Below are 288,358 nucleotides of genomic sequence, written 5' to 3' on the forward strand. Positions count from 1 at the left end.
CTATTATTATCATCAAAGTGTCTGTGGGCTGCCAGCATTTGATATTTCATTTCACTGATTTAATTATGTCTGCAGCCTGTTCTGAGGCTGTTTATTTTTATAGATCTCCAAATCCTGTTCTTTATCAAATTGTTTACATCTGAATCCATTTGTTCACTGTTTATATGTCACTTTTGCAATTGTATCCTCTAGTACTTTGCATTTGTTCCTGAGGGGCGTTTTAGTTTGATCAAATTTTACAACTTTGTGGGCAGACAACTATGAGATCTTCCTAACTAGGGGTGAAAGGAAGTTCTGGACACAGCTAACACCATCTGCTTTTTCACCCCTGCTTCCTGCAGGCATATGTGAGTGTGGAGGCATGTCTGTTACCAGCTATTGGGAACTGACAGCTCACGGGAACCTGGAGAGTGTTAGATTAAAGGAAGAGACTTTTTCGCACACTTGCTCCTCTATGTGCATTTTACAGAGAATAGAAATATGTAGATATTGTAGGGTATATATAAACAGGGTGTTTACTGAGCTTAGTTTAGTTTCCAAAGAGTGGAGATTCTTTGGCTCTGGGCAGCCTGGTCTGCTGGTTGGCAATCCTGCGCATAGCAGGGGGTTGAAACCAGATGATCATTGTGGTCCTTTTCAACCCAAGCCATTCTATGAGTCTATGATTCTTTATTGCAGAGGGTTGCAGAAGAGAATGATAACAATATGAACGCAAGAGTGAAATTTTGGCTTAGCAGAGCTTCATGACACAGCAAGCCACCAAGAAAGCTCTTGGAGCTATTGATCTTCTGGGGAATTTCAGTCTTGCTTTGAATTTTGCTGATTGATCTCCTGTCATTGCAACTACTTTAGCAGTGGTGATGCACGTATGCACGTGCTGCAGTTCTGCTGAGTTTCTTGCTTCTACTATAATTAAGAGTCCATAAATAAATGCTTCTAATGCACTTGACTAGAGAAAGTAATTGCTGTTTAAATGGATAATTTATTGTGTGCTAATTAAAAGCCCAATAGGTGAGAACATTTTAATGAAATGTAACTTAACTCAATAAGGAGGTTTTTAATAATCATTAGTAGCCTGAAATATACCTGATGCAGCAGTTCTGTAATGACAAGCTCTAATTGATGTTTTTAACATATTTTTATTGTGGATAAATTGCTATTTTGTTGTATATCTCTTTCCCTGTCTTTTACATGCACAGCTTCCCAGCTGGAGGCCCCATTCTACTTTATTACAGTTTATTCTTCCTTTCCGTGGGAACTCCTCTCCCTTATGCTGGTCAACTCATCTCAGGTACACCAGCATGAAGCAGGATGTGAGCAAACAGATGCAGGGAGCTGTCAGCTTCTACTGAAGAAAAGGTGCTAGCTTAAAATTTCAGTTGACTATCAAATATACAATAGAGATCTGCTTGCTTTCCCTGTTTGACTTACAATATGAGGCAGGGAAACCCTCAAAGTGTCCAAGGTTCCAACCACTCATCTTAGAGCAGAATGATTATGCAAAAAGAATGGTAAACCTCGGTGTCTCTCTTGGTAACAAATTTCACTTTCAAAGAAGGAAGCTTAAGAACAGGGGCTGGAAAGTGAATGTGCCTCACACAATGGAGCAGCATGCCAGCTTTGTTTGAATTGAACATCCTGGAAGATATTTGAGCTGGGAACAAGTAGCATCTGATTTAAGGACTGAGAGAGTAGACGGCTGATTTTCTTGGCAAAGATAGTATGAAAAAGCTGCACTGCCCTTTGCAGGAGGAGAGGTGATGGCCCTAAATCGCCCCAGGGGAAGTTCAGGTTGGATAGCAGGAAAAATTTCTTCTCAGAGCAACGATGTATTGGCACAGGCTGCCCAGGGAAGTGGTGGAGTCACTGTCCCTGGTGTGTTCAAGAAAAGTGTAGATGTGGCACGGAGGGACATGGTTTAGTGGACACGGTGGGAATGGGTTGGTGGTTGGACTGGATGATCTTAGTAGCCTTTTCCAGCCTTTATGATTCTATGATTCCATAATTTCACTGTGCTTTTCTTGTGCTTTTTCCACCACTGGGCAATAACTGTTCTTATGTTTCTGAGAATTTAAAGAATGGTCTTCTGAGACTGAAATGCACAGGACATAGAGTGGAGGCTGTTAGTAGCTCTGGTAGGATGGGGTAACCATTAAAAAGTCACTGTGCTTTCATGGGCCTCCTTTTCCCCCAGTATTAAATGGAGATAACTACATGTTTCCTTCATGAAGCCATTTGGTATATCCTGTTGAAAAATCTATATATATAAGCATTCATCATTTTTGTCACTCAGGCACTGATATAGGAATTTCTGGAGCACTCCTACATGTTGAGAATCACACTGATACTGTGGATGAGAATATTAAATGCTGGTGCTGAACCTGGCTAATTTGAAAATGACGTATTTTTTTAGGGCAATGCCTCAGATAAATCTTATATAATAAACTGAATTACATTTATAGCTAGAAAGGACTGCAGGATTTTATGATCGTCTCAGCACTCCTGCATTTAGTAAATTATCTTGTGTTTGATTATGACAGGATACCTCTTAGCTTATGTCAAAGTTCTTGTTTCCTGGAAACTAAACTCTGGTGGAAAGCATTTTGTGTTTTTGTTTGTTTTTGGTTGTGTTGTTTTTTGTTGTTGTTCTGGTTTGGTTTTTGTCTGATTTGTTTGTTTGGGGCTTTTTTTGTCTTTTAAGTCCAAACAACCATTGGTTTTACAGCTGATTGGTTGGTTCCTGCCACTGAAAAGAGATACCCATAGATTAAATAGTTAAATAAGAAACCCCCTTGGGGTTTGATCTGATGAAGATGATGCTCATTTAGAGAAGGAGCAAATACTTTAACAAGTACTATCCTGATGAATCTAACTTGACTTCTGAAAAGTAACTATTAAATGGAGAGAAGAAACCATGAAATGTAAGAGCGCGCTTGAATGCTGGTATTATAATCTGATCGTAGTTATGCATCATAATTAAATTTTAATTTAATTGCGGGCTTCATGTGCCATATTTGGAATTCTCAGTTTCAACCCAGTTTTTATTGAACAATGAAGAACCTTCTGAAGGATTCAGAATAGCAGTTCAGCAGATCTAATCAAGTCAACAAACAGGGACCCACCTTAAGGCAAGAAAGAAAAAACAGTGGGCAAAAGCTGATACAGCCCACTGGAGCAGGCAGAATAGTCAGAGGAAAAACAGTAGGGCATGATTTGGAGAAACAGCGTCTTTCACGCAACCAACTAATAGCATTTGGAAAAAATGAACAAGCTTTCAGGCATTGAAATGCTTCTGCAGGTCTGGCAAAGAAAAGAAAAAATGTGAAGCTTTGTCCAACTTGTGAAAAAATTAGCGTTTAACTTAAGTTAATCACCTAGAAAATTAAGGAGACAAAAAGGTGAACTGCTTAGCCATAACGGAGCATCTGGAGATACAAACAAAAGGTCATGAATTAATGATTCCTGCAAGCCAGAGAGAGGGAGTGGGAGCTTAAAGAGAGCTCTTGGGAAAGGTAGGGAAGTGGCACCACCGAATCAGTGCTGCTGCTGGCTCCACGGATTTTAGTGCCTGGGAGAACTCTGAATTTCATTTCCCAAATATTTGATTAGTGTCCTTTGGGGCAACTGGTAGATTAGGACTCAGAATTGGCAGACTTGCACCTGATTGTAGTCAACGCAGCAGCAAACCAATCCTGAAAAACCACAGTGGGGACTAATTCAGAAATGTCTTAACACAGAATACGAAGAACATTTTTCCCTCCCCTCAGTTCCAGATTCCTACTCTAAATGTTAAAGAAGAAACCTTAAACTCGTCTGAATTACAAAACTGTCAGCCTCCCTCAAAATGGGGGAAGAAAGTACTTCTAAAATGCTTATGCATTATATAACACGTACCCATATATCATTTATATGGACATTAGCAACTTGTGTTATTTCCTCATTTTGGAGGTGATGCATTAAAAGTGAAAATGCCACTACTGCTATTTTCTTCTTACATAAAGCAGATTTGTGTCCATAGTGCCTGTGTGCAAATCTTCTCCATGATTTTCAAAAAGCCGATTGAAGGCCATTCCAACAGCTTGGGTAGTGTGGCCAAACAGATAAATAAAGATGGCATATAAGTAGCCTGGTGGGCACCAGTGCCAATTTCATGCCCATGCTCTGTCTTGATTAAAGCAGAGATGTTTGCATATGTCTTGTATCCAAAGGCATTTTGATGCACATCCCCTCGTGCTGAGCCAGCAAAGCTCCTCTCACGCCAATTCCTTTTGCATAGTAGATGCACATTAATGGAAGCAGTCAGAGCATGCATCTATCTGGTTCATGATTTGCACATCTAGAATTATCCTTAAAATGCAGACAAAGTTTAAAAAGAAATAGAAGAGAGTTGCAGAAAATCCAGATTAATAGTTGACAGTTGAAATAGTTTATCCTCTTATACAGGGGTATTAATTACTAAGTGTGTCTTCAGTCTCATTTGCAGGGTTTCCCTTTCACTATCTGAAAGGGAAAGCAGTAGATTAATGAGAGGGGCTGGGAAGGTGCCGCCTTGTAAGGAGCTGCGTGGAAACGAGCCACTTGAAAGGCACAAACAAGTTTTATTGCAACTGCTAAACCTAGGAACCATGTAACATCCTACTATAGAATATACTGTAATGAAATCAACAATTTACACACATTTATCGTGTTGTTGTGTTTTGTGTTTTGTTTTCAGATCTCCATATGTAGGAAAACATTTTGAATTTTCTGCTAAAGATTTCCAAATTAACATCTAAAGGAATTTTTTTTTTCCTTTTTTATTGTCTCTGGGTTATATGGGTGCTGCGAGGCTGCTCAGCCCATGCTTTAGAGATTCCTGCACAAATGTTGTTAATACAGTGCAGGAGAGGATGATAGATATGAGGCTTATAGAAATGAAGCTAATACTGAGACTTACTGTTTTTATTTCTTGTGCTTTTGCATTTAGATTTCATAGCACTGAAACTCTTGGTGGGCATCGTGTGGATGGAAGTGGTAGAACTGGAAGATCTTGGTGGTGTTCTCCAGCCTTTCTGATTCTTTGTGACTCCAGAGAGGACAAAACACCATTCCTGTTCACAACGAAGGAGCCACAGCCCATGATCTCCAATGGCTTTGCCAACACTCTGCCACCACCACGGGGCACAGAGTGCAATGAGCTGAGCAGTGAGGAGGAGATGGCTGCACACATTGCGTGGAAGCTTTGACTCTGTGGTAAGTCAGATCTCTTAATATTGTTTTACTGTATTTTTTTGAGCTTCATATTTAATTCAGGTCAAATCTGATCTACTAAACAGAGCTGTTCTGTTGCACACATACCAGATACACGAGGTGCGGTTTTAGCATAGCTCTGACCTACTTACTTCACGCAATGTTGTCTAAAAGCAAAAATTGAAATCCCTTATCTAAACAAAAATGAGCCTTTGTTCTCCTGCTTATCGTGGCATTTTGCATGTCTTTGGTTTCAAAGGCTGATAAAGTTTACTATTCTGAATCTTTCATGGGCATCATAAAGGCTTTTCCGTTTTGGAAAATACCAACCCAATACCATACTGGAGAAATGAATGTCTGCCATTTGAGATATGTGGAGCCATCTTGACAAATCTGATGGCTGAAACTACTTTTTATTATTTTTTATTAATATTTATCAACTAGAGTTGGTAAATATTAATGAAACATTAAAAATAGCTACATGTGTTTAAAGAATTACTCTGTTTTTGTTACTGCTATCAGAAACAAAAGATGAGTTACTGGCAGGAAAGAACAGGAAAACCAAAAACTGAAACGTTGAGATGTTTGAAGGACTCTTAGAATACAGATGTGCTTCTCTAATCTTTCTAAAATGGTTCCACATTCTCACATGCATCTCTTTATATATAAGTATCTCTCTCTCTCTATATATATATGCATATAAAAGCATTGTGAATATGAGAGCAAAAGAGAAATTAGGCTGTGGAAAAAAAAGATGTGAATTTAAATTTCAACATACATTCTGATTTTTAAAAGTAGACATAAAAATCCATAGAACAGCTACAGGGATTTTCCAAGTTTGTAATCAAGCATGTTTTTCAGTAATATTTTTTCATTATGTTTGATTTTAGAAATCTTAATGGGTTCTGATGATTGTTATTAAAATGGGAAAAGTGACTGTAAAAAATGAAAGCCATGCAAAACGAAAGAGAACATTCTGTCTTCAACCCCTCCACCTTAGCTATCAAGAAAATTAATGTTTAATTAAAAACCTAATTTTAGAGAAATAGTTGTTTTTTGTTATAAAAAGATGATGACAAATTGTGAAATAGCTGTATTAGTAAGTGCTACAAGGCAGTTATTAGGCAAATTTCACCAAGATGTCTAGGCAGTGCTTGTTACTGACTTGGCAGGGAAAATGCTAATATCCTAATGGATTGATTTAAGAAGTGCCAGGTAATTTGTAACACTTCAAGGAAGTCCAGTGATTGCATTTACAAGGAATATAAATGGGAGCTGGAATGAATTGCTAAGATAGGCAGAGGGAATAAGGATTCAGTCATTCTTGTGAGGTTAGTCATTGGGATTCTGCAGTCATCACAGAAACATCTGTTGCTTAGCAGGACATCAGGGTGCACCACTGCAATGAAATCCTTTCCAATATTTCCAGTCTGTAGTCTCTGGACAGGCTGTTTCCCATCTTGTTTTCTCATCTTGCTTCTTTCCTCCATTCATGTCCTCCTCTTTTCCCTCCTTCTTTTTGATATCACTGGAAACATAACACTTATTACTGCCACATATCAAATTCTCAAAAGTGAAACCAGAGCATACTTCCATCCCTTTTATCCAGTGTTTAGTGTGACAGGCTTTTGAAAGACTGCCGAGGACCTCGTCAGACAGCATGGTTCAGATGTGTACAGGATCAGACATACCATGCTGGTGGAACAGTTGTTTCAGAAGTGAGAAAAATAGCTGGCATTACATGATCCAGTCATGCAAGATTACTTGTATGATACCAGTCAACTTTTTGCATATTTATCTGCTTTCCAAAATTGCATGTAATAGGGACAGTCAATGAATAGAACATAAGAGATTGCTGCTTCTGCTGGTTGGACTGAAACTGGTGTTTACAAAGCTGTTGTCTGTGGAGAGACATCAAAACCTTGCCTTGGGTGATACACCACAATTCCCAGTCCCCTGTTGTTTCCAGTAACAGCAGCAAAATGTGGCTGTGGCCTCCCCTCTTATACCTAGCCACGGGCTCCAGCATCTGATATCATAGATGGTATTGGAGCTTGGAGAGTTCTCTGAAACTTCATCCCTTCCTGAGCTTTCTTCATGAACATCAACTGGAGAGGAGTGAAACATTGCCTATGAGTGTTTCATCACTTGAAAGGCTGAACAACTGTTTCCAATTCCTTGCCTTACCACTGTCTTCTCAGTGATGAGAAAAGAATTATTCCCTCTCCTTTCGAACAAGGCTGAGTGGACTCTTTAAATCTAATTTTATTTAAATTTGAGTGGAAGCCAGGTTGTCCTAACTGCTTTTCCTTGACTTTCTGCTCATTCTTCCTACTGTAACTCGAAGGCATGTCTGTCTTGGATGTGGAAGGACATCAAGAGTAAGGTCAGACTTGTTAGGCTGCTGTCATTGAGAGTCTCCTTTGGCTTCTAGTATTTGTGGCTAATACTTAGAAATCAGTCAAGTCGGATTTTTTCACTTCATGTATGATTATGGTAGGCATAATTCTGCTGTCACTCATGCAAGAATAAATGCTGAAACTAATGGAGATACATGAAAGTAAAACTGATCTACATGAGAAGAGAATCAGGCCCCCTACGGATATGAGATCAAATTACTACCACACATTATTTACGCTGAAACTCCTTCATACCACTCAATCACACACAAAATGATTTGAAATTGGTGTTACAGTGATACCTACTCATTTTAAGATCCTGTTATTCTCCCAGAGCAGTGGTAAAGTCTCTAATGTACGTATGAATAAAATTCCCTCTAAAGAAAGGAGAGAAAGGCAGCAGGTCCTGGCAGCAGCACAGCCCTCCCTGCCATTGGGTACGTTGCTTTGGACCCCACTGCTCCGTTCCTGCATCAGAGAGAGCACCAGTACTCTGAAGCCTGGGTACTGCTCAACACATGGGGAAGCAACAGTAATTTTGCTTCTTTGCTTCTTGGCCCCTTGGGAACTTTTGCTCAAAAGACTCTTACTTTGGTCATATTATCAGTCTTGCAGCAGCACAGATGTGCACAGTTGTCTCTGGGAAGGCTTACTCAGGGAGACCACATTTCTAATCTGTTTGCTAATAAGTGCGTAATGGGAGGCAGAATATTTCTTTCTCATGTTGAAGAGTCTCCAGTTAAATAATTAATTGATATTGAAGTGGGTCCAATTTATATTGGATTAAACAATAGTGAAATGTCTTCCCTCAAGTGGAGAGCAGCGCATTGTGCATATCTATATCCATCTTGTAGCATTCACTGCAAGGCAGGAGGAATACTGCATGATTAGACTGCATCTAAAACACAGAATAAAGACACCAGAATCGATCTGTTGCTTTGATCACAGCATCAGTTGTGGCCAAGCAGGGTTTGCTGGGTCTGCTCAGAGCCCAGCACAATTGGATGGGGCAGGGAGGAAGCTCTTAGCAGAGCACTGGGAGTCTCAGCCGGAATGAGCATCTGCTCCCCGGTTGCTCTTGTGATTCTTCTTGGCAAGGAACTACATAATCAGCTTTCTGGTAAATTCTTCCAAATCCTTCTTTGCTTTGACTCTGTGTAGAAAACTACATAACTCTCGGATAACATGTATTGCTATGATGAGTCCTGAAATTTGATGTTAAATGAAATGTCAGATAATGAAACTGTAAATCCTGTCTTCTTAAAAGTGACTGAATGAACTGCTGAAAATAACCCATCATCTTCTTGAGGAGCAGCCAGGTTAGATGATGATAATGGTATTTCCCAAACAGACAGTGACACTGATTTTTTTATATGTGATATACTGAGACCCCATCTCTGACCTGTATGCAAGATGAGGAATGAAATGGATTTAAGGAATAACAGAAAATCTGATGATATATTTAAGATGCTTATTGTTGGCCTGTTGCCTTATGGAGCCTTTCTAACCCCAGGGGATCACCAGAATAGATAACTATGGTGCACACACATCATAGGCTGGGAAATATGATGCAGCTCCTGATGACTTATTTACTGAGAGAGAGCAACTTTTTCTGTACTGTTCTGTACATAATGTGTCTGAAAATGCTGTCGTTTTTAACACTGCAAATCAATGTTGCTTAAGTATGAGAGGGACACTGAAAAAAATTAAAATTGGATAACAACGTGAAAATCTAAACATTAGAAGCATAATTAGCTGGTAGTATTTTAACAAACTCTCTAAAGAATATGTAGAAAAAACAGCTTGTTTACTGAGCTCAGCATTAAGAGCTATGCTGTAATTTATTATTTGAAAATGTGGTACTGCATATCCCTGATTTTATAATCTGTTGACTCAAATCACAGACTGTCAAACACATTTCAAGACTATCCATGTTTGCATGTCATATTATATTTTTTGGGGAATGCAGCTTCTATTTATTCTTAACTCTGCTAATGATTTTCTCAGATTTCTGCCATATGCTGCACGTCACAGGTGAGTATTTTACTGTCTTAAAATTTGACAACTCTGTATCTAGTTTAATAGTTCTGTCAGCGCTGCCATTAGCACTGAATTACAACAGAGGATATTTAAACATTGGATTAGGGTGTCAAATATTTGTTAAATAACAAACAACAAGGGTAGACATTATAAAAAGAGTCAGTGATACTTTAAAAACATCAGTCAGTCAACAAAGGTATAAAAACTGACTCAGTGACTAACTAAACAAAGTTTGCTCAATGTTTATTTGTTATACTGCAGTTTTATGCATCTATCTTGCTATGGATTTTATGCATAATACACACAAACTGGCCAAACTTCTGTCAGTTGAAAAAGGCACATAGACAATATATTTAATGAACAGGTTGAAATTTGCAGAAAGAGGAAAATTTATAGACCTGAATTCAGATAGGATGGGGATATGGTCTTGGGCATAAGTGCATATTATCTTGCTTTCCAATGTGATTTATGCAGAATAGAGGCAAGATGCAGTACTGTAAAATGTTAATAATGTTCAGCTCTTCTGAAACCTCATTCTGGTCCTGCTGAAAGTAAGCACTCACCCTCGATCAGAAACACAGAAAAAATAAGAGGTTAGCTAGATAAATACAATGAAAAGCACAGCCTTTTAAACATCAAAGTCAAATAAATACATAGTGAAATGATAGCAGTCATTTAATTTCATCTGCTTCCTGCTATAATATCATCAGCCCATCAAAGCACTGAAACACAGGTGAAATGTAAATCCTCTTAAAAAAGGGATTATTCATGTGCTTGAAATTATACACTTTATTACATCTGAACTACAGCTCTAATGCCCATCAGGCATTAGGAGGCAGTGTTTATTCTGTTTATTTTCACACTTGATTTTTAACCGATCCTGAAAGTTTAACTCCTGTGAGTGAACATTTTTTCTCGTGGAAGCAGTTTCTCTGACACATTCAAGTTACTAACTCAATTGGACTCGATGATCCCTGTGGGTCTTTTCCAGCTTGGGATATTCTATGATTCTATTATTTGCTTTGCCTTTGCTAGAAACAGTTTTTCTGCCTATTGCTCCCAAAGCTGCTATGCAAGGATTGGCCTCTTCATTCATGGCACTGCAGTGCTGATGGGAAAACTTGCAGTGAATGGCAAAATCTTGCACATGGTCTTCACTAACTTTGCCAATGAAAACTAAATACTAGCTTAGTCTTCTGGTTCTCTGGTCAAATTCGGCTCTGCAATCAACTTTCTAAGATTGTAACTTCCTCAATATGAAGTGGAAGTGGAGAAGTAATAGGAACATGCTGTAGTTTAATCCAGCAGCAGCTCAGCACCACACAGTCCACTCACTGCCCACCCTCCCTGTGGGAAGGGGAGAAAAATGGAGGAAAAAAAAAGGAGAAGTTGTAGATTGAGATAAAAATTGTTTACCAAGACAGAAAAGGAGAAAAGAAATAATAGTAATGATAATATGACAATAATAATAGTAATAATGTGATAATATTTACAAATCAAGTGATGCATAAAGCAATTGCTCACCACCTGCCAACTGATGCCCAGACAGACCCTGAGTAGTGACTGATTTCCTCAGCCAACTCGCCCTAGTTTTTTTTATGATGTTATATTGTATGGAATATCCCTCTGGCCAGATTGGGGCAGCTGTCCTGGTTCTGTCCCCTGCCAGCTCCTTATGCCCAGCACCCCTCACTGGCAGGATGAGAAACTGAAATGTTTTTGGCTTCGTGCAGCCACTGCTCAGCAGCAACTAAAGCATCGGTGTGTTATCAACAGTTTTTCTCCTGAAGCCAAAACTCCAAAACACAGCATCATACCACGCACTATGAAGAAAATCAGCTCTGTCCCAGATGAAAGCAGGACAGAAACAGAAAGCACAAATCAGTGTCACTGCAGCCTCCTCTCTTTTGGGCACTTTTGGTACATATGTGATGAGGTTATCAACCTCAAAATTCAATCTGAAGCCAGTTGATGTTTTATGAGTCAGAGCTGGAGCTGGCAGCACGGTGGGACAATATATTTCCAATTAGCAAATATTTTAGTGTGTGCTGGCATATCCTTCAGTCAGTAGTTCTCCCAGTCCTTGTTTACTTTGCTGGGGATTGTTCTTGTGAGGTTTCTCTGAACAGATTTCACTGCTGGCAGGCAGGTGATGGAAAAGCAGCTTCTGTCCATTTTTAAGCCTCAAGGACATAGGTACTCACAAACATTGCAGCTCCCAAACAACCTCTCTCTCCTCTCCTCTCCTCTCCTCTCCTCTCCTCTCCTCTCCTCTCCTCTCCTCTCCTCTCCTCTCCTCTCCTCTCCTCTCTCCCCTCTCCTCTCCTCTCCTCTCCTCTCCTCTCCTCTCCTCTCCTCTCCTCTCCTCCCCTCCCCTCCCCTCCCCCTCCCCTCCCCTCCCCTCCCCTCCCCTCCCCTCCCCTCCCCTCCCCTCCCCCCTCCCCTCCCTCCCTTCCCCTCCCCTCACCCCTCCCCTCCCCTCACCCCTCCCCTCCGCTCCCCTCTATCAAGGCTAACACATGGAAAAATTCTTAGCGAGTGGGATGGCCAAGTCTTTGTCACAGATAAGGAGAGTGGGATATGTGTGTGAATCTCCTGAAAAATTTCTGTATTTGCTCATCATTTTTTGAAACATTCAGTAAAGTGAAAATTTTTTGTGAAGCAAATCCAATTCTGAATAGTTCACAGAGAATAATAAATCTGTGAACTCCAATAAACTGATCCATATTTAGGAGGAAATAACCAACTTGCAATCTTGAATTATATGATATCCTACTTTCTAAAAACTCAGTGATCAAGTGAAAAGGAAAATGCTTTTGTTTTCTGAGCTCCTCTATTTACATAGTGCAACTATTAATCAACTATTAATCAAAAGATGTATGGGATAGAGGCCTGCATCTCTGAGTTGCATTTCCTGGATGTGGCTCCAATGGGAGCTCCAAAATCACAGCAGAAGCATCGGGACTTTTCCTTGGGAAAAAAAAAGCTTTGGCTTCATTAATATGGGAAAAATTTTCTTTGGCCACTTTTGCATTTGAGCATCTCTGGCATATTGGGAGACACTGTTCGGTCTCACATTTTTATTTCATGTTTTTCCTCATACGACACTCTTTCCAGCTCATTTTTCTGTTTTACTTTTTAAGCTGCTGCTTTTGCTTTAACAGGAGAGTCTGAACACTTTATTGATTAAGATGCCTGTTTTTCAGTTTCATCATATTCTTCGTTTGAATGTGTATCTGTTTTGCTGAATCAGCTGTGTATTGAAATGCTTGAGGATTCAACAACTGTTTGAGCTGCATCTTTGGTTTAATCCTCTTGTGCTTTTTGCTTACTCAGCTGGCTACTAAACCAAGTAATTTTGGGGGTGGAGGGATTGCACTGCCAATTTCATTTCTGACTGGGAAAAATATACTATAAAATGAGTTCCAGTCATTCATGACTGCAACTGTATGTTGTTTAAACAAACTGCCTTTTAAAGAGTGAAAAAAAGAACACTTTTATTATTATTTACCTTTTTATTATTCCTTATTATTTACTCTTTTATTCTTTCCTTTACTTGCTGTGTTTGCAACCGAGTGTAAGAAACACTTGGAGAGTTCCCAAGCTGGAAGACAAACATAAATGATTGGGAGCACAATCTGAAGCCAAGTGTGTGAGGTGATTCAGTTTAGAATTTAAGATCTGTTCATTTGCTCTTTAGCATCTGTGAAGGCTGGAAAGCGAAGTACACAGCCTAGCAAGTGGAGCATAGGTTGAGATTCAGCTGCATCTCAAGCAGGCACTAGATTGCTATGACAGTAGCTCCTCTCAGAAGTGAGACTGGGATCACAGATAACTATTTTCATGTGATGGAGATCCCAAGTCCTAAGTGGTGCTGTGTTGTGCAGACCCAGATACACTATCTGGTCCAAGTCCTAACTCTAACTGTAGAAACCATGGCACTATCCAATTCCAGTTTTGGTATTGAGCTCCTGATCAAGACCATAGAAATGCTGCAGAAGTTGTATCTGGTCCAAGACTAATTAATTTACCTCTTGGAACACACTGCACGTATTGTAGCACACAAATAGGCAACTGATACCATTGACCTTGGTGAGAAAAGTGAGGTCCATTGCCAGCAAAGGTATGATTCTGCAGCTCTAACATCTGTCTTAGAATCCTTCCTTCTTCCTCATCCTCTTTCATCATCAAGCAAAACCGAGATGCACCTGAAATCAGCTCTGGCTTCTGCAATTCTTTGATGTAGGTGCCAAACCATATAGCCTCTGGGATTTCTATATGGAACATACTGATCCAAAACTGATCACCTTAAACTGGATGCAAGACACCATCAGAACAGAATTGGAAGCTTCACTCCTAAAGCTGCTTTGATGTTTAGCTGTGTTCAGTTCACCTAGAAAGCACACTGAAGAGCTGCCAAAAGCCAACCAACTGCCAACTGCTTGGCTGGCAAAGCCTCTCCTCCTTCTCAACCTTCCCTGCTACCCAGGGGTGACCTGATGTGTCTTGGCCATGCAGCACACAAGACAGAGGCAGAAAATCCAGCATCCAAATAGGGATTCCAGTAACTGGCTAAATCTGCTTGGTGAGCTGGCTGCCAGCTGACACACTCGTGGCTTTCTGCATCTGTATTGTCCTGACAGTGCTCCTTCAGAGCAGGACCAGACACTTGCAAGAGTATTTTCAACTCACCTTGCTGCCCCTTTCTCCTCTCTGGAGAGGGGAGACCCTAAAAACTTGCAGGGGCTTTCTCACTGACATTAAAATAGCCCCCAGTACATCTACTCCCTCTGGAGTCGGAAGAGGTTTGTGCAACTTGAATGCTTTAGTTGTCATTCATTGTGGCTAGCAGAAATTTATGTCATTCCGTTCTCTTCTCATTTATGCCTCTTTCTCCTTTCCCTTTCCCCTTTCTCTTTCCCTTTTTTTTTTTTTTTTTTTTTGTTTGTTTGTTTGTTTTTGTTTTTCCCTGAGCCACATATCACAGTTCAGGTCTGTGAGCAGCTCTGTAAGACCTTCCTTATCCTCATGAGATTTCTGATTATCCCCTTTCATTACAGGATTTTTTTTCTGCTGAGTAATTTACTTGTGATATTTGGAAAATGGACATGATAAGGAAGTTAGTGGTAAATCTCCTGTTTTCTCTGTAAAAAAAAAAAAAAAAAAAGACACCTGAGAGGTTCCCATACAAAGCTTTTCACAAACTCCCTATACAGTGCTAAATAGGCTTCTGTGCAGGCAGAGGACTGCAGTGGCATTTCAGTGAGATTTATCTCAGTGGCTACATCTGCCTCTTCCATTCAAGTGGTTGCAAATCTGTGAAACAATTACGTGAAATGCTGTGAACCTCTTCATCTGGGCCCTGCAAAAGGCTGTCATTTAACAGGGAAATTAAACTCGAAACAATGTAAAACAATAATAATAAAATCAGCCTTTGGAGAACAAGGCTAAATTGCAGTGAGACTTAACTAAAAGGAAGTTTAGTGAGCCAGTGAGCAGAATGTCCATAACTGACTGCTGCTTATTGTGCCCCTGCTTTAGGACCCAGCTCTCAATGCCCTTAATGTCAGCAGGAAGATCCCCAGCAGTTCCTTACCTTCATACTCCTTCTGGCATCATCTTTTTGTACCAACATTTCTATTCAATAGATAGATTTATGTTACCTCAATCCTTTCACTGAAAAAACAAAAATCCCGCAAACCTCCCCCTGAGAGAGGCAAGGGACAGGAGAAAGCTCTCTGCACTAAGAATGAAAAGGCTGTGGAGGAAAAAACACTGTTTTTCTGTCCCAGCACTGGAAGTGTCCCCAGAAGCTGTTTTGCCTTTTATTAGCAGCCCACAGAGATTAGAGCAGCCAGAGCTGTTTGCAGTCAGCCCTCAGAGACCTTTGCTCCCTTGAGCTGAGCTGCAACCAGCATCTAGCTCTGATGTAACCTTGGTTGACTGAAATGACATTGAAGTGAAGGACTTTTTAATTTTCTTTCGCCTTTTTTTTCCCCTCCCTTTTTATTTAATACTGATGTGGATTAGAAAGCCTCTGATGTAAAGGAGAGGGGGCTCAAATGGTATCAGTGCTATCAATTCGTCTGTAACCAGTTCTAAAGTGAGGCTTTACAGTAAGCCAGCCTGGAGCTAAGCGATTCTGCCATCATCAGGCTCAATTCTGCAACACAAAATACGGGAGGGACAATTGCAGCTGTTCTGCGAGCCCTGGAAATGCTGCTGAGATCTGCAGCGGTTCCCTGCTGCAGGAGCTGTGCCAGAGAGGCATCCCAAGTGTTTGTAGCTCTCACAGAAGGCTTTTCTGTGAGAAATTTCCTATGGAGTACTGGAATTTTCTAGATCAAAACTTTTTGGGTGGGGATGAAATCAGAAGGGAAAGGCTGTAATTGTAGCTCATGAGTTGGCATTTCATTCGAAGCCAGGAGAGGTAAGAAAAATATCAATGCAAAATCACCTAAGTTTGGAACGGCCTTGGCAAATTAAAACTATTAACTATTTCCAGGAGACTTCTGCAGATCTCCTTCCAGCTGTATCCACAGTCCCGATGGAGGAGCAATTAAAACTCAGGTGGGTTGTTGTTCAGGGTCTCTGAAAATGTTTTATTCCTAAGGCTAAGCCAGCTAGCTAAGAAAAAAGGAAAACCTGAATGAAAACACTACTTAAAATTTGAGCCCAACACAATCTGGGAGATAATAGGAGCACAGTTTTGAATCAAATTAACTCTCAGAAGCCAGCAGTCTTTGCCATGTGGATAAGTATTTAAAATCTGAGTAGCAAATGGTGTTCTACCTGCTTCACTATTTTTTATACCCCTGATAGCTGTATAGCACATTGTCTTTTCTCACCAAGAAGGAAAATACTGATACACCAGGTAGGGGATGCTGTCTGAAGCACTCAGATACAGGAGAATTTCATTCATTTTTGATGAAAGTATTCTTCCTGTGCTTCATCTTTGTAAACAGTTGTTCACAAACATGCATGCTGCCAAAAAACCAATGACATGAATAAGGTGTGCTTGTGAAGTGAAGGCTGTTTCTCTCTGGTAAGAGAAGGCCTATGAATGCCTGGTAGAGAAGTGTAACCATGCCCTGGGGAGGGACAGGCTCCTGTGTGCAGCCTACAGGCTGTTGGGTGGGCATGACTGGTCCAAGCTGTTATAACTATTTATGTAAAGAGAAATAAACATTGGCTAACTAATGGTAAAATTCACGGTGTGAATTTCATGTGCTGAACAGAACCCTTCTGTTTAACGGACAGGTTCTGTTATAGCTCGTGTTGTGGGGGGGAAACCAATGCTCCAGTGAACTGCATGTTATGGAGCTCTAAAACCTCACTGTCTTCACAGGTCCCAGTGCTATCTGTGCATGCTCCAGTCCATAGGAGCTGGAAACTTTGATGTCTGGAGGCCCACAGGGCCTCCTGCTTTTTCCAGGCAGCAGACCAGTGCCTAGTTTTGCTTGTGCTGCTGCGTGCCATTGTTATTCCTTCAGCCAGTATTGGCCCACACAGCACAGTGTTTAAGTCCTGCTATTAAATAGAGTTCAAATGCCTGAACAGGCGAGGGAGGCAGGGGACAAACAGCACTGCACAGAGGCAGGCAAATCAGTCAGCCTACATGCTGCCCACGCAAGCTGCTGCTGGGGGTTTACCATTTGAATGAGTTTCCTGGGCACGATTGAGATCTGATTTCCATTCAGCACAGTGGGAAAGCACAAGAACAAAAACATGCGAGGAGAAGAAAGAGAGAGGAGGAGAAATGTCTCCCACAGCCACACATCCCTGCCTCTCTACCTGCAGCTGTTAGAGGCAGAGCTCTGTATGAGAGGTGAGCTTTGGGGTGACCTCATGTTGCTGCTCAGCTTGAGCCTTAACAGCAGCACCAGAAGGCATGTTGTCCAGCTCTTCACTTGTCAGGATGAAGAGCTCACCACTGCAGCAGGTGAGGTTTAAGCTCCTGAGTTTCACTGTGCATTTCCTTCCCTTCTCCCTCCCATTGCATATGTCCCCCCTTACTGGAAATGCCTCACTTGAGGTGTGAGTCTTTAATAATGCTAGAATACATGAATAAGAATAAAGCTGCCTACCAACCATCAGTTGTCTTCTTCCATGACCAGGATGGATGTAGACTAGACTTTTTGCAGCCCTTTGGGATCAAAGAGAAAGATTTATGATTAGTCTTACTACAATAAATTCAAAGACAAGAATATGGGAAAAAAAATTATCCATGAACAGCCCCCTTTCTCGAGATCTAACTGCTTAATGACTGAGATGAGTGAGCTGGATCCTCCCTCTTCCATACAAGCAGCCTACAGCTATTGCTGAGGGTGTTGCTGATGCCTCATGGTGCTTCTATGCACAGTATTTTGCACATAGATGGTGGCAATGTTAGGCTTATATGCAAGGCTGAGTGCAAGGCATGTGTACATAATTCAGGGTCAGGATTTTTATTCCTGGGTATTTTTCTGCAGACAGTTCACTCTTACAGAGGAGTAAATGTCACAGCATCATTACAGTTTTGCATCATTATTTTTCCTATGGAACTGTTAAATTGGCCAAGTAGGACAAAAAAAAACAAAAACAAAAACAAACAAACAAAAAAAAGCCCAAACCCAAATCTCCCTTCTCTTTAGTGCATGTGACATGAAATAACTCCCACGTCTATGTATTTCACTAATGATCTCATAGTTATAATTAGCCAATATTTGTATTTTTGTGTCCAAAAACTGGAAACCTTAATCAGCTCACACACTGCTTTTCATCCCCAAGGTCTGTATGGACTTCCAAGGTATATGACAGGTAATGAAGTAAAGGAAGCCTATTTTCAGAGTATCAAAACTGTTAAATAGAGGTTAACACCTGCACTTGAGGATTTTCTATCAGAAAAAGGCTGGAACTGCTGTCTTTTAGAAAAATAATTCCTTACTGAGTCAGAGAGAGACAGTAAGTCCAGCTAACAAAATGAAATGGACCAAGCCTGCAACCTGACTGGTTGACTGGTGCCAACTTCTTTTCCTGTACCAGATAAAAGGCACAAAATGTCTAAAAGCCGGAAACAAATTCCTACCTCACCTCTACACCTCTCCTTCAGGCGTCTCCAATTCAAAAAAGCCTGCTTGTGGACCCAAAGCCCAGAGGAGACCCTTGCTACAACTGCCTATAAAAGGAGAACATGGTGAGTTTCTGAGCAGACGACTCAAGAGACACACAACTGGGAGGGGAGTCTGCCAGACCTGAGGGTTATGCTGCCATCCAGAGGGATGCTATCAGGGTGGAGAAACCTTTGTAAAGAACCTCCTGAAGTACAGCAAAGAGAGTTGCAAAGTCCTGTACCCGAGAAGGAACTACCCAAAGCATCAACACAAGCTGGGAGGGACACTTGAATGGAAAGTATTTGAGAGTCCTGACGGACACCAGGTTGCTCCAAAGAAGGCTAACAGTAGTATGGGCTGCAATAGGCAAAGTAAGCATTGCCAGTAGATAGAGAGAGGTGGTCCTTCCCCTCTGCTCAGCACTGGTGGGGAGACACCATGCATCCACTGCTGGGTCCCTCTGTACAGGAGACCTAGACCTGGACACACTCAGGAGAGTCCAATGGAGGGCCATAAAGGCAATGAAGGGATTGGAGCACCTCTGCTGTATGGAGAGGTTGAGAGAAGCAGAGCATCTCTCGGAGATCCCCTCTGAGCCTGGGGAAGTCTCGGCAGGATCTCATCCACGTCCATAAATACCCAAAGGGAGGTGCAAAGAGGACACAGCCAGGCTCCTTGCAGCACTGCCCAGTGCCAGGAGCAGAGGCAGTGGGCACAACCCAGAGCACAGCAGTTCCCTCTGCCCGTCAGGCAGCACTGCTGTGCTGTGCGGTGCCGGAGCCCTGGCACAGGCTGCCCAGAGGCTGTGGGGTCTCCTCTTTGGAGCTCTTCCAAAGCCACCTACCCATGGGGCTGGGCCCTGCTCTGCAAGGCTCTGCTGGGACAGTGCTGGGGCAGAGGGATCCTGAGGTGCCTCCAACCTCAGCCATGCTGTGATCCTGTTTTATGTATACACATCATCACAGAGATGGCAAGAATAAACTGGAAGGTGTCTTGAATGGAGATAAGCTTATTTTCTACTGACATTAATTCTTTGTGAAGTGTGCATGATAATTAGTGTTAATCCACAAATAAGTTTTTAGAATATTATCTGTTACATCTGCAGGGTAAAAAGGTCTGAGTTGTAGCACTGAATACTAACAGTATTATGTATGATTTACCAGCAATTGTCAAGATTCACACCAAAGGTCAGGAATAAATCCTGAGTTTGTAAGCTGTGAGAAAGAAATGTATGAACACTTTAATTTATTGCTCTGTCACTGTTAATTCCATCTGGTATTCACTGTGATAGCATTGCTGCTAATGAATGTATTTGGTAATAACGTGGATGTCATATATATTTATGCTCTAATCACTTTCAATGGTTCAGCAGACAAAACAAGTTAGGAACTTAGCCATTTTAAATTTTTATAAATTAAGAGGGAAAAGAAATCATATTTTATTTCAAGGAAGTACTTAACAAATATGTATCATATTTAACTTCTCTCAGTAGGAGCCTGTCCTATCACTGCAGAATTCCTCGTATTTTTAAGGAATAAATGAGGATCAAATGATTCTATTGATGACTTTTCCTGTTGTTTGATGATAAAAATCATGTTCTTAAATGCTTTGAGTCCAGCTCAACAGATTCGAACAGCAGGAGTAAAATAAATGACTACAAGTACACTTTAGAAATCTTAATTACGACCTAAACAACCCTGCATATAAATCATGATGCTGCAGTTTCGAAACCTGACAGAGTATAATATACACACGCTAATGTAAGCTTGTGTCCCCATCACTTCCCAGACTGGTTCTTGAATCCCCATGAGCCCAGGCAGAGCAGAGGCTGAGTTTCTTTGTGGTGAGGAGGATAGACAGTCATTCTCTCCATGGCTCTCACAGGCCTCTTTTCCACCGCTGTCTATTATTTCTGTAATCACTTCATTACAGCCTTTGTGAATTGATTAGGCTTGGAAAGTGCTGCAGTGAATAAAAGGAGAGCCTGGCAGCATTTGTATAAATCTGACGGCAATTTCAGAGAGATGTGCTACCCTCCTCTGCCTTAAAAACCAAAAAAAACCACCCCAAACAAACAACATTTGAGAGAGGGAGAGAACTGCTAAACTGTTGTTTTTCAGACTCTTTCCGTGTTTTCTTCTGAAAAGATTACCAGTTTACTGTGTAGTAGTGTGACACATGGATTAACTTTATGCTTTGATTAGGAAAAAAATTTCCATTAGGCTTTTTACAATGTATTGACTATTAATTAAGAAGGAAAAGTATGTCACTGCCTGAGCAGTGGATGGATTTTGAAATAATGTACAGGTAGATACTTTCCCCATTTACATTTGCAACTTTGTGTCATACCAAAATTAACACATTCATTTAGTGATGATGAAAGGTTTTGGAGCCTTTACGAGTGTTAGAAATAGAATCTGTAATATTTACAGCATACTTATCTAAAAGCTTATGAAATGTCAGGCTCGTCTTTATTGCAGACTGACTCATTGTAAGGGGGTCTTCTGGCTTCCTTTGTTACTACAAGAATTCATTTTGGCATCTTCCCTTAGGGATGGTTTCTTTTAAGCTGTGACTGCATTAATAATATCTTACAGAGTAACTCTTTTCATCAGGCAGTTGGACTTGATGATCTCCAAAGGACCCTTCCAATTGAATCAATCTAATTCTAATTTACTACCAATCCATAATCAGTAAAACCATGGAGTAAAGGACAAATTTTCTGTCAACTTTTCTGTATGGGATATATTAATTTTTATGGTTTTTACTCCTGAGTTAATTAAATGCCCCTAAATGTGGAAACTTTTTATGTAAATGCCTTTTTAATAACAAAGACCATTCCTGCTCCCAGGGAACTGCGTTACTTTAATAATCTGGATTCTTTTTTTTTTTTTTTTTTTTTTTTTTTTTTTTTTTAAGTGAATATATTTTGAGGCTAAAACTGTTGATTTTTTAGTAGTACTTTCCTCAGATACAAAAATTCGTTTTCAAGCTGAAGAATAAAAGGTCATCTTGCTTTTTGCAAGCGTACATACTGTATTTTTTGCATGGTTCAGTTTGTTGGTTCTTTAGATCTATTTGCTTTAGGATTAGCAAGATTTCAAACATACTCAGGTTCTAAAAGGTTGTTATTGGTGGTACTGTTTGAAGTGCTGAAAAAAAAGCAAGCTTAGCTGTAGCTTTATAAACAAGGTGTGCTTACATTTGCTAAGAAAAGCACAAACAAACTTGGAATGGAATCACCTACGTAATAAGTAAGAGCAGGATCATTTCTACAGAGTGAGCTTCTCAAAGAAACCTACTGTCATTTACAATCATCAAGCAATGCCAATAGATGGCTGTGGTTCTGCATGAGAGTTTGATTTACATCAATGTCTCAGTGCTGACTGAAGGCATAAAGGGATCTGGCTATGCATTACATTGACAACTGCAAAAATATTATCCAGGTTATTACCATAAAGCATAGAAGATTAGCAGGCGCTATTTTCCATCTCAAATGAGTAGCTGAAGCCAGAAAAACAATTAGATTTGCATGCAGACCTCCTGCACTTTGTTCCTGTTTGCCTTCATTTGCTTACTATCTATGAACTTCTCTACTGGATGTGGTACACAGCATACATCCAAGTAGAAGGAAATTTTTCACACAGAGGGTGGTGTCACACTGGAAAAGGTCACCCAAGGAGGTTGTGGATGCCCCATCCCTTCAAGGCCTGGCTGGATGTGGCTCTGCACAGCCTGGTCTGCTGGTTGGCGACCCTGCACGAGCATCATGGTCCTTTTCAACCCAGGCCATTCTATGATATGATTCTATACTGGATGAAAAATAAAGCTTGCACAGGGACTGTCACGATTTGAATAACCTAAATTCTTCAGCTTTCTGGTTGATGATCTTTCTGAAGTTACCAGAGTAGGCAGATTTCATGTTTGCCTCCTTCACAGCTAACCTCTTTCTAGGCTTTAATTCTTAAATGCTTCCTTAAATCTGAAACATAAAAAGATTTCTGCATTTTTTCAATGGGAGAATTTCATTTTTTCCTTTCTAGAGACACAAATGCCTGATTCTTTCTGAGGATTGTTAAATATCTGGGCCTAGTGGCTCCTTGTGATGAGTCCTACAATGGTTCAGAGACAAGAAAAGTCACCTATGAAAGTTAAGCTTAAAAACCAGAAGCACTGATGAGTATTTCTGGCATAAACTGAAGAATCCTTTCATTCCAGCTACAGCCCATGTGCCGATTCAGCTCAGCAGCTCTCCAGTTGTTTCTTTTTGTTGTTGTTCTTGTTGTTTTTTGTTTTTTTCCCCCTTTTCCACAGCTTTCTTGAACACCACTTCTAGGTTGCTGTTTTCTTCCAGCCTGCTTAAGTTATATTTCGTAATGATAGTTCATAAAAAATATTGGCACATACTCTCAACTGATTGCAATAGTCTGTGGGAGCATGCTATCAGTCAGGATACGACTGTACTCTTTGTCATGTCTTTTACTATCATTTTGGTGTTTTTTTTTTTTTTTTTTTTTTTTTTTTTTTTTTTTAAATCTCATTTACAATAAAGTATTTTGATACTGCTCCAGTGATAGAAAGGAATCATGGTAATCAGGTTTTTCAAAATGAAATGGTTTGACTATAGCTTATGATAGCCACTGCCCAAATTGGCCAGCCTTGGCAGGCAGAGTTTTTCCTGGGATGGAGAGAGTACTGTGACCCTTACACACCTGTGTGTGACCTGCTAACCTGAGCTCCAGAGAAAAAGCAATTTGAAGCTGAAGTTAATCCTGTCTGAGCTCTATTTTTTTCCAGTTGTAACAGTCAGAAAAATCAACATGATGGAATGGCAATACAGGAGGTGTAACGACAAGGGAACTATCTCTATAGAAAGATACTACAAAGGAAAAGTACTCACCTGTCTCTGAAGATGTAGGTTCACAAAGGAAACTCCACAAGACAGAGACCTTCAACCAGAGTTCATCTCCAGTGGCAGTCAGCCCTTCTAGGAGAGCTGCAGCCAGGCTCCACCCTTCTGGTCACACAGCTGAATTGCCTTCACCTGTGCTCCCAGGGCTGCCTGGGTCCTTTCTCCAGGTGCTCAATCAGTGGTTCAGGCCGTGACTCAACAGTTACCATACAGGAGTTCAGCACTATTTGCTAAATTGTATATCAAATAAAGCAAGAATCACGTCTCAATATATGCTAAAATATCTATTATGTTGAGAAGCTGTTTATTTAGACCTAAAAAATAAAATAAAAAAAAATTAAAAAGGGTTTGAAAAATATAAGGAAAAGGACAAATGTGATGGTCTGAATATGTTGTAGAAAAAAAGAGAGGGGAAATACTTAAGAGAAGCTAGATTTTAACCAGAGCTTAAGTGTTCTCCCAAATGCGCAGAATTTCCCTGCAACAATCCTCTTTTCATCCTCAGGAGTAATGTTGTTGAACAGTGCTCATGAGGAACTTGCATCTGCACTAGCTGAGCTCTGTTTAAGAACTGAAGAGGGGAAAGCATCTAATTAACAAGTGATGAAACACTGAAGCAATGAGGAAAGCTATTTTCCCAATGGAGGTTGTTCACTGTCCTGCAGAGTTGATGTTTCCCCATAGAAATGTCCTCAACTGCTGTATTAAATTCAAAGACAAAATAAAGCTTGTTCATAAGATTTATTCAGGCTGTATTTTCAAGCAACATACAGCTTGCCAAAATGAATTGTTTGGTGCTGACTTACCTCACCTAGGTTAAAGATATGACAGAGATGTTTCCTTCACAGCAGTTGGCATCAAAGGAATTCTAGGGATGTTCACTGTGTTTCAAGACCCAAGCAAGTAATAACAACATAATGCGTATATTTTCATACAGTAAAAAGATAATCAGCTTGTATATATCTTCAGGCCAATCAGTTTGTACCTTTTATTTTCCCACTTTTTTGGGCCTAGGACTGGCATATGTTAAGTTATTCAAGTAACTTGAGTAACTTAAGTAACTTAAGTTGACTCAAGTTAAGTTACTATAACTACTAAGTTACTCAAAATGAAATTTTTCATCCTCTGTCTTCAGGTTTATAAATTACTTTTTGGGCACTAGGTAACAAAAAGTGTATGCCACCACAAAAAACACAGCTGTATTTCTTTTATTCTTATTTCTCATGCAGAATGGTTTATACAACAAATAATAAGCTGTTCGTTCACTGACTAACATTACTCATGTCTGGATGATCTTAGCCCTAAACATAATGGCAGAGCTTTTTCTCTGAATCCTCCCCTCATCCTTATATCCTTATTGGATATAAGGAAAAAGTCTCTTACAGTGAAGGTGGTTAGGTACTGGAACAGGTTGCCTAGACATGTTGTAGAAGCCCCATCCCTGGAGATGCTCAAGGTGAGGCTGGACCAGGCCCTGAGCAGCCTGACAGGGCTGTGGATGTCCCTATTCACTGCAGGAGAGTTGGGCTAGATGACTTTTAAAGGTCTCTTCCAACCCTAAGGAATCTATGATTCTATGATGATCCTTTCACTCAAAAACCTCTGCAAAGCAGTTGACAGTAATTCATACTTATATTTTGTTATCAGTAGCCATGCAAGTTCACCTTGTATCTTCTCAGTGAAGATAAGTGCTGGTATTTTTGTGATCATCACCTCTTGAAGTAAATCTGCCACGGTGGAACTTCCACCAAAAGCAAATGGGGGGTATTCATCTAGCCCAACTTTGGGCATATGCTTTACCTGGGTAGGTTGAAGGGTTAGTCTCCATTGGCTTCTTGGAGATAAGAAACTGAAAATAGTGGTCCAGATATATTGTGGAAGCACTTTTACAAGGGACTTGACTTTTATAATTAAATATAATAGACGTTTGAGGCCATTTTCCCATAAACTAGACAAATCCCTGTAAAGTCAAAGCTGACTATATTTGTAGCATTGAATTAATAGTCTGATGTTTTTTTAATATTATTTTCTGAATATTTCCATTTGAAAAGTACCACAAAGAATTCAGAAGATTTCAACCAACTGTAAGTCTTATCTGATGTCCTTCCACAGGACAACTGTGACATTATCAGAAATGTATAAAAACACCTTGAGAATAAAATTTTTTCCCTGATTGAGTTAAATCTATACAAAATATTAGAAATTACCTTAGTAAAGTGATTATTTTTTTTCCTTTAAAAACTGGAGAAAGTAAACATTGCACTGACTGTTTTTTTCCTTCTATTGTTTAAAATAGTGACTGACCTTTCTTTGGAATGAAAGATCTAAAAATGGCATTCATTGCTAGTGACAGGATGATGTTTGAGATGCAGGCTCTCACCCAATCAGTTACTCAAATGTAGGAGTAAGCTATTTCTATTGAGCAGTAAGACGGATTAAATACAGAGTGGCATTAAAAAAAGACAGTGAGAGTAATGCACAAGCATCACCATTGTTTCTAAATGTAATTTTAAGTAAATGACCTTAAGTTGCTCACATGCTTGAAAATAAATCTCTGTTCTGCTTGGGTAGTGATTGTTTTATTTGCAAGCAAATATAAATGAGTTGGATCCTGATTTTTTTTTTTTTTTTGATGAAGCTATCAATTCTTTAAAGAACAAAGTCAACTGTTAAAGACCTTTTCAAGAAGTATTAAAAATAAATAAATAAATAATCTGCCATGAAGAAGTGGCGAGTACACTGATGTCACCAGGCCAGGAGCAGGCAGTGATGTGGGGATACCAGGATGCCTGAGGCACACATCAGCCAGGCAGTACTCTTCCTCTTCCCCAGTTTGTGACCACAGAGGCAGACTGAACACTCACTGTGGCCACTACATTAACCTCTTTTTGTTGTCCTTATTTAGGCAGTACTTACCATGTCTGGCAGGAAGCCAAAAACTTAATCAAAATTATGATTTGCGCTCCTTATTTCCACTTTATTTTTCTTTTTTTGGCAGCAGTTGAAAGACACTCAAGTGTATGCTCCCTTTTATGCATACCAACAAACATACTTCTCCCCAGAAAAGCTCATTCAGAAGAGCCTTACCAGGGCTGAAGTTAAAACAACTGTCAGATGACAGTTGACTCAGAAAGGATCTTCAGAACATCCTCTGAATATTCTGAAGATGTTCTTCAAAATCTTCATCAGTGCTTCTCACTGATGTCCAGAGATGAGAGATTCATTTCAGGGCTGTGGATTTTTGTGAAAATGCAGCTCCTTGACTATTCACATTTTCTTGCATTTTCAGACTTTACAAAACCTAAACTCCATCTTGACATGTGAGTGAGTGAGTGAAGATTCGAGCCAAAGGAGACATCAACTCCTGTAGGACACAGAAACTGCTATAAACTAGAAGTAAAAAAAAACTTCACTTTTGTTATCAGGCCATTACTGACTTGGTTCTTCTGGTCAAGGAACAGAAATTGCCAGAACCTGGTTTCTCACATTTTTACAAAGAATCACAGAAGTGCTCAGTTTTCAGCAGGTGCAAGGAGGAGGAGGGTGGGTTAAAGGTATTACAAGTATCATCTGAAGTACAGTGCAAGTTCATCCAACACGAAGCAGCAGCTTTTATTAGCTTTTGCAGAGAAGATGCTTCATAGGAGACAGGAGAAATAAGTGGGAAAATTATGAAGTTTGACAGTGATTAAAAGCATTATCTAACCCCTTCCTTTGGTTCTTAAGAGCCATTAATCACATTGTGTATTTACGTAGTGCTTGGATGTGACCATGAAAGAAATAATGCTCTCTTGAAAAGAACTAGTAAAATTCACAAGCTTAAGGATCATCTCTGAAGGGATCGGTACAGGAGGGATGTGGAGCTGTTGGAGAAGGTCCAGAAGAGGTCACCGAGATGATCAGAGGGCTGGAGCACTTCTCCTATAAAGAAAGGTGGAGTTCAGCCAGAAGAGAAGGCTCCAAGGAGACCTCACTGTAGCCTTCCAGTACTTGAAAGGAGCTTACAAGCAGGAGGAGGACCAATTTTTTACGTGGTCAAGGGGGAATGGCTTTAAGCTAAAAGAAGGAAGATTTAAGTCAGATTTTAAGAAAAAATCTTTTACTCGGGAGTGCTAAACTGGCTGGGTTTCAGCTTCTGCCCAGCCATAGTGGTGGGCAAACGTTTCAACTGCAGGCTGCTTCCTGCTCAGAGGAGAAGAGAGCAGCATGCCTTGGGCCTTTGCGCTGAAGGAGTTTTCTTAAGAGAAATTGGTTGTTCTGCAACAGTAATTACCTTACCTTTGTATTTTTGAAAGTTTCTATGGCAAAAGTTAAGAATGTGAACTGCCACTTAAGCCTTGAATTGCCTCGTTTAGCTAACTTGAATTCTGAAATGATATTTTGCTGCTCTTGTCCTCTTTTCAGTCTTTAATTCAGCTGAGACTGCTCAGACATTATGAATTCACATCAAGATGCTTCACAGACTGTCTCTGGGGAAACAGCCTTTTAAAATGGCAGTCTTTTAACAGCGTGTTTATGACTCCTTTTTTCAGATTGAATTCATAAAATTTGGAGGGAGATACTACTCCCTTTATGGAAAGGATGAAAGCTTTCATTTCTGCTATCCACCCATCTTGGTACTCTGCATAAAATACACTTCCAGACTCTTACAAAGCCGGACAGAGTCTAAAACACTTATGCCTGGAGTAATATCAACATGATTTTTAATAATGGAGATTAATGGGTCTAAACTTAAAATTCTTTAATAGATACCAGTAGAGTTAGACATATGCTTAAAATTAAGTACTTATGTCAGTTCTGCATGGAAGTGCTGATAGGCAAAAGCATATGGAGCAATGAAATATGAAAAGTTGGGTTTGAAAGTGAGAGATAAATCTGCATTTTTGCAGCACAGACATTAGGTGAAGTGTTAAACAGAAACAAGCTCTGATGTTTGAATTGAATTTCAAGATGGGTTTATCTGAATTCAGGCCTTGACATTTCTGGTGGAAATAGGTTCATTGGTTGCAGTGCATTGGTGGCCAGTTTTGAACATCAGCTTAAACAGTCACACTTCTAGAAATGAGGAGAAATGTTTATGTGAGCAAATATAAAAAAATAAAAAAAAGAAACAGGGTAGTGTGAAACAAAGACAAATGGAAAGTGTACCTCCTCAGCAGTATGTGATAACTTCATTCTTTTAAGAGTAAAATAAAATTATAAGAAATAATCTGAAACAGACCAACAACGCCTATCTTCCCATCAGGCCATCCAGTAGTAAGAAACAAATCTGCACTACATGAGACCAAACTCCTCCCCATGCCTTAGGGATCCCACAAGCCCCCCAGATCACAAATTGCTCAGATCCCCTCTATTCTCCTTGCTGGTGCTTGCTGCACTCGTTGCAAGAAGGGCCTCGATATGAGCATGTGGCTCATATCAGAGTTGTAGTAGGAACCCCAGGAGGTCAAGAAATACCTAAATTCCTTCCATCCTTCACATGCTTCTTCAGATAAATAACTAGACATTTAAATTTATAATTCACCTTTTAGATTTATTTTGGCTTTGTCATATTGCTATTAAAAGACCTCCTGCTCACTACATGCACTGAGTTTTTAAAAAAACTGCAAAAGCCTCAGCTGTTAAATAGCAGTGTGTCAATAAAATGATTGCAATGGAGCAGATGGGCTCTCACCACTGTGTGTGTTGGCCCAAGGCTCCTCATAAATATAGAAGAGAGTTTTCTGTCATTCCATTGAGTGTATTTATATACTCCCAGTCACTATCCTATCAAGGGCAGCATAGTATTAGAATCCTTTCCCAGCATGGTTTTTTGGACCATTGAAAATCTTTGCTGTGGCACACCAAAAAAGTCACATAAAATGTTAAATGGGAAGTAGATGAAATAAATGTAGGTCAGTGAACCATCCAGATATGAAACACAGTGAACTCTTCCATATTCCTCCTTCCAAGAGGCACAGTAGAAACCTGAGCTTTAGAGGGAATACTTCCAAGTATGACACATTGTAAACAGAAGTGGAACATCAAAAGAGAATATTGTAGAGAAGATAAACTGAAAGTTCCTACTCTTTTCTATACGTACGTCTATTAAAGAATCCACAGAAAAAAACACATGCCAACCCATTCCTTCCCAGTTATTTTGTCATTATCTCACAGGATTAGGCTATTCAGCCAAAAGTGGGGCCACCAGTGCCACAAGAGCTTTGTTCCAGGCACAAGCTGCTCTGGCACCCACACTCTTGTCACAGCCCTTTGGGAGGAGTAAAACCTTGAACCTTTCCCCATTACTTATGTCCTTGACAAGTGTTCAAACTCAGCCACATACAGTGCACAGGAAAACCTCCAATATTTTTTAAGAAGAAAAGTGAATACAGCATTACTGATGTACCTGTAACTTAGTGGTCATCTGTTGACGTTTCAGGATTGATGCAAACTCCACTGACATGGATGGGATTCTTTCTTTGTGATTCAATGAACTCTGGATCAATTCTGGAGAGGGAAATTGAACAGTTCTCAAGAAAATGTACTCTTACTACTGTCACATAACAATGCCTACTACAAAATTCAGGTGAAATCGTTTCAAATGTTCTCTTGTCTCAAGCCTTAATTGTATTTTTTGCAAGGTTCAAAAAAAATTCAAAGACCCTGGGGAAGAAGAAGTTTAAACAAAAGAAAAGATGCCAGTTACTTCTTTGATTCTGTTAGATATAAGGTACAAAGACGTGAATTTATCTGAGGTTGTAGTATTTTAAAGATGTGGCCTGCACATAAGACATTTCATGTGTGCATGTATGCTTCTTCCAAAACCTGCCCAGCAGCAGGGCAGTGACATGGTGCTGGAGCTCAGTGCTGTTACAGGGCTTTTTCTGATCAGCGGTAATATTGGCAGGCCATGCCATCCTGGAAAGTGTTAGTAACGCAATGGCTGGAACAAAATTCCTGTTTGCTTAGAGAGACTCACTTGATTTAGACCATGCCAAATATCAACCTGAGAACAACACGGCTAGAATTGGAGAATAAAAACCTAATCTGTGAATGAAAGCACTGCCGTTGAAACAACAGGTAAGGGTGATTTTGGATTGGAATTATTAATTCATAGCTTTGGATCAGAGTTACTGTTTTCAATCACAATTGTCATAAAGATTTTCCCAGTTCTTCTCTCACAGCAAAATTACCATCTTCACGGTCAGGACTGAGGGATGACCAACACAGGTGTGGTGGCAAGAGCAGGGCATCCTGTGGAGTCTCACAGTTCAGTTCCCTTAGCCCAGGGTGCCTGGTCCCTGTGCAGCTGGGAGGCAGGAGATGGGGGATGCCTTGATAAGTTAATGTTAGGTTTTTGTCTGTTCTGCTTCTGACAGAAACCTTTCACCCAGCTGCAGAGGTTCACCTTCCTACCACTCCTCCAAAGGTACCTCTGTCCAGTTCATAGCAAAGTCTAGAAAAGCTCTTCTTATTTACTTGCCCACAAAGTAATTTCTCAAGGCTATTACTCCTGTGCTATCTTTGTGTCTGTGTTATGAGTAGGAAAATAAATCCCCTCTTGGGTACAGAAGGATTTTTCAAAAAATCCTGATAACTCTTGTATTTATGAGCATCAAATTCTTTTTGGAACAACAAGACCCAAAAACTGTTTTCAATTTTGATGACTGGCATGCATAAAATCTGCAGTCCCTTATCATCCCAGTACTTTACTCCACTGCACTTCTTCCTAGGGCAAATGTTTATGAAATAAGCTTATCCTTATCTTCTGGAGCAGGCAGGCCAGTTATAAGAATCCAGTCCCTTTGCTTTTGATGACATCTTTCTATTGGTCTTAACAGCGAAATTGAACTTCTGAAACTTTATGACCCACTCAGTCATGACATCTCTGAGAATACGTTTAATTCTCCCACTGGTTCCCCACCTAGCATGACTTTACTCTCATTCAGACTGACATTATATACACTTTCCTAAGTGGACAATTGGCTGCGTAAACTCTCTTTAACTTCAGGCCACTTATATTCTAATGGTTATACTATAAGGATGTGTTCTGGTTTGAGTTTGCTACAGTCATTAGCAGAATTAGTGCACCTACATCTCCCCTCACCAGAATAACCTACGACTGAGCAAAAAAAAACCTCCAGTCTTGCAAGATGAGATAAAACCAACACAAATCAAGCAAGGAAACAGAATGGTGTTGTATGGGCAGTAGAAAACTAGTATCTGTTTCTCTCTTTCCCTCTTTTTTTTTTTTTAACCCCAGAGATAAGTAATGAACAAGTTTCTGAATACTTGCACTGCAATGGAGAAAGTCATACTAGTTTTAGCTTCTGTGATGAAAACATCATTTCATAAAAATGTTTGCCACAGGAACACACACAACATGAATGCAACTGATATGCAGCACGCAACACAAGAGTCACAGTGACTTTGAGCTAGTGCAGTGTTTCCATGTGTCCACAGATTTCCAACCATGAGAAGGCAGTCCTCAAAGACTGTCCGATCGTAGCAGCAAGAGCTGCTTGGCTGTCAGCAGCCTCCATGGGAGAGAATTGGGAACAGGAGTTTAGTAGAAATCAGAGCTGACCTCTCCCAGGGAATTGCTATCAATCTTCACTGCAGTTAAAATACCTTTTTCACTTCCCAGAGGGGAATATATATAATCCCATGTGGCAAAGAACTGTTCATAAACATCTGCCTATTTGTCTATCCATCCAGAAGAGAAAAGGGTATATCCATTGCATATGAAAGCATTAGAATTCCATTTCCTTCACTGAAAAAAAAAAAAAAAAGCATAAATATTCATTCAAATAGGAAAGAGAATCTAAGTAGACATCTACCTGTTAGAAAGAGAGCAATGTGCACAGAGTAGGGATTGAGTCATGAACACAGGGCTCAGGTAAATACCAGCCATCCTCTTTTTCACCTTTGTTTTTCCTCTCTTTCCTTCTGAAAAGAGAAAATTATCACATTCTTGCAGATGTCCCAATTTCTAAGATAGCTGCAATCAGCAGTGCAGCATGTTCCCCCCCCAGGAATGGTGAGCAGCCACACCTACTTGCAGGTTCAAGGACAATCAGCCCCTTCACTGTTGACTTACACCAAGTCTACCTGGAAGCTAATAGAACAGCATGATACCCAAACCAAATGTTGTGTGTCTGAATTCTTTCAGGTATAAAACCATCATGCCATCTCCAGCAGGAGGGGGGGGTGGGTCTCCTTTGCTTCATTTTAGTCTTTTTCTTTCAAATCAGCTCCTTGCTAACTGTAACATGACCTCTGTTTTGTGTCTGTACAGAGGGCATGCTGTCATCCAGCACAAGTCTCAACTGTCAAAAAGGAAAAAACCTACTGAACTGAGGGGTCCAGCATGGAACAAGACGACAGGTGAGGTACAGCAACACAAATGGGCAGCAGTAAGGTGAATTGTACAAATCTGCCACCTGCTAGCAGAGAGCTTGAGCTCAGCTAGTGCAAAAACCTGGTGTCTCTGAGCTGCCCTGCTGAAAGGTCTCCTGATGCCTCCGGACTCCTGCTTCCCTGTAGCCATTCCAATCTCATCCTGTCACAATGAAATCATTCCTGCTGCAGTAAAGGGATTCATTACGTCTACCACTACTTCACTACCCGCAATCCTAACTGAAAATCAGACAGCTTTTCCTGTTTCACACGTCTGTGTTCTCTAGCTCAGAGATGTGACTGACCAAACAATTGGCACCTTAGAAGAATCATGCCCTAATCTGGATCAGGACTCAGGAAACAAATCCTGTCCATAGCTGCACAGAGCGGGGCATAAGCTAATGCCAGAATGATGTGATGCTTGATGCTTTGACCTTGCTTTCTGTGCGAGACTCTCCAAGCTTCATACCACTGGGAGTGCATCATTTGTGATGAGCAAAAAAATCAGAGCAACTGGTTCTTAAAAGATGTGTCATAGTTTTGCTTTAAAAATAATTTATCTCAAAGCTGAATTCAGTATTTTGGGTCAATTATAATTGAATCTGCTCAGACAGAGAAGTTATATGAGACTAATTAACTACTGTCTCTACTTGAAGTAAATATTAAAGGCAAGAAAGATAAACATGGGCTGAAGTGTGATATGCAAATCACATTGATAATTATCAGGTTAAGACCATGAATTTGTATTCTTTTAATCGTTATGAGGTTTAGATGGTATCTCCAGCAAAGAAAAGTCAGTATGATGGTATATGACTGACTGTGATTTTGTCCCTACATACAAACAACAAATATATACAAAATATATACAATATAACAAAAATACATTAACCTGCTTGTATCCTGTGTCTCATTATTGTAATAAAAATGATAAGAAAATTCCTTCTTTGTGAAATCCAAGCTGCTTTACTCTTTTCAAGGACCACTTTTGTAAGAAAGGAGAGTAAGGCTTGGGTCATTTATACTGTATATAAGGTAGAGGGAGATTTTTCAGAAGGAGAGCACTTTAAACATCTTTATTCCTACCAAAGTTAATAAAGTGAAGCCAATTCTGAGCACTTCTTCAAACCAATGGATTTGCTATTAGTTTTCCTGCATGAAAATATGATGAAGAACATAATTGGAGAAAAGATAGTTCAAGAAATAACTTCACAATGGCATTACTCTCAAAGAAAAGACAAAATCAAAATATCCTGGGTCTGGTTAAGGCAGCCAAGGACTTAAAATGAGACTAGGTATGAAAGGGCTGGAGAAAAGAAGGGGGATAAAAGTTATGACATTTTCATTTTTTTATATGCAAATTTTTGATGAAAATTACTTAGGAAGAGAAGTAAGAATAACTTTCAAAGATTAGAACTACCTTTATTCTTTTCCTTTTCTCCTTTTTCCTTTTCCTTCCTTTTTTTTTTATCTTTTTTTTTTTTTTTTTAAACTTCTTTTCTTCTCTTTTCCTGCAGGGAAGTGTTTATAAGGACGCATGAGATCCTGACAGATGTTTCCACTGACCCTCTTACAGGAGATTGGGCTCAACTGCTCTCCTTTAAGATGCTCTATATGATTTTGGCACTCTGAGACCCAGGGTCCCTTCCAGGGCTGCTGGGCCTGCAGCCACCACACTTACATTGGCCCCTTGTAACTGGGAGCAGTTGGTGGGAGCTCCTAAAAATATACAGAAGGAAAGAAGGAGCTAATGCTGCTAGTTTGTGCTCGGAGAAGATGCATTATTCATATAGTACATAGACAAAATAGAGAGAAGATGCCTGGCAAAGCCCCCAGAATGGCTTAGTTACCCTCGAGTAAAAACTTCTATTTATTGAGTAGACTCCATAAATATAGCAGGACTCCTGAAATGTCCAGATGTTTCTGAGCAGATGAATAATGTTCTCTTTCTGAAAGCTTACTGAATTTTTTATTATCTTATGCACTATTTGCGTGGGCAGGGCTTCTGAGCGAGTCAGAGCAAACAGCAATCACTGCTGCAGGTGTCCAGTGAGAGAGGACAACTCCCAGACTTGGGAGCTCCTAAGGAGGTCCTGAAGTGGAGACCGCCGATACATACACAGAAAATAATCACTGAATCAACGGGCTAAACTTCTCTGAGGGATCTTAACGTAGCCATGCTATAAAGAGAGGATTAATTAGCATTGATAGCCATGCCTTCAGATACAGCCATGGTGTTGTGCTTTCAGGCACACAGACCTCGCTCTCTTCCATGGGGGAGACAGTGCCGTGAGAAGATTTTGGAGTTAAGGCAGATATTGAGTTAGCTCTCTCTACTGAATTGCAGTTTTTGCAGATTGGAAATAGTTTCTTCTCCATGGTAATTCTTTAGTTATGCCGTTCCACTTAGACCAATTTAAACTGGAAGAAAAAGATTTGCCTGTGACAGCTTTGCCTCAGTAGGACAGCATGACCAGATTTATATGTTTATCTTGTATTTCTGTCCAGAGGGCTTACACTTTCATCTGATTATGCTCTCTCTTGTGAGTTTCTCTCTATGCTTAAAATAGAAAATGCCACTAACCCTAGGACTGCTGATAGGGCTGGAGTACCTCCAAAGAGCAGTCTTCTGAGTTCACTCTCCCTTACACAGAACCTGCATCTTCTCTATTTCTGCTACTGCTACCAACTTAGTGCCGGCCATATGTATTTAAGGGGTTGAGCTGGCTCCCTTGACTGATAATCAGTGTGCGATTATTTTGTGGTTTTCCATGTGGATTTTAGTTTCTCCAGCTCCTGCTTCTATTGCACACTAACGATTTCATTTACTTGCTTTTGTATGCTTTCTTTATTGAACATAAAAGAACCTAGAATGATTTTGAGTATGTTTATATGCTTGTTGTATGTGTATGTTCATGCTTTTCTGAAGCTACACCCACCTGCAAATATATATATGTATATACATTCCTATAACTGTGTGCAACCAAAATGAGCTGATGAAGACCACCACCAAGTAATATAAAATAATACAGTGGTGCAACCTGCAGAGTTGCAGCCTGACTCCAGCCAGGACTGATCAAACTCTGCTTAGTTCTGAAATCTCAGTTGCTGTGTATGACAGTCTCTCTTGCCCTTTCTCTCCCTTTGCTCTTGTGCTGTATCCTTGCATGTATGCCAGCTTGAGCAGCTGGAAGCTTGACTGCAACCTAACCCCATTTTGAATCATGCCCAAGATGCAACAGGCAGATTTGTTAGTGCTCTATTTTAAAGCATAGATGCAAGAGGCATCAGCATCTATCTATTGTGGCCCAACAAATGTAATGGCAAGGCAAGTGGAAGGGATGGCTCCTCCCCGGGTGGAGGGTTGCAAACCCAGCTCACCCCTTCCCTACCTCCCAAGCCATGCGGCAGGCTGTCTGGAAGTAAAGCAGTGTTCATCACATTAATGTTGAGCTGCCATCGATGTGAAGAGGAGGTCAATGGCTCACAGGACAGGAGAGATGGACAGAGTAGACCTTTGAGAAGGCACAGCTTTGCAGCTTAGCAGTCAGCTCACGACCTAGGGAAAAGCCAACATGGAGCTGGGAGCACTTCTTAGACACAGAACATTAAAAAGGTGCTACATAAAACCCAGAAACCATCCTAGGGGCAAAAGGCAGGACCTGAAGTTTCTCTTGCCAGCCCTGTGCAGCTTCATCTTCTCTGATCATCACTGATAGCTCTCCTGTCTCTGTGCAGTAAGGTGCCCTTGCCAGGATATCTGTCATTTTCATCAGTTCCCATCGCTCAGCTCCTCAAAACTTCCTACTAGTGTCATTTAGGCTTTCTCCTTCTCATTGGCTCCTTCTAGCTGCTAACATATACCAGCAATTTTCACAGTCGCCTGCTTTCCATCTGTTACAGTTTCACTGATGTTTTTTTGTCTGACTTCCTCTATGATCTCAGCTTGCATTTGTTGAAGTTATACACTTTTCCATCCTTGCTGTGAGTTTTTGGATTTTTAGACATCAAATAAAAAAATCTCTAAACAGTTCTTAACCACATTTCATCCTATTTCAGTTGCTTCTCACAGATGATTCAATTCATAACAGCTTTCAGTTGGGTGACTTCAGAGGTATAGAGATAATTGATTGGGATTTTTTCCTCATGGTATATAATGAATGTAATCCAGTCACGCTCTCCTGCACCTTAAGTATTTCTTAACTTCCAGGCACGTGGTCAGTCCTTAAGCTGTAGCACTCCCAGCTCTGCCAGCGACACTGAATTACAAAATGTCCTTTATAATTTCAAAAAGTTCTGATGCTGGAGTATCCCAGCACAAGCTCTCCTGCACCTGCCAGTTCCTCACAAGCCTGCCTGAGAGCTCCCCTCACAGAGCAGCAGGAAAGGAGCCCCATTTCCAACTGGTTGTGTGATTTCCCTGTCCTCAGCTGAGGGGATCCTTCACCACGTTCTCTAACTCTCTGGGCTGTGAGCCACCTGCTTCGGTGTTGTCTTCCTGTAAGTGGGCAATGGAACTTTGATTCTAGCATTAGTCACCCTCCTGTTTTTATGCTTTCCAAATCATTGGTACTGCTTTGCACATACTAGTTATATGAAGCTTTTGGGTTTCAGTGGCAGAAAGGTCAAGTATATGTTCGTAACTGGCCAGTTCCAGTTCTTTGTGTTTGTGATTTGGGCAATTAAGAACACCTCTTTCAATCCCTCAGTGTCTTGACCTCATATGGAGTTGATTCAAATTTTTAATTCATCCCGTGGCTAAAAGCTTCTTCTCCTCGCTGGCAGAATGGTTAGAAGGCATTTTAAGATTGCCTGAAGACAACTGCATTCAGGATTACTCCTTGGCAGGGAACGCCTCGAGTCAAGCATCCCTCACGACCCTGTCTCCAGAGTCCATGCTTGGTATTGCCTACACTTGAGAGAGGAGCTGCAGGCCCTCAGGCTTTTCTTTCATCACTAAGGACAAAGGCAAGAGATGCCAAGCAGCACCAGAAGAGCCAATTACAGTGTTATGAACAACAGCAGGTCCCCTAATGCCTTGGATATGACCAGCAATTTGACAGTTTGCAGAAGAGAATGACTGAGGAAACTTTGTGGCATTCAGTAGAAATCCTGAACATTTTTAATGATGATAATAAAAGAAATGAAGCGTTAAGTGGGAAGGAAAGGTGCTGAAAGCTGCAACAAAAACATTGCCTGCTTTACCAGTAACAGTGGTTCTGAGCAGTAGGCCTAGGTGTCTAGAGAAAAAGAAGTATGGGGTTCATTGAGAAGTCTGCAGTGGCACTGAGGAGCCTTCAGAGATAAATGGCAGCTGATTTCCCACAGATCGATGATTTCCAGAGACAGATTTCATTCTGAAGCAGTGAACACAAAAGTTACACAGAGTATTTTTTACTGAAGTGAAAATTGAAACAGCTAAACTGTGTTTATGCATGTGTATGCATATGTATCAACTTTCTTTCCTCACTTGACATGATTGCAAAAGAAATTTCCATCCTGACTTTTCACACCCACATGGGTACAGGAAGCAGAAATTTAAAGGTTGCTGAATTTATGTATCCACTGTGAAATTCCTGAGTACTGAAAAGTACATGTTGGTGAAGAGATATGAGTGCTGTGTAATTTACTGTGTGAGTGCTTCCAAGTGAAATGTTACTGTACATCATATCACACTTTTTACTGAGTGGGAGTTCACCTTGCTTATCTTCGGCCAAAGTTTTGCAGTGACATTCGCTGTGCAAAATCTACCCTGTACCTTAGCTGAGTGGTGCTACAGAAACAATAGTTAGCAGCTGGAAACACCTAAACAGCACAGAGCAGCTTCCTGTGTTTAACAGACAAGGATGTAATTTTACTTGTATAGTTATTTGTTTCAATTTTAAGTTATTCATTGGAATCAAATCGTGACAACAGAGAACTTCCAGTAATGACCTAAATTTCCTCAATTAGGAAATGAAATGTGAAATTCTTAAAATCAATTTTACAATAAGTAGTGGGGGATATGCTCAAAAACCTCTGACTGAGACTTACTCAATGCCAGAGAATTTCATTTTCTTACTGGTTGGCATGATTGGCTTATCACCATGTCTGTGTGTTTGCATGTCTAAATGTAAATAAGTGTATTTTCCTGCCTTATAAATACAATGTCATAGATTTGACTTTTCTGCCTTGGGCAGCAAGCCCCACAGATGATTGTATGGGGATAAAACATATGTCAAAGAAAATGTTTCTTAGCTCTCTTGAATGCAGTGCCAATTATGTCAGGCCAGCTCTTAGTGCTTTAAATTAAAATCATACTTCATCTCAGAATTAATTTAATTTTCTGGAATAAATACACTTCAAAAAATCCAGCTTGAATTTTCCAAAGGATAAGGGTCAATCATTCAAAGCATCTGAAGAATAACATAAGAGTCATATTCAGGCAGCCTAAATTCTACCTGAATCACCGTGCTCAGGATTTCTTATCAACCTGCTGTAAGTCTGTAGAGCACAGGGACTATTGGACTTTGAGACCTCGATGGAATTTAAATCCTGGATATTCAGCAAACCATTTCCTAATTCTTTATGCTATCAAAAGAAGTGATCCTCACAAGACTTGATAGGCATGAAGGGGTGGCCTATTTAAGCAAAGATCAGTCCTCAGTTGTCAGTGATTTTCATTAGTGTTAACAGAGGAAAACAATCCTAATATCTATTGAAAATCTACTCCTGGATCTGCCCCCCAAAACAGTATCATCAGAAAGATGTATTTCCCCTGCTTTTGTAATGCAAAGGAATCACAGACTCTTTGCTTCGAGAGACAAGGAAGGTAACTAATTCTGTACTGTCAAAATTTTTATCTTTTGAAAAGTGGAGTGATGAATCACAACCAAAAAAAAGCCCTGTGGCCCCGACTCCAAAAAGCAAACAATACAGCAAAAATAAACAACAAACCAAATCCTATCGGTTTGTGGTCCATCTGTGTTTCAAACAATCAGAAACAACAGCATCACCTATCTTCTGGTCTATACTTCCCTGGACTTTTTAATTAATACTGGCTCAAGGCAGTATTTATTTCTTAGCTCGTGAGATAATAGGTTATTGACTGACCTGTGAGGTAATAGCCACATAAGTCTCACATAAGAAGTGATTGTGTGGATTGAAGTTTGCCATTGATTTTGTTTCCATACACTCAGGGGGACCATCTATTTGACTGTCACACAAATAAGAAGGAAAGGCCCTTAGTGACATTTATTGACTTCTGAAGATTCCTCAGCTGCATCCACTTGACATCACTGTGGTCAGACCAAAAACCCACTGAATTCACCACTAACTTCAGTGCAGTTCGCCAGATCTTCCTTATATTAAGCAGAGAAATAGGAAGAGCTGACAATCTGAAGTCATGGCCTTGTGCAACAATACTCTAGATTTTACTGCTTCTTCATCCTGTGCTATTCACCATCTCCTAACTGCACAGATTCTGAGGACCTATGAGAAGCATGAAATATCTGTAGTGATATCATAAAGGACCGAAAAAAAGCAGAGAGATTAAAATCAGAAACAAATGGAGCTTTAAGTGCAACGTGGAATTGAAAGGAAATAAGGAAAGGTGACCATATGATCACAAACACAGAACTTGGTGCCATTTAGGAGCTCCATTCTACTGAAAGCCTCGAGAGTAGAAAAACTGATGTCACTGCAGAGCATTTGGTAAAAAAAAGTACTTGTTTCATTTGTATCATTTTGGTTATTCAAAGTCATAAACAGTGCCTTGGAGTACAGAACAAAGATAAATAGAAATGTTTCAGCTTTTCTGAAACACGTATTTCTGTAATGTGCTTCAGAAACAAGGAGGTTTCAGTGAGTCAGTATGCTGCTGAAAGAGTTTGAGTTCCTCTGCTAAATTTTTTTAACTGTTGTAATTGCAGAAATAAGCAGTTCCTCTACCAGCCACCCATTTATAGCTCTCTCAATATTAAATGAAATAATTCCCTTTTGGGAGTCATTTGGAGAATGATCAGCAAAAACCAAACGCAGGAAATTACTGAAATCTCTGTTGCATTCTTCAGTTGGTATTACTGAGAGATATCATTCATTTCTTCTGGCCAGTGATTTTCCCAGATGCACAGATCATTTTCTGGCTGCCCTACCTAGACCCACGTCCTGTCTAAAGCTTACAAAGGCTCTTTGAAAAGTCTTTTTGAGACGGTGTGCTCACTAATTAAATGTTTATTAAACATCATGGCAGCTTGAGAATTAATTTCACCTTGCTGTTTCTCAAACCTCAGCTCTTTTCTAAGCTTTGACTGTGCCTCTGACTTCCAGGTGCTTGCCTAGCTTGGTTAGGATTTCCCAGTTTGCTTGTACACCTGTGTGTCATTTGCAGGGAAGATGCTGCTCATTAAGATATATGATGAGGATCTTAAAAGATATTAATCTATTTGACAAAAAGGCATTTTGGAACAGTACTACTAGGTGGCATGTGCACCTTGTTTTTGTTAAGTCACGTAGTGGGGAAAAAATGAATATAAAATCCAAGGAGAACATTAAATGCTAATTTGCCTTAAGGTGCAGAAGCTCCTGTAAAGCTGCTATTTTTTTATTCAAATATTATGGGAACACTGCATTGTTATTCTCTCTTTTATGTCATTTAGGATAGCTAATGATATACTATTACACGACCCAAAGCCAGCGTTGCATTCTCTTCCTTGTATCTGGTACTGCTTTTCCAACTATTTTGTTCCACTCCAACCATTTCAGATACAGTCTCAATTACAGAAAATAACAGGATTCCTGAGGAGGTGTAGATGCATACTGTGGCATGGCTGTCCTGCTCTGAAATAGCTGAAGAGCCTTTCTGCGTTTCCACAACATGAGCTGAGGGTATTCATGTGCCTTCCATAGAACAATCTTCTAGGATTTTGTGTAATGTTAACGTGCTAAATACTATCTACATGAACTAGGGAGAGTGTCTCATAGTTTAATTGAGCACATTCTTTACAATTGCCAAGGAAGGACCAATATCTGCTTTCTTTTCCTGTGAATTCAATACGGACCCAAGGCCAGGTATGGGGCATTCGTTATATGATACTGAATTTTTCAGCCAAGGCTTAAGCAGATAATGCTAATTAATGAAGAATTTTCAAATGGATGCACATGACTTCAATGAAGCCAATGCCTTTAGGAAAAAATAGTCTGCAGTGTCAGAAGAAATTGGATCTATTTTGTCAGAATAAATAATTTAAATGAAATAAATAGAGTATTTGTAACTTGACTTGTATCCTGTCTATTGATTCTCTCTGCAGAAATCTAAAACTACATCTTCGTTAATACAGAGGATCTTCCTATGAGACCCTTCTTAGGTTTCTAACAACAAATAGAAGAAAAAAAAAACCTCTTTTTGCTTTCTGGATTTAAACAAATTAAAGTCATAGAAGGAACCTCCTCCACACTTAGAAGTCTGGGCAGAAGCTCATATTTAAATCCTTGGGAAAAGAAAGGACCCAAAGAACTGTTAACTCTGACTTGTACCTCCTCATTTAGCACCACTGCAGCTTTAACAACTCCACACAATCACTGTGATTTTACGACCAGCCCCTCTTTGCCTCACCTTGGGTTTATTTGGGGTTGATAAGCACCCGAAATGCAGCAGGGGTGATGTGCCCATCCCTCCTCAAACCCAATCTTATTCTCTATGTCTGAATGCATGTAGCAGGGTACTCACTCCAGAAAGCAGCAAACCTTGCAAGAAGGGTATTGTTGTGGCTTCTTCTAAAAGTCCAGAGAAAATGCCCAAACATTAAAGCATCTGAGTCTTCACAGAGCATGAGAGCAGCCAGGCTGAGCGATGGGGTTTGGTACCACCTGGCTGCACCAGCAAACATCACTCTCATTTCAGTTTTGTGTTCTTCTAAATGAAAGGCACATTTCTGATGTCTTGCATTGTAGAAGAAGCAATGTTTACAGAGCTAAAATGTAACATGTAAAGGTAAAGTTTATCAGATGATAAACAGGAAAAGAGCAGACTGCAATAAACAGAAACAAACTTGTCATTCTCATCAGCAAACAACATATTTCTCTGTATAATACACCGGCTGCTTTTTATTTTTCAAATAAGAAGCTATTATTTTCAACTGGATATCAGACACTACAGCCTAGATATTTTTAAATGCTCATAATTGCAAACCTGAAAGACACTGGCACGGTAAGAAGCTTAACAGCGATAAAAGGAACCTAAGAGGAAAGGTAGAAGAGATGAGAGCGAGCAGTAATGCTTTGTGTGATACTAATCTCACTTTCCAACAGCTTCTTGTTTCTGTGCAGAAAGGTGGCTGCGACTGTGCTGCAGACACAGCTGTGCCTATGGAGCACATCCAGTGCACTCCTTGCCTTTGGCCTGGAGACCAAGAAATGCTGACAGACCTTTTTTCATAAAGCAGTATTTTCATACTGAGTGAGGTGATATGTTATGGCTGCTGAAAAAATAATGGATACAACAAATGAGCTGTTGCAAAAACCAAATTTTTACCTACTACACATGTTGATTAGATCACTTTTTATGTAATTAATGATGACATATTTGTTTACGTAATGTCAACGTAATTGTTGGCTGTTTCAGCTAATTCTTGTTAGGTGAGAAGGATCCAATGATCCTCTTCTCTCAGGAAACAAACAGAACTTTCTATTCCTTTATTATAATGTTGCTGCAGCCATTGCAGAATGAGTGCATGGCAAAACAGCAGAGTGCAACAATTGCCAGGTGTACTGGCTTAAATCCTAACACTGAGAATTTTCAGATAAAGAGAAAAAAGCCTTTAATAGTTTGGAATCAACTTGGCAAATCTAAATAAATCATCCTTAAGATATAATTTGAGAAAAAGAATTAAATTTAAATACATCATTTACTTTACCCAGGAATTTGAAATTTTGTAGTTTAAAAGGCCTTCAGATAACAGTGATTACAAGCAGACTGCCATTATTCTTTTTTCTAAGATGGTACCACAGGTGAGCTGTGTCAGACAATGGCAGTTTCCTATTTTAGGTCTTTTTTTCCCCTCCACAAAGGCTGAAGTTCTCCAGAGCAATGCTGTGCCCTGCTGTGCAGAATGGGTTCATTTTGACCACAGTAATCCTTTGATAAACCAAAGTACTTCATTCACCAAGGACAGTTTATGTGTCATCCTGCCACTTAATTCTGAAGGCAGCACTGGAGCAAATACCTTTCCCATTGCATTTCACACACAGCAGGTGAAATACTCTGCTTTATTTAATACACAAGTCACCAATTTTAGCAAAGATATTTCACAAATGTAGATGTAAGTGTTCAAACATTGTTAAACTTGGTGTGCAATGGTATACAAATTTCAAAGCTCCTTCTGAGTTCTAAGACATAGTCCACTCTTTGTGTCTATGGATTGACTTTAATGTCATCAATGGGCTTCACTGATTTGCATGAACAATTAACTTTTCCTAGAAAATAGCATTCTGCATGAGAATGAGGACGATGGCAGAAATGCTGGCAGTAGGCATGCAATCTGCTATCTACTAAATCCTCCCTTCTTTCCCAGTTTCACCCAGTTCAGCATTCCTCCTGCAATGCAATCATTCATAATGGGACCACACCACATCCCACCAGTGTCACCCAGGGCTCATTCTGGAGTAGGATTTATCAGATAGGACCTGGCAGGGCATCATTCAGATACAGCTCAGCTCTTGTGGTGGGAAGGGCAACAAAATTCTGCCTTTCTTTTACTCCTTGCTTTGCCTAGTATGGGAGTAAGCAGGAGACATTATTTTGCCAGTTTTATCCACCAGTGCAATTCAGTGCCCACCTGAGCAGCACCAGAGCCCATGTGCATCTCCCACCTGGGCCCAGGAATGCTGCAGCCTCCCACATGATGTACTCCATGGACTGTGGCGAGAGCAAAACTGGAATCTCCATTTCATCTGGATTCAATGTCCTGTGACTTAGTGACTTTAAATCGATTTTGTTCTGCTCCACAATGAAGTCCCTCCTTCCTCTTGGCCTTGTTGGACTGCCAGAAAAGTGCACAGATTCCATGCAGCATTTGATTCACTAGAAATGAAGGCTTCTGTCCTATGTGTCTACTTAAGCACACGCAGTCACAATGTTCCTTAAACTGTTGCTAATGGTCACCATGTGTGAGTGCTCCTGAACATCTCTCATGACTGCTCAGCTGTAAAATCCCGAATACGTTCCCTCACAGTACCATTTAGATGAATAAACTGCTTACCTATCCAGTAAGGTAATGCAGACTTCATTTAACCTCACCATTTTAAGGTAATATTATGATGATATTACCCTAACATTATGATCACGTTGTGATTACTACATAAAAGCAATTATTACCAATCCAGTGTAACCATGTAGCCACTCGTTATAACAACTGCAAAGCATTAATTCCTCTGCTGAGAGGGTTTCACCTGAGCACAGAGTGGATACACACACATGTATTCCTGTGAACTAGGAAAAGAAATCCTGAATTCAGCTGGGGGTACTGAGGAAATAGCATCACCAAGTATTGCTGCAGGACTAGAGAGGTCAGGCATATGCCATAGATCAGTGCATCTTTTGATAAGGGCAGTGCAGGGCTGTGCTCAGTGATGTGCTCAAAGCAGGGGGAGCTTTAGAAATGAAGAGTCAGGATGGCTGCCTGGCTGTGGGTGAGGTCCCTGCTAAGTGCTCATTACTGAGGGTCAGCTGCAAATCTGAGCTAAATTGTGGTGCATGAGAAATGAACTATGGTGAATGGAGGAAGCCAAACAAGGAGAAAATAGCCAGCACATGCTCACAAGAAGGCAAAGATCTTGCAGAGGCAGCTGTTATCCTAGTACCTTTGAAATACTTGCACATATAAAGAACGTACACTGCCCTGAGTGTTTGCACTGCATAGATGGAAATGTCCTTTTTGAGTCTCCACTGCACCATCCCAATTCAAGGATCAGTCAGCCCAGTTGGGCACACAGCCAGTACAGACTGATGCTGGTGCTGTACAAAGTTAAACCTTAGGCCATGTGGGTTTTGGGAGTGCACTACATAAACTTTCTCTATCTATAATTCAGAATCAGAGCATAAACTGCTACTGCCTGTAACTAACAGAATTGCAAGCAGTTTGCTTTGTCCTTAACTAACAAAATATTGCTAGTAGAACATGTCTGCGCTTTATATATGAAAAAAAGCATTCCAATTATGTAGTATATCAGTGACTTTCCAGGTGAGCACTGAGATGCAGCACAAACAGCGTAAGTTGCATTGTTCTCTCAGGAAAACTGCCACAAGAAATCTTTTTAGCAGGAACAAAACATTAACAGCAACAAAAAATTGCAATACATGACATCACTGCGATCAGGCCTAAGGAGCACAGCTTGCTTTTGGAATCTCAACCGGTTAGCAGAAGTGTTAGTTGCTGTGAATCTCTCTGAGCTCCCTGTGCCCCTTCAGCAGACCCAGTGGGCTCACAGTGCTGCTACAGTGGGTGTTACAGATGGAAGGAACATGCTCTGGGATCTTCAAAGTCAGGCTGGACCAGGCTCTGAGCAGCCAGATCGAGCTGCAGGTGCCCTGTTCATTGCAGGGACCTGGACTAGATGATCTTTAGGGACTCCTTCCAACTTACATGTTTCTGTGATTCTCTGACATGTACTCAATGGAGCTATCAGCAGTTTACATTTGCGGATCCAAATTCACTTCTGGGGCTTGCAGACACAAACACTGGTTTAAGCATAACTCTGTAATTGGGTCACTTTACTGGGTGTACTGGCAATTCAACACAGTGGGATGACACTGCTGCATTGTGCCTCGCTCACTCTGAACAGCTCAGCACAGAAAGGCTCCTGAAAGAAATACTCTCAGCAGTCATTTGCACTGGAAAGAAAAAAAAAGAAAAAAAAAAAAATTGGACTGTTTTTGTTCTTTTCTGAAATGTACCTGCCCTGTTTCCTGACAGACTCTAACCTAGGTTATTTGTCTTCTGCACCACAGGTAACAAAATGATTTGCCAGGATTTAATGGAAAAAATGTGTTTCTGTTTCCCATTATTTTTCACACTGCTGTACAATGCCCACGGCAAGTGGCCACTTAAACCTCTCCTGGAAACTGCTTCTGCACATTGGCACCAGTGCAGCGTGCATGTGGGTGCTATAGGCAGAGCCCATTGTGTTTCAGCTGCTGGCAAGGAGTCAATGCAACGTGACAGTGGGGAAGAAAGTGGATTAGAAAAGGTATTGCTGGCTAAAAGCCTTTTCTAGGGTGAACAATGCCTTTTCCACTGGCAGAGTGCTCTGAATACTGGTGAGAGTGCAGATGTCACAGCATCCCTCCTCTGAAATGCCCCAAGTTTGTCTTTTGTCTCTCAACACTTCATTATAAGTGGGGATTGACGGTGCCTTGCTGATACCAGGATTCATCATGTTGCATAAACAACACTGAGTCTTCCTATGGAATCCCAGGTTGTGGAATGTGACCTAAATAGACATAAATGCTCTCTGAAAAATGTCTTCTGGCAGAGGACTATGTGCATTCTGAAGGTTACAAATTGCACCCTTTTCTGTTTTCACTGCCTGAGTTCTTGTCCTGAAGCTGTTGATTGCTTCAACTTTCACAGTTCAGAGAAACCTCTTCTATGCAGAGGAAATAGCAGCAATTGTAAGCATTCAAAGACTGCTGAAACAATATTTGTCATGGCTGTTTTTTATGCCACGCTCTATTCCTGCTTCCTACTGTTGACTGATATTAGTGATATGAACCCTGATCTCAACTTATATGCCAAGATTGCTTGTAAGTTTTGGTGCAGCTTCTTTTCTGAGCTGGGTGATTACATCACAAATTTGCCTCTTTGTCCACAATACTGAATGTGACCATAACCCATTCAAATCTCCCTTCTTGCTGCCCCCAGCCAACACCACCATCACTTGAAATCTCAGTGAGGTGTCAGGAATGGTAGTTTCTGCTGCATTTCTTTCAGAACCTGATGTTCCATAAGTAGCAAGAGTTTCTGATTTGGAGCATAGGCCCATTCTATAGAATGTTCTGGCAGCCCAGACCTGCTTCCTGCACTTCCAAGCTCCCACACCTATGTAATATATGATACTCATAACCCACTGTGTCATGCAGTAGTTTTCTGTATTGCTGATTAAACTACACATTGCTTTAAAAACATGAGTGATGTGCCTCATCCCAAGCGTGAACAGAATGAAGTGCATGGCCTCAAGATGCCACAAAAAATGTCCTAGTCATGGACTTATGGTTTAATTGCTGATAGTGTCTTAACTAAAGCAACTTCAATACAGCAGTGTTCATAAAAACATTGTCTTGTGGCTGCTTGGTTAAAATCATAGGACACTCAAAATGGTAAATAGGAAGGTACAAGCAATTACTGTCTTTAGAAAAATGCATCATTTTGGACGACAATACATCAAAATAAAGGAGGAATCTGAAGCCAAATTCAGTCTCCATTGAAGAGCTCTCATTAAGCCCAAGTGGAGGCTCAGCTATTCAAGCATCTGTAACACCATGCCACTGAATGCTGTGGAAGAATTAATGGAGGGAAAAGCAAATACTTTACAATCTATCCAGTATATGTAGCCTTTCAAATGTTAATATACCCCACGAAAATAAAAAGATATAATGATATATTTTAAACAGATTACAGGACCAGTTTCAAACCAGGAGAAATTAATCATCAGGGATAAAAGGAACTTGTTTTCTGTTTAAAGAAAAGAAAGCACCACAAGAAAACAAAAGAGAGGAAAAAAGAGTATCGTATCAAAGCAGCGCGATGTCTTTTATTCACAGAAACCAGAAATGCTTTTGACTGAAAGGAATGTGAGCTCCAAAGGCTGGAGTCCATTTCTCTCTTCGAATCCAAAGCATATCTGAGACACAAGCATGACACATCTGAACTGTCCTGATGCCCATGAGAAGTCTCTAACTGATTTCAGAAAGGCTTTTGGTTAGATCTCTCACTGTGCTTCAAGCTCTTGTCAAGCTGCCTGGTGTTCAGGTAAGGGGCCTGGGGGCTGCAGCCATCTCAGATTCATGTGACAGCTTGAGACTATTCCATCAGTAACAAAACCAGCACACAAAGCTGGCTGGATTAGAAGGCTTTTTGGAGGACTATCTGAAAGGTAACATGCCAAACTGAAGTACTGATGATAAATGCTAAAGTAAAGCTGTGACCGATAAATTCTAGCAATGGGTTCCCTGTTCAGCAGCATAAGCAGACTACAGGGGGAGGAAAAGATGCAAGCACTGTCATTTCCCATGGCAGAATCTGCAGGGTGCACTTTAATTTTCTTTCACGTTTTGTACAGACAGTTCCAGCCCTGTAAGAACAAGCCAAATGCTCAAGCGTACAATGATCTTCTGAAGTCTCTCACAGAAACTCTACCCTACCCTACAAGCAGGAGGTCAGTCAAGACTAAGAGCTCATAGGCAGCTCCCAGCACCACGAAGCCCCTCTACCTAGACAATAATAACAAACTCCTCTGTCACTATGGCATGTTACTGACAGTACAGCTCAAGCAACTGCATCATAAAGTCATAGGATGTAAAAGAGAGCCCCAGTGCAGCCTGCAGAGGAGGAGGAACTGAATTTCCATTTTGGTTAGCACAGTCTGACCTTTCTATTTATCTATTTACATGAAGCAGTCCACCCATTTATGACAAAAAAAAATTTGTTTAATGAACTTTTGGCTGTGAGTTTTCAGATCTAAATATGTCTGTTTGGGTTTCTCCTTATTTAAACCAACTCTCAAGAGCACAAATCTCTCCTGAGTACACTGTGTTAATGAGGAGAAAGGCTGTTTACACTGACTTTCATAGACAGTTTGAAGGAGGAGAATCCAACCTGATGGTGAGATGTCTGTCAAAACAGTGGTAACCAGATAGTCTTTGTCCTGACTTCTTGTGGCTAACAACCTGTTTGGCTCAGGAAAATTGAATATATTTCCCCAAAACCCAAGTCTCATCAAAGAGGTTGGGTAAATTAAAAAATAAGCCCTGCTTTTGCTGCGTTTTTCTCGCAGCCTCTCCTGCCTTAGGACCATCAAGTTGATTGCAAACACGTTGAATTTTGGCTGCTCAGCATAAGCCAGAACATCTCCATATTTTTAAAACGTCTGACATCTGACTTCAGTTAAGCTTATCAACATTAATAAAATAAATTTTGCACTCACTGAGTAAAGGGGTTTTTTAATCTTTCATACCATCATCCAATAACGCTAAAAACTGATTTTTAAAAAGCACATTCATGTGTAAATCAGTCCTTCTTCATTTCCCTTAACTTTTTTGTGTAATCTTACTTCAATATTTTAAAAGTCTAATCTCTTTCTCAGTCGTAAATAATTCCTATTGGAACTGCTGACAACAAATGGACAAAAGCAAGCTGTCAGCCACTGCCAAGGGCAGGACATGCATCCCTACACTGTGCTGAGGTGCAGAGGGCTGATAATGAAATATGGAGCCTTCCACACTTTGATCACTACTTTGGATCAGCAACATTCAGAGTGACCTACAGTTACAGGTGGCAATCACGTGGCAATTACCTGCTCATCTGTCTGTCTGTCTCAGTGACTGCTGCTCTCCTTGGACTCACCAGTGGACAGGTGTTCTGCTGGCTGGCAGTAACCACCTTCTCCTTTGATAGCACTCTCAACCATTCAGTCAGAACTAAAGAAATAATTCTGCCCTCTCTCTTTTCCTCGAAGGCTCATGTCATTCTTGTAGGATAACCATCCACAGTAATAGTTATCCATCTTCCAGCACGTTTTTCCTGTCGGCCTTTTTCATCTACTCTAACAGTGAATAAGGAATTCTTTTAGTGGGAACCAGAGGAAAGAAACACCTTTATGATCAGAGATTATTTCTGCTTTCTGGCTCTCACAGTAGAGCAGTGACAAAAACACAAGCAATGGGAGACGAGAGCTCTCCAACTTCCTTATGCACATTAATTCTCAATATCCCGCAGCGACCCTGTGAAGTCCTCATGGACTCTGGAGAAAGCGAAAGCTGGGCTCTCATTTGAGATAGCCAAGCCGAAGGACCGTGTCAGCCCCAGAGGAACACCAGACCCTGAAGGCATTGACAACACACCCCTGTCCCCCCCCAGGGGACAGCTGTGCCTGACGCTGCTCTGCCCACGTGTGCAGGATTTGTGCAGCCCAGCCAGGCTGTGGCTCAGTAAGATCTGCTCAGTGCTGACAGCTCCAACAGGGGAAGTCATAGAGGATATTCAGACCCTTTCACTCCCACTCCCTTTGACCTTTGCCAGGGGAAAAACATGTTTGAAGAACATGCAAGTTGTCCATTTCCTGCAAATGGTGAATATGTTTGTTTTCACTGTTTTATTTCCCTCATCTTTGTTCAGTGAAACCCACGAATGCACCAGCATGTTGCTTGTCACTCAGGTCATCAGCTGAGAAAATGTCTAGCAATAAAGAAACATAAAATGAAGCAGCTGCAGTGTAATTTTCTGATCAGTCTATTAGACATTTAGTCATTTTGAGCAGCTCATACCTCTGTTCCACTATGTCAGTTGGCAACTTCAGATGGCTGGTAATTATATTCTTTCAACAGATATAAAGTCTATAGCTCTCATTAAAATATTCATGGCAAGAAAGATTTCAATCAATTGGTGAACTGCTATTACAGTTAAAACATAAATCACACCAGTACTGTGGTGTGGGAGAACTTGATGGACCTGCAGTAATTTATCAATAAATATAAAGAACATGAACACTGTGATGAGCTCGAAGTGGCCAAGGGATTCTTCTGTGTGAGAACCTGCATACAGATCAGTCTGCAAAGCACAGAAAATACAAATAAAAAAAAAACAAAAAAAAAGTTATGAACGAGGTAGCTCAGTTCCCCCTGAGCTCTTACAGCTCACACCACAGACATCTTATTTTCCCTACAGGAATGGCAATCACTGTTGTGCACACCCTTCAAATCAGTCACAGCTGGGAACTACCTACTGAGAGTGTTAATTAGAGCAGCCACTGTGGATTTAAGTTAAAAGAACCATCTTACTAAAATACTTTTTGGAAAAACATCAGCATGTTCTGGAGAAGCAGTCTTTTACATTTATTTGAAAGGGATAAAGGGAACACCACATAAGAAAGGTAACTTTTCCGTGACAAAGCCCAACATCTCAACTGGGACCTGCCTTGTTGGGAACTGATGTTCTGCACATCCTTCTCCCCATATTATTTGTGTCATTTGCTACAAGAGTGGCCTGAATTAAAGACACAAATACATGTACAAAGCCACTTCCTGGGGCTGAACAAAACTTCAGTGAATTCTGCACAATCACCTCCCTGGCTCCTGTTGTGCAGCTCAGACTTCTGGAAAAGCTGCTGCTGGGATACGTATGTAAACTGCCTGATTCAGCAACCTTAAAAAAAAATAAAAAGAACCAGAAACGCTATGCCCCATCTCTCCACTCCTGTCTCCCTCCCCAGAAAAGAAATTACTTTCATTACTGTTTTCCATCAGAGTTACAGATGTCTTTATAAACAGGGGTTTGCACAGTCTTACCCAGCATGTAGCCTTCGGTATCTTAAATAGTAGTTTAAAAATCCCACTATCTTTATCTAATTTAGCCATCCACCAGATCATAATGATTATAGATCATTTCTATTCTCAAATTAACCTTGGGGAGCATTTAGATACTCTTGGGTAAATGTTCAGAGGACTATGGAAATCTCTAATTTCTACATCAGCAGAGGGCTTTGCATGCTTGGTTAAGCCTGGAACTGCCTGTTCCTAATTTGTTTCTCCAGATGAATATTTATTTGATTCACAGCCTGTTTCACAGATGCTTTTAAATGTTTTGTCAGCAAGAAGCCTGCATGCAGATAGAGAAACTCCTATTTTGCTTTCCCTTGTGTTATTTGACCTTCCAGATCTGATTTAAACAACAGATAGAGCCTAACCTTAAATGTATAAAAAGACCATTCATTCTGAGACTGTTATTTTGTTGGTAAAGAGCAAACATCTGCTGAAATATTGCAATAAAAAACACTTCTTGCTTCTCTTTTCACGTTGAGTGGCCAGTTCCTGACTCCAAATACAGCTGGGTTATTACAGCAAAAACATTGGCAGTTTAAGAAGGAAAGCTGAGCCGTAAAACTAAAAAGATCAATAGGAGAAGTGAGAAGTGATAACCACAGAATCATGGAGGTTGGAAAGACCATTAAGATCATCCAGTTCTGTGACCGCAGATCTTCCAGTACGGCTGAATTACCAGTGCTGAGCAATTGTCACTGAGCTGAGGCCAGTGCAGTGCATGAGTGCGAAAGTCCAGGGCTCGTGTAACTTCTGCTGCTACAGATAAGTGTATTAAAGGACACCCGCCACCCAGAAAACACCACAAATGCCCATCATTGTCGTTTAAATGGATGAAAATTGTAGGCTCCAACTTTAATGCATTTCTGGATTTATGACAAGAAACCCAGCATTACTCGTGTCCTATATGTAACCCCACAGAGAGCTATGTGGAAATCTGTTAGGAGAATGACTATAAATAAGGCTGTCAGAAGGCTGTCCCCACAGGGCCACAGTGACAGCGGTAACGCTCGATTTTCAGCAGCTTTTTGCCCATAAAATCCGACGTGACTTTGGGCTCATAGGAAGCACGGATGGGCAGCACTTGTAGCCAGGTCCTGTGGTGCCATTTATCCTTGTCACTACATCCTTGGTGGCTAAGCAGCAAAGACCCAGCTGCCTGCTGCACAAGGGTAACCCTTAGGAAAGATTAAAAGTGTGCGTGAAGTTACAGCTGCTCAATGGCCTAATCCTGCTCCCGGCAAGTCCTGTGGAAGCTGCCTCACTTTGCTGAAGCCCTCCCTAAAGCCAGGGCAGCTGTATTCACATTGCTGAGGTTCCCATATGCCCCTGTTGTAAAGCAGACAGCAAAAGACTCATCAATGACTGGGGAGAAATGCCTCAGTGCCATACATCACACACTGCAGGGGGTGTGCCCAGGAATGGCAAATAAGGATTTGGTACTGTTTTAGTAGGTGTAAGTGTAAGTTCATATTTATATTTATAGCCACGTGTAATGAAAGTGGAAACAAGGAAAGCAACATCCTTTTAAAATGTGAATAGTTGGTGTTCATTCTGACACTCTGGATTTATAATCAACTTTATCTATTTGATTTCTCCTACAGTACGTTTTGTAACAGTGCCTGTCTCGGGTTTGGGGACAGATGAACTCAGTTTATTAAACTGTTCTTCCAGTGAATAATACCAATACATTACATGAAATATGCAAAAGCAGAAATTAGAGATGGTTGAGAAAGTCAATACAGATGTTAGGACATGTAGAAAGGACTTCTAAAAATGCAAGGAGAAAAGCCAGATAAGCAAAGCTACTGAAAATGCAAGGAGAAAAGCTGAACTCACCAAGAGTGAAGAACAAACAACATGCATCTGGTAATCTGTGAGATGAAGTGGGATGATACAACAGGCTATCTCCAGCAGCACGCGTAATTCCCAAACACCTGATAAAGAGCTGGCAGTATCTAAAGGCTCCGGGAATATGTACTCACCGATCACACACAGATAACTGGGTGAGAAGCGTACCTGTGCAGGTGATGCTGCACACCCATGGGGCTGCATCAGCTGGTTCACATGGGCCAATGGAGGAAGAGGAGATGCCCTCCTTCCTCTGCTCTACATCAGGACTGGATTATCACCGCTCTCTGGTGTCATCGTACCTACCTCTTCCCCTCTGCCCACTGGTGCCTGGCTATTTTCAGCTACTGTCTGTAACCGAACCTGGGGAAGCCATGCTGCCCTGGCTGCAGTCCACTGCCCAACCTGCTACAAAGCTCAGACACAGCAGGACTCGGGGCTAAACACCAGCACAGCGGCTACCGCAAGCACCAACCTGGTTGACACTCACCTGCGTGCCAGGGGACTCAGTACCCCCACCTGAAGTCCCCACTGCAGCTGGCAGCACCTGCACAGCCTCTGGGCAGATCATCAGTGAACCCTAACACATCCCAGGAGGACAGCTGGAGCCAGGGCTCCTGGCACGCTGAGCGGCTCACGGCACGCCAAGTGCTGCTGAGAGCCCCATGGCTTCAGCTTCTCATCCTTTATCTCAGCTCCACCTTTCGCTCCATCCTTCAGAACAGGAAATCCCACAGTCTTAAGTGAATTATTCCAGATCTCTACACAGGTATCTACAGATGTATTTTAAAAGCATGCCTATTTTAAAGCAAGGTCAGGGATGATGTCGTTAGATGTAAGGGAAACTAGCGCTGAAATGCAGAGACAAAATGTTTTGGGAGAAAATAAATAATTATTCAGCTCTCAAATTTCCCAACTGAAACCAGCACATACTCAGAAGCCAAAAATTCTCATTAATATCTCTGAATACAAAACAAAATATATACCCTATTTACATGTTCTGTACATTTACTAGAAACGTCTGATCTCAGGGGAATGTCACGATTATTGAGATATTGAACCTGCCTCCTCTCCAAGTTCACACATTCGATCTTCACTTGCACCATACTAAATCAATGCATGCAAATCCCTTTTTACAGCTCTGCTCCCATTTAAGTCAATGGCAAAACTCCCACCGAATCAAATAAGGGGATAATCAAGTCCTTACATTTCAGTAAATTCCATGCAGCATAGCTCACAAACCTATAAAATGAATAAAAACTTAGTATGCAGTTGATACAACGTGTGCAGGAGAACGTGCAAGATAAGAAGTGTTTTTTACGTGTATTTTAGCCAAGTCTGATTCTCCATCCATTGATCTTGCTGTTCCAATAAGCAACAGCATTGAGTCTTACTAAAGCAACTCATCCCTTCCTAAACCTACCTTTGGACAAATATACTGCCTACATCTTTCAAATTCAGGATGACCAGTATGCAGAAGATCAGAGTCTGAACCCTTTACTCATGCTAACACTTTCTCAACAGCAAAGAGATTATTTGGGCATACAAGAACTTGGAGTGTCTCAGAGAGAAGGTTGCTGCCCTCCTGCAGGAGGGAATTAGTTCTGATGCTACATTGTCACTTGGCTGAAAGTGAGCCAGCAATGTGCCCAGGTGCCCAAGAAAGCCCATGGCAGCCTGGCTGCTATCAGCAATAGTGCAGCCAGCAGGAGCAGGAGGCGATCATCACTCTGTACTCAGCACCTCAAGTGCTATGTTCAGCTTTGGGCCCCTCACTAAAAGACAGACATTGAGGCCCTGGAGCATGTCCAGAGAAGGGTAGTGGAGCTCTGATGGGTCTGGAACACAGTTTTATGGGGGAGTGGCTGAGGGAACTGGGATGGTTCAGTCTGGAAAAGAGGAGACTCAGACTGCCTAAAGAAGACATGAAAATAAGAGGTAAAGGAGAAGGAAGATTTTCTGTTTCCAGTATTACCTTCCTGGGAGCACCCTCTGCATCTGAGGGCTGTCAGACATGCTGTAGAGATGATCATCCAGCCTTTCTGTGGCAAGTTGCTGACAGAGGGACTTTGAGCAATGAAATTCAAGGAGCACCATCTTAATCTGGGAGTCTGGAAATCAGGGCAAGTTGTTGTGCAAGCCTGGATTCATCTTGCCACTATTTTCCTTCTAAATCTGTTTGGTTTCTCTTTCAGACAGGAAGCAATTTGCTGCAGGGACAATTTTGCTATGCATATGCAAAACTCTCTAGAAAGCCCCAGGGCACATTCCATGTCCTAATAAGCAAAAAGCCGAGATGAAAGGGTGGAAGTATTAATTCTTGAGTGAAGTTACGTGGATAAATACATTTGTAACACACACCCGTAAGTATCTATGCACGTACACTTGGGTGAACACACACGTATATGTGTGTATGTATGTATGAACATAACACAACAGCTGGAATTTTTTTTTTCTTTTTTTTTTTTTTTTTTTTTTGGTGAGCTGGACAAAGTGCTGGCAATTGGTACTCCTGAATGCATTGAACAAAGAGGGGACCACTGAAGGCAGGCTGGGGCTCCCAGGGGAGCATCTATCTTGGCTTCATGTGCCAAAGGCCCTCCAATACCTGCTTCCAGATACGGCGGGCATCATCACCCTTTGCTTTCAACAACTAAAATACAGACATTTACTTGTACTTGTGCTCCCTTAAGCCAACAAAGAGAAATCAGAAATTGTGTTTAAATGACTTGCATGCTGACAATGACTACTTTTAGGACATCCTCAACGCAGCCTGAATGTGAATTGTTTAAACTTAATTATACGCACCAAAGAGCAAACAAGACTGTCTTAACACAAACACAAGCTTTCTCCCATAGTTTTATTTCCAATGACTCACAGTGAAAGGATATTGTTTTCTTTCAAGCATTAACTGCTGAGATGTAAATAAGAAATTTCTGGACCAAAGCATCCACACCAGTGCACGGCTATCATTTGTGAGCAAGAGATAAATTGTTCATTGCGTTGGCCAGATTTTCTTATGACACAAATTTAAGACATAGTAGTTATGGAATTGGAATTTGGACAAATTCAGGGCAAAAAGAAAAGTCGGACTGAGCTGCATACAGAGGGCAGAGATGGGAGGAGAGAGACCAGTGAAATCCTTCTCATTGACAGTGTTCTTTGGATAAGACAATCAGATGGAGATAAGAGCTCTCAGCCTCATGACTGATGTGGGAGGTGGGCATTTAAAGCCCTTTCAACTTTTCCATGGAAGCTTGGGCCATGGAACCATAAAATATCCCAAGTTGGAAGGCACCTATAAGGATCATCAAGTCCAAATCCTGGCTGCACACAGGACCACACAAAAAGTTGACCAGGGAGGAGAATCCTTGCCCTATCATGCACCACTGGGAGAGCTATCATCCTCTGGGAGCTCTGAATCATAGCCCAGTTTCATTTCTACTCTGTCTGAAGCTATACATTTGAATTTGTAAACATTTCTTGCATGTGCCAAATTTTTGAAAAGAATTATTATTTACAGACCTTTTTTCACTGTCAACATCTCATGAGATCAATACAGTTAGCAGCCTGTTTTACAGTAAACTGTTTACTTTCTTACAGTAAATAAGTATGTTGGCATAAAAAGGATGCTATAAACTACATGCTTTTAGACTGATAGTAAATGAACCCCATTCTACACATAAATCCCTTTTTGTTGCAATCAAACAAAATTTCTAGCATTCCCAACATCACAGACCACATTTTCAGATGTTTGTATCTATAATATAGGATAAAGCCCCTAAAACTGTATGTTTTTTTATGCATAAATTCATTTAATTATGTGGACAACAAAGCAGAAAGAATCCCTTTTCTTGAAGTCCTGCATTATTATTGCTTTTCCACACCTCTACCTGCCCCAGCTTCCAAGAAAGTTATCTGAAATGAGTGCTGATCAGCTTTTCTTGCAATGTAGTTTTCCAAACAAGTGATTCAAGACAGCTTTGACCCATCTGGCTTCCCACTCATGGAAACACCCTTCCTGGATAGCAGCTAATGAGGTAATATAATAGTTTATTCTCCTAATGTGCTGATTTGTTTAGTGAAGCAAACAGTCAGCTTCTGTATTTATTCATGTCACTTACATAACTGTGTGCACACAAGTTTTTTGGTTACTGTGAAATAATTATAATGATATCATATTAGCCTAAGTGTTATTTTGCAGCTCTGGGATCATCCCTTTTGATTTCAGGGGGCAAAAAGAAGTGGGAGGATGCTTAAGTGTTTGAAAATGAAACACATTCATTAACTGTAGCTCAGTTTATGAACTTTAGAGGTTAAACATTAGCTACAAAAAATCTTTTAATCTAGATGGATCAAGGCTTTTCACGTAAATGCATTATCCAAATTTGCAATCATCTCTAGTTAATGATTCGGCCTGAATTAGCCTTTCGAAAGAATTGAGGAAAAAGAATCAGCACTTCAGGGTGTTTGAAGCACAAGTTGAAGTAATCGAACCAGTGTGTTAAATCTTAGATGAGATCATATAATCCATAAACCAATGATTGAGAACTTTGTGACTGAAACTAGATGCAGTGGTTAATCTTGATGAATTACTCTATACAGGGAGGTTCTCCACAATAACAGCTTATGTGAAAGGAGAATTTGCTCATATTTCTCTCAGTTGAAGAAGGTACGATTAAGGTTGAAACTTGCCAATTCTTCATGCTACATTTCCCTGTAAATTCAAGACAGATTTTGGCCTTGAGATCAAGGATCACATATGAACATGTTTCAAAAACAGGAATTTCTGAGCAAGACTTTTGTGAGGGTTAATAAACTTTTATCTTTCCAAGTCTGTGGAATGGGAAGTGGATCAGGTAACAGACCTGCAGAATAAACCTACTTTACAGATAATTAAATGGGGAATTTCCTGCAGTGGGCCAGTATGTCCTGTTTCCTCAAGAACTACTCTAACTTGATCATTTTTGATGTAAAATGGATGAGCTCTCTCAAGATTTCGTAAAGTTGAGAACCTGTGCTTGTATGTATATAGAGACTGGTACCTCAGAGCTCTTCAAATGATTTGGTGAGAGAAACCACAATGTGAAGTCTGAGCTTTAACAGTGGTCTCCTGCAGCACAGCATGCTGAAAACAGTGCTGTGCTGAAAGTGCAAGGTGGGATTTGAGGGGAAAGCAGCTGGTGAAGGGCACCTATGATGCTGTGACAAACCACAAGCATCAACGTACCTAGACATTCACATGTAAAAGCCACACCATGGAACAGAGACATTGGCACAAACACTCCTGTCCCAGAACACCCTACATTCAGTGCAAGTTTGGATCAGATCTCAGAGACCAAGCACTGCCACAAGCCAAAACAAGAAAAAACAATGTTGATGTTGGAAAGTGGTCAAAAAACACTTTACCTACCACACTGAGTTGCTAAAGGGAGAAGTTAGCCTCACCAAGCCCTTGTATTAGTCCCAGTTTCTGGCTGCCCCTCAGTGCAACTATTGTGGGATCAAAAAAAGGCCTTGCATTTGTTCAAAGATTCATTAAGGGCTGGATTTCATTTTTGTAATTAAAATATGACGAAACAACAACCAATCAAGCATTTTTTTCAATGAAGTGATCACTTCAAAGCTACCCATATGCCTGGATATAACCTGTAAAGCCACACATCCTTTTACGTTCTCCAGATACAAGTGTCTCTACTCAATGACAGAGCTGAAAGGACTAAGAAGTGGGCCTGAAAATACAGCTTTGAAAGAAATACAGCTTTGAAAGAAATACAGCTGAGTCTGAGAAAGGATAACTTTTCTTCTATAGCTCCTGAGCTGCAGAAATGCACAAAACAATTCTGAAGTAGGAGCTCTAAAAACAGTGCATGAGGTCCCACACTACAAACCCAGTGGGAAATCAAGCACAAAAATAAAGCTCTTATCCAAAATGAGATGCACAATGGACTCACGTATGAAGGTGGCCAGGGGGTTTTTAGTCATGGTGCACAGGGGCTGAAAGCCAGAGCTGAAAAATGACCAAGAGCCACACCTGAGCTCAGTACACTATTTAAAATCTCATTCATTCAGAAAACTGATTGCATCAGTTCCCTCATTTCCTCTTTTTTTCTTCTTTTGGTCAGAGAGTCTCAGGTAGGTAGCACTCAAGATGCCAAGAGACACTGGTGGCAGACAAAGGTCAAAGCTCTAGACATAGTTTAACAGATTTCCTTCAGCAGAAGGAAAGAAAGGAAAAAAAAAAAGGGGGGGGGGGAGGGCGGTGGAAAATGCCACACAGAATAGTAAAGATTTGAAGAAAACATCACATAACATAACCAGATTTTTGCGTGGGAGAAATAGGCATTGAGAAAATTCATGTCTAAAGGGAATTTAATTGAAAGATTAAACATAAGTCAAGACTCAGAGGCCCAACAGCCAAAGATAGCATGCATTAAAAGTAGCAAGTCATGCCCTTGCTTAGGAGAGACTGTGTCTAAGCACATGTTTTGTACTTACACAACCTGATTAGACTGCATATAAGTAATCCAAGGCCCCTTATTAACCATGAATTTTTAAAGTCTGTTTTTCATAAAAAGACAAAGTACATGTCAGGGCAAGGAAAAAGGGGCTGGTCTCTGGTCCAGCACACACAGATACACCTCACTGATCATCAGTATCAGAAAAAATAGTCTGCAGTTTAAGGGTAAGAAATAGAAAAGACCTATTAGGTCACCTCATCTAACTCCCAGCTAAAGCACAGGGCTTTCTCCATGGTTTGTTTGCCCACGTTTTTTAGAAAATTGACTCTTAGATGAAATAAAGTATTGTATAATATTCTTAGTAATGTCTGAACTTTTAAGCTTAAATAGCTGAACAGATTTCCATTCGTTTAAAATATTCTTTTGCTGGTAGTTATTGGTGTGAGGTTTCCATGTTAAGACAATTTGACACCAGCTCATAGAATTCCCTCCACACAAGGAAATCTGCTGTGGTGGAGCTGATACCTCCCCTCCCTGCCTCCTCAGGGATGGGATTTAGGGGCTATGCAGAGTTTGGAGTTGAGGAACAGCTCATCCTGGGGTGGGTGCTGCAGCAGAGGAGGACTTGTGCCAGGATTCATTTGCTGGATGCAGAGGGGGACACGCATCATAGGCACCAGGGCATCAGAGTTGCATGAAAGCAACTCCAGAGCAAAACAAGGAGAAATTAAGGCATTGCTAAAGCTTCCCAAGGTTGTCTGTGGCCATTGGAGGGAGCTTTGCTGGGCACAGAAAGGGGCCATTAAAGAAAGAAAAAAAAGTCTGTATTAATGCTAAATCTTATAGAATTCTCTTTAAAGAAGCATGCTAATACTGCGCTTCAGAGGTATTAGCACCATTTTAAATAACTTCAGAGAATGTAGGTCACAGTCTGAACTGATGGCTGGACATATAAGGAAGGACAGTGGCTTCCAGCAGCCCCAGTTTCAGCTCTGGGTATCAATGAGGAAGAAAATGGACTCTGGAGGGCACCATGGGAGCAGGTCCCGTTCTCACCAGCACCAACAACCCACTGGCACCACTTTGATTTCACAAAGAAGCTGAGACGTATCTCATCGTGTCAATTACCAATTGGCACAAGTCTCCCAAAAGTCCAAGCCTTGGTTCAGCTGAGCAGTTCCATAAACTCAGTGGTTGGGTAGGCACTGTGGGATCTCCACACAGCACGATGTAGGCAATGATAACAGTGGAACTGCATTGCTGTTTATTTCTTTCTGGGAGTTCTTTTTAACAAAGACACAGGAAAAGAGAAAAGCTGTGAGGGTAAATAGCAGAACTGGTAACATTCGACTTCTGTAATTAAAGTAACAAAATGCCAAAGAGTATGCAAGTCTGGACATAATCAGAATAAAAAACTTGCCAAGAATCTTCTTATTATGAGGGCAGTTAGAAAAGTGATGACATTTAGCAAATATTTTCTTGATCTATACTGAGAGAAAAGGCAAGGAGCAGACATCACCAATTTTTCTTCATTGTCTCCCTTAAAATACACTGAATTACAACAAAAGTTCCTCTCTTCCAGCTGGAAACGGTCTGAGTACTTCTTACCTTCCTGTTGATCGCAACAGACCCGCTTTTCAACAAAGAAAAGCTCGTGTACCTGGCCTCAGTCACTTAACAAGGAATTATTGCACTACTGATTACTTTTTTGTTTTTATAAGAAGCGCTATTAGTTTTCATGTCCTGTCTACTTTTACAGTCAGATTAACTTAATAATAGAGGAACGACAGGGTACATAATTATGTTAGAAATGTTACTGTACAACGATGCCACAACTTGCTATGGAAAAACTCTTGAAAAACTATTCAATAACCCACGTTCAGTGCTGGTTGAGGCAGGACACATCTTCTCCATCCCCAGGAGCTGGGCAGGGGCTGATGCTCAGCAGTGACCCCAAGATTGCACCACCACTCCACATAAGCAGCCACACGCAAGCGGCCCCAAAGCTACTACTTCACTCACAGCGTGAGCAGCTCTTATCCTCTGGCACTGATGCATAAAGTGAGACTTATCTGACAATCACCGGGGGCACGAGCAGCCAACAGGGATGCTAGGAAGACTGCTCAGAGAACAACTCGACTCATACGCCGAACAGAGCGTTTAGATGCGGTGTTGCAGTATTTATAAAAGCCCTCAGCTGGCTGTGAGTGCTGGCTCTGTGCTGGCCTTCCTGCACCCGCAGCAGGGCAGGTGATGGGGAGAGCAGCGCAGTGCCCAGGGCTGAGCTGTGCTGGGCTGTGCTCCAGCGCCTGGGAACGATGCGAGTACCATTCTAGGGAAGTTTTCTCCTTCATCATCCGAGTATCTATTAAAATGCAAATTGTCACAGCAATTAAGACTAATTAAAATAAATAATAAATGGTAATGGGTGACCAAAATGCTCTATTTCAAAGTGATGAAATGCAAGCTTTTTCCTTATTAGTCATTGTGACCTAGTTAAATGTGTTCATTTATCTGGATGTGTGAGAGCCGGGGTGCCAGGAGAAGAGGTTCCTAACTATTTTTTCCTCCTCACCCTATCTTAGAAAGATAAATGCTCTTCTGCTCAATCTCTTTGAAAAACTACTGAACAAAAAGCCAGGAATAATTAGATCTGATGGGGCCGTAAACATTTTTAGAGAAAAACAGAATCCCCTTCAGAAATCATCAAAGTAATAATTACAGTACAGGAGATGTAAGCTTGAGAACAAAGCAAGAAAAGAGTATTTATTTTGGAGGTTATTTTATTTCAGTCAGAAATTGCTACAGTCTGGTTCTTGTTTTCCTTCATTAATGTTCTTTCAAGTATGGTATTAACCTCCAGTGAACATTTCCTTTTCCAGGCTGGGCTTTGATATTCTAAACAAACACCTTCTCTCTACCTATGTACAGGTAGAGCCGTCTTCAGCCCAAGTCTGTCAGAAACTCAGAAGTCCATGAAAAAAATCTTATAAATTTAAGTGCTCTGTGCCTCTGCCCTGATGGCCACCTCTAGATGACATCCTGCTGGCTTTGTAATTTCACTCCTGTCTGACCTGAACAACCAGGGCTGAACAGACCCATCTGTCTGAGCTCCTGCCCTGCTACCAAAGGGGTTGTGTGGCTGTATTTATTGCCACAAATAAAAATCAATGCATTTTAAATGGAAAATCATTTCCACATGTATTACTGTAGATACAGATGTGGAAACAACATTAGTCACAGCTTGCTGAATGACAGGCAGCTTTGCCTTAGTGCTGTTTTGTGACTAACACTTCATGAGCAAACAACGGCTTCCATGCAAATAGAAAGCCTAAATCTCCCCATGTGCGCGGTAACCATTGCTGCAGAATGGGAATGACTCACATTAATGCACTGCATTTCATAACAGCCCTATGAGATACAAAATTGTCAGATGATAAGGAAGCGAGGCGCACAGATTAAATGATTTAACTAACTCCCATAGACTGTTTTCTGACAGAGACAGAAAATTAACTCAGAACTTCTCAGCCCATCCAGTATTTTAATCTCAACCCTCTTTCCATGCATGGTTTTTATGGAGTCATTGGGGATTGCTCCAGACATCTCTTCAGATCAGGGCTTGCATCTTTTCTTCCCATCCATGCCCATGCTGGGCATCCTGAAATCGAGCACATAAATACACATCAGGCCTGCAGCTTTCAGGTAAAGCTTTTAACAGTTTTTAATATGTAGATGAGGCTTTGGCTTTCCTCGGAACATGACAGGTCTCCAGGCTTTCAGCAGCCTTAGTTTCTACCCTTAGTCCCAGGACCATCCCACTCACAGCTTCCCTGACTGTTCTGAGCCCACTGTGCACTGCATCTCACTCTGTCCGACTACAACACGCTTTGTGTGACAGGGCTGTGTGGCATTTGGAGAACTAGATGAGATATCTTAGTTGGGATTGTTCTAATTTCTCTCTAGATTAGCGTAACAAATAAATAGAAGCACACTTGCCAGCTATGATCTCTTCAAAAGAGTTTCAGAAACAGGTTTTTAATCTTTTTAGTTTTTAAACATGCAATATCCACCACATAAAGCAATAAATCACTCGATTTTAACGACAAAACAGTTCTTGTGTAATGTTTTGCCGTTATGCATATGGACAACAGAGACATCTATAAAGAGTTCATCCACATAGCAGTTTTCATCCCATTTCACTGCACTATCCAAAATCAAATTGGAATTATAGTTCCCAGGTTACCTTACTGATATCACATTCAAGTTCACTGACTTGTTTTTGCTTTGAAACATGTGTCAGGCTACTAAAAAGTTAACCCATGACTAACAAAAATTGGCCATACCCAACTGTTTTCCTAGATGCTAATTTTACTGTAAAGCAACTGCTTAGACATTTTTTTTGTTCTGTTTTGTAGCCTGTGTGCATTAGTCCCTAAAATATATGTGGAAGCCTTTGGAAAGTAAAGTCCTGTTTTTAGGACACCTGACAATACAGCAATGGTTGACTGGGTGACAGCTGCAGCTAAGATCACATTGATTTGAATACTTTTCAACTGGTACAAAAACTATGGGGTTTTGTTTGTTTTTTTTTAAGAGTTTTATCCAGTCTCAGGTTATCTCCAGAAAACTACAGGCTTACAGAGCTGTTGGTTTGCTCTTAGGGAGACAGGAGGTGACATTTGCGCAACAGTGGGACAGGACAGTCAGGAACAACAAAATACCCCTTCCAAGTCATTAGAGCAGGAACAACCACCCGTAGACCAGCCTGAGATTTTCCTAAGCCTCCTGCACAGGCTGCTGCCTGCAGTCCCCCTCCATTGGGATGCTGGAGCTGCAAAGCTCTGCACCTCTTCCTAGCAGGGAAAAGTCCTCTTCAGATGGAGTAAGACCATCATTCCAGCATCACATCATCATACAAAAGCCAATATGCATTCACTGGCCATTCAGCATTGTCCAAATTGTCAGCTGAAGTTCTGAATACAGCTGGCTGCAGTGTTTTTAATGCTGTGGGTTTCTTCAACGAAATAAATTGCTTTGCTGAAGCCAAACTGTTTCAAAGAAGAGTATCGATTTAACGTTTCTGATGAGGAGGTTTCTGGGGACTGTGGTAATTGCTCAGAAACAGAGATCCTAAATAAAGTACCTGACCTTCTCAAGTCAGAAAACAGATGCTTTGGCAGAGTCTTGCTCCAAATGTATATTTGGAAAGACGAGTGGAAAATGATTTGGAAACAAAGCAGAAATCCATAGAAGATGTCCTAGATTAAAATTATTGGTCTTCAGCCATCCAGTTTCTAGAAGGTGTTAGATGTAGAGTGACATTATGAATCAAAACGTAATTACAATAAAAACACCAAAGAACTCAAAACAAATGATTGGAAGGCACTTAGCTCTCAGTTCAGTGAAGTTCTTATTTCACAGTCATGGTTCAACAACAGCACACATCTTAGACAACTCTAAAATTGTTTGAGATAGGTGGCTATCAAGTACATAGTTCTCCACATAAGCTGACTTCAAGGAGATATTTGCCAAAACAGCTTTCTACTAGGCTATTATCAAGAATCCCTGAAGATCCATCCCTTAGGATTAGCTAAATTGTTCAATATTGATTAAGAAACAGAGAAGCCATTCTATAAAACGTGAGATTAGCTGAGAGTAATCACTTGACTAGAAATTCACGATGATGGACCACTGGTATGCACTGCAGTGTCTATGAAACCTACTATTCTACACATCACACATTTTCAGAAGGTTACTGGTTTGAGAGCAAGTCCCACTGTCTCAGAGGCATATTTAAAGACATTCATATATAACATTTTAAACATCCATGAATTAATGACAGCGTGTAGTGATGGTACAAGTAAGTTGCCATGCACTATTCTGTTGGTGTGAAGTAATTTCAAATCTGAACAATGATGCACAGAGTAACTTTGTGGCGTTCCAACTTCGTGCTTTTACCCTCAGATTAATCTCAGTAGATTAGTGGAATTTTTGCTTATTCGGTTTCATCAGCTACAATATATTAAAGCAACTTTTGTATAACTTCCAGAGAAAATGAATTTGAATTGCAGTAGACTAAAAAGCAGAGGCTTAGACGTTCAGTGCTATCCACAGTGCAAATGGAGAACCATTCTGCATAATCTGGAAAGAAAATGCTACAGGTTCAGGAAATTCATGCCAAAGACAAATGCCTCTGCTGTTTTTACTGTCACAGGTGACCACATTTTGAATAAATCAAAGCCATGTTTAGAAATCTGGTTCAATACTTCAAGCTCAGATGATTTAAGTAAACACAGAGTACTGAAATGAACAGCAGGTTACAATAAATGTGCCTTTTACCTGAATAGATAAAGAGGTTGCAAAGTCAGTCAAGCTCTTCTATTGAAATGTCAAACAGCAGTTGATTTATCGTTCACCACTGAACTGAACGCTGCTCATATCGCAAGAGCAGAAAGTTCATTTCAACATATTTCAATACAAATCGATCTTTAAGGGCCATTACATAAAGTAATCTTTAGTAATGTGGCTCTGAACATGTCCAGAAGAGGCTATTAGAGACTGTGCAAAAGATGTTTTTACTTGATGAAGGGAAGTTTACATAACCCAATATGCGCGCTGCTCACAGCCCTGGGAAAATTAATGTGCACCAGTGTAATTTTCAAGTCAAAAGGTTTTTTTAATTTAAGCTATTATGCAGCAACACAACAGAGGACATGAATAGGTTACTACTCTGTAAATAAAGAGTAAAAGCTGCTTGCTGTGCACCCATCTTGAACACAACCTACTGAAAAGCATATGTAGGTCTGACTGAAAACATGCTACCCCTTTCTGAGAACTTTTCAAGAGATTTTTGTTCCTTCCCCACTACCTTCTAATAGCCTTGGAAACTTCTTACTTTTTAAATGAACTGTTGGAAAGTTTTGCATGTCAAAACTTTGTACAACCACCACATGAACTCAATTTGGCCACATCCTAGGAAATGGAGCAAGCTTTCCCTCCTGGTGCCGTTAATTAGCAGCAACCCTCAGAAGAGAAATCTTATTTAAGGCAGCACTGGGGCTGGACAGTCTGCTTTCTCACCCAGGACATAGGCAAGACATAGGCTGGGTGAGGTACTCAGAGCACCTTGAATTCCAGAGAAAATTATCCTCTGGCAATTCCTCCCTTCTAACACCCTGATTTCTCATCCGAGGTCAGCATCCCTTTAAGAGTCATGTTATCATTCACAACTATTTGCTTCAGTCATTAATCTCCTGTGTGGAAGCTTGTCAGATGTATTTAGACTAGAAATTTTTAAATACCCGTTATCTTTCCAGTTCCCCTTATCAGTATAAGTTCAGGGATTGAGTAACAGCAAAAGAGCAAAAGCAAGACTTGTGGTACAGCCAAATTGATCTTCTGCCATATTCGTGGTGCTGAATATTGGATTAGGGATGTTGGCCATGCTTGCAGACAGACAGAGAGCAAATGGAAATCAGCTGCTGGGATACTTAGAGCAGAGATCACTGTCACAAATAACTGAAAACCCTCACACTGAGGCTATTTGCTATTTGCTTTTGTTTCTTTCTTTTTAGAAAAAGTAAATAGGAAAAAAAAAAAAAGAAGAGTAGGGAAGAAAATAACCAATTACAAGGCATCAGACTGTAGTGAAAAACAACTAGAGAGGTATGAAAACCTAATAACTTCTACAGCTACATCCCATCAATGTGTGGGGCAATTAAACAGAGCAACAAGCAGAGATGGAGCCAAGTAAACTGACAGAACTGTGCAGCCAGCAGCAATGTAATCGGCAGTACAGCAACATCAATCACACCTAATGGCAATGGAGGAAGGCAAAAAGGAGGAGAGGCTGAATGTTCACCATATGGACCACTTTAGCTTGATTTGGAATCGCTAAAACAGAGAGGAAGTGAACCACTGTGTGTATCTTTTACTTCAGGTTTGTCCATAAAGAAGCATCTTATGTGCAACCACCACAGATAAAGGAAGATGCTGCACAATATTGTTGATGTGAACTGAGACCCAGAAATGCCTACAAGTTGCACTGACAGTACTTTGTATGCTGGTTTTACATTGTTTACTTACTGATGCTCCTTAATTTGTTGATGCCCTTTCCAGAATGTGATTTTGAACAGAGGAAAAGCTCCAAGTACCTCAGGGAAGAGCTTGAAAGATGGTAAATTTAAAAAGACTTTTTAAAAATCTCCCTCCCACCCTCTCCTACCTTAGCAAATGCTTTTTACAAGTCTATTAGTTTCATTAAAGAATCAAAAGAAAATCCATCAGCACTTTAAGTGCGTTCTCTCTGGTGATTCTGAGATGTTTATGGACTCGGACAATGCACATTTAGGGCATCTCAGACAGTGATGGGAATGTATAGGGATCTCAAGATTCCCTGTTTGTTCATTGCTATATGTTATTTGGTGAGCTCCTGTTAAAAACAGGATAAGTTATGCTCCTTCTTCTCCACCTCATCATCAGTTTTAGAAACTTTTATTAATAGGGGTGCTGATGGAGCACCTTCTGGGAGAGATGTCCTCAGGGCTGGATGGTGCCCCCCCCCCCCCCCAATCTGTCAGGTGTGGGCACTAAACATCTCAGCATCAATCATTGTCACCATCTTCCCCCCAAAGGTTTCACCTTTTTGTGTCCTGGGGAAGGCACTGAGAACAACGAGAACAACTCCTGTTTTTCAGCTCTATTGCGTGTTTCTCAGTTTGGATTTGTATTTATTGGGATTCTGTACATTTCAAAAATCTGTTTCAGACTCTTTCCTGCTCTATAGCAACCACATTGTGTGTGCAGTCCCCCCAGCACACACACTTATCACAGCACCAAACCAGGAGCCAGTTGGTGAAGGCATGACTGGGAGCCAGGGAACACAGCAGGACACCATCATTAGTGCCCAGCCAGCTCCTGCCTGGGTTGGGATGTGAGGAGTGCTGGGCCAGGCACGATGGACTCACTCACAGCCAGCTCAGCATCTTTGGGAGCACTGTCTCATGCTGTGAATTCAATCTCTTGCAGCCCACAATGCAAGTGGTTCCTGATTTTAGCCAAGTGATCAGTGCTTATACTACTGTTCTGTGACCTGTACGCTTTTTATACTAAATCCATTTTCCAGTGTTACAATCCACTTGCCCTGATCTCATGCAGTGGCTACACCAAGCAATGTGAGGACTGAAGAACTGGAGACAGGAGAGACAGAGAAGGATAATCCTTCATTCTGCCATCACACTCCAGACTCTCTGTTCCATAATTTTGGAATCAAGGTCACGATTCAATTATTAAATGTGTTAAATGAGCTCCATACTAAGTGCATGGAATACAACTGGGAATGTGAGACTATGGCTAAGAAGACAGCACTAATGCATTTTCCCTTTTTGCACTCGCATAATTGCAGCCTATGATATTTACAGTAATTTGGTAAATAATCCGACATGCTTCACCACTTTCTCTTTGCAAAGCACTTATCTATGCTGAAGCATAAATTTAATATCTTCCATTCACATAAAGTCTCTCATCTAAGCAAATCCTACAATGCTTGAGAGATTTTACCAGGAGGTCGTACAGATTCCTTGACATTCATGCCACACATGAGCAACTTCACTTACATGGATACGCAGAAACTTACAGGCTGCATTACCAGCACAAAGAAGAACTCTGCAGGATGGAAGTGCAAGTTAAATGGCAGGGGCTATCTGCATAGGGGCATACTGCTATTGCTTGAAGTGGATTTGATGGGGCTAATCCATGGTAAGATTATTTATTCAGAAAGTACTTTGAGGTCTTGCATGATTTCTTTACCAAGAGAGTGGTAAGGTGCTGAAACAGGCTGCCCAGAGAGGTTATGGATGCCCTGACCTTGGAAGTGTTCAAGGCCAGGTTGGATGGGGCCCTGGGCAGCCTGGTCTAGTATTAAACGTAGAGGTTGGTGGCCTTGCTTGTGGCAGAGGGTTGGAGCTTCACAATCCTTGAGGTCCATTCCAACCCAAACCATTCTTTAATTCTGTTACAGGGGATCAGAACCACTTACTCATCACTGAAAGACAGATCCCCAGGTCAGTGTCCCCTCACAGACACCAAAGGGACATGCTACTTGCACACTAACCAGTCCCCTGCACAGCTACAGGAGCCCACAGGCAATCACGGATCTCTGCACTCAGCTCACCACTTCCAGCTGAAGTTCAGGGAGCTCACCAAAGGAAATTCTCAAATGATGCTACTGTTGCGTCTATGGAAAAAATTGAAATGGGAGCATTCATTCAGTGTTCTGCACCAGTGTCAAGGGCTAGGTCACTTCAGAGTGAGCTGCTCTTTACACAAGCATAATTCAAATCTCAATTAACTCTTAGAGTGCATCTATTCACAATTAAAGCACTAAAGCTTTAATGGAAACTCTAACGCCGCAAGGAGAATAAAATAATGTCATTAGGCTCTTTGCAGTGACAAGCTCCTGTAATTGTACCGTAAGAGTTTTTTAATCTTCTACCTGCAGCAATAATGAGAGATCTCAATTTTTAAGATGAGCTTTCACCTCACTGAAATGAATTCCAAAGTAGCTTTGCAGGTCCTGCTGGTTTCCGGTTTCCCTCAGTTCCTAAGTGGAGGGCACTTACTGATTTAACTCTTTTTTCTTTTTAGGAAGACAGGTCAGGTTTCAGACTAAACAGCACTTTGTAAAAAAAAAAAAAAAAAAAAAAAAAAAAAAAAAGTTGTCTTGTGGGAAAGCTGCAACACAGAGGGTTAGCAGTTTTCAATTCCCTTTCTTACACACATCTACTGCATTAACACTTGCTTGCCAGAAGTCAGCATGATTTGTATGCAAAGAAAAATCTATTCTGTTCTTTGTTGATCCAGGAAAACAGAAATGGTGTTCTGCTAGGGATGCCCCATTCCCTTGGGGGCACAGCTTCCTCAAGAAGACATCTAAAAGGAAACTGCTCACACCGCAGCACATGCGAGGCCCTGCCTCTCCACGGCCTGCACACCAACCATGTCTCATTCTGCTCTGATCATGAAGACTGAAATTGTTTCCCTCCTGCAACTCCTGCAGCCACAACCCACAGCCCCAGCAGCTATCAGTTCAGGAATGGGAGCTGTAAGGGCAAAAATTGCTTACTGAACCTGTTTTTTCAATTAAGTACGTGAATGGGCTCTCCCAAGTGCAAGATATTTAGGTCTTGTTAGTTTTATTACACTGTGTTTACTACTTACTTTCTAAATGTAGTTATAAGAATTCATAAGAAAGCTGTGATCAGTGTCACTTATAATACTCTTTCAGTAGAGTAATTATTATTCTATCCAAAATGTAAAAACCTCAGTACAGTAGCATTCCTGAGCAGAAAACGTGGAAATCAAATACTGGGACAGAGGAATAGCCATTGCTGCAGGTATTTGTGAGCAAAGCAGCTTCTGAGTATTTCTCAGAGTACCTACAATGTATTTGAGGGCTGAGATCATCTCCAACAAAGAGCATTCCTGCACATTGCTGAAGGGACCATTTCCCATGAAAAAGATTCACTGTGGCTGTAGAGAAGCGGAATGGTCCTCCTTATGTTTCCCTGCAGCTCTGCGAAAAATGGCATCTCTCATTTTTTCATTCCCTGGATCCTCAAAACAGTCAGATCTGAAAACCGGGGATTTTGGAAGGCATACTTTTTCCTAGAGGTGCTGCATCCTTTAGGTTCCCTTTGTTGGTTAGGCATAATTAAAAGATCATCTTTGCTTACCTTCCTTCTCCGGCTATTTCTCAAAAAGCCATCCAAACATTTTGTCTGGGGAGGACAAGCTGCCTCACCCGCAGCAATCAGCCTTCCAGCAGCTAAAGCAATGCCACCACTGAGGCTAATGGAAATGCAGGTGGTGGGGTGTGCGCCGTGTAAGCCAGCAGCTGCAGACAGGCAGGGACATCCCCAGAGCAAACAAAGCAGTGATGCAGAATTGTGCCTTGAGTCAGCAACACCACTGAACCCAGTGCCTGCTTTGTGGCCACAGCTAACGCAACATGCTCTATCTGACAGTCACAGCACAGCTGAGGTTGGAGGCACCTCGGGGTCCCTCCACCCCAGCACTGCCCCCCATGGAGCACGGCCCAGCCCCACAGGCAGGCAGCTTTGGGAGAGCTCCAAGGAGGAGACCCCACAGCCTCTGGGCAGCCTGTGCCAGGGCTCCGGCACCGCACAGCACAGCAGTGCTGCCTGACGGGCAATGTGATGCTCTACACTGAAATGCACTGTAATGACACAAGCTTGACTCAAAACCAAAGCAGGTCAGCACACACTGCATTTCTCTTCTCTGCTGTGTGCAAATGAGATCTCCATGAAGTCAGGCAAATGAGAAAGCACAACAGGATAACAAAAAAATAACAAGATCTAGCAAACCAGTGAGAATAGGCAGTGATTGGAGGTAGGTACTTTAAAAGGTTCTCTGTAGGCTCAAGTTAGACACGTTGCATTTTTTAAGACTCTTGAGAGCTCATACTATGAACATCTCAAATCATGCAATCAAGTGTCACAGTATCTGCTCAGCTTGAATCTACAAATCCATGAATTTAGGATACATTTAAAATGAACTTTCAGAATCAACTGCTTAACTTTTAGGAATGAAAGAGCTTATAACACTTTAGTGTGGATTTGATCAACTATGATCTAGAGAGCAAGATGAACAATCCAGAATTCTCTCCATCCTCAAAAAAAAATTAGAATTTTAAACCCATTTTGAATTTTTTGTTTTGTTTTTGTTATAAAAAGAAAATACCAGAACAGCATTTCCAAACTGCAACTGACCTACCATCAAACAATTCTCTATGAAGCAGTTCAACTCTTTTGACAGCTGGAAATGCTAAAATGCTCCTGTGCTCGTTCTTATTTCAGCTAGAACACAGGTTTTGCATGTGTATTTCTTACGTCCTTATTGGGTTATTCAGTTAAAACATGTTAATTCTAGAGGAATTGCTAACAAGTCTAGGTTCTGCTCCAGATGTGTCCCCTAGCAGCTGAAGTAGCTGATCTAGAATCTTGGCATCAGTTATTTCAATCATAGAGAAGTTCATGGATTAATTTTATCATCTCTCCCATGCTGTTACAAAAGCCTGTTCAGATAATGTTATGGCCAATGCAGTTCATCAGGATTATTTGGGGATTTTCCACTTAGAAAGCCTGGTTAGATGGACTTGAGATGCAGCAGAGCCTGCTCTCTGGCTGACTGCTGATCACATTTCTGCAACACAACTGGGCAGGGAGACCAGAGCGCAGAGGAGATACCCCCAGAATAAATTCAAGGACACAGAAATGCCCCCTAAGGCTATGGAAGTATAAGCCTGTATTTAATATCCCAGTCTGTTTTAATGCTATTTAGGGAAACAGTCACAGCTGCAACTTCTTATGTCCATACTCTTTTCTTGCAAGTGGAGGTGACTGATTTCAGCCTGAAGCCCACTCCTGGTTTTGGTCTGGGAGGCGCTGAACTGCCTCAGCATCATTCACACACCTTAGCACAGTAAGAGCTCAATTGCTCAGCTCTGCATTGCGCTTGTCTGCAGAAGCTGCAATCAACTATGATGCAGAACAACTTTTTCAAAGTAGTATTGTTGTTACTCAGCAAATGTGGAAAGCAGTTATGTGACAGAGAGTTAAGAGTCAGAGAAAATTTCCTGACATAAGGAGTGAATATGAGCCTTGTTTAAAAGTTCTTGCAAAATGGATTAATTACTCTTGGACTACATGAGAAAAATTCCCTGAAAGAATTGTTTGAATTCTACACTGCAAGTCAGTAAGCAAACCCTGCTGTTTATAAATGAATGAAGAAATTACTCTTCCAGATTTCACAGTATCAGAACATCTCCTGGATATTTGCACAATCTGTATTAGTGGTACTTTGCAAAATGCATTTTGGAATGTCAGCCCCACAGCTTTTACTGTGACCTACTGATGCAGAACCTTAAGCATAACCTTTGCTTAGAGTACTGGCAAATTGAGCACATTTGATGCTTGTGTATTTCAGGGCTTCAGCTTCCTTCTAGGCTATAGAGATTTTCCGGATGCAAGACCTAAACTGTACAGATAAACAATGGCATGCCATTCACACATATTAAAATAAGACCTTTTTTGAACCCGGACAAGTTTTCCGCATCCTGAGGAGCCAAATAGTGTAACACACTCAAGTGCTGTGCTGTTGTGGGCCCTGCAAGGTGCTAAGTGTAAGTGGGCAATCCTGGTGCTAGGTGGATAGCTGGATTAAGTGATTTTAGAGGTCTTTTCCAACCTTAATAATCCTATGATTCCATACCTTAAGCTGCTGAAGGACTCTTAACAGCGATCAACATCTATTGGGAGATATACTGCTGCACCATTTCTTAGCCTTCATACGAGAGAAAAAAAAAAATACACCTATCCAAACTCAGACATCTCAAACCACTCTCCAATCTCCTTTACTCCAGAAGAGAGATGTGTGTTGTACAGAAGAGCTATGCTGACTCCTTGCAAGAGGGGACAACATTTTGTCACTAGCACTGAATACCTCCTACTACGTGATCGTATAGAATGGATTTCACCCCCTCCCCCATCTTGCACCATGCACAGTGCTTAGCCTTAAAGGAAAGGGCTGCTTTAATATTTCAGTGTTCTCAGTAGAATCTGCTGTGCAGACTACATTCTTGCTATAAATCTGATTGTTACAACCTGTAAAGGCAGTCAGAATCCTAGAGATCTTCTAAGAAGAATAATAGTGACAAAGAAGGGTCAGTTCATGCTGCTTCTATGTAAATAAAAATAAGTTATTTACTCTAATATGGCTACTTCCCTTAAAGTGAAGTATCTTTCTTGAAGTATCTTTTATAATATCACAGAATACAGAAATACTTTGAGTACTCTGAAAACTGATATTGAATGGTACCTTCAACTATGAAAGCAATGTTCTAACAAAATTGAGTTTGTAAACAGATCAGGAGTTGCACACATGCTTACAGCAAAGACATCTAACCAAAGCTCACAGTGATACAAGGTTTCCATTTAACAGAAGTACAATTTCCTTTGATGACTTTTGTAGAATTATGTCCTAGCTTGCAAGTGATAACAATCACGCCTGAGAGCTCCGAATTGTTTACTCTATTTTGGGTGCCATATGGGAACAGATGAGCTCATGTGAAGCTTACACAATTTCAATCCCCAGCTGTAGTGCTGTTGTATTATTAAATACTTGTTTGAGATCATCTTTGTTCATTAGGTAGTGTTACTTTTAAAAGAGAGCAACATGAAGAGTCTGACTTGTTACGCAGAACTAAAGGACAATTAAGTGCTGGTAGTGGAAAGACTTCTAGCTTTTATTTCAGGCATTCCAGTATTTAAGCAATGAAGTTGAAAGGCAACTACTGATACTTCATGGGTTTCTCAATTAAATACAAGGCGAGGAAAATGAACTCATTAAGGAAACTGAAACCTCCCTACAGTTATCAATTCTAACCTCTTCATCTTGCAATAAAACTGCTACTGTACCTAAAACTAGCAGTGCCCAGTCTTCATGTAGATTGCTACAAGCCCATTTCCTACTGATAATACCTTCTCACTAATTTAATTCTTATCTCTGTTCATCTGTAGGATTATGCTGGTGATAGCTGTGACAAAAATGCAGTCTCAAATCTGTGGAAATGAAGACTGATGATACGGATGGCAGGAGTCTCAGTGCTCCAGAGAATTAAGATGACATTTGATGTTTTCTCCAAGTGAAGTGCAGGCTTTTTTTTTTTTTTTTTTTGCTTTTTTTTTTTTTTTTTTTAATTCAAATGGTTTCTCATACATAAAAATGTTACAATACTGATATGCTTTGAATTCAAGTGTTTTGTGCTTCCAGAAAAAAAGAAGTAGAGATGCTGAGGGGATATTTTTCTTAGACGGACTGCTTCATTTTCAGTCCGGATAGAAGCAGGTAAAAGATACAGATTCCTCCCATATCCTACTGATAGGAGGCAGAGACGTGACTGCCTTGTCTCTGCAGGTTCTGTGCACTTCCTCACAAGCTACAAGGCTTTTCACTACCAATTTACATAGTTTTATCTTAAACTTCCCAATAAAACCATGGAAAGCTTTTAGTTTATGCTAGCTCGTACCTGGATATCTCACAGCAGCCTGTGCCAGTGTCATATCGCACATCTTCCAACGTGCGGGCCTATATTTCCATAGTTTCCTTAAAGAAGTGTCAGCACATTTATGAGTGGGCTTGAAAATCCTTGAGTTCAACCAAACATTTTAATGTACATTAGTAATTCTTCCTCATTAGTCTTTCTGAGTCTCCCCCACCCTGCCCTAAGTGCCACTGTTCAACTTCCACAACATTTCCAGCTTTCCAGACTATTTGAGTACTTATGTATTTACTTGCTGAGTAATTTGTCCATATAAGTTATTTTATAAATATTTTAAAAGCAACTGCTTTTTGCATGATATATACACACAATTGTACGTTCGCACTGCTAAGAGTGAGGGTGTAGGACTACACAACCTGCGTGAAAGATTACACGACACAAAGTGACATTGAATTTATAAAGGCAATGAGAGAGACAGCGAGAGGTGACATCTGACTGGATCGACGGCTGAAGCTGCAAAAAGGAACCACCTTTCTGAGCACACAAGGGCACAGTAAACATTGAGCTGAACTTAATGAGGTTAATCCACCAAAGCCCCAAAAGACAAGGTCAGGGAAGCAGGAAAGCTAGAGGTGCAGAAAAGATTGTTAAATGCAAATGTACCGTCCAACCAGGTCTATTAAAAGAGTTTTATTTTGAATTCTAGCTTTCAATAAAATTCCCAGAGCGCTGCTTTTCCAGGCGGACATTCAGCTCCCAAAGGCACAAGCCCCCAGAAGCGCAGCTCCTACAGGGCCATGGTGAACAGGATGCAAAGCGGGTGCTTTGTATCACACATCTCCTGCCCTCACTGTGCTGCAGGTGCTAAGTGCTGTGCTCCAGAAATCCCTCACATGCTCACACACAGACCAGTGCACAGTGATATGTTCAGAAAAGAACACGTTGTCAGTCTGCTGAGCAGGCCTGGTCCAAGACCAGCAGGGGTCAGAGAGATACCCATCTGACCACGGCTCAGTTATATTACATCTTTCTTTCTACAGCAAGTCAATTCCGGAAAGCAAAAAGCAACTCTAACTTGACTTAATAAAGCTTTTCTCTCCTGAGGGCTCTTAAAGGAGAAAAATCACTCCTATCATGAGCTGCTCTGAGTTTTAGAAGTGTAAGTGTTTTGCCAAGGCTCAACACTGCGGACACACTGCATCCCACACACATTTAAATAAACACACACTGCTCTGTGTTTTTCCTTCTTCAAATACATATGTGGAAGGAGCAGTTAAAAGGGAAATGACACACGTTTAACCTCTACCCTTCTGATGTGAAATTTAACACCATTGATATATAAAAAGCTGAGATTGTGATGAGATCTATGAATGCAGTTTCAGATGGTTCTTTTCTCTTTTTCACTTTTTACACTATCTATCCTTAGTTTATACCCTGGCCCTAAGAAAATACTTCAGCTACCCTTTGACCTTAGCACCATAAATTTGTTCTCATACTGAGAAGTAAGCAAAGTTGGCTTGACAGGAGATGTGCAAAAAAGTCTTTTGACTAAAAACAAATGAACAAAAATCACACACACACAAAAACCTATTACCTACTACAGTCAGAGGCCCAAATAACTCAGGACGCATCAGAAGATTGTCATTAATTACATGGAAAATGTCTTGATTTCTATTAATAAAATAATAATAATATTAATAGTGACAAATTAATAATAACAATAATAATTGTTACTAAGAGCAACATGCTGCCTTGCCCCTTCTCCAGCTGCTGTGCTTCCCCAAGAGACATTTGCTCTCCTGTGAGGTGGGGGATCTGCCTGGATGTGGATGCTATCTGCACTGCAGCCATGCCTGCAGGGCTGGTACAGCCACTGTACTGGGGAAGAGGTCTCCTGGCCTGAGCTCTTAAGAGGTTAATGTGATTGAGGAAGGGATGGCAACCAAAGTGGAATCAGTGAGTGAAAAATGACTTTCCTGCATTACGCTTCCTAGCATAACCATTCAGCACTTTCCTATTTCAGCTGTTTCTCAGGCCCATAATAAACGAAGTTTTAGTGAACTGAAAGCCTTTTCTTTTCAGAAAGGTGCTTCTCTCTTTTCTATTGTGATGTCCGGGCTTTTGGGCAAGGTATAATTTAGGTAAGATGGACAAAATATAAAATATTCATTTTTTAAGAGCCATATTTCATCCTCTTCTGACCTTCTCTCTCCCTAGAGCTGTCTGTACCTGACATATAAATAGGCACATCTCTATCATAACAAGCTAGAATCGTCATTTCTCACAACTGAGCAGGAAATTCTTTACTGTAATCAATTTTATTCAATATCATACAAAAACATATATGCTGTTTCACTGTTTCTCAAGAACACAGTAAGCAGGAATACATTCCCAGCAAATACAAGCCATTGCTCTGAACTTCAGAAATCATCACTGCTCCAAATCCAATTTTTCATTTTTTAGAAGTGCCACAAAAAATGCTGCAGCAGCAGAGAAACTCCCACTCCTGGATCTCAAAGCAAGCTCATCTACTGCCAAAACCAACAGACAGCTCTTCTTCCTCGAAAACCATAAGCAGCAAAAAAAGCCCTTTGGCTGGACCAGCCTTTGGTGAAGGACAAAGACCTGAGTGTGTTGGGAAGCAGTGAGAGGGAAAACAGGCTCATGTGCTGTATGGCCTCTCATTTTGCCTCCATCAATAGTAAGTGGCCAAAAGGTTTCTGTTAGACTCTCTCCAGGCAGCACCTAAAGGACAATTCAACTTCAGAACCTTTTCAATCTTGTCTCTCTAACTGAGGCTGCCAGTCATAAACAAACACTAATCAGAGCTCTAAGTCATTCAAATAAATAAATAAATACATAAACATTATAAATCCTGAGTTTGGTTTAGACTACAAGGAACTTTTCCAAATGATAGCAAATTTCACTGAAACGCCCTTCTGAAAATATGACATGGAGAGTACAGATTCCCTGGTCAGACCCATTCTGTGCCACAAAGGGAGACTGATTGCCAAGTACCATCCCATCTCACCTGTCATAAATATGCCTATTTAAAAATACCCGCCAAGAAAGTGTGATTACCAGTGTCCAGCATAAGACATTATTTCAGGAAGCTTGCATCTTGAAATTATCCTCTATTAATCTAGACTCTATTTCCAAAGCTGTAAGAGCAACTTTGCAACCTCTGTAAAAATAACATCGTTGTTAAGTGAGAGAACAATTTCTCAAACCTGCCACAATGTCTTTAAGGCTGATGGAGGAAGCTGTTTTCTTTAGTGTGTAGGTAATGTTTGGCATTACAGGATGAATCGCTGTTAAAGAGAGAGAGATTTCAAGTTTTAAACACATCTTCACAGAAATCCAGAGCTGTTATAATATTAAGAATGAAGATGATCAGAACTTCAGATAGCACAGCCCCATCAGCAAGCAAAGAATTGTAGTGACCCTAGAGCCTATTTTTAAGGACTTATTTTTAAAAGTGAGTTGTCACAGGGACCATTCTATAACTTGGAGAGAGGAAGGAGTTACTGAGGATGGGAGAAAGATAAAGGGCTGTTAAAAGTGATTGCTTTTAAGAAATAACTTCCAAAGAATGGCAGAGTCCTTTCTTCTTATAAGCACAGCAATATAATATATACCATATATACTTATTTATTTAAAGAAAAAGAGGAGTTACCATGCGTTCATTTGACTATTAAAGACAGGGTCATGTAATTTCTCCTGGGGAGAAGTGGAAATTTACTCCACATATCACCAAGATCATCTATTTCTTGAAAAATGTTTTCAGAATCTAATATTTACCATCAAATTCATTACAGACGTTAATATCAAGTGGCAACTGAACATGGCAAAGGCAAATTTGTTATTTTGCTATTGGTTAACGTAGTGCTTCCAATAAATCACTGGACTTTAACCAGGATTATCAAAGCAAATAAACACCAATAGTAAAGCTCCTGTGACTGATGAGGAAAAAGTTGAAAAACCTCAGGAAAAATACAGAAGAGTGTATTTGAGGGAGATACTGACTGAAAACAAACCAGAGGTCTAGTAGTTAAATCAGTGCTACAGGAACTGAGAGCTACAAACAGGAATGGTTTCAGTCAAAAACACACAAAAAGAGAGTTTTTAATCAATTACTCAATTTCTCTAAAGTTACGTAGTAAGCTTTCCTAACTTTGCAGTTCATCATTGTAATGACCCAACACATTATCAATCCTGAAAGCTGACGCTTAGGAAGTAAGAACATAATTGAGATGAAAACCAGCCGTCCCTACAAAATCAGCTCTTTGTTATTTAAATCCCATTATTGACAAAGTTACTTATTTTTTTTCTGACCTGGCCTCATCTGTAACTTATTGCCAAATCTGTAGGTTTTGCAACTACATGCCGAGCTCAACCTGGTCACACCCCAAACCAATACACAGGCTGCACGCAGGCCACACCGCCTGTCTGTTCACATCACGCTTTGTGCCACAGAGCAGTGAGGAAAAAGCAGTAATGGAGGATGCTGTCAGCCCCAATTACTGCCCAGGCCTTCAGCGCAGCGCAATCCCGCCCGACATTGCCATGGGCAGCCTGCCTGCGCTTGGAGTCAGCTGCACCAGGAAAACAGCCCCTCATCGTTTCAGAGTAAAAAGTTTAAATGACTGAGCATCGCACTTGGAGAAGGCTTTTTAGTGCATCATTAATAATGCAATGAGTTAGACACTTTATTGTCTTAAGAGATGTGCTTGATTGAGAGCAAGGGGAGAGAACTTTTTGTTCTTCCCTTCTGAAGCAATGTTTTTCTTAGAAAGATGGAGCCCAACTGCTCTGCTCTTCCCACAGTCATGGACACCATTCCCCGTAGAGATGGAAGATTGATGCAGTGCCAGGAGATTCACTGCAAACATCTGTGCTTTACTGACTGCAACTGCACCTCAAAAAATTGGGAAATGTATTTGGTGAAACAGTGAAAATTTCCTTTGTCAAGGCAGGTTATCCTCCCCCTCTGCTCTGGAAAGGCCATATCTGAAATGCTGTATCCAGTTCCAGGCTTCTCAGTTCAAGAAAGGCAGGAATTTTCTAGACAGAGCCCAGCACAAAGATGATTGGGGCCTGGAGCATCTCCTGCATGAGGAAAGGCAGAGAGACCTGGGCATGTTCAGCCTGGAGAAGACTGGGAGGGGATCTTGTCAATGCTTATAAAATATCTAAAGAGCAGGAATCAAGTGGATGGGGCCAGGCTCTTTTTGGTAGCATCAAGCAACAGGACAAGGGGCAATGGGCACAAATTGGAACACAAGTAGTTCTATCCGAACACAAAGAAAACTTGCTGACTTTGGGGATGACAGAGCACAGAAACAGGTGTCCAGAGAGATGATGGAGTCTCAATCTCTGGAGACATTCACAACACTTCTGGATACTTTGCTGTGTGATCTGCTGTAGGGAGCATGCTCTAGGAGAGGGTTGGACTAGGTGATTTCCAGAGGACCCTACCAACCCTCATGAGTCCTTGATTCCTAAATATATCAAGATAATCAACACAAAATGACTATTCACAAAGTTGGCAAAACTCCCTTGAACTGCCCAGAACTGAAAAAGTGGTTGAACTTCAGACAGCTTTTCAGTAACAAAAGATAACAAAAGTAACAAAATAGACATCTTGGCTTCTCAGAAGTCACTCAAAGATTGTTTTCTGGTGGCAGCACAGCACAAATCCAACTGCTTCAGTAAGATTGTGATTCATAAAAAAAAAAAGTTACAGGGAGAATTGAGTGTTTTTCCTGTATTTGTGGATGAGATGCTATTTGTGGATGAGATACCTAGGGGAAAATGCAACTCTTTATAACGCAAGAGCATAAGACATGGCAAATATAATCAGAGAGAATACAAATAGACAGGAGAATAGCTTTCTCTGACAAATACTGCATTAAGTTTAAGTGGAAAATGTACTACTCGGTATGAAGCCTCATTAAGAGCCTTACAAGTTTCTGATGGTCATAGTTAACAAGCAATTTTTATAGCACTTTTTAAAGTTTCTCCTGCATCACCCTTTTACTAGCCCATACCTATCTAGCAACTTTTTTTTTTTTTTTTTTTAACTTTTCACAAAAATATTGTAACAATTCTAGGAGAGTAATAAGTCCAAGAAAAACAAGGTTATATATATGTGTATGTATGCATATATATATATATATCCTTTGTTCTTTAAAGAAAAAGAAAATATTTTAAACAGACAGAAAACAATTATACAGGAAAATGGGCAAGTACAAAACTTAAGAATTTGAATGAAAACCCTGCCTTAGCAATAATTTAGCAGTAGCTGTGCACAACCAGATCAAACACATTCCAACTATTAAAACAATAATGAGCAGGTTTTTAAAGAGCTAGTTTTATGTATATTGAATCTAGTTATACGCTTCTCTCATAACCTTATTACATATAGTTAACCTGCCAATTTCTTTCTATTTTTCATCGCAGGCCATTAAAACATTTGTGTGTAGCTCAAATCACTGTAATTTTAAAGGAAACATTCACTGATGGTTTGATTTAAACAGATCAGTTCTGAAGAATTAGCTCTATACGTGCGTTTTCTGAGTATGGAGAAGTCAGTATAGATGATTTAAAGAAATGGCAAGTGCTTATTCTTACTAAAAAAAGTGTTTGATTTCACAGGTAAAATAACATTCATTTCTATGTAATCATATATCTTGGCAGCTTAGGCTTAGTCAAGACCAAGGTCCTATAGCAAATGAAGACTGAAAGATTGCCTGCTTCTGCAGGGAAGGAAACAACACAGACTGTACAGAGTCCATCTGGGGATGCATTGAGAGTCAGCAACCAGAGCTGGAGCAGAGCCTCTAGGACTTGGAGCTGGGGCCCTGAGAAGGTAGCACATTTCATCCCTTGCACCTAAAACCATACAACTTAGGATCTTTTATATCTGCAGCATTTATATTCTTAAAAGAAAAAAAAAAATTTCAATTATGTACAGATTCTACCTGCACTTTTATTGACTCTGTAGGCTACTTTCAAAGATCAAATATGCTATTCTAAACTATAGACCATTGTAACATGAAGCATGTTCATCCAGCAGTACTTAATGAAAAAAAGCTGTTTTCCCCTCATGGAAAGCTGCTGCAGACTCCAAATGTAAATATCTGTTTTTGTTATCTGTGTTGGCATATGACATGACATATGCATTTGGTAAAAATGTTGTCTTCTCCCCATGCTTCTGGAAGCCATTTCCGTCCCATCTGCCTCATCCTCAGATACTTAGACCTGCTTTGTCTTCAGCATCAACAACTCAAAACAAATAACACACATCTTTTGTTTGTTGATATGGCTGTCAGCCATTTACTACTACTTCCTCCATCTGCCTCCTCCCAGCTGTTCATTCCCACCGCTTCTTTCCAACCTTGGCATTCATCAGTGGCAGTAGCAGCGTGAAGTACTAATATGCAACTTTTTGCTAAGACACAGTAGGGATGTCTGGGGAAGAAAAGTACTGTGTGGTCAGCAAGGATCAAGTCAGGCCCTTTTAGAAGCAAGCTGGATGTATACAAGTATACAACCTGGATGCATCGAAGACTGCTGCTACATTTATCACTTTTGAAAAACTGTGGCAATGTAACTTTAATAAAAGGCAGGAAAAAAAGATGTGGAAATTACAGGTAGTTCAGCCTAACCTTGCATCTTTGAGAAAATGCCCGCACAAAAGCTGCTGCTGGGCTTCTGAAGAACAAGTCCTTAAGGAGGAGCAGAATGGATTTACCAAAAGGGAACAGTTCCTCACCAACCCAACAAACTGCTGGGAAACAACTGCCTCTGCAAAGGAGGAGGGTGCAATAGTCATTTTGTTTCTCATTAGCAAGGTTTCTGATGAAGTCTGCCAGAAGTTCCCTGTGACACAGACATATCTAGTCTGGGTATAAAGTAGACTGGCTAGAGTGAGAATTGGCAGGACTATCGGGCTCAAGCAATGGTAGTCATCAGTTATAATCCAACTGCTTCCTGTTCAGAAGTAGAGTTCCTCTGGGATGGTACCAGGGACTGTGCTGCCTCAAGTCATAATCTATGACTTGGATTGATGGGCTGACACGAATTTCATGAGGTTTAGCAAAGACACACCAGTAGTCCTGCACGGGAAATCCCACTCACCCAGAAAGGTTGTGGGCTGAGGAAGAACCCTTTTTGAAAGTAACCTTCCAAAACAGAAGTTCACTGTACTGAAAAAGTATAATTTAGGTCAAAAAATTTAAAAAAAAAAAAAAAAAATTGTCTCGTTTTAAACACAAGTCATTTGGGAACAACACAATTAAATGCCTCTAAAAGATGATAGGTAATTTCAACTTTCAATGAAAAAATAGCATCTCAAGGGCCCATAAGTTAGTAAGCAGTTGTATGATTTTATAGATATGCATGCACGTAGCTGAGTAGCAGAAGGATAGATATAGAACTTCTGGACTAATGATCCTCCGTCTGTGACTCAAAGAACAACAGAAAAGACAATGTGAAACAACAGCAAAATCAAGTTAAACTAGGTATACATCTCTTTCCGTATACACATCCATTCTGTAATTAAATTCAGGGAAAATAATTATAATGCAGAGGTATTTAAAGTTAGTTTTTATTTCAGTTGAAAAGTAGAAATATTTGAAGCAATATCACAAGTTTGTTCATTCTTCCCACATGGCTTTATGTGCTTTTCAGGAAAAGCGTAGACCACCAAAGGGAGCTGGGCTGATAAAGGTAGAGCTTAAAAAGCATTTAAGAGGTTTTTAGTGCTCTGTACTCTGCTCAAAGATAAGAACTGGATTTGTATCACACCTTCCTGAAGGGAAACTGGAATGTAGTCATGAAAGAAAGTGGAGTCTTGAGGAAGAAATTAAAGATCAGCTGGAAAAAAATGGAATCTGCACAACACTACAGCTAGCCAAGACTCAACTGATGTTCAGGAAGGCAACAGATCTATAAGTGCTCTTGGCAGTTTTACATAACAGCTTCAGAGATGGGTCCTGGATTCCAACAGTAGATGAGGAGCAATGAATGTTCATTTCAACAGGAACTGACCATCCAGAGTACTTGAGAGCTTTGGAAATTAGGCATTTAGCTCTCATCCAGAACACTAAATAGCTTTAATTTAGTACTTTCATATAATTAGGACCAAAAAATGAGGTGTTCCCAAGAGATATTCAGGGAGAAATAAAAACATAATAATGTGGAGAACATTAGGGAAAAAAAAAGAAAAAAAAAATCAGGAAACAAAGAAAAAAAAGAGTTCTACAAGATTGCGATTCTGCAATGGAAAACTTGCATGTCCTTCATTTATACATAGCTCCTAACATTTAGACAAAAAGACTTCAAAGCAGCTGAAGAAAATCCAATGATTAAAGTGACCTACTTGATATAATTTACTCAAAGCCAAGTTTTGCATGCAATGTGCCTCTTAATTAAATGATGCATTTTCATGCATCTATTTTTTGATACTTTCCCTTCCAAAACAGTTGAAGAAAATGAATAACCCCAGACAAACTCACACCATGCATTAGATGTTTCAGTACTACTTCAACATTTATTGGGAATGAAATATATATTTTTTAAAGTTTTGGTTTTCTGAGTCCTATGGATAGAACTATTAATGCTTAGACCATTCTAGATGATCAGATAAATAATATCAGACCATTATTAATAATGAATCTTAATTATTTCAGGAAAAATCTGAGATTTGGACATTACTGCTTATATAACCTCTTTAAATATTTATTCAGAAACAAATAGGTTTTGCATATCCCTACAATGTCAATCTAAATATAACTTTGATTGACATAGATACTTAAGTAAATTACACTGAGTAGAGCAGAAAACTACAATTACTTGGTTTTATTTGCTAATCACCACCCTATATTTATTGAAGTGGCTAAAAAGACTGTGTCACTTGATCTCGTTTTCGTAAAAATTACTTTGGAACACTGACTTTTTCCAGTTATTTTTATTGTGTATCACCAGACTGGCGACTTCATCCACAGAAGAACAAGTCGTAATTACTGGTGTTTTTGATTAAGAGCAAAAGTATTGGCAAATGCCCAGGAGGCCCTACCAGAGATGCCCAAGGACAGCCCTACAGATGGAGCAATACAAGAAGTTTTGGCCATCCCAGGGGCTTTCACAAAGGGTTGGTGGAAGGTTGAAGGCTCTGCCACCTCACAAAGCTCTGCTTGTGGCCCCCCTCTCTCTGCACCAAGGCAGTATTTGAGCTGGGTTTCCTACCCTTGGGACCACTCTGATGCTCCCTTACTCAGGGGAGGTGGCACACGTACCCTGGCTCCCCACCACACTGAGCCCACAGCCACCACGCTGCAACCAGGGCAGCTGTGGATTATTATAGGCCCAGGACAACTTGACGAAGCCACCACACGACAACCCTGAAGTGCCAGTCAATGAGCAAGATCCGCTGCAGACTGCCTTGCCCCAATCAGCAAGATCATTCATAGCAACAAACGCTTACCAGCATCAATATGACATGACCTAGCAAGGCTCAAAGTTTCTGCTCTCTTCAGAAATCTTTTACATCTAAAGGATCTTCATGACAAAAACAGCAACAAAAAACCATTCCTTTTCACACCACCATCGGTTCTACCCACCTGCTCCTACTCTATCAGCCACAAAAAGAGCTAGCATCCACCTCTACAAGCCTCTTCACATTCAGTTACGACACAGGTACGCTGAAGTTTTGTTCTCTCTCACCATTAATGTAGACAAAAGTAAAGAGAGAATATATTTCAGCAGCATAACAAAAGATAACAAACAGAGTCGACCTGTTTTCTCAGGAGTAAAATACCTTAAGCTCTGAGTCAGGGTCAGTCTGCTTCCTTTACTGACTCTAAAGCACTTAGAGCACCTGGGCTTATTCATGGCACGTGTAAATAGTAAATGAAAGAATCCATTGGTGTAAAGAGCTGGTGGAAATAATGGGTATACAGGAAACACTTTTGTCAGGTCCACCTGGAGGGAGTAAAATTATCATGACTATTAGTCACATGCGTCTCTCAAATCTATTCCCACCAGTTCTGTGGAATGTCACTTTCTAAAGCCGCAGAAGAACAAGAACAGAAAGCAGATTTTGTTCTCGGCACAGAGTGACCTTTTCAAAAGGAAAAGCTTCTGTCCTCAAATCCAAGTTGTCCAGTTTTGCTGAAATTCCATTTTTAAGTCAGCTCACAGAATGAATTATGTCTTCTGGTAAAATAGGAAACTGAAGTCTGACAGCTGACTGCAATCTTAAATTTCATGGAAAATAGCAAAGTACACTTATGGCCCAGGGTATCTTCAGCTTCCAGCAAAAACCTTTTGTTGCAGGACTGAGACTCATCTGGAAGAACAAATCTCACAGGTGCATTTTCATTATTAGATAAGTGAAATTATTTTGAAATATAGAAGAATCCTGATGACCTATTCAAAATGTTTTTTTTTGACAATAAATTATACCAAAATGTAAAACCTGCTGGATACTCTTTTCTTGATAGAAGCAGCTTTCATTTTATCTTCCATTCCATCCACTGGCCAATTTATACCCTTGAAATAACATTGTTAAACTAACATGCTGCAGAATCATTAAACAGCCAGTAATTTCCTCCCATTTAGCTAGGCAATTGTGAAAAGCTTCAGAAGTGGAGAAAAACATTTTTTTCCCCTAAGTTGCCCAGAAAGCCAAATTTGACTGCTAAAAAAAGAGCTTTCATTTGCTTAGCCCTACATCATGATTCTAGATCACTTACTGGAAGCTTCACTCAACTGAACAGCCTATTAGCAGCTCTGAAAGAGTCCAGGCACAGAAGCATTGCTTCACTGGGACAGCCATGCTTCTGTGGGGCATCAGCTCTCTTCCTATCCAGCATTTCCCTTATGTGATAACTTCCTTCAGCTATTAGATACGTAGGTTTCTATTTGGCTTTATTGGTTTTCCGCTACATTTCTCATTTCTGCCAGTTTTTGCAGTTAAGTGAAAAATACAGCATTCCAGAAATTTAGTGGTGAGGGAGAAAAAAAACAAAACAAAAAAAAAACTATGCAATGAATTCAAGGAGATCAGTATTTGACCATCTGTTGCACAAGTCAATTATTATTGTTATTTTTTAACTTATTGTATTCTATGTTTTCATCAAGTGCTGGATGTCAACGTATGATGTTATCAGCAACAGGGGAAAAGGGAGCAGGTGGCCTTCTCTGGACCTCACTACTGGATACAAGCAAATGTAAAAGGGCAATGGAATAGAAAGCAGCTTGTACGCTGCTTTCAGGTAAGAAACCAGGACTTTTGGAAGGTGTGCTTCTGAATCTGCAAGTAGTTTACTAGTTTGACTTGAAAATTCAAAGGAACAGGTCAGGTTTGTCAAACAGCCACATGGGACGTACGTGAATCCTTATCTCATATGGGAGAGTCTGAATGCAAGACAGCACAGCATTCATTTTCCTGCTATGACCATAGGAATAAATGACCAGACTGAGATACAGTCAGCACGGAGCATCTTGATGCCTTACCTACAGAATATGATTCAGGAAAGACAACTTGAGACCAAAGGGAAGGAAATAGTCAGTGAAAAATGAAAAAAAGGGGAAGAAAAAGATTTTAAAAAGGCATGTCTTCATTATTTGGAGGAAGGAGAAAGGAGAACACCACACACCTAACAAAATTAAGTGAAAGTACAAAGAGAACAGAGGGCAATCTTACTGTCCAATGAGCTAATAAATTGAGGGGAACTTGCATTCAAGAAAGACAGAGGAAAAAAGATCTGCTTTCATTGTTTAGACACAGTATCACCAGGCCCCACTCACTCCTACTAGCATATGCAAAGGAAAATATATATATATTTGCCCAATATCCTATTATATAGTTTTATTAGAAGTAATATAAAATCAGTAGAATATTTTCCCCATAATCTTATCAAACTGATGCAAACAATAATAGATGTAACAAAAGTGGGTTGTTTGTTTTGTGGCTTACAGTCATTTATGGAAATTATTACATATCTTTGCCTCCTAGATGGGTAGTCATCCAGCATGGCCACAGAGCCCAACCTGCATCTGCATGGAACAGTATAATTCCAGGAAATCTACTCTGACCTTTTTTTTCTTTTTTTCCTCTTTCAGCACAGAATTAGCTCAAGTGACCTTAACTGGGCTGACGGTAATGCCTTTGTGCAGAAGAAATTGTACATAAGGGAAACAGCTTAATATTTACTAGCATACTGAAGAAAAGAAAAATGACCTTTCTTAATTAAATGTCATGAAATGAAGGCTAATACTGGTATAGAATATGCATCTAAATGAAATTAAACTCATGTCCATGGTACACTTAAATATTCTGGACTCAGTTCTGACACAAGCCCAAAGGGGGGAAAGGGGATGGGAAATCAAAAGTGGCTTCTTTTTGAGATAAGTAGAATTACCTTGCTTTATATCAGCAAAAGCAGTGCAAAACCCAACTCTCAGATCCTAGAATTACTGGGATAAGAATGCTTAAAGAATTTATAAAGCTCCATGGAAAAGAAGAAAGTATTTTCACAGGTTTCTACTTAGAAGGAGACGCAGCTCTATATTAACTTTCACTCAGGAATGCTTCATTATCCAAGATTATAAATTCATTTGGCATAATGGAAGGACAGGATAAATTATTCAAAAAAGATGTAAATAGTTTATGTGCCATCAGTAAATTCTCAAGGACAGGGAGATTTGAAATATTTAGAGGACTGAGATTAATTACCTATCTGGTGTGAATTCATACACAGATATTCCAATTTGAGTATGATTATGCTTTTAAAATATAACCAGAACAAAATGTCACAGTCTGCTCATTTCATTGTCTTAATCAAAGCTTTAATACAGATAAAAAATACTACTTTGAATTTTCAGCAGTGAAATAACAATGCGATTTCATTTGTTTTAGCCAGACTGGAATACTTTTAATATTTATATCAGATTTTATCCTGTAAAATTTGTGTTTTTGTTGCAATAGAGAAAGGATACAGCATAAGCATACATTGCTGTGAATGCAGAGTATAAGGCTTTGAAAATTCAGAGGATGTTCAGGACATGGAAAAGCATCAAAGGATTTTTCTACACACAGACATCTAAACCTTGACATTGTAATATATTTAACAGTCTCACTGTTTTAATTAAGCACTGTAATAAAGCCACATAGCAATAAAAAGCAGATGAAAGGACTGTTAATAAATCTCATTTAGTAAAGTACTTCAACACGTACTTGAGAAAAGGGATAAGACAAGTTTCAATCCTACTCATAGACCAAGCAGATGCTCAAGTGCTGTTCTGGAATAACTGTGATTCACCCAGAGCTGTGGATAGCCCACAACAGCTGTCTTTGCTTTCACTCACAGTGGTGTCAACTCACAAACACGCATGGATTTTGTACTACAAAGTTTAACAAGGGAATACAGAAAGGAAATTACATTTTGCTTCATACAAGATTTCTGTTCAACAAATTGAATGCTGTTTTAAATTGTTTCAATACTCTTAACATTTGTTCCCGAGAAATTCTGGTGTCATTACATAAACATTAAGCTGTCAACAAATTTTGAGTTGGAACTCAGACTCATATTTCTTTATCGAAGAGAACATCCCTGTCAAGACAGCACAATATCAGAGGAGAATCAATAGTTTATTCTCTTTATTTGCAGCAGTAGGACGTAGGCCTAATCCAAATTCCCTCAAAATTACCAGAAGGACCAACTTCCACCAGGCTCAGAGCCACCAAAGTTCTCAGCCAATGCCTGGCCTCTCAAGGCAACAAATATTAGTTCTTACATTTTCACATAAAGCAATCAAAAACACATGGGAGCAGGGTATTGTTTGCTGTAAAAACTCCTCAGAAGTTGGATTCTCTATTTGAGTCCCTAGTTTGAGTCCATCAAAACACAAGCCAAGGAAAGGAGTTGGGATCAAGATATACCCTTCTGTAGGTAATGATTTACAGCTAATATCTACCTGCAGGATCTGGTACTTGAAGCAAGTGTTTCTTGTTCCATAGGCTTAGCAGGTGTTAGGATTGATGAGATTGAGCTAAGTCACTGTTATCCTTACTTACATGCTTAAATCCCTAAACAGTGTTGTCATGTTTAAAATAGCTGTTGGTAGAACAAGCCGCCATCCCAAGTGTAACAGCAACACTGCCTGAATCACTGAAACCCAAGCAAATTCTGTTAATTTAAGTAGGACCAACATCACTCCTGTGCAGAAAAAATGCTCTGAACCTATACAGAGTAGGGGGACAAAGACAATCTGCCAGTTTGCAGAGTAAGATACCGCAGTCACATTCACGCATGTTCACTAAGCTGTGGCCTGTAGCCTTTCATCTACCACCCTAGGATAGATGTTTTAATCCCAGCTTGCCCCAGTGAAATCCAACCACTATCTGAGCTTTGCAACTCAGCCAAATAGGAGTCCTTGTACCATGGACTTGTCTGGTATGAGCTAGCACTGCTCCATTGACAGTAGCTACGTTGCCTTCTGTAGAACTACGCTTTTTTTTTTTTTTTTAAGCACCAGTTGAGATTCTGACCTTGTAATTTTAAGATTTGTTTAGTTTGCATCAGTGAATGGGTTATCTCTAATTAAAATCATTGCTGCACTACATAATTACTCAGTATAATTTGATGGTTGACTAAGACTAATGAAAAATTTGTCTCACTAACGGGTTGCACAGAGTTGAACTTCCCAGCATTAATCTTGGTAAATTGAAAGGTAGTAAATTGTGCCACGCAAGTAAAGAATGATGTGTCACAGAGTGGCTAGTAAAGGAATTAAGAGTCAGCATTCAAAGAGAACACCAAATCCATCTGTCCCGATCACATTATGGACCAGCTCAGGTGTTCGGGTGAACTCGTGGGACACCTCCTCCCCTGTGTGGGTGAGCAGGTTGCAAGGAGCACGAGCATACACTAAGCCTCAGCCCCATGGCTCCCACAGGATGGGTGCACGAGAAAGGGAAGCCCAGATCTGAGAGAAGAGGTGTGCAGGTAGCATGGCTGCATACATAAGGCAGAAGGTAAAGCATTCAGGGTGTTTTGGAATACTGAACTGTTTACTAAGCCACAGCAGCAGACAGCATTATCTCCTGCATTACTGATTCTGATCCTGAATATTTAGATCACTGATTACGTATTATGCGCCACTGGTAAGCCATTAAGCTGCACTGCTCCTGATGCAACCTGTACAAACTGAACAGCTTTTCACCATACCACAGCCTGCAGCCTGACACAGCATCAGGCCCACACCATCCAGGTGGCCCCTGCAGCATCCCCTTCCCCATGGCAGCTCCTAAGCTGAGCACCAGCAACCAGAGGCACTGACACCTGTACACATCTCTAGCGAAACTTTTGAGAGAGGCAATAATTTATAATACCTGTACTAAGATGCAGTCGACAATTCCCTGTGCTACTGCACAGTATGGTGCCTGCTCTTCCTTTCCCTTCTCCATCCCATCACAGGCTGTGTCTGACCCCAGACTATTACAATTGTGTGGAGTTCTGGCATTGTGATGCCAACAGTTCTCATTCTGGGAGGAGGCAAGGCCTCCTTCCCTGCCACTGTTGTACCAGCAACTGTCTTGCCTATCCACTACCCTCAACGTTAATTTAGTTCACAAAACATATATATGTGCAAAGTAAAGTTGCCCTTAAGCGGAGGCCTGTTCTACGGCCATTTTGTTTCTCAGTCTTCACTATGATTGTAAAATGAAATCTGTATGACCTCTTGCATCAGAACCAGGACTGTATTTCTTCTGCTATTATAATTCGTCAACATAGGATGCTTTCAAGGATTTGTCACACACATTCATACATATTCTATTAGATAGTCATTGCATTCACATCTGCTGTCACTGTTCCTGAATGCAAAATGATTTCTAAGCCAAGGGTCCTTGCAACACACAGGGAGAAACAGCATCTTTTCCAAAGGTTCCTGGTTGAATAGCTGGCTAGAGACAAAATAACAATTTTTAAGGTACAAGATATGCACCATTTTACATTAACTTTAGAAACAAGTTCTAGGGCACTGAAGTCCACCTTCATGAAAAAGAAGAAATTTCCTTGTCCCTCGGAGAAGTTCAAGACAACACAGATCCTTACTGAGGGTCATCAGTTATGATTTTTTTTAACATATAAAAGTACTAAGAAAAATAAAAACAAAGGCAGTTTGAGAGAAAATAGGACCAGCTCTCTGCTACCTCCAGCAATGTCCAGCAGAATAGTAGAAGCATTCTCAGGAGCCACTTTCAAACAAGAGCACCTGCTCTGATTAAATCACCAGTGAGTTATCAGGCAGAGTGCCAGCATTTCTGGATGAAAATCAGCCACCCGAGTGAAGGATTCAGGACCTGCAATCCTTTAGTCTGGTCCACAGCATGAGCCTGAAGGAAGAGCAGATATGGCCTTCTAGGTACAAACTCAACAGGACCTTTCCATGATGCCTATCCTTCAATGCAGGCTGTACCCTCTGTAGCCCTCCATTACAAGATATTTATCCTAGGAACTTCAGCTTTATAATGACTGTTTATTTTCTTCATCACAGAAACAGTCATATCCCACTTCTACCTGAAGTTATATACTAAATGAAGGAGCATAGAATTCTGAATGATCCCAAGATTCTTTCCTATTTAAATCACATCATTTTGTGCTGCAAAAGTCCTAAATGCATTCTAATCCACATAAAACTTGTTCCATATTAATTTAAGGCTTAAGCCAAAATCCATCAGAAGCAAAAATGCTTTATTAGCGTGCAAAAGCCAGTGAGCTATCAAGTTATGATTCCTTATTTTGTCCCAGCAGTGGTTCCTTCAAAAAAAAAAAAAAAATCCTACTACCATTTTCAAGGTTTTTAGTCCCTCCTAAGTTCAAAGCTTAGAATGCAAGCACCAGTTAAAGCTATCTAAATATTTAACACTAGACTGTGTGTGACACTACAGATAATATTAAGATCCTGATCTTCCTTGTTTATTCCCAGCACTAACAGTGTTGTCAATCCTTTTTCTACTTACACAGGGACTGTGCCCTTCTATCGATCTGTTGGAAAAAATAAGAATGAGCATGTGTTGCTTTCTTCGTGCATGAATGATCTTAAGACAGATTAATTAAAACCTGTGCCAATGCAATGCTCGTATAATGATGGGATATATAAAAATAAAATAGACGTTCTGGTTTTCTTCTCTCTCTCTCTTTTTTTTTTTTTTTTTTTTTTTTTTTTTTTACACTAGGGGGTAGTTTCTAAAGAAGTATCTTTCGTTAGGCTAATGAATGTGCCAGAGCAGCTCGCGTTGCATTCAGAGTAAAACTTGCACACTGCAGAACAGATGGGTATTGTGAACTGTTATGATGGAGGAGTAGGCTTTAAATAATACATGGAGAATTTTTCTCTCTCATTAAGTTTCCAATTTCCTTTAGAAATATCTTTAAAATAAATGCAAAAGATTCTTACTGGAAGCTGTTCTTATTTTGTGTAATTAGATGCCTTTAAATGTCATGCTGAGAAATACTGTTATCAGGACAAAGGGATCAACACAGCTTTAGCTTCAGTTTACAGATATCGTGCACACAGATATTCAGTGAGTGCAGTTCCTGGTACTTCTTCCAAACTGCCAGGGTCAGACACTGAAATCCAGAGAAACAAAAAGGAAGGTGCTAAAAATACTCTTCCTTCTTCCTCCCATACATGCAGAGAACTTACAAAGGTTCTCTCCACATCTTTCCTACTTTCTTTTATATTCTTAATTCTTTCCCCTTCAACTTTTCAATTTTTTTCCCCATTTCCTACCATATAGCCCATTTAGTACTCAGAAACCCTGTCTTATTGCACATTTTCTGAACTGTATTACGAGAAGTATCTTTAGCGGTTTAACTCAGACTGCATAAACAGTAGATTTAGCATTATTTTGAATGGAGAAAGAAAGCAAGCCAAAGCTAAACAGGAAAAGGCAATTCTTTAAAATTCTCACTTAAAACACTTACTTTCTATTAGACAGAAAAGATGAGGCAGATTGGACTCAATCTGAGATTCAAAGCATAAATTTTAGATTTATACCAATCACAGTAATGAAGAAGAGATGCCAATTGTCAGAACTCATTTTCCTTCTGAATAAGCTGAGCTCAGATGCAATTTAAATGAGATGAGCCAGAACAGTAGATCAGCGCATAAGGACTATGGCTCAATATACAAAGCAAACATGCTTTGAATCTTGGCAACAAGAATACTTTCTTTTGTTAAGACATTTACTAAAAGACCAAAAGAAAGACTGAAGGCTTGCTGAATGGCAGTGGCCCATCAGGATGGTCAGCCTCACTGCCACTGCAGTCATTCCAAACACAGACAGGATAAATCAAAGTGAGCAAAACCACCTGGGAATGGCCAATCTTTTATTAGAACAAGAAAGTTCACTGTAAAATTATAACTCATTCTCTGATCTGTTCTTGGAGCTGCTACTTACTGTCCTCCCTTACTTATCCAGGAAGTACTCTGTGGACCAAGCATTAGTCCCTGGCTGACCCAGTCCTTTGGAAATGATTACCATAGTGCTAGTGAGATATTACATTATTCATTTAATTGCTAACAATTTGTTAGGGCATTATAGCCTTGGATAGGACATATTTTCAGGAGAGGATTTAATACTCACCAAATTCCCCTTTTAAGAGCAGACTGTAAGGACACAATGTGGCTGTAATACACTGCCCTTGTTCTCATTCATCAGACACAGCACTGCCTAAAGAAAGGAGCCCCATGGACTTTTTGACAAGGGTACTGAGGCAGAGGCTGCTAATGCAGCGATTGCTAATGCAATACTGATAGCAGGGGTTGCCATAACCCAGCTACAACAACTTGCACTGGATTTGTTGACCCTCATGAGGTTCTCCTGGGCCCACTGATCAAGCCTGTCTAGGTCTCTCTGGATGGCATCCCAACCCTCAGGAGCGTTAACCACATTACACAGCTTGCCGTCATCTGAAAACTTGTTAAGAGTGCACTTGATCCCACTGTCAGCATCACTGACAAAGCTGCTAAAGAGCGCAGATCCCATTATGGACCCAGAGGGACACCACTTGTCACTGACCTCCATTTAAATACTGAGCCATTGATCACCACTCTCAGGGTACAGTCTTCCAAACAGTTCCTTATCAATCCACTATGCCTAGTTATGTTTGACCACAGCCTTCTGTTCTGTACCCATTTATACTGTCTTTCCCAGTTTCTTCTCAAGTCGTACTGCTGACCTACTGATCATTTGATCATTCAGTCTATTAATGCTGTAGGTCCACCAGTAATTCACAGCAATGTCAAACTGCTATTTATCTTGGCTGTGTTAGTGTATGTTCTGCCACAATCTAACAGCTCTAGTCTAACTTTTAGCAGGATTAACTTTAAGCTGCCTCTCTTTACCATGGAGGATTTTTTTTCTTTTACAAATACCTAGTATTACATCCTCAGTTTAATAACTAGAAAGCTTCCTGCTTTTCAAACATTTATGAGCTGACTTAGGTGATATTAGTTTACTCTTCAAGATTAACAGCGTCAGCAGTTCTCTTGAAAGGAAAAGTGGTTTGTTTTGCTTAGTCTTCATAGCTCCTTAGGAGTCTCCAGTTACTTCTGCCTATGCATTACATATACATACATGACCCCTCTCTTAGCATTGATAAGTGAGCTGATGTTTTCCTCTACAATTACTGGGCAATAATTCCCTCTCAAATGAATTCTCTGGTACATTTAAGAGCAACTTAGCAGTCAGCTACATAATCACATTGAAAAAGCAAGATACAGGGCAAGAAATATAGGTAATTTGAAGCTCAAACCTTGCAGCCTCCTGATTGTTTTTTTGGTTTTTTTTTTTTTAAGGGGTCAATGATGACAGTCAATAGGATAACTTATAGCAGTTAGTGTAGCTGATAGAATTTGGCTGCACATGATTGCTTATGGCACATGGCCATTGCTTCTGGCAATGCATAGATTACAGAATTGTGTATTCAACTCTTTCCTTCTCATGTTAGTATTTCTGCCAAGTCTCTCAGGGCTTATTCGTGCTTTTCAATAGCATCTGTACCTCCTACTTCCCATTAAAATACACTAAATCGAAATGCAATGAGATGTTCTCAACATTTCCTAGTTTAGTAAAGAGCTTGGTTGAGTTTGATTAAAGTTGTTAAGCAATTTTTAATTCAAGGGGGGAAAAAAAAAAATGAGGGAAGGCAGGAATAATCATAATAGAATTATGTACCTCATTTAACACTTAAAAATGATCTATGAGGCATCAACAAGACAGGATGGCTGTCAGCCCCAGTGAATGCAGTACACACTCATGATCTCATATAGAGGCACAGTCAAGTGGGAACTGGCACCTGCAGAGACAAACATAAAGGGGGTAATCTGACTGGGGAAGCAGTGGGAAGGAATGTGAGTCATCAAACAGATCAAGGAGCTGAACCTCCCCTCTCTGTCTTCCTGGGTTTGGAACTGGATTACCTTTAAGGTCCCTCCAACCCAATCCACTCTAGAACTCCTCAGTCCTTATAAAAAGAATCATATTGTCCTCCTTCGTCTCTTCTCCTCGTTTGGGAGTGGATAATCACTGAAGCAGCATTACTGCTTTCTACAATCACTGCCCAACTAGTAGTGCAACAGCTCTTGGTACGCTGAGCACCTTGCTTCAGTTGTTTTCTGTATGAGTGAACTTGCTGCCATTTAGTTCGACAACAAGGGACTATTCATCTTGACAGTTCTTCAGACTGAAGGATGTTAGTCAGTTGACAGTATGTGTTTGAGTCTACCCAGAAAAAAAAAAAAAAAAAAAAAACAGCAAGAGAGTTTTTAAAAACCCTTCTTGTTATAGGATTGTCAAGAGAACTCTTTCTGTTCTCCTACTCTTTCCCAAGGAAAGCTAGGAGGCAGCAGAGTTTTCAGAAAGACTAGTTCTTTTACTCATCTTCCCCTGTTCCTAAATGTGCTCAGCAATTTTTCTTAGTGTAGAGGACAGAAAAATCAGCTAAGAACTACGGCCATTCCCCTCCCACCTCACCAGCTTCCCCAAGAGTAATTTTAGTGGAGCTTTGATTGATGTCAGATGAAATTAACTGGAAACATTTAATGTGTTTAACATGTAAAGGCTTAGGGCTCTATCCACTCAGAGACCTTCCATGCTTCATAAACTCACAGAGGACACTGGAGCCTGGATTTCAGCTCTGCAACCAGATAACTTATTAAATAGCACCTTGACTCCTGCCACTGCTGCAACTTTCCCTTCATTATTAATAGGTAGAGGACTCAAAAGATGCCAGCAAGAATAAAAATCAAAAGTACTGTGGAAGAGATGCTGTTAATTTAACTAAATGCTTAGTGATCAACAGAATGCAAAAATTAAGCTGTATTTCCCTCAGTAGCTGTTGAAAATCCTCACTTAACCAAGTAGAAAAGAAATATTGTGCATGGAAGGAAGCATGAGGACTCTGATAATAGCTTAGAGGGAAGGGCTCTGAATGAGAAACTTCATGAGCACCTTTCTCAAAAGCAAAGCCTTCTTCACCTTTCTTAAATAGAAAGATTCAATACTTGAAAAGTCTAGAAATTGAACTATTTTCCTGCCTTCTCTCCTACTTTTAGCAGCATTTTGTGGAGAGGAGGTTACTTCAAAGTTAACCAGTAGGTACATCAAGTTGGAAAGAGTATTTTTCTTAATATGTATTTCCCCTCCAGCTACCTCAGGAAAGGCAGATTAGTCCTTACACTGGATAAAAGAAGGGCTTTGTGACCTTCGAAAGATGCCTCATTCAACCATATCTGAACTAGATGTGCCCTCCAACCCAAGGGATTCTGTGATTCCATGAATACGAGACGTCTCAGAGAGGAGCTCAGTAAAACTATTGATACAACCATTCAACCATCTGCTGTCTCCTCACTGAGCTCAAGGCAGCTCCAAACAGGTTACAGAGCAGCAGTTCGGATTACCTTCAGCCATCTGTCAAGCATGGCTTTACTCAACCACCAGAGCCATTTCAGAAAGAGATTTCAGAGCCTCTCAAACTGCAGGTCATTGATGGCCAGTTCATGGAGAAGAATCTGAAGTGAATAGACCCTTTTTATAAAGCCGATGCCTCTGTACGGACTGGGTCTTTCAAAGAGAGCCTCATTCACCCCTTATAGCCAGGGTATTCTCCTGCCCACCTGCTGCCATTGGGTTTCCTAAGGGAACATTTCACACACTGTTAACCTTAGAGATTAAGGCAAGCACTAGTGCAATAACAGGTGTCAAGGCAGGTTTTGTGCAGGGAATGTTTGAAGTTGGTGGTAATTTGAGGAGTGGAGTTAAATAGGTGTAGGATTTGATTATTGCTTGCTTCGTCAGGGTTTACTTCTCACCTCACTTTTCTACTCTGAAATTCAGTGTTAGTTTATGGATATGTAAGCAGGTCTGTAGACAGTAGAAGTTTTTTCCCCCTAAGTGATAAAGCGATAAAGAAGCTTTGAAAGATCGATCTGTACAAACACCAGATATTAACCATTCTACTTTTTGCTATCTCTAGATGTATTTGTTTGTAATATATTGCACTGTCAGTGAGAAGCCTCATAATACTCCGATTATTTACCTACTTATCCTTAGCACACAGTCGATACACCAAGCTCAGAACAGCTGACTTTTTATAAGGTTGTGCTTCAGTGAGACAATTACACTCTATTACTTAGTTATGGTTTACAAAGCTTGTCTGCAACTTGTTTTTGAAGAAGTGCTGTCATGATTCCAGTAAAAAACAAAACAGTGGTTCCATTTTATGGTCTGAGTGCAGATTGTCTGAGCCATTTCCTCCCCACCCAGTAAGACTTAGACATAACATTCTGCAAGACGTTCTTCAGGATTATTAGATCCTTCAAGCTGTAAACTTGCATCCTTCCTTTAACAGATTTTTCACTTTCAAAGTTCTCAATTACATACTATTTTCTCTCACAGTATCACATGAGAATATCTTAGGCTTTAGAGTCGAGCAGCAAGTGGGAGAAAGGCTGAAACAACAAGCTAGACTTCCCCTCCTCACAGAGGATTAAGCTACCTGCAGAAGCTCTGCAGATACATCTGTCTCTAGAGGTGGTAAAGGTAAGAAATCAATCAGCTTGTCTGGAGAACAAAGCATGGTGAGATGCAGGTGATTTCCTAGCTAAGATGCAATCACACACAGAAGTATCCTGAGCTTTATGCAAACTGAAACAATTCCTTAAACTACCAGAGCATGTATGCGAATTCAGGTCACATTATATACATTTCTCAGAAGTGAATCCTGTCACTGGTTTGATTTAAATCTTCAGCATCCCCAGAAAAATCAAGCTGGAAAATGAGAGCAGCAGGGACTCACTACATGCTCTGTAATAAGTAAGAACTTTGAACAACACATTCCATTACAGCTTTTTGTCCTTCTGAAGCCTTTTGGAAGTAGGTATAGGTCTTTGGTTCTCATTCCACTCAAGGTGGCTGTAAGACACCTTGGTTGTATTCTATATCTGGAGATAAACACATTTGAAATACATTTGAAAGGTTAAAAAAAAAAAATCCATCAGCAGACATCTACTATGTTGTGTCTGAAGTAAGGGGGAATGGGACTTGTTTTGCTTCTTTGACGTGTTCTTTTGATTGTGTGACTGTTTTGTAGTGAAAGAACAATTAGAAGATATCAAGGCAGCTCCATCTGACATGCAAAAAGGTCAATCCCAAAGAACTAGAAGCTGGCAAGTCCAGTGGATCAGAGTCATACAGCTCATATCTATTTCATAACATAATAAAGGCAAAGAATTCTTTTGCTATGTCTGTCATGTCTCCAAGTTCAACCACACTGCAACCACAGATGTTTCCATTTCACAGTACCAAGGAACCAAGCAGCCTGTGTAGCCCACCACTGATGTGTTTGAGTGACTTACAGAAACAGCACTGGAACTATCGCTGCATTTCTCAAGCCCTGTCTAAAGCAGCTGAACAGCCAAGTTATTTTGAATTATTACTGGATCTTATCCACAGTGATAGAATACAAATTCTGCCCATCAGCTAATCCACAGCATAAAATTCCTCCACCATGGATAGAATTTCAAAATACTTCTAAATATTTTCATGTACATAAATGCTCAGTGGTCACCAGGTCATGCTTACAAAAACACCATGCAACATCTTGTGATAAATGAATTTATTTTTTTTAAGGTACTAAAAATCAGAACTGTATGTTCTGACTCCAGCTAATCAAAAATGAACCATTTATTTGTTAAGTGTGGCATTAGTTTAGTTTCAAAGAAATCATTTGTTGCCAAGAAATATTCCGGTCTCTTCATGAAGCAGCCAAAGTAAGAAAATTGTCTTCAAATATGAGAAGCAGAAATCGGGATTTCACATAGAACATTTTCCAAAGGAAAGAATAGAATAATTACATTTTAAATCAATATGCATGTTTATATCAAATCCCTTAGAGACAAGATAACATAAAATGGAAGTGATAGTCAAGTGTCCAGGAAATGCAATATCAGCAAGAGAACATCGTTCTTCCCTCACATTGCTCCCATCACAGCCCTTTGGAAGCTATGCACCATACATTAATGCTTTAAGACATTACTATCACTATTTCACTTCATTAGCTTCCAATTCCCAAAACAGCAGTGGCAATTTTTCATAAACACAGAAGAACAAATATTAAGGAGCTGAACTCTTAATTTCGTAGAAATCACTGACAACGTTCCTACTTCTCACCCCACTTACATTTTTACTGATGGAAGTAAGGCTGAAAGAACATAACCGAAGAAATAAGTTGCAAGCACAATCCAGACCATCTCAGGAAGACATACTGCCTGAACTACTGGCTAAAAATAAATAACAAGTCATTCCTTATAGACTTCAAACCTCATTCAAACAGCCCATTTAAAACAGTTTGGAGGAATAACATTAGGTCAACAGCCTGGTGGTTTTCTGAAGAAATAAGGTGAGTGTCAGAAGCCACACAAATGCCCATCTTAGAAAGCTTCTTGTCTGTAAGCGTAAGGAGTTGCTGACTCCATTGGGTGATGGGGCATAGCAATGAGAAGCAGCCTCCATCTATCCAGCTCTATTAGAGGAAAAAAAAACAGTATTTTAAATTCAGTGCATCTCCTTCCACAAAGGGCAGTTGGTTTCACAGTGCAGCAGTTGGCCTCTCTGTGGAGCTCAGAGCATAACTGTGATCTGCCAGAAGTGAATATATCCAGAACAAGTGGCTGCTGTTTGACAGGCATGTTTGAAAGCACTCTGCACACACCTTGGTGCAGTCACTGCAGCACCTCACCCCAAGGAAGCAAAGCACAGCTTTCTGAGTGCTCACCCCAGCATGAAAGCAGGGAACTTGCACGTCATTTCCATCCCAGTAAGCTGACATTGTCTGTCCACAGTGAACAGCTACTGCCTAATCCTATTGCTGTGGGATGAGCAGAGATTTAGGGCACAAGGAGAAGAGACCTCAAAGCCTCCTCTGGAAGGTCTGAGGAGGCAAAGTGGAAGTTTGCAACTCCTTCCCCAGGCAGCAAGGAGGCTTCAGGACAGAATAATGAGATGAGATGGCAGTGCTGGAGGAAAAGCTCAAAGCGGTCTGTGCCCAGAAAATGGAATTTATATTTACAGATCTCAGCTGCTGGAAGCTGAGAAGCATTTGCAGTGTTGTCTTTGAACCCAGTCACCTTCCTTTATATCAGAAGTCTCTGCTATAAAATGTAATAGACTACACAATCTGGAGTTAAATACTTTGGGACTAGAGAGGAAATCCGAGAAGCAACAGTAAAATAGTTCATCCCACAAGAGACTTCACTCATCTCTTATCAGAGATAGGCATACAGAGAGCTGACAAGATAAATTTGCCCTTTATACCTCTCCTTGGTAACCAGGGAAGAGAATTAAACCCCATTTCCTTCCTGAACATCAAATTTTTGCTTAAGGAAAATCATGTTTCTCAATTATATGTAGCACTTCTGATTAACCATTAGGGTGACAGGAAAAAAAACACAAACAAGTTCAGAGGCTTTCAATGATGACGTGTGTAGCTGTATATGATTTTCCACATGTAAGCAGAGATTAAAGGGAATGGAGCCTATTTCTCAGGTCATGTGTTTTCCATAGAGCACTTTTCTGCCTTGATTTTGTGATGTGAAGGCTTCTAGAAACTCTTATAGGATCAGGATCTTTTCTTGACTTGTTAGATGGTACAGTAAACATAACAGAAATATATTTTTTGTGAACTCCCTGGATTATCATTAGATACATATTTTCACATACATGCAAGCCTCATTGTCTTTTGGAAAGAAATAGGGGGAAACATATTCAAGTTCTCTTATTCAGTGAAAGAAATTGAATGTAGTCTGCTCTAATACATTAGTCAAGATTATTTTCTAGAGACTTGCCAATAAAGAACAACTATAACAGAATATCAACATGTTTTCAAAATTTGTGGTGCTTTTGTCTTTTTCAGATGTTGATTTTCTTGCCATTCTGCATACATAATACATCATATTGCCTTCCAACATGATCACACATTTATAGTTAAGAAGCTAAGGATGTTTGCAGAACCAGGATCTTAGTTCACATGATGCTCAAAGAATCAAAGTATAATGAGATTTAAAAAAAAAAAAAAAGAAATTGAAAGACAACATTATTTCAAGCAACACCAACATGGTTTTCTGTTTAGCTTTGCTAAACAGATGGTCTTCTCTTAAACTACAGGAGAAATCTCAAACTTCAGTCCATCTCTTTTACTGGACATGATCTTCATTGCCCATTTAAACATTTAAGTAGAGAAGACTTGTGTGGATTCAGATAAAAACTTTCAACTCTCTCCTTAAGTAAATGCAGTTTCAGTTTGGCCAATATACAAACCAGAAGTTGTCAAGATGCCACATATAGAGGCAGAACTTTACTCTGTCTTATGTAAAGTTAGTAAAACCAACCAAGAATCTTATGAGCCTACTTGTTTTCCTAGTGCCACAAACCTAGGAATTACTAAGGAAATGTGCAATTCATTTTCATTATGGTGGGATGAAAGCCCCACTATTATATTCTGCTTTGCATTTCTGGTATTTAAACAAGCTTCTAAACATGAATATAGGACTTCAACTGAAGTGGTGGCTGAATTACCCTATAATAGTCAATCAACTAATGACACCACCAGGATCATTATCCTCAGGTCAAACTGGGTAGAGAAACACAGTAGAAGAACATTCCCTCAAACAGCATTTTTCAGTACTTTGTCTAAAGCACATAACTTACTGGGTAATAGTTTAAGAAAAAGTTTCTTAATTTAAGCAGCATTTTTATTGCAAAAAGCTAAAGTAAATTTGCTGACTTTATGCTAAACTCACTTTTCCCCCCAGTTTGAAGTGACCTTTGATGCAAACTAAAATGTGCAGGTGTCAAAGTATATCAGTATTGTATACTAGAGATGTGCACAACTGAGGTTTTTTGGCACTTTCTCCTTCCAATTTATTAAAGGTTGTGTCAGAATAAATTTATGTAAGCAAGGATCAAGTTTTATTACTGGAACTTCATTTGCTTTTAATGAATAGGGGTATTTTAAGAAAATAGTGATTAAGTGATGTGAGCTGTTCCTTCTCACTCTTATCACCACTCCTTTTAACCCTGTAAGCAAGCATGACATATGCTACCAGATAGCAAAATAAGTTGTGTTAAGTCTGTAGCCTCTCTTTGTAGCTGATACTGTTACTGCATCCATTTCTTTTCAACATCACACACCACGTTAAGGCTCTGATGGTTTAGCAAAACTTTAAGTCCTTAAAGTTATGCAAATAAACATCTCCCCAACCTCACTCTAAACAGAGATGATTCAGTAGACTAAGGCTACAGCCATTTATGATGTCATAAGAGCCTGATAGCAAACAAGATTGCTCCATACTAGGTGAGGACAGAACAAAGATGGCCTCTGATCCCCAAGTCTAACAAACTTGGAATACCTTGAGTATCATCCATTGAGAATGCTACAGATCCTCCCGAGTTAGGAGAGATTTGAATTGTCAAGAGCTATCAGAAAGGCCAGTGATGTCATCAAGCTCTCCTCCAACAAAAGTTCTTGTCCTCCCTCAAGTATCATTCTGTGATTCTATGAAGTAGGCTTCATAGCAACTATGTTCACTACCATGAGCAGCAATGTGTACATGGCCTACCACAAGAAGAGACCAATCTCACCTGAGCATGAAACCAGTACAACAAGAATGTGATCAGTTCACTGTGGTTATTTGCACCTCTGTTTCCCAAGAATCTCTCTGAAACAAGGCTTCCCTCTTCCTCCTCCACCTCCATCTTCTGGGCTCCTCTAGAAGCCACAGATGCTTCCTCTATCCCGGAATACATAAAGGCACCAGAGCTGTTACCAAGCAGTGGCTTGGCTTTAGTTTTCCAGACAACACCATAGATGAGAAATGCAATTTGACACCTGAAAGTGATTTAGCAGTATATAGATTGTCCTCTTCTTAAGATTCCATCAGAAATTCACTCACTGATAACCACAAACAGGAATCCATGTTGGAATTCCACCACAGATCTGTCAGTCAATCAGGGAGAAATAGTAGTAGACCATCAGGTTTCCAGATCCTAATCATTATAGGCTGATTATACTAATTATCTTCTCGTTCTGGATCTGAGGTTTTGGGAAAACATTGCTAAACAAGATTTTTCTTATGTTTTCCATCAGAAAGTTTGAACAAAAAGGTTTGTAAGACAGCTAATGCACAGATCATTGTGGCACACCAGGCACACATTGCAGGCTTGCACAACCTTAACCAGAAGATATAGCACACTCCCCTGAAACCAGACAACACACTAAAGCCAGTATATGCAGCAGTATCTTTGCTAGGCAGCTGGTTATCACATTCCTTATGTGTATTGAGCCTGGACTTATATTCAAATCAGCTAAGTCCTTAGAAGCATATAGTTGCTTAGTTTTCCCCATGGTAGTCCTGCTTGTAATTAGAATCTAACATACCAAGGATTTACAAAGAATGCACATTTACATAATTTTTCCATTAAAAAAACATTCCCAAAACCAGGTTAGTGTCTGTGCAAGTGGGCACATCCAGGATTTTCAACAGCAAGTCATCTCGTAGATTGTTAGCCACATGCACTATGAACCTATCAAACTTTGTTAGTGTGAAGGGGTTGTTGGTAAACCAAAGAGCTACTTCTTTTCCCATAAATGTCTGCAAAGACATGAAAGGGCAATAGCCTCAGCCCTTCTGTGTATGCCCACAACACACAGAAAACAACAACTTAACCTGCATCTCTGCTTTTTGAGCTTAGAGAGCAGAAGTGAAACGGCATGCAAGCACAAAGCAATGGGCTGTTTCCCTGTTATACCACGTTTTTACACTTGGTTGATGGATGTAAGATAGCACCAAACAGCCTGAAAAACTTCCACAGGATTCCAGCCACACACACACCAATAAATATCATCTTTATCTGTTTTCATACTTTTCCACAATATATGGGCTACACCACCCTGCTTCTTATTATATATGCACACACATCTAGAACTGCTCTGATGTGTTACAGTACTGCTGTAACACATTTACCTTAACAGGTACATGAGGTTGAGGCAGCTGTGCTAGATTATGCTTATTATGTACTGGATATGCACACTTATGCTGTAAGAAAAGAAGTTTTGGCAAGTCTTAGAGGCAGATACTGGACAGGAACAAGTGAATACCACTCTAACTTCAGTTGAGTAAGATCAACTTAAACAGCTAGATCTATCCCATAAAACTTGTGGAAGTCACCTAGCTACACACAAACACCCACTTTGTACTCATCTCCCAAGATGGATCCATTCAATATATTAGAATCAAAAGTTTCTCTAACCATGCTTTAAGCTCAGCATAATACAGCATAAAGCATGAATCATTATACTGAATAATATAGAATTATATTTGAAGTATAACTTTCACTATTCTCCTCTTTAATGATCTTTCTTTGATGGATCATGGCTTTATCACTTTAGAAGTATTTTAAATAATAGCTTCACTTCAAATGATCTTTCCTTTTATCTTATTTAAAAATTTTTTACATCAGTTGTCATGTGTCATAATTCAGCATGGTTATTAACACACTGACATTTAAGTACTGCTACCTTACAGCTTCACCTGTTCAGTATTAACTGCTGCATTCACCTCTTCAACCAGGAAGATTTACTCCCTACAACAGTAATTTCCTCCACCCTAGCATACTACAGCTGTGCTCCTGACTTGCATTGCTAAATCCTACAGACACCAGCAGTGTCTCCTATGACCTGTTTCAAAATCAGTGCAGGACTCAGTGGCATTGGCACAAACACAGATTATAAGCCTTGTTAAAATAGGTCCAGTTTGCAGCCTCTGGTTTTGATGATGCCTTTGGTTACATAGCATTTATGGCCAGGAGTCATGATTGACTTTTGAGTAGCTAAAACTTCCTCTAATACAGCAAGCAGTCCTGTTTTATTCAAGCATTAGTGCCTGACAAGACGGATCTTGCAATATATACAGTGGGCTGTGGAAACAGAAGCATCTTTTTTTTTCCTAGGAAGAAAAATCTACTCACACGTAAGCACACTTTGGCCATATCAAGCTCAAAGCAATGGAACAATGAGTTCTTCCTTACCCAGCTCCTCTCCTTTCCTTCCCACTCAAAAGCTACTATTTCACATCCTCTCCCCTATGTTGATATCTTGATTATTATTATTATTTTTTTTTACTCAGTACAATCTGAATCAAAAAATGATGCAATGCATTACACACAATTATTTCATCCCATGTGCAGTACCAAGAATTTCAAGCACAGTAGAAGAATAAGAGAATTTCTCCTTCCATTTACCTTCCACTACTTCTTGTTGTTAGCAAGCATAGTTCACTGATTTGTCTGCTGAGAGTGACAAGTATTATATTTATTGAATGATGTTATGCTTTTTGCCAGCCTACACTCTTGGAAAGCTACTAATCTGGTCTTAGTCCAAAGAACACAACGATTAACAAGAAAAATGGAAAGCAGTTTTCCTATGTACCTTAAACAGCTCTACTTTAAAGAAATTCATCTTCTCTATTAAAAAATAAGAATTGGAACTTAACTCTCAAGAATAGCTTCAAACTGAAGAAAGTTCAGCAACTCTTTTGGGGAACAAAACATTTGGTGAGACGAAATAGTTGCAATGGAAGACAAAGCTCACTAAAGTGAAATCCTTCTAGCAAAGGAAGTTCACCTACAGAGCATACAGCAAACTAATAACCTATAAACATAACCACAGTACATACAGAAAATCAATTATAAACTGCTGTGAAGACAGTTGACACCTTTGCTCAAAGCCATTATTTGCTGTTTTCTTGCACCATCTCACATTTTAGAGTTTTGGAAAGTAAGCTCATCTGACCCACGCATTGCCCATCTGCAACAACTGCTCCTTTGAGAAAACAAGCTGCAGTTCACTTCCAAAATTAAACTCCATGAATGGAGAATGGCAAAAAAAAAAAAAAAAAAAAAAAAAAAAAAAAAAAAGAAGTTTACATACTCTTGGTTTAGTTTTAATCCTACAATCTCCTGTAATGGTCACCTTGAAGGTATTACTGAGAAGTACTACTGTGCTTCCCTGGTTTCACAGCCTTACTGCCTTTATTTTAAAGGCTCTCCCTAATTTATCAACAGTTCCTCCACACTCAGCTTTTAACTCACAGAAGCAGCCTCTCATCAATCCACAAAAGTATCTGCTTTTCTACAAATCTCACTGCTCTTTATTTGTGAAATAAATGCTGTAAAAACCAAGACTTTATTGTTCCATGGTCACTGTATGTAGAAGTATTACAGAATCACAGAATTGTAGGGGTTGGAAGGGACCTCCAGAGATCATCGAGTCCAACCCCGTGGTTTTTAGTACTCAAAACATATTCACGTAGTTGACTTATTTCATTGTTAGTTCAACTGCTTTGTAGGACGACTGATCTTTTAAGCTTCTTAAAAAAAAAAATCCTTCCCTGCTTGGCAATGAAGCTGTTTATTTCCATTAATGTACTGACTAGACTTATTTGTGCTGACCTGGCCACAAGTCAACACTTCTTAGTACATGCAGGAGATGATCCCTTTTAAGTCACAACCATTTTATTACTAAAATAGGAAATAGTTCCCAGCATGCTAGCTAGCTGCCATGACGCCTTCAATTTCACACACATCATACAGCAGTTGGTAATGATTGGTGCCACCTGTTTTCCACATACCCCACTTCTATCCCACTGCTAAATTAATCCTTTCCACAATAAAGAAACCTACAGGTGGAAGAAGAATTGGGAAAGGAAGAGAATGACAGAAGAGTTAATATATGAATCACATTAATAATTGAAGATGCTGGGATACTACTCCCACAATCCTTGGAGAAAGACAGTTTAGGCATCTGCTCTGACTCAGCCACTTCATATGATGACTGGATAGGATTAGAACAATGCAGCAGGTGAAGCCTGCTCTCTGTGCAGACACAGATGTAAAAAGCACTCCTCTATTCATTGAGGCTTTCTGCTTATAGCAGCCCAGAGCAGGCACAGTTACGAGCACAGGGTTTTATACTGCCTAACAATGTGATATCTTCCTGTGAGAGCAATTTAAGGCTCTACTGGGCTTTTGAGAAGTTTGAAACGCAGCAGTCCACTTATTACAGCTTACAGAGCTGGTTTGAGGATTTTTTTTTTTTGTCAGAGCAAGTGTTCTTCTAGTGCAATATCTAGGTCCCTATGGGAGATAAAGGCAGAAGAGAGCAAACACTGCAGGAATGCTCCAGTTTGCATCTCCAACAGTTTGTACTTTCTGGAGTCAAAGGAAAACGTGTCACTGGGACAGCTCTCATGTAGGGGGATTTCCTGGAGGAACACTACTGACAGTGACACTGTCCAGCATCTCCATCTTGCACATGCTGAGCACGCAGTGCTAAGTCTCTGCAGAACCTCCACGTCAGGGACACCAGACAGAAGGTGCCAGTCATGCAAGAATAGCCTCCAAAACTGAATCAAAATGATTTTAGAAACATAGAGCACAGTCAGTTTTAGATGAGCTACCTTCTTAGATGAGCAGCTACACTCAAGACATATATAGAGATCTTCATATATGCTTAGATCTAACTATTATTAGGTAAGGATTAGAAATAATGAATTCAGAAGCAGTGCCTCTGTATAAAGTTGTCTTCATGTTCTGCCTTCAGTTCTGCAGCAATTAAGGCTATTTTCAGGATGAGACTACTACAAGACATTGAGTTCCTGGCCTTCTATGAGCAAAAACACTGGCAAAAGTATATTTGTTCTTTTAGCATCAAAACAAAGCTTTAGTTGCTGACAGAACATCTCCCTTTATATTTATGAAGGTTTTGTCTTTTCCTCTTTTTCTAATATATTAACTGTTGTGGGTTTTTTTTTTTTTTAATACAGTGGTTACACTGAATACATAGGGAACAGTAAATTGCATTTACGTGTCTCAGCCACTCATAGACAAATGTCATTAAAACATTTTCTGCTGCTGTGTTACCCTACCCATAATTGCCAAGAACACAGACTGTTATAAAAGAATTTCCTCCACATCCAAAGAGGCATTTAAACCTATTGTTTGTCACTTTTCACACGCAGAGAGACTCTAAGCTTCTATTTCTACCTTGTCTTAGCATTCTGTCACCTCCACCGAGTGCGCTAGATAACCAATCAGCTACATTTACTTTGAACACTATTTCAGAGTAAATGAGACAATCCACTGGCAATCCGCAGTCTACTTTGGTCCATGGACACATTGCTCAGCCTCTTCTAGGTCTCTAGGAAGTAAAGGAATGAATGACTCTAGTAAGCACCTGAAGAACAGCAGCAATGACTTCCAAGTAGCTTTCAGCAATACTGATGGCTTTTTACATTGATGCTGTTAGGCAGTCTCCAGGATCACCATTTGCGTTGCACTGTGGTTGCCCTTCAGAAACAGCCACCTACAGTCTATAAGAAAAGTCTGCACACCTATCATTTGAAAACTCTATTATGTTGGACTCTGCTATGAGAAGATTACATTCTTCACAGTATGTAATGATGCCATCCTTCCGTAGAGCAGTTAATAGCATCCAGCATTAGTTTTTATAGTTGGCAGATACTGTGGCACAAAGGTTAAGGGGCAAAAACAATCAGCAACTCTTGCACTGGGTCTTAGAAATATCTACCTCACATAGATCTTTCAGTATTTTCATAGAATTTGGGATTACTGCTCATCACCAGAAAGATGTTGAAAGATCAGTGCATGATCCAGAAGTCAGACAAATGCACATTTTTGATTGTGTGCCTTCATATTATTTAATACTTATGTTTTGCTTTTTTTTTTTTCTTTTTGAAGTACACTTGGGTCATTTTTATTACAAGGAAAGACCCTGAGGCAGCACAGTCCATTTTATCCAGAGTATAACCTCCTCACCTAAGATGTAGTCTAATCACTCAGACAAATTAATTATGCTTAAATCTGAGTAAAACCAGCTGTCTTCAACGTGGAAGCTGTTCAGCTTCATTCATTCCAAATGGGCTGCAGTGTCAACAAGGAATCATAACTCAGAACGCATGGAAACGGATGGTGACACAGAAGGCCAATGGTTAGTAGCTTTGGACACAGCGTTCCTTCAGTCAGTCAGCCTAGTTGACAAAGCAGGGATCAGAAGGGTCTGAGCTTCCCATTGTGCTTCACTTGGAAAGGCAATGATTTGCATACCCTTTAAAGTCACTAACCACTGCCTGATCAGATCATTTTCCATTCTATTAAATAATTTTCACTTACATTATGTGAAATACAGACTGTAACACAGCATAAGATTTAAATAAATCAGCTTCATATCCAGGACTTGCTTTGAGCAAATATTTCTTTCGTAGGAGCTGCAGCTCAATGTTGTTTCACATTGTGATTTACTCCAGCCCACCCTATTTGAACAAAACCATTAAGTGTCCTAAAAATCAGAATTAAGAATCCCAGTGAATCATCTAAAAGTAGACTTCATTCTATTGAAAATCTTCTCCAATGCAATGCATTGTATAAAATGGAAATATCAACTCAGTGAAATCAGTGAAAATTTGATGCTACCATACAAGTGCAGAAACTTTGGTATTTTGCATTAAATACAGACAAATATTTTATTCAATTCACAACAGCGACAACTCAAAGAAAGCAGATCCAGCAATAGCCTTGATTCCCTGTCATCAGATTGAAATCAATCTGGTGAAGTGACATGAGTTTCCAGATGGTATTGCTGTGTAGAAGCAGTATACACGAGAATCGCTGCACTAACAAAGAAAATCCTCCCACCCAATACACCTCATGTTTTTTTTTTTTTGTTTTTTTTTTTTTTTAAACCTTATCTTGTAGATAAGGTAAGATCAGATCAGTCAAAATTAACTTCACCTTAAGCATACAGTTCTTTAAATCAGCAGCTAGCAGATATGGTATGCTGGAGCTTTTTTCACCTCCTGCTCAATGACTTTTATATTCATAGTTAACATATATTTGAATAAGCCATCCTCCAAGTAAGAATGACAGAAGTGACTATTTCAGTTTTGTTTGATAGTTGCAAAGTGTCACATAAGTGAGTGGTATAACCAGCCAGCCTCAAAGCTAAATCCTAAAATTATTTTTTCCTTCTCTTTTTGTTTAAAGTCAAAACTGCAATAGAAAAAAACCTGTGTTACTGTAATACAACGTGTTGTGCTTTAGGTCTCTACTCTTAGATACGCTTTCCAGAAGAGCTATGTTTATGACCTCTCCTGTGTAACATAACTCAATATCCTTGTTATGTAGATAATTCAGATTTATGTCTCTGTCCTACGAGACATTTCACAAATGCAGGCTTAGTGTTGTCAGGCAGCTTGATGGATGTTAAATCCTGAAATTTACTTGAAGACATCCTGATAATGGCATGGCAGTGCAGGTTCCAAATATAAATGCATCACCCTTTTTAGTAATTCATTCACTTCTTCCTCACCCTTCATCATCCTTAATAGCAGTCATAGTGCTAGTGAAGTGTAAGGTATTAGATATCATGCCAATGTTACCCAGCACACATGCATCACTGTACAGAGACAGTTAACCAAGTCCCACCCAAAGGGAAGCCATATTTTTCTTTAGGTCGCATGTGCACTCTGATCACTGACTGCAGTAAAATGAAAATAAGCAAATAAGGAAAATAAAGTTTTGTTTGTTTGTTTGTTTTAAAAAAAGGACTTGAAATAACCCTGGAAAGTGATTAGAATATGATGGCCACTTCATATTAACTAGCCTGATAATTTCATGGCAGTCTATAATGCCAATACCAGAGCCTACAAGCAGAAACACTCATTCCAGCAAATGCACAGCATCTTGGAACTCTTGAACAAACTGACAGATCAAATGAAATAATTGCAAAGGAATCCCAAATGCATTTGCTTAATAGCTTGCACAACTTTATTCTGTCTGCAAGACAACTGTACAACAAACACGGAAAGAAACAGGGAAGAAATAGAAACTGATAGCATGAAGGCAGGCAAGTTGGCTGTGTACAGTAATGGCAGAAGGCAGAACCCTGCTGAATGTCTTCAATGAAAGGAAATGTAATGAACAATACCGAGGAAAAGGTGAGGCCCCAGAAGCAAGAAGATCCATTTTTAGTCTTAGACTTTAAGTGACTTTATCCACCTTGATTCCCCTGAGCCACGTCTTCAATAGTAAAAGGGACAAACTTCTAGTTAGTCTTTCATTCTTTTCAGACACAGAATAAGTGCAAGATGCAGTGGGTTTTTTTTGTTTGTTTGGTTGTTTGTTTTTAAAAGAGTCTTGAAACAGTATTTCAAAGATAAACACACACCATAGTTAGGAGCAAGTGTAATCAAAGTTACCAAACACAGATATTAATGACAAGCTCATTAGGTTACCACTAGCATGAAAACATGGAATACTTCAGTTTTTGATGCATGCAGTTTCTGGGCAGAGGGTTGCTTTGGGCTGAAGTGACCTGCTTTCTTAACTGTGAGAGATATGAATGCTATAGGCCAGATTTTCCAACTACTTCAGTGTTGCTCAGATCTGGAAATTAGACTCAGCTAATCCCAAGCCAGAAGCTCCACAAGGAATCATGAAGTACCATTAGTGAAGACTAACACATGCCAACAGATGGGTATAAACCATGGTGACATCTGGGTAATACCTTACGGGTTCTAACATAAATCACTTCCCTGAGCCTAGGCAAAGAGCAAAAACCTTAATACAACCACCTGTAACACCATGGAGTTACTACCACATGAAGACCACAACAGGCCCAATCACACGTTGGTTTTACAGAAACAACAATGGAAGGTAAAACACGGGCAAGACTGTAAATATTTCAGATATGCCTCTCAAGCAACTCCGACATTCACAGTGCTCCTTTTGGAAAGCTGTACAAAGATGTTCTGAAAGAATAAGAGCACAACAGAAAGAAGACAATTTCAAAACAGCACAAGTACGATTTTAAGATGTAGGGATGCCTAGAAGTTCAGACCACATAGAAATCCATGATAAATTATCCACGCTCTGCATAATCAAAAATGATAGAGCTATTTTAGTAACAACGGAGACATTCCCAGCTAAAAGGGGTGGGATATACTTGTGACTTTTCAACAAGAAACATTATACATTTCTGCAGGGGTCCTCCCCCTGTTTGAGTCACATGAATGAGCCCCTCGGACCAACAGCATTAAGTTTATTAATGAATCATGACGGCTCCTCTCTTCCTGTCCTTCCCCATTCTAAGTCTCAAAGTATAACAAATAAGAGTTATTTATACTGAAACACAACCCTGGGTTAGGCTGATCCATCTCATTTCCATGATGTTGGCATTTTGCTCAGTACAGTAAATTAATAGTAACCTCATTTAAGAGAATACTGCCTTCTGATCCATCTCCATCATCCTGCAGTGGCAACTCTAAAGGGCTATCTAAACTGCTCCAGGCTCATGCCTTTCCTTCCCCTAAGGTGATCACAACCACCACCAGCTAAGCACTGGGGAAAGAACCAGTCCATTGATCTGTATTTAATAGTGACCCTTTCAGTTTTCTGTATGGGGTCAGTTCTGTTCGTGTGGCACACTGCCTTGCTACTGGATAATGCAAGTCACCTAAACAGAATCTTAGAGCATTAAATCTGAGCAGAAGAAGTCCCAAGATACAGATCTACACCTAACCCCACCTTCAAAAAACTAAAGCACCACACCATTTTTCAAGATACAAAACTGTCTTTAGAACAGCCATAGAGTTTTATCCTGGGACATCAGCAGGTAGAACAGAGCAGCTTGTCTGCTCTCTGGAGTTACTCACTCATTTTTGTCTTGACAGTAAGTTTTTCTCCCATGTTCTGTATCTTGATGTCCAGTAAACACTTTTCACAGCATTGCAGCCAGTTAAATAAACCATCAGACAAGTATTTCAGAGAAAGAAATGTCTACACCCTCAAAACGTTCAAGTGAATTTCCTTAAAGGGCCTGGGCTTGTCAGTACATCCAGACTCCATTGTGCACAATATTATCACCTTACAACACAACCTTGGATTGCATACAATGCTTCCACTGGAAGCTTGCCAATATTTAAGTTACAACAGCTTGTTTACTCTAGAGCAAGAGAAACACAGATAAGCTATAGCCATCACAAAAGGACAAGGGGCATTTTGCAGTACATTAATCCTGCCATGAAAATCTACCCAGAGCTTACAAGAGAACTGATACTTTATACTTCACTGTTGTATTACATCAGTATCTTGTTTGCATGAAAACGTACGTATAATTCACAGCCCTGCAGCCTCCACATACAGGTGTTAATCACAGTATCAGCGTCTAATTTGCAGACAAATAGTCCCACATCAGTCACTGCAAAGTTGGAAGGAAAGCCACAAGAATGTATCTGTAACCTAGGGAAAGAAGAGTTCCCTCCTATATCCAAAAATACAGTGGTTGACTGCCATATAACATTCTGGCCATAACTTTGCTGCATATGATGGGCACCAAATTCAGACTAGGGAAATCAGTGATTAATGGCACTGAGAAGAGCCTGCCAAGAATGCATCATGTGGAGCATGCATACAAGAGAAAACAGTTGCTTTGCATGTTTTGGGAGCTGTAACTGGGACATGGTACATTTGGGTTTGGCTGCAGCAGAATCTTCCTGCTTACAGAGCAGCCCAGGGTGCACCTCCTCACATTATAGGATCTGCCCCCTGCAAGACTAGTAGAAAAGTCTTTTCCAACTTCAAGTGGTATTAAGAGGATACATATTTTAAGGTGGGATGGTGCAGTACTGGTAGAAAAGGAGGCCATAGGAAGTCGGAGTATTCATGGAAGAAGTCACAAGCAGAAACTTGCTTGCAGATCAATTTCCTTTACATGGGACATTTTTCCCCCATTGCCTAACTCAGCAAATCTCCCCAGTGAGGAACATGCCAGCTGGTCAAGTTCTGGTAACAGCACATACTTCTTTGGAGACATTATGGCATTTGGCAACACAGGAACATAAGATACACAGAAACAGGAGTTCATTGCCAATCCATTTACTTTACTACAAAATCTGCAGATGTGCTGGTGGAGAACAAGAATCTTTTCACCATTCAAAGAAAAAATTTAGGAGCACAAAGAAGGATCATTGCTATTGGAGTGAATCAGCATAGAAATTCTAAATTCTTAAGCTCTTGTTTCTCCACCTTCCATAAATTCACACAAGGAAGCACGCAGCAAAAATAAAATGCAGTGCACAAAGCCAGTCTGTGCCTTGATGAAACAGCAACTTAGAATAAGCCTGTATTTTCACAGAAAGCGAGAGGTGCATAAATTCTAAAGAGATAAGCCTAGTAACCAGAGCACCGTTATTACTGACGGCGTACTGGGCTCCCAGACAGAGTAACACAGAAGTACAAGATAAGTCAGCGTGGTGCTACTAAGGAAGAAGTGCTAGCATGTCAGCTCTTCAAAGAGCTTCACAGGTCTTGCATTACTTCTGCTATGCTGGCTGATGAAGCAGCACTGATGGCTTCTGCACCACTTTCTTCCTCAATCAGTGTTATATCTAAGTTTGCAAGTGTGTTTCATTCCAAACCTCAGGGCCTGTTTCACAGTCATTTGCATCTGTAGTTCTTAACAGCACAATGAAACAAAGTAGAACTCAGCAGGAAAGGTAAAGACAACAATATAATCAATAAAGATCATAAATTATGATTAGTTACACAGGCTGTACCTCAAGACTATTATGTACCACATCTAAAACAACGACTTGCTTGCCACATATCTAGCAAAACCCACTTCAACTGCAACAGTGCATATAATTCTCTTTCATTTCACTAGATCCTGAATACAAATAAAGTGCAAAATTTAGTTTAATTGAGAGAAGCAAAGGAAAGGTTTATAAAACAAAGCAAATAAAAAGGAAGTTTTACTACAGAGAACATCATGGCTTTTACAGCTGTGACAACAAACCTAACGGTTGTGCCACAATAAAACTGGCAGTGGATGCTCACTAAGGAGCAGTATGCATTTTCAGTCCAAAGCATTACACTCTTCTACTGCAAAATGTAGAAGCACGTATTTCTTTAAATTAAAGACCAAAAATTCTTCACACTCCTAAAAGAAAAAATGGATAGCAAAATGCAAACTCTATGAAGGAAACACTCTGGATTCTGTATCGGTTTCTCATCAGAGGAAAATAACAGACCACCCTCTCTTCCTACACACAAGCAAGTCAGTCCAGCACAGTTAAAAGCAGAATCTTACACTAGACCATAGGAGATAACTCCAGGATTACAGGCTGAACTCAACACCAGAGATGCCACAATACTTAAGGGAAAACATATGTAAAAGCACATTCACTTCCAGGTTTTAGTTTCTCATCTTAAAAAAAAAAAAAAAAAAAAAAAAAAAAAAAAAAAGAAACTTTGAAGACCAGCATACAGCTTCAGCCTCAAGAGCTGCTACTGTTTCTATAGCAAAAGCTTTTCATAACAGCATACGCTACCAACAAAACAAGCCCAGAATTTGACTGAAGTTTGGCCAAAAACACAAGTATTATCAAACCATGCCTTTCTTCTTCACTTCTGAGACTCCCCCCCACTTTCAACTCCAAAAATTGAAGGAAGATTCTAAAGACAAAATACAAGGAGTTAGAAAAAATAGCAGCAAAAAACCACTGGAATAACTTTCCTAACAGCAGTACTGAAGTTACCACTCTTTAACACCAGCATGTTTACATAGACACAACCACACAGTGGCTATTTAAAACAACCACACTGAAAAACCACTCCTTCAACTTGAGCAGAGAATCCTCAGAGTTGGAAGAGACCTTTAAAGGCCAGCTAGTCCAACTGCCCTGCAATGAACAGAGACACCCACAGCTAGATGAGGTTGCCCAGGGCTCAATCCAACCTCACCTTGAAAGTATCCAGGGATGAGGCATCAACCACATTTCTGGGCAACCTGTGCCAGCACCTCAATGCCATCACCACAAAAGATTTTTTCCTTACATCCAACTTAAAGTTACCCTCTTTAATCTTCAGCATTACAGAGAATAGTAATTCATATAGAAATAAAAAGAGCAAGGAAAACAGTTCCTCATAACTGCAACAACAAAAAGCTACAAAGCTAAACCAGAACAGAATTTTATTACCTTACCTTGAAGTAGGATGCCATTCTCCAAGACCTGCATTTCATACCAGATAACCAACCAGAAAACATTCATAAACCCCATACCTTCTTCCACCACCTCACTCAAACACCTCACAGAATCAGCCTGATAATTGTTTTAATTTGGCCAACCTGGCCCTGATTGGCCTTCACTCTCCTGGAGCTCCCAGCAACTGGAGATCTAATAATTTGTATTGGTTTCACCTGTGCTTGCTGGGTCCTTTCTGAGCAAATCACAGGTGTTGAAACTCAATGCCCTTTCACAAAGACATTTTCTTGTAATTATTCTTCCCTAGGTTTTAATTAGTTATAGTATACTAGAATGCTGTTTCTCCAGATTTCTCTCTCTGACCATTTTTTTCATAACTCACCTCCTACCCCTTGCCTTTATCATTTCAAGCCTTTCTTCTTTTCTTTGTTTTAAGAAATAAAATTGATAAGAAAGCCAGCAATCTGTGCAGTAGAAAAATTGGTATTTTTCACACCCTTGCTTGAGTGAAAAGCACCAAGGTCAGCAATTCCCAGATGGTGATTCTATACTTTGTGTCCCTTACAATGGTGGTGTACCCTGCAATATCTAATCCCCAAACAGTAACACCTTTTAGTAAGGCAAACATTCTGGGAATCCTTTCAAATATTAGCAATGCATCTACAGTTCAAAACACTCCATAGAGTGAACCTGGGGTCAGAGGTGACTGTTGTATGAAGCTCTTTCTTGTTCTGGTTGTAGGGAGGAAAGAGCACTGGGGGCTGGACCTGTTCTGGCTTGCTAGATTACCTTACAGGCTGAAATTGAGAAAGCTGATTTAAACATTTGGATTCTGAATTGCTCGACACAAAGTTGTGTTTTCCAGCATCAGTGGCTGCTGAAATTTGGAATCTTTGGTATTTCTTATGGTGGGCTCTCAAAATTCACTTCTATTAAAACCAGTTTTATCTATTACTGATTTCACACTGTCAGAATCTTTATATATATATTAGTCAACTCAGTTGCTAATATGTACTCCGTTATGAACATCAGCAACAACAAAAACCTTCAGAGAATTAATGGAAAATTTACACGTTATCCATTCCCGTGGTGGAAAAGAACCCTATTTTTTGTAAAATGAAGCCATGGAGGGAAAGTAAACAATAAAATATGCAAGCAGCTTGAGGTGTTGAATAGAAATAGCAGCAAACAACTTCCCACAGAGGCTCTCTGCTTGTGAACTCGAGTCACAATATATTAACAGAAAATGATGTGATATTTAGCAGAATGAATGAACAACTTGATCATGAAGAAAAGCGACCCTCCACATGTACAGACAGCAGCAGCAGGGGCTGTGCTGCAGAAATCCCATGGAAGGCAATGACAGAAAGTTTGTGCTTCTTCACAGTGTAATTTAACAGTGACGTGGGGGAATAACACAATAGGAAGACATCAAATTCTTGCTAGCAGATTTTTCATTAGAGTGAATGTTCATTAGGGTGAATTTCTATTTGTAAATCATACTAATCCTTCTGCTAGTACTTTTCTTAGTTCTTTGCATTTTGCTTGAATATTCAAAACTAAAGTTTCTTCAAAAGAAAAAAGAAGTGAAAAAATTAGCAGATGAGAAGCACGCAAAAAATAAACAAATAAAAAACAACCCCCAAACAGATGGAAGTCAAACATCTCCCTTTAGGGGTGACTCTTATTCCTGACAGTCCAAATCAAAGATTTGCTATAACTTGTTTCAAGACAAGGGAGAAATGTGTATATTTGGGATGGCAATATCAGAATGCTCTTAGCATGCTTTTGGGAGACATTTACAGACTGTGATAGGCTTCCAGAAACACAAAGTATTTTAGTAACATGTCTTTATAACTGTCATAAAGAATCTTTCACAAGTGCTATAGAACTCCTGGCTAAGAAACAGTGTTAAGTCTCCCTTTTATAATTTTCATTTGTTTCAGTGATAAGACTTAATATGTACACTTTGGAAAGTAACTCATGTTGAGCAGTTACCAAATCATACAACAATGAAAATGGGTAGAAAAACTCATTACAATTGTGTCTTATTATGAAAGATGGTACCTTATATACAAGCAGATTACTTAATCCTGTACAGCTATTATATTAACAATTAGTCATGGCTATTAGAAAATACTACCACAATTTGGTTTTTCATGAAAGCAAGGTATAACTGTGGTATAAGTGGAATTTAGGAATATATGCCCAATTTTGCCACTTTTCCTAATGTCTGGTGTTTCATGTGTGGGGACATATGTTTATGCATTAGCACATTAAGGTTCCACTATGAATAATCTAACATTTGGCTTGCTCCAAGAGATCCATCTTTAACTGAAGAAAAATGTAGCCAATGTCCTAATTTAGGAAGATTCTCAACTGCATGCTTAATATTTCCCCAGCCACAAAAATTCTTGGCTTCTGATTAACTTTGATTTAAATGGGACAGATTCATACATTTAAAGTTAGAAGCATGCTTAACATCATCCCAATGGATTTCTTTTCTTGAAGCACTCTGTGCTGCATTGTCCTGTGTTTCTACCTCCTCCAGTACCCAAGGTCATGAGAAAGCCTCTTAACTTTTTGCAGAGAAGGGTGGTGCAGGGCTCAGCTTTCTGAGCAATGCAATATCACCATTTGTGCACCAGATCCTCAATCTCTTACAAGCCAGTGTGAAGGCAGGCACCTCTTGAGAGCAGCTCAGAAAAAAATTACACAAAAAGTGATACTTACAGCTGAACAAATTCTGTAAAAGCACTAACATTTTTGAATTTTTGATTAGCTAGGATAATCCAGCCATAGTTCACTTTGTACTATGATAACTACTTATACCCCATTAATTTTTCCCAGAAAACATTCTCTTATCAAGTAGCAAGATTGCACAAACAGAAAGCTTTTCATAAAATGAACTTACTCAAGGCTATTCTGTGAAAAGTATGACATTCATTGTGCATTTATAGTAATGTATAAATAAATATGCTCCCCAATGTGTTTTGCAAGACCCTGGAGTGCTGCTCAGAGTGGATAGATGGCTTCCAGTCATATTCATTACAGAAAGCAGATTAACATGGCAGAGTAGCCAGGAGAGGAACATGTGGATTACTTATTGCAATGACAACCCTGATTTGATAAAGATGCTAACGATGGCTATTAAAGAGGTTTTAAAAAGACAGAGAATAAAACAGCAACAGCTGGAGACTTACAACAACTCTCTTATCATCTTCAAGCCCGTGCTTTATCTCTGGATACCACAAGCATGCAAGCTTGGAACACACATTTATCCAAGCAAACGTGAGAAGGGAAAGATCACTCTCATAACTAATTACAGACTACATAAATTCCATAGTTGAGGTTGAGTTAAATTCTCAAAGTATCATTTTAATTAGAAATAGCAAAAGTGCCTCAGTGATTCTCCTTTAGTTCATTGGAAGGGTTGAAGGAAGTGGGGCCGGGGTGGTAATTAATGCAGTATCTTTATACCTCAAAGCATGGTAGTCCAGCAAAACATGATTTATTTAATAAAGGAAATAAAATATTAATTTTTTCATCTTGGAAAAGCAAATATATTGAGCATTTTCTGTTGCATTTACATCGAGGTGAGCCAAGGGGATTGGAGATTCAGTCTTATTAATAATAGATAAATACAAAATTTTCTTGTGTAGTTTGGAAGAATGCACAAGACTTTACAAACACAAAGCGACTTGTTCCTTCCCCTTATTGTATAAGAGAGAGAAGATGCAGATGTGACATTTCCAGCAGCCTGGAAAAGGGGTGGAGACAGGAAGGAACACTATAGAATGAGCAGTGCAGTTTGATGTAAGCCTGAAAAAAAAGTGGTGAAATGGGTTTAAAGGAGTAAGGCCATTGTAACAACGAATATCCAATGATAGTGTGAAAAATTGTAGTGGACCTCATATTAGTTTCGATAAAAGCAAAACTACTCAGGCATAATTAAATGTGGAATGCAAGGTTTGTAAGAGGGTTTTCATGTTGTTGTTTTAGGAGGGTAGAATCACAGAAGCATAGAATTTGGTTGGAAGGGACCTTAAAGATCATCTAGTTCCAAGTACCCTTGGAACTTGGGACACCTCCCACTAGACCTGGTTGTCCGTAGCCCCATCCAGCCACAGAGGGGGCACCCACAGCTCCTCTGAGCAGACTGTGCCGTTGCCTCACCACCTTCAAAGTGAAGAATTTCTTCCTAACATCCAACCTAAACCTACTCTCTTTTACTTTAAAACCATTACCTTGTCGTGTCACTACACCAGATAGAGTTCCTCTCCAGCTTTCCTGTAGGCTCAACTTTAAGTACTGGAAGGCTGCAACATTTGGAGGAAAGTGAGAAGAGTCTCAGAATGATCAGTAAATCAGTAACAGGAAACCAAAGATTGGCATCATATTCAAAACTGAGGAAGTGAAAGTATGAAGGACAGTGAGTTTGATGCTGATGTAGCATTTAACATGGCTGAAAAGAACAGGTACCAGAGGCAACAAGAGGTAGAAAGCAAAATAGGGGAAAGAGAGCAAAGAGCAAACTGAAATGGAGGGAGCAAATCCTTTAGTCAGATACACCAGGAGCTTCTATTAGCTAAGGGTTGGTAATTTGCAACACTACAGTTATTAGTTAAGCAGTATATGGAGCTGGTAACCAGCTGATAGTGCTGTATTTAATGGAGTGTACATCTGCATTTCCATTACCCACTCAATCACTACATCCCCAGCTTCTCTTTAGAAATCCCCAGGGAGAGCAGAGACATGCACTGTTTTATGGGTGACAGTCTTCCTTTCATAGCTGGAGTTGCAGGAATTACAGGTTTGTGTGTTAAGTGCTGTTTGTCACTATGCCACGTTTAAGGTAGTGATTCAGTTTCACATGCAGCAGTCAACAACTGACAATTTACAGTGACACATGATACCTTCTGGCTGCAGTTCCCAATTAATATGAGATACTGGAGAGTGCGGCTGTTGAAACAGCAGGGCTGGTGGTGTAAACAAGCCAGTTAAAAGTGTGTCAGGCTTTGTTCAGCTAGGAATCACATTCTTGTTGTGAGCTGAAGCATAGCACCTGCTTCGTTTAAGTTAACTGACAAATTGCTGCTATGTAAATCTGCACTCTAAATAAAACACCATGCCTCTCCTGAGGCTGAATGAGAATAAGATGAGTGAGAAAGTGAAATGGAACCATAAAAAACAAAGCAAAACACACCAACTTGTGATACCTCACATGGCAACATATCCTTCCTCCAAGGAATGCAACTCTGTCCTTGAGGCAGGATTACTCACAAATGCCTTATGCATAGTAGCATCCTAATACAATCAGAGCAGAGATGGTGTTTTCCTGAAGTAACAACAAAAGCTGAAATAGTCAGTGTCACCTCTGATTCCCCAGAGAAATAAGTTAAATGAACTCTGACAGTCATTACAAATTTTGGCCATTCCAGTCCTCCTTCTAGTCATGTGCAGGCAAAATGGCCCACTGTCATTAAACACACTTCCACAATCTTTTGATCATTTGTAGATGAGTAGCAGTGGAGGGTATTTTCCAGTTTGGACAGTGCTGTCCATGTGAAAACCCAGTTCATCCCACCAAGGGCTTATACAAGGCTGTCCTATTATTCCAGCCCCATCAGAAGCCAGCTTGGTTTTACAGCTGATTAAAGCAATGAAAATAATGTGTAGGATAACAGAGTCTCTTCCATGTTACATATCTGGCACAATCATAGAATCATAGAATCACAAGGTTGGAAACGACCTGCAAGATCATCTAGTCCAACTGTCTTCCCATTACCATTGCTACCACAAACTAAAACCATATCTTGTAGCTCCTCATCCAGGTGCCTCTTGAACACTGCCAGGGAGACTTTCTTAGACACAGCTAAGAAAGATGCAGTCTCTGCACAGTCCCTGTGGTACTTTAGCACAACTTGTTCTCCTCAAGGAAGTCCCTGCTGCACTGGGCATTAGCTCATCTCACTAATCCTGCTAGTGACAGGGCTGTGCTAATGGGTTGGTAGTCCTGAGACTTATCAACAAGGTTTTGCCCTCTTCAGGCATCAAGACCTTTCAAATACCATATGTGAGTGTGAGCCCAACAACTGAGAGATCTTTCTGACCTCTGCAAAAGGTATCAGCAGCTAGTCATCAGCAGAGAGAAAATATTGGGCTAAATACACTTTTGTGTGATTTTGTGTGACAGAAAATCGGGGTGGTCTTTGGGCAGGGTTGGCAACCTTGTCGATGGCAGGGGGATTGGAATTAGATAATCTTTAAGGTCCCCTCCAACCTAAACTATTCTACGATTCTATGACAGTGCCATGTCAATAAAGTGGCCTGAATGATTGCCTAAGCATAGATACAATTCAGACCTAATCTGTTCTTTCCCTGCTTTCCCCACTTTGGTATTCAACAGTAAACTCTGTTTCTTCTTACAGATTCTATTCACACTAATAAACAACCCTTTGTTGGGGTTTAGTATTCTCCGCTTTGCTAAAGTGCAAAGAGACAGAGGATGAAAGCGTCTATTTAAAGCCCTTTCAACAGTGGACAAAAACAGTGGCATGCCAACTGCATTGTCAAAATATTTCCTTCACCTCCTCATGCCAAAACAACCCCAGGAACACTGACACTGACATCCAACTCTGAGTCACGCAATAATGTGAACAAGCTGTTGTCCTCATAGCTCTTCAAGGACTTCTGGTTTGAACTCAGTCACACTGAAAGCACATCACCTTTTATGATTTGTTGTCTTTGGAAGACTGGGTTTTTCCTATCAAACTGTGGTGCTCCAGATGCATCAGCATTTTAACATACCTGCCTAGTTGTATTATTCAACACATGCAGGGTTGAACTGGAGCCTGAGGATGGTGTTTCTAATTATGAGAAGTCAATCTGAAAGGTCCTAAATAGCTACCATCAACAAATGACAGTACCAGTGTACACAGCTGAGCCTCTGAATGGCTTATAACCAGCATTTTTGAAATTTGGTATATTCAAAAGTTTAAATTCTAAATTTGATATTTTACCATCATCGCCTGTTATAGAACTGATGCATCTAACATCAAAGGCAGGGGGTGAACTGTGCATATAACATCTAATCATTCATCTCAATATAACTATAACAGATCCTAACTTACGAGAATGAATACTTAGATGAGTAATCAAGGTACAACCAAAAAAGCTGCAAATATCAATACAGTTTTACGTAAATATTAAAGTGGGACAAACCAATTAATCCATCAAAATCAGAAAAGAAAGAAACTTCAGGTTCCATAATTCAGTGATTTTCAAAAATAGAATTTAATTGCATGAAACTGTGCTCTGATCCGTATGGTTCCATGGACAAATGTAATTACTGCCTCTCATAAACAAGTTAATTGATGTGAGAGAATATAGTTCAGAATACCTTATTTGTGAATATCTCATAACAAAAAGCACACAGTCTTGGGGTTGTTATACAATCTGCAGTAATCAATATAGTCCCACTGAAGCCAATAAAACAGTGCCACTGTATCAGCTGAGAATGTGGTTTTCCTTAAAATAAAGATGTCCTTTGATCTGGACGTTATAAATTAGCCACTTGAACGCTCAAAAAATATTCTCATTAAGCACAAAGGCAAATATATATGTTTTCTACATAAGGCACCCCAAAACCTCAGAGTAGTTCTAAAATCCCAATTCTATCCATGACTGCTCAGTCATTAGACAGAACCCTCTCAGGTAAGAAGCACTCAACGTGGTAGCTCTTAAGTACATTGTCAATAAAATTACAAATGCTAGTAATTTTTTATTTTGCCATCAGATTCATCAGGTAGGATGGCACAAGAAAGTGTGATCAACCATCCAGACATTTTTATAAAAAATGTCACAGAAATGCCCTTAATTCTTTTGTCCTCGAACTGCAGATCTTGATGAAAAACGCACAATTCTGAAGATGCTTTAACCTGCTTACTGCATATTTGACCTTGTCTCTGTCTACTTTTTAAACCCAAGAGACATGGGCCATCAGTCAGGCTCCCATCTGATGTCACCTTTTCTTCTGTATTAGCCAAATTTGCAATCTTACAAAGAAAAAAAGTTATTTCAACAAGCAGCCTTCTCAACAATGCCACAGCTATTGCTATTAACTAGAGAATTCATTAAATAAACCTCCTTAGGAAGAGAGCGTCCAGGCTGCACTTTAACAGCCTCCGTCAGTCTCAGCAAACACTGTTCCAATAGGGGGAAGTCTCCCAGGATATGCTTACATAGTACCCATAGATGGATGAGCACTCTGCCCATGCTGACAACTGACTGGGGCTTGTATGGCTGTAACACCAACTGTCCTGGTCAAAAGCTGACCTCCTGGGTGTCTGTACGTGGTACTGAGTGAACTGCACTGATGGTTTCTTCAGAGAATGTCTGCTCTTCTTGGAGCAAACCCAGAGTGAGTGATGCTTGCAGTAAACCACACTGCAAAGCTGCCAGATTTGTCTTCCTTATATTAGTGAGAAAGGCAAGCTGAGAGTACAGGACACAAAAGTCACCTCGCTCAGTGGCTGCATGCAGCAGCAGCACTGCCTTCAGTATTGAAACAGGTACATTTTATTGAGGAAAGAGGCTAGAGACCAAGATGGAATGTCAGTATGAGAAACAGTGAGATTTCGCTGTTCAAAGAAGTTGGATTAAACACGTTTTTAAATAGGGAGTGATATGCATGAAAACAGAAGCACAACCGTAAGCACTTACTGTTTGTCATCAAATGTAATTAATTAGTCACAGTAATGGGAAGTCATAATGTTAGATAAAACACCAATGTCATTGCTGCTGTTTCAGTAATCCAAGCAGCATGTTGTTTGTGTAGATGCCTTTCTTCCACTGGCATACCTATAAAATATATTCCCTTTACTTGCATTCATGCCAGAAGCAGCATTTTTACATCTTCTACAGATGCATTACTTTGCATTCCTGCACTCTGGAACAATTTAGTCTGATTAGTGCCCAAGATGCAATGGCAAAACCAGCACAAAGTCCCACACGGACCTTATTTGGTGCAAACAGAACCTCTCTCATCATGCATTGTCACTGACAGTGCTGCAGAAAGCCGTACTCAGAATAGCTCAGCAGGAATGAAAACATTCACCTCTTTGTGTAAAAGCAATGTTTGCTAAAATGCAGTCTAAGTCACAGAAGACATGATTGGCAAGGCCAAAATAAAAACATCCAAAATACAACAACCTGGTTAGACTGCACACATAGCAGATCAACGTCTTTTTGTTGAAACACACCGTTTCTATTTAAATGAATTACTTTTTTCATAGCCTGAGAGCATTTTATTTTTGCAACTTAAATACCTGTTTCATGAGCTCCCCTTAAAAATATATCAAATTTTGTTTCAGATTGAAAATCTTTTACAATTTTTTACAGTTTCTGTTTGTCAAAAACTAATTTTTAATCATCTTTAATATGATCCATTCAGTTTAAGTTTTTGCCACTTAAAAATGTTGACTTTTTCCGCAGTGTGAATTGCCAAAAAAGTTACACCTGCATACAGATGGGTGGAGTAGCCAAAATTTTCTGTTTAAAACTGAATTTGAACAGAGCATACACTTTTAAAAATGTATTTGGCATTGGTGGAATGCAATTTATACAAATCACGAATTGAGAACAATTTGTCGAGATTTTGTGGAATTGCTTTCATATAATCATCAAATTAACAAATTATTTGTTTTTTTTTCTTTTTCCTTTTAAGGCTTGATCCAGAATACGCTGATGTCATTAGAAAGGCACAGAGTCTCCTAAGCTTTGCATCAGGCTACATTTATTCAGCATTCAGAAGTGGATAAATAATTCACAAATATATACAGTGAATTATTCATTTGTTAAATTTTATGATTTTAAGCCTAAACTATTTGGGAAATAATACTGCCCATTATTCCTTCAGATCTAAATCGTACTCACTCATAAACAAAACAGAAGACTAAAGAAGCATTGGATAAAACTTTTGTTTTTTAGCTCAGGGTCGATGTGTTCTCATGCCTGGTAACATGAGGTATGGGAGAAGAACAGCACTGCTTGGGTTGGCACTGTATTTTATGGGCTGCCATGAAATACAGTCCAATGGGGACTGCCCAGCAGCTTTCCTGTTCTTCCCCTGTGAAAGGATCATCCCCACATCCTGCTGCCACACTACATCTTGTTGAAAAAGGAGTGAGCCCATTGTTGGCTTCTGTGCACTCCCACATGCAAACCCATCTAGCTGCAGCTCTGCTGTATCCATCTGCACTGGACAGGATCAAGGGCTTTTGTTACTGAGAACAGCATCTTTTCTGTGTGAAGCCTCACAGAAGCAAACTGACATTCGATATAATTTCTTACGGGTCCTCCAATTCTCCCTCCTGTACATCCTGCCAAAATACTTGCAACCAATGCATTTGACTGAAACTTGGCATACCACTTCCATCAATTATTTTCAATTCACTGAACAGGTAGATTAGTCAGGGAAAAAGCACATGATATAAGGGCAAGAGAGTGAGCCACTCATGGGCACATCCCTTTCCTCAGAATTAAGTAATTTGACTTTTCATTGCAAAAGGTTTAAGGAAAACAGAAGTTTAATACCAGCGTTTTACTCGGTGCAGATACCACAATCAATACAGCACACATGAAAGGCTCTCACAAAGGGAGGCATGCTCTGCAAAGCGAAACAAAGAGCTTTTAATAAGTAGAAGAACATGCAGCTGTGCTTTCCAGATTGATAAAGGAGTTTGAGAATAAGTTTCAAGATTGCCAAAAACATCATCGATTTATGTCTGTGACACCATTTTCAGTTGATATAAATACAAAACCTGCAAAATTTCAAATGGAATGTGTAGATCTGCAGTCAGATATTCAACACAACAATCTGATCACGTCTCTTTACCAGACTTTCTCAACACCTTTCTTACCAGAGAGAAATATCCTTTGCTTCACAACCACACCTTATTATTTTAGCAGTACATGCATTTGTGAACAGTTGTCAAGGATGAAGTTCAGGAAGAGTGAAATTTCCTCCAAAATCTCTGACAAACATCCTGAGAGCTCACTGGGAATGGCAGCTGGTGCCACTAAACCAGCCTGATGTGTTAGTTCCACAAAACAAGATCACATTTACTTACCATCTTTTATCTGCTTTTCAACACTAAAATAGAAGTGTTACATCCTCCATCACATAAAAGATCTTGTAGTACACTTCTATGACGTCAAGTAAACTGAATAGGTGTAAAATTCCATTAGGAAAAGGCCTCCCTGGCTAGTTTAAATCTCTACAAATCAAGATACCAGCCCCATGCAGTAGAAAGGGGAATTTGGATGTGACTGAAATCATCTGACTATGGATGCCAGAACAGTTTTGTTATATAATGTGTGTGAGCACAGCTGCTTTCTTATCACAAGACCCAAAATGAATACATCACATACTGAAGGACAGAGTTACCTTCCCTTCTGCCTCCTAATAAATCCCCCTTTATGGGCTGCTGCCTGTGAGTCATTCACAAAACAAGAAGGAAATTGTCTGCAGGACATAACACTAAGAAGTGGCACCAAACCTCTTCCACCTTCGTTCCTCACCCTTCTATCACTTTCTAAATGCTGTTTTCCTGAGGCAGCAGGAAGGAGATCTGCTCTGTTCCTTGATGCACTGACACACAATAACACAAACAGTTTCTACAGAAGATAACAGCAGCCACCCAGCCGAGTGCCTGATTTGGGGAATCCTTGGGTGCCATTTCCAGTGCAAGCACATACAGTGAGTTTTGCAGAAAACATGAGAAAGCTGTCTCTAGCCCACTCAACCTGAGAGTATTACCGAGTGAGTTCTGCAACTTACTGCAGACATCCACAGTGACATTATGACCTATGTGATATCAACGTACAATTCATACCTCTCTCTGTCAGCAGAGCTGAAACAGTACATTAAAATCTCACTTATTACGTACCCAAAGCATATGCATTTTGACTGCTGTCTACATTCTAAGAGAAGCAGTAATGTTAAATACCTCATCAGAAGAGACCACATTTTAAGCAAAGTTTTCCAAACTTCTGACATCTGGTCAGTCCAACTTAGGTAGGCTTATAAAGGTTTCTGTTGAGAACCCTACTTCAATATTTTGCTGATTCATTATTATTGCAAAAAGGAAAAAATATTCCAGGATTTTATACATTGATATAAAAAATAGAGCCGAATAAACAAACACTTTGAAGGAAGTTTTCCAATAATTCTAACAAACTTTTCTGCTTTCTCTGTGTAGTGTTCAACAATTGACAGGATGGTCATCTTCCAGGTGGCAAGATCTCCAATATTTTGGGGGTAAGCAAAAAAGATCTCTGTGCCAAAAGCTAGAAGGGTTAGTGGAACATAACTCCTTCACCTCTGAGACGTTCAGCAAACTGGAAAGAGGGAAGAAAATTGGCTGGATGCAGCAGGAATCAGATGGTAGTACCCAACTGAAACAGATCCACTTGGCTAAGGCTGGACAACACATATTGACAGTTAGGAGAGAACAAGAAAGACATTTTTCAAAGACATTCATTACTGTCATAAATCCAGAAGCTTCCTTCAGAGCTGGGGGACTGTGCAAGAGCAAAGGTGGGTCAGCAATGGATGAAAGAAAATGGGTTTGGGAAGGGACTTCATTTCCCTTCTCACACAAGGATATGAACTCACCAAATTATTCTTCTGAGAAGGTGACTTTCTGCTAAAATTATACACCATATAGACCTGATTCTCCACTCTGTGATTCTACCATAAAAATACAAAGACCAAAGCAGATTTACACATGCTGGAAACAAGGCTGCTTCCCCTCTGCAGGTGCAATAGTATCCATGTATCTAAACCATTCTCTCCAATCTGCTACCAACAAAAGGATTATTCACAGTTCAAGTCTTTGATTTTAACTTGTCCAGAACAATTTCTCTTCTGTGTTCCATAAAAGTGAGAATAGCAGCTATACTAGGTACACAAACCTGTGATGAAAAAGTCTCCACAATGGATTTTGCCGTGCTGAATGTTGCCCTCTGGCCTGGTTTCTGGCAAGTGGTAATAATGGAACCTGACTCTCAACTATTCTGACCCCTGGCTACTGTCAAATGCTTTCCCAAATCACGCACAAGATGCTGAACAAACTCGGATTGACTTATTTTTGTTATGCAACTGTGTGAAGAATACAACACAGTATCATAGTCTGGAAGGCCCAGAATAGCTCTGTGCAGAAATGACTCAGTATCCAGGGAAAACTTTCAAACATGCAAAAACATGACATATTCCTGGAAAGCAACTGTTAAAGTCTGACTAATGCATTCCCCCCTTTTCTAGCCCTTTTTAAAAGTCTGTCTGTCTGCATTTTTCAGTGCCAAGGAACATTCTGTGTAAGGTAGAGACACAAAAGGTGTCTGAGCCAGCTGGACAACATTCCCTATGGGCAATTTTGGGAACAGTTTAGACATTTTGCTTTTACCCATGCAAACCATGTGCCACAGCACCTATCAGGTGTCCAGGAAAGACTGAATTTTGGCCACGAAGTGAGCTGGCTTTGCAAGCAGAATTCTTAGGCAGGTTGGATGAGCCGTGCTGCTGACAGGCTTTGAGTCCCAAGCACTTCTTGGGAATTGCCCAAAGTACTAAGAGCAACTCAAGGGACTTCAGGAATTATATTCCCTTTCTTTCTCTCCCTCTGCTCCAGGTGGAAAGTCTACTGATGATGTATTTGTAGTGAAGTAACTAGGTGAAAGGGGACACTAAGTATAAATAAATACTAAGAAGTTGCCTTGCTGAAGTAAGTCTAAAAAAACATTTCCCCACTATTTTAAAAACAGGAGTTAAGTAACCAAAGAAGTAAAAATACATCATTTCCATCCAGAATTCACTTAGAATTAGCTTCTAGTAAGCTTCCATTAGTGAGTGTAACAGGGAAAGCTCAGGGAAAGCATGCTGACATTACATATCCCTTGCTTTCTTTCAGGATCTCTCTCAACATTGCTTTGCACAACATTTCATCAATCCCCATATTACAGGTAGAAACAAAGGAATCCCACAGAACTCATCTAAGAAACTTCAGTGGCTGCAAAGCCGCATAGTATCACCGGAGTATGCTATGGGATCATCACAGATACCTCATAGAAGGTGTGCAAAATCATTAGTTCAAAATGGAACCTTAACTGGTAGCAACGAGGTCAGTGGACTGAGAACTGAGGCACTCCTGTCTGTTTGCCATGGAGACAGCATTGGACAGTTGTGTTTTTTTTTTCCTTTTTTTTATCTCAGTTGTAATTATCTCTGAAATAATTATACAAGATCAATATCACAGAGAGGCAGTGAGAATTGCTTGGATCTGTAGTGTGTTTTGAAACATTAAAAAAAAAGCACTTATCTAGTCCTGACTACAAATATCCATCACGAGAATATTACCATATACTACTAATGCACAGAGGCATAGATTACTGAGACAACAGGTAGTATGATAGATGAGCATGACATAACTATTTGAGCTAGCAAGAGAAACACTTTTTCTCATGGACAGAGCCCACAGCATATTTGTATGGAGTAGTTTGTTTTCTCCAGAGCAGTGGTGACATTTAGATCATCTTCTGTGCTATAAATGGAATACTGTGATCTGCCGAACATTTGCTACCTAGAAGACCATTTCCTGGTGCCTGAGTCATTAACTTTCTTGGATGACATTGCCACATCTGTAATGAAAAGATGTAATGCGCTGCTAATTTATGAGGCTACTCCAATGCTGATATTTTAAACTACTCGGGTGTGAATAGCAAAGGCTGGCTGGTATTTGAAATCTCTTTGGCAATATTAGCTCACTGTGGATGGTATTTGAAATCATTCGGGCACTCTGGGGCATCAGAAGCAGATAGAACGGTAGCGGCCACTGCAGGCACTGAAATATTTCCCAAGGATAAGACTTTATTTCTCCTATTTTATAGGAGAGGAGTGCATGTGAAGAAGAATTTAACAGGGCTGCTGGTTCTTCGATCAGTGCTTTGAAGAAAATACGTTCAGTGGTGTTCCTGGAGAAAATGAAACCAGTGACTTTGGATTCATCCTCTAACAAAAGATGGGGAGGAGGCAAAACTCACTTCTGTGAGAAAGGCAGAGCTGAACGGTAAAAGGTGGTTCTCACAAAGTAGAAAACATACAGCCATTTTCTGTAGGTCCTATTGTAAGCCTTCAGGGGACAGTTATTGCCAACTAGTGAGAGCTTAAATATAGTATAAACCACAAAACTGTACCCAATCGATGTGCTTTGAGCCCAATAACCTCCACTCAAAGTAGGTCAGCTCCTTTAGAAACATCTGCGGGCTTGGTTCTAGAAATACCTAACAGGTACAGTTCCTCTGACCACTATGGCATGTTACTATATCATCTGAGTATCCAAATAGTTGCCACAATTCTAATTTCACCACTTACATTCTTGATGCTCATTGATCTATGTCTTGTGATGACGGAGAAAGGCTAATAAACTATTAACATTTAAACACGACACATGCGAGGCTGTCAAACTCTCAAGGAGAGCTTTGTCTCAAGGAACTGTCTGTAACTTCATGTCGACCATGTATGCTGACAGTCAATAAACATGAAGACAAGAAATCAAAAAGTCTCTTGGGTAACACCAGTGCTCACTCCTTTGGCAGGAAGAACAGTCCTCACTAATCCCAATTCCCTTCTTTCAAAATACATCATGTAAATGAGTTTGGCTGCAGATAATGATGTTTCCATTATTAGTAACACCCTGAATAGCTTCAGACCCTGGTAGGGAATTTAACTCGTTTGGACTCGGCTTGGCAGGTTGTGCTCTTAATAGATTCCGCTCAGCACAGGGTGTGAAATGATTTCAGAGTCCCCTCCAGGGGCACTGATAGGCCTGCATGCTTCATCACAGGCTATTACACACTCAAATTCACTGAGCTGAAAGTCTGTGGGCAATATATATAACTTCATAACATCCATGAAGCTCCTCAATCTGCCCGGAATTATTACCCTGTAATCCTGAACGTATTTGCTGGTAGAAAATAAGGATTTGGTACGAAATCCTTTTCTTCTATGTTGTTTCTTCCGCTGCCAGGGATCCACAGAAGAGAGGCTGAACCAGAGGCGTTCAGTTTCATGCCACACAATTTTGCAGTGTAAATCAACTGACTAGGCTGAATCACAATGGAAATAGCAACAGGGATTCTCCTTGGGCAGATGAGAGCAAGATCTTAGTTAGCAGTAGATTCTTTTAAGCTTCACTGAAATGGCTAAGATTTGTAAGTCTTTATTAGGGTTGATTTTTATTAGCAAGGAGTAAACTACAAGTTCTTCAGTATGCCCCAAATACTTCTGGTTTCTGTATCTTCTCAGCACTTGGAAGACTTAATACCTTGTTGCTTCTATCAACGGAGAAGAAAAGCACTGCCACTTGGGTGCAGCCTTCCTGGAGCTGTGCATCTTTCCACACTGGCCATCTCAGCAAAGAGCCCCTTTGCTCAGCATGTTAAGGAAACTGCTAAAGTTACGTGGGATGAATGCAGGCCTAGGTTCTGCTAAGTGGCTTCCCACAGGACATCATGTTCAATGGACAAATAGTCTCGAATAGGACTCACAGCAGTTTTTTCATCTCATGTTTTTCTGTAGCAATTGTTTCCCAAGAATTGAAATTTCTTTGAAGTGTAGATTTTGATTAAAGCATATTTATAAATGATAATTGTCTGATAATGGTTTGAATGTATTTCAGAAGATGTTTCTATTTTTTCATGAAATATATGCTGACATTCATTGAAGTTATTATCTGTTTTCCATTTTAGACATCTTAAAATAGAAAGTAGATTATATTTACATTGTCCATAATCCCTTTTCCTCCTCACAAAATTTGCTTTGGGGAAAAAGAAGTAACAAAACTTGTGCTTGTTGTGGCTGTGGAACACAAAGCTGTGCAACTATGCAATTTCCTAAGTGCCATACAAGAAGACTGCCAACCTCTTTCCTGCTGCTCGTGCTTTTGGAAACATATATTTCATGCAGTTCAATAGATTTCCCTCAATTCGTTCAGATGACATTGCCATCTAATGAATTCTTGAACAAACTCTTATGCGAACCAGCTGAAAATGGAGGCTTCTTTTAGCTAACTATAATGTAAAGAGACCCCTTTTTTTCTAATAATATTCCTTGAGATAATAAATCTAGAGTGACCTTAATCTTGATTTTTTCTGTCTGTTCAAGAACATAGTCTTCATTCTTAGTTAACAAGGTGATTTAGTGTGTTCTTCAGATGCCCAGCAACAGATTATTTCATTTATGCCTTCCATTTATTTTTCCAACATTGCTGATCCAGGTAATAAAGAATAAAGTTCACAGCTATTATCTCTGGTTAATCTGTCATAATTGTCTACATCTCAAATTAGGGATATTATGCTGAATTGCAGTTTAGACTTACTGCTTTGCTGTGAGCATCACATAAGCTCAAAAAAAAAAAAAAAAAAAAAAAAAAAAAAAAAAAAAGACCTTGCCTGACACAAAAACCATTCTAAATTCCAAACTACTAAAAATATCTCATTTAGAATTACTAGGCAGATGCAGACAATGATCCTTGTCCTGTGTTACTGTGGTTTTCCACAACACATTGACAACAATGCTTTTAGAAGGATATACTCCCTTGTAGTTGGAAGAACAGAATCACAGAATCACAGAATGGCCAGGGTTGGAAGGGATCTCAAGGATCATGAATCTCCAACCCCTCTGCCACAGGCAGAGCCACCAATCTCCCCATTTAATACTAGACCAGGCTGCCCAAAGAACACTATGAATGACAGAAGTTGCCATCAGAGGCTGAGTTTGCATACAGGCACTGGTGGTGTGTTCTGTCCGTCCTTCATTATCCACTTAAATTACGTTCTGCTCCACTTGATCACTGTTCACTGAAATTTGTTTTGTTCCAAAGGATGTTCCAAAGACCTTGTTTTTAACGTAGACTGAAGCAATGAAACCTTAACAAAAGGAAAACAATCCGTTTAGTAGGTTTACATCAAGACTGAAGAGATCCAGGGCAGCTATTCCCACATCATTACGTTACGGATGACATCAGAACACTGAATGGCAATCTTACAGAGTTACAGCATGGCTGAGGTTGGAGGCACCTCAGAGTCCCTCTGCCCCAGCGCTGCCCCAGCAGAGCCTTGCAGAGCAGGGCCCAGCCCCACGGGCAGGTGGCTTTGGGAGAGCTCCAAGGAGGAGACCCCACAGCCTCTGGGCAGCCTGTGCCAGGGCTCCGGCACCGCACAGCACAGCAGTGCTGCCTGACGGGCAGAGGGAACTGCTGTGCTCCGGGTTGTGCCCACTGCCTTTGCTCCTGGCACTGGGCAAGGAACCTGGCTGTGTCCTCTTTGCACCTCCCTTTGGGTATTTATGGACATGGATGAGATCCCTCTGAGCCTTCTCCTGCTGAACAGCCCCAGCTCTCTCAGCCTCTCCTCACAGGAGAGGTGCTCCACTCCCCTCAGCATCTCTGTGGGTCCTTAGTTGTACTCTCCAGTAGCCCTATATTTCTCAATGCTGAGATCATTCTTTTTCTTTTTCTGACAATCATAGAACACAAGAATAGGCACTGATGATACCAAGAGCACAAAGAAATAAAAGTTAAAAAACAGAGAAAGAAGAGAGAACCACCAAGCTGAAGCAATGTTATCAGGTAAGGCCATATAATTTCTTGCTCTATGCTGTTAAAAAACTGAAGAGCAAACAAGACATTTTGCTTCAAAAATGACCTCCAGTGCCTGCCATGACGTATCTATTGGAAGGTGACACTTTTCTGTTCTTGTGATTGGTTTTGTGCCCTGGGAAATGTAAAAATATCACCAAGGTATGCATAAGAGAGAAGTTAATTAGTTTAACTTCCCGATGGGAATACATTAACAACGTAATAAGATGCTCAAAGACTATCTTTATGATTGTACCTGCCAAAGGAGTTGCTGGAAAGATTTCCTTTTTTAATGCAAAAACTTTTATCCTCCATATGGAGATCCAGATGCTGAGTCTCATCTTTGTGCAGCAGAGGTCGGTGCAAGCACTCAGCCTCCACATCTCAGCAAGATGCACTTCCAAGACTGCTCCTGGAAGGATCCTGTGTCAGGATCAATATCTATAAACAACTTTCAGCTTAAATTCCTCTGTGAGGCCAAAAAGGAAACATTTCTCAGCAATACACAATGCCTTACGAGGAAGAAAAAATAACGTCTTCTTTTTATCTGCTGCTCAGTGCTTTTGTTTTTTAAGCTGTCTTATGGCCAAGTTCAAATGCCATTTGTCCTGCACAGTCATTGCCCAAAGTGGACAACATAATTAATCATCTATCCGTATGCACTTGTGACTTAAAATGACTTTTAGCTAAATACTCTTACCCTAGCTCTCCCCTTGATTAATCCTGAACCATGTAAGCATGAATTTTATTACTTGCTCTCTCCTTCTGTCAGCTGGAATGTCACGCTGGAATAAAATGAAAGTAAAATCATAGTATGTTCATTTCCACACTGCTTTAAAAAATGCCATTTATTTCCTTTCTGAAATACCTTTTAGAATAGACTTTTGGATAACTGAGATGCCCAGTGTATTATTTCCTTCTGAACAATTTTCTAATATTATACATAAGACATTTGCTGTGCTTAAATAATGAATGATATAGAATTACATTTCCCTACAATAAAAACTTAAATCAACTTTCAGGTTCTTTATAACTGTGTAAACAAGAAAAATCTTCTCCAAAAGCCCCAGTAACCTTAGGATGGTCATTTAAAAGGACGCTGTCTCCTAGGCTATTTATACTTTTATCTGTATCTGATAGGAATCTATGGATAGGACACAACCCAGCTTCCATTTCTCCGCTTTATAAAGAACACCAAACAGCTACACTTGGCTGACTCTTTTTCTCCAAGAAATGCATTATATAAACCACAGAGGAACTAAGCCTTTGAGCAGTATAGGCATCAGTGTGTTCATGTATGTCACTCTGGGTTTACAAATGAAAGGGACAGCAAAATCTTCGCTTTTAAATACAAAGGCATGGTGGCAAATTTCCAGGGACTTCAGGAGATCAAGCAGCCCTTTTCAATCCCAGAGCTTTTCAGATTTCTGTAATGTTGTCTTGGCTGATTCAGCATCCTCATTAGTAATTGCTTGCATTAAACAATTATGAAAACATTGGAAGATATCAAGACAAATGCCTGTCAAAATAAAAATTTTGAAATTAAAAATAAAATGAAATAAAAAGCCAGCTGTCACCGCGCATCCCCAAGCTCCCATGTTATTTTGCTGATTCATTTATCAGGTTATACATTAAACAAACATCTTTTTGAAAGGCCTTTCTAGTGCAAAATAAATTGACTTGACACATAAATTGTTCCCATTCTGCAGCTTTTCTGGGAGATTAAATCTTGTTGCCAGAATAGCGAGCATTAAAAAAGACAAAAGAAAAGGAAACAACAACAAAAATAACCCAGTGAGGGAGTGAGGAGACAGACTTGCTGCTTTCCAACACCCACGGGTCTGCCCAGGAATTGGGATCTTCAAGCACGCTCACATTTCAAGTTGGAAAAACACTTTTGCTAAGAGAGCAGATCCATTGCAGTGACAACAAGTTGATTTATGAGCAGCTCATACAAAATTAGTTTTGGCTTTGGGTATTTTTTTGTTTGTTTGTTTTGTTTTGTTTGTTTGTTTCAATAAATAGTAACAAAACAGTGGTCAAAAGCTCCTTTGAAAAATCTTTCCCTGAGCTCTCTCACTAGAATTGAAGCTGCAATATGAATTTCTGGTTATCTGAGCACTGTTTCGCTGTACCAGAAGATCAGACCCAATGCCCCAACAGCAGTCTGCATTTGTAGATGGTGTTCTGCCGTAACACCATCTACATGACTGCTTGTGCTAAGAAAGTCATTATAATAATGCAGCTCATTTCCCTGTTGATCTGAGAATGAGCCCACTGATACGTTACATTAAGCACTCTGTGTTTGCACCAGCAGGGCCTTAGCACTTTCATAGCACTGTTGTATCTTAAATATTATGGCTATGATTTGGGTAACCGTCTTCTAGAAGGAAAACAACTTCATTTGGTATAATGAACGCACTTCTGCATTTTATTTATGTTGAATAAAAGAGTTCCTAATTCTTCAAAACATTCAGCTTTAACTACGTATTACTTATCTATATACTTCAATTAATTTAACTTACCAAAATGCTCCCACCGTTCCTGGACTACTGTTTGGTTCTCATAGCTTGGTGAGACATCACACTGCATACTGTATATTTCCTATTCCCTTTATTCCAATACCTTCATACATACCTGCTTCTTTTCAAGCACTATTTATCATAGATGCTGATATAATCAGTATCTTTTCAAATCAATTCATGCCCTGCTCATGTAGATAAACATATTAATCTATACACGTGAACCACATTAATAAGAATTCTTAATGCTTCCTTCTTGGCTATTAACCAATTATACATTATTGACGCTTTTTCATTCTGCAAAAATTGAACTGACGAATGAGAGTTGTTGCGACAGCCAACTTAACCATCTAGCACCATCTTGAGGTTAAACTGATTTTGACATTCTAAAATAAATGGACGCTGCCTGATCATGACCTAACCTGAGTTCTAAAGTACTGCAGACTGTTTTCTAATGGGAATAATAATAATAATAATCCGTTAAAAGACAAACATCCTGCAGATTTTTTGCTGCTTTCTTGCACTGACTTTAAGATAGTTCTGTAGGCAATTAAGTTAGACTTGTATTCCAAAGGAAATCTGGGATAGTACACATTTTTATTTTGAAACCCTGCTACGCAGTGTACTCGGGAGTGAGTTAATCAAAGTTCTAAGGTTAAGAATGCATTGACAAGTTCTCCCACAAATATTTTCTGTTTCACTTGAGATTCATTCTGTAATTTATTTCTGTACAAAAACAAACGTTTACCAAGTATGCCTTATTTTAGAGGATACTGGGCCATCCAGATACAGCCATCTAGTAAAATCAATTTCTTTCTAAATGAAAATATCTGGGTATGACAGGGTAGCATATTTCAAAGTTTTGAAGCATAATGAAAATGTCACATAAAGCCACTGAGTTGCATGCTTTTTCTCTGCTCACCTCGTATTTGAAGCTGATCGTGACTGGAACCGATCTGAAATGATGAGTGTGGCACAATTATGGCTTGGAATGCAAAGGGGAGGAAGGCTGGGATTTCTTCAAGGAAGCCAAGCAATGGGAAGAAAACTGTGCTGACTTTCTTTGAATAGGTATAGATGTAACAAACTTTCCAATTTTATGAAAATACATTTGTGTAACCCATTCCCATTCATGTTAATTGAGGGGCTGAGATACAAATTGGTTTTATGCACATTTAAAACTGATTTGATCATGAGCTCTGTGCTACTGAGCTGAGCTACCTGATGAAGCTGATGGGCCTGTCGTGACAATTTGGGTAAATACAGCCCTAGTTTAATAAGCATCTTATATGGCAATATTCACTCACAGTCTTTGCTGTGTCCACAGTGGTGTGTTGGTTATCGTGTTTAGAGACTCAGCATCAAAAAAACAGTCAATATTTTCATTAAGCCAAGCATCCAGGAAAACTACAGAATCTAAACTAGTTTGCCCCTATAAGGTTACTGGAACATTTAGGACTCGTGTGAAAAAACATATAATTTTCATAATGCTTGGTATTGGTACTTCATACACTTTCTTCTTCTGCCTCAAAACTTGCCAGCAATTGCAGAGTGAGGAAAAAGTAACTGATTTAAAATTCACTTAAAGCATCCACGTGATGTTCAGTTCTGTAGACAGGTGACATCCCACTGAACACAGAAGAACCTAATCACATGTGAACTCATCTACTCACAGCACATCAAACTCCTAATTGTAATTGTTGTACTTTTTCCTTCATAGCACTGTGAAAGTACTTATCATCTGCAGGGACACACAGTTAAGACTGGAAAGCTGATCTTGCCAAAACACTCCAACTTCCAACAGTACGGCGTATATGTTTCACATCAGTTTAAAGTGAGTTTTATCTAGACTTTTTCCACAGCAAAGATAATTGCTTTTTGTAAATGAATTACAGCCACTGTCAGCAACAGGGAATTGATTTAAAGTCAATGTTGATGGTAACAGCTGTATAACAGAAAGATAAATGCAAAGCAAGTGCGTAACAAATATACACAATAAACAATAACTGATATGGGTACCCATTAGATGATCCCTTCTAGGGAATTCCGACCTTGGAAGCAAGACACCTGATAAGTAAGCAGGTAAGTAAGGCAAGGAAAGCAGAAAGCCTATTTCCTGCCCACTGCCACAGGTTCTGGAAGTCCCACCAGGATTGGTGACAGCGCTGAGAAAACTGAGCAGGCTACCACTGCCTTTTATATATCATAGCAAGATATGCAATCCGCAGGACAAAAACAAAGACTTTCAAAGAAAACACAACTCTTACTTGATCTCCACAAAATAACTGAGAAAGTGCCCCAGACACTACTCTGTGACTGGGAAAATCAATGCAGAGTTAGACATAACCCCAAGGCAGTGCTCCCTCCCTTCTCCCAATACAGTAAAACAGCTATTAGGTTTAAAGGAATAACAGATAGGAGGCGAGATTAATTGAATGGCACCAAACATTCCCCTGTCCATGGATTTGTCAAAGTATCTGCAGCAGCACTCCAAACTTGCAAGAGACAGTAGTAAGGGAAATTCCATACATGAAAACCTCTTCCCAAAGCAGCTTTTCAAAACGTCACGTAAATAATAAGCAAAGGTATAAATGCAGTGACATCTCCTGTCTGTAATTGCCTTTCCCGTTAATTTACGCAACACTTGGAGGGCATGGAAGGAGAATGTGGCAATACTCCAGATAGTAGCAGGTCTAAAACTTCAGACTAAAACGTGGATCTGGATCTCCACACAGTCCCTCCTGCAACTTATGGCTTGAAAGATAACACTGTCTAGAAATGAGATCTATTTCTGGTTCTGCTCCGATCTCCTTTTAACTCCTACACACCGCCTGGCTCCCTCCCTCCCTCTTCTATCACATCAATAAAGGCTGTGTATCTTCCAGAGAAGCAACAATGATTGCCTACAACGCTGGAGAACAAACAAGACCTGTCCTCCTGAATCACACAGATACTTGGACTAGTTTGTCACAACCCCCACATATTCAGAGCTGTTTTTCTGACTGCATCATAGAATCGTTTGAGTTGAAAGGGATCGTTTAAAGGTCATCTAGTCCAACTCCCCTGCAGTGAACAGGGACACCTACAGCTCAGGTTGCTCACAGCCTGGTCCAGCCTGACCTTGAGCATCTCCAGGGATGGGGCATCCATCCTTCTTTGGGCAACCCGTGCCAGTGCTTCACCAACCTTATAGTAAAACACTTTTTTCTTATATCCAATCTGAATCTCTCCTCTCTTAGTCCGAAACCACTTCCCCTTGTCCTGTCACAAGACTCTGCTAAAGAGTCCATCCCTTCTTTCTTATAGCCCCACTTTAGACACTGAAAGGCCGCTCTCAGGTCTCCCCGGAGCCTTCTCTTCTCCAGGCTGAACTGCCCCAGCTCTCTCAGCCTCAGTGCCTCTTTATCCCACCAATGCTGTAGCTTATGCCTGAAGATGCTGAGAACACAGACACATACACTTAGAGACCAGCCTAAATCACTGCATTACTGCGCTTTGCTTGACATTTGTTACCTATTGACATTTCTTGCTTACGTCCATGCCACTCTAATTCTTTACTAATTGCTCAAATTAGACTTCGAAGATTGAAATTAGTTTTCCTTTCCAATTACTCTTGTTCCCTCAATGCACTTGACATCCAAAACACCAGCCTGGCTGAGTGCTTTAATTCTAAACGACTCCTAATCAGCGCTCTCTTCTGTTATGCAAACAGCCATTCTCAAAACAACAGAAAGTTACATGAGACAATAGAAGCTTGCAGCACCCCGGCCAGTAGGGTAAAATGCTATCTAGCCTTTGTTGAGATAATTGATTTGATGCGTATTATGTTGCTAAAAGGCAAATGCACCCTTTTACATTGCAGTTTGTCTCTCAATAGGTTACTTCATTTCGCTGAAAGCTTTAGACCGCCTATATTTAGCAAAACAAAAGAAAACGTGTAGGTCAGCTCAAATGCAGGGAACAAAAGGGCAGCATTCAAAGGCAGCTACAAGAAAGAGTTCTCATTGCAGCCAGCTTCAAGGAGTGGTGCAGCAGTAGCTGAACTGTAACTGAGCTAACGTCTTGTTTGAGCTGATGGCGATCACACATCGTGGCAGCACAGTCTGCAGAAAGCCAATGGTATATACCAGTGCAGAGGCACCAGATCTGTGAGATGTTATTCCAGGACTTTTTTCCCTTCGTTTGTTTTTGATAGTCGGTGCCTGGCCGCCGCTGGAGCTGAGACCCAGCTGGGTCTGCTGTAAGGCAGGGTTGGTCTCTTGATGCCTACTTTCTTGACCAGCTCAGGATTATATTGATCTTTTTCTTTCTCGTTGGTTCTGATTGTGGGGGGTAGATTAACTGTGTTTTCTTTTTATTTAACGATATATCCCCACAACCAGGATAAGGGGAACATGTTTTTATTTGCCATAACTACCACAGCAAATCTCACCTTTACTAGAAATACTGGGGACGCTTATAGCATGTTTCCTGCATATGGTACACCATTCAGTTCCCTGAAATTTACAGTCCGTCAGCCTAATTTAAACATTTGGTTTTTACACAAGGATACGTGAGAGAGTTGCAAGATGCATGTGATACACAGAAAGTCAGATTAGATGATCTAAGTGCTTTTCCCAGGTGTTGAACTCACCCAGATCAAAGGAGTTCTAATGACTGCTTATTCTTAAGTGTTTAGAGATTTTTATGATACATAAAGTCAGAAATGTCACCTGTTGAATACACTGGCTGCAGTAGTGCATGCAATACTACTACTACTAATAATAATAATATTTTTAAAAACCACAACAACAACAACAAAATACAAAACACAAGAGAAATAGATCTAAGTCCGTTGTCATGACACATCTCAAGAAGAATCTCCACTACAGTGAGATCCACTCTGACAAAGGCCACGTTTCCAGACTGCTCCTTCAGCTTGCACATTTGAGAGCACCATTCAACTGGAAAGTTACAGAACTGAAGGATCTATATGCACCACTCCACCAGTTACAAATGCACAGCCACATCTGCAGAAGATTGCTTCTAATTAATGCATATTAATAACAACGTTACATTTAGCCACATTGATTGAAGATAGCATCCCTATTCAGATGTTTCACATTTCGTTGTTAAAGTTGGGCATGGGGTTTTTTTTTGGAACCGTATCCAAAATGCTGCTGCAGAAGTGGATAAGCTGGGTTTGATCTGTAGCCCAACGCAAGTCGTGACTTCCAGCAGACAGCAGCTCAGACCTTGTCATCATTTGAAATGTCAGATGAAAGTCTAATATTTTATATGGATCTGTAGTAATCAACGCTGTATGATGAACAGCAGTCAAGGAGCCTAGAGTTTGTTTTATGCCATCTGCAACAAACATCCTGCCCCAGCACCATTTCAGGATTGCAGTCCAGAGCAACTGGGAGCAACAACAGACCTTGGAGAGGATATCTGCAAGGACTCTTCTCCTCCTAATATCCCCTACAAATGACTGTTCAGTCCTGCCTAGCTGGTACCTAATTGGATATTTGCAGCTAACGAGTATTTTTCTTGCTGACATTACGCTTTTCCACCTCTCACTAAAACTATAACCTTCATAATCTTCAGCTGAAGCCTCTGAGGTGAAGAGCATGCAAGCTGAGGATCAGCTGAGTGTTCCCCTGAAGGAAGCTCTCATTAGCATTGCGCCAAGAACAGCAAGCTAATCACATAGCCATTAATATCACTGAAAGCCCCCTGCCAATTAATTTCATGGAAAGAGATGTATCTTGTGTGCTAACAAAGTGCATCAGCTGAAAATATCAGGCTCTTCTGAGAGACAACATCAAAGGGTGCTTTTCAACTGCCAATTGTTTCCAATGCTCAACTTGAAACAAGTGACAGAGCAGTAGGTATTGTACAACAGGCTTCATGGTTGCCATGAAAACCAAAAGTTTCAGGAATCGTAGCTATCATTAAGATCCTCACTGGCAGACTGAATCTCAGTAGTCGCAGGGTACAAAACAGGAACCCCAGTGGGACCATCTACCCAGCAATGTCAGTGTAGCTGTGTAGGAGGACGGTATTTTGAGTGCAGTTCATGGTAAATCTAGGAGCCTAATAAGGCATAAAAAATGTGTATCATCTATCCTTCATGGGTAAGACTAATATTGTCTGATGATCATTCCTAAAATGGGTTATGAATTCTGGAATTTAAAAAAGGTTGTGAAAAGCAATAAAACAACAAAATACTTCAGAGCAAGCATATCAAATTAATGTCTGATAATCTCTCCCTGGTGCAGCCACGAGATTTTATTTTTAAGTTGCGTTTTTAAAATGTCTTCTGCAAAGAATAAAAGCAGTCAGGATATGATAATATCAAGCAGCCCACTAACTGCAAAAAAAAAAAAAAAAATCCTTGTCCAGATTTGGAAAAAAAAGAAAAATGTTATTTTCAGACCAGGATGCCTTTTTAAATGATTACATGAAGAGAAAAAAAATAGGGACTACAGTAGGAGCAGTGCTGAACTGAGCACTTCCTCCAAAGCACCTCAGATAACCTTCTGGCATCCTGGAAATCCATCCCCATTCTTTACTGGCCTGTGCAGTGTGACACTAAATGTGCTCCCATCTGTAAACCATGGCATATGGCTTTGATACAGAGAGAAATGAGAAATACGTGTTTCTGAGCTTCAAATGTTTGGTGGATTGGAAGATAGATAGCACCATTTCTTGGCTAAAAAGGGATATAATTTTCTGGGGATATGACTTCTTATTTTCTCTATAAGTAAACAATATTTCTTGTCTGTACTGGTTTTCCTTTGGCAAGGCATTGGGAGAGAGCTCTCAAAGCTTAAATTTCATAATTCTAAGGGCACTGTAAATAAATTTTTAAACAACAGTCTGTGGAGTCTGAGGATGGCTGACCAAGCTGGAACCTGGTTTAACCTGAAGAGTTTGATTTCTTCCAGAACTGCTGCCTTAAAAGGATCAGAACACTGCCAACAGTCCTTCCCACCTGTGAAATCCTAACAGTGTACTGTAGGTTTTAGGCTGTGCACTTCACTGTAGTTTGCTATTGAAAATCTGGCTTATCTTCTGCCTGACATTTATTAAATGTAAGCTACTGTTTCTCATCCTCATCAAGTACAAGAGGTATTATGGTAAAACTTTCAATATGAGAAAGATATTGCATTACAGAACAACCACAGAAATAGATTTTACATCCATTTCATGAGCAGAAATTAGAGATTTTCGAAACATATTACTTGCATTTGCAAATACTATCAAAACTCAAAATACTCTTTTTCAGTGAACCAGAGAAAGGTATGAATGGTCTCAAGTGGTCACAGTCAGTGTGATAACAGATATATCATCCAAAAGGGTATAAATATCTTCTTTTTTCTTTTTCTTTTTCTTTTTTTTTTTCCAGACCATGAAGGCAGAGAATGAAGAGGATGCCTGTGTTCTTAATATCAATTGGTAGTTTCTAGTGATAGAAAATTTTGTGTTAACATTCAGGGCTACAATATGAAAGGCGTACCTTAAAAGACTGGTGGTATTCTGGAGGACAATTTCCTATATGAAAAGGTTTGCATCGATGTTTTAGGAAATCTATATTAAGCATTACCTTGAGAGATAAAGACTAATTCCCCCTTCAGCTTAAAAATTGTGATAGCTGAGTTAAAACCAATCATCCTGCTGCATTTTTATGTGCAAACAATATAAAGTCTGAACCACTGTGATTTTAAAGAACCAATTCAATAAAGCTGAAAACAATTACAAAGAAGATTGATTGCTGGGAAGAATTTAACAGAAAAGCATGAGTAAGAACAGGTTATAGTGTTATTATTTATCCAAGTGCTACAAAGCAGTAATCAAGGAAACCTACTAATTTTTAGAGTCATTGTAGAGATGAAAGAATCTGTGCAGTAATATGAATAGAATACTTAAATTACAAAAATATAGTAGAACATATAAATTAAGAGGTAGGAAATTGAGAGAGGGGCAGTTAAGCAGAGTTAAGAATAATAGGACCTTTTAGAAACATATGGAGCAACAAAAACAATGCTAAGTCTTTTACTTCAATATTTCAAATGTAAATAGCTTCTAAAAGAACTCAGTCTTTGTTCAAATTACTCTTTATTTATTTAAGGGACTGAATTCAGTGTTTTAGTTATTAGAAGTTCTACACTTGGAGAGCAGGTGAATACTCAACACTTCGGATAATAAGGCCATTAGTTCTGGTATTGAGGACAGCTGGTGCAGTATTCCAAAATAATTATGTGCCTAGAAAAGTAAGATTCTTGTCTTCATTCCTGCTCTCCTACGCGTCTTTAAAACGTGCCCCACACACACCAAGTTCAGCTGCTTGCTTTTAAAACTCATAACCAGTTGTGGTGGTTTAACAACGATGGGCAGCCAAGCACCACACAGCTGCTCTCCCACTCCCTCTCCTCGGAAGGGAGAAAATATGATGAAAAAACAGCTTGTGGGTGAAGATAAGGACAGGGAGAAGGGTCACCAATTACCATCGCAGGCAGACTGCAATGAGGGAGATTAATGGAATGTACTGTCTATTGCTTATACACCAGAGCAGTGTGAACTAAAAGCAAACAAAAAAACCACCTTTCTCACCATCTACTCTTCTCCACTTCCTTCATCCAAGCAGCACAGGACGTGGAATAGGGGTTGCCATCAGTCCATAGCACTTTGTCTCTGCTGCTCCTTCATGGTCACTCTCTGCCGCTGCTCCAGTGTGGGATCCATCCCACAGGATGCCATCTTTCCCTAACTGATCCTGCGTGGGTTTTTCTACAGGCTGCAGCTCTTCAAGAACTGCTCCAGTGTGACATGGGGCAGCGCTGGGCTCTGCTCACAGAGGCTGCCCCTGCAGCCCTCCATCACCAAGAGCTTACCATATAAACCCAATACATCATGGCTTCAAGACTCTGAGGAAACAATGCAGCATAACAATTTTGTTGCCATTTTAGTATTATTTTGTTGATGATGGATTATTACTATTATTGATTCTTCATTTATCTCTCTTCTATGATATCACTCACTTCTATGAGAATAGGCTTTATCAGTCTAACTGATGTAACTTGCTTTGGAGCAGGAGAGAATTTATTCTCTGGAATTAGAGGCTGTCAAGGAATGTGAGAGAGGAACTGTGAAAATAAAAGCAATCACTAAAAAGTACGTATTTACCAAGAAACATAACTGTGCAATCTCCTCAGTGGTGTTATTGTTTTCTCTTAGGTAAATTGTTTTATGACAGGCAGTGATTTTTTTTTTTTCCAATCCTGTAAGCAAACAGCAACTACAAACAAAATTGCCCCCAGGGAAAAGAAATCCAAGAATAACAAATTCAAATGAGATGGGAGATGTGACAGCAATTCTCAGTGCAGGTTAGGCAATTATGAGACGAGGAACATAAAAAGTTTCAGAAAAGGCATTTCCCTTTTTCTTATTTCCTGCTTTAGCTGGTTACTGCTTGAGCCTTTGCAATGCTGAACTCAGTTTAATTACCACCATATATTTGAAGTGCAGAGCTCTTCACAGGAGATATTTGCTCCCTCTGCAAGGCACTCTGGAGACTTATAAGTGCAAGTACTATTATCAGTGTTTTTCTCTAGTTACCCAATGAAGGAATGAGACAATACAGAAACACTGACATGGCATCAACACCTTCTCAATTTAAAATAGTCTGTTATCTATTAACTTTGGTATTCCAACAACAAGCCACAATGCTCTTCCTCATTAAGTTCAGGAGGTGGAGAAAATGCTCACATCTGGCAAAATATCTGTTTGCAATTAAATTCTTCAGGAGATAGGAACATACCATGGAGTCATGGTCCTTCAAATATATGATTATACGATTGAACTGCATGGTTTTCAAAGTGTCTTCCCCATGGGAAAGAAGATGTTGTATCATAACCACCACATTTTTTCTGTTTTCCTGTAGCTTTTACACTAATTCAAGCCTAATCTCAGCTCTGGACTGCATATACAAATTATTCATTTCCTTTGTTAAAGAGCTGTGAAGAATCCAAGTAAAAACTACTTTTAATTGTCCTGTACTTTATCCAAAACACAAAGGAAAAGTCAGAGTTTTGTGAACACATTTTCCTTCTATTATTTTGGAAATGCACTCATTTCAGTCATTTAAGAGAGAAGATAAATTCTCTTCAGATGAACAAAATCAGGTGTGGGAAGGGCTTAAAAAGCAACAACCACATTACCATGCAGCTATTCATGGCATTGTCAGCGAGGGAGAAATATCAGCCTTGCCAGGCCAGGAAACATTGCACAGTTGCAATTTTGGCAGCTCTCACTCTCCAGTTAAGCCTTTAAAAGCAAACCGAACAGAAGGTAAAAATACAGCAAAGCATGTGAAATTTATTGAAATGACATAACTGGCAAACTCTCCTTCAGAACAACATGGCAAAATATTCCAAACCTGATACAAAAAGGCCTTTCAGCCAGAATAAGTATGGCCTGAAGAGACGGCAACAAAGCAAGGGAGAGATACAGCTAACTAATAGCTCCTTAAGTGGGCCTAGAACACTCTTAAAAGCCAACTAAGGACAATCTTTGTATTCCTCCAGCAAATGAACCTTCTGCATTTCCTGCACAGAGTATCGTTCTCAAGATACCCAAGGGGCTTTGGCTGCCTTTACCATGAATGGTGAAGAGCTGTGATTTCTACCTGTGTAGAACAGTAAGTAGAGTTTGGTTTTGCTACTCAGATACTTGGTGACTCTTCTGATCTCTCCTTCAGCCCACAAAGAGTTGGTTCTTTGGAAGTTGTAACACTTAAAGAAGTCTGTATCATTACTGCCACTGTACTTAAAGCTGAGGCAAACTCCTCTTTTTTTCATGCTTTAAGCTTTTTTCCTAAAGGACAAAGCAAAGGACTCTTTTGTTTTAATAACTAACAGATTAATACTGGTGTTCAAAAGCAGTGTTTCCTGGGCGAAGCAATACATCTTAATAAACTACCTGGTACCACAGGAGAAAAGGAAATGGGCTGTCATGAGCACAAAAGGGAAACAATGAAAAGATGGGGAAAATTGTCCAGTTTTCAAATATATGAGCAATTTCTTTCTCCGTGCTTTTTTTTCTTTTGTAACCTTAAATACTCACAAATGGAACAATACTTTCCTGTGTATTTATTCTCAATGTTTTGAGCAGTAGGATATGCTTTTTTTCTAACTTAATCAGTTAAATGTTGCTAAGGCATTTTTAAAAATAGGGTGAGATCAAATCATTTACTTCAATCTGTTTAAATGCATATATATACGTATATATATATACATATTTCCACCAACATTGCACTGTGTTTTTAAGATAACCTAAACGTATTAGATGTTTAAACCTCATTAGTTCCAACTTGCTCAGGCACTTTCTAAAATCCCACAAGATGTTCACATCTATCATGAGATGAATAAATAATTTTTGGCAGGCTATTCCTTAACTGAATTTGAAAATTTCCACAGGAGTAATTTTAGTCTCTGTAGACCAAAATAGTTAAAAAAAAAAAAAAAAGAAAAAAGCCTGAAAAACTAGGTTGCTAGAGTTGCCAGTCAGTATCACAATCTATGACAGGGTTTATTCTCCCCTTGAATCCTTCTGTCTCTTGCATTGTCCAACACAAGTTGGAGGTGGAGGGAAGATATAACTTCTGCTCTTATTTTTTAACAAGAAGAAATAAATTATGAAAATAATACAATATAATTTTAATTCTCTGGAACGCTGGCAGCCTGATGTTCCTTTCCTTGAACTATCATCTGTTGTAACAAAAAAAGTTTGCTGCATTCTGAAAAGAATGACAAAAAGTGGTGAAGCCACCTACATCTGGAGGTCTATGACCAAAAGCTATTCTGAAAGTCACACTCAGGTGTCTCTGTATTTATCTCTCCTGTACCCAGTAACGCTGCTTACTACTGGTTGTGTCCAACCTTCTCAAAGGAGTCTGGTTAAGGATGCATACAAATTTCCCCAGAGTTGTTTTGTGAAGTTTCAAATCAATGAGTTGAATGGTTCTTGAGTCCACAGTGCTTTATCTAACATTTTTCATTCAGCACTGCCTTTAAAGAGAAGGTATGATATGACTTACTATTCTAGTAAAAAGGTGGGGTGGAAAGCAAGTATTTGCAAGCAAGAAATGTGTATCATTTGCTGGAAATAATTCTGCTAGAGCCAGCAGAATTGAAGAATCAAAGTCTTTATTTTATTGTGGATTTGGATGTTGACAGGAAAGAGAGGCAAAGCACCATGAAATACATAAAACAACAATTAGATTACAGAGGCATAGATTTATCTCTCTGGACCTCACCATATAGTTTAAGATTGCTTATGGACAGTCTTGAGTGGATGAGCCTCATAGGAATTAATGGTAAGTGCCAAAAGGCAATCAGATGCCTTCCATTTAATACTGCTTTACAGAAAGATTTTAATTAATCGTAAGAAAGCAGTCAGAAAATGAAGCTTATTGGTATGTGATGATTAGTAAAATCCAGAAAAATCTGTACCCTTGTAACCCTACTCAGCAAAAACTCATCACCACAAAAATTTACCTTCTTTGTTAGCAAGACTAACATAATAGCCTAACAAAAGAGTTGTGTCATGTAGGTCATTCTAAAATATGCTGTACACCACTATGTATATATGTTCATACAACAATCTTGTGCTTCAATTTCAAAGCATGATTAATCCTATTTATTACAGAATTGCTGAAGGTCTGATCATTAGGTGGGATAAACTGCAGTAGACGTGCAAATATGTTATAGATCATGCTCTGGAGAGTTACAACTGATGCATGGTCAACGGAAAAGTACAATGGACTCATGAATTTGGAAGTTAATTCCATGTGATCCATACTTTGTATAGTTTGTAAAGATTCCTATTTAATTTAAATAGGGAGTGCCTACCAGACGTTCAACTGCAGAGACCACAGGCTTATTTTTCTTCCAAAAACAAAACAAAACAAAAAACTTCACTGTGATATTGATCCTCTTCCCCAATGTATTCATATGACATTGACCTACAAAAATAGTCTTGGATTCTGTTTACTCTGAGCAGTCTCTGCTGGTCAGTTTATGAATTCCTGTTCCCACTGGCATGCTTTCCTTTTTTCCTTGCAGAAAAATTTCTTCCAGCACCTACTACAATTGAGAAGAATTCTTATGCTTAATAAAGAGCTTCATGATCCCTAATGCTTTCAACTCCTACATTTAAAAAGTCTTTCTGAGACAGATATAAAAATACAGGATTGGTATTATGCTTATCTCAGATATATAACAATGCTTCTGTTAATTCACTAATTTGCATTATGATTATCGCAATAAAGATTAGCCAAAGCTCAGGTTTGGATTCAGAATGAATAATACCAAAAAGCTCTAAAGACTTTAACGTACTGGGTTTTGCAAGAGATCAGCCTCTGGCATAATTCTTCCACCATTTTGAGTTAAATTCTCATAAGAGCAACTCTTCTTAAAATATTCCAGCTAGATCTGAAATAAAGCTCAGAAACAGATCCTTAGACCATCTAACTTTAGAAATCACATGAAACTGAACGCAAACCAGTCAAACCTAACCTAAATATCTATAATCAAAGCCAGTTTGCAAACAATATACTGTTTGAAGTAGTACGTTTTCGACTTCAACTGATGCCATCTAATTAAAAAGGCTGGAAAAAATTATTAACGAGATCTCTATGCTTCTAAATTGGTATCTGCAGTTTTCAGTTCATTTATCTGTGACGCTCACATCTAGTTTTATATCTAAATCACAGCAAAAGAAAGTGTATATTCCATGGATATTGTGAACTAGTAATCTAAACATGAAGTATAAGTACACAGTATTTTCCTTGATGTTTCACCTCTTCTAAGGCCTCGTAGGTGAAGGAAGGAAAGCTGCAGGTCTCTTCCTGCCTCGCTGAGCTATGATACAATAAGGGAAGAAATTGCAGTTCCTGTCTCCTTAATGTTTCCTTGAACTCATAAAATGAGTGTTTCTGTAAATATTCCTGAACTGGTGTACAAACTGTATACCAGCCATAAATTCTACATGTCTTCCTATGGTAAGCTCATGAAATCCTGCTGATTTTGTTCATGGTATTAATAGCAAAGCTTGATTTTTTTTTTTGTCTCAAGACTTAGAATAAGTCAAAACCGAGAAGAAAAACTAGCGTTTTTTGTCGTTTTGTTCTCTCTCTCAGCACAACTCCATTTTACTGGAGCCTTAGGCATGCTTCTGCAGAAAACAATGAAACATTTGTAGAAAATCAGAACAATTCATTAGTGATTTCAAGTACATTTGAAAGTTTCCTTTTGTTCAGGAAACTCTCTAGGTAGGATTTTTCTAATCCAGAAAGCTGCTTTATGTCATGTCACATCTGCTTTTCTCTGTTCTTTCTCTCCACCTCCTGGACTATTCATCTGCTAGGTAACAGATTATTCGAGGGCACTGGATCCATCACAGATTGCTGCCATCCCACAGTCCAGGCAAAAATATATGTCATGATGATTTTACTCAAAAGCTTATTGCTGTACTGATAAAAAGCAGTGAAGCAGCCTTTTTTCATACATCCTCCAAATGAAAGAACATAGGCTTGACCTATTATCAGTTAGAATAACTGAAAAAGCAATGACAAATCAATGCATGGATGTAATAATAACTAGAATTTCTTTTCTGACAGGGAAAGGAGAGGTTATTCTAGATTACTAAAACATTGTTATAACAGAAGAGATTCTTTATGTTAGAAACTCAGATGAAGAACACAAGAATAACATCCACTGTAAGAAGTCATAAAGTAGAAAAATTTTAAAGGCATGAGGCCTTGTCTTTCCCCATATGCATGTGATTTTCCATACCACTACTTTTTATGACTCTAAGATCAACATATATAGTTTGGCTACAAGTCAAGACTGGTAATCAGGCTTGTTTAATGTCATCAGTGCAGCAGTGAAAGATAAATTCATTGGGAGAACATTTTATATGAATACATACATAAATTTTTATACAAATACAACAGATGTTAGCTTTACCTTTTGTTCTTCTAATTGTTGTATTGCTTTGTCATTACTACTGCTTAAATACAATTGATATAATTTTTAAAAACTTGTACTGATAGTAAAAGACATAAACCAGCATAAGAATGTAGAATCTTGCAGGCAGATAACTAAAGAAAAATCAAGACTTTTTTGTACTCTTTAAAACAACTTCAGTCAAATGAAAATACTGATCTCTTTTTAAATGTTTAGCCTGTATTCATGTGAAAAACAGGAGTCCTTCTGCATATTCATATACTGTTGTCAAGAAGAGACAAAAACACATACATGGGATAGAAGTAGGCTGTAAAATGATGAGGTAGTTCAACATGTGTCAGATGAAGTACAATTAAGTAGTGTTAAAATGTTCTCTAGGCTCAATGCCTTATGAAGATTCTAATTTGGACAGAATGCATCTGCTATCAAGTCATCAGTGGATGGCAACGTCCACTATGAAGGTTGGGGCACAATGGTAAACTCAGTGATGCTGACTGTAAGTAAGTATTGTCTAATAGCTAAACTAGGCTCCTAATGGAAAGCCCTTTAACTACCATGGAGGATAATAATAAGGATAATAATAATAATAAGGATGGACCCTTATTTCTTCCTTTCTTTAGTTTTATGCTGCACTAGTCACTGTTCTAATTGACCAAATGATCATCCAGTATGAACTGAGCATGATCACAGAAGTCCTAGTATATAAAAATGCAGGAGACCTTAACAACTGTAAAAAAAAAAAAAAAAAGGTACGGTAAATAATGAATTAATTGAAAAACAAAGCAATTTGAACATAATTCACTGAAATCAATTTTAAGTTGAAAAAAAAAATAACCAAGAAAATTTCCTAAGACATAGATACCAATATATGAAATAACTTGATTGCTCACTTCTAACTATACTGACCATATTGCTAGGATAAGATATTACATTTTTGCAAGGGGTGAAGATGAATCATTCTCTCCCTTGCATGTATTTATATTAACTCATAAACCTGTAATACACAGTTAAGGACAAGGTTATGCTAGAGTATTCATTTGATTTGGTCCACTGGCCAAGCATAAACAGGGTGTAAATCTTGTCAAAACACAGAGAATCACAGAGCAGCTGAAGCTGGCAGGCTCCCATAGAGACTGCGTCCCCTCCTGCCCAAGCAAGATGAATGAAAGCAGCTTGCCCTGGGCCACATCAAGGTTGGCATGCTTACTCTAATCAATACAACGCCAATACAAGTCCTCTCAATTTCAAACCATTTGATCTTCAAATGAGTAGTCCAGAATAATACATCTTGTACAATATGAATTACATGAAAAATCTCTCAGTGATGCAACTTTTCCACCTCCATCACTCAGAGGAACTTCAGAACTTGTCAGAGTTTACATATATATATTGGCTTCCTGTATTTTTGTCACTGAAAATTGCTTGGGTTAGCAAACATGACTTTCGAAATTGAAAACACACTGTTAAAAAAATGAAAGAGAAATTTCTCTAAGCATTTAAAGGACAATGATGAACAAGTTTGTATTGCCGTTCTGACAGTTCTTCATGCTCCATGTTCCAGACTGGACCTTCACAGGTGCAAAGGCAAGTTCCCCAACTGCAGCATAGCCAGGACTTGACACACACTCACAAAAACAGAACATCCAGATGATAACACAGCTGGCATTTCGAGATGAAAAAAAAACCTATGCAGGTTTTCAGATGGCAGATACTGACTGCGAAGTTTATAAATCAACATCTAACAAACACACATACTGCAGAATCCTTGAATCTCAACTCTTTTTTTTTTCTCATAAAACTACTTTGGCTAAATCTAAGGGGGCAGCTGGGGCTGCTACCACTACAGTGAAGTGTTGCATTTACTCTGAAAATGTGAGACATTCGTGAAACTGATACAGCACGAGAAACAATTCAGGATGAATAGCTCTGGTAGCAACATCAACTCAATCAGAATTTTGTTAGTCAAAAGCAACAGAACATAGTCCAGACACCACCTCTGCTCCCTAGAGTTCCTGTTCAGCTCATCAAGAGGCTTGCACGTGTATTTATGGAATGCAATGAGACAAATCCTGCTGCCCTTTATCTAGATCAAGGGTCAGCTACTGATCATACATGATTTGTACCAGTTCAGCTGATGGCAAATTGGATCTCTTTCAGCTGACTTCAGACAACCTTTACCTAACTTTTGAGTAGACTGACAAATTCAGCAAAAACAGGCAGCTAATTGCTTTGATGGGAAGTGATATATCCCAGGTAGATGTAGAAACCAGACAGGTGCATCTGCCCAATTCTGATGCAAGGACCTGTCTTAGACTTACACATTTAGCATTTAAATCACAGTTTAGGCATGAATTTTTTTTTATTATTTTTTTAAGTAATGAAGGAATTGTACCATTTCCTGCATTTGACATGTAGATATCCCATCCTCCTTTATTGCTTCCATCCTCAAAAACTCACACATCTCGTTTATTATACAAACAGAGAAGGACAGAAAAGTCATTTGGTGTTATAATCACATAAATGTGTCGCTAGCTCTGAAAAAGAATGCCTGTCTGAAGGCCAAGAATGCCTCTGTTTCCAGGGATGATGAGGTGCTTTGCTTTTAACAACTACTTTAAAGTCTATTGAAATGACTGGGACGATTACAGTTCTGGCAAGCGCTCCACAATTGATTGCCATCAAGAGTTTGACACCAGCAAAGTGGCCTTCATCCTTCCATGATCTTGTGATTATTCACATACAAATGAGATGTTGCTTGGTTAATTACGGAACAGACAGAGCCAAGAGAAGGAAGAAAGATTTCCTAGCATGGCTTAATATAGAAGGTAAGGCAAATGTGATACACATAGGAGTTTGGTGATCCTCTCTCCTCCTATCACCTGTTTATGGGTCAGGTACTGGGATGAGAGTTATTACCAAGGCAACTATGTGTGTACACACTGCTGTCATCCTGTGCTATTACGTTACGGGTAGTAATGTCATGCACTTGTATTAACATCACTTAAAATGTGCAAGTTTTCTAAAGTGGATCCTGAAATAACAAACAATTTGAATCTCATTCTGAAAACACATCCACACTCTGGAAAGCCAAAACTGCTGCTTACCCAGCACTGAATTCAGGCAACATTGCAGAAGTATACCTGAGGTATACCTGACTGCCCTCAGCTATGGTCTTTCCTGCTTCTGCCGGCATCTACACACACCAATCCATAACAGAGAGAAGGGTTCTGCTGAGGAGCCACTGAAAGGGCTGAGGGCTGCTGCAGGCGACCATGTGCTCCTGTGATGTAAAGCCTTTCAGCCACTGGGATGTGCATTTGCCCTCAAGTATTCAGTCCTGTTTGCTGTCACAAGTGGTTCATCTGAAAACATCTGGATCAATTGCTACAGAAGTGAGCAAGAACACAGCAACTTGATTTGAACTACGGAAAAGCTCCCCTGAGTATTTCTCCTGACAGTGCACTGGAGCAAGTTTACACGCTTTAGGGATGAGTCATTTGTGTGGCTTTGTTCTTACCAGGTCCTTCAGACTCTTCCTTTGGGATATGATGCTCATTTCACCTCCTAGAAGTTACTTCAGAGGGTCAAGCCAGTAACCTCTATGTGCCCCAATCTTATCTTCCATACATGCAGTTCAACCTCAGAATGCAGCTCCTGGGTGCACTGAGAGATTTATGCAGTTAATACAAATGCACTTTCTTTTGGGAAAAACAAAACCAAACCAGAAACACACACATGAGAGAAGCAGCAACAGTGGCAATAACACCAAATTTGAGTCTATGGGGAGTCTGAAAAGGCACTTTTACACGTTTGTACTTTGAATAATTCAGGACACTATACAAGCTGTCCCTGTAACACTAGGATATTGGGTTGTTAACATCATTCTTCTGGAAACATGCATTGTAGTTCTGTAGAAGTCTTAAGAGTGCTCTGGCAACATTTACCAACTAATGCTCTGGTGCAACATAATCATAAATGATTATTTTATTTGGGTAAGCCATCAGAGCACATAGCATTATGGCAGAAAGGATTTTCCAGGGGAAAGTTTAAAACAAATTAAAAGAAAACAAATTTTAAAATTAAAGTTTTCCCTTTTTTAACTCATGCTTTTAAAGTGAGATTGACAGTGAAACATGGAAGTATAGGTTAAAGGAGGATGAAAATACAATGTAAAAGAAGTGACAATGAAGTTGTGACTGATGAATGTCTTTCGATCAGTCAAGAAAAAATTCAATTATTTGCAGGGCTGATGACTTTCCACTTCACAGCCATATTGCACCAGTCTTTAATAGATAATAACAACAAGCAAGTCTTCTTTTTGTACAGATTTAGTTCATCACGAAAATGTCAATGCTGCAGAGGTGCCTGCAGAGTTAGTAAGCACTGCAGTAATGGTCCACAAGCCCACCTAGTTCAAAGTGTCAGAGCAGAGTTACCTCCTTCACAAGCACTTTATTTTTTATATTGATTCCTTCTATCTTTATGGAGATTTCTTCAGTCAAGGTCAGTGCTTTTATTCTGCAGCCAGGAATAGGCTAGACAATAAAACTTGCAGAAATTAATTCATCTAAAAAGATGCGTGTCATTGAGATCTGAGAAGAATAGAAGCCTCTTCAAAAAATTGCTGAGTGTAAATATCATCCTTTCTTTACTCAGCTCTGCAATATGCTTAAACTTGGAGAAGTAGTTTAAAGGTCATGTACTTGTGTATATCAGATGTGTAAGTCTGTTGGTATACACTCCAACTCTCACAATAAATTCTCTGTGGCTACGACTTTGCTGTAGAACCTCACTTTAGTCTTTACAACAAAGCCCTCTGAAATGTTAAGATTCACGTTTCGTGCTTCACGTTTATGTTCTCAATAAACATATTTCAGTTAGTTCTAGTCCTGGGTTCTGAAATAAGGAATTTTGTGGAAGCAATAACCTGAGATGATACAGCCATTTACATTTTGTGTAAACATGTTATATAGGAGTGCAGCAGTCCCCATGATCTGGAGTGTAGTTCTCTGAAATATCACTATCAAATCCCATGAGGTTTAGAATAATATCTAAGGAAGGACCTAGAAATACAAGTGTCAGGAGACAGATTTGGATTTGCTTCTCTTTACAGTGTCTCAAAGACCCAAACATGGTTCCAGATAGATCTATGCAGCAGTTACTTTCAGCTTCACCAGTTTTTCCATTAACTGGATTTATACATCATAGTTTGTATAGAGAAGTGCCTCAGCAAGTTAAGATTATTAAATTGTGCAATGCTTATTGTGCATTCTTGCTCTGGTCTGTATTATTCAGCTACAGTTCTGCTGAACAGGTCAAAAGGAGCAGAAGGCCTACTTTGTGCAACAGTGCTGCTGCTTAGATCCTCAATAAATCAACTAAATCAGTCAAGCATTGTGCACACATTGCAAAATATTACGTGGGACATCTTCTGAATCATCTTGCTGTCCACCTCTTTGTATAAAGACAACCAACTGATGACAGTACCAGCCTACTTAAAGATGACAAAGATTTGCAGATACTAAAAAATGCTGATTAATAACAGCAATAAACAGTTGAACAGAGATTGGAATGGATCACCACTCAGTGATGACAATGATAACAAGAACAACCAATAATCATAAAAGGCTGATATACTTTAACTGTGATCCCTTTCTCCCTTCCACAAGGCAATCTGCTTTGTACCACTGAAACTTTTGGCTGTGTGTGATCTATGCAGGATGAAGCTCACAATCAAGATGAAAATTAAATGAAATAAGTACTCCTGTGCTAAATCTGCCAAAATCAGAAATATATATTCAGATTGCTAATTCATAATTATCATATTAGAGTTAATGGATGTGATTTGGGGACTCAAGAAAGGTGTTTAGGTGGATTATGTTATAAAAGAATAAATAAAATATTTTTATATCTAGACACTTATACTATCTTCAGTATGCTAATTAGAAAATGGGTAATCATCTAATCATCTTCATAATCTGCTATTAAAAGATAAGACAGGATATCTCAGCTGGAATTTTGTGTGATTTTGTGTGGGGCTTTTTCAAGTTTTCGACATGATCTTTTTTCTGCAAATTTGTATGATTATGACACACAGAATGAAAGAGCATTGAAAACAATTACTGTTTTACCACCAAGAGTCTCAATGGTTTTCCTTGCTATTATTCATAAACTTTTTTTCCTATTGCTTTGAAAGCACCTCACTGAAGATACTGTTGAGTAACTAAAAGAGGAAGAAGGTTTTATTGACTCTACCAACACTTCAGAAAGCGAGCACGTTAAGATATCAATATTAAACAAAATGAATAAACTGCTTTCACAACGCTACCAACAAATCAGGTTTTCTGTGTTTCAGTATTATTTTGAATGAAACTTGGAAGAAAAAAAAAGTTTTTCAGTGTCCTGTGAGGTCAGCTACAGAATATGAAATACTATTCTCTGGAAGCAGGGAATGGATATTTCTTTCCATATCGTTTATTTATATTTGCCTACAAGTGCATCCTTAATGAATACATCTACCAATAGCATTCAGAGGGGAGTCAAGGTGAAAGAAAACAGGAAATGAAACCACTCCATCTCTTTCAGTTTAAGGTCTAGGGAAATAATAATAACACAGGAGCACTTACAGCTGCAGTACAATGGGCAAGATGAATGTAAGGTATTGCCTGGAGCAGTGAGACCAGTTGGAAAGAACTGATGCTCACAAAATGTATGACAACTTAGTAATTAAAAAAAAAAAAAAGAAATATTTTAGGCAATGCAAGACAATGAATAAGAGGTCTGAGAATACACAAAGGGTACAACGCAATTCCAAGCAGAAACCCCAAATTGCCAGAAGCCCTTCCCCTCACTCACCTTCCATTCTTCATGCAGCCCCTTGTGACACATTGCTTTTTCATGATGTCTCATTTTCACCAACAACATCTCCCTGCTTCCTCCAGCTCACCTCTTTATCCAGAGTTACCTGCCAGCCTTGTACCTGCTGTATGGTATTTAGCTCGCTATCTCTAAAGCTTGGAATATGTAATTTTGCATTCCCACAATGCCTGGCACAACAGAGCTGTGCAGATTCACTGGCAGCTCTCTCACGTAGATGATATCGTTGCAAAAAAACTTTTCATCCTGTGCAAAACAGGATGCTCAACAGAATGAAATGCAGAGGGGTATGGAGCAGAGAACAGGTGTTCTGTTCACATTGAGAAAGAAATCGGTCTCAGTCTGGAGGGAAAGATGAAGTCAGTAAGACTCTTAATTTGTTCCTTTGATATGTCCTATAAAGTCCAAATTGAATTTGGAAACTGTATTTTGTGTCCTTTGTAGCACTTATCTTCTAGGCTAAAAAATGGCCATCATTCAGGAATTTTAAAAAGAAGTCGCAAATACAAGATTCAGTTTTCCCTTCCACCTCATCTCCTTTATGCCACTGTGCTACCCTCAGATTAGTGAAGTCCCTAAACTCTTTTGGAATACTTCAGGCACAGGGGAGGCTGTCACTGAAGTGCTACCACGTGAGCTATTCCTCAATTCTAGTAACCTCCACTGCAGCATCTGGCTGGCTGCAGCTAAGGGTGTTCTGGAGGAAAGGAGGGAGGAAGGGCACTAATGGGAAGGCCTGTCTCAGTGCAGGAGGCCACAAAGATTCCCCAGTAACAATCCCTGTGTGCAGGCACCACAGAAAACACCAAGAGTTCTTTGCACTGGAAAGTTAAATCATTCTGTATTACAGTTTATAGACACTTGGCAGTAGTCTGCACAGGCTAATGGAATACTTTCTATGCAAAACGCTGTGATACGAGTGCTAACAGGTGCAAAAATCACATGCTTTGTGCCTAAAGCCAGAACGTTTATTTCTCAAATGTGATTCCACCCAAGTCTTCTATGCTGGGACAATGGCATTAAGAAAGAACTAAAGTGGATGTCCAACATCTACAGCAAATCAACCTCCTGCCAGAGAGAAGCTGTGCCAGTGTCATGCATAGATAGCAGTAACACAGGGAAGGTGATGCAGAAGGAAGATATTTCATCTTCAAATGATGATCACGCACTAGTGTAGAGTGACTCTTTTCTGGGAAAAAGGTCGAAAGGAGCAGGGCCACTTTATTTGGTCTGTGGGTTGCATTCATCCATTTTCTAATGAAGCCATTCTGCCTCTTCGGTGGGGATTCCGCATGCTGAACACCATCTAAGAAAAACAAATCTTCAAGTGAAGAGCTGAAAGAAAGGTCTTCAACTCTGTAGGCATCTTCAAAAAACAAACAAACAAAAAGTAACATATGCACATAAGCTTCCAGGCATTTTTGCATAACTTTAAGGATAGTTAGCTAGGAATATGTGTGAATGATAGAAAATGTTTAATTTCTCAGTTATCATTGGAAGAAAACTCTCATGGGGTATTTTATTTGCCTATCTCCAACACTTTATTAAAAAGAGACAGTGCTTAAGACACAAAGCAAACAGATAAGAAAATGTATTCTCCAACCTTTTATTAAAAACAAAGAAAAGAGGACAATTTCTGTGGCTAGAGAGAGATGCTTGTTTTAATGACTTTGGAAAGACTATGCACAAGTAGTGGAAAAATTCTGTTTCCTTTGGGTTATTTAGGAAATGATAGCTATTCCTCTGTGCATTTGCCAGTCCTATGATGAAAGGATTTAGAACTAGCATTGATTTTATGCTGGATAAAACAAAAAAGTATCTATCATAGAAATACAGAAGATAACACATCAAAATAAAGAATAATAGTTAATTAAGTCCGTTCTTTCCCCCAGTTCCTCTTTATCAGATGCTGAGAGATTCTGTAATTACAAGTAACTGTATAACTTATTGAAAAAAAAATTATCAATGAAATTTTAGCAAGATTTGAGCAATTCAAATGGGGATGAAGTTTGTGAACATTATATTTCACCATGTGCTATCTTCTGGACAAAATATCTTCCTGATGCTCTCTCCCTCTTTCTAAAAAACAATTTATCATCATCTGAAGTCATATCATACACTCCATGTCCATTATGAAGAATATGCAGGCATTTAATTCTAGAGTTTTTAATTCAGAAACTTGCACTCACAGGTGAGTCTCCCACTGTAGAGAGGGAAGAAAGGAGTGACCAGTTCATAGACATTTGTTCTGTTTAATCTATTTCACTTCACAATAAAAGATGAAAAGTGGAAATATTTCTTAAAGAAAATGTTATTCACTAGAGTGACAAACTAAGGCATTAGTTTATTTCAAATTCTGGTAATCTTAAATAGCACCAATTAAAAATAACTGACCTAAAATCTGTTTTTCATTCATGGTCATTTTTAGGCAAGAGACCACAGTCTCTTAAGAGAAGGTTGAAGTTTCCTGGACCAGAATGTATTCCTCTCATCACATCTGCATTCCCATCTGGGCAGACACTTACAGAAGTGGCTAACACCATGCAACCATTGTACCAAAGGCAGCCCCAGTCCCAGAGAGCTAACAAGCTAAATTACATTCAGTTAAACACATTTATAAGCAGTAATACATATGAAAAAAAGGCTACGCAATACAAGTTGCTGCTAGAAAACTCTAATATTCTCTTTTCTTGCTGGGAAAGGAGCAGCTCTGTAGCCAAACTCTACTGGCACAGGTAACTGCTAGCACATCACAGAAATGCAGCTGAGTTGCAGAAGTGCTTCCACCACTTTTCTTCACTGTTTTCAAAACCTACATAAAATCTGACCCATCTCCCCATGCGTACAGCAGCTGCACCGAGAAGAATCATCATTACTAATTACATGTCATTACATTATGCATAATTACATCATTATACAATAAAAACTGCTCCATTTGCCATTTCAAAAATGCTCTTCTTTTTCTTGCATCTCTTCCCCCTTTCCAGTGTTTCAATTCAAAAGCATCAGCAACTTCCCAACTCTTTTGGGAGCTACCTTCCACCTTCTGGTTAGGCAGGTTTCATCCTTTTCATTTCTTCAACAGAGATGAATGTAAAACACAAGCTTTTTGAAATGCTGAGAAAACCTCGGCATTCACCAGCCATGGGAAACCTATTTCTACAACTAAAAGCTTATAAAATTAAGGGCAGTTTCGTCCTCGATAAGTGCGCAATTTCTACTTAAACTTCATTTATGTTGTGCAGCTGGATTTTTTGTGAAGCATTTAACACAGTGGAAGAAATGAATGCCTTGGCAATGTATGAATGTAATAAGTGCAGTTCCCTGCTTCCAGGCAGAGTCAGATAAGTTTTGTAGAGTGTCAAAGCCTCTGGTTACAAGAGGTTGCTTTCATGATGAATTTTGTCGCAGAGGAACCCAAACCATTGCTGACCAGCAGCATTAAAGGATCAGTGGTCACTTTATTAGCAGAAAATAAACACCAGCTTTCAAATAATGCAAGACAATGGATTTCTAGTGATTTATAGCCCATTTGAAAAATTTTAATTGGACCCTGCTAATTCCTAAGCAGTGGAGCACTGAGAATTACTTTAACAATAATCTAGTTAGAAAAATGGCCCAAGGTGGAACCAAAACATTATTAATTATACTCCTTCTGGAAATACTTTGCCAGATGCTTAGAAAATAATGCCCATACACAGCTTAATCTCTGGATATTAGTTGTGCATTTTTCATACATAAATATTATCTTTAAAGAAAAAAACATTTCTGCAATGACTCTTCAGGTAGATTGAGTCTTGATGTGCAAGTGCTGGAATCACACATCTAAGTTCCATAACAAGATACTTTTCCTGAGAAAGCACCACATTGACCACACTTAGGATCAGCTCCTACCCACCTGGGCCTAACTAACTTCATGCAATACAGCCACATAACTGGTCCCCAAAGAATCTTATAAGGTCAGCTGGGATAAGAGCTTAAAGAAAGTCATTTACACCAAAAAGACATACATTGTCTTTCCCTGACTTTACCAAAGGAGGAATGTGTGCCTGGAAAATCACTGCAGCTTTTTGAGTGAGACATCACAGCAGCCTATGCACAGTGCCTTAAGGAGCCATATTCATAGGGTATGGCTCACGTTCTGACAAGTCAAAAACATGAGCAGAGGATTTTATGTCTGTACCCACCCAGTCACACTGACATGCTCTGATCTCAAATGTCCACATCCCATTTTGAAAATCTACAAAGGCACTTAGACTTTTACATACGTAGACCTTAAGTACATGGAGAGTAGAGAGAAATGATTTTTTATTTCCTCTTATTCGTGTCAGATCATACTGATAGAAAACACACAAATAGACTTTCTTAAATGCAATCACAACTACAGGGGACACAAAAAAAAGCACTTCAAGCAAGTTAAAGGTCTCTAACACTGAAACACATAATCATGAGGGTATTTAGGAGATAAAAGAGAGGGTAAGGAATTAAAAGCCTTTAAATTTTCTGTGCATTTGAATGGCATAGCAATCATAACTTATTTCTATCAATAACTTAACATGTATATTCTGTGATTAATTAAAGGCAAAACTCCTAGATTCCTACAGACAGTACTCTGGACCACAACTTCATCTCAGAGATCACAAACTGGCAAAATTATTCTTAGTGTCAGTGTGGATAATGGCAGAAATAACTATTGACTTGGAAGATACTAAAAGCTGCAATTACTTCTTCATTTATTCTCATCACCACGAGGTCACCCAGAAACCAAGAAATACTGTACTCTATACCAGAAAGATGAGCTGAGATCCCACAAAGGGATAAAGTTTCTCATTTGCACAAAGAACATCTGGCAGAGAAGCTGGAAGACAGCAGAAGCCCAGCTTTGTTCTCTGTGGTGCAAGCATAAGCCTGGAATCACTAAACTGAGCAATTGGTGTAATCCTACTTTTACACCAAGGCAGAAACCTTCCATTCTGAGGGAAAAAAAACAAACTAGCTACTGAGGAATATCCCACCTCTCATCTCTGCCAAATGCTGCCATCACACTGGAACAGCTTCCAAAGGGCTGACTGGAACGTTCCCTCTGCCTCTGCTCATGTCTGTCTGGTTGGGAGAGGTCTGCGTTTTCTTCAACAAACAGTTGAAATGCTGTTCTCCCCATGTGCTCATCAGCCCAAATCAAGTCTAGCATATTAACTAGGATTATTTCTCACTGTCCCCAGACATTATTACCTATTTCCCTACAGGACAACAACCAGAGTTGAAACTAATCCCTTCCCAGATAGTACCAGGCAGTGCAATCATTATTTCCACAATCCTTGCATGAGGCACTAATCTCATCCTCCTCCTGCTGTCTCATCACCACTCAGTGTTGGCCAGTGTCCTCCCAAATGGCAACGCACAAGTGCTCAAGATGCCTTTGTGCCTGAGAAGAAGGACAAAATTTTAACAGTGATGGGATACTGAAGTATGGGAAATTCCTCCTATAAGTGCCTAATTCCTATCCATTCTAAACTAAGTATAACTTATTAAGTAGCCAAACCAAAATACCTCTTCCCCACTAAAAGAAATAACAAAACAACTCACCAAAAATAGTGAGAGAAGAGAATTGAACCTCAACCTAAATGCTCCACATCGGCATCCTGACAGCTGTGGCCTTTTTCCAGGAATGCCAGCAAAAGAATTATTTTGGCTAAATGATTCTGTTCACCTTCAGCCATAACTGTTGAGTATCACTGAAAGAGACAGCTCAGCTCAGCATCACTGTGTTTACTTGTAATCACCACTCCTGAGGTTTTACTGTATCTCCCATCCCACTGGCTTGTAGACGTTTCGAATGTCTTTGAGTAACAATTTTTGGCTTTTTCATTTCTTCCCTCAAGTGGTCTAAAGGTTTTCATGGCATTAATTTCTCAGAGATTTAGCTGCAAATCCTCACTGATATTGTTTGAGGAGAAAAGTCAAAATTAGAATAAAAATTCAACCCATATTATATCTATATTTTCTGGCAAACATGATAAAGGGAACAGTACACTGAGCAAGGAATGTTTTTATCCAGAACATTTCCTACATATGAAGAAAGCTTATACGTATCCATAAGGGAAGCACTATGCATGCCTAATATACTTTCTCACTTATAAGTGTGGCTGGGTTTGTTTTTTGTGTCCAAATTTACACCAAGTCAAATCTCCTCATTACTACTAAAGATACGTATTTTCATCTTGTAAAAAGTAATCAATTAAATAATCTCATTATTAAATTCTACATATATGTACAAAAACAACCAAAGTCTCAAAAGTAATCATTTTAAATTATTCTGGATATTTATCAAGGCTGCCACTCTGCCACATGGTTAAAACTCGCACCTCATATAATGGACTTAGTGGAATTCAGCCCTACCAGGGGACCATTCAAGCATTTAGACAAGGGCAGCCACCTCTTGTACGTCAAGTGTCAAACTCACCAACACTTATTCTTTGTGGAATTCAGTGGGGCAATCCTGAAAGCTAGTGGTGCACCTTTTTTTGAACATCAGAGAAACAGAACTGAGAAAACAACATTTCCTCAGGGCTCCCAGATCTGTTGTATAGCCTCTGTACCAGGAGGAATCTGGGCTCTATTGAGGCTTGGTAACATTAATGAAAGTTTTCAGAAATACCAAGCTAAATTTTTGTTAAATGTGCAAAACACTGGAAATCAATAGGTTCATACGTCCCATTAACTAGTAATTCATTTGACTCCAAAACTGCAAACAAAAATAATCCCATTGCTAATCTTTAAAAATGTCTTCATTGCAGAAAACCTGCATTTATTCATGATGTATTTTAAAGATTTTTTTATGATATATGTACTCATCATGATTACAGTGCCTCATTATATGATAATACCTGTTCCTAGTCATTATGAAAATCTAATTAAGAAGAAGAAATAAGAAAAACATTGCTTACACCTTCCAAAACCCTGAAAAACAGCTACTCAGAAAGCCTAACTGTGCTGGTCTTATATGAATCTCACCACAGAGAAATGCAAGCTTGAGGACAAAACAGGCACCAGGTGAGATGGATCTCCAGTTCCTGTGCTTCTGTAAGCGCTACGTACCAGTGAAGTTGAACAGAACATTGTTGTATGCTATTCTATTACATTCTTACATGGTAATACCTTCCTAAATTGTTTCCTTTAGCACATTTATCAGATACTTTCTTGAATTAATGAAGCTTTGGTAGAGACAATTTCTCTTGACAATAACAACTACACCCTGCCAATAGGTCTGTAGAATTATACTGTCACTTGCTCAGTTACCAAAAGATTTTCATTCTATTTTTGAAAAAACTTTTGTCTTTAGGCACTGAGCTTTCAATTTTGGCAGCAGCGAGGCTCTTTTCTGCCATAGTGCTATTCCTCTGCTACCTAATGGAATATTGATTGTTTGAAGCAAGTGTAAAGCAATCAATACATGAAAAAAAGGAGAAACGGTAAGAGAAACCATCTCCTCATTCTTTCATACGTAACTGGGACATAGAGAAGTGCACTGAAACCAACAAGCCAGAAATTTTGGGATTCTTAAAATTTTGTACGGGGTTCTCACTACAAGGCAAAGCTTTGTCACATCATGTTTGACATGACATGGGGATACCTTGGTATAACAGTTTATGTACAGTGGACTTGCAAGCTTATGCTGCCAGACAGTGGGACTGAGTGAACAGAACAAATACAGTTTAAACTACGGTGCAATTTTTCTGGTAAGCATCCACAAGTTTCTTTTTATTTGTTTTTTAAATAAAAATGAAGGAGAATGCAGAGTACAACCAACCAGAAGTCTGCAGGTACCTCTCTCAGTGTCCAGTAACAGCCTCCAGCAGGTGCCAGTTAGAGGTGGGACAAATTTGGCTGCATCAATTCTTACCCTTCCAAAGTCACTTGAATTAAATCAAGAATCTATCTTCACTCTGTTTCTCAAGGGAATGTTTAAAGTTACACAGCATTTTTATGAGGTATCTACCAACTAAAGCTGCAAGCACCAGGCTGCAAGGATGGCTGAGTGCTGGAGCAAAACACTTGCTATGCAAGAAGAGGCCAAAGGGACTGAGTTGGTTCACCCAAGAGAAAGCTTTAGAGCAACTATTATCACTGTGTCTAAGGTCCAAAAGGGGAAATGGATTGAGAAGATAAAGCCAGAGACTTCTCAGAAATATGCAGATAATGAAGAGGCAATGGCCACAAGATGCAACAAAGAAAGTTGCACCTGAATATAATGAAAGCATTTATACAATAAGCACGTTTAAGCACTGAGACTGACTGTGAAGAAATGCTGTGAAATCTCCATTCTTTTTAACACTGAGAAGTTTACTGAAGTCCTGAGACACCCAGACCAACAATGAAATTATCACAGAATCTTCAGTGTTGGAAGGGGCTTTTAAAGGCCACCTAGTCCAACTCCTCTGCAATGAACAGGGACAGCACAGCTAGGTCAGGTTGCCCAGGGCCTGATTCAGACTTGCCTTGAAAGTCTCCAGGGATGGGGCATCACCACCCTCACTGTAAAAGATATTTTCCTTATATCTGACATAAACTTATCATCTTTAGGTTTGAAATTATGCTTGCTTTGAGCAGCTGGGTTAGAAACATCCACAGGTTCCTTCCAATCTATATTATTCCACGATTCTATATTCCTTAAGTAAAAAAAAAAAAAATGAATTGTACTTTTATTTAGATGTAAGATGATCCTAATCAAATGGATTTTCAAAGACAGGCTGATATTGTCCCTCTTAAATTCTTTCTAAAATTATAATGGATCTTTTAATGAGTGACCTTCCTTGTATGTACCCTTCTTTGTTATACTTCTAGCCTTGACCTATTTTCAGCAATTTCTTGTCAGCTCAGCCAATCACATCAGAGTTGCTGCATTAATATTATCCTTCTTTCCCTTCCAGAGAACTACCACTAAAAATCCCACACACAACAAATTTCTGCAAACATTGACAAAGTCATCATCTACCATTACAGGTGAGTGTAGAGTAGCTGGAGTCCAAATTGTTCCAGTAAGTAAATACTAAACATGTTTTTTTCTAAATGTATAACTTGAGTTAATGTCTCACATGGTCCTGTCATTTCTTCTTACCTCAGAATTCATGCCCTTTTCTCTGGGGCCTCGGCTCTGCAGCCATTCTTCCACATAGTTCCGTGAAATCTGCTGAGTGGCAGAAATAATTGAGCTTAATTTGACGTAGTCTGGATGCAACATGCAGAGACAACAGTCCCTAAAGTGGTATTTGGCATCTCAGGGCAATGCTTTGTTTTTCTGAGCATTGCTCTGACAGTGTGTGCCCTTACATTGCCTAACCAGACTCGAGTGCCAGCGAAAAGGCAAATCCATAGCAGAATCATGGCATTCTTCTTTCATCAGTGGTCTTTAAACTGCTGAAAGTCTTGTGTGTGTTTGCACAGTCTTCCTAGACCACCGAGAATCGAAGCTGTGCCAACACAAGGTATTTGCCCCCAGATGTCTGAAAACCCAGGGTTCTGACATGAGGCAGTGGTGACTGGGTATTGTCAGCTTTTCAACTTATTTTCAAGTGTGCCACAGGAATAATCCCTGAATCCCTGTTCTAAGTTGAAGCTGGAATTACTGTCTAATGATAAAATACATTTAAATTTCCATCACCATGGACTATTCCAATTAATTTTTCTTATCTTATTCATTACTTGATTTCTCTCCCCCTAAGAACAGGTTAATAAAAACCCTTTGATTGGTAGGATGAATCATCATCCTGTGCAGATGCAAGTTCTTGGAAAAGACATAGGATTTTGAGTAAGCCACAGGTGGTGAAAACATGGATCTGGGGGCACATGGAGACTTCCCGTCTCCTCCCAAACAACAGAGAGTCAGGGTGCCCTAGATGGAATCTTACTGGATCATGGACAGAATGGAGGAAACTGACAAAAGGTAGACAATAAATGTGAGAGAAAAAAAAGTGAAAACATGTTTAAACAAGAGGTAGAAAAAAAAAGAGTAATTTATGTGTACTAGCTTCTATACATTTATATTACAAGATTAAGCCCTCGAACATTTGTGTAGGAGTCCAAGAATATTTAGAACAACTCCTGTTGTTCAGCTCTGAACACAGCTGGTGGTTACAGCATTAAAGACCACCTTTCATTTATCTTGACTGAGAGGTCCTTAGCACTTAAAAAATAATAATACAAGCCTCCATTTTCTTATCAAGTATGAAAGGAAGAACACAAATAGCAACTTTACCCGTGTCATTAAGCTCTGCTGTAGGAGGGCCTCTCTTAAGCAGGTTAAAAACGTCCTGGCTTGTCAACTAACATTTCTGATTGCTATGAACGTACCTAGGATCTTACAATGTTGGTCACTCAAGAGAAGAAAGCCACCTCTGCTGGGCTTTCACAAACAGTGACATTTCCTGATTTACCAATTAATGTATGGTTGACTCAAATAAAACAATCAAATATTACGTAGTAAGAAATTATAGTAATTAATATCTTTCTAAATTGTTTTAGTTCTATTGCATATCAAGACACACAATCAAGTTAAAATGAACCCCAGTCCACCCTTACGTCTGTCTTCTTCCTGTCCATGTTGGCCAGAGGAGCACAGAGTTTATCCCCAAGTACAAATTGAGGTAATTTCTCTGCTTGGTCAGGCTAGTAATAATATGCTTTTCTGCATTGAAAAACAGTCAAAGATGGCTCATTCAAGACTGCGTGCATTTGCTTGTAGTCCTTGGTTCCCTTGGATTTCTAAATTAACACAATCTCCATTAAGTTTTTACAAGTTTGTAAATTCAACTAGAGAATTTAGATATCTTCCCACCTCCTTATTTTCTTTGCATGCTTACCATGCCTAAAATTTATCAAGGTAATGACTACTTGACTAAAATTTGACCAAAATTCTATGCATACAATGCAGACACAGTAAACAACTGTGTACACAAGATAATGTAAATAGACAGGATTTCCCAATTTGAGTTCAAATCATGTGCTACATAATTCAGATGGCTCTTCAGAATAATAAAAAAAATTACATTTCTTGTAAGCACTCCTAACCTAATGCTTAAGTAATGGACTTTTCTTCCTGACAGCTTATTCTGCCTTACTCCTTTTTAAGTGCTACCAGAATCCATGTACATCTAATACCTTGAATCTCTAAGCCCAAAGCTCTAGGCCAATGACAAGAAGCTGAATCCATAACTCTTCCTGCATGGAAAAGCATAACAACAAAACAAAAGGCAAACCAAAAGTAATCATCTAGTCTATGATCAGCCACTTAAATATGTTCTCTCCATTTCTTTCTGCTCATTGTCCCATTATTCCATAATACCATACTATGCCAGTTTATGCCATACTCATAAACCAGATGAGAGATCATTTCAATATTCTCTAGCTGAACAATTTACAAAGTAAGATTTAGGAACGAGATCACCTTATTTCCATCTTTTCGGAAGATGCTGAGTTTAGGACTTGATGAAATTAATTTCTGATTATTTGCTTCTAATCAGGCAACTGCAAATCATCACAATTTCTTCTGTTCTCCAGGTTATTTTCAACACGGCTAATACGATTTTAAAATTTTTTGATTACAAGAGGCAGCACAGTCTGTTTCAAATTGTCTTTTAATGACTGTATCGGTGATCGGAATTAAACTAAAGGAGATGCAAAAAAAGGCAAAAGAGAAAAAATTCTACAAGGCAATTGTCTTGGGATTCTATCCTGATATCAGTTTGTGCATGCCAAATTTTTATCACAGGTTTTCACAGAAATAAGAACCATCTGATGAAGAAGCAAAGAAAACAATTCAAAAATAATTAAGAAATAGATGATACAAAGCAAGCAGAATGCTTTTCAGTAACGGAAACGTTGGCAAGCACTATAAGCAGTGCACACAGTCTTCATGCAGGAAAGCAGAGACATACAGTTGATTTTAATTTCAACCTCATTTGAGACTGAAGCATGTGATTCACTGCCCCATTTAGTTCAAAATTAAAATTAAGCATGTGCTTAAGTACTTTCCTGGACTGGGGCCATATACAAGAGTTACACCGGTTGTGAATCCCTATGGCCACAAGTTGATTCAGAATGGAAAAGTCAAAGCTTTAAGATGAAATAATTGAGGGTTTTTTGATTGTTAAACTAAGTATGCATTGGTAACAAGGAAAGCTGTAGCAGTTGCAACAACATAGGAACTGCTGCCCATCACAGCAAGGCTTCAAGTGGACAAAGCAGTCAGGCAAGGCTTTTTTTTTGTAATCATCTTGTCTCTCTCCTGCTCTCTTTCAGTCTAACAAGATCAACCTACAGCCTTGCATATTTTATTAATGTTACAGCAGGTCAGACTGCACCAGTGTGCAATGATTTGGTATTGTTCAATGCGCAGGAAGCAGCTGAGCTTAGAATGATGCAGAAGTACCATGCCTTTCTCAGAAGACAACTTCTTTCCTCAAGAAAGAGAAGAGAGTGTTTGTGATTGATACTGAGGAATCAGAACTGCTAGAGATAGTATCTTCAGGTCAGTTGGGGCCTTCCCCATTTCAGCATCCATCACCTCTTTTCAGTTCTACACTTCACACTAATTGAGCCCAGAAGATTCTGGCCTGACAGGGCTATTTGAGCCTAGAAGTATTAAACTGGAGAATTATGATGTCCATATGTTGTTAAGTGCCTGACTGTAGTCCCAGAGAGGAAATGTTCCAATGAAAACAGTTAAAGAAAAGAAATTAAGAAGAAACTTGCCAAAAGAGAAGCCTACCTGAAAGAAAAATTAAACTTTCTTTCTCTTTATGGACCATCACTTTGTCACTGAAACTGCGTAATACAGTATGTCTCTGGACTTACCTGTGTTACTAGCTCTTCTACCACCTCAGCTACCCGTATGACTGCTTGCCTTAAACTCATCAGCCTTTGTCCACAACATAATCCAAGCAAACTGTAAATCAGTATTACCTACATGTTTTTACGTGCATTTGACTGCAAAATGGGACACACTTTTGTGTTCTGCCAAACAGAGATTTATAGAAACAGCTGAAAGCTTTCCTGGAAACTGCTCTGTAAGGCCCATGGGTGGTGCACCTTCTTAAAGCCAGACACCATGTACTGTTACACTCCCTCCAACACTCTGAAAGGCCTTATTCCCTCCTCTTTGTTTAAAGAAGTACAGGAGGACACCGTCAGCCTTCCTGCAGCATCAGCACCTCCATCTGTAAGGAGCAGGCTTTGATCACACCAACTTTTCCCAAGGCTCACTCTTCACAGAACAACTGATGATCCATCAGTCATTTCACACACGTTTAGGGGAAGCTGTGTGTCAGAGGATCACAGGTTTGAATTCGTATCTTTGTTTGTCCAAGGCCAGAGGAAATGGCAGGAAGGCTTGGAGAGGTTCGTCTTGCATCCTTACCCCATGCAGACATGTGCTGCTCCATCAGGCTACCTCTGTATCCCAAGCTGTCTCTGGCTACACTCCAGCCTTGTTCTGCATCTGCTCTCAATGGTAAGAGAAACCTGTGACTTTCACAAAGAGCTTGTACTGGTAGCTCTGTTAGCAAAGTTATGCTGAAAGATTTCACTTCGTACGTATTGTAAAGAAATTTAGATATAGGTGTGAGAACTGAGCTTAGCTTAAAAGAATGACAATTCGCTTGTGAACTTGCAGTATTTATTTTTGAAGTGACTGTCCAGAAATTTGCCAGGTTTTGTTTACTATTTCTATGAGGGCAGCCTGGTGGTATTTGGGTTGGTCCAGTGGGTGGTGACCCTGCCATAGCAGGGGAGTTGGAACTAGGTGATCTTAACGGTCCCTTCCAACCCAAACCATTCTATGAGTCTATGATTCTGTGCATCCTTGAATAGAAGTTTTGCCAATCAGCAAATGCCACAATAAAAGTACAAGCATCATTTAATACCAGTGCCTTACTACTCCTACTGGCATCCTCATGGCTTTAGTCATTTAACTACTTAGCCTTTAAGTAGTTCTCACTTTGAGAACACGTTCTGAAGCATCACGCTGCACAGCCTGGTGAGGGACAGAATCTGCCTGGGCAGGAAGCAGCTACACAAAGATTTGGGACTGAAGTCCTGTTTCTGCTCATTTCAATGCCAGTTGGAGTATTAACATAGGAAAGGAATGCCTATCTTGCCCCTCTGTCTTCTCACATTCATACAACATCACAGGTGAGATAAAATCATAGGTTAAAAACTCTCAAAGGCCAGTCGGATTCCTGCCATAATGGTTACTATACATAGTTGCAGAGCCCTGATGTTGGCAGACACATAGGAAGAAAAAAGTCTTGTTTACAGAATATTTCCTTATCAATATGGGAAACTGTAGGATGGCTCTTTGTTAGCATTTACTGTCTCACATTTTCTCTTTGAACAGCTTGCAGAGCATCTATTGAAAAAGATAACTGCTGAAAGCTGTACATAACTAAACACCAGGGCTGTAAAGAACAGCAAATGTGGATTCTTTTTTAATGAGTTTCCTTCCCAAGTCTTTGTGCTACTGTGCATCTGTTGGTGGACTGTGCAGTGAGGTACCAGCTATGCATATAAATGGGCAGGCAGAAAATCTGCTTGGGAATTTGATTTGATGCTTTTTGTCTTCCTCTATAGAGGAAGGAGATGTTTTCAAAAAAATGGAGAAAATGTTACTGCATTTTTGTGCAAGCATCTCTTCTGGTCCAGAATAGCTTTTTTTTTTTTTTTTTTTTTTTCCATTTTAACCACAATAAGGGCAAAAGAGACAGGACAATATGCAGGAATCTCATGCAACTGGCCTGACCTACAGCTTCAGTTGTTCTTGTTAAGCTGTCCTTCTTCAAAGGTTTGTTAGGCCACAAAGTGGTTGAATCTATGTATGTTATTCAGGGTACTTATCTGTCAAGAGAGCTTTAAAATTCAAGTCAAGGATCTTGGTGTGAGCAAAAGACTCCAAAAGCAAAAGCTGCCAGCTAGTGGCTATTGAGTGAAGGTTTGTTTTCTGGCTCTATACACAGTTCTGAAAATTCTAGAAAAGACTCATTTTTATAGATTGAAAACTTACTTTCGAAATTCTTATTTTTGTCTGTGTTTTTTGTTTTGTTTTGCTTTTCAGGACACACTTTTCCTTCATGAAAAATTCTCAAAGTTCTTGCCAGTCCTAAAATTAGACATCTCAGCTGGACAGAAGATAACAAGATTTTCTTACTTCAGTAGACACTTATCATTCGAGGGAAATGATTTCAGATGTGCTCCTTGGGAAATATTTGCCTGATTAAAGCCTTGAATGTTTTATAAGATGTTTTCCAGTTAGTACATCTCCCCTGTACAGCATCACCCAGCTATTGCCTCTTTCTCCAGACAACCACATTTATCTGCTTCCCTTTTCCTATGGTCTCCCTCTCCTCTCATCAGCACCATTTCCTCAGAGCACTTACACATATGCACAAGCAAAAGCCCATTAAAGTTAAAGCACGTGTTTAAGTGCCATGACTTGCTGTGTGAGGAGTGTTGAAGTGCAGGACAGAATCTGATCTCCAAAAATGTCTCTTTGTACTAACTTTGTTAGCTCATATAATTCCAGACAGTCTTCAAATGCACCTGCTGAGATCCCAAGGAAGCACTGAGGGCTTTTTCAAGCTCCAGGCATTGCTCTAAGGATTTAATGAACTGGAAAAATTTTATCCACTAATGACAAGCCACTGGTTTTTGATCCCTTTTCATCAAATATGAAACATTCATGAGAAAATTGTATGAGAAACAGACTTTTTAAAATAATGTTTGACTCATTGCAGCATCTCAAGGATGGAAATTGAGTCTTGTATAGTCCAGGTACTATTGTGAATGTATTTAGGAACAACATGTTAGTGCACAAAGTAGGAAACAATATGCATGAGGGATATGTCCCTTGGCAGTTTCATCCCTTTATAGACTGTCCTTTCTATTTTGGGGACTGGCTGGGCTGGTCACCAGGGGAGATAAATCACCACAGTCTGCAGGGTTGTTAAAGGCATGCTCTTGTTCTAAGCTTGCTTAAGAACTCCAGAATCCACCATGTTTATGCTTTGGTACTCTCCTTTCTGAGATACTAGCCTTACTCTTCGTGCCTTGAACAATAAGGTGACTGAGCTGTTCATGTTTGCAAAGTCCTGACAAAGTGGGGTCTAAGAAAGGAAACACTGAACTGGGAATAAATATCAACAAAGTCCAACTCTTCTAATCTGTAATTCTCTTGCAAAAGATTGACCTCCTAGGTCTCTATGGCATTATCTAACACAAATGCTTTGTGATTTGGACACATGAATTAATGTTCAACACAGACCCAGAAAACATAATTACATAGCTAATCTAAGTCCCATTTAAAGTTAGGCCACTGGCAGAGAAACAGTGGAGAAAAGGAAACAAATGACATATAAAATAATGCTGTGGGCAAAGCAAACTTGAACAAGCTGAAAAGAGAAAGGAGGAGATCATTATCTAAATGAAACATAACAACCACTCACAGCTTGATCTAAAGCTCAATGAAGTTAATGGAAATATCTCCATAGACTTCTGTGAGTTCTGCATTAAGCTTTCAAACATTATGAATTGGAATACTAAAGGTTTTTTGTGTGTGTGTTTTTGTTTGTTGGTTGGTGATTGTTTTGTTGTTATTGTGTGTTTGTTTAGCATTTCACACAATTTAGCTCTGCAGAGGAAATGTCATGAAGCAGCAGCTCCTCTTCCCTGTCATTTCCTCCCAGGCCCTCAACAGCACCACTGATCAGGTGAGATGTAGTCTTTAAAATGAACCAGGACCTGTGATCACTTTGTCACATAGCTTAAAGCAGACTTAGAACAGTGGACGCTTTCAGAAAGGATGTTTACCAGTTACCTCAGACAGGCTGGATTGCCCATGACCACCATCTCAGTGGCATTAGGTATCCAATACCTTGGAAACAGTCGTAACATTAAAATCTCATGAGAAACCAAAAATGTTTTAAATGAAGTTGATAGTAGAGAGTACATACTAGAAATATACACTTTCTGCTTTGTCACATCAGAGAAATTGGCTGAGTTGGTGAAATTCTAATGTAGACACCATACTGGGATGTGTAAATAGAATCTTGATTCTCCTTTGGATGAAATGGGTCACCTACAATGGTTTTGCCCAATCACGATATTGAAATTGAGGGGAGCATGGCCCATTTGTGTCTCTGCAAAGCTCCATAGATTTGCTAACTCTTGACAAGAAACAAGTGAGCCATTTTCAGAACAGGCTACCGTAGACAGGTTCACATAGACCATCCACCTGGTACTCCCATGCTACAGCCACTAATTTACTTTCACAGCTGGCTGCATGACACTTTCCAGTGAAAAAACGTATGTGTTGCTGTAGAAACATTTATAGCAGGAACAATTGATCTATAGGGAAGTAAAAACACTTTAAAATAGTTCTAATTACATGCAGCCCTGTCATGTTGTTAAATGAGGCCTGCTGCTATTTTATGAATAATTTGCAGAATCCATTGTAAGTAAATTATATTAGGAATTGGGAATAGGCTCTGGACTGCAATGCAGCAGACTTTTCTTTCCTTCCTGCCTTCTTATAATACATTCAGAGTATTTGTTATAGCTACAGAACATAATTGCAATTATACTCAAAGACAAGGAACTATAACATACAAACAACAGTGTTTCATTTCCCACTAGATTCTGACTTAAGCAATACACGGAGCTGTGTTAGCAGGAACAGAGACTCTTCCCAATCAATGAACCACACAAAATGCTTTGCCTGCACATGGCTGTAAGTTGCAACTGCAAATTTCCTTTTAACCTTTTTAGGTTGGTGCCATGAAGCCCCAAAATGTTTCTTTTCTTCTTGAAAGGAAAGAAGAATCCAGTATCACGCTATCTGTAGTATATCCTGGAATGTATGCCTCCCAAAATTTGGCACAACCACAGAGCAGAATCCCAAATAAAATATGAAAATATTGAATGTTCCATGCTCTGCCCAGCGTTGTCTTTAAGAGCCCTGTACCAGAATGGCTCTTTCCTGTCACACTAATCCTTCTCACTCCTACAGATCACTCCAGTTTGTCCCCTCATCTAATCCAAATCTTGGTTCTCAAACACAAAACCAAGTTGTTTATACATTTTCTCCATGCCAAGAAAATATGAGGTTCTCCCTTTCCCCATGCAGAGAAAATACAGATTTCCCCTTTCTCTCTTAAATAACTGCACCAAAACACACATAAGTCCTTTAAATGAATTCAATATAGTGGTCTTCCTCTGTATCTACACCATAAAATTTGGCTATGAACTTTAACAAACATTATCAGTTTTATCCTATCTACTTTAAGAGTAGGAGGGCCATGATAAACACATAACGTGGCTGCCAATGTAAGGCTTGTTCACAAGGTTGGACAAAATGTAGTCACTAAAACTAAAGAATATTCTTGTTTTTATGGTATGGTTCAGAAAACCCAGAAATTGATCATAGCATTACCCATACTTGGCTGCTGCTATCTTCACAATTCCTGCAAAGTCATAATAAATATTTATTTTAACTGCATAGGTCTTTAAACATACCTACATTGTCAACATTAATGCAAATTTAACATACTTGAGTCAAATTCCATAGTCTTCCTACATGCTAAATTCAGTGGGCATCTCTGGGTAGATCACTTCGTCCATAACATCATTTCTGCAATTAGAACACCACCTCTTCTATAAGACACACGTGTCTAGTGAGAATTGAAGGACGAACATGATATAACAGCAGATAATATGACAACTGCCCTCCACTTACACAAACATCTTTCAACAACCTGGGAGCTGAGTGTAGGCCTTGTGACAATCAGTTCTTCCTCTAAGATCATAGATAGCATCACATTCTTTCATACCCATTTTTATCTTTGTTATTATTCGTTTTGAAACCTGTACAGGGATAAGGAGCAGATTTCTACTTACATGACAATATCTACTTGACTTCAGAACCAGTTTTGCATTTTCAGTGGTGTGTCTGCTTAGCAGCTCGTCTTGTTTCTGCCTGGGAACTCATTACAATGCCTGCAGTGTAGTCAATTACCTGGGAATATTCTGATCACCTGCTGCTGCTTTCTTTGATTGCCAGTGGCCTGGCTGCTCTGGTCCATCAGCACAGCTCCGATGCATTTTCCAGGCTGTTATTCTCAGAGATGTATTTTTCTCCTGTGAAGAGAATTCAGATTAAAACAGACAATTCTTTATGCATAAAATTCTCTGTGAAGATGCATAACAAAAATTGTGGCTTTTATATGATTAATAGAGCTGTCAGGACCTATTTGAGATTTAACTTCCCTGTTGTGAAAGTTTAACTTACTGGTTACAGAATAAAAATCTACACAGTGTACAATTTTATGGCAGCTGAGAGCAGTGTTGAAGTCATTTGGATGCATAAGAGCTGAAGCAAAACATGGCCATAAGGTGTCTTTACTATTTGGAAACATCATTAAAAATCAAAGTATTCAATACAGTGTCTACACAACTACTGTGCACTGGTGTGCAACAGCCCAAAGGACTTCCCCATTGCCTTCCTGCAGGAGGTCTCTCACTAGCAGAGGGTGAACCAGCAAATCCACATCTTCCTCAGCTGATCCCTGTCCTGACCCAACATTTGGCTATGGGCTATGGGCTATCCTAAAACACAGCAATTGTCCCAGTGAAACAAGACTGAAGTGCACACACACAAAATCCCATGCAAGAAACTCTTACTGCCTTCTTCCTTCTCTTGACTGCTTCAGTGTCTGTGGCAGTAGTGTCCAACATCAGTAAGAATTCATCTGATCAAAACTCCAGCCAGTAAATTTTAGATCATTGAAAGGCCTGTTCTGCCTTTTTCTCTGTCCTAAGCAGGCTGCTGTGCCCACAGGTACTCTGTGAGTCATCGCACTGTACAACTCTTGCAAGTTACTGTTTATTATTAGTTTTACCTAAATTTCAAATCATACCTTCAAATTCAAAATTGAAAGGTATGGTAAATCCGCAGTTCTACTAAGGGACTTACTATGCATAGTTTGGGGTAACCAGTAACCTTTCTGGCACAGGGGGCAGTTTTTTTGCAGTCTGGCTAGAGCCAGGAGCTTTCCAAGTTTTCACATAAAACATAAAAATATAAGTTAAACATTTAGCTTTAACACAGAGGTGTTAGAAATGGCTGCAGAAGCAAGACTCAGATAATTGAAACTGCATAATAACATTCAGCTTAATGAAATGTTGATGTTGTAACAATAGAAAAACATTGCAGAGTACTCATATGACAATGAGAATAATCTGATAGTATAGCACTAAAAAACATCCACTTGATTAGAGGCCAGGAAGCAATTCCCTTGGAAACAAATTCCATGCTCAGTAGGCTGTCTGTGCTGCTGGATAATGAAGCGGCTCCACGAGCAACTCACAGAACAACAACACAGCAATGAGATTTAAATATTTCTGCCAGGCACAAAACCAGGTGGCAATACCCAGTATATCCCACACCCCGAGACCGTGTCCCCAGTTTGTACGCACTTCTCAAAGTGTTTAGGAGATGAGAATGCCAAAAACAAGTCATGCCAGAGCACGAAAATCAGCAGTGTTTGCACCATGTGCTGCAGTACAACCCCAGTCCCAAACGCAGATGGGATCCCTCTGAGCTAGGCACTGTGCCTTTACTTCTGTCCACTTATCAGCTGAGCTCAGGACGAGGGGAGGCAGGAGGGCAGAGATGAAGCTACACACAGCAGCAGTGCTCAGGGGCAGGTTAGCTGTGGCCTTACACTCTCTGCAGCATCCACTGCTCCCCATCATTAACAGCATGGCAGGCAGGGCAAGCATGGAATAAGTTACATTAGAGTGGAAACAACACGATTCTCCCATTCATTTACATGACAAAAACTTATGAATGTCTTGATTCCCATCTCTTTCTCTTTTGCCATGAACCAAGCACTCCTTCTCTAAAGTTGAAGTGGTTACGCTGATATGAAGCTGACCTTAAAGAGCTGTGAAGCCATGTAGCTATGATCCAAAACAGGAAAACTCGGCCTAATCATTTATTTACATCAGCCTACTGGGCAAACCTCCTGCTAGGATAACAACAGAAAGTTGTTCCTCTGGAGGGAGGATTGACTCTCACACAGCCCAGACCTGAGCAAGATCAGCCTACAGAGAAGCACAGAACAAGTGGAACAAGGCACGTAAGATAGTTAGTCCCTGCATATTGGCCTTATTAGCATGCAGACATGTATTCTCTCAGACAGGTAGTTTATACAGAGGTTCATTACCTTACACCACGCTCATAACTCATTCTACTTTTGACTCTATAGAAGCACCTGCTCAGTACTAATTCTAAAGCAGATGTGAAAAGTATGCAGTGGGTATTTTAAAATGTTTTTAAAGTAGCTACTTCCAAAGTGGTGTTACCTCAGGGTGAAATCCATGTCTATTTTGAGTGAAAACAACTTCCTTGGAATCAGTGGAATAGCTTGCACTTACAGTATGGGTGGTGTTGTCCACAAACCTCAGCTTAGTTTGAAGCATATTTAACCATATTTCTGGATCAGGACCAGAGAAATTCCTTCCACTGTAACCTCAGCACTTTCCAGCTCCTAAGCTTCACAAAGGTTCACTAAGCTGCTCGCCCACCTGGTTGTGGACACGGGCTCCAAACAACAGAAGAGCAGCAGGTGCCACAGCCACACTGATGCCTCATTTGCAGACACAGAAAGAAAATGCATTGGGGTCCCTTTCTCCTTGGACACTCCTGCTTGAATCTCTACTTATATAATTTAGTTCAGAGAACGAGACTGACACAATACAAGTGGGATCATCAGTTGCTTAGACATGTGTGTCTAATCTCACTTCAGACAACCTGAGTTAATCCAGTATTCGGTTTCTATCAATTCCTGTGTTGCATTAGCCAGCTCCATTAGACATCTTCCTGTAGGCAGTGAAATCCCACATTTCTTGACTGGGCCTGACAGTCTTTCCCATCTAAGCTGTCTGCCATCTGTTGTATAAAAAACTAAGTCAATGTATTGTTGTGCAACACAGCTTGGAACTCAGAGGAATAAATTCTGAAATCAGAATAGCACAAATAGGTTTCTTCTACAATTTTTTAAAATACCAAAGGAGGAAAACGCATAAGAAAGATTAGCTTGGCTGAATTGTTTTTCTCCTTGGAAAAGATGCTGAAGACTATATGTGAAGTACATCTTTTTCAGAAAGGACTTTTTCAAAACCATGTTAGACAAGTTTGCAGGGAAATTGTGGTTCTGAGAGAGCAAAACAAAATTCATAAATAGACTGGCTAGATTTGAGAGAATAAGGCAATAAATCAAATCCCCATAAATAGCACTCAGAGTCATGCACCATACAAAGTGACCTAAAGCAGTAGAAAGAAAAAAAAAAATTAGAAAGCATAAAACTCAAAAAAAGCAGACAATTTCAAGAGGGCAAACAGTGCATAATTTATAAGTGAGGTAAAACTGCAATGGTAGCAATAAAAAGGTGAAAATAGAAAACAAGAGTTTTTCACTTTGAAGTTTTGCTGTAAGGTACAATAACTATGCTCTTGTCAAGGGTTTGGAGGACACAAGCAGAAGTGTATAGTTCCCCTGCTAGAGGCTTCTGTTAGGAACTCACTGATGAAAGCATAACAAGAAGAGCAGTGCCCAACCCAGAAAATGGCTCTGCAAGAAAGGAACCTCAGCCATCATTAACATCAACATTAACAACATGATATGGCTCTTATTTTCTCTATCTCAGGATGCTGTATGCAATTTTGTAAAGACACGGGGAAAAAGAGTTGCTGCTTTTGAAAACGGTTGAATGCAACTCATGGACTTTAGCATGTAATTTGTTCACATTTATTTATAGTAAGACGTAGTAAGTGGAAGACAGGCCAAACAGAAAACAACAGTTTAACAGTTTCTTCCTAGTTTCATTATTTCTGTTTGCACATTCACCTCTTCACACAGCCCATACTGATATAACTTACCAGGCTAGGGAGCAATTATTTAAAATGTGCATTTAATCTTTCTCATAACCCCAGCTCTTAAAATGATCTAATATTGTGGCAATATCTGTTTCTGTTAATGAAAAGGACATTTTTATATCCCTCAATTGCAGAAATTTCTGCAATTCTGAATGTAAAAGTCCAGAAGCCAAAAGCCAAATTAAAAATAAGCCACTTTATAAAGCTACTCTCAATACTTAGAATTAATCCATTACTTCAGGGCAGAATTTCTGAGTGCTTAGAACTAACATTAGCATTTTAGGCAGCGTACCCAAAAGGTCAGAGGTGTTCTAATCTTCACGTATGGACTAGAGATGCTTCTGGCAATAGTCACAGTAATCATAGCAGCAATGTGAGCAATGAAGAATTCGTCTTCCACCACTGGGAAATGTCTCCTTTAGAAAATCAAATAAACAAAAAACTCAAAATAATTCCCCAACAATCCCATTAAGAAATTCACCCATGCAGCAATAACTGTAAGGGACAAAAGAAACTAGCACTTTCTCTTGCTGCTCAGCTCTGAGGAAGCAATTTAGAACAGTGCAAGAAGCACGGTTTTTTTTTTTATTATTCATTTACTTTTTAAAAATAAACAAATACACTGCAACACAAAACTGCAAGAATACTCACATTAACGTACAGCCTAGTGGACTGCATAGAATCACAGAACTGTAGGGCTTGCAAGGGGCCTATGGAGATCATTTTGTCCAACTCCCTGGTAAAGCAGGTCCAGAAGAGCAGTTTGCACAGGAAAGCATAAGCAAAAAACCTACTGTGACATAAGCACTTGGCCTGAAAAGCAAACCTGGTGTAGAGATTGCTACCAATTTGTATTGTATCCAAACCAGAACAGGCTTCTCCAGAAGGGAAGCACTTGTCCCATCTACTTCTATCTAGCATTCAATACAAGCTTTATGCTGAAAATGACAACCTAGCTGTGTACATCAACTGCATAGTTAACAAAGTGATACTTTTCTTTATAGGACACCTCTCAAGCTTATCATTTGGGAAAAAAAAGGTGCTTTTTTACTTCGGGAGGAAATGGTTCTGACTGCCTATGTAGCAATCACTGCCAGTATGAAGAATACTAGGAAGCACAGAGCTATATTATCAACGACATTTGGAGGGGACAAAAGTACAGCCAGAACTGCACTAGAACTGCTATTAGTGCCTGTTTCTGGGAGAAGATGAAATCTGAATTATCTAGCAATGACTCTGTATGATTACCACAGCTTTTATTTGCTTTTTAACACAATTGCAATTCAGTTTATCATGAAAAGCCCCAAGCTGTGCTTTGCTAATGTTACAAACTAAAAAAGAAAATCTGCACTGATGGTGTTGGTTTTGGTGCTCTTAGTTTCCCTCTCAGAACAAGGATTTCCTCCTCACCCTGCTCCTGTGCGTGCATCAACTCCTCATTGCATTCAAAGCAGAGAGCAGGAATTCAATCCTAATGAGACTGCAGAATGAGAGTTTTAGCTCGGTGTCACTGATGATTCCCATCACAATTAAAGCCAGCATGAGAGGGAATAACAATACCACTCAGCTTTTCTGTCCTGGCATGCCGCACACTTGCCTCCAACAAGTGTGACCTTTAGGAGTCTGACTGCGTCATGTACCTTCCATGTGAACATCTGATTCTGACCTTGTCAGCATTTTCTGTTTCAGCTTCCTTTCCTTTCTCAACCTCTCCCATTGTGGACTGTGCTGGCTATATTTTGGGAGACAATATGAAAAGGCTAGCTGGTTTTAATGGCTTCTGTTATAAGCAGACTAATTGCTTCTCCTGGGCAGTGTAGTTTCTCCTATGGATCCTTAGCTGAGTCATAGTTTCCAGCAGTGATGTAACTGTGCACGTTACCCCAGAAGTAGAGACTCTGAGATACTAAATAGAAAAGCAGAAATAACACCTACACCTAGTGCCACTCACTGGCTTTTCACCCACTCTGTTCCTGCATGCTGGGCCAGCAGGAGTCATTGCTGCCAGTCGAGATGGGAGGCGTGACCTGGAAGGATGTCATTGCAAAGGATCTGGCTCTGTGAGCTCAGTGTGAAAACAGACCTCCTGCATGGCAGAAGTGGCAGCCATCTATATAGCAGTCAAGGAAAATTAAGAGGCAAATGACTGCCTGAATCTCATTTCCTGATGCTTCACCACCAGGCTGCTTGTATCTTTCTGAAGGCCTGATTGAAACAAGACCAAGAAGAAATCTGTTGTCAGTTGCTTTTGTGTTTTGGCTCAGCACTAAATTCAAAGTCAAAGAAGCAGAAGTAGAATACTCAAGAAAAGAGCTACTAAATGAGACACTTGTCAAACTAAGTTAATTTCTGTGCTACCCACTTTGACAGCACCTCTTTAATCACATACCAGAACAAGGCGATGATCGGTGCCACTGAATTAACTTCTAATTTCTTCTCAAATATTTAACACAGTATTGTATAACTCTGGCTGATAGCATATGACAGTGACCAGGCCTTTTGGAACATTATGTTGCTATGCTGAGAAGCTCTGAAAAAAAATATTTTTTTTATGAAATGTCTGCAGTGGACTACATGGCTTTGAGGCAGTATTACTTCTCTGAGATTGAAAACATAGTAAGGAAATCAGCACAGCAGACAGGGTAACAGCATCTTAGTTAAATGCTGCAATATTGCCCTAATAAACCAAAGCCACTGCTAGCAGGAAAGGCTTTTTCAAAGCAGACCTTAGCGTCAAGCTACATTCATGTGAGTTGCTTGAGGGATCTACACTTACAGCTTATAAATTCTGAACAACTGTATAAAGTTGTCTCTGTAGGAATCACCACATCACTAGGTACTGCTCCCTGGGTAGCACACTTGTGTGCAGGAGGGGCTGGTCTGCTTGCGTTACAGCATGGTCACAGCACAGAGCAGAAGGGATGGCTGAGTCCAATGATACCAGGCTAACATCGCACTATGACAAGGGATCTTCATCCAGCAGTCTGGCTGTCCAGCCAGGAGCAGGGCTGGGGAGGTCAGGCAGTGTGTGTTTTTCTTGGTTGAGTCCTTCCTGCCTAATTAAGCTGTCAGGACACTTCCAAATCATCTGGGCTGTAAAGGCAGGTGGTGCATCTTCTTATTGCAGGTAACACGTCGTGTAGGAGGTGCGTGGAATAAAGTTGCAAGTTTTTGTATTATTACTTTATTTCCAGTTGCTTAAAATATCAGTGAATTGGTCAGACCTTAACGTGTTCACTTTTTATATCATAACTATATCCACCCTGAGGAAGAAATGCTAAGTGATTAAAAAGTATGTGAACTGCTCGGATTTGTCAGAGCTTAAGGATTCGTTTGGGGGTACATTTCAGCCCACACATCTTAATTTACTTGTCATGCTCATGTTAAGAATTTTGATAACTTTCTCATAGATTTTACTGCAGATGCGTTACTAGCTGCTCCAGCACTGTCTACCAGCTAGCAATTTGGGACAGATACTTCGAGAACAATACATGGAGCACACCCACAGAAATGTGCTCTCCCACACCCATTTGTGTTTCCATTTCCCAGTAGTAGCCCTCCTTACACAGGCACAGGAGGATCAGACACAGACTGCTGTAACCAAGGTACTGGGGGGCTGCACTGACGGCTATGGGGAGGTGCTAACAAACAGGAGCTGTGATGGCAAAGAACATTCTGAACAGAAGAGACAAAGGGGAAGGAAAAGAGAAAATGGAGATATTCAATAGCAACAAAGGGAACACTGGTATGTAGCCCCAGGGTTTAAAAATCACCTTTAGAAATGGAGCTCTTTGTTTAAATCTGATAAAACATGATTTGGAGGACTGGAATAGCTTCTGACCATCAAAAGCTTTGCCTACCAGCAGTGAGGAGCTGCACATCTTCTCACCATGAAAGAAAGTGAGAGGGGAAAGAGGAAGAGAGGGAAAAAGAATAATTTGCTGTCAAATTTGAAATATAATCAGTCTGTGATAAGAGATGTCTCCACTACTTACACGGCAGAAAGCCTACCTTGATGCTTGACCCTAAGTCCTTCTACAAAGCCTTTGGACACATGGTGCTCCCACATCATATGTCAGCAATCATTTGCATAGCCATAAATAAGTACACAGCACACAGGAGGGACATGTCCTGAGAATTGAGCAGGGAGGACCCACCTGGGACCTGCACATCAGCACTGGGAGAGGTGCACAGGATATCTGCAGGGAGGCATTTCAGTTCATTCTTCTCTGAAGGATATCGAATAAAACTATCCATTAATCTAAAGGACTAAATGTAATTATACGAACACTGTGTTTTCTTAATGACTTCTATGTATTGTAAGAAAGCCAATAAGGATCCTTTGGGGAAAAAAATATCAGAATAAATGGTAATCTAAAATGTTTACCTGGAGTGAGCATAATGCCATTTTACAGTGTGATTTGAGCTGCCTATAGAGAGTGATTTGGTTCTTTCACAGATCCAAGCTGCTGTTCCTCAGAGTGCCACAGCACTGCATTAGCACTCTGCACAGAAAACACTTTTTCAGGGAAAATTAATGTCCTGATAGCCACACCAAGCTCATGTACCAAAGACATCCGTGACTAATTTTTCAAGTACAAAAACAGCAGTCAGTAATCCTGCCCCAACCCCCGAGCCCCCTATTACAGCATCCATTCTTTGGGGACTGCTGAAGCTCATTTCTGTGGCACAAGGCAGGGAACCACAGCAACCTTAACCTCTTCCAGAGCATTAAAAAACCATCAGGAAATGACTGTCACTGCTGAAACTGCAATCAGGGAAACAAGCTGAGTTAAATGAACAGATCCCTATTCACTTTCAATTCAGAAGCTGAGATAGTCAGGGAAAGGACAGACCTGATACCCATGATCTGCTTGAAAGGGAAGAGACAGCGTCTGCAGGCACAGAGTCTGAGATGGAGGGAACGCTGTCACACATGGAGGGCAATATCAGCTTCATCGTTTCTAGTTCTTGAGCTCTTCTTGCTTCTAGCATTGTTGGCTTGAAAAAATAACCAGAGAATTTTGCTTCCTGAATATACTCACATGAATCCCAACGCCATGCATTTAATGAGCACTTTTATATGAAACAGTTTGCCTGCATCTATTTTATTGTATTACCTTTTTCTTTTTTTGCTCTAAACAAGTCCCTGACATTTTTTGTAATTGCCTGCAGATCCTAAAAGAAGTGCAGTCATTTCACAGTTTGTGAGTTATGTCTCTCTTGTGCAATACTAAATATTGCTACTTTAAAATCCTCTGTTCTCAACATCCCAAAACATGGTAAGGCAGAAGACATCTGATGAGGGTCCCCAGTGAGATCTCATTGAACTGTGGGTTACTTCAAAAGAGACAAATTTCCTATGGAAAATTTGCTTCAGCACTTCCAGTCCCATCTCAGTGGTACTGCAGTTGTGTGCATAGCATCGATAACAAGCTGCCCCCAGAACTGCCTGTATCAGCAGAAAAAGCAGCAAGAAAGTGCCACTGACTTTTCCCAGAGCCATTTTTCCCCTTACACCTATGTGCCATCCTAAAGAGCATCTCAGGTATGTTCAACAATGTGACAGAAGCATCACTGGCCTGATGTGACATCACTACAGGAGGTGTGACACAACAGTTCATTAGCCCTGTCAACAGAATTCAAGGAGCTGGCTGCCAGGGAGCACACAGGTCAGCCTGGAGAAAGAGCTGAGAATTTTCTTCATATAGGAACCTGCAAAGGGCCTCCTGAAGCAGATAAAGAGGTACTAAGTAAAATGGGGTTGGGACTGAAATAGACATGAGAGTAGAAAAGAATTGAAAGAAAAGTTGAGGTAAAGGGAATTTGGGGAGGTACTGAGGTGTTTCTCCAGTTTTAGGGGATCCAACATCTATTAAACGCAAAACAAAGAGGAAACATTTTCTCTTGTTATTGGCCTTTCTGTCAAAGGGATTGCAAGTATTCATGGGGAAGCAGTGCTGGTATGACAGGCATATGCTGACTCAGAGGGAAAAAAAATGGATAAATCAGGAGACCAATATATAAAAACACAAAGGCAAAATAAAATGTACTCCTAAGAGAAAACAGATAATTGTCTTTGAAGTAGAATATCTATTTTCTAACTTTTGCAGCCTGCACTTCTCAACGGTCTGGTTTGGCTTCATTTTCTTTCCATTTTCACCACCTATTCAAAAATTGTTTGTATGCCCAGCTCCAGCTATGGATGCTTATAGTGAGTATTAAATTTACACGAACCAAAGGACACTTTGTCAAGCTTTTTACCGACGTCCTGCAGAGCAGAAATGTCTGAGGCATCCTGGAAGGTTTGTTTTTTGCAAATGGGTTTCGTTTCACTAAGACATTAACCAGCTGTAGGTATCCATGCATTTGAAGGGCAGAAACACCATAATGCTTATAGCAGATTTATTTCATAGAATATCCCACGTTGGTAGGGACTCACAAGGACCAACACCCGGCTCCTCATGGGACCACCCAAATCCAACCCAAATCTGAGAGCATTGTTCAAATGCTTCCTGAGCTCCAGCAGCTCAGGGCCATACCCACCGTCTGGGCAGCCTGTTCCATGCCCATCACCCTCTGGTGCAGACTCTTTCCCTAACCCCTGCCTGACCCTTTCCTGACACAGCTCCATGCCATTCCCTTGGACCATGTCACTGTCACCAGAGTGCAGAGTTCTGCATATGCCCTCAGCTCCCCTCATGAACCATAAGAATTCCTGCATCAAGCCTTAAATCCTATTTGAACAGAAGTGTATTCTTCAGATACAGGTTGATACATCAATACTGACAGTATGGAACTATGCCTGAAGTACTTTTGATTCTCTTTATAAATTTTACGTTTCACATCGTGGAAGCAACCATGACAACAGATCAACTGAAAAAGCAGCTGATTTGTTGCCACTGAAGAGATCTATCATTACATGTTACTGTGACTTTTTCAGATTTAATGGAAAACTAATAGCAGGGCACCATGGAAAACTTTCATCAGAGCTGTCCACAGTTCTCTCTTTTCCTATCCTAAGTAAAATATAGGATTTAAATTAGTAGTAGGTGTTTATGCAGAGAAAGTAGAATGAATACACAGTTTCAGTAATTACTTTGGCTAATTAATCTTTTGGTCTTTGGTTTCAGCAATTAAAATACAGTGCCACGTAGAGGTTGCAACGACAGTAAATTTGACAATACTTTTATTTCATTCTTTTCTATGCTGAAAGTTATTCATGGGATTATGGTTCTTTTTTAATTGTATTTCATAACTGCCATTATAGGATCTTGCTTCACGTAATCAACTGTCCTGTGGTCATGTCACTTTCAAGGTGGTATCTCAGGCTTTTGGAACTTGCTAGATCATCTGTCTTCCTTGTCTACACAATAACAGTATATTTCAAGAATATGACAAGCCACCTAATCACAGATTTACAAGAGAAGGTGACAGCATTACAGGAGGAAGACCAGAGTGTTAGGAAATGGAAAGAGATCACATTAGAAAATCTCAAGTCATTTTGGGATGGAAACGGGGATATGATCTCAGCCTTCCAAGACAAGAGCAAGGCTGCTAGGAAAAAGAACATGACTCTCTGGAAAAAAAACATGACCTTTTGGAACAATGTCAGCATCCTACTAAAGGATGAAGAGGAGATTTGGGGAAAAGACCTAGTCCAATGGAAAGCAGAACTGGACCTTTGGAAGAAGGAGCTGGACCTTTGGGAAGAGGAACAAGAATCCCTTGGAAAGTGAAAACATTCACAGAAGAAAACACAACTGTACTGGCCAGAAATCAAAGATGAGGCACTCGCATGCTTAGAATGATTTCTGCCTTCTTACACCAATAAAACCTTGACTGCTCTCTGAAATCATCTGCCTTTTATTTCCAAATTTGTTCTGTAAACCTTTTCCAATCTCAGCTCACCGTCTCTGTTTTCTCTGATGGAACACCACCATTTAGCTGCCTGGTTCTAACTCACCAGCAGATGAACGAGGCTGGGGAATCTAAAACCTAACTTCATTAAGGATATCTTAACCAACAAATTTCTATTGCTCCTTGTAGAATTACACAGAAAATTTGATGGTGTTAGAAATGCTCTTTCATTAAAACTTAATGAAAATGGTGAATATAATTAGTTGCCTGTTAGACTGAAAAATAAAATCAACTCAAAAAACTTCTGCATATAGTGGTATGATTGTTCTTGCACACAGGGGGGTTTGGGGCACCATCTGTTTCAAAAAGATAAGAGAAATGTACATACTACCTTAGTCCAAGATGAATATAAGGGATGAAGTCTAGCAGATACTAGGAGATGGAAAGGGCAGAGGGTACTACTCAGAAATAATTATGGTTTCACTAATCTGAGTTCCATGACAGCATTCATTTTCTAGAAATGATCAAAATACTCATTTATGTCATTTAACTCATCCATTTTCAGAGAAATTACAGATATCCCACTATCACCTTCTACTGAAAATTCTAGAAGAAGTAAATAGGCAGAAAAGAGGACACAGAGGGCGGGGTAGAAGAATGCAAGCAAGCCAACCTGATAAGCACATAAGTGACAGGCAGAAAATTTCGATGGTAAAGCTGAGCTGCCTGCAGAGAGTGCTTCGACCTCTACTGTGATTGAACACTCACAGCTTCATACAACTGCATTGCACGTTCCCTTGAAAATATATCTATCTTTTCAAAATAGGAATGTGGCTGTCTAATTCTCCATCCTCTTGCCCAAAATGAGTTCAGACACGGGAGCACTAACTAATACTGTAGTGTGTGTTCCTCACACACAGACAACAGCCCACCTTCTCTCATGTATATACTGTTTCACTTTGGGATAATTCCAGGAACTGTTGATTCCAGTGAGAAAGTAAATCTTTACTTTTTTTAGTGTTTGTTCATCTGTGCTAGCCTGAGGTGATGCAGATGTCAAGTATAATGACTTAATCCAAAAGTTGCTCTGAAACCTCTGTGCTGATCAGCTGCCAAGAAAGCAACATTTTCAGGATCAGTCTTTGATGGGTACCAAAATATTTTTCCAGTAACATGATGTAGAATACTTTAAAACCTACATTAGAAACATTAAATAACTCATGCATGGATCTTTGGAGGTCATCTGGCCCAGTCTGATGCTCGAAGCAGGGCCAACTTCAAAATTAGATTTGCAGTAGAACTAGAACTAGAGAGTCAGCAACTTGGGGAAGATTTCAAAGAAGAACCAAGACAAGGATTTTCCAAGATCCTCATACATAGTTTATCAGTAATCAGTTGTGCTTGAAGATGCTGAAACTTGTCCCATGATTATTGCACTGGAAAAAAAAAAAAAAGGAAAAAAGGAAAAAAAAAAAGGAAAAAAGAAACCAAATGCACTAGTTTACTTCAGTGATACAAAAATCTACATTTATTGGTAGCTGTCCTGTAGGAAACAAGCCCTCCCTTTGATGTTAACCATGAAAGTACTTCTCACAAAACAGAGTGACATTTCAGGGCAGGGCTTGAACCCAAACTTCTGTTTTTCTGATTTTAATCCACTTATCAGTTTGTCTACTTAGCTTTGTCACACTATATATTTCTGGTTCAAAGTAGTGACAATCTATCTTGAAGAAGATACAAAATTTATGCAGAAAAGAAAACAAGAATGAGTCAGTAGTACATAAACCCAGAAAACATACAATATAAATTTTGGACAGCTAGAACATAAAATACAGGAAATTGAGTTATTGTAGTGAAAAAAAAAAGGACAGTTTTGTTCACCTCTAAGCCAAAAAATACACATTATAAATCCTAATTTGAAACTGTGAACATTCAACATGACAAAGGACAAACAAAAAGAAAACAAGCACAGCAACTGAGAGCACCAAACATAAGAAGCTTTATAGTCAGACATGGCATATTTTAGTAAGAGCTTTTCCTCCTACATAACACATCCCAAACCATATAATTTGGTAAGCATAAGCAGCAATTGCTCTTGAAACCAAAGTTTCCTTTTAGAAAAATACATTTTTAAGTGGTTTAGGTAGTGAAGGACCACATGTTTTGGTAAGAACTGAATGAGGTTAAGCATCTACCTTTGTTTTTCTGGAATAAAACCCCAGTGATGTGACCTCATAACTGCGAATGCTGAGCAGGCTCCCCTGCACTCTAGAACTGGCTGTCATGGTTTCACATCTCCCACCCTGCAGTGTGCATCCTTAGCTAACAAAGGCAGCACAAGGGTCTTCAGTGCGACAAAAGAGAAGCAGGTAAGATACAATATGGAAAATATTTACTCACAATTTAATGCTGGGTGTTCGATTTCTCGGTAAAAGCCCTCAATCAGTCCACCAAAAGAAAACGAGATGCAAAACATCTAATATATTTTTAAAACCTAATTATTGAAAATTGACAGAAGATGCTGAGAGGCACTGAGTGCACAAAGGAGCCTGCTGATCTCTTCATCCATAAAACCTTTTGGGAAAAGGTCTCCTGACACGTCTTTACTGCAAAGCGTGCTCTGAAATGCAGTGGCAACATCTCAGTGTTTGTGAGACCTTCCTGATGAATCTGCCCGCTGTTCACTCCCCCTTTCAAGAAGGAGAGCTCATGGAGTTATCTGAGATGTTCACTGCTTTTTGACAAAGGCAGATTTTCCTCACAGCCACTATGTCATATATTACTTAGATAATGAGTAACAGGTTGTTTCTTATCCTTTCCAAACTGTATATCACTGGAGGTGTTCGTTCTACTTTCTAACAACACAGCAAAAAAAAAAAAAAAAAAAGCAGATGTGTAAATTATGTGGGATTGCACCTCTATATTACCGTACTAATACAGCAAACAAAACTTCTGTATATCCACACATGCAAAAAACATACATTTTTTTCTGAAAAAAAAAAAAAAGACAAAGCAAGAGTCAACACATTCACATTTTCTCACACAACATAAATTACTGCAGAAATGCTGTTCTTCTCCTTGTATCACACACATTAATATTAAGCTAAAAGCACAGATATAAACAGCACAAGTGTTTGCATTAGTTACGATTTCCTTTACAGTTCAGGCACGCTGTGGGCAGCAGCTGCTCTACATATCTGCCTCTGCAAATGGCAGCACAGTTGTCAGCTATCCAAGTGAAGAGTTTGTGATGAGATAATACAAGGCTCCTCTCCCAGAATGACTGCAATTGACTAGTGATTATGAATGCCAAGCAGTAAGACCAGCTCCTTTTAAGTACATCACATTGGATTCTGAAAATAGAGGTACCCAAATCATTTGTCACCTTGGAAAATCATTCACTGTTAATTTTTAATAACCTGTTTCATACCTCATTTATGGAATGACCTGAATAGTTTTATCTGATAGTTTCTTAATGTAACATAATTTAATTACAGCCCATGGAATTTACAGCTAATGCTGCATGCTTTTGTATTCCTTGAGTTTGCTGGCTAACCAAAGTGCCTCTGCACAAATGCCATCCCTGTTTCTCTGGGAGAAGCAGCCAGCACCCCGCAAAGCAGCGCACTTGTGCTTGAAGAGTTCCTTCTTTTACCCCGCCAGATCCAAGGATCCAGTTTCTACAGCACCAGTTAAAACCAAAGGAAAGAAAACAAAAAGAATTTACAAAGAATGGTAGAAATAAAACAAAGTATTAAGACACCTGCTTTGTACTGTTCAAGAAGGCAGAGTAAAGACTTCCTAGAAAACTTGTCCAACTTCCACAAGGAGCAGCTTTACAGGATTTTGAAGGAAGAGCAAAAGGACTTCAAGAAGGAAATCAAAGCCTTCTGCAAAGCAAATAAGAATTTCCATGAAGAGATAAGAGCCTTCCAGAAGGAGAGCAAAGCCTTATGGAAGGAAATCAACAACTTCCAGGAAAATAACAAAGCTGTGAAAGAAGAGATCAAGAATGTTTTAGAACAGAGCGAGGACTACTCACAAAAGATCAGAGTCATCCAGATGAAGAAAAATGTCTTCCAGAAACAAGTTGGTAACATTCAGGAAAAGCTTGAAGAATTCTGGAATAAAATGAAGGTTGCTGAGGATTTGATTGAGGTTCTTGGTGAAAGGAATAAGGCTGGCCAGGAAGTGGTAAAGGCTTTCCTAAAACAGAATCAAGATATCCAAGAACAGAATAAAGCTATGTATGAGAAGAACAAAGTCCTGCAGGGTAAGAATAAAGTAATGCAGGAAAAGAACTGGGCTTCCTGGAAGGACCATAAAGTACTCTGGAAGAAGGACAAGATCTTCTGGGATGAAGAGATGGCCATCTCAAGCAGCAAACTCATTCTCTGGGAAGAATCCATAGCATTCAAGGAGAATGACTGGAAGATTCAAAAAGAAAAAGAAGCTTTGGGGGATGTGGTGGAAGCCCTGAAGTATGAGAAATTTTCCCTCTTGAAAAATGTTTATATTCTTCCAGGAGAGGAGAAACTACCTGAAAGAAAAGAGAAAGATCTTTGAGACGAGCACAGACCAGCCATGGGCACTGGAAGTGGAGCCTCAGAGCAAACTGGGAAGATCTGAAACATGACTTCACTTTCAAGCAAAACGCAGATAGGCTTTAATTCTTTTTCCTAAAAATATTTACCTATAAGCTAAAATATTGCTTTAGCTTTATGTTTTCTTTTAATGTGTTTCCTCTATTTTATTCTGATTTATTTATCATTTCTCTTTGCTTGACTTACAGGCTTTAGCAATCAAAATTATTAACTGCAATTCTCGCAATGCTCCAATGAGGAGTGATGGTGAATTAATTATAAACAGATGGTTCCATTTCTAAGTATCCTACTGCCTAAATTAAAGCCGTAGTGTATTACCTACGTTATTCACATTGCACTTGCACTTTTTAAGATTTCCACCTCATAACTGTCAAAAAGACATAACTGAAAATTTCTGAAGTTGTTTAAAATGAAAATGAAGTTGTTGCAAGTTTTTTCCTTAACCAATCATTAAAAAACATTTCAAAATGTCTAAATCACCACAAAATCACAGATTTGTGAGCAGCATGTTTACGTCTCATCTAGTGCAGTTCAATAATTTTAAAGCAAGTACATTAGCTGTACCTTCCATAATATCACTTGTTTCAATCAATGCATTCAGAGAAAAGTAAGGCAACTTACCCTTCTGTTCATGAAATCAAAACAGGACATCATACAGAGAGGCAGCACACGGCTATGGCTGCTCACTCACTGGGTGAGGTTGACATTGCACTATCTGGATTCAGTCATACCTCTTTATTTTCACTCTGTAAAAAGCAATCCTAATGACATAGCTGCTTCAGCGACATCAGTAACAAATCAATAAAGCGATCATTTCACAATGCTAAAATCTTTTCTTCCATAGAGTTGAAAAATATGTATCAGAAGGGATTGACTGATTTTGATTCATGAATTTTCTGAGAACAGGAAAAGGGGTTATTTCACAAGTGTGATCACTCATAAATGTCATGTCTCTTTCTCATTACAATTCTTAAGCTGTTGCCTACCCACAACACTTAGGAAAACAAATGCAAGCTCCTGTAATAATTCTGAAATACAGCCACCTTATAATCAGAACATAATTCCTATGGGGGTAGGCCCGTATATGAAATGGAGTTGCTAAGAAATGCTCTCTCACCAATATGGGTTTTCAAAATAAGTCTTAAAGTGACTTATCACAGAAAGAGAATCATTACTGGAAACTGCCTGTTTCACATATTTCTTGGTCATGAGGACATCATTAACATGATTAAAGGAAATCTTTCACCCTCTCAAATATATTTAGCAGAAAATTTCTCATACTAGTCCTAACATATACTCTGACAGTACTACTTATTAAGGACACAGCTGTAACCTTCAGAATAAGAGTGTAGCTATTGCAGAATGTCAGCCAAAATCAAGCAGTGACTTTCCTTATCTCTTCAGAATCTAAGTTATTTACTAAAAGGCAAGAAAAATAAAGCCCAAAGGAATTTAATACTGGTGGGTATTTCATTAATGTCTATTAGGACAAGGAGAGCAGATGTGATGTCTGAAGAAGATGGTTTTGATATAGGGAGCTATAAACTAGACAATCAAGAAGGACTTGCAAATGAGGCCACAAGTAAACAAGGTTGCCAGAACTGGCCTGGAGAACAAGAGTAGTAAAGGACATTTAGTAAACAATACACAGGACAAGACTTCTGATTTGACTGGCAACCAGGAAAAGCCTGCTTGATTTCTCGGACATACTGACAGGCAAGCTGGGAACTGTGAACTCATCTGTATGAGGGGAAGCATAGAGAGGAGCTGGGGGACAGGGGTATCACTTCTTTGCTCAGGGAACTGCTTCTGGATATCCCAAGGCTGGCACATTTTATTGTGAAGGGTCCTGTCAAATTTTGTCATTTACGTCATACTACATTTTCTCTTGGACTGTAATTCAGTTTGATAGAGAAAAACAGACCAGCTGAGACTTGACATGTTGTGGCAGTTAACAGATATTTGCATATTTGCCAATAGCTTAGTTCAAATAAATCTCACTGGCAACAGACTATGGAAACAGCAAAAGCAATAAGATAAAAAGCTTTCTCTCATGTGCAGAAATGAAATCAGAGTGTTTAAAGTAGTTGGAACCCTCTAGTCTCCATGTCTGGATACACTGACAAGAAGGTAAGTATTGCTTGGGTGCAGAGCACAAGCTCCCCTTTATTGTACTCTACCAAATTAATTCGTTATTCCAGTGGAATGGAAATAAGCAAGTAAATTTTCAGACTCTTTCCATTCACCTCTCACAGATCTGTGTCCCTGAGACACAGCACCAGGGAAGCCATCAATGGTGCAAGCACATCCCTTCAGCACTCATGGCTGTCTTCCCAGGAAAGAAGAGGCCATGATTTGTACACCAGCAATTGCCCAGCCAGTTGCACCTAGGCCATGCTGATGTAATTAGAAGATTGCCCGCCTCAGGAGATGCTCCAGGCACAAACACTGCCTGTCCTGTGTGCATGTGCAGGTGGCACACTGTCCAGCCCAGGCCATTGCTGTCACCCTCATGAGGACTGAAACAGTCCCAGTAGACCCTTCCATTGGTGAGTGGTGTCTTCCATTGGAAATATTCATTCCAGTGTGGCTGGAAATTCAGCTTCAGGTACATCCATGTTAGATAGAAACAGGTCTCAAAACATAAACCAACAAATGTATTCTCACTTTGGATAGGACAAGAAGTAGGTACCTGTAGAACTATTGCTTATCTTGGAAATTCAGTGAGAAAAGTCCATGGAAAGCTCAGATTCAGTAAATTGGTTCAGCTCCACAAGCTTTGAGAGTATACTGTTAATTCACTCTGTCCCAGAAAAAATCTTGCTCCGTGCCAGCCTAGGAAAGTGGTGATAAAACTGAATTTTTCTAAATTTACTCCATAATATTCCTTAATGAAGTAGGTCAGCAATTAAATCTAGCATATTATCTACCAACTGTAGCCTAGGCATTCAAATCTCTACTGATAAGAAAGACATACTGACCACTGAGATGGCCCTGAAATGAACTGCATGTTAGAAGGATACAAAGACATAAATTATTTCAGAAGTTCTTTTTCTTTCTAGGAACAAATTATGTAGACATGATAAAGCTAAAGCATCTTTTGCAGTGAAAATGTTCAACTAGAAAAAGTGTCTTTTTTCTTGGCCTAATGGATTTGTCTCTCAGCTCTTGATCTTTGCTCAGATTTACATGTTCTTAACTGAGGTGCAGAGCAGCTAGATACAGCAAGTAGGTGGGGAGGGAATGGGGGCTCCAAAGATTGTGTTTAGGTTGGAGTACACAGATACTGCAATTAGGGAGGAAAAACAAACAAACAAACAAACAAAAAAATCCACAAAAATCTACATTGACTTGGTTGCTTGAAACTTGAATATAATTGAACAGGGAGATTTGAAGAGCATGTCACTTCAAGTCTTACGATCTTGTCACCATCATGTTGTAAAATAATTAAAAATGAGCAACAGTGAAGTCTGCTATAAATGTTTGTGCTTCAGTGCTAACTGATGCCATTATAAACATGTAGAGCAACTTCTCCTCTGGTGTAACTCCAGTGAATATATATAGGTGCACTAGGGATAAATTATATCTAACAACCTTTGCATGGTCAAACAAAATAATATTGCCATGGAATGATTAAAAATGGTCTCTACAGTTTCACATTTTCCTTCCACTGAGTAGCTCAGCATGGAATCTGTGCTGCTCTGTCCATTGAACAAGTGAGTCCTGCAGCCATTTGGCTCAATTACTCCATTTCTATTTTCTCTTTCTGGGCTTCCCTTATTACTTGACACACTGGCATTGGTTTCCAATTGTTTTCTTCTCTCAATTTTGCCATCCTCTTTCCATCTCTCCCTTCATGCCCAAATTTTTAAGCCAGGAAAAGCCTTGCAGTAGAAGTAATTCCCATTGCGGCACTTTGTTACCCACAACTCTTTTTCTTTTAGTTCTGTGACAATTTGGCAGTGTCACCATGTGAAATAATAAATAAATAAATAAATAAATAAATAAATAAATGTTCTAAAGCTACAAGTAAAAAAAGTAAAAATGGAAGAAAACTTATAGATAAGAAGGCTTTTTTTGTAGTTTTGTTTTTGTTGCTGCTTCCACAGTAGTATTTTAAAATCAATAGACTTTGTTTTGCTCCATTTCTATGAGTTGAACATGGTGTAGTTGTCAAAGATAAGAAACTACTGTGGGTGACAAGATGTCTGAGAGGTCACAAGAATAGTTCTTTGTCACTTGAAGAAGAAAAGGTAAAGGCAACTTTGAAGGAATAGAAGCCAAAATAACAAGAGATCTGTACCTTTCACTGTACGCCTACCAAACCTTCTTGTTTTCATGTCTCAATCCCAATCTGAAATTTTGACTGATGCTCACTTTGCTGAGGACACATCTCATTTCCAGGTACTAGCCAGAAGGAAATGACCCCTAGACTCCTTCTCCACCCTTCTCATGATCCCATCACATAACTATAGACAAAGCGACTGCCTCCAGCTGCCTCTCCTGCCAGAGAAATGGAGTATCACCTTCATCTCAGGTAAGTTCCTAGGCACAGATTGGTTCCACTTTAAACGAACTGCTCTGTTTTCTGTCTTTGGCTTCCTTCCCACCCCACTGCTGGCGCTCCTTCCAGCACATGGTGAACACAGTCCTCATTGCTACAGCTAACTGAATAATTCATAACAAATGAATCTGCTGATTAGTAATTTTCCTGAAGTTTTCAAATTGTGAAAGCACCACTTAATGAGTTCATGGAGGAGCCAAGCCGTTAGAAGTAATCAACCTCTTCAAAGGAAGAAGTCTCAGGGTGAGATTTCTGTCATCACAGTTCTGCAGAACAGAAAGTACCAGGCTTCCATTTCACCTTTTCATACACACAAATCTGTTCCAGGCATCCCATGAAAAAAACAAGCTGAGCCCAATGTTCACACCCTCGGAGAACTTTAGCAACAACGGCAAGGATTGGACTCACTGTACAGATTAAATTTCTCTACAAGTATTTAGACTTTGTCTTTTCCTCTCTTTGCAACAATTCAGAGCTGGCCAAGACATCCACCAGTGCCTGGCAATGGCACCTGAATCATGGAAATCAAAGAGCAAGACCTCAGAATACATCAGGAATTTGGCAGTAATGGAGAGAATTTGAGATTAGTTTCAAAACACTTCAGATTATACTTCCAAGTGCATCCATCACTCATGTTGAATTTCTTTGAAATTCTGGTATGAAGGGGCTTATGCCAGGTATATATAAAGCAACATGAGGTGCATATTACCATCTATGATTTGATACAAAAATATTGTACACACCCCTCCCCCTCATAATTCTTTGTTGTTTCTTTGACCAACCATGAGAAGCATTGGACTACTAGAATTTAAGATTATATTTGAGGTACACAAACATGATTCAGGCTCCAGAGATATGATCATCACAGAAAATGAACAGGTTGTGATGCTGCATCCTCTGCTTTAACTAATATGAGCTGTTTGTTGCTGTTCTTTCTGCCTAACCTGCAGGCGTACCATTGTAAAACTATGCTTTTATCTATTTATTTACTTATGTCAGGACCACCCAATAAAACTGAACATGCACAAGATACTATTTTTCCTGTGGGAAAGGTTGATAGCCAGTGAAGACAAAATTGATACATTTATTTACTGGTACACGCTTCATCCTTCTTTCCAGCTGCAAATCTTTTGCAGGACAGTGAAACAAATATATACTTGCATCATTGTGACTTCAACAAGAAGCTAAATGAACCCATTATGGCTACCATGTGCTTGCCAAGCCACTTACACTTGTTTACTAGGGTACATAGTGACTTACTGCAGCTCAGGAGAAGATTACCCCTCATTACATCATGCATCAGATTATAGCTAAATTATTGTTCTCATAGCACAAGTCTCATGTATTATTCAAATTCTAACCAATGCATTAACTCTGCCACTCAGCCAAGATTACAGCTAAAAATAGACAGTACATGTCCTACTTCAGAACGTGTTTAACGCTACCAGCAAAGGCATCTCAGATTTCACATGTGCTCACATTTCACATCCTTGACCTTCAAGAGAATGTGAAGAGTAAGAGCCAGTTGTAAATAATTGAGGGAAGAGTAAATGAAAGCATGTAGGTTCTAACCACCCTGTGAATTTTTGCATAGTGATATACAGTGGAGGAGGTAGTTACATTTGTTTGAATGTTTATATTTAATTGATTAGGAATAATACAGCACATTGATAGGAGTAACTATGTTTCTCATCTAATTAGGTCAGAAGTAGAACAGTGAATTTAAAACTTCTAGATTCATAGTAAGAAGTTCTATTTGAACTTCAATGTACCTCCTTCACTGGCTTGGAAAGTCTTACTTCAGATACTGTGAGTCAGCACAGAAAGAGCTGAGGGAATCTTAGCCTTTCACCTCTTATTTACAATCAGCCCTGCTGCAAGTACTCCTTTGTCCTATCACACAGACATATGAGGCTCTCCTCACCTGTTTCCCAATTCTGAAATCAAAACAGAAAAGTTAAGAGCCACTAAAGCCTCAATAACAGTCAAAGGTCATCCAGTGCAGAGCTAGTTCGGTTTGCAACCCAGTCTACATGCTGAACAACAATATTCTCTACATACAGTTGAAAGGAAGGTATCAACAGAGGGAGCTGGGCAAAATGCAGGATAGGACAGACAGTGTATCATTCCCAACCATTTCTGCAGGGAGGGACACATTTTCCTAATTCTCTGCTTTTTCTACTAGCATCCTTCAAAATCACAGTTCAGCTTTTGGCACACGTGCAATTGCATTCCAACACAGAGCACACATCAGGAAAGCAGCCATTTTGTCGTTTCAGATAAGTCTACAGTTCTTTTCTTCCCTTTTGGAAGGCTTGAGAAAAGTCTATTAGTCTTCCCCCAAGGACTAAGGACTTCAATTTGATGTAAACGACCCACAGCAGGACCAGATTGCCTTAAATGAGCTTTATATAAGTAAGAATTAAGCCCTTAGTGTTTTAAATAAATGCTCATCTAGATACAGATTTAGTAAGGAATGGTTCATTAATCAACCTATTCAGCTTCTGGTTTAGACAGATTATTAGAGGTGCTCTTCTGAAGATGGAATTGGCCTGTGATCTGTTTATAATCCTTTTCAGAGGTCCTTTGTGTTCATTTTCCATTTTCATCCTACTTCCCTGTATTCTGAACATTCAGGGGCTAGAATTAATGAGGTCTATCCCACGGTGCTTCAACAGATCCCGAAGCCGGGAACTCCTGCCAAGGTTAAAGATTAAAAGGGAAAACAAATTCCATTGTATTTTCATCTTAACATGTCTTTTTTGTATGACTAATTTGCCATAGTTCTCTGCTGCATTCTTATTAAAAAAACTCAGGATTTGTTATCTGTAATATTTATACTATTTAAATAACTGCTTAAGTAGTAGAGAAAAGAAAGAGATAGAAGATATCCATATGGTATTGGTGTTGCCTTTTATAACATTTATTAAAAGTAAAATTCTTGTTAATTGAGCACTTTTCTCTACAAGTATAGAAGGCTTCTGGACTCTAAGGCTGTGTCTTTCTGAAATATGTTATCATATACATCTCTACTGGGAAAAAAAAAAGATTTGTTTTGGACACTTTATCTCATGTACAAGGTACACAGAGGTACATCCTTCATATATTCATCACAAAGTAGGTCACAGCCTGAACGAGAGCTTACCTCTAGATAAGAACAAACCCATTTTTGCTCCTCACAAATAAAGAAGGAGTTATATTTCATTGCAAATGACAATAATTGCACAACGGAGTCATTCCCAACGCAAAACCTCTTCAAAGTTTCATGGAGCAATTGAAGGACTGCCTTTGTCTCCTGTTTGACAGTTTCGCTCCTAGAATCCTATTCCAGCTCTAGAGGAAATCTTATTTAACTTACAGAAATGCATAATGAGAGAGCAAAGATCTAGTCAAAATTAGGTTTTATTGAATAACAAGACTGAGTCTCTAATTTGACAAGCAATATTGTGAAAGAGCCGAAGAAAGAGAATTGAAAGTTACAGTTGACTTTTATCTCTGTGCGGACAACCGGTTCTTGAAGATGTGAAGTGCAGTCTCTGCAGTAATGTTTTGCACAAAGGATGTTGAGACAAGCTGACATGCACAAAGATTTATTTGCAGACTGTAACTGATGGCATATATCAGCTCTGCTGCCATCAGTGTCCTTCTTCAGGACCTTTTAGATCTTTTTACCAAAGTGCTCCCTAGTAAGAGTGGAAACTGAGAAACTGTTTGTTAGAATTTTATTACACTTGTAAGAGATTAGCTCATCCAAGAGGAAACTGAGTTGGATGGTGTTGATGGTTTTCTTTTGATTTTTCTGATGAATATCTGGCAAAATTTTCTGGCAAAGAACATGGTCATTTCTAAACAGAACAAAGGGCTATTTAAAATCTTACGTAGAAAATCTCTTTTATTTTCAGTACTGTAGTAATTCTTCTAAAAAGAACTTGATATTTTTTACATTTGTGCTCAATAATTAACACTGAAATGGGAATAAGTTGCTTATCTGTGCTGACAAATACATCTCTGGAACTGTCACAGAAGTGGAAAAATAAGAGTTTATCTTGATTAATGCTGAGTGAAGCCTCCAGAGTCCAGAAGCCTTCACTATCTCCACCCTGCCCCAGCAAAACCATTTTTCTTGCCTTTGTAGATCTATAAATCAAAGAGTGGACGTTTTTAATAAATAACCCACAAGTTAATTTAAGTGTTCCACCATCCAAAAAGGTCAAAATGGCAGAAAGATTTTAACAAGAAGCAGCTGCTCTTGCACCTGTAAGAAACACCAGAAGTCTCAGCAGCACTTTCCCCTCACGGGGCAGACAAGCAAACTAAGTGATAAATACATTAGAAATTAATTGTAGAATTTATCATGTAGGTAGCAGAGCCTTCAAAGCAGGACCCTGCACAAATAAGGATAGAGCGCTTAGCTGACCTTTAAATACCACAAATGAAATGGCTGGCTGCCCAGGGGCAGGAGGGGCTCCATCGCTCTCAGTTGCTGGGAAGGAACAACCCAAAGACCCGTATACAACCTAAAGCTCTGTTTTCATCCGCTGCCCTGCCGTCTGTTTTACTGGCATCACACTCTGAAATTCCATTACGTTTGTTGTCTGCTCTGAAATGTGACCAGGGATAAACACTTCAACTGCTTGAAATAAAAATCTACTTTGCAGTCCATCTCCTGAGTCACACAGAGCATGTCTGGGCAGCAGCATTTCTAAGAACCAGGCACGGTGTGTGGAGCAAGAGCCATAGAGAGCAGCCAGCTGTGCACAGCTCCTTCTAGAGCTCGTCCTGCTTGCAATTTTCAGACCCCAGCTAAAACTCCATCTGTTTTGCCTTGTGTGTTTTCTACCACACAGTGGCATCATAAGGTGCAACTAGTAGGTTTTGTTTCCTCCGTAGGATCTTGATGTGAAGAAGGTATCAAAGCATTTGAGCGTCTGAAAAAAACTATCTTTGACATTTAAAAGTGAGGGTGGTATAAGAAATGAAGCTAAGAATATGCAAGTGTCCATCTCAGAATTGTACAGTCATAGACCAAATCACAGCTGGTGTATGAAAGAGGACAGACCTGCCATTCCAAAAAATACAAATGGACTATACCTCCATAAACAAATGCTCCTATTCACTTTGAATGAACACCATGAAACATGCTGTAAGTGCTCTTGTATTCTATCCTCAGCAACATGATTTAGAGGTTTGAAACTAATTAAAATAAGCCAAGGAGTTAATGCATCTAAAGGACAAATATATAAGGTAGTAAGGAAGTAAATTCCCTTTTGCAGCATTGTTCACAGCAGTAAAATCCACTGTTCATAGAATTTGTACCTCCAGTCATAGCCCATTCATCTTTGTGGGATATTTCAAAACATATCAGTGGGATTCATTTTAGACTTACTATTCTGTCTGCTGGCTCATTATGGTCAATTGAATAAAACTGGCACATTGCAACCATTTTATTGTTTGATCTGTGTCAAATGCTTACCTAAGGAGATGACTAGCTCCCTAGAAGTGCTTACTTTTTTTCTCAGTTACAAAGGGAACCCAGCTTAGAGAAAGTTAACAGAAACAAATCCCTTCCTGGTTTATTGATTGCAAGATTAACCAGAAGCCAATGGACTATGCTGTCACTTATTAATTACTCAATTTTACTTATTTTTTAATAGGTAGCAGGAAATAAGCATCTTCCCACACCGAATTGATATGCTGATATTTTATTATATAGGTTAATAATTATCTCTGCTTTTAAAATGCATCGTAATTCATTAAGTAAACTATTTCTATAAGAAAATGGAGATTACTCCCCAGAAGTACCCAGAAATCTCCCATTCACAGAAAGAAGAGACAGTTTTGCCACAGATAACCTGAATTCTCATTCCCACCAGAATGAGGGTCATGTTCATTTGCAAGCTCAGTTCTTTAAGCAAGCTGGAAGCCTTTAAGATACAAGTTTCTCTACAAGTATGAGTTGACATTATTGCAGCATTCATCTTCCACTAAAAATTTAGCTCTAATTACCCTTTAAATTACAAGGCAACTTGAAGCACAACCACAGCCTGCATGAGTTATTTTCAGAGATGCATCTTGTAATATACAGGCACAATATCATCTAAGGGCCAGACCAACTCATAAACAAAGAAATCCTGCATCATCATCCATTCTGTAATCCAAAAGAATTTCACTTGGTTGTCCCATGACATTTTCAGGACGTAAATCCCTCAGACACCACTAAGCCCATTTCAGAACAGAATTCTATCTGATTATGTATTTAAAGTCCTAATTTTTATCATTCACTGTCATATTTATAAGTCCAAGACCAGCAACCACCAAACATATATCATGCAAAAAAAAAAAAAATCTGTCTGTATTCAATTTTTCCTCTATGATCAAAATACAGACTTTATCGCAGCATTAAATTAGTATTGCATACTTTTATAGCTGGGTCCAGTGACATTTTAAGAGATTTTTTAGTAGTATGGCAAATACTGAAAGCTGTGGCTATTATATGACTTTTTACAGTCTTTATCAATGCAGTGATTTACCACTGAAAGTTTTATAACAGTATATAGAGCAACTGAAGTCCCATGGTACTCACATTAAGTACTCCATAGCTGAGCCACAGGTTAACCAGGATGGCTCTGTTTTACTGGGAGCAGAGGATCCATAAGGAACAAAAACTTTGGTGCGGAGGGGTCAGTCTCATAAAGTGCAAGTAAATAAAATCTGCTGTGTTTTTCCACCACTTGTACACGTCCGTAAATCTCTTCTCTGTTTCTCTAGTTTTAGCACTGCTCATTTGCAGAGTTGTTAGGTGGGAACAAGCACTGCTGCATGCTTCTTAGCTGAGGTTCAAATTCACTCTGTATTGCACATAACTCTACCAAAAACCACATCATTGCAGTTCCTTTTGGAAACAATCTGTACATCAAATCCCACTGAGTGCTAAGAGATGTAGCCAGCTTTCTTGGCTCTGCTTTCTACATCACTGGTATCTTTATAAAAATTAACTTCTATTTTTGTCAAGTATCTATTGTCCCATTTCTGAACAAGCACTTGCTACAACTGAATGCTGCAGAAGAGGGGCTTCTGTCTCTCCCCCTTGCTGCCCCACTGTCCCTGATCACATCACACCCTGAAGCTGGGGAAGTCATCATAAAATCATAGACTGGCATAGGTTGGAAGGGATCTCAAGGATCATCAGGTTCCACCTACAGTGGGCAAAGCTGCCAACTGCTAGATCAACTACTAGATCTCGTTGCCCAGGGCCCCATCCAACCTGGCTTTAAACACCTCCAGGGATGGGGCATCCACAGCCTTTCTGGGCAGCCTGTTCCAGCACCTCACCGCTCTGTCAGTGAAAAACTTCCCCTGACATCTAACCTAAATCATCCCTCCTTTTGTTTAAAACCATTCCCCCTTGTTCTATCACTATCTACCTGTGTAAAAAGTTTATTTCCCTCCTGTTTATAATCTCCTTTTAATTACTGGAAGGCAGACATCTCTAGGAGAGGTGTTCCAGCCGCACAGTTAACAGTAGTTCCCCTAAACCAGGGGTGTCCAGCATACACTGTGCAGTGCAGCCAGCCTGGGCCCCTCTCCATGAGATGAGATGACACCTACAGATCTGCATCCCCTGTCTTCCCCACACACTCTGCTGCCATCAGTTGCAGCACGCAGCCTTTGCCATATATTTTTCTCGTGGAGATAAATGGGAATTTCCAATCTAAAAGGAAAAGTTGAGCATGGGTTTTCTTTAACGTGATTATATTAGGAATGAAGAACTTGATTTTAAAAAAACATTAATAATAAAAAAGCTGGAGTCCCTTGAGAGCTGAGCTTCTATTACTTTTTGAACTTCCAGACAAGAGTTACAGCTTGCCATTAAAAAAAAAAACTTCAAAGAACTGTAATTATGCCTCATCAGATCGTAACTGGACAAACTATGATCTTTCATGATCAAGTTAGAAAATATTAAATTGAGATGAATTTCTATCTAGAAGTATACCATCAGATTAAATCTGCAGTTCCACCTGCACATACAGATGGAGAGTTGACACAAACCTTCTAATGTTGTAAATGTTCTGAATAAATGAAGTAGGAGTTAAAAGCTTAGATTTTTAACCAGATGTATCTTTTTTGCTCAAGTTCAGTGAGGACGCTGCCTGCAGTCCTGCCAGATCTTATTACAGAAAGCAACATAAAAGTCTAATACTTCAGAAATATAATACATAAAATAATACTAATAACAACAACAACAACATAGTCTGGATTAAATCCCATTGATTTTTAGAGGTGGTTTATTAAAATAAATAAATAATAAATCTCTTTTTGTATACATAATACATGTATGCACCGGCTAGGATTTGAAAAGCCTTGCCTTGATAAAATGCTGTGTTTTCTTTATTTATCTTGAAAAGAAGGATCACACAATCAGCATTACGACTTTCTCTACTGCTTCTGAAAACAACTGCCATTGGCAATTCCATCAAAATCAGATTTTAATATTTTTCTTTCATTTCTGCAGGAAACAGACAGCTGCTGCCTTCAGATTGAATGATATGACATGTTAGAAAGCATCAAAGTATTATGCTTCCAGAAGATGAGATAGAAGGCACGGCAAATGTTTGTGCAAGCAGCCCATCCCAATTCCAAGAGCAGCAGATGTAATACTTTAATAATTCAGGCTACGCAGACTGAGTTCAAGGTGCATTGGTGCCTAAACAGCAGGAAAGGTTTTTCTCAGATTACATAGAAAGGCAATAGGAATGACAAATTATTCTAAAACCTAAATTATTCTCATTGCCCACACAACCTTTCTGGCATGATGAAGCTGCATTTGTATGAGCCCATTTACATCACTGAGGTATGGAGCCAAGGCATGTTATGCCACTGCCTGTTTTGCAGTGATAGGAGGGTGGACAGTTGGGGGTACTTGATTAAAAAATACATACAGCAAGTGTTTTCTGTTCTTCTGATGCAGGTACTGACGATGAAGCCCCTTGTTTCCATACTATGTAAGAAGAATCGAGCAGCTTAGATAAAGGGTTGTTTTATCGTTCTGATTTCCAAAAATAACAACGTCAAAGGAAGTAAGAAAAATAATCACAGAAAAGCAAAGCACGTGCACACACACTGTGTATTGATACCTCCTGACTTTCACCCCCAAGACAAACATTCCACAGTGAAGTAAGGACACCACTGGGCGTACTGAGTCTCTTAACTTCCATCCATTTTGGATCCCAGCATTTTAAAGCAGTGAAAGACAGGTGAAAAAGTGGAGGGGACTGCAGGCTTTCTGCTACTCCAGAAGAAAGGAAAATGGAGCAAGTGAGTTTTTTGCACAGTGGTGGAATATAGCAACAAGGATAAGATCTGTAAGCAACTCAAAAGGCTACTCTGCTGAAAGCAGACACTATCCTACCAATGCTAATGCTGGGGAAAACTAAGTGGAGCTGGGGCTAGCTGAATTTACAGACCACTTTGCTACGACTTTGGAAGTACTTCATTACTGCAGTGTTTTCATCCTGCACTGGAAAGCTTGACAGCTATTTTCCCTGCCTGAACAGGAAAGCAAGGCCTCGCTGATGAGGTATTACGGTAGGAAGATGACCCTAGCTGAGAACAGGATTCTCTCTCCAGCCATGGAAATATTAAAACAAATCAAAACATGCTCATAATCCAGTGAGCTCGCTGTTGACAACACTTCTCACACAGTAGTTCAGATGACCTCTGTTTCACAGAATCACAGAATTACAGAATCACCAAGGTTGGAAAAGACCTTCAAGATCATCCAGTCCAGTAATCCACCTAAGGTTTGAAAGGTTTGATATTTTCTGTTGGCTAACTTGTACACAACAGGTAAAACACTTCCACACAGTAATCAATGCGAACAAGAGCAGGTCACTGAAAGGCCTCCGAGCTCCTCATGACACACGTGCTCGTGCAATATTGCTTCATGACCTCAGACAGGCTGGATTTGCGAACTTTCTAGGTTTTCTGATAAGAAAGTATGTGTCAAAACAAACACAAAATGAAAATATTATATTTTGTTTCCTATGTGCTAATCTCTCATAAGCTGAAATTTCCAACAAAGCTCACAGTGAAAAATCTTGCAGTGGGAAGTTGTCTCACTAGTAATACCATCCACTGTTTTCTTATATTACCAGCCCTCTACTGCCCAAGAAGCTGATGTAGTTACAGTTTCTATAGTTATATGGCCAAGAGCAAAACACCTCCCACTGAGAAATAGCATTGTTTCCCAGGCGCTCAATGCTATGAACTTCCCAACTCCCATTCTCCCTTCACGTTTCACTGGGTGTCAACGGTTTACGGGCTGGTTCGGCCCGGTTCCGTGACTAGAAGGGCGGAGGGATCCGCGGATCCGCGCCCCCGGGAAAAAAAAAGAAAATAAGGGACCCCGAAATAATTGAAAACAGTGGCAACAATCTGAGGTAAAACAAAGTAATTTACTAAATATGGTATCAACAGAATTTTATAAGGAGAGAGAATGTGAAATTGATAGTGGATCGGCCTTACCACAACGCTGAGATGAGAAGCGCAGGCAGAGAAGCGCAGGCGAGAAGCGCAGGCAGAGAAGCGCAAGCGAAGCAGCGCAGGCAGAGAAGCGCAAGCGAAGCAGCGCAGGCAAAGAAGCGCAAGCGAAGCAGCGCAGGCAAAGAAGAGAGCATCAGGTGACCTTGCCGGGAGTTATATCTCCTCGTTGACCGCAAAGCCCCCTGGGGAAACGTAGCTGCTCTTCTCCTCTGGACAGGCACCCGGAACTTGAGCATCAGCAGTCAAACCCCCAGTGCATTGCATGATGTTATGATGTGGAATACCGATAATGAAAAATCATGAAACCATGACATTCCACCCCTTATTCCACATCACTACATCATGCTTAATATATACAAACAAAATATAAACACACGCACTAGGAATTACTGACTGCACTCCCTCAACATCAAGTTCCCTTGCGGTACACATTGAACATCCCCGTTTTCCTGCATCACCCACCAAGTGGACCCAGGTCCCTGGGCAAAAACAGTTCCACGAAGAGGTTTGTCCTTCTCAGAGGCTGGAATAACCCAAACTGCCTTTCCCAACATATTCTTTACATGTACAACAGGGACTTTATCTCCCTCTACGGTATGTAGGGAGCTGGACTGGGTTGGACCACCACGATTGATAGATCCTCTGGTATTGACTAACCAGGTGGCTTCTGCCAAATGCTTCTCCCAGTGCTTAAATGTACCGCCTCCCATTGCTTTCAGCATAGTTTTTAACAACCCATTGTATCGTTCAATCTTACCTGAGGCCGGTGCATGGTAGGGAATATGGTAAATCCACTCAATACCATGACCTTTAGCCCAGGTACCTACAAGAGAATTTTTAAAATGAGTCCCATTATCTGACTCAATTCTTTCTGGGGTACCATGTCGCCACAGGACTTGTGTCTCAAGACCTAGTATGGTATTTCGGGCGGTAGCGTGGGGTACTGCATAGGTTTCAAGCCACCCAGTTGTTGCCTCCACCATGGTGAGCACATAATGCTTACCATTACGAGATCGTGGCAAGGTGATATAATCAACCTGCCATGCCTCCCCATATTTGTACTTTTGCCATCGCCCTTCCTCCCAGAGAGGTTTCATTCTCTTGGCTTGTTTAATTGTGGCACACGTGTCACAGTCGTGAATGATTTGCGCAATAGCATCCATAGTTAAATCCACCCCTCGGTCTCTAGCCCACTTATATGTCGCATCTCTCCCTTGATGGCCTGAGGTCTCATGGGCCCATCGGGCTAGAAATAATTCACCCTTGTTCTGCCAGTCCAGATCTGTTTGGGCCACCTCAATTCTGGCAGCTCTGTCTACCTGATGGTTATTTTGCTGCTCTTCAGTAGCCCTATTCTTGGGCACATGGGCATCTACGTGACGCACCTTTATAACCATATTCTTTATTCGGGCAGCAATATCTTTCCACAGGTCAGCAGCCCAAATAGGTTTACCCTTTCTTTGCCAGTTGTTTTGCTCCCACTGCTGTAACCACCCCCATAGAGCATTTGCCACCATCCACGAGTCAGTGTAAACATAAAGCATTGGCCACCTCTCCCGTTCAGCAACATCCAAGGCCAGTTGGACAGCCTTTACCTCTGCAAATTGGCTCGATTCTCCTTTTCCTTCAGTGGCCTCTGCAACTTGTCGTGTGGGGCTCCACACAGCGGCTTTCCATCTACGGTGTTTCCCCACAATACAACACGATCCATCTGTGAATAGGGCATATGTCTTCTCATTTTCGGGTAGTTCATTATATGGTGGGGCCTCTTTAGCACGTGATATCTCTTCTGTTGGCGGTGTTCCAAACTTTTTGCCTTCAGGCCAGTCCATGATCACCTCTAGGATTCCTGGACGGTTGAGATTCCCCATCCGCGCTCGCTGCGTAATCAGCGCAATCCACTTACTCCAAGTGGCATCAGTAGCATGATGGGTGGAGGGACCCTTTCCCTTGAACATCCAGTTCAGCACTGGCAGCCGAGGTGCCAGAAGGAGCTGTGTTTCTGTACCGATTACTTCGGAAGCAGCCCGAACCCCCTCATACGCGGCTAAGATCTCCTTCTCAGTTGGAGTGTAGCACTCTTCAGACCCTCTGTACGCCCGACTCCAGAATCCCAGGGGTCGGCCTCGGGTCTCTCCTGAGGCTCTTTGCCACAAACTCCAAGTGGGACCTTTCTCTCCAGCAGCAGTGTAGAGGATGTTCTTCGCATCCTGTTCCATCCGTACTGGCCCCAGGGCCACGGCACGGGCTATCTCTTGTTTAATCTGCTCAAAAGCCTGCTGCTGCTCAGGACCCCACATAAAATCATTCTTCTTCCGTGTCACCTGATAAAGGGGGCTTACAATGAGGCTGTAGTTTGGAACATGCATTCTCCAAAAACCCACTACACCCAGGAACGATTGTGTCTCTTTCTTATTAGTGGGTGGAGACATGGCACTGATTTTGTTGATCACATCTGTTGGGATGTGACGACGGCCATCTTGCCACTTTATACCTAGGAACTGAATTTCCGGGGCAGGCCCTTTCACTTTGCTTCGCTTAATAGCGAAACCAGCACGCAGAAGGATCTGGATTATTTGCTCTCCTTTCTCAAAAACTTCCTTTGCTGTGTTGCCCCACACGATGATGTCATCAATATACTGTAAGTGCTCAGGAGCACCTCCCTGTTCCAGTGCAGCTTGGATCAACCCATGGCAAATGGTTGGGCTATGTTTCCACCCCTGGGGCAAACGATTCCAGGTATACTGAATGCCCCTCCAGGTGAAAGCAAACTGTGGCCTAGATTCTTTGGTCAAAGGAATGGAGAAAAAGGCGTTAGCAATATCAATGGTGGCGTACCATTTGGCTGCCTTTGACTCCAATTCATATTGGAGTTCTAACATATCTGGCACAGCAGCACTCAATGGGGGTGTGACTTCATTCAGGCCACGGTAGTCCACCGTCAGCCTCCATTCTCCACTGGCTTTACGCACTGGCCATATGGGGCTGTTAAAAGGTGAGTGAGTCTTGCTAATCACTCCCTGATTCTCTAGTTGGTGAATCAGCTTCTGAATGGGGAGCAAGGAATCCCTGTTGGTGCGGTACTGCCGTCTGTGCACCGTTTTTGTAGCAATCGGTACTTGTTGCTCTTTCACTCGTAGCAACCCCACGGCAGATGGATCTTCTGACAGGCCAGGCAAAATAGACAACTGCTTAACACCTTCTGTGTCTACAGCAGCTATTCCAAAGGCCCATCGATACCCTTTGGGATCCTTAAAATATCCCCTTCTGAGGTAATCAATACCAAGTATGCATGGAGCCCCTGGGCCAGTCACAATAGGGTGTTTTTGCCAGTCTTTACCAGTGAGGCTGATTTCGGCCTCCAACATAGTCAGCTCTTGGGAACCTCCAGTCACCCCATGAATATAAATTGATTTTGTCCCTTGGTGACTCGAGGGCATTAGAGTGCACTGTGCACCAGTATCCACCAGGGCCTTATATTTTCGTGATTCTGATGTGCCAGGCCATCTAATCCACACAGTCCAATAAACTCTATTATCCCTTTCCCCCCCCTGGCTGGGGGCAGGGCCCCTCTATTTGTTACCTTCACTGTCTGCAGCAACTGGAGCAATCACCTTTTTAGAGAAGTTCACCTTGGTGGTTGATTTGTCTTGTAACTCTCTTACCCGTGCTTGAAGTACAGGAGTAGGTTGTTTATGCCACTCCTTCATATCTTCTCCATGGTCACGTAGGTAATGCCACAAGGCAAAACGTGATGTGGTCTTACTGTTGTCACTTGCTCGAGCAGGAGAACGTCTTCTTTTGATAGCTGAGACATTAGATGCCACCGGCTGGGAGGAAATCAAGTTGATCAGCCCCTCCAATAGGCTGTTTTGGGGATTCTGGTCCCCATTTGATGTATCCGTTACCTCCATGGATTTATCAGCTTCAGGCACGGTTGATAGTTTGTCTATTATATCTTCTTGTTTGGTTTCCATTCTGTCCAGCTTTTCAGCTACCTTTGTAATGGCTGAAACACAAGCTCGCAGAGGGCTTAAATGTAACTCAAAGTCTTGAAGTTTATTAACCAATTCACTTATAAGGGGTCTTCTTTCCCCTCTGCCATACATTGCTGCAAATGTGCTGGCGTACCTTTCTGGTGCGGTCTTTGTGAATGTACGCCACATGTTTGGTGTACACCTGACTCTCTCGGGATCATGCTCTTGGTCTGGCTCGTCAGGAATGAAATCGGGGCTATGTAGCATTTCCACCACAGCATATTCTCTTAAATAACAGATGCCTTCTTCCATATCAGCCCATTTCTTTTTCTCAGGCATCAGATCATCTTTGAAGGGGTATCTTTCTTTTACAGCTAACAACATCCGCTTCCAGAGGGTAAAGGCCTGGTTCTGGCATGTACTAATACCTCTGTCAATGGCTGAGTCCCTAGCAACGCCACCCAGTTGGCGAGCTTCTCTACTATCCAGCCACACACTGTTGGCCCCATTGTCCCAACATCGAAGTAACCAAGTGGCAATAGGCTCATTTGGGTGACGTGAAAAGTCTTTTCTCAGACTTCGAATTTCATTCATTTTCAGAGATCGATCAACAATGGTAACGATATCTTGCTCACCTCTTACTCTTTCGGGACTTCTTGTTGCCCTCATTGGCGCCGGTGACCGTGGTCTTACTGAGGGCCCCTCCCCTGGACTTAGGGGTGCTTCTTGTGGATCTTGGAGCCACTCCTCTGGACCTCTCTCCTCTTCTTTCTTCTCTTCTAACTGAGTCGAGATTCGTTTCATTTTCCGTCCTCTTACAGGGGCAAGTGACATCAATTGTGGTGCTTCCTGTAGTTGATCAGGTTGGTCAGTTCCAATGCTCTCATCCTCCAGTTCAGCTCGGAGCCTGTCTCGTTCGATTATGAGAGTATCTAGCTCAGATTGGAGGGTGTCTTGTTGAGATTGAAGACTGTTGAGTTTGGATTGCAGGGAGTCTCTCTCAATTCGGAGGGCATCTCTCTCATATTGGAGGCTGTTTCTCTCGACCAGGAGACTCTCTCGCTCATTTTGCACTGTTTCCCTGAGACTCTCCTTTTCAATTTCACAAACTCTCTCCCTCTCCAGGATAGTATTGAATAAGGCCCGGTAAGCATTAGCCAGGCCCCAAACAATTTGGGCCTCCTCAGATCTTCCTGAGCCACGACATTCCTGTCTCAAATATCTGTTTAAATTTTCAGGGTCTTTCAGGTGTTCTGGAGTAAAGTTCCATGACACCGAAGATTTCCATCTCTCTAAAGTCTCACCCAGGCCTCTCCACATTCCCTGCCACTCAGTATTTACTGGTTTTGGGGCAGACTTCCTCAAAATATAATAAATACTAATAATAAGTGAAATGGTGAGCAGTACATTCACGGAGATTAATAACGTGATCAGGTGAGCATTGAAAATCCACATAAAGAATTCAAAGGAGAGGCTGGAAACCTGCTTAAAAATCCCCAACCCTGTAAAATTAGCAGCTCCCTCTGGAATGGTATGCCACATAATATGCAGATGCCACATAGTTATTTCCATCCATGTTTTCAATTGGCTATATATACCTATTGCTCCATAGAGCAAAGTGGTGAACTTAATTAAGGCCCAGTATGTTTTTAGCATTAAGAAAGAAGAGACAGTGGCATGCAGCCCCTTAAAAGGCAGTTTCAGTAGAGAAAGCATTTTTTCTCTTTTTTTTCTTTTACAGAAACAAGATAGCAAGGCTCAAAGTTTACAAATATCCTAGAGTATTGGCCGTCCGCCTGGACTTTTCAAGGTCACGCTTTCAGACAGTACTGGTGAAACAGATAAACTTTCCCAATGAAGCTGTCTGAGAGCGGAGAGAGAGATTTGTTCAAAAAGCTAAAAAGCAACTGTTGCCCGCATTCTCCACCAAGAATGTCAACGGTTTACGGGCTGGTTCGGCCCGGTTCCGTGACTAGAAGGGCGGAGGGATCCGCGGATCCGCGCCCCCGGGAAAAAAAAAGAAAATAAGGGACCCCGAAATAATTGAAAACAGTGGCAACAATCTGAGGTAAAACAAAGTAATTTACTAAATATGGTATCAACAGAATTTTATAAGGAGAGAGAATGTGAAATTGATAGTGGATCGGCCTTACCACAACGCTGAGATGAGAAGCGCAGGCAGAGAAGCGCAGGCGAGAAGCGCAGGCAGAGAAGCGCAAGCGAAGCAGCGCAGGCAGAGAAGCGCAAGCGAAGCAGCGCAGGCAAAGAAGCGCAAGCGAAGCAGCGCAGGCAAAGAAGAGAGCATCAGGTGACCTTGCCGGGAGTTATATCTCCTCGTTGACCGCAAAGCCCCCTGGGGAAACGTAGCTGCTCTTCTCCTCTGGACAGGCACCCGGAACTTGAGCATCAGCAGTCAAACCCCCAGTGCATTGCATGATGTTATGATGTGGAATACCGATAATGAAAAATCATGAAACCATGACACTGGGTAAAGGTCCAACAGCATTGAGCCCTGCTGTTTGTGATTATTGCAAATATTTCAGTTCTTAAAGACCTATGAGTGGAAAAGTTGCACAGAATTCTGTGATTTTTAATGCATGGATAGATCAGTCTTTTCTAAGGCTCTAATGTAGCAATGCTGGATCTTTGCAAACATTGCATTTTTCTTCCCAGGTTAAATTTAGTTTCTCTTGGGATTAAAAACATCTCTCCTATAATTTCTATAGTACTACATCTTAGGTCTGCATCCCTATGAAACTACTTCAGCAGCATCATTACCAAAATGTGAGTCATTTATCAGCATCATCCCTACAGCCTGCTCTGGATCTTCTCCAGAAAACTTGTACAGTCCAGGATGGATGTCAGCAGCAAGAGGTGACCAGACAAGAAGGGCTTGGGGTCAGTCCCCATCAAGCAATGGGGAATAATGAAATATCTTCCATTGGTTTGAACTGCTGCAGGTGTTGGGGACAGGGAGAGGTATCTCCTGGACACATAGAATCACATAGAATATCCTGAGTAGGAAGGGATCCATAAGGATCATTAAAGAGTTCTGTCAATGCATTCACTGAGTGCAATAGTATTCAGCTAATTCTGTGATCTGCTCACAATATCAGTATTTGGATATGGAAAGGTATGCAAATAGTCCAGACTGGGTTATGACAAAACTCTCTTTGGGTGAAAATTTGGCATTACTAAGTTGCCTCAACTAGCTATCATAAAGAGGCCTAGAGTAGCCTGGAGGACTCCTGCAGTCTTTGCAAGACCAACACATGCCAAAGATCAGCCCCAAAGGCAGATATTTCAGCCTGCACTTCTATAGCAGCTCAGTGCTTTCTCAGCTGTTAATGCGATTCTGGCAGGAAACCAGCCCATGTCTTTGCCACAGTGACTGGCAAAGTTATCCCACTGGAGCTGGGGATAACACAGGGAAATCTGATATATAGATTCCAGAAGTGTACTGGCTTCAGTGTGACCATCTGCATGAGAACAGGCCTACCTGAGTGAAGTCTGAAAACCCAGTTTGATGAATGCCCAGGTTGATGAAAAGGCATAGATCTGAAGTTTATTTGGGATCATAGCCATACAATACTTTCCCATTCATTATACGTCATACTATAGTCCATCCAATATAGATACAGCTGGTGGGTTATCTATATCAAGAAAGTTTTAATATTGCTCTTATTAGAATTTGATTTCATTAAACATTTAAAAACCAGTGTTTATTGAGTTTGGTCATATACTTTAAAAGTTTTGTACTGTGGTAGGCTGACATCAGTGAGGATTACCTGTGGGTGATTGCCCCCAGCACAGACTGACAGCCCAACCCCTCTCAGGGCACTTCTGCATGAGAAGGGCTCTTCATTTGCAGCACCTGCTTCCTCTGCAGGCTCTGGATCTAAGGAGTCATCTTTTCACGAGACAAATTGATAGTCAACATCAAATGAAGCTCTTACGAAAGATACTCGTTTCTTCCTTAGCACAGTCATTTCACAAGTAGAAGAGATGTTTAATTATACTGTGTATGAAAACAGCAGCTGAAAGAAGGCATTTTACTGGAAAAAAAAATAAAAATGCTGTGGCTCATCTAAATGCTGAGAAAATACAGGAGCACTCACAAACACATTAAGATGACAGAAGAGTAGAAATCTGACAGGAATGAGGAACTCAACCAGTAGACACATAGCACTGCTGGACTTCCCACAGACCTGTGAGGGTCGGGGCACAGACAATTTGTTACATCTTCATTCATACCACCATTTTTCAAGCTTTCCTTTTGGGTGGGACTTTCAGACTTTTTTTCTCCCCTACCATTCTCAGGCACTGCTAGTGTAAACAGGAGATTTAAGTGGAGAGAGGTTTTTTACTCCACCATGCCAGATAGAAAAGGGAACCATAAGAAATATGGCTCTTTTCTGTTTGTTAGACTGCAGGTTAGTTTTGGATTTGAGTTATAATATCGCTTTGCACATTTCTGTGGGCTGAGATGAGTAGCTCTACAGCTACAGCCTTCACAGCATATACGACGTGTGCATGAAATGCAACTGGTGCAGTGGCCTCAACAGTTTGCATTAATGAAGAATGAGGTAAAAGTCAGGTTCACATACAGTGGAAGAGAATTGCAGCATCCTCTGAAATACTGCCTGGTAACAGTGCAGCAGGCCAAGAAAAGAGAAATGCTAGATCATAAAACAGAACTTTGTGAGAAATAAAAATTGCAATCATCATCTTTTGACCTTAAGATGAGAGTTGCTTGAGAAAGTGCAGCTCCAGCCTCCTGGAGGAGATCATGTTTCTGATGAACAGTATGTGCTCAGCCTCCTGCCAGATGGATTGTTTCTCTTGCTTAAACCACGTGTGCAACTTCTGCAGTCTTACTGTTTTCAGAGGGGATTTTAAAAACTATTTTATTCTTAAAACGTTCGATCTGTTCCAGATATAAAGGTTCTTGAAATTCATTGACAGTCAGACACCCGATCTTCACCTGGTGTAAACTACCTCAGAATTCAGTGTCTGTTCTTTGACAACTGAGAGAATGCCACTCAATCAGGAAGGAAATTATTCCCTCTAGGAAACTCCCTGCCAAAGAAATTGCTAGGAAATTTGTCTTTTAGAAGAATTTCCATCTTTTATTCTGTCCAGCTACAAATAAATCATTGTATTGTACCTTACCCTGGGATTGTTATAACCCGCAATTAAGTCTTGAAGCCGTGCATCAAATGCAGATTTTGCTCTTCTGTGAAAAATTGAATAAAGTGCCGCTGATAATGGTTTGACAAGTTAAAATTGCAGGTAAAATATAGCTACATATCCTCTCAATGCCAAAAATAAGTCAATAAGTATTAATAGTATAAGTTTTGCATAAGATTATTAAATACCTGTTAGAAAAAAAAACCTCTCAAATAAATTCAAGTCTTGCTACTTGGAGTTGGGATTTTTTAAAAGCAGAAGTGTGGCTTACATCACTCTAAATATTAAATACCCATGATGAGATAAAAGTCAGTGTTGACTCTAGTGACAACAAATGTATTCAGATCAGTGCGCCATACTGCCTATGTGTGCAAGTGAAGAAGGTAACCATATCCCCATAGACTCATAATGTCATATACAGGGAGGCCCAAGAGACTACTGAGATGACTACTAAAACCAGTGACTAGAGAGGGTGAAGAAGGAAGTGATAACCAAAACAGTTATGACTCAAAAGTGCAAGTGTCAATGCATTTATCACGTGAACACCAATCCCACCATGTCAACGCTCAACTTGTTGTAAGAGATTAGATTTAGTTAAATTGGCATCTTTAAAATTTTAAAAACGCTTGGAAACTAAGAGATGGTTCAGTCTTTAATGCTGCTTGAAAGTTGCTTCTCCTAGGATCCCAGAGAACTTAAAGTGTGTGGCAGCAAGCATCCAGTCCATACTGATACCACTACCTCGTTTTTGAGTTACACAAGATAAGTTGTTTAGATATGGACACATGTAGGTGCAGACACGGGGATGGGCCAGCCAACCCAACACATAACAACAGGACAGATTTCAGGCTCCATCACAGACCACAGTTTGTCAAAATCCAAGCAGATTCAAGCTCTGCACGAAGTCTCTTTTAAAAGATCAGAACCTAGCTAAGGTAAAAATAAGTAGCAAATACCCTTACTATTCTTCATTACCAGATAAACATTGGTTGCCTACATCTGAAGCTGGTTGTTGTTTTTTTTAATATATCTCAGTGCACATAAAGTCATTTACCATATTGATCATTTTTATGCTCCAATTTGCGCAGAAGCATCTTGAATCTTTTTAAGAACATTTAGACAAGCACTTCTTACTGCCAAACACACAAGTGATATGAAGTCATTTTAGAGGGAAAAATACGATGCAACTTCATGTATGCAGTTTAAACACGGTAGCCAGGACATGATTCAGCACAACTCCCATCTCCCACAACAGACCCAAAACTCTTCTTTGGCATAAGTAGTGCCTTATCATTTTGAAAGCAACAGTAAGTTTGGGAACTTGCACACACAAACACATCACCCCTTTTCTTGTGGTATGGCATGTAAATAACTAACTTCATATTCTGTTACTTCAAAATAAAAAGATAAAACAGCCTCAGGGGATCCCACAGGAGATAGAGACAATGACACTTGGCACTGGATGACTCTACACTTAGTCCTCAAGGTCTCACACAGACAAAGCAGAAAGGAAAATACAGAAGGGAAAGAATTCACCACAATCATGCAACAAATTGTGACAAAACCATTGCTGGGAATCAGGAAATGCGTATTTGAGATAACCCTTATTTATCTGACATATACAGAGGGAATTTTCCAGGTTTGTTTAATCAAATGTTTAATGAAAACAAACTTTACAAGATGAGTGTCATTTTAATTATGCAGGTACTGCGTCAGGCTGGGCTAGCTGGTCTCAGTCGGTCATCCTTACCCATACTTCTTCATACATGACCTCTTGGCAAGTAACAACAGATTCAGAAGAAAGCATTACCAACACATTTCTGCTGGTGTAGTCCCAAAGATGTTAACTGGATCATTTTAATAAGAGATGACTACTTAAAAATGTGTGTTTCCCTCTCTGGAGTAGAGATCATAAGGTGTTGAACTACCAGAGACATTAGGCTCTGCACACTTCACCGATGGCAGTTCTGGAGATCAAGAACCAGGCTGTGGGATCATGAAACAGCAGCATCCCTTTCCAGTTCTGTTATTTCATGAGCAAAGGAAAGCTTGCATCTTCTATAACATATTGAGATATTGACATGCAGCAGCTTAACAGTTTAACACTGTTACCTTTGAGGCCTCAACGGGAAAGTTCAATAAACTTGGAGATATATGACCTCAGCATGTCTGAGGCTGTAACGCAAGGGATCCCTGATGTACTTGATGTATTGCACTGCACTGCTATAGGAGCTATTCAACTGGAAAGTCGTAAAATAACATAAAACAAAGTGCTTGAGCGGAAATGATTCAGTCATTAACACCATAGACACCTAAGCATTAAATCTCACCCACAAAACGGAAAGCAGACTGTTTGAATTGAGAGCCCTCCAGACAGGCACAGAAGCCTCAGGAATTTTCAGGACCTTCCACACGCACCGATGGGATTCATGTGAGTTACAGGGATTTTCCACAGGGATGTGAAATATCAATATGGTTTTGCTACCAGCACCACAGGGCATTTCTGTTTTGTTTCAGGAACATCCATGCCCCACAGTGTAGGTTCCAGAAAGGGCACTTGCACCACCTCCACAGCACCAACTTACTCTGGGCTTCTCCTACAGATTCCTCTGTGCTCTGGAACCAGGGTTAGAGCAGATGTGGGTTTGTTTAAAGCCCAAGGCTGTTCTTCAATATGATTACAGCACTGAGCATCCCTCGATTTCAGCTGTTTGTGGGTTTAGAAATTGGAAGACAGCAATGACAGCATTCACTGCCATGAAGCAATGTCAATTTACCGAGATGAGAATTGTGCACCTGCAGAAAAAGACCCCGTTTATTGTTGCCTTGCAGTTACTTCATTATTTCGTTCTAATGCAAAGGTGTGCAAAAAGTATTAAATAAAATGAGAAATCATTGCTGTGATCGCAGTACAAGGACAGTGATGACACGAGCCCAAGCCTGAGGGGGTGAGACTCAAGGAAAGATAGGAAGCACTGAGGCAGTGAGGAAATGCAGGGGAGTAAAGAGAGTCCATGCAGGAGTCACAGAAGTAAAGAAGGTTTTATAGCAGAAAAGACAGACTTCTGAGCCTGTTAGAATCCTTCATCTCATACAGCTTTGTTTATCATAGCGTCTTTCTTTCCTGAGGCTGTAAGCTTAAGACTTTGATTCATATTTCAAAGCTATTTTTTTTCCCAACCTTGAAATGTTGGAAAGAAAATGTAAAGGTTTGTTGAAACAACTGCAGGGAAGCTGTAATGCAGCCTTCACTTATGGCCTCCAAAAGCAGAAGGCATTCCAGGCAGCACAAATACGAGATGCTCAAAATGGATTTACCCCAGCTACTGAGATCCAGCAGTTGCGGTTGGTATGAGGCATTGCTTTTACCTAGGTGATGAAGAAATGGCATGGTGTTGAAAAGCCTACAGATTTATCATTGGAACTCAAAATTTATTGTTCAAGTGCCAGAAAAACCCTAAACCGAAGTATTCTACACACAGAAAAGCAACAACAACAACAAATAAACCTCAGAATATAAGCCTGATTTTGTTCTCCATAAAGATACAAGATATGACGATGCTCGTGCTGATTACTGGGAATGTGGGTATAAGAAGAAAGAACTTGAACTGAAAGATGTGAGTGGCTAGAGAGACTTCCCAAGAGAGCCAGATACCATCTACTCTTATTATCTCACCACACCATAAATTGCCTTGCTAGTGAAATAAGAACAATACATTGCATTATCCTTGCTAACAATCCCCTGCTATCACTGAAATCTGTAGGTCATATACAAGCCAGGAGAAGACTTCAGCCATAGCAGAAAATGAAGGCATACATCAGTAAAATGAAAGCTAACATCTACACACGATCTCACTTACTGCTTCAGTAAATTATCTGTGTTACTACAGTGCCCAAAAACCCAATATTTAAACCACAATCCTATTCTTTGAAGTGACAAATAAATAGACAACATAAGAAGAGTGAAGTGACAAGTAATAAAAAGCTGTCATAGGAGAGACAGAGGGCACAACACAGGCATTGATGGCAGCGCAGGTCAGCACAACGGGACCCATCGGGGCATCAGCTGCCTGCTGTTGGGGTTGGGTGACTGGAGAGCAATAAAGAGGGTAGGGATGGAGAGAAAAGAGAGGCTGTGAGTAATCCTGCAAATGAGAACAGCCTGCTTATTGCTGGTGTGGTGGGAGGGGAAGCAGAAAAGGGTACAGAGAATGGCTTGGTCAGGGGACAGTGTAAGGAAGGGCCTTCCTAGATGCTCCTCTATGGCTATGAGGAAGGAATACTGCAATTGCCAAGACAAGAGAAATATTTGCTATGGTAACTGAAACAGAACACAAAGCTTTCATAGACATTAGTCAGGGCTGAACTACCTGTGGAGAACAAAAAAAAAAAAAGAAAAATATCTTGTTGATTCCCACAGCAGAAATCAACAAGATTTAGACATTAGTCAAGTAAAAGCATCTGCAGAAAAGTATCCTTCAGGAATGATGCTTCAACATAAAATACTTCTTTGCACGGACAAAAATCCTGCGTCCTTCTAGTAAAGTAGCTGCAGGTTGGGAGTGAAGATTCAGCCATCTGCTGTAGCTACAAGGAACCTGAATGAGCAGCTTTGTACTCTGAAAACATGTGAGAGGAACTTGGATGCTCTCTTGAACATAGGTCAGGTAACCAGGCAATTACCAGCTAAGAGATGGAGCTGAGTTTACATTTCCAAGTGGTTCTCCCCAGATGCAAGGTAGGAGGAGGTGGGAGAATCCTGAGAACCTCTCCCAGAGAAGGGTGAGGGGATGCTGCCAACGGGCACCCAGCACAGCAGGGATAAAGAGGCCGGAGAGCAAAGTCTACGGCTTTCTATGACTTACATGTATCCAGTCAGTATCCATTCATAAGAATGCAGCTTGGATAACAAACATTGGGATCTACTGCAAGCGGATAGGCTTTAAAGACAGCTAGGTATATTCTCTATCAATGTTGGTGGGGGTTTTTTTGCCACTGAAAATAGCATTCATAAGCGCACTGCAGATGTCGTACTTGCTTGTGCAGCTTTTAATAGCCAGGGAGAAACTAAAGTAGAGAAAGTAGTCACAACTGTCTTTTTCTCTGCAAAATTCTCAAGTAGGGAAGAAAGAAATTTGTTAGAAGCTGAACTTGTATGCATCAGATTTCCATTTGTACCAATTCTTGCTTCCACAGTTCAGTAATTGCTTTCTTGCCCTGCACAGTGAAACGAAAAGAAAGCCGATAATGCCACCCACAGGTGTAGACGTTTATTGCTGCAGTGAGTTTGAGGCAGGTTTTCTTTTATTTCTCTTAATTGTTATGTTAATTGTAATTCGGTTGCGATACCTTAGTGGAACTCAGCTGCACTGGTGGTCAAACTGCAGTACCTTTGCTTGTCCTGTACTGCTTGGGCAACTTTAGCAAGCTTACAATTATGTTGCACAGCTGCCTAATTTCTGCAGAAAATTTGGAAAAATCAGGTTATAATTAGGGCAATTAAAAATAAACATCCTCCCATCTCAGCATTCTGTAATATGCCAATACGGTGGATGCATTTCAGATATTGAATTTCATCCAAATTCTTCATTTAAATTATATGACGGGTACATTTTCATATTATGTCCCATACGTTTGCCTCACTTCATTTCACCATTTCTAGCTCAGAGATCCCTCAATTTTGATGGCAACAGCTGTCATCATTAAAGAGTTCTTCCTTGCGGAAGAAGACAAAAGCCATTAAAGTAAGAAAAGCCCAATCTTTAGGTACAACTGAAGCAAGCAGTCCCACCTGCTAATTCTGTACTGATTCTCTATCTTATTTCCTTTATCCATGTTTATTAGGAGTGTTGGAATAGAAACATCATTTTCAATAATTCCTATCTGAACCTTAAAATTGGAATTTCTTACATTTAAGGGAAAAAAAGGAATCAAACAATATTTATTAGCCTATTCTTTCTTTCTTTCAGATCCACAGGACTCCATAGGACACAGCCTAGAAAAAAGGCTCATGATCAGACTGCACGGCAGGGCAGGAAGCAATGTTTTCTCTTATACACGATCTCCCTCTGAAAGGCAGCTGAGGTGGGCCGTTCAGGGGAGATAAAACCCCAGCACTCTGCATGGATGTATTACCTCTCACAGCTGGAATTAATTTATAGCCTCCTACATAGCTCACAAGAGCAAACTCTGAATTCAGCAAGACATGAGATGGCTTTGTATGCCATAAATCCTTCTTGTGTTCTGTTGTACTTCAGACCGTTATAAAAGGTCTTATCTCAGCTCTGTAGGGTTTTCCACTGGTGTGGACTGAGGCTGCAGAATTAGATGCCTGTACAGGAAAACTTCAGAGAATGAAAAGCACAGAAAAAAATGGGTAAATATAGGATTTGGTATAAAAAGTGTTTTGCTGAAACACAGTCTAGTCCTAGTCAATGTGTATTCATTTCATGAAACACAGATTGTATACACTGAGATTATCTCAGTCATCCATATCAAATGAATAGCTTAAGAAAATCAGCACAGAATTTCCTATGTTGAAAAAAATAATTAGAACTGATTTTTTTTTCTGAAATAGGACATGCTCACCTCATGTTAGACATCTCATGATATATTTTCCTTCATTTTAACTGTAGATATGGTACCTCCATCCTAAAGTCTATATTGCAAAACACTACTAATACCATTCTATTTTTTCATAGAATCATAGAATGGCTTAGGTTGGAGGGGATCTTGAAGATCATCCACTTCCAGCCCTCTGCCATGGACTGGTTGCCACCCACAGCTAATGCTGCCCAGAGCCCCATCCAGCCTGGCCTTGAATTCCTTCAGGGATGGGGCACCACAGCTTCTCTGGGCAGCTGTGCCAGGGCCTCTCTGCTCTCTTGTGCAACTGCAGAGCAACACCTTGCTTTTTAGTCCTTGCACACAGCAACACCTTGCTTTTTAATCCTTGCACACAGCCCCATCTCTCCTAGAACAGCAGCTCCAGATCTTCAAAATAATTACAGAGCACTCATAACAAAAACAATCCAATATTTGGGATCAATTCATTCAAGCTGCCTCCCTTCACTAATAGGTTTATTCATGTTTTTTGTATGCACTCACTGAAAAACAAACACGAAAAAAAACTTTATGCAGAGGTTCAACGATAATGAACCATTCATTATAATGAAGCCATTCACATAATTTTTCCATCAGAAGTCCTTAATTTATTACCATATGCCAGGATTTCACCGAGCAGGTGATGGTAACAAATTTACCGAGATCCTCACTCACAAGTAATGTGATAAGAACACACCAAGCTACCTTCTGAAAGAGTGAAGGTGAGAGATTTGATCCCCCATTAGCTTTCTTTTGAAGGCAGCAGCTATCTGGGTGATCTTGAGGACACACCATCTGACAGCACGATCAGGTTGTGCCCATTTGGTGGCTGTGCTCGACTGGTCTGTCATTGAGCTAAGTGTCAGCGTACATGGGCTGTTTTTATGCCTCCATCCATCATAACCTGCACTGCTTGCTGACTCGCTAAGGAAAATGTGTTTCGTCAGGAAAATACAAGAGGAAGCGAGTGCTGATTCATTGGGTGATCTGGGTGGCTTAGGGGCTGTCAAAGTGAGCTTGTGACTGCAGAAAGCCGAAGGCTTTGGTGCAGCTGGAGATGCACCCACACCTCCCAAGTGTGGATGGAAACTCCTCAGTGAGCAAAGCTCTCCCTGACAGCCCCTCCATGAACCCCATCAGCACACATCCCTGTCCTGTACCAAAAGCCCTCCTGTCTCTGTGCTGGCAGAGCTGGGGAGTGTTGCACAGGCACCAGCCTGGAAGGCAGTGTCACAGAGCCCTCACCGCCCCACAGGCTTCTGCATCCTCTGCTCACAGCCCACATCTGAACGCTAAGCAAAGATTCCATGACTGATATAGGAAAGAAGAGGAGCAATTAAATCAACAATTGGAAACAGTGAAATATGGTAACCATAGAATCATAAAAGTTGAAAGAGACCACTAAGGTCGTCTAGTTCAGCTATCAACCCATCACCACTATGTCCACTAAACCATGTCCCTCAATGCCACAGTAAAATAATTAAGGTTGAAGTGCCTCAGTGCCCAAAATTGGACACCCAGTATTTACCTTTTCAAATATGTACCCTATAGCCACATTTACATTCAAAACCCCCACCTATCTAAAACACAGGCTAAATTGCAGTGTAGGAACAAAACAGAGTTCCCCTGGGGACAGCTCCACCAGCACCACCATGAGGTATCTCTCAGGAAGTTCTGTCCTGGACCACCAAAAAATACCACGCACTGAGAAACCCCTGCTTTGAGTCCAATGAACTGGTGCCAATGAAAAGTGGTATTGAAAATAAATCAGTAAATACCGATCAGAAGAGGTTCTGAGGCTCAGAGGTTACAGGCTTAGGAGGTTACAGCAGTCACAGGCTCAGATGGATGGAATGGATGGGCTGGAGGGCCCTTGGTATGCTCTGGGCTGACCCAGAGGGAGGCAGCTCTGGGACAACATCTCCCTGTGGGCTTCTCTTAATTCCTCGCTATTATGTGCCAACTGCCCACACTCTTCACAGGTTTAGAAGGAGAAAAATCCTGCTATGCTTTCCATACATTTAGAGCTAAATCTACTTCAACTAAGTTACAATTTTGGAGCTCTTTTTGCTGGCAGCTCTGCTTTCAAACAGCTCCTCAGCTGCAGCCTCCTTCTGCATGTTGATAGCACCCTCATGCTGCTCTCTGGGATGTTCCTTCAGAAATGCACTGAAATGAACAGGACAAAAGATTAAAGTCTGGGATTTAAAAGTGACCACTGCTCTTAGCAGTTCATTTTTTTTGTCAGATGAACTCCAGGCGGGGGTTAAGACCACACTGGTGGGATGGAGCAGTCCAGAACGTGGCACAGCCTTCTGAGTGGAACAACACTGTGACTGCTCATGGCCACTGTGGTGCACCACAGGGATCCTGTTCTGCATCCTCACCAGCTCCACAGGGTCACAATTTGCACCAGCAGGCAAACCCTGCAGGAGCAAGCTGCTGATACTCTGTGCTGAAGTGAAGGAGAATTGCAAACATCATTTGCTCCATGAGAAGAACAGAAAGGATCACTGGCCAGAGCTCCAGTGAGAAGCATATAAAGACCTTGGCAGTGGTCCTGCAAGAATGCAGTTTGGATTCATTTATGATAACCAATGACAGAAATCTTCCAGCACAAATCACTTTTTCAATTTGTAATGAACCAGGGAAGTGATACTTAAGGGAAAAAAATATCAAGAAGTTTTCTTCTGCAAACAGGGCTGCTATAGCATGGGTGGAACAACATAAGCCACAGCATGCAACCATTCAGCCTGCTGGATCTGCTAAGCTTACTAGTAGCCTGCAAAAGCACAAGGAAAGCCCATAGGGGAAGGGTAAAGGTTAGCTCATCAGAAAATACACCTTAGAACTGGTTGTAGGGGCTGACTTCCTTCATCCACCCACCAAAGCACTTACACCAGGGCAGACAACAACAAGCTCAGCTTCCACCTCCTTTTCTTCTTTTCTTTTCTTCTTTTTCCCTCTTCTGGCTTCCAGTATGGCAGAGCCTGAGTCTGGGAGCCAGCAACGTTCTCCCAGCAACACAGGAGTCAGGAGTGAGCAGACACACACACCCTTGATAAATGACTGCACAGGATAATTTTGGCTTTCTTGACCAAAGGATGAAGAGTCCTGAGCTGATAATCAAAGCTGACATGCGCTTTTTAAAGAAGCAGAATTCTTTACCTGTTTCTGCCTGTTTACCTGTTTCTAGTGAAGGAGTTAGTGATAATGAAGTAGGACGGCCTGGATGAGAAGTCTGTGGGTAGCTGTAAGCAGCGCTGGACTCAGCAAGAATCTGAATACTTGGAGGATAGATTTGTCCCAGATAAGAATAAGAAGGAGAAAAATAGGCTTCCCATCAAACATCCTTGATGTCTGTGTGCTAATGCAAGAATTAGAAGTCTTAATAAGCAACCAAGTTTACATCGGGATAACATAGGGTGATGATCCAGATCTGAAAGAGATAGTGCTTAAATGTGTGCTTCCAAATTAGCCAACCCTGTTAACAAAAAGGCTGAAGGAATCATTAGTGGTTGCTTTGGGGCATGAGGACAAAGCAGATGGCCTCCTCTCTTCCCTATCAGTCAGTAGTTGCTCTATGCCAGGCCTGGGCAGATCCTGCTGCCAGAGAGAAACTGAAGGTGTCAGGGAGCTGTTTTACACACACAGACTTCTGTATGCTTGTCCCTTATTTGGCTCCTAACTGTTGAGAATTAAATTTTAAGCACAGAAAAGACTCTGCCTATCATAACCTAAATTATTTCTGAGAAAGATAGCTGGACAATTTCAGTCAGGATGGTTAGCTGGCAAAAACCACAGTTACCACAACACAGGAATATTTTGGTAGCACTCAAAATGGCTTTATATTAAGGAAATTCAGATCATAGTTGTCGATGAGTTTGAGGAGCAGTGCTGTTTATTGACAGTTTCTGTTTCTAATTCGATAAATGCTCAGCTGCATTAACCCAAGGGCTGCAGGAGATGTGTGGGAATTGTAGGTTGTGTCTTTCGTTTCAGGCGGGCAAGCTCCTCTTCTAGCTTACATTTTCTGACTTCTACTTTGAATTCCCCGGATAAATAAAAGTAGATCACTGAAATTCCTGAAGTAAAATGAAGAGGAAAGGAGAAAGTGAGCTGTGCAGTTGCTCTCCATACTTTTCCATCATGCCAAATGCTTTACGGTGAGGATGGGATCCCATCTTGCTCAGTCCTGGTCTGCCCAAGGAAAGTGCAATGTGTTGTTCACTGACAGGCTGCCTGCTTGGACAGGAAGGTTTGCTAGGTCTTGGTGGAGCTTTTACTATCCGCTGTAAGGGGATTGATAGATTTTCATATTGCTGTGACTAGATTTGGAATTGTACCTTGGAAGTTTCTCTTGTTCCGACTTTAACCTGGGCATGCTGAAAAAATCCAATAAAAGCAATAAACAAATAGACACCGTTTGCAGGTCCTACAGTCGCTATCGAATTGCTGTGACATTACTGACACTGCCTTCTAGAGAGATGAGGAAGTTCAACACAAACCTGGCCAATCTCAAGGCAGTATCAGGAATTTTTTTTTAAAGGTTTCTCCATCTGCAATCCAGCAGTATAACCTTCTGTGGGAGATTCACCCGGAGGGACCAAAATGGTAAGCTCTCTGACCATGAAAAATGAATGTACATTTTATCCACATTCTGAACATTGAATGACCGTGCACTTTACTGAAATGTTATTTCTTTTTATAACCATGTCACAGCTTAAGGGAGAAGAAAAAGAAGAAGGGACCCAATGCTGTCACTTTGGAAAGCTTTTACTGTAATCAAACTTACAACGTGTTTTGTTATACAATACAAAGAAGGTTTAATCTCTCTTGCCTAGCACACTCCCTCCAGGGTTTTACTGCTTACAAAGGGAGCTTTCACTTTGACTGCGGCAAAAATAGTGTCAAACCCCATTGTGAGGCACTGCTTTTAGTCTGGATTCATTTGGGAAGTTCTGAAGAATCAATGACTTCATGAAATGTGTGAAAAAAAATCAGGACTGCTTCTGAAGAGTTATATTTCCTATGCTTTTTGCTTCCCATGAATATAATTTCTAAAAGGCTTTTCATTTTGCTGTTGCAAATCCTTGCACAGTTCGTGATCTGAATGATTATAAAAATAACAATGAGCGAAGATTTCCATAACTCTTGTTTGTCATAAATATTCTGCAAACATTTTCTGGATGTGCAGACTCCAGGTATTCCAGGTACAACAGGAGGAGTCAAAAGGAGAGAAGCCACTGACCTGGAGCTCAGAAGTGCTGAGGTGAACTTTGACTTTTTCTTCTGTTTTGGGGCGGTTATGGGTTTTTTATGTTTGGTGTTTTGTCATGTTGATGTAAAAGAAGAAAAACAGTTTGTACATAATGAGCTCTGGCCTGAATATTTTCTAAAGTTCAAGCCAAGTGCAAGCCCTGAGTGCTGGAAAAGGTAATTAGAAAGTTGCAATGCAAGAAATTCCACAATACTTCCAAATTTTTGCCAGGCCTGAAGACTGACAGATGGAAACTTCCCAAGAGGGTGTGGCTTGGTTCACACAGAGCCAAACAAGTGATTTCCATCTGGACTGAGAAAAGTAAGCACTGAACAAGAAGCATCTCTCCCAATGAAGGGTGCAGAGTGAAACACCACACCATCAGCAATGCACATCTCCTGCAGCAGGAACCACAGACACCTCTTCTGTCAGGAGAAGCCCCGTGAAACAGAATAAATTTGTTATGTTACTTTCTCTGCTCATGGTATCAGCACTCTCTAGACTAAAGAGGACTTTTGGATAAACAGCTGAATGTTTGGCTGACCTGTACAAATTTAGGCCCATGGGTGCAGTCTCTGCCATGCAAAGGGGTGTCATAGATAGAAAAGAAAGTGCATTGAGTCCTGCTGACAGCCAGCTGCCCAACCTGGCACTGTACTGTTGGACTTCATGCCTTCATTCTCTTGGAGGCCTTGGTAACAACAACAGTGCTTTGTTCATGGTTTGACTTCCACAGATAAATTTCTTCTCCTTGTCTAACAATTATAATATTTTTCAATTATTTTTCTTATTGCTCAGAAAGAAACAGTTTATAATGAGTGCATTCAAGTTCAGTGTTAACATTTGTACTAAACTTAAAATGCACCCAGGACTGTGTCCCAGACTGCTTTTTAGTAGCACCTAGAAACCAACACAAATTTCTACTTTTTTTGCTAGATATATTTATGCATTTCTGAGATTAAAGGCCACTGTATCTCTGCAGCTTTCTCAGCTCTATCTTGTGCGATTCCACCAGCTGGCAGCACCTACAGCAGGATGTGCTGGGCATCGCATCCTGGATTGAAGAGGTTGCATTTAGCGTCGGCTTAGGAAAAAGAAACCTTTTTATCCCACACAGAAGTGAAAATGAATTGATCCAATAACAACAATGATGCAGAAACACTTCCACAGATTTTACTAAAAATAGGTGAGGTTTACTAAAATGCCCAAGATGTTACATGTCTGGTTATTCTGCCTTCCAGTCCAGTAGCAGAGTGTCACTGCCCCTCTGGTGCCTCTAAATGTCTGAACCAAGGCTGCTGTGCTGTCACCACTGGGTGACAGCTGCCTGCTTGTGACAGGTAACTCCTGGTAAGGGCAGCTGCCAGGTGCTGTGGATGGTGTGCCATCTTGACAAGACTGTGCTGAAGGTCAGAGGGAAGCTGTGCCACTGTTCTTCCTCGTATGGGCAAAGAGCAAATAAGCAAAGGGAACTTGGTATTTGACAATCCGGTGGCTGAAATGCTTTGGCCTATAGTGTTCAGAAAGCTTTTCTGCATGTTTAACATACAGGGTGTCAAAACCAAGCATGCAATTCTTGAGCAGTGCTGAAGTGAAAAAAATAGGTCATAAAATAGGTCAAGAATAAATCCTCCATGCTGGCTAGTTTCTCATTTGGTATTTTGATCAGTCATGATTGAGACTTTTATGGATTAAAGGGGAAGGGATAAGAAGTGGACATTGGAGAAACTGTTGCATAGAGTCTTGTTTCTCTGATGGGAAAGAACTGTACAAAACCAGCAGTCACTGAGGTTCCTGCCAGAAACCTCCATGTGTGTATGTACTTCCCACTGCTGTCTGTAGGCATTGGGTAACAAGCAATCCAACAAACTGAAGCTTTTTGGAGGCTAGAGGTCTGCTAGACACACATCTTACTCTAGCATTAGACATAAATGCAGAAGATAGGTTGTGTTTAGGCTTCTGCTCTGTTTGTAGTCTTCCAGATGACAGATAATTATTCATAAACATGTCCTACAGACACCCCATGATCAATCTGAGTCAGAGTAGATGGTTTGGGATGGCTTCAAAAAACACCAGTACTGTGTGAGGGATGATGAAGTTTGGTGTTGCTTGAAAATTCATTTTTGAAGTCCCTGAATGAAAAATAATAATGTAATCATAACAAAATTGTTGATATTGTGGCGGTTCCTTGGGAAACCAAGTCATTGTAGACCCATAGAAAAGCCAAAGAAGGGAGCCAATCAAACAAAGTCAGCCAGTAGATCGGACACGCTCTCGTCCAATCTACGAACATTTCTGCATGCACTCTTCCATAACCTATTCCAGGGCTTCACTATCTTTTTAGTGAAAAGAGTATTCTTCATCCAAAGTCCAACCTCCAACGGCTCTGTTACAACGGAATCCCTTCATTTTCTGCTCTATCCCCTGCGGTAATGGTGACCAAACTAATTACTGGTGAAATTAAAGTCAGCTCTCTATTACAGCAGCCTCTTCAGCAGATGGGCTAACCTGGCAAAGCCTGCTAAGAGTGTGGGGAGGAAGAGCAGTGAAGTGAGATGTATAAGGCAAATGGAGGTGGGCGTATAGAGTGTATGATCTTCTGCTGTGGCTGACTGGAGACAACCAGAGAAAGAAATGATCCCTGAAATCCTCCAGAATAAGTTAGGACACTGAAATCAATATTGAAGCTTCTGATTAATTCAACACAAAGTCATTCTCACAGGCCACCATGTCTCTGCTGCTGCTCACACCACCAATTTTCCGGAGAAGGAAAACTCCAAAGCTGAAAGCAAGCATGTAGGTGGGCAGCCAGATGTGACAAAATGACAGGGGGCCAGCACAGGGAAAATAAGAACAATCTCATGCAGGACTTAGAAATGGAATAAACAGGTTGTTTTTACAAGCTGGAAATGAACATATAACTCCAGGGATGAGGAAGAACACAGTGACTAACAACATTTTCTGCTTAGCATATTCCATTACTATTTAAAAGAAAGAAAAAAAAAAAAGAAGCAGCGGCAATGAAAACAGATGGGAATAACACAACCAAAGCACCTCAGAGCTTTATTTAACCACAGAAGAAGTATTTTGAGAAGCAGGGAAGAGATCACGGTGCTATCTGTAGTTAGGTATTCTGCCGTGTGAATACTTCACTGTAATGGGAGATGTGACCCTGTAATCTGCTGCAGAAATGCTGGTCACTTTGTGCTGTCATTAAGATGCAGAATGAGAGCTGCTCTGTGCTCTCTCATGGACACTTATACAATTTCTCTTTCTTTTTGGCCAATCCACACTAGCAGTCATTGGGCTGAAGTTTTCTTTGTCTCTCAGGATGGAAGAATTGGACTGACTCCTCTGACAAGGAAGAGAGCCAGGTATTAATTATTATAAGGTGGATTTGCAAAGTACTGGCTGCCTCAGCTCTTTTCCTTCATTTTTCAGCTCACGCTAAGTCCCTAAATCTTTCTTTGCTTACCCCATTACATGGAGTAACACCTTGTTCAACATTACGAAGCATGGCCAAAAAGATTTTTAACATTAAAAAGAAGGCAGGAAAAAGTGAATGCTCACTTGAGAAAATATTTCTTTGCTTGGATTTTATGATCAGCAATAGAAAATTTTGCAGTGAACTGCTGCTCTTTGTTGCTTGTAATAGCGTTGCTTTCCTTGCACTGTACTTTTCCACTATGGTGAAATCAGTTATATTATCCTTGAAACTGGGGAGCAGACCTTCTGCAGGAATAAGGTACTAAATCTACACTGGTTTAAATACACCTAGTGTGCTGACCTGATCCTATGGTCATACTTGCAGGTATTACATTCCTGCATTATGAAAAGAGCTTATGATGGACAGAGTGGCCAGTGTGCTGGAGAATAACAGTGAGAGGTGTGCAGATTGTAACCAATGTGCACGAGGCAGCTGTGGTTACAAGGAAAGATGGGCACCAGGATGATGCAGTAGGAGAAGAGAAGATGGGCAATTGGCTGTTGGCAGTAGGTACTGATGTAGGTTTCTAAATTAGAAGCATATAGAGTAATTTGAGTTTTCCCATCCCCTTGCCAGGATTTTCTGTTGTTTTTTTGTTTGTTTGTTTTTGATACACGGACAAAGTTCAAATGGGCACACAGCATTCTGAGAAAAGGGACAGACCTGAACCTTTCCCCACAGCCTAGATCTCAGTGAAAAATAACTCACAGGGTCAGAAGCAGAGCAGCAAGCATTGGGGTAACTAGGTAATTATGACCTCTCTGAAGGACCTGACCCTTTGGAAGCTGGATCTGCTGACAAGCAGGGGCACCAAGCTGCACCACTGCACTGTCCCCCAGCCATAGTCAGATGCTGGCAAATGAAAATGGCCATCCAAAAAATAAGACAAGATGTCATTTGTGTCTCACCTGCACTTGCTCTACAGATTCACACAGCCAATTATTCCATTTGCCTGTAATGGCTTCAGACTCTTTAATCTTCCTCTCAGTGGATTTCTCTGCTGCTTTGCATTTAAATTCACCTTGCCTTCATAAAAGTAGTGAAACTGTAAGCAATAAACAGGCCAGAGCAAAACAAACACGCTGGTTTTATTTGTTGGTTTGTTTTTTTGTCTGCACATTCCCAAGCAAGATATGTTTCTGTACCCCTTTGAGAGAGCTATCCTGCTCTACCCATACTGAATAGCTATTTAAAAACAAATGGATATTATTGCACCAGCCACCTACTTCTCAGCCTGAAAAACAGCAGGAAAATGCCACTTTTCCATAAACATTTGTTAGGGTGACAGTTCTGAAAACAAAATAGACTGGAACATTCCCTATCAGGACCAAGCTGCAGTATTCAACTGCCCTGTACCAATTATTATCATTTTTGACATGCTTCATGCTCTTTTTATTAATGGGATGAAAGCTTTTATGGGATAATAACCTAGTTCCAGTGAGCAAATGTATCTATGAGACCAAAAGCCAAGTCATTTGTCCTTGCAGAAGGAGCCTTGAGACTACAGTGATAGGCACTGGTCTGTGGTGGATAAATCACAAAAGCCAAACTTTTGTCCTGCAGCATACAGATCCAGCCAGGAATCACTGAGGACATGGGGATCTTCAGTGCAAGAAAGCTGAAAGGGCAGAGATCATCTTGGTGATTATGCTGATACAGGAGAAAAGTAGGCTTGACCTGAGCATCAAAGATGCTGCAATTAGAGTTACTGCCATGTTTAATGGTTCCTAATGGTTTCCTCAGCAGAATCACAGTTTGGCTGAAAACTTGACTTAGAATTGTGAGCACAACTTTGCTCGGAAGTTGTTGGTTTCCTCCCTCTGCATGCAGGAGGCATATGGCAATTGTTTCCAAAGACATTCCTCATTTGCATGGCAGCCATAAGCCCAAGGATGTTACAAACTACCTGAACTAAAAGGAAGGATATGTTTTTTCTGATGCTGGCAGGAGCCATGCAATAGCTCTTGTCACTGCAGCATGGTGTACTTGCCTACTGGACAATAAGCACACCTGGCTTTCCATCCCAGTTGTCCTTTACTATTAATTTCATCACACCTGCATCTAAATTAGTCCAGGGGTAATCTTCTCCAACTCCATCAAGTGGCTAATTGTAAAATCTGCCATCCCAACACAGCTGGACAAAACTGTACATAATATCAGAGGAGGCTTTACAGTAAGATATTGCTATCAAGAGTTAAATTACATGTTTCTCCCAGTTATCCCATTCCTCCAGTGGGACACATTGCTTGTGGTTACCTCTGCAAGCTCATCTTCTGCTGGGTGAAAAAAGAACAACCACCTCTGGCTGCTATTTCTGGCTATGCTAGCGACTGCATGGCAGGTTCATGCTGCAGGCACTTTTTTAGTGCTCATAATCCATACACAGAGACCAACCATAGAAAGAAAAATATCCATATTGGCCAGTGGCATTTACATAGCACACTGTGCAATCCTAATTTATGTTCTGTATAATAATGTGGTATTCAAAGCACTAATGTAAGGAAACCATGGACTTTCAATGGCAGATGTCGTTACGAAGACAAAAGCTGTCAAGAATCTGTAAGAAGGATACTAGAGGGACCATATTTCTGGCAGGCAAAGAGCAAATTGACAGTACAGAAAATATCTGCTTTAAGATAAAACTATGGTTTGATTTTAAACTCAGATTATGGGTTGAAGTTAGAGCTCTAAATCTGTGATTTCCTGTTGAATGACACGTTCTTATATGGAAGCACTTAACACAAAAAAAGCAAAGATATTTTTGGGCAAATCAGCAAGTGTAACATAGTTTGAATGATTTCTCTAAGAGAAAGCATAATCCAAGCTCCAAAGCCTCTCTGTCTCTTGTCTGTGCTATAAGAGAAGCAGGTTCTCCCAGAGACCAGGCACTGATTTAGCCAGACCCATGCTGGCAGCTTTTTGACTGGTCAGATGGGAGCAAACCATTCTCCTTCCCATCCCCAAAAAGACACACTGATTTCATAGGAGTCAAAGCAAATGGGGGAAGAATTCAGAAGTTTCATTTTCTTGACCCTTTCAAAGAGTCAGGATAAAACCTGGACTACCAAACCAGCTCTCTAAAGCGGGGCACCAAAGCTATCCAAGCGAGCCTGTGGTATTTCTAGGGCACTAATTAGGTGAGGCAGTGCTTACTGATGTATGCATGCTGTCAGCTTTCCAGTCTGCAGTTGTTTTGTGCCACTGCCCTACTGCAAGCTGCTATGCAAAAAGTTGTCTTTAGCATGTCAGATTTGTGATGAGTTAGACTAGATAGCAAAAATAAATAATCATCATCATTCAAGGCTATTAATTCCCCATAGCTATACACTAGCAAATGCTTATTTCCATACCACCTACAGATACGTTCATGTCTTTTTGTTCTAATATTGGGAAAAGAACCTATTTGCTTTCTTTCAATAAAAGCCATCCTTGGCTTGAATTTTCAGCTGGTCAAATAATGCTAATGTGGCAAACATGCTGAAATTTCTTTATGCACCACTGGGAACATGCAGGCAGACAAACTCTATTACAGCCAGTGTTTCATCAAAGAAAAGCTAAATCTTTTCATTAAATCTTGGTTGTTGTCATTTTCAAGAAGAAAGACTCTTTACTGCGGGCACAGTTATGGAGAAATGTGCAAATGAGCTCTGAAGGATTGCTAAGGGAGGCTGGTGGCTACAGAGACAGAGAGGGCAATCTCTCACAGTGCCACATAAGTAAGATGCCTGCGTGTAAATATCACAGCCATTGATCTGATGAGCATCAGCTACAGCCAGCACTGGCTGTGGATTAAAGTTTTTAAGCATCAAGCCAAGTATTTGGCATTGATATACAATATGGCATCACTCCATCTTACCCACAAAAATGAAAAATGAAAAGCACATGCTCCTTTCCCCCCTGCATATGGCCAACATCTGTTTGGGCATCAAAAAATTACTGAGGAAGGCTTTGTCTGATAAGGATATATATATATATACAAAGGATATATTCTGTTTTACTGAGAAGTGCCCCAAAATTGAATGCCTAGATTAAAACTACAGCAATCAAGGGGACATCCAATGGAAGTAGCATTGAACAAGAATTTTGTGTATGAAATTCTTTGCATCCTTTGGCAAATTTAAGCCTGGATTCAGCAGAGCATCCAACCACCTAAGGAACGCATGCAAATTGTACAAGATCAGAGGTGCAGCACTGAAATAGAGCTCTCATTACTCTCTTCATACCTCGATATTTTGGCATCTGTTAAAATGAAGGTAGAATTGGTCCTTCCTTCTCACAGTCTTAGCTGGCTTTGGAGGAAGGGGAAAACAGCAGAAGGGGAAAAGGTGAAATTTTAGAACATTATGTTGCAGGGGATGCAATTCAACTGAGATGAAATGAGCTTAAGAATTTCCAGTGATTATGTTTAAAGTACATAAAAATCATCTGAATGACTGGTAAAATGTTGACTGCAATCTAAACATGTTTATGTTATATTAAACTAGATATTAAAATTGCCCTTTATTTTTCGGTACTTCAAATGCAGGAGGCTGTCTTGTGCTTTTCCTGGCAGTCTTAAGAAATGTTAATAAGACTTTTTCTGCCACATTTTAAACACAAGATAGGCAGTATAAACAAAACTGCAGATTGATTTATTTATTCTACTGGGATATTCAGCTGTGCTCCACTTGATCAGAGAGAATTTTGTTTACATATTCTGCATAGACTTGTCCAACCAACTTCAAACAAACTCACGGTGGGATCCAAAATTCAGTATATTCAATGGAGAATGGGAGCCTAGTAAATTATACTGAAGGCTTAAAAAGAAAAAAAAAAAATGGCAAGAGTTTAGGGCAGATTTTTATTCTATTTCAGGTTGTATGAACTTAGCTCTAACTCCTTCTGTTGCAGGCACCAAATCCAGAGATCCACAGATCTGGATCTGTGATCACTGCCTGGTCAGGCTGGAATTAATAACCCAGTTGTGCAACATGTCTTTTCTAAACTTTTGATACTTTGCAGAAGAGGTGCACCTTACATCAGCCAGGCTTTACAGAAAGTTCAATTCCAAGTCTTTGGCTTCTTCTGAATCTTTTGAATAAAAGGAGCAAAGATTAAATAGTTTAAAATTCCCCATCCTATCTACACAGGCTCATTTAATGTCATGTTTAGCTGCTTGTAGAAAAGAAGAAACACTACCCCTTTAATTCTTCAAATAGGTTACTGGGAAAACGTTAGCATTTTTTGCAAAATATATTGTGTTGACTGTTTTGGTTTATTTTTGCTGAGAGCAGGCTGGATTGACTACAAAAAGGAAGGCAAGTGGAAAGTACAAAGTCTCTTTATAAAACAGTGATCTAAGGAGCAGGAGCAGGCATCTAGGAAATCTTTGTTGATTGTTGCTAATATCTATGATAATTAAGCTAAAAATATCCACAGAGCAATAGAATTTGCAGAGACAACTCTATTGTCTTAAGCAAATAATGAAGCAGGGAACAGTGAAATTGATCCCACGACTCCCATTTCAATAACAAAGCAGCAACAACTGTTAATCTATAGCACTCACTTTAGATTACAAACCTAAGACTGAACAGGCAATTTCATTAGTGAGAATACAGCTGAGAGAGAAATGCCAGCAGGGAAAAACCCATCCCTGTTGAAATCAAACCATCCTGAGAATTTCTTGCTGCTGTGTACCCAGAAGTGCAATCAGGGAAAAGTTCTGACAGATATCAGGTACAGCTATAGGAAGCAGTTCCCTTTTGCTTTGCCCTGAAGGCTGTCAGGACACAGCCAGCTGACCGAGCTCCCCAACCCAGGTTTTTTCCTTTTTATTCTTGTCCCCCAGCTCGACACATTCACTGAGAGCCAACCAACCCCCAAACTCACCCACAGATACCAGCACTGTCTGGAAGAGAGAGTTCTCTTTTAAAATTAGCTCCTTTCAGACACTTGTACAAACCCATAGATATCACAGGGCCTGCAGAGCCAGTGCCAAGGAACATCCCGAGAGTGATGCTGCCAATGAAGGAGGGAAGGCTCATTCCCCATCAATGCTGGCAGCTGTGGGGACCTTATGGGAGTCAGAACTTTCTGTTCTCACTGAAGGTAGCAGGCAGGACTATAAATATCCACATAGAACATATTTACTGAAGGATTGAGTGCCATAAGAGCACATTTTAGAGGTAATAGCAGCTTTCTGAAATAAAATCAAAGAACCACAGAATAATTGAGGTGAGAAGGGACCTCTGAAAGCACCTACTCCAGCCTCCTGATCAAAGCAGAGCCAACTCCCATTACAGGCTGTGCTGCCTGCGGCCATGGCCAGCTGTGTTCTGACAGATTTCAGAGATGGAGAGCCCACAGCCTTTCCAGGGAAACTGTTTCTGTGCTGCATAACCTTCATTCTGATGATTTTTTTCCTCACAATATATGTCTACTATCTCATCATTTTGCAGCACTCTGCTGCGGAGAGTCTGACTGAAGCTTCACTACAATCTCACTGAGGTAATGGAAGACAGCAATTAGAAGTCCCATTAGCCAACCTTCTCCAGGCTAAACAAACTCAGCACCCTTAGACTTTCCTAATACATCATGCACTTCAGTCTCCTGAACATCTTATTGACCCTTGTCTGGATCTGCTCCTATTTTTTGACCTATCAGTTGCGCTGGAACAGTTTTCTAACTGAGTTGCAATCTCACAAGTGCAGAGCTGAGGTTAATGATGGACCCATTGGCTACAGTCATATTTGCCATCCTAAACACACTGCTCATAAGCACTTTGTGATCCACCAGGACCCCAGGTCCTTTCTGCAGAGCCTCTCCCATTCGGTCCATACTGATGTATCTCAGAGGCAGGACTAGCTGTGCTTGCCCTCAGGATAAGATTCTTGCCTATTCCCCAAGCTTCTTAAGATCTTTGCCTGTCTTTGATAACAGACCTCAGAAGTTTTGGTAACATTTTCTGCATGTGCTCACAAAAAAAAAAAAAAAAAAAAAAAAAAAAAAAAAGAAGAAAGAAAAAAAAAAGAAGAAAAAAAGGAGTAAATATAAGATTTTTGTGTATATATGCAAACTCACAAGTGTTATGCTGTTTTGTACCACCACCCTACATTCTTTACAATCCTACTAGAGGACAAGGAAAACCCAAATCCCAGCTGACATGAACAAGAGTTTTTACTGGCTGCAATGACCTTGAAGATGGTCCAGATATGTAAAGCACAACACCAGGAATCAGGATGTCAGCATCAGCACTGGGATGGAACTGATTAACATGATTTTACTAGCAAGGAAGGAAGATAAGTTGCTGCTGTTGAGTGGGGGACTTGAAATCTATAATCAATATTCCTGACTGAGATTCTGTTAGCAAAATTTATGACACAGATGGGAATCACATTTTTCTTCAGATAAGAACACTTCTTGTAGTCATTCATTTTGTATTTTATGAGACACCAGCAGATACAGTGAGCTATTTTACTCTGTTTCTGCTTATATAGATAGCATCCTGAGTTCTAGACACTTCAAAAACTCTCTATATTGTGATGACTATATAAACAGTCTACTGTTTATATAAGAAAGTCTACTACTGCATGCTTAATAACTCACTTGTATCCAAATGGAAATATTCATTGCAGCATTAGCAAAGGCTGTTCTAAGTCATGTAGTAGCTCTTCACCAAATTTAACTTCCCATACCTAGATTCTTGTAAGAATTCCTCCTATACATTGCGTCTCCTTCATTGCTTTATTGCAGGAGTTTAGAAAAAACATTGCCCTTCCATAATGAAATTTTTCTCCTCCCTTGTTGCAGCTGCATATGCATTTTACAAGTCACAATGACTGTGCTGCTTTAACTTTGTTACAATACTCAGGGAATAATTAGTTCTGTATCTACTAACAAAGAACAAATGTATGTGTTCAAAAATTAAATATTTACTTTCCTAAGAGCCATCATAAGTTGTTGTGAGCGCTTGTCTACATTATGTGTGGAAAATTAAATATACTCTGTATAATAATTCTGCTGGTATAATAAAGGATTATGCATGACAAGGGAAATGTGACCCAATTCAGCAGGAAAAAAAACCACCACCTACTTCTCATGAAATCTTAGTGCAACGTGCAACGAACTCAGGTCAAATCAAACGTAACAAATTGATATTTATTTTGCTGTCCTGAGATTCAGATTCCAAAGGAGGCACAAGAGTAGCCTAAGAGCTCTCACTACCGTTGATGAGTTCCATGACCTCAAGAGCAACACGTTCAGGATTAACTGAATATCTGGTTTCTATAGAGTAGGTGAATTGAGGACTTCATAAGCATAGGTGGAACAGTAAGTTCAGGAGGACAGCTCAAGCTGTATCAGAAAACATTAAATAGCCTTCTCTGGATATTATTTGAACAGATCTTGTGCACAACTCATTGACATCACTACATGTCACATCAGCATCAGCACTTTGTAGGGTTTAAACCTGTAAATCTGCTCATTTCTCCTTGGATGTAAGAGTTGTATGTGCAACGACTCACTGCCTCTGGGAGCTGGAGCACAAGCTACACTTCTCTGTAGCAAGTTCTGTTGTCTGCAACTTTTGTTTGCTGGCACAGCAGAATCTACTTTTTCCTCATCACCTTTGGAAACTCCTAGCCCTTGCCTTCAGGCTGTTTAAGCACTCATTCCAACCTTTTTAGATTAGATATTCTAACTCCCAACTTGCTTTAGGAGGTTAAAGCATATAGAGGAGACCTTTAGCTTTTAGCATCAACTAATCTATTGCTAAAACACCTGCAGTTTCACTCTCTCTGCAGATATGCTAACCTTCTGTCACTACATCAAAGAGGTTTAATAGTTTTTCAAACACAGAAGCATACACAAGCATACACGGAACTTTGAACTACTTTTCACGGTGGATTTCATGTAAGATATTAAGCTGGCAGGGTGTTACTCAAACTAAGTCGCAACAGTTTTGCTTTTCTAACAAAGCTAACAATAATCACAAACACAGCATGACCTGTTGACCATACTCAAATACCAGCAAAATCCCCTGTGGTTTGCTAACTAAAGTTTATACATGCTGTAGCTGGAGTTCTGCATGGGCATGCATGGACTCAATGCTGTGAGCACAGCTCCCTGTACACAGATGGCTTGCAGGGCAGCAGCGAGGGGATGCTGCTGTGTTCCATTGTTTCTCTGTGCAGCACTGTAGCCTCTCCACATCTCTTCCACTGCTGTCTTACACTTTGCACTGTCCCTTCCAGAGACAACTCTTACACCATTTTCTAATCCTAGTTCTTCTCTTCATACAAGAAGGTTTTCTCAGAGTATGTTTGGCTGTCTTGGGCACAATTTTCAAAACAACTTAGGATATTCAGGAGGCATTTTCCAAAACAAGTAAACAAGAGTAAAACTACAAAATTACAGAATTGTGAAGAAAACAAACAAACAAACAAAACAAAACAAACAAACAAAAAAAAAAACCATAGAGGCTTGTCTGCAAAATTTTTAATAGGCAATATACCAGCCTGTTGGTGAAACAGCTTGGCCTGGGTTAGCCACACACCTCAGTACTCACCGACCCCTGGGCACCCCTTCAGTCCCAACCACTCTCAGAAAAGCTTGGCTTTATAAATCACTTAAGAAGTTTTGAAAACCAGTCCATTTATTTAGACTTAATATAAAATTAATATTATACTTTCTATAAAATGTCACAGGCAGAAATTTGACCAATAGAATGTCTTCCAAATCCACTAAGGTTAAAGGAGCTATGACAACTTACACCAGCTGAAAACTTCCTCCAGCATACGTGACAGCAGAAAGAACTTGTGGCCTGAGAAAGCAGCATGTAGCTGTATAATCAGGCAGCAAAGACCCAGTCGTCTCTAGTAGAGAATCACAGAATATCCCAAGTTGGAAGAGAGTCCCAAGTATCATTGAATTCAACTCTCTGTGCACCATCAACTCCTTACGCACCCACAGACATTGTCAGAGCAACATTAATTGGTGTGAAGATGAATACAAATCAAATTGAACAGAAGAATGCATACACACACAGGAAAATAGCCTTGAGGCCATGTCCATTATGACAGAGATCTCAGCAAAGTATGCAGCAACAGTACTGATTTAGAGCTCAGAATGCCAGGCCAGCTCCTGAGCCTTACTGGAAGGCAGACTACATTCACACTTCTGTTTACTTAGCAACCCCTCCACTGCACACCTACCTGCTTGTACAGACACCCACAGAAACAGGACACAACTACATCTTGTCTCACACAGCAGCTCAGTGCCTAACAGATGTTAGCACCCCGAGATGAATGCACTCACCAGTCAATAAATGAATTAAATCAATTCAAGCTGTAGTTTCCCCGGTGGCAACTGACCTTATTTTCTGAGAACACATCTGCATGGGAAGCACCATCAGGCAGCACGGCATCAATCACAGTGTGGTCAGAGCTGCTCCCTTCAGAGCATCGGCTCCAAATGCAGCTGCAGAGCAACCAGCTGGGCCCTGAGGATAATCAAAGGCCCATTCTGCATCACAAAGGAGTCCAGAGCTATTTACCACTAGAGAGACTGAGGCACAGAGCAATGTAGAAATTGCCAAGCAGCAGCTCAGCCCACCTATTTACAAAGTTCTAGAAGAATAAAACTCCTTTCCCAACTTTAATACGAGCTAGTATAAGAATATTCTTTGCTTTTCTTGGTTTATAATAATCTAAACGTTGCTCTTAGATTTAATATTACTGTTTTCTGGGTCTTAATGCTTGGATTTGAACAGATACAAACCTGAAACCACAAAACAAACAGCGCTGAGCAGTCACTATCCCTCTTCCAAGTTGAAAGAAACCCTTTTGGCTGATATGCGTAGTGCAAAGCAATAGATGCTTTCAAATAGTCTTTCTGCCCTGCACCATTCACCAGGCAGTTTGTTTCTGCCTCTTGGTTCTGCAGAGCGCATCTGTCTTGAAGGGTTTGAGCTGCTCCCTCTCCTTCTCATACATCATCTCCAGAAGCACCATGACTGTTCCAGAACATTTCTATTCTCTGGTTGTCAGTGATAAAATGAAGAACGGAAAGAACGTGGTACGTTCTCTAAATTGCCTTCTACTGAAAGGGTAAGGAATGCTTTGAATAGCATGCTGAACAGCATGGTACATTTTCCACATCAGGCTGTCTTTTATTAAAAGGCTTTCAAAGGAGAATGATAGCACCAGATCTGAGAGCATTCATTTATTCACAAAATAACTATAACAGAACCAGATATAGGATTACTCTCACAATACAGCTTCTCCTGGTTTCCCCATAACCACAGGCTGCTACAACCAGCCCACTGGACTATCTTTCAATAGCAGTTTCACCCTCATCTTAGAGGTACCACCACCACACTTAAACTCCATGTCATCAGTTGGCTGTAACCATATAACAAATATTTAAACAACCTTTTCACCTCCAAGTCCTGTCTTACGACTGCAAGCTACACTCTGAAGTGGGCTGCTCTGCCAACAGGATGCATCACGAGCATGAGAAGCCTGATTTCTCTGTGGGCCATTACATACACCCAGACATGAATGATAGAATCATAGAATGGCTTGGACAGGATGGAACCTTGCAGCCCATGCAGTTCCAACCCCCTGCCCTGGGCTGGTTGCCCCCCACAGCCTAGCCTTGGGCACCTGCAGGGATGGGGCACCCACAGCTCTGGGCAGCAGTGCCAGGGCCTCACCACACTCTGAGCGAATAATTTCTTCCTAATAGAACGTGTACACACATGTGGACTACCTGATGTCTTCACAGCACTTGAATGTCAGGAAAACTGCTCAGATTAATTAGTGAGTTGGAGACTGGGATGATGTCTGGTTGGGGTAACTTTCTTTTCAGACTGGCCTTTCCCTATTAATACCATTGCATTTCAGGATCTGGTCTTTGGAAACCCACGATGATAATACATATTCCAAGCATACAGAGGGACTTAAACAGCTTGTTCAGGAAAGGACTTTGATGGAACATGGCATCTCAGTGCTCACATCCCCTCAGGAAGAATAAAGAGGAATTGGGATTTAATTTGTTGAGATTAAATATATGGCAGACGCTTAACATGAGCTGTGGAACCGCTGAGTGAAAAACCGCATTGTCTTAAACTAAATATGTTCACCAAAAAAAGTACTCCAACTCAGCTCCACACAATACAACTATTCATATCCTGCAACATGCAGCTGTTAAGGGTTACTGTGACAAAAAAAAAAAAAAAAAGATTTAGTTCCTCGAAATATTATGATTTTGCAAATATTTTATTATCAATGAACCTGTAGTAAATATTCATGACATCTCATGAGTACAGCTATCACATTTACTATCACTAGCTGAGCTGTTCCAATTAAGGGCCATATTTTTTTCTGCAAATACATACATCTCTCTCCAAGGAATGAAGGATGAGTGAGAACTGAAAATTTAAGTGAGAAGAGCAAAAGGGTTGTTCTGTTATCTCCATTCTTCAGTCAGAATTGCATAGTTCTGTATGTATAAAGTTACAGGCTACAGAGTCCTCATCCCACACCTCAGACAGATTTCTTTGGAGACCATCAGCCAGCTTGCTTTTGTGTTATCCATCAGCCACAGATGAACCTCTACCTTCTCGTTTAAGCTGGAAAGAAGCTTAGTGCTGTAATGGTAATAGTGGGTGCCTAAGTTGGCACAGGAGAGAGTCAGTGCATTACATCCTATAGATTTTTAGCAATTTAAGCAATCCTCCTGTTCTTTCCAAGGCTCCTTTAAAATGCCTGTAAAAGAAGCTGAGTTACTTAAAGTACCCTAGTGCTTAAATGTTCAGCTGAACTTTCCAAAATAGATTTTATGGCCCTTTGGAGTCAGACACTTAACACAGCTATTTTATGTTTATTCAGCTTCCCCCATTTTTATGCTGGTTCATCAACAATTTCTGGTCAGGTTTCCAGAACAATTCTGTAAACGTTTACTCTTTTTTAGTGAGCAGGACTAGAAAAAAACAAGTTAAAGCCACTCTCTTAGATGAGATTTGGTATAATTGGGACAAGACAAGATGCAAATAGGTAAATTAGGACAGTTTTCATCTTGCACTTCCTTTTTTTTTTCAAGTTTTGGAAACAAATGATTTCCCAGTTCTCTCTGAGGTTTTTCTGCACTGACTTCCCCCTTCTTCTTTCTGAACAGTGTAGTGACAAAGAAGAAAGAGCAAAGAATATTTCCATTCTCTTTTGGCATCTTCTCCAGAGCACTGTTTCCAGCAGGATGCAACCAATCTGCCATGCCCACACAGAGCCTTGGCAGGGACTTTCCTTCCTCCATTTCACTTTAGGGACTTATCTTCCTAGTTCAGGATGGGAAAAGATGTCAGCATTTCCTTTGGACCAAAATGCTATTCCCTGACCACTGCCTTGGATCTAATTTCCTCTGAACCTTGAAAATACTTCATTCTTTTCTTCTTACACCTAGTAACATAAAAGCACCACTCTGCCTCAGACCATTACTTTGACTTTTAAAGCAAGTTGAAATGTTTAATTGCCACATTCCAGTCTTTCCCTTGCCACTGCCCTCATTCCCATTCAGACTCTCTCTTCTTACTAATGAGTTGGCCCTCTCTTTTCCTATCCATTACTGCTACAGATTTTCTGCAGAGGCCCATAAAGTCTCCTGGGAAATTGTATTGATTTCTTTTGGAAATTGCCCAGTTTTATTGAAATTTGCATAATAACAAGAATAACAGGCAGCCCTGTTATCTGCATCTGGAGCTTGACCAAATTCCACGAGGATAGGGAAGGTACAAGCTTTGATGGAAGCATTTCCATTACCTAGGCACTGACAAAGTCTACATGGGCTCCTAAGAGTCAAATGAGAACTGACTCCATGTCAATTTGCTTCACCTTAGACAGGAGGAGGGATTTTATTGTCCATCTATTGTTGTGAATCTTATGGAAATTGTACCTTTGAGACCGTGTCACTCCATTTAATATTTTTGAAATTGATGGACAGTTTCCGAAAATATTAGGAGGGATTGACAGCAGATCCTCACAAGTCCTCGATTAAACAAGCTTCTTCAATTGTAGAGTTTCACCTCTCTCTCTTTAGAAAATAACAAGCCCAAGCAGTATCTGAGTTGGTATCTATAAGATGATCTTTACACTTAGCTCCTTCAAATAAACTTTTGCTTCCTTGATACTCCACGGTAATATACCTCTGGCAAATAAAGTGGCTTCTGATGATCTCACCACAGGGCTATTTCTTGTTTTTGTAACTATCAGTGCAGGAGCAGCAGGAGAGGATCAGTCAGCTTGTGATCTGCTTAGACAGAGGAGGAGAATGGAAAGAGAAGAGAGATGGAATAAAGGGGTGAAAAGAAACAACAAGAGAGCATGGAGAGAAAGAGAAATGGAGAGAGAAAAGGAGAAATAGGCTGCTTGTTTCCCCTAGGTGTTCACAATTTCCCAGAAAAGATTTTGAAGTGTGTCATCCCAGGGTCCCTCTGATATGTACAGCACAGTACAGATGCAGGGATGCCAGACTCCTCTCCTGCTGGAGACAGCAGCACTGCACTCTTGAAGGCCCACAAGCCACAGGGCCATTCCTTCTAGATGCTGAAAAAGTCTCAGGATTTCAAACCTGGAGCAAGTCCCATCTCGCTTTGAATTTACACTGAACTCTCCAAAGCATCCCATAGCAGTACACAAAAGTGAGTTCCTCAAAGCCCTTGCAGAAGGAAGAGCACTGAGTCCTGAGTGCCAAGAGGAGTCGAGGAGAGAGAGAGCTTGGGAGAAAGTCAAGCAGCTACTTTTCTTGCTTCAGTTTTCTATCATGGAATTTTACCTACAGCAGAACTGCACACATTTGCAGTAATGGCTGAGAGACCCATTGTGAGCTACTGAACTTTGTGAATTAAGTAGTAATTGGAGAAACACAATGAAAATAAGGATTTGCACCATAAAGCACTCCTGTTTCATTTATCGCAATGGCTGTAGGTTTGGTTATTTAAAAGAACGCTTTGCAATATTCTGTTGTACTTATGGGGGTGTGCTTTGTGAAGAAAATAAACAAATTACAAAGTCCTAATAAAAGGAGATTTCATTTTAAACATGAAGGGCGACATTATTAGAGCAGTTTAGTTAGTGTCTATAAAGACAAACCCAGTGCTCACTGAGCTGTGCTGGATTTTCTGAGCAAGCTGTTTGACGAAATGGGAATTGGGGCTATTGCACAAATTCCCACTGAGCCCTCCCTGTCTCAGGGAAACTACCTGCAGTGTGCAGAGGTGGTATGAGCAGAGATCAGGCCCTGCAGCACCAACCTGCATGAGCAAGGGGTTCTCTGAACAGCAGTTCCTGACCTTCTTCATCAGCATCTCTTAACCTTCCAGCACGGAATTCTTTTTACAGCCTTTAAACTCTTGTTGCATGGGCCTGGACAATTGGGGTCTAACAGAAAATATGCCACCAGGCACTGGAGAAGACCACAAGCACAGAATGATGCACAGAATGGAGCCAGCAGCAGGAGGGAGGCCTTCATCTGGGGGCAATCTGGGCCCAGCTGTGGTATCCTGGCACAGCTCACCCCTCAGCAGAGTTACAGCCCCCATATCTGTGGGCTATCTGCAGGGTAACCAGCATCAGAGCTGCTGCTGCTGACTGTATCTGCTTCTGAGAGAGGAGTCCTTTGGAGGCGGCATGGTGCCAGGTGACTCAGAGAACACAAAATCCTATGCCATAGCCCCTGCAGACATCAAAATATGTGAGATCTTGTGAACACACAGCAACAGGTAGAGTTTGATCCAGCAGGTCAAACTCTAGACAGGTAGAGTCTGACCCTGTTCTAGGACCGCAGGGAAAGCTGCACACTCTGGGTGCACAATTTTTGAATTGGCACAAATCATAACTTCTGAGTTCTCTGCCAAGTCTCAGATCCATTTTAAAGAGGGGAAAGGTTGCCCTTTGCTTTGTCATTTCTCTCTGCTTCCAGCTGTGATACTGATATTAGCCCTTCACACACACAGTAATAAATGACCAACACGTACAAGATGATAAAAATGTTTATCTTCCCCCTCCTTTCTTTCTTTGGATTTGCTATAGATGTGTTACATAGTGACGGATGAGTTTAATCCCTGTCCTTTTAAGGTCTGTTGATTATTTACTGGTCTTGTAGTTTGTGCTCTGTATCTACAAAGGGAATTTTATAATGTGTGATGCCTGCATTAATAGGATTTGGGGCCTGTAAATTATCCAGCACTGATACTCATTGTTGAATGCATATTTCTGAGGCCAATAAGTGCCTACACTCTTTTTCAAAATTCCATGTGGTGCGTTTCAGCCTTCTTAATTTTTAAACCCTTTAGGAGCATCCTCTCTTCTTCTCTCTCCAGTCTCCAGAATTGCGAATGTCATTGGCATCTGAAGAAACCAAATCCTTTTTAATGCTATTGCTGTTGATTTGCTTTGGGTTATAGTTCAACTTACAGATGTAAAATTCAGGCAGCTCTTTGTGTTTGTGCTCCTTTGGTCAGAAAAGACAAGCTACCCTTTCCCCTACAGATGTCTGACTCGATGAGGGTTGGATTTTGCTTTGAAATTGTTAAAAACTCCCACAAGTCCCACATTGAAGATGTGCTCATTTTTCCTACTAAACTTTCCTTTTATTATAAATATAAAACAGGATTCACTATTTGCAGAGATAAAATACTTTCCCAGCCTTATTTAATCACCGCTATTAATATCTGGACGCAATCCTGGTGCACATAAATCATCTGAGGCGGACAGTCACACTCAACCCTGTTGTGCAAATATGGAAGGTTGACCTTTAAAACAATACTGTAGTAATCACATTGTACATTTATAGATCTGTACTTATCCCGAAGGATCCCACAGCCCTAACACCACAAGGTATGCTGGAAAGCAGGCATCCCTGGCATGCAGTCCAAATGGCATGCAGCACCCTGCATAGCCCAAGGGAGAAACAAGGTCTTGGGCATGGTCAGGGAGTAACTCCTTGAATCTCAGCACAGCCACAAGCCTGGAGTTACTGCACAAGTTACTGCACACAGCCCTTCTGAAAACACTACTTCAGATACAGTGTTTGGACACTCAGCCATCCTCACAGTCCAAAGAGGTGCCCAAATGGTGTTAAGAGGAAAAGAGATCAGTCTGCAGGCAGACACAGCTACCCTACATGGTACATTACACCCCAGAAACAATTCTGCACTCAGAAGTTTTTCTATTCTTTCAGTAAGAATAAAAGATATTATTTCTTCCTACACATCTTACTCCAAATAGAAATTAACTGAAATAGAGTGGTAAAAGATTTGGTTTCCTTACAATATCAACTTTACAACCTGAGTCATGGAACGGCAATGAATTTAGGAAAAAAGGTTATGGAGAACATTTTCAGTTGAATGTAGAAAACTGCCTCAGAATGAGCAGAAGGCTCTGAGCTGATCCTTGCCACGCTCTTACAAGGCATGGCATGGGACAAACTTCTTGAGTCTGTTATCTTGTCCTCACACAATCAGCAACAATGAAGGAGCAAACCCTCAAGGCATGTAGAAGTGGAATTTGTAAGAGGAAAACAAAGATAGTCACACCCCAGTGACAATTATGACGCAGATATAATTATTCCTGAGGAAGACGTTTTCATCATTTTACAAATAAATTCTGTTTAAATCCAGTTTGAATTAGGGTGGCCTTGGAAATAATAAGAGATCTAATTTCTGCTTAACTCTGTTAACTTCTCAGGAAGTCCACCGAGCCTTCAGAGACTTCTCATTTGCATAGAGAAGACATTCCCCTTCACGCAGAGGCGTAATGGATGCTGAAAGGGTAACAAAGCATCTTCCCCAGTCACCCACAGTGAGAGTTTACTTAAGACACACACACAATAGAAAGCAAATGAAGGGTTTCCATATTTATATTGGCATTTCCTAAGGAAAACTTAATGAAAAGCTAAGATAAAAGCGGGCTCAGATGGCTGTCTGAAGTTGGGGAGCACAGTTACAACAAACACACAAACATTTCCTTTAGGAAGCTCTTTGCAACACAGATTTTGTATGAAAGTGCAAATGGAATTAACCTTCATTAAGACTGGAATACAAAACCATACAAACAAATGGCAAATGACACCCTCTCCTTCACAACTGTCGTATCAATCCTTGAGATTGTGAGCACAGTCCATTCAGTGCACTTAACCTGAAAGTGCACGTTTCCTTCCATTTCCCAATAGACACGTGTCAATCTAGCTGGCCAAAGCCACGTAAAGTGCAAATGACAACCCTGTCACACAGACCAGGCCACAGCAGGTGCATGGAGTGCTGCCTGCTGGGTGCAATACATATCAACGCATCAATTTCAAGCAGGTTTTGCCTGATTGCAAAAATTTAGGCTTTGGAATGGAAGGTTATAGGGAAAAAAGCCAACTAGACATGGAAAACAGGATAGGTCATGAAACATCTCCCTAGTATTAAAAACTATTTCAGGCTTGTAATTTTCATAGATATAGACATTAACACAAAACAGTGCTTATCTACCCTAAGAGCATAGCCTAACTCTATCCTTTTAAATGGAACAGCAGAAGCAGGAATGTGTTGATTTTCACCCAGGTTCTTTAAGTTACAGTGGTAAAGTTATTGGGTTTAAAGGTTTTGTTCATGTGAACAGACAAATATAGAAAGGTTTCAAAGAGATGGATCAGCTCTTATAAATTCAGACAGATCAAGAGACAGAATGCATTTCAGGCATTTGTCTATTAATTATAAACACACTACTCAGATGCTTGGATTTTGTATGGATATTTTCCAGGAACACAGATCATGCTGCCATTTCACAAAGCTCCCAGCCCGCTTCACCTCCCCAGATTGGCTGTTTCTGCTGCTGGTGTGGTGCTCCTGCAGCATCCATGCGGGGAGCAGCACCTTTGCACGCTGCTGTTGGTTCAAGACCATGGAGAAAAGCTTTCCATCTGATCTCTTAGGAAAAGACTTTGAATGCTGATCTGAGTCAGGACAATGTCCTAATTTTTTTTAGAGCATTTTCAGATTTGAATCCCACTTAATTAAACATTTTGTTAAGTATAAAAAAGAATCTGTCTCGGAGATAATGAAATCCTGTAAGTTTCAAGACAATAAACGTCTGGATGAAAGAGAGAAAGTCCTTCAGTGTCCAGCTGGAGGGTTTGAAGCATGAGCTCACATCTGATTATCCATCAGGCATCCACAAAGGAGAGAGGATGCATGTGAGCCTTTTCTTTTCTTTTTAAAGTCCAAGAGCAATAGAAAATTTGTTAAATTTGAGACAAGCACAAACCACTATTTTGGTGGAAAAAAGTCTTCATTTGCAACAGAACCACTTCAGAGGTTTTCAGTCTTGACATTCATCCATGAGACTTCAACTAAAACATCTTTTATGCTGAATACACAGTATAGCCAGTAAGCGCTGCTTGTTAAGATCAAGATCTATGATTTTATGAAGATTCACAGCTGAATAAAATGAAAGCTGCCTTCATTTACCACCCGAGATGCTGCTATATTTCAAAGAAACGGTGGCCAAATGCATTCGGATGATAAGAAAGCACTGTTCAAGGAATGATTCGCAGCAATGACTAATATTTGATATAACAACCATGAAATGAAAGCAGCATTAAGTTTTATTAAATAATTTTCCACTGCCTCCACACTGCAGCATTAGCATGTGCAGCAGAGAGCTTAACTAAATTATCAGTTGAGAAAGTAGTGTCGGGAGCTATTACAAAATGCATCAGCAGTAATGAAATTCAAAGCCCATGATTGCTCTTAGAGAAGTTATTTTATAGACGTGGAACTAGGAAAAGAAAGTGAGTCCTGGTTAGTGACTGACGACAACTGTAACTATCAGCCTCCTCCACTTTTTCCACCTTTGCACACTCCCTTGGCTGCAGAGCTACTTCCTGTGCCTCAGTATGAGGACAAACTGAGGGCTGAGAAGCCAAGAGAGAGGCTATGCTTTTCAGCACTCAAGCCAGAGTCTTTCCAATCCTCATTGCGCATCATGGCTTCCAGGAGGCAGAAGGGCTCACCCTTACTCAGCAGGTGGTGCTCCAGCAGTGGCAAAACTTCCTGGTAGAAAAGTATTTCCCTAACACAGCATACATGGAAGGGGGGAAGAAAAAAAAAAAAAAAAAAAAAAGCAGCTCAAATACATGCATTTCACAGCCAAATTACTTATTGAAGGTGCAAAGGAAACCCTTGGAGTCCTGTGCTGCAGAGATGTTAACACAGCCAGCTTCAAGAGGAGAGCATGCCACCAGCATGCGATATACCCTCGGCACTCAGCTCAGGCTACAAAGACCCCTGGGGCTTTAGTTTGCCCTTCCAATCAAGAAGGGAACTGTTGCCACTATAGATAACACAAAATTTGTTCTGTAAAAAGACCTTTCAACTCAAACTTGTTGCTCACTCTTATGCTTGGGGGAACCTATTACTTTATTTCTAGGCAACTCTAATATTGTAGGCAAAGAAAACCTTCCACCTGCCTCAGGAACAGGAAAAGGGAAAAAGAGGGAAAAGGCTTCCAGCCTATAAGCACCAGATATGGTTGGATTCATAATTAATTGTGATGTGACTATTTATTACAAATGCTCTTGTGCTTTGGCCTCTTCAGGTACCATCATACAAAAACAAATGTTTGGCCATCACATCCGTACTGGATATGGCCCAATTTGTCTTCTTGTAACTCGTTCAGTTTTGAAAATACAGAAGTCTAGGAACTCTGGGTCTATTTTCATGATGTGCTGCATTGCTTGCAATTTTTCTTAGGGCTTTTCCTTTCTCTTCACACTGCAGGCAAGTGAGAAAAGGGGAAATCACACAGATGATCAGCAACTCATGATCAGGCCACATGTAGGATACATTCTTTCACCTGTGGAACCACTAAGGCAGATGCTGGAGAGTAGCAGGTGGAAAAATGTCCATAAGATCAAGTCACACAAAAAATGAATGGGGAGAGGAATACAGTTGAACTATTTATAGGGAGAAAAAAAAAAAAAAAAAAAAAAAACACAGAAATATTCAAATTAAAAACCTAAGAAGTTATTAGGGGGTGTTATGCTAACACATAATACATAGGCGTGTTAACACCTTCTCTTGTCCTAGAAGTCAAGGAGGGTCATGCCATTTCTGCCAGTGTCCGAGTGTTTAAGGGTGTCCAATCCTTAGAAAAAGGGTTGTCTGAGTACTGCTATACATATAAGTCCACATAGACCTGCTGCGACTGTATATGCAGGAGGGTTTGAAAGTGAGGGTGATTTACATTTAGATATATCCAGCAAAGACGTAAACTAGAGGAATAAAGACAAATCAAAAATACATAATCATGTACAGAAAAGGGATTTGTTCACCTAAAAGCTAAATGAAAAACGTTCTAAAAATTTAAAAAATAAGAAGAAAAATAAATCTGTTTCACGATGTGATTTGGCTAGAAGTCTGTTTTGTTCTTCGTTATCTCTCCATCTTTCTGTTGAATTACAAAGGATTATGAAATTGTGCTGACATTGTATTCCCGATATGGGATTGTGCTAAATAAATATGACGCATGAAAAGCAAACTATACAACGTGCCTTATATGCCCACTTGTCTATATTCCTTCATCTCCTATAAATGCCCAGAGTTCTCTGTGCAGTGACAGTGCTTACTGCAGCAGGACAAGGATATTGGCCGTGCACAACCAGAGCACCAGGTGAGTTAGGTGATCTGAAGTGAGGTTGAGTCCTCTCAGTAAAAACACAAAAAGAAAAAGCAAAGGGAACAAAGTGCAAATGATGTGTCCCACTCACTTTCGTTCCTTCTTGTTGGGGCCAGTACTGACACCTTCTGACGTGCTGTAACTCCCACTGTTTAGTCATATCGGAGCTAATTATACATCCACCCTTTAGATTCTTTGATCCATTATTCTTATGAGAAACTGAAAGAGTTCAGTCTAGCAAGATATTCAAAGCGAAGACATGTTGTTCATGAGTTATAATTAACAGCTGAGAGAGGAGATATCTGAGACTAGAAAATGCGAGCAGAAAAAGAAAAAGCAATACCAGATGTCATGTCTGAAAAGTGAAGCCAGCCACATTCACTCTGAAAATAAAATCTAACCTGCATATAACTAAACATCAAGATCATTCATTGGTATACTGCAATGGCTGACTCTAAGTTAGAAAGCAAACTAGAGGTGATTAGACACATAGGAAACACTGTCTGGAATGTGTTATCTGCTATGCAGAATGTCAGACAAGCCAGGGCTCTGACTTCTGGCTTTAAGATAACAAAACTCCTAACAGCAGAATAATAATGTAACCGCGGCTTACAACTAGTGGCAGAGCAGGTGAGACAGAAGATTAGAGACTTGTATTGTATCGCTAAAGTCATTCATTTAAGTATTTTTTCCTTAAATTTAGCCTATCACAGCCTTAAACTTGTACACAACAGAGGTGATAAGCCAAATTCTACCTCCTCCTCCCTGCCCACCATTTCCAACCCTGGGCACAGATTTACCTGAGTACCTTTCACAATGCACAAAGTGCCTGAGAAATCACATACAGGGCCAAGCAGAGCAGAACGTTGGATTGTGCATCTCCCCTAGTTGGCATAAGACTACTGAGAACAGCGAGAAGAGAGAGGGTAAATGCAATCACTGGAACCTATCTGGTGACTCCTTCACCTCCACTGAAATGTTGCCCAGCCTCACTTCTCTCTCTTGTATGCTTGTCTCATCAGCCATCACATAAGCCAAAATTTTACTTCATACTGTTGTGATGCAAATTGTCTCTCCAGTGCTACCCATGGTGCCTATACAGTAATTGAACAAGGCAATGAAGAAGTGAAGACCTTAACCAACCTTGTTATCAATAATGAAAGCAACAGCTGCATAAGCACATTTCTCCACAAGAGCTGGGGATGCCTTCAAGGCGCTCAGAACATTTGTAGCCCTTCTTCATAACTAATAATTACTTAGAAGTACAAAAACATAATCAGCTTCCAGAACAGATCTGTCTTGGCCTATTTACAAGACCTGTTGTTTTGCTGCCAGTTACTGTTCCTGAGCTGTCAAAGTAAATTTTCTTCCCCATTCAAGTGTGGATGTGCAAAGGCTGTCATGTTCGTGCTGGAGCATTTCTTATTCAGGCCAGAAGGTCTTTGTGCCCCCTCCATTTCTTCAAGGGCTTCTTCATTTCAGCTGTAATTTGTCTGTGCTATAAATATTCAATCCTGGACTCACTTCAGAGCCCAGGCATGTTGATTGTCAGGATATCATTAGCAAACACAATAGGTGTATAAATGCACAGTGACTAGAACAGACCCACCAACTTGCCGGATGGCTACAGACCATGTTGAAAATTTTCTTAATATTATTAAGACTCCCACTCTCATCCCCTTCAGCTCCAAAGCATCATGGCTTTGTCTCCAATATCATCTATTTGGAACCACCTGGTTCCCAAACACCACCATCACTTGGTCTGAACTCTTCAGATAGTTGAGAGCATTCAGTCCTGCTGGGTATTAGCATGAACTAGCATTCTGTCTCCTGATACAGGCTGCCTCTTTTTAGCTCCAAATCCCAAAGCACTTAATCCAAGCTGTGAATATTGTTTCAGTCCCCACAAGGCTAATCATTCATCTTTCCTACAACTTATTCCTTCTGAAAGCCACCTTCTTGTTTCTGAAGTTCTTCACCCTTCCCTGAGCAGGGAGGGTCCCACAACAGCCTCCTAATACCCAACCTAAACCACCCGTCTCAGCTTAAAACCATTCACCTTGTCCTATCAAATCCTTCCTTAATGAGGTTTAGGCTGGTGATGACTGACATTCAAATGACATGTAGTTTGTTTAGGCTTGTTTAATAATAACAACCAAAGTTTGGCCTCTTACACTAGTCAGTAATATCCAAACTGGAGAATGGAGGGAAATAGTAGTCACTCCTAGAAGCAAAAATTCAGTGTAAAACTTGGTTTCATGAGATATTAAAATTCAGGTTAATTGTTGCATTTATTTGAAAACCCAGCCTGAGCTTCTAAGCTCTAAAAAATTTAGGAGTAAAGAATTTGTGACCGGTGGATCTGTAATGCTGGTAATGCTCAGTAGCAGATTTACAGACAGAGATCAAATCTGGTCCTGGTAGACCTCTGTCCTGCTCCTAGCTTGATTCTTGAGTGATATAAGAAGAAGGAAGCTGAAGGAAAGTACAGGCAACTGAGAAGGTTTTGAGTTTAGGTAGGAGAAATGCGGAACATAGAACTCCACAGAAGTCTTGAAAATTTGGCTCCTTTTTTTTTTTTTTATCTGAAAGATCTCGACAATAATCTTTTCTGCCCTCTGTAATAATTGCTATTTCAACCAGTTATTTGAGGGGAGGAGGAGAAGCTACAGAGGTCACTTAAGTGCATTAGGCTTATGCAAGCACCTAATCTAACAGAATTCACACAAAATCAAGTACTCAAAACTGCCATTCCTGTTCTTTCCAATCAGCTACTTTTCTTCTTTGAATATAGGGAGAAATTGCAGTGCCTAAATTAGATGTCTAAGAAAGTGATAGAAAATCCTTCCCACTCCCTCTACATCCATGTCTGACCATGGTGTAGCTTCAGTATAAATCAGGATCTCACAGTACAACCATATTATAAATAATGACTGTGTTCTTATTTCCACAGAGGCTGCTTTTCCTTTCACTGGAAAGATGCATTGACATTGTGAATTTATTAGAACACAGAGACATTTATGAGAACCAAGGAAGAGTTCTTACTTCCTCTCACTTTGATGTGCTAACTCTTCCCAAGGAATTAATCTCCATGTGGCTTTATTGTATGTTGCCTTACATCACCACATTGTCCATACCTGCATTTCAACAGCCAACACGTTGCCTCCCAACATTAGTTTTAGGTTCTCTGTCTCTTCGATTATAATTCTGTCTCTGGACTAGGCTGCTTTGCGCCCAATGAAAACAATATGCAATTACCTCAAATCTGTGTCCTGATTCCATCTAAATTAATAAGCATGCTTTATTCTCTTAGTTCATTTTTCCCACTTGAGAATGTCCTCATCATACACTATATTCATGACACAGATTAACATCTCTAGTCCCAGAATATCTTGAAATAAGGCAATATATTTTATCTCCTACTGAGTTAAAAACATTTGTAGTGTTCTTAGCAAGGACTTAAAGCAGAGCTGCATTTTTTCATAATTTCCTTTGACTCTCAATGCACTCTTCCAGCCACACTGCCTTATTTCATTATTACACTCGTCTACATTTTGCTGAGTACATGCTGAGCCAAACAGTTATGCATGTGAATGCAACTTGATGGCACTTGAGTAAACTGAATTTCAGGTAGCTGTTAGAAGCAGAAGACATCAACACTGAGAAAGTGGAAAAAAATGAAAGGCTGACACAGTAAAATCACTTCAGAAGGATCTGGTGTTACTGTGGACGAGTGTACTGACTGCGGAGCTCCATTATTGCTCTTACCAACTGCTCACAAAGTTCCAGGTCTTCCCATATGCTGACTACAGAATTTCCCCCAAAATAAACTCCTTGTATAAACACTCTGAGAGATTAAAAGACTAAATGCTTCTAGGGGTCAGCACATACTGTGGGTAGGTGTTGTACCATGAATTAAAATACCTGAGCTCCATTCCTGGCCTTATTGCAGACCTTCACAACTTTGAACAAGTCGTTTTGCTTCTTCTCTTACTACTCTACAGTTTTGGTTTTTTTTAGGTGAAATATCCCTTAGGAATAGTTCCAGCTTGCAGTGTGCTGAGACACTGCCTTAGCCAGTAGGATCACTGGGCACTAATGAAGAAAATTATTAATGAAGAAGAATACTGCAAGTAAATGTTTCCTATCAGGGCTTCCTTCATTAAAAAAAAAAAAAAAACAAAAAACAAAAAACAACTAAATACATGCTTTTCACATAAGAAATATATTTTTTTCAGTGGAGATTAGGCAAAGTTAAAATTGTCCTAAAATTTAAGAAATTTGGATTGATTTGTCATTAACATCTCCGTGGACATATTGCAAGGCCTGGTTCATATGCTACCTATCATCATCTTGACTGTTCCACATTTTCAACAGATGGGCTGGGCTCTCTTGAGACTCGCAGCTATGTTGTATGCCCTGGTATAGCTCTGACAATTTCTCTAGGATACCTTTGCTTCTTGTTTCCTAATGTCTTCTGAGAGAACATCATCATCTGCATATATGCCTTCTGCAGTGATCTAAACTGACAACGAAGAGTAGCAGTCCTTGCCCTACCTGCTGCTTGTAGAGATTTTGCTCTAAATTCTATTTGGTGATTTGTTTATAAATTGTTTCTATTAGTACTCTTCGGTTAACTACCTAGGAAAAGCATCTGTCATAAACAAAAAATTAAAAAAAAATATTAAAACATGGAGAGTGCTAGTCAGAAAAGAGCACAGTCATTAAGCAAAATTAATGGAAATATGCTCATCTCTCCCAAATGCAAAATCATTTTTTCTTACCATGCCTTATGCATTACGAACATTGCAACAATTGCTCATGGAAAACATTCACACTTTAAAGCAAACCTTACTCCTGTAGTTCTAAAAGTGATTCCTAAAGTCCCTAAGGGAAAAATAATTAGATTTCAGGAACATTTCATGAAGATATCCTGATCCACCTAAAGGTCTTTTCCTTGATTGGATTACAATCCTGACACCAGAAACTGCAGTTTCCAGCTTAATGTTCTCTATGAAGACAAGTAATAGACTGAATAGAAACAAAAAAATTGGCAATTAAGCAGAAGAATCAATGCACAGGGACAACTAATATACAGGAATAAATCTAAAGTTCAAACAAGTCCATAGATTTCATAGGTAGAGTGAAGTGCTCATGCTGTGAAAGACTTTCTACTTTGCATCATCTCTAGAAGCCCACATGGTTACCAGCCTCCAACACTTGTTCCCAGGACATAATCTTCAGCAATGACTTTGGAGGCGGATGCTCTTTCTTCTTGAAGAACCCAATGACCTTGAGAATTTTAACACAAAAATCACACTTCAGTTTATTGAAATCATTTTGGTACTGATGAGAAACTTTTAAACAAAACTAAAGTAGTTGGCACATTTTTCCACAGTTCCACAGTTGGCTGGAACTTTAAAAAAGACATCAACTAACCACCAACATGTATAGACTCTGCAGCTCATCTGAGGAAACAGATGGCAGTAACTCATTTAATTGGTCCCATACAGATGCACATAAATGCCACCTAAAGCATGTACTGTCCTGAAATGAGAGAACAAGTGTGGAGCTTTTGGTAGCTATCTTTGTTTGGGCCAACAGAACAGCAACCCTGATGAGACACTGAATATAGTCTGGAATCATACCTCTGTAAAAGACTCTTTCATCATTTACAAGCAAAAGAATAAACATTTCATGTTCTTTCCTGAAGCTGATAAATGAGGAAAACCCATGCTTACATCCCTAAGGGCTTCTAACCTAAAAATAAGAAGTGTTCAATAGCAACACCAAAATCACTACAGTGTGTGTGCAAACTGCTTAAGTACTGTGTAGGCATTGTGTCTGATTTTAAAAAAGAAAAAAAAAAGCTTCAGAAATAACTTACAGATGCCAGTGCTCTCGAAAGGTTTATAAACCACTGCCACGTACAACTTGTCTTTTCCCCCAGTCACATGGGATAGCTCTTTAACCATCAAGGAGACTAGGTAAAATTAGGAGCAACTTAGCTAACATAATCAAAGCTGATGGAAACTAGAATCAGGTAAATCCAGAACAGTAAAGGCAAATTCACAGTATGGTTATAAAACATTTGTTGCTGTGGTTACAGTTCAAGTGCCCTAAAGTAGCTCTCTTCCAGTAGGATTTAATAGCATAAAACGTATGGTAGGCTCTCTACCCTCACATATGCCTTTCCTGGATGTGTTGAAATGCTTGCTGAACGCAGCAGTTCTCTCTCACTCCACCTGCACATTGCCTATCTGCTGTCCATCTACCTGAGCTGCAGTCACACCCATGGCATAGCACAGACATACCTTTAAACCAGTTCAGCAAGCACGCAAATATCCAGGGCTTACTTACCCCCTCACTTGTAACGAGATGCAAACATACATGAATGACTTAGAGATACCTATGGCCTTCTAGTTTGGAGTCCCTATTCTCCCACTGAATCCTTTCTGACAACGTCTTCTGTCATCCAGCGTTAAAAACAGGAGTACAACAAAGTTTTATTTACTGCTGATTGCAGTTGAAGGTATCCTGGCATGAGATTTTCCTTTCTTCTAGCCTGTAATGTGAACTGAAAGCCTGGATTTTCCCACTATCTCAGGAGAAGTCAGAAACAATTACCTTGATATCAGTGCAATTAAACCTGCATGAAATGAGAACGTGGGAGCTGAGAACAAAGTCTTTCTGTTTCTGGGAACAGCCCTCGATAGCTCTTCTGTGCAGAGAATTTTTTGCACAGAAAACTGCTCAGTGGTCCGATGGCCACAGTTTGGCTGTTGCAAGTTGTGGTTTTGCCTTTCTGCATAGAAGGGATTGGTATCATTAGTCTGAGCTGCCAAATGAGCAAAACTTATTCAAATAAGCAAAAAAATTTCTTTAAGCAAAAGTTTTTTGCACATGTAGCAATCAAGGATCAGAGTTCTCTATAGAAAAATACTTGGGAATAGCTTGAGTTCATAACATGCATGTAATAAAATGAAGTTGTGTGACCTGAGAAAAAGAAAATACATATTAAATATACAAAAAGGAATTTTCCTCCGGTTCTAGATCTAAATAACATTGAATTATTTGGCTTCAGCTTTTTTTTATTATTATTATGTTTATTTTTTTTATTTACTTCTGGCTATGATAAAATCTTGATATTATATTTTGGGGAATAAAGGGTCTTGCTCACTGCACAGATTTACAATCATACTTCTTAAAGTTCTTAAGATTCTAGTTGGATTTCAAACAATTGAAAAGTAAGGTAAAATTAAAAGGGTGCACTTCTAGGTTACTGTCCACACACACACACACACAAAAAAAAAAAAAAGCTCTGTTACTAATAGAAATGTTGCATCAGAATGAACATCATTTCTTTTCGCGGAATCACAGAATTGCAGGGGTTGGAAGGGAGCTCAAGAGATCACTGAGTCCAACCCCCCACAAAAGCAGGTTCTCTACAATAGGTTGCACAGGTAGGCATCCATGAGTCTTGAATATCTCCAAAGAAGGAGAGACTTCACCACCTCTCTGGACAACCTGTTCCAGTGCTCTGTCACCCTTACCATAAAGAAGTTCTTCCTCGTGTTTGAACGGAATTTCCTCTGTTTTTCCCTGTTTTCAATCTAGGAAATAATAACCATCCATCCATTTCACGGTGTTGGAGACCATGAAGATGAATCATGCCAAGGTGTGTTAATTTGAGATGATACAAAATTGCCAGGCTGCTACAAAGGAGAAGCAATAGATATCACTATTTATTCTACCAAACTTTACATGGCCTCCAAACCTGAAAGCAACGAAGATTGCTCTAACCTGCTTCTATAATCTTTTCCACTTTTTAAGGTTAAGGAATGGAAATGGGACTTGCAACGTTCCCAATGTATGGACTCTCAGTGTACACAAACACAGTACTCCTTTTTTGCCAGAATGACAGGAGGAAGGGACCCCATCCTACACAACAGAGATATAAATTTGCATTGAGCCCCAGACAACTTTAGTTTGATGTGCTGAATGTGCCAGTGGCTTCACTTGAAATAGCAAGTGCTCAGCAACATTCCTCTTCCCAGGGTCACGCAAAGTTTATCTTTCCAAATCACTCAGTGCATCTATAATCAAATTGCACTTTGGCTTTAGTCCTAGGTTTATATCTTACTGTCACTTTGTTCACAGGTTTACAGAAGGTCGAAGCCCCTCGTCCTTCACATCTTCTCTCATGGAAAGCATATCTAACTCAAGCCAAAAAAAAAAAAAAAAAGACTGATGGAGCTTCCCATGCACGACTAGAAGATTTAACATTATTTTGTAAAATCAGTAGCAGGATGTTTTCTACATTACGGTTTCTATTCAGCTGCCAAACGGTCACCCATGCATATTAGCTCTCTAATAAGTATTTCAAGGGACGCGCTCAAAAGCACTCCAGATCACTTTATTAAAAGTTGTAATGGTGTCCCTGGTTGAATTCAATTCTTGCTGTCAAAGCTATCAGGTTAATAAAAAATACACTCTTAATTAATTAAAGTATACGTTACTATGTTAGTAATCAGCAAGATTCCATCAAGGTTAGAATTAAGTGCTCGTCCCATAACCCACCATCACAATTCTCAGAGGAGGATAACGTAGCAAATGAAGTCTGTATTTCCAAGCATAAATGTGACTGTTTCTGCAACACTGTAATAAGGTGGCCTAGGATTAACATAAAAGCCTTAAAACAGGAGGTCTCACTGTTTCAAAAAGTGCTTAAAAATGCATATTTTTAAGCATAAATTAAGCATGTATTACAATGTCTCTAAAATAATCACAGAATCAGAATCACAGAATATACATTCTTTAATCATATCTTTAAACTTAAATACACACCACGACCTTCCAGATTCAAACAGATTTAAACACTTATTTTTCTGAACTGGGTCCTATGCACCAAAGGATAGAAATAGCACAGGTAATGGTATCAAGAGACCTGCTTGTACAGACCTGCTTGTACGTATTATTCTGAGCACAGACAGTTCCAGCCCAAATCTTTGCATAGTTCTGCAATGCCTGGTCAGGCGTTTGCTTCTGTTTACATTGGTCTCTTCATTAACTTGAAAACAGATGCTACCTTATGGAAAGTGGATGACCGACACCCGCAGGCTGGTGATTACTGTTTTTATTACCTTCAGTGACTCACGTGGAAAATTAAACAATCTCTTATGCAATAGCTTAATTTCTTTGACTCAAAATTACAAGACAGGGCTCTGCATCAACAGTTTGTTGCTACTCCTTAGGTTCAGGCTCTGTACAAGTGTCTAAAATAACTTTTCTTTAAGTTAATTCTTACAGTTAATAAAAGTTAAGAAGTTTACAGCTACTCACAGTGCAAGGCTAGGATCGTAAATTCCACACAGAGCAATAAGAAGAATTGCCTACAAGAACTTACAGAATTCTGGTGAAGAATTGGACATTGCTGTAATTCAGTCTTAGATACTCAAAATATTTGTTTAGTATGATAACCAGAACTGTGACATCTATAACGTGCTAAAACTCCTGCTTAATGCATCCTTGCACCACTGGTTTATTGAGCTACGTAGCTCCCTGAACTCAGGGCACAAAGATCTTCATCACAGAAAAATATTTGCTATTGCAAGAGTCAGCTGTAAAAGAAGAAACTTGAGTAGAATTTCAATTCACTCCAAAGGGGTTTACACACGCAAGCAAACTATGTGTAGCAAAGCAAAGCAAATATATACGTGTACACAAATATTTACACACATGCACAAACACACATTTGAAAAAATAGAAAAATATGAGGTTTTTTTTTTTTAAAGAGTTTAAAAAAATTCAAATAGATATGAAGATTTAGAAGCTGACTTGCTTTTCACACTTGAATATTTTTAAACTTATGTCCCAAGTGAAGCAGATAAGTGATAAATTGTGACTGATTTCAAGGCCACATACTTACGATATATCCTAGAAGTCAGTCCCATTCTATTTCCTTACTCAGGCACAGCCTAAATTATTAGATCTCTTTGATGTTGGAGGAAACTTGAGAAGTCATCAGCTCTTCTGGAAGAAAAAAATTGATATTTTTCCCCCAGATTCAGAGAAACCAGACTGCGATATGAACTTTACATTCAAACCAGGCCACAAGGATTAGGCAAAGGTAGCTGTTATGTCTCTGTGCAAAGCGTGTTCATAACAAAGAGATTCAAAGAAAAAGACTTTCCATTTCAGTAAAATTTTATGAGAACATGAAAAACAGTAAAATCTCTATCTCAGGCACCTCACGCAACATCATTCTTTGCATTCAAACAAGTCCTCACAACAGCATCCTTTGTTTTGATTGGTTTCACCATTTCCTTATTTAAAAGAACATTCCTATAAGAAAGCCACATTTACAGGCTGACATTCTTATCTCAGCAATTTTACAAAAACAGCTCTCCTGTTTAAGAGATGTCAGTGCTTTCTGATCCTCCACAGTAAGAAGATCAGATAATACGCATTATGTTTTATTCTCTCCATTTTAAAACACTGAAAAGCAGTAATTATCACTGATGTTAACTTGGTGTGTGAAAATAATGTGTTTCTAATTTAAGCTAATAGCAAATCTCTCCATTACTTTAAAACATAATGTTGAGATTTGGCAGTGAGCGTTATTACTGGGAACTCATTTGGATACTATCAGTCATTCATAAGCTTATGGTGTATAAATCCAAACAAATCCAAAAGTACGACTAAAATTTATTTCTAAGTTTAAATATAAACATACTGCCACAGCCAGATATAAGTTGTCAGCTCTCAGGATTGTATTACATATGGCACAATATTTCATATTTCTTCCAAGTCTCGGCACTGGGAAGTATGTTCAATCACTTACAACTGTGAAAATAAGCTTGAAATAGTGCCCCGTATCAATACAGTAAATAGGCTTTAAATCCAGAGAGCAGCTTTAAAAAAGCCACACAAAAAAAAAAGAAGCCACACACAAAAAAAAAAAGAAGCCACACACAAAAAAAAAAGAAGCCACAAAAAAAAAAAAAAGAAGCCACAAAAAAAAAAAAAAGAAGCCACACACAAAAAAAAAAAAGAAGCCACACACAAAAAAAAAAAGAAGCCACACACAAAAAAAAAAAAGAAGCCACACACAAAAAAAAAAAGAAGCCACACACAAAAAAAAAAAGAAACCGTGACAGTCAGGAAAATGAGAATTTTCATCAGACAGACAGTTGGAAGCTCCCATGCTTCCTGGAGACAGGAGGTTGGCTGCTCCCATCCCTGCTCAGCGCAGCCGAAGAGGAGATGCCACCCAGCCCATGGAGAAGGCTCTGGGGCTGTCCTGCACCTTGTTCAGCTCAGGTTTCTATTAGTGAGGACAGAATTAGCTCAGAAGTGCTGAAATCACGAGGTCATGATTCAGGTACCCGCAGGGATGCGTGCTGTGACTGCATTGGCATAAGAGAGAACACAAACCCCAAGCAGTGGGCAAAGCCCCATCTTTCACTCCTCTAGTGCAAACCATCTTCTGTTGCCTTTCCGTAGCTGTTTTGGATGGGATGCTGACCTGGGGGAAGGCCTTACATTGCGCTGCCCTGGGACCGTCCTGAGCCACCAGGCCACCCTAATTACAGCCACAGCCAACAGCAGATCCCTCCACAGAACACGTAGGTTTCTTCACCTGCTAAAAGTTGTTTTCCCTTGTCAGCTTTCCTCTAGGTGACACAGTATTCATCTGCTGTCAGCAGAGGTTAGCATAACAAACCTCAAGGAGTATCACTGTTGGACAGGAAGAAAAATACCTATATGGCAAACAAACATTTGTGGAAAAACAGAGACTTGCTTTTCTGATGCATCTCTTTAACAGTCATGCTAAGCCTTCTCCTATCAAATAATCGTCAGTGTTCGTCTAATCCTGTGTCTCTCTACTGCCCCAAGGGCCATCTACATTAGAAATTAGTGATGTTTTGTTTGCTCTACTGACCAGAATTTTAGGTTTGCCATTTGGTGCAAACAGCTTAAACAAAAACACATCAGCATTATCTTCAACTGATTTAGTAGGGACAGCAGGAGGTGACAACTCCATCACTGACTTTGTAATTAGAACTGGTCGAAAGTTTCTTTCTGATAAACAATTCTATTAAAAAATAAAGCATCATCTATCATACTGGACATTTTCAACATTACCATTTTGGAAAAAACAGCATGCCTTTTAAAAACACATCATAACGTTGGCAAAAACATTTCTGAAATTACAGTCAACTTCTCTGTTAATTTAGAAGAGCATGGGAAGTTTCCAAATCCTCAACTTCCAAATAGTTTCCATATGGCACAAAATCAGGGATACCCTTCCTAGCTCACCCTCCATCAATACCATTGGCCAAACACTGCTCTGCTCTGAAAGCCAAAGGACCAGCAGCCACTGCTGCAGCTTGACTGCAGTTAGCCAGCACTCAGCTGCTGGTAGCTTCACCAAATCTACTCCTTAGATACAAAATGGATGGCCCTGCAACCCCTTCTTGAAAAAGATTATAAAACTGTGGAGACATGAAAAGGACATTGGTTTTCTCGCTGCTGAAACTACTTCTGTTCCTTGTGTTGCATACATTTTTTCAGTTTCTCCAGGAAAATCTATTATCCTTGGCAGCCTGACATTGCGTGGAATAATTTCTAATTTGATCTTCCTTGCCATGATACTGAATATTAGAGCATTTTTGCTTTTTATTTCTCTGGGGAGTGTAAATATCCTTGAGAAGAAGTTTTTCCACCAATCCTGCTTCTGGCACGCAGGTCAGTTTGCTGACATTTCTCCATTTTCTGAATTCTCCGTCACATAATTCAACGGTACTGATTAACATCAACCCACATCTGGGCTTTGGTGTTTAGAGGAACTGTGCTGTAAGTGAATGTGACTGCTCTAAAAAAATTTTGCCTACCAGCTGTTAAAACCTGGAGAGGTATTTTCTTTCTTTCTTCTTTCCTGGAAACCTTGCAATTTTCTTTTTCCTTTCAAAAAGCAAAGCAAAAAAAAAAGAGCATTCCCAAACAGTTAATTCTATTTCTTTCAGAAATGGGTCATTCCTCCTTTTTTTGAGGTATTTGTTTCTAAGTTCAAAGATAGACTGCTATGTAGATACTTTATTGAAGCTGGGGATTCCTACTGCCAGCCCTAGAAATGTCTGTACAGGATTTATCAAAAGATGATAAATGTTAGCTACCTCAAGACAGAGTTCAAGTTGTAGGCAGATGTCCTGCAAGAAGACTGTAAAAATCAATTTCATCTTTACAAAAAAAAAAAAAAGCCTCAAGAATTGTTTTTTATTTTCTAAAAACTATAAAAAGCCCACCTGGGAATCAGATATTTTAGCTGAAAGATTAAACTTCCTATTGTCTCAATTTTGCTTTTGAATAAACCGAGTGTAAATGGAATATGGCAGCTTGCACCCATGCTGCTCTCAGCAACCAGCATGTTCCCTCCAGTGCCAGCACCCTTTTTCCCACTGCTCCTCTAAGTGAACATTACAGGATGAACATTACAGGATACATCAAGGGATGGAGCCAGCTGAGGGCACAGCCCCCTGTGATCTGGAAATTACTGGAAATAGTACATCCCATCACTGTACAAGCACTATAGGGCCAGAGGATAACGCCAAGCACAGGCTTGGCTTTTGCTAGAGCTTACATAGGGCCCCCTAGATTTCACTGCAGCATTCCTACAGGCTTGCTAGAGCTCTCTGGCACACACTTTGCAGAGATTACACATGACAGAGTTCAGAGAGCAGGTCTGGAGACAGCTGAGCAGGCTGACAAGAGGAGCCTAAATAAGAGCTGCCCTCTTCTTTCTCCCCATTTTCTGCTTACAGAATGACTGAGTTTTATGGGGAGGTGATGTGGTTTTTTTGCTTTTTGCCAGAATTATTTTTAAGAGCCATTTAATTTGCTCCTTTGCTTTGCTGCAGCACTGTTTCCCCTGGACAAGAACAGCTACAGCAGGTCAGCAGCAGGGTGCTCAGCCAACACGAACATGAGATGCCTGTACTCTATAAAGGGAAGGGTGGAAAGTCGTGAGTCCTGCATCCACTCCTGCAGCACTGCGGGCGGTTGATGCTCCTGTCCTTAGAAAGGTCAAATGCTTTGTAATAAGAGCATTACAGGCTCACAACCACACTCTGCAGAGCTCAGCCTCAGCCCCATAATTCACACTGCAAACGTCACGGTATGAATGCAGATCTGCTGTCCTAAGGGAGACACAGGCACCATGAAAAACTCAGGTGGTTTCATTCCTTCTTTCCTCCTTTTCCTGCCATTGCAAGGACAAAAACCCACACCAGCAAAATTAATTCATTCCTGTGATGAAGGCAACAACCAGGAGAGTAAAGTTGTAGGAAAAACAAATCTGGCCTTTTGACATTTGTAACATGTTGACAAGAATACACGATGGCAAGAAGCCCTATTTTTCATAGCCATCATCCTGCACAGTTGGACTGGATTTATTTTTTTTTTTATTCTACAGCATTACAGTCACTGCTCTGAGTTGGACACTATGGGATGGTGGACCTAGAATATACCCATGATATTCTGTGCTAGTGTATCTGAGAGGTCAGTACTCTGCTTCACTGAGCTAAAATAAAGTCAGAACCAGAGACAGAATCTGACCTAAGGCACAAAATTAATTTCAGGAACTGGAATACTTTACTAAGAGGTTCTATAAGAAAGCTCTCTCAGGAATTCTTTGATTACATGACTACACGCTTGCCAATAAATTTATCCCAGATGTTAGCAAGGAGTACAACTCTACAGAGAACTCTGCAAATGGGCTGTAAGCTCAGCTGTGCTGTAACTCACAGCAGTTTTCTGGCCCAGATAATTCTCTCCATAGAGAGATTTTCCATAATGGAAAATCAAAAACTGCCCAAACTCACCTGGTTGACAATATTCAGTTGGAGCAAGAAATGGGCCACCCAACATCCACAATTACTTGTACCTCCCTTTTAAGAGAATACCATTCCAGGGCACTGCACACTTCTACCTCCTAGGGAGGCTGAGGTTTGTATTTTTAAAATCTGCTTTTCATTTTACATCTGTGTGACAGTTAAAGCCAACCATAACCTACTTCATTGAGGGCTCCACATCTATAAAGGAAAGAAACAGAAGAAGGCAGAACCACAAAGCAAATAAACAGACAAGGTGCAGATGGTACTTAAACACTCACAGAAACATGGAAAGATTCAAAGAACTCCTTGCAAGAACTCTGAGCTTCATGGTCCTACATAGCAAGTGAGTATCACAAAGAAAATAACATTTTGCTGAGGTCTGCAGGTTAAGAGTATACCAAAAAAATCTTCAGATTAGTAAGATTTTTTTATAGTCATTTAGAAAAGGAAAAATTCCTTTTTAATCACCCACAGAAAAACTCAAAAATTAATAACTACCAGGATAATAAATCTGCCAGTGTAATCTCATTTCCATTAGCTTTATTAGCTGAAGAGATTGCTAGATCAAACCAAATTTCAATCTTCCAGAAATAAATATACTATTATTTTTAACCTCATTTCCCATGACTGTGAAGTCAGTGCTCTCAGACTGCTTGCTGCCTGCCCACTCTGATAGGTTTTGAGCCTGCTGTCCAATTTCAACTTAATTTAATGAAGAAAGAAGCGTATTTGGAGATGGTAAAGTCAGAGTTAGCTGGTGAACAAGCCCTGAACAGGGAGCACCCAAATGCCCCACTTGGAAAGAGAGTAACACTGCAATACAACATCTGTTCACCTCTCCTCAAGGGAATGGACAGCATGAACCTGTGGGACTGGCCATCTGCACTCACATATCCAGACATTCTTCACTAGCACAAACTTGTGCTTCCTTTACCCAGTCACAACTAAGTAGGTCATCCCTGAAATGGTGCCTTCTAATTGCTCTGCTTGTTATTCCAAACTGGTGAACAAGGACTTCGTTAGCTGATTTCAAGTAAGATCTTGTTTAAATGGCAAGGAGGATAGGTAAACATCTGCCAGAAGAATTGCTATGCAGTTTCCCATAAAACCCATTTGTTAATATTTTAATTCACGTTTAGCCTGCAGCCCTTTACTCCACACGATCTTCATTAACTTTTACTGCTAACATTAGTGTTCTCCAAAATCTAAAGCAAAAGATGAACCTGTGCATGTAAAACACTTGTACATTTTTATATATTCTGCAGTGCAGTACACATAACAAAAGGTGATTTCTGCTTCCCCTCCTCCCTAGAGGACTTACTGCTCTAAAGAACCCCACCATCTGTTGAAGATACCTTATTTCCTACTTTCTTTTTTTTGTTTGTTTTGTTTTGTTTAAATCTGTCAGTACATAATAATGAGAAGACCAATACCTCTTTGTAGCACAGGCAAATTGCAACCAATCTCAGTGCAGGAGGCATATTCCTATGCAGTACTTTCGCTCCCAGTGGAGAAGATTTCTATTGCACTCTTGCTAACAAGAATTCTTGCCCTGCTCTTCCTGTTGCTGCTCTCCAGTAATGCACAAGTACTGTGCGTCAGAGAGAACAGCTTCACAATGCAGAGAAAGTATGCAGTGGGGAAGATGCAAATTCAGGCCAACAGCACTGAAAGTTACACAGCATTCCAGCATCTACTTACAGCAAATCCTGCAAGAATACATAAACGCTGCTCGTTAATTTTAATAGGAATAACTTTTAGTTAAACTAGTCTTGCACAGATCATTGTTATAATGAAGTAGTGAGAAAGGGAGGAGGGACAACGCTCCCTCACGTACCTTCTGAAATTAACTTAATTTATCAGAATAACCATTACCTGACCATACCTAGCCCTGAGAAAAACTCGCTTTTCAAGCATTAGTGAATTATGTTTTAATTCCTCATTATCACTGATGGAAATAATATGTGTGAACCGGTGCACACACAGATAATAAGGACCTTTGCACGTATCTCTGCCAGCTCCTTCCTCTGTGGAATTGCTTTGCTCCGTGCTGCATTAGCACCTGAGCAGCCTGCTGGTGAGCTGAGCTCTCTCTCCTCCTTTAAATTAACAATTTCATGTATCATTTCCTGGACTTAATTTATTCTTGGTCTTTGGCTTCTTAACAGAGAAAAAAAGTACAGTAACACAGAGTGCTGTTGTTGTCAAGGGATTATTCAATGTATTTTTCTATTCCTATTTTGCAGCTTTTAAAAGCACTCCTGCTCTACTGCGTATTGAATCTGTGCATGTTTCTTATCTCATCTACTTCTCATCTCATTCTATTTGAGACCCTCGCAGTCAGATAAAGTCATCAGGTCTTCAGGTAAAGAGAAGCAATTCCTTTTGCTTGATTAAGCACATGACTTAATGCTTCCAGCTGCATTAGGGGACAGTAGTGTGAGATAGGCTATCTCAGAGCCACACAGATCCCTGCAGCAGCACCATGAGGTTTGAATAATCAATTGCACATTCCAAGAGAGCTTGCCTGCAATAAGAAAAATGTTTCTTGTACCTCGTGAAGTAATAGGTAGGCTGACAGTAAAGACTTAAAAAAAATCCTACAGCATCACTTTATTATTATTATCAAGGCTTAAGATGAGAAAGCCGCAAATTTTTTGCAGTGTGGATGTGAGACTGTTACTAAGATGTAGATGTGCTTAAATTATTACAAATATTAAGATGAGATAAATTACCATTGGCTCTTATCAAGGTGTGACTGAACAAAAAAGCATTCATTGCAGAGCAGACTCCCAGCTCTCTGAGACCTGAGATTATCCTGCCGAGGATGATCTCTTTTTACTAACTCAGCAAGGGCATCTTAAGTAAGCATGAGGTCTAAAGCAATGCTAATCTGCTAAGTGGTGGTTGTGTATTTAAAAGGGAGCTGCTCACCACCTCAGGGAAGCGTTTTGAAGGCCCAGTTATGCCAAGGGAGGTACCTCAGCATGCGTTCCATGCTTTCCCAGAGCTTGAATGGGAGTTGTTATAGCAATAATGCATACAGGCCACTGGCCCTTCTTCACAAGCCATCTACCTTAATAGCACATTAGTACAACTTCAGCTCATGAGATGCTCAACTGAAGTGAAGTTTAGAAATTTTGCAAGGGAGGAGATAGAGCAGTTCATGCTGGCCAAGTCTTGTATGGCCTTTGCTTTTAAGTCAATCAGCTTTGTTCAAATCACAAATAAACGCAAGCTATTTTCGTCTAATGGCATTGATAAGTATCTACATTCAAACTACTGTACGGAGTAGATATCTCAGAAGAGGAACCAAGGATGGCTGAGTGAGAACCTGAACCATCCTCATTTTCAATACGAGCCAGTTACGTGTCCCCATTAGATGGAGCATCCCCCAGTCCCTCAGTATAGATGACTTCCAGCTCAGAAGCCATCCATGCCACAGATAGTCACAAACTTCAGCGTGACATAGCCAACCAGTACAGCCAGCTATCCTGCCCTGACATATAGGTGAATAAAATGTTACCCAGATGAAATCTACAGCAGCGTTGATTTTATTTTTCTCCATTAAGTTTTCTGGAAAATTTTGAGCCATTTGTCCCAACAGCCAGCATGCTGATACAGCTAAAGAGCACTTCACAGAAGCTCTCCAAATTTGGAGCCATTCTCACACCAAACTTGGTAAGCTATCATCTGAAATTAAGACCCTTGTACCAACTTAGGCAGAAAAGCCTCCCAGAATAAACATTGCAGTGGCTAATAAGAATGCAGAACGAACTGCAAAATAATTAAACTCAATGTGTCAACGTAAACCTGACTGATTGCTGTAATCCTCTGATTAGTCACTCCCCCTGCTCTGAAGAGCATTAGCATGAGAGAGGAAGATAACCTTGATATTTCAGGATATCCTGAAGCTCTCTTTAGCAGTGTGGGTGAGGTGATCAGACCAAAAGTGACTTGCTCCAGCTAATTATCACAACCTGTTCTCCTCCTTCTGCTGATCAATCTGTAACAGTGGAGGTATGGTTTCCCAAAACAAGCAGCCAGCTTCCTCTTGAGTACCCATGTCTTTTCTTCCTGTCTGTTGAGGACAAATCTTTCACTCAGCTGGATGCTACAGTGACTGACTCCACTTCTTCACTGCAGTTATTGTTTTCAAGATGCTACAACTTTCAGCCTTCTCTTACTGCAGTTCATCTATTTGACATGAGCACACCAAGCTTACTGTTTGAGAAATTCATATATATATAAAGTTCCCAAATAAGAGGCACCTATAATCTGCAGCCCAGCCTCCAAGCCCCTTTCTGAGATACGTGCCTCCAGTCTCCACAACCAGGTCTCACTACCCAACTAGATTAACCCTCCAGAATGTCTCTAATTACAGACACCAGCTCCACGCCAAGGAAACGTGCTCGTTGCAGCTTATTTTATCTCTGCAGTTCTCACAAACCAGTCACTTTTCTTCTTATGATCATGTGTAATTGGAATACAAACTTCTTCTGAATAATGAATGCTCAGAGAAATCACTGCTCATGAAGCAGTTTATTTTCATGATAAAAATAAATCAACAGAGTGATACCTTAACAATAACAGAGAATTGGCTTCTGCAGATCATAGAGACAGAGAATGATGGAGGCTGCAGGAAATCTCCACCCAGCCCTGCTTAAAGCAGGGCCAGCATCAGCTCAGGGCATTCAGGGCCACGGCCAGTTAAATTCTAAGTGTCTTCATTGACAGAGGCTGCAGGGCCTCTCTGGGTCTCTGCTGCAGTGTCTGGCCACCCTCACAATGCACAAGTTTTTCCTACCTAACTAGAATGCCACTCAGTTCAAGGCTCCCTGCCCTCTGCTGTGCAACTCTGAAGAGAGTCCAGCTCTTTTGTCTGACTTTCCCTTTAGCTGAATAACATTTATTATTTGAATTATTTGCTGCTACCCATGTTACATTCTGTGCTTTTTAAAACCAGTCCTTTTTCCCTTGTGTAGTTACTGGGCAGAATCAGTAAGAGCTGCTTCAACTACACAAATGACCTCTGTGTATGAAGATCCCTCCGGCAGATCAGGCTGGGGAATTGAGACCCCGAGCCACAAATAGCCTTAATACAAAATCATATGTTAGTCAAAGGAATTAATATTTTATTAGCTTACCTTTCCTTTTCATTTTGTTTTGAGAGGTTGAAAAATGAACAGCAAAAAAACCGTCCTCCATCTTAGGAAAAATAATTGATTGCTGTTAGCATGGATAAAGTACCCCTTGTTGTGTTATAAAGCCGTGGCCTGCTGAATTTGCAAAACCCTCTTCACGAAGAATATTTCTCTGCTGGGACTATACTGGAGAACACTGTTTTCGGAAGGCTCTAGGGAGGTTTATTTACAGGCAAATAATCCCAAAGCAAGAATGTAAAGGGTGATTACTTCCATGCTACTCATGAATTTGCAGATTTCAGTGACATCAGCTGAAGCCATGTTTATACCTTTAAAAACTTGCAATAACAAGATCAATATCAGGGTACAGACTGCAGCCAACCCAAAGACTAGACAGAGGTAATTTACCAAGTCCCATATCTGCAACTTACTATTATCCTAGACTGTAAGTGCATGCAAACATAGAAACAAGTTGCAATCAAACTGATAGATTTGAGTTACTTTTGTGGAATAAAAGTTCCCCACTCACAGTTCAGAAGTTCCTGCTTCAAGGAAGTGATGCATTTGTTGGGAAGAAATTAAGCACACATATCACGCCACATCAAAGAAAAAAAAACGATCTCTGCTGCCGTCTTACAACTTCACCCCGATCTTAACCATCAGCTTTCTGTTCAGTTATTTATAACCTATCTAACTGCAAAATAGCCAATATAGGATCTGACTAAGGAAAAACCATTCTTTTACAGGATTATGGAGTTCCAAGACTGGAACTGCAATTCTAGAGATGCTAGACAGACATAAAGTGACAGCTAATTTCTGTTACCAGAGCCTACAGGCCAGATAGTCTTCCTTATCTAATGATGTAAAGAATGAAATATCACCATCACCTCTTTACCAGCAGGAAAAAAAAAAAAAAAAAAACACAAACACCACACCACACACACACACAAAGATTAAATGATTCAGCCAAGCACTTAAGACTGTGCTTTTACTTTCTGGAAGATTAAAAATTAAAAATATGAATAAGGTCAAGAGAAAAATCAGACTGACTCATGAACTGAGCTGAACTCCAGAGTTTCCTGAGTATTCAGCCCATGCTGTAGCCACGGCCCTTGCTCTAATTTATCTTCCCGGACTTTCCCCTGTTGTGCCCTAAAGAGCCCACTAGATAATAGTATCAGTTTGCTAAAAGACCCAGTCAAGGTTTCTTTTTGTTGTAAGAAATAGATCAGATGAACGCTTTCCTCAGAAAGCACACTGTTACAACTTCACATCCCACTGGCACCAGTCTGCAGCCCTGTGCACAGACCCAGCAGGATCTATTTGTGTGTGAACACGAGGGGAACTGCTCAGACAGCCAACACAATGATGAAGGGACCTGCTGGCATCCCCAAGTGCTCCCAGGAAGCTCAGCTCACCTCAGAACCAAATGGAAACTAAATAAAGCTCACCACTTCTTCAATTCCCTGAAAAGAACTGCAAAACCCTGTAGGAGGGGAGACGTGTAATGGCTCAGTGTGGGGAGAAAGGGGGAATTGTGGATGGGGTTCTTTCTCCACCACTCTGATGGGCAGCACTGAGCTAGCAGTAAGCAAATCACGTCTCGAGCAAAGAGCTTCTTGCAACAGAAGATGGCCCAAAAAGCAAGTCAACAGTGGGACAAAACCAACACTTCAATGTTGTGGAGGAGCCCTGCACAGAAACAAGACTTCCCATTTGTCTTGATGGTTTCTATCCATGTATTTCTTGTGTACCTCCAATATCTGAAATTGGGCTGGGACTTGCACTCATCACCCTTCCTCACAGCCTTGTGGGCTGAAGTGACACTGTGCAGCACACAGAGCCTCACACAAATGAGAAAACAGATGGGAGTGAATAAAAGGTCGATGCAATACAGAAGGATTAATAGAATTTCCTGTGCTATTTCCCTTAGACAGCTCTCAGGGCTCAGTCCTTCATCTCAACACATTACCACAACTTTCAGTAAGTTTTCAAAAGAATAAAATACTCCTTTTCTGTTATTTTTTTTTTGTTTGTTTGTTTGTTTTCCCTCCCCCTTCCCCCCCACCTTCCCCACACTACTGGGATAAGATTATCTTATTCCAGTTGATTATTTATATTCCAATTATATTCCTAATTAATTCAATGGTAAGAAAAGAGAAAACCTGCTGAAGCTTGCCACGTAAAACCAAAGGCTGCTTTAGCTCCATTACTGCCACCAACAGCTTGGCAGGGGTTAAGAATGAAGCCTCTTCGCCATGTCTGTACTATTTAAAAGTTCAGCTGTTGATACTAACAGTCTGTCAGATCTCAGCACAGTGCTGTTATCTAGCCATCTAAAATGGATAATGTGGGCTGAGGAAAACAGTAGACAATTTTTTCTTTTCTATTTGAGGTTTAGCTCCACGAAAAAAGTCTTTCTCCCCATGACTTTCACATACTCCTTTTATATGAGCTGTGCAGGCAGAGATGCTGACCCTGGACCAGCTCTCTGTAGCACAAATTCTGCAGCAGTGCCTGACAAATTCTCACAGCAGCTTTCATAATTCACTATCAGCTAATACAACTTTATAAATCAATCCACAGGTCAACAGATTTCACTGCTCGCTGGTTTTGCAGACCTGATTAATTGAAAGATAACGATGAATTCATTACAGGATCTGCTAGAACACCGTTTGCGGGAGGAAATAAATTGTTTAAGTTTAAAGAGGAATAATTCTCAAGTACTTTTATATGTATATATGAATATAAATGGTGTGTATATAGAGATGTAGGAATACACAGGCCCCCAACCCTTAGAGCTGCAGTGTGGGGCAGCAGTTGCTGGTGCTGCTCAGCGAGCTGCTGTCGTCAGATCTGCAGCTGAGCCCTGTGTTCTGCAGCACAGCACAAAGCCTGCCGCAGAGCCAATTCCCTGCGCCGTGCAGGAGCAGATGGAAAGGTGTTTTCCTGTTAATTCACCTTTGAGAATAGCAGAGCTCTCCCTTGTGATCCAGCCGCAGCCTCACAGAAGCCCTGAGGAGCAGGTGGCAGCCAGCAGCAGCGCCACACAATGTCACTGCGACTTTGAAGCTCTCAGAAGCCCCCAGAGCCAGGAGGGAGATGAGTGGCAGAGCAGACAGCTTGCCCATGGAGACACCAGCAGGTCCCGTGTAGGGCTCACAGCACTGCAGGAACAAAGTGAGAGCTGCTGCACCGTGAGCAGGTTGGCACCTGCTCAGCAAGGCTGCCACATTGCAGACAGAGTTTAGATACACACAGTTGCACTAGGAACAATCTGTATTGCACAGAAAAACACGACGGACGTGATCTCCAGTCAATTATGACACATTCTCTGCTGTACCATCTCCATTACAACTACCCATGCCTCATGCAATTCAGGCTCTTCTGATGCTGAGCAGAGCATCTCCCCATCCCCCTGCTTGCCCCAGCACCACTCATAACCCTCAGCTCAACACCCTCTTCCTAATCATAGCTCAGGGAGCTTAAGGCACCATCAGTGCCAGGTTATTCTGGCTTTACCCATGGCCCATACCCAGGTACGTGACAATACACGTACCCAGCACAGAACAGCACCGTATGAAAGCTGTGTTATAGCACCAAGGACACAGCTCTGAGTCATAGTGCACTTGACACCGTGATGCAGGCTGTCGTGCCACAGCATCCTCCACCTCTTTGCATATCAGGTTACTACCTGTGAAATACCACGATCATGCTTCGCACCCAACATTCATCCTTCTCTGAGGCTGAAGCTCTTCTGAGAGCATCTTCAGCTCTGGTGAATTTATGTTTAGTCTCGTATTATTTCATACTCAGAATGTCAGGAAAAAATGGCTAAAAAAGCAATGATTGTAATGACTTCCTGTAGGTGCAAGAAGACCCTCCATTATCTGAAGCCTGTGATTTCTGGCCTTTGCAGGCAGCTGGCCAGAACAGCACACCATGCAAAGCCTCCAGATGCTTTTCTATCCCAAATAACAGGAAATTAATGTTTGCTTTCGAGTGTTCTCAGGCAGCAGCTTTTCAGGAAGCAGCGGAACCCCTATTATTTATATAGATCTTATTATTACAAACTAGAGCTCTACACCGTCGCTGTAATAAAGCGTTACCCAGGAGACCACTGAAAAACCTGAACAAAATCCTGTAATACACTGGGATGAGATACAAACACAAAAGGAAACAGACATTCAGATCACTGCAGTTATCCCTCAAAACTGAAGCACCTGGTGTGCCCTGCAAGCAGAAGGCTCTGCAGCAGGGCCAGGGTTCTATGGAAACTGCTTTTCCCTTTTCACCTGTCATTCTTGGTTACATTCTATTTTGTTTTCCTGTGGATCTGATAAGCAGAAGGGTAAATACGCCCTGGCGAATTTGGGAATAGGAAACACAAGGGAATGAAGGAAATAATCATCTTCACGCAGAATACCCTTAGAAACTTACATGGCTGCAGAACAGCTGACTGTGCAAAAGGAAAACTGAGCAATCAAGCAGTCGCTGCCACCAACACACACAACCCTAACAGGGGTTTATGGAACCAACCCCCCCTGAAATACCAGCATTCTGCTTTGCAAAACTCAAAAGGCTACAAGAAGTCAGTGCTGCAACCTGGCTGTCCACCGTGCCTCTTGGAGCTGGGTTTTGGCCCTCAGTGGGAGGGCAACAGCTATGAGCTGTGTTCGTGCACCTCCTGACAAGGTGGCTTCTTTATTTTTAGGTATAGGCTGCTGGAATGCAGCTTTCAGGAGCTGCCAAAGGCTTGCCCTGCTCCTGCTGAGGCTCACTCCCCCACTGCAACCCTATGTGCTCCCTGGAGGAGAATAAAAGCCCACGTTATTTGCGCTCTCACTGAGCGAGCTGCAGGATGAAGCTCATTAGCATTGAAACAGCAACCAGAATCAGGCTGCTCCCGTCCTTCCTATTGTAGGAGCAATAATTCTCCATAGTTGCTCAAACACACACACAACAGACCACTCTTGAAATCACTTTGGTTAAGACCTGGAGTTGTTACAGAAAAAAGGGAGCAATTTGCTACAGCATCAGACCTGGACGTGTTGTCCTGCTGCGCGAGTCAGCTGGGCTGCCCAAAGCTCTGCGCTGGGAGCAGTGCTGCCCGTTCAGGTACGGGGGCATTATCCAAGTTTGGTGATTTACAGCAGAATTTCCTGTATTAAACCAAGTTGGGAAAGCAGCTGCACCAGGAGCCACCCACCCACCCTTCCCAGGTGGGCCTCACGCTGCCCCGAGCCAGCAGCTCAGCTCACCAGCCAGGCCAAACCCATCCAGGAGCTCTCCCCAAATTGGGGCCAGTTAAAGCTGCTGCCAACCAATGGGGTTGCTATAATTTGAATTACAGTCTATTTTACAGTACTGCTGGGACTCATCCCTTCTGCTAGGAAATACTCCCTAAATAAGCCTTTCTAAACAATTAGTTTTGTATTACTTCTTAGCAAACAGGTGGAGAAAAGTTGCACAGGGAGGTGCCTGAATCACTGATACCAATCCATTAAGATAATTTGACAAACGTAATAAAATCAGATGACTACAGATGAAACTCAGCATAAGCCAGTACTTCTAAAAAAAATTAAAAAAATAAGTAGGGTATGTGGGACCTAAAGATCAATTCAAGTGAGTGGATGCTGGGCACAAATCTAGACAGGAGAGATATGGCATATAAATTACTGGGTAAGAGAAGCTGGTGGCACCACGAGTGCATATCCTTGCCAGCCATCGAAAGCTGAATTTTCTAGATTTTTCAATAAATGTTTTATAGAAAAATATGTACCCAAATTATTTTAAAGCAGGTTTACCAACTGGCACGACACAATAAATGCAGAATTAGCCAGATAGCCTCCGTCCTTGATCCAACCCTATTCAGCACATCATTGCATTATCTGGAAAATACACAAAACCATTACTGATGCAATTTGTGCATGGCAGCATTCCATGCCAGGAACAGCATTAATGACAGAAACAGATCTGGAAAGTTCAGTAATACCAATTTATTTGAACAAAGCACTCTCAATAGCTGTAAGAGGCACATCATCTATGTAGGAACCAAGTACACAGGTCTCTCCAATAACATGGAAGACAGTATTTTGTCACCAGCAATTAAGAAGAGGAAATGAGAAGGTTTGCACAGAACCAGTTACACATACTCCTAATGCAGTGCTGATACTAAGAGGGTAGAAGCAATTCAAGGATATAAATGGGAGATTAAGCAGTAAATGCATGGATGTGGTGTTATTTCAGTATCCAAGATACCATAACTAAATGCTGTGAGCAGTCTGGTGACCATATTTCAAGAACAGTCTTGAAAATATATGAAGGATTCAGACTCGATTCTGAAGTTATATGGACTCTGAAAAACTTGCTATACTAAGAGGCTTCCAAAGCTCGGTCTATGCAGCTCTCCCCAGTGGTGGTAGGGATAATTCAGTCATAGTCTGCAATTACTTCCAAGAGGAGGAAACTCTGATATCACACAGTTCTTAGTCTGGTCAGAATGGATACATCCCTGAAGTGGTAAATGAAATAAATATTTAAAAGCAGAGGGCAAGTAGTCATTGGGAGCACCATGCTGGACTATGATCAACTCTAAGAAGCTTAGGGAGAAGCAGGATGATATGTAGAGAAAACGCTGTGCTTAGGCAGAAGTTCTGAGCCCTCCTTCTAGCTGGACACCCACATGAGAGAGGTGATCTTATTGAACAATAAAATTCTTGGCTTTTTATACAGAGAGAAAGAAAAATATAAGTTAAAGGTAATTTTTGTCTGTGCCTATATGCATAACATCACTGCTTATTAATGTACGTCAGTGCTTACAGAGCATTGTTTTAAGATGAGCAAGACACAGTAGGGCTTTCCTCTAATAAACACAACAGGAACAACGCCTGCAAGTGCTTTGCTCAGAGGAAGGTACCAGCACTGCTGGCTGCTTGCATCAAAGCATCCCCATCCCACTAACCTCAGCCCATCCACCATTAGTCACACAGCCACCCAAGCCCCAACCTGTGACTCAGAAGTACTTGTGGAGGCAGCTGCTTTGCCTTCCTGAGCCATCTGCATAGAGAATGCTGGGGTCACTGCGGATTGCTTTAGAGAAAGCCACGGTCACAAGACAAAGGTAACCTAACAAAGATCCAGGCTGCAAGCAGAAGTATTCTGCTTATTGGCAAGTCCAGGCTGTAAGCAGAAATATTCCTTCCTGCTTATTGGCAAGTCCACTGCAATCAGGTTATCATGCACAAGTGGAACACACAAGGACCATCAAACGTTTAGGCCTAATTATACAGAAATGAACTGCTACCTCCACTCGTGCCTGTTGTGCTTCTAAACTATCACAAGTTCTTTAAACCTATGCATTCATTAGCTATGGTGGGGCACGACACTTGGTCTGATTGTAGGGAAGAAAAAACGTGACAGATCTGCAGAGCGATGAGGCAAGGTTACAAAGGGGGAGATGTCAGAACAGCCGTTTTAATTCGAGTTTGGAATTCAACAGAAAACTTTAAATCAAAAAAAAAAAAAAAAAAGACAGGTTCACACTGCAAAGGAATACACTGTTAGCACTAATGGATATTTGCAGCATGAGATATTTCCTTTTCCAGGCAGATAAGATTTGTTACAAAAAAAAAAAAGTGTTCATATAAGAATCTGTGTGCGTCAATAAAATAGGAGAGAAGTGAGAATAGATTAGGTTTAAAACAATCTCAGCGAAAAGAGAAGTCATTTTCACTGAAGTTCCTCTATATCTTGCTCTCTTAAATCACGCAAAGAGCATCCATACAATCTCAGAAATCCTATTATCTCCCTGTTCTTGTCATAAATTCAGCAGTCTTTTTTGATAAATTACATTCTTCCCTATCACATTATTTCTTTACTAAAAATTACAAGTCCTAGTTCTTAATTGAAGCCCACGCTAGAAATTGGAGATTTCTTATATATATTTAAATTGGAATATATGTGTATGAAGTATAAATATGACACACACGTATAGATGGGATCATGCTGTGCCATTACCAAAACTGCACTATCGTTTCTATAGCTCTTAGAGCCTATTGTAATCTGTGATTCATATGCTTTCAGGAGCTTGACTCCTAAAGTTCTATACCTCCTTCGTTTTTCTGGTTAAAATAGATCATCTATGTGATAAATTATTCTGAAACAGTTATTCTTCTGCAGATGCTCTCAGTCTGGAATTAAATACTTCATCATTTTGATTTAGCTTTATCCATATGCTCAGAACTCTAAACATTCCTTTCATTCCAGGTAAAGAAATTGAGAGATAACTGAATCTGTAGACCTAACTCCAGCCCGCACAATGGATTAGAATCCAAACGTGGGTGCTCTATTGCGGCCTCTCCGAGTCACTCCTGTGGCTCAGAGATGTCTTCAGTTGATGCCAAACTTCAGCCTGTCGCAGATGCCCCCTGGTGCTACAATTAGGACCAGGGACTCGTTCAAGTTCCTTCATTCCAGAACTTCCCAGCTACAGCCCCACATCCCTGACTGCTGCTCCAGCTCCATGGATACACTCAGCCACCAGTGAGAGCAGCCATGAGGGCTGTAACACCTGCTTTAGTCCTATAACCAAAACACACATTCATCATTTCTTTATTAACAGTGATTTTGGCAAGATTCAATCACACCCAGGTTTGGGCATCAGCAGTTCAGGAAGCAAAAGGAAACACTGGCATGGAACCCACACAAAATAAGTGTCTGCATGCTGTGTTGCATGCTATAGACACAAC

General features: G+C 40.2%; 1 protein-coding gene and 1 long non-coding RNA gene across 2 annotated transcripts; one reads left to right on the forward strand and one right to left on the reverse strand.

Annotated features, from left to right (window-relative positions):
• Nucleotides 1-17,755: 17,755 nt before the first annotated feature.
• Nucleotides 17,756-181,992, reverse strand: LOC109370210 (uncharacterized). Its single transcript, XR_014886839.1, has 4 exons — nt 181,868-181,992; nt 30,061-30,161; nt 23,661-27,036; nt 17,756-17,814 (listed from the first exon to the last, which is right to left on the reverse strand). It is a non-coding gene; the product is annotated as an uncharacterized LOC109370210 (long non-coding RNA).
• Nucleotides 181,993-197,383: 15,391 nt separating this feature from the next.
• On the forward strand, nt 197,384-198,266 carry LOC109370208 (uncharacterized). Its single transcript, XM_019620709.2, has one exon. It carries the CDS (start codon nt 197,384-197,386, stop codon nt 198,215-198,217), a length of 834 nt encoding a protein of 277 aa, XP_019476254.2. The 3' UTR covers nt 198,218-198,266.
• The last annotated feature ends 90,092 nt before the right edge of the window (nt 198,267-288,358 follow it).

This window comes from Meleagris gallopavo, chromosome 16, assembly GCF_905368555.1.
Source record: "Meleagris gallopavo chromosome 16, MGAL_WU_HG_1.1, whole genome shotgun sequence".
NCBI classification, from domain to species: domain Eukaryota; kingdom Metazoa; phylum Chordata; class Aves; order Galliformes; family Phasianidae; genus Meleagris; species Meleagris gallopavo.

Excerpts from the sequence above, each read along its gene's own strand:
- LOC109370208 (XM_019620709.2), top strand. The coding sequence starts at position 197,384 with ATGGTAGAAATAAAACAAAGTATTAAGACACCTGCTTTGTACTGTTCA.